Genomic DNA, 218,946 nt, shown 5'->3' on the forward strand with positions numbered 1-218,946 from the left:
ATGGGGGTAGAGTATGGGTCTCTTCTTAAAGCATAGAAATTTAACAGCTGGAAGGAGGGAGCTTCAGAGTCCCCAGCACACAATCTCTAGGAGCGGGACAGACAAGAACGGGACTGGTATGCTTCAGGGATTATGAAACCAGGTGGGGCTTCACTTCAAGATGCTTTTAGGGAGGAAATTTATTCAAGGACTTCTGATCCATCCCCCAAATAAAAAGTTACCATTTTATTAGTGCTTTCAAGGCACTTTGCATATCTCATTGATTCCTCGGCAACCCTGTGACATGGGTGTCCCTCCAGTATAGGTTTGAGGAAGTTGAGCCTCCAAACAGGTGCGCAAAGTCACACAGCTAGGAAACAGCCGATACTCAAACCCAGATCTATCTGCTCGGGGACCGCCCTAAAATCTCGCTTGGGTTTTCCTCGTTTTCCAGCACACGCGCATGCGACAGGGGTGGGTGAGGCGTGGTCGGCGTGGGGCCTGCCGCTTCCTCCGCGCGATCCCCTGTTACCCATCGCTTGCCTTTCCACGCAGCTTCGGAAAGTCAAGATCAGCGCGGCAGACCTGGGGCCGCAGTAAACCCGCTTACGGGCCAATCCGCCTTGTAGGTCTCGAGCACCCAGCCCAATAAGCGTCCTCCCCCGGGCGCCTCCGAACAAAGGGAATGCTGATTGGCTGCTCTTGCCGTCCGCCGCGTTACCCTAGAAACCAGGCTACGGAGACGCGGTGGTTTGGGCCTCCAGGTCTTCGGCTGCCAGGCATCAGGTCTCCACCAGCCTTGCTCGCTTTCGGCATCATGTCCATGCGGACGCTACCACTGCTCTTCTTGAACTTGGGCGGGGAGATGCTTTACATCCTGGACCAGCGGCTGCGGGCCCAGAACATCCCGGGAGACAAGGCCCGCAGAGGTGAGAGATGCCCGGCCTGCACAGCCAGCCCCACGCCCCACGGCCCGCCCCGCTGCATACTGACCAGCACCCCTGCACACTGCACTCTTATAGCCAGGGACCTTTCTCACAACGACCACAGCCTCGTCCAAAACCCCCGCAAGAGTCAGATTCCCCAGAAGATCTTTTCACAGCAGAGGGAAATATCCAACACCTCGTCGGATATTATTACAGTACCTCATACTCCCTCCTCCAATTTCCTCATCCCCTCAAATTGTCGAGGTGACTTCCCAATCTCTCTTGACAATTGGTTTCTCCCAAGTGTAGGGGGCTAGCTGCCCACCACCTGGCAACATTTTTGCTAGTCCAAGCACCCTCTTTCCCCCATGGAACAGGCTTTGATCGTCCATTTCTCTGTGTACTATCCTTTTTCATAAACTGGAAGCCAGCCTTACTGATTTCAGAAGCTATTTCCAGAAAGGTGAGGTCCTGAGATAACGTAGATCAGCGGTTCTCAACCTGTGGGTCGCGACCCCGGCGGGGGTCGAACGACCAAAACACAGAGGTCGCCTAAAGCCATCGGAAAATACGATGTAGATAAAGGAGAAAACATAAAAAAGTTATAGTTCTTGCCTGACCTGTGGTGGCACAGTGGATAAAGCGTCGACCTGGAAATGCTGAGGTCGCCGGTTCGAAACCCTGGGCTCGCCTGGTCAAGGCACATATGGGAGTTGATGCTTCCAGCTCCTCCCCCCTTCTCTCTCTCTCTCTCTCTGTCTCTCCCTCTCCTCTCTAAAATGAGTAAATAAAAAATTAAAATTAAAAAGTTATAGTTCGCCTGACCTGTGGTGGCACAGTGGATAAAGTGTCGACCTGGAAATGCTGAGGTCGCCGGTTCGAAACCCTGGGCTTGCCTGGTCAAGGCACATATGGGACTTGATGCTTCCAGCTCCTCCCCCCTTCTCTCTCTATCTCCACTCTCTCTCCCTCTCTCTCTCCTTTATAAAATGAATAAATAAAATTTTTTTAAAAAGTTATAGTTCTTTCCCTTCACAATTGTTGGAATAGAATACAATTGTGGAAATAATTATATGAGAGTTTCTAAAATGCAAAATCTGTCTCCCTTGTACACCCCTCTTAATCACCAGAGAAATGACCGCCCAGAACTCTCTGCCATCCTTTCTCTCTCCCTCGTTTCCTCCCTTCTCAACCAGCAACTGCTTCCACCAACTTTCCTGAGGTTAAATATTATATTTCAATGTAAAAGAACAAAGATTGATGTACAGGAAACTGATATGGCCACTGATTAAAACATTTAGTCTCTCCAGGCTCTGTATGCTCAATTGATGTTAAGTATACATATTCAGATATTCACTACTCTGTCTGTGTGATTGAGTCCGAGTCCATTCATAAAGAGATAAAAGGAACTCCCTATAGAATGCCCCCTCCATTTATTCTGTTCACTGCTGCCAGCGAGCATTCTAAAATGCAAATCTGTCATACTCCCTGCCACTTAAAACCCTTTGTCAGCTTTCCACTGCTGTCTGGGTGGAGGCCAAATCCTTGGAATGACATTTCAGGGCCTTTCCTAATCTGATTTCTGTCCACCTGTGCCATCCTGCCTGCCTCCTACTTTGTACAGTATCTTACTACCAAACTACTTGTAGTTCTCCATTTAAAGCATATTCATTCCTGCTTCCATGCTAGTAATTTCAACTCTACCCCAAACATCCCTTTTCCATGCTAACTCCCCTTTCATTGCATTATTCAACTTGAGATTCCTTTCCTTCAGGAAGCCTCCTCACGTAGGGAAAGGGCCTGCACATACTCCCATAGCACCCATGTGCGCCTTCAACCTTATCGCTGACCGTGTTATCCTATAATGATCTGTGTATGTGTCTCCCCCACATGATTTTCTTATTCATCTCTGTTCTCTAGCACCTAGCATAACACCTAGACCAGAACAAGTTGGTGCACAGTTAATGAACTGATGATCTAAATTCACTGTTTTATATGATGTTGCCATTTCTTCCCTCAAGAGGGTTCTGGTTTTCCTTGGTGCCTATGTTGTGTGATTTCACTTGGGCTAATGGTATTAGTGAGCTGACAGGTAGTTATTGGATGGGTAGTCTGCATCTTGGAAGGCACTGTAAATTAGCAATTAAGAGCATGCTCTCTGGAGTCATACAGATATGGGTCCCAATTCCAGCTTTGCCATTTAACTAGTTGTGGGACCTTAGAGTATAACCTCTATAAGCCTGTTTCTTTTTCCATAATATGGAAATAATAATACATAGCATATAGCAAAGTTGTAAGGATTGAACGAGATATGTATGTAGTTAACAGGTTTAACACAATAAGTACCAGATGTCTTTCAAGAGGAGGTCTGGGCAGGACCCTGGGAAAACTAGGGGACTGGCTTCCTTTGTCTTCAGGATCTGTAGTCCTTCGGGGTCTGCTAGATACAGCTTAAGGGAGTTTCAGCCACCTTTGGTAATTTACATACACACACTCATTCCTTCCACAGTTGGGATGAGTGTCAAGCAACATGTGAGATGCTGGGTGGAGCATGATCTAGCCCTTCTGCGCACTGGCTGAAGGTAGGGCTTTTGATCAGTCTGGTTCAGTAACTGATTCTAAAACTGGAGAATGTATCTTCTCAATGAAAAAAAAACAGCAACAGCCCTGGCCGGTTGGCTCAGCGGTAGAGCGTCGGCCTGGCATGCGGGGGATCCGGGTTCGATTCCCGGCCAGGGCACATAGGAGAAGCGCCCATTTGCTTCTCCACCCCACCCCCCTCCTTCCTCTCTGTCTCTCTCTTCCCCTTCCGCAGCCAAGGCTCCATTGGAGCAAAGATGGCCCGGGCGCTGGGGATGGCTCCTTGGCCTCTGCCCCAGGCGCTTGAATGGCTCTGGTCGCGGCAGAGCGACGCCCCGGAGGGGCAAAGCATCGCCCCCTGGTGGGCAGAGCATCGCCCCTGGTGGGCGTGCCGGGTGGATCCCGGTCGGGTGCATGCGGGAATCTGTCTGTCTCTCCCCGTTTCCAGCTTCAGAAAAATACAAAAAAAAAAAGGCAACAAACATTTATTAAGCCCTTACCATGAACCCAGGACTTCCCTGAATACCTTAAATCCCCACTACAATCCTATCATGTAAGTAATACTACTGTCCCCATTTTATAGATGGGGACACTAAGGTTAATTTGCCCAGGGGTTACATAGCTGGTGAGAGGAGAGTGAAAAATTTGAACTGAGGTCATTGGGCTCTAGAGCTCATCCTTTTAAGCAATATGTCCTTAACTCCTTCACTATACTTTCATACCTGGGGTTACTGTACCAGAATCTTTGTGGGGGTTGGAAGGTCAGGAGAAGGAGAGATTTTAAAAATATATCCAGTAAACCCACTGATTGTTTTAAATAACAGAAAGTACTGCAGTTGGCTGAAGGGGACTTGTAGAAGACAGAGTGCAAAAGCAGGGTTGAGAGTGAGAGATTCAAAGTTGAGAAACACTGCCTGACCAGGCGGTGGCGCAGTGGATAGAGCAGGGGTCCCCAAACTACGGCCCGCAGGCCACATGCAGCCCCCTGAAGCCATTTATCCGGCCCCGCCACACACCCGGAAGGGGCACCTCTTTCATTGGTGGTCAGTGAGAGGAGCATAGTTCCCATTGAAATACTGGTCAGTTTGTTGATTTAAATTTACTTGTTCTCTATTTTAAATATTGTATTTGTTCCCATTTTGTTTTTTTACTTTAAAATAAGATATGTGTAGTGTGCATAGGGATTTGTTCATAGTTTTTTTATAGTCCGGCCCTCCAACGGTCTGAGGGACAGTGAACTGGCCCCCTGTGTAAAAAGTTTTGGGGACCCCTGGGATAGAGCGTCAGACCGGGATGCGGAGGACCCAGTTTTGAGACCCTGAGGTTGCCAGCTTGAGCGCGGGCTCATCTGGTTCGAGCAAAAGCTCACCAGCTTGGACCCAAGGTCGCTGGCTCGAGCAAGGGGTTACTCGGTCTGCTGAAGGCCCATGGTCAAGGCACATATGAGAACAATCAATGAACAACTAAGGTGCTGCAACAAAAAACTGATGATTGATGCTTCTCATCTGTCTCCGTTCCTATCTATCCCTCTCTCTGACTCTCTCTCTGTCTCTGTGTAAAAAAAAAAAGGTGAGAAAAACTAATCTATGCCACCATTGGAGTGTAGGTGCAGGAAGCAGGAGCCACCGAGACCAATAAAACTCCAGACACACAGTAAACTAGTCTTTGTTGAAGCTTTGAATGGAAACCATATTTCTTCTAGATGTTTTCATTATCTTACACAACTAATTGGTCTCCTGGAGGCCATCCTGCTCCCACAAGGCCGGTACAGATAGTGCAGTTTTTCCCCACATGCTGCCTCTGGTTTAACATTCAACAGAAAGGAAGTGCTCTCTCTGTGGAGCAACTTTTGAGCATTGCATATTGAATGTTGTCCGATGGTTTAAGCAATAGGGAGAATAATAAAACCTGTCTTTGCCTCACTCCTGTCCTCTTAAAAATACTCATAAAGGCCCTGGCCGGTTGGCTCAGCGGTAGAACATCGGCCTGGCATGCGGGGGACCCGGGTTCGATTCCCGGCCAGGGCACATAGGAGAAGCGCCCATTTGCTTCTCCACCCCACCCCTCCTTCCTCTCTGTCTCTCTCTTCCCCTCCCGCAGCCAAGGCTCCATTGGAGCAAAGATGGCCCAAGCGCTGGGGATGGCTCCTTGGCCTCTGCCCCAGGCGCTAGAGTGGCTCGGGTCGCGGCAGAGCGACGCCCCGGAGGGGCAGAGCATCGCCCCCTGGTGGGCAGAGCATAGCCCCTGGTGGGCGTGCCAGGTGGATCCCGGTCGGGCGCATGCGGGAGTCTGTCTGACTGTCTCTACCCGTTTCCAGCTTCAGAAAAATACAAAAAAAATATATATATACTCATAAATAAGAGCCTATTACATTTGGTTTGCATTCCTCATTTTACAGAACGGGAAACTGAGGCATAGAGCCAGTCAGTGATTTTTCCAATACATGAAGGTCACAGTGTATAGTACTGAGCAACCAAATGGTGGTGAGGTTCTGTTTTTATTTTTCTAGTTCCAATTCAACAGGCAGCTCTGGATAGCCTCGGGCATGCCTCCCACTCGAAATATAACTAAAGTGGAATTGTCACAAACAAGTCATCTGGAGAAATAATAGAAAAACAGGACATCATTTACCTTCCCCTGGATCCTCAAGGGGAGGGGCCCAGGAGCACACAGCCCTGCAGAGACCCCTGCTGGAGCTGAGCTTCACTGCCTGAAGGAACGCCTCCTACCCTGGGCTTGCATTTCCCAGCTCCATTTTGTCAGCAGCCGATAGTCACTGTCCCTTAGAGTAGGTGAGCCCCTTGCAGCACCACTGTTCACAAACGTGCCTTCTGGAGGGTGGCAACTCCACCTTTCTGAATTCCCACGAGCCTATCAAGCAAGACCGCCTGTAAAATAAATGCCACAAGGTACAAGATGTGGACATTATGCTACAGAAGCCAGTACCTGCTTTAGAAAGACCTGACTCTTGGTGCTGTTTCCCCAATGTTTTCTTTCCAAATGCCTGTACTCTTGTGGGAGAAAGATGATGAATTTTCCCAGAGGAGTCTGACCTTGCAATGGGAGGGAGACCTTTGCTGCCATTTAGGGCTCAGCACTGGCTATACTTCCCCTGATCTCTTCGGAGATATTAGAATTGTGCATTGAAGACACATGTGTTTTGATTATAACTGCAGAAATCACCCTTGAACCAATCTAGTGGCAAATGTTTCCAAGGGGTCTAGACCATTCATTACAAAATGTTTTTTCAATATGATGTATGTAGAACTTCGTTTATCTGGGATTGGTTTTTCTAGATTGAAATTTTTCCAAAAAATAAGGAGGGAAAAAGCTCATCTTTCATCCTTTATGGATGGTGTCCAGTGTCCTTCAGTAGAGAAAGCAGAACTAGAAGAGAAGCCAGCTAAGTGCTTGATGTTTCATACTTCATCCCCATAACAACCCTGAAGTAGGTTCAGTTATGATCCCCATTTTACAGATGAAGAAACTAAAGTTAAACAAGTTACTTAAAGTTATATGGCTAGTAAATGGTAGAGCCAGGTCTCAACCCATAAAGAACCTTAATTACTGCAGATTTCTCTAGCCAAGTACATTGTGTCTTCCTTTTGTGTGTGTGTGTGTGTGTGTGACAGAGACAGAGAGGACAGACAGATCGGATAGACAGACAGGAAGGGAGAGAGATGAGAAGCATCAATTCTTCGTCTCATCACCCTCTTTGTTCATTGATTGCTTTCTCATATGTGCCTTGACTGGAGGGCTACAGCAGAGCAAGTGACCCCTTGCTCAAGCCAGCAACCTTGGGTTCCAGCCAGCAACCTTGGGCTTCAAGCCAGAGACCTTAGGTTTCAAGCCAGTGACCCTGTGCTCAGGCTGGTGAGCCCACGCTCAAGCCAGTGACCTCAGGGTTTCCAACCTGGGTCCTCTGCATCCCAGGCCAACACTCTATCCACTGAGCCATTGCCTGGTCTGGCACATTGTTTCTTTTCTTTTTTTCTTTTTTTAGATTTTATTTATTCATTTTAGAGAGAGGAGACAGACAGATAGAGAGAAGAGAAGGAACAGGAACCATCAACTCCCATATGTGACTTGACCAGACAAGCCTGGGGTTTCGAACCGGTGACCTCAGCTTTCCAGGTCGACACTTAACCCACCGTGTCACCACAGGTCAGGCCACATTGTTTCTTATATGGTTTTCTCTTGACATGCCCCTGACTGCTTTTGTCTTCATGAGTTTTCTTTATAGTGGCCCTGCCGTTACTCCCCTCTTTTTACCTGAAGTCATACATCCAGATATAAATAGTAAGTAAAAAACAAATAGACATTTTTTTCTTCTTCTTTTTTAAGTTAGAGGAAGGGAGATAGACTCCCACATGCGCCCCAACCAGGATCCACCTGGCAACTCCCATCTGGAACCGATGCTCGAATCAACCAAACTGTTCTCAGTGCCTGAGACCAACACTTAAACCAGTCGACCCATTGGCTGCAAGTGGGGAAGAGAGAGAGATAAGGGGTAGGAGAAGAGGAAGAAGAAGGAGGAGAGAGGCAGATGGTCGCTTCTCACATGTGCCCTGACCGGGGATCAAACCCAGTACATCTGCACACTGGGCCGACACACTCTCCACTGAACCAACCAGCCAGGGTCTCATTTATTATTATTTTTTCTTAATTCACATTTCAAGTTTTCTAATTTGAGCAGTTCTGTCTGTACTCTTGAAAGGGAAATCTGATATTAATAAAAAAAATTAGGTTATATAAAAAGAAACTCCCTTGTCTTCCTGTGCTTAGAATTATTCTTCCTCATAGAAGTTAGCGTTTTTTAAAAGCCTTATTTTGAATAATATATATTCTTGTAGCAGTAGAGAAAATGTCTTCTTGGGCCTTTCAAGACAAACCCCAGGGTAGTTACTCACCCTGAGTTTCCTTTCCTCCTAAGCCACTCTCTAAGATAGAACCTCCCTAGGGCTTTTGGCAACTTGTTTATCCATCATCCTTTTAAAAATTTCACGTGGAAGGCAGAGTGTTCACATTAGACATTAATGCAAACATGAAATATAGAGTTTCATAGACCAGATCATTGGAATTGGTTTTTTTTTTTAAACCTCCTTGCAAATGATGTTCTTGCTTCATGAACTGGTGTTTTCTTTTTATATGCTTCATATAGATGAATGGACAGAGGTGGACAGAAAACGAGGTATGCTATCTCTGGGCTGCATGTATTCAGTCTGCATCCGCAGGTTCACACTTAGTCCTTTATCAACGGGGCTTCAAGTGGGACCGCTCGAAATATTTTAAAGTAAAATAATAGGCATGGGTTTTTCTCCAGCCAAGACATTGGTGATATATTTGAATCTTTTATATAAATACAGCATGTAAGATGAAAACCAAGCAAACTTAGGCACAAGGGCCATGTTGCACCTGAGGTACTTTTTTCTCTCTTCGTCAGTTCTAAGCTCTGTGGGGACAACTGGGTCAGTAGCTATACTTCTGGGTAGGTTGTCCTATGTCATAGTCCTTAAAGCAATTCTGTGATAGTATCATGTAACCTAGGAATTATGGTTCAACATGAGTGACCTTCCTTGAACCATTCTCCTTAGCACGCAGAGATACCTTTGAGCAGCTGAGAAAATGGAAGCATGTGACTGCATGGCTGCCAGGACTGTGGGCAGAAGGCATGATACCATGCATGCAGAATGGCCCTATCATGCCACGTCTTCAGCTTCCCCTTCCCCTACACCTAGCAGCAAACCTGAAAAACCTGCCATTTCCTCAGAGTAAAACCTTAGCCTTTCTCATCTCTACATGTCACGAGTACCTTTCGTCATTTGACATTTGGGTGCAGTTTATGCATGTCATCAGCCACCGTCCTCAGTATGTTAAATGCTCTCACTACACCATGTATGCTGAGGAGATAACATATATAATATTTAAGAGTACAGTCAGTCTAATCAAACAGCCCACTCTAATTCCAGTTCCACCACTAGCTGTGTGACCTTGGACTTGAACCTCTCTAAGACTCGGTTTTCCTCCGTGATAGAATCAGGATAATTAATCAGAGTTGTCTTGCAGGGTTAAATGAGATAATGCATGGAACATTCTAAGCCCAGTGCCTGGAACATCAGAAGGATTTGAAACGTGGTACCCATCCAGAAGTAGCAGCTTCTCTCTTTTACCCTTGGTTCCAAATTGCATGTTCCCGTTAACAATTAAATTTACAACAAGTACTTTCATCAAGAGAATTATTCCATCAGGCCAGGCTTAACAAAAAACCCAATTGAGCTTGATACACTTTTATTATACAACATTTCACAACCATCTTTGGCCACTTCTCCTGAGCGATTTTTGGCCCACTGCTTGACGTGTGGCAGAATTTCAAGTGAACAGTGTGGATTTTGAAGCCTTTTTGTATACATACTTGAATCATTGGACTTTATTTTAACTTAAGCATTCAAAAATAATGTACAGACGCTAACTTTATAATCTGAACTCAGGATGCACCTGTGAAAAATCACTTCATTCCCGGGCTTTAGTCTCTTCCTGAAAAAAACTGTCTCCTAGTGCATTCCGGAGTCTCATGAAATTCTGCAAAGCTCCTGTGAGGGCTAAAAACTAACACTGAGATAGGCTGACAGGTGTGGTTAAACCTATTTGCCAGGTTTAACTTAATTATGACCTGGACTGCTGCTTCTCCAGGGTAAAGACAACTTTTCCTTCCTATCTGTGCCCTGGAGTTTATCTCAGTGTCTGGTACATAGTAGGCCCACCTCAACCAAGCATAAGGTAAAACATGTTGTGAGATGCAGCATGTTCATATGTGTCCTTGTATTCATTCCAAAGAATTATATGAGAGATGGGACCTTGGATACTGGGTCCCAACCACAGAACTGCCACTTGCCCCTTGGGACATTTGTGGGCACTGCTCTGCCCACAGGGATATGGCCTGCTGTGCTCTCTTTCCAATCAGTGAGCTTTCTGGATGTTCTTGTGCAAAGTGCCATGGTGATATATAGCTATTCACGTCCCAGAGGGAAAGGCTTTGTTTTGCTTTTCACTTTACCAGAGTGGCTAACAATCTCCTTTTTAACAATCTTTCTTTTAAAACTGATTTATTTCTTTGGTCTAAGCTATTTTCCTAGATCCTGCTAAGGGTTTTAAGACCCGAGAGAAATGACTCGGTACCTAGGTGAATGGCAACCATTTGTAAGCATTTACATAATTAGAGCAGATGTGATTTTTTTTTTCTTAAATGAGAAGCAGGGAGACAGAGAAGGACTCCCACATGCACCCCGACCAGGATCCACCTGCCAGGGGGCCATGTTCTGCCTACCTGGGGCCGTTGCTCCATTGCTCAGCGACCGAGCTATTTCAGTGCCTGAGGGGAGGCCAGGGAGCCATCCTCAGCACCTGGGGGCAACTTGCTCCAACCAAGCTATGGCTGCAGAAGGAGAACAGAGAGATAGAAGGGGGGGAAGCAGATGGTCATTTCTCCTGTGTGCCCTGACCGGGAATCAAACCCGGGACAACCACACGCTGGGCCAACGCTCTACCACTGAGCCAACTGGCCAGGGCCATGATTTTTTTTAACTTGAATTCTTCCTCTTTGACGCTCTCCCCCCACCCCGCTGGCCTACATAAATATGTGGAAAATTCAAGTTCTGCCTTTCGAGGCCTCGTGTGGCTTTTCAGTTGTGCCTGTTTCCTTGCCAATTCTGCGTTTCACACAGGCTGCAGTAAGAAAAATGTGAGAAACCCGGCTTCCTGCAGGTCCTTGCTTGTTTAGGTCAAAGGCAAAAGGCCATGTATGAAGCAAGCCCAGAAGTTGTCTCCAAGCGGTCCACATGGTGTGTGTGTGTGTGGGGGGGGGTATGTTAGTGTACATTTAAGGCAAGCTGCGATGGGCTGAAATTGTCAGATGTGAGGGATACCTTGTGTTGGTAATGGATTTGGTTCTTCCTGACTATTAGGAAGGAGTCTAGAATAAAATCCAAAGGTCAAGTGTGAGTTCAACACTTCTGTAAGGAGTGTCAGTTCTTTTGTGCCAAGTGGTGGGAGTCCCCTTCCCCCTCTCCGCTCTCTCTGTAGTCTTTCCATTTAAGATTTAAATTCATATAGAATTGTATACCTGAAACCTATATAATTTTATTAACCAATGTTACCCTAAGAAAATAAAAAATAAGAGTTTTTTAAATTGCCCTGGCTGGGTGACTCAGTGGATAGTGTCGTCTGGGCACACCAAGGTCATAGGTTCAATCCAATAAGAGAAGCATAAGTACACAATGCTAAGTGGAACTGCAAGTTGATGCTTCTCTCTCTCTCTCTCCCTCCTTCTCTCTCCCTCTCCCTTCTCTTTCCTTCCCTCTTTCTCTCTCTCCCTTCTTCTCTCTTTCTCCCTTCTTCTCTCTCTTTCCTAAAAAAATTTTTAAATAATAAATCAATTTTAAAATATTTAAATACAGCCAGCCCTGAGCTACCCCTGCCCCGCCCCCCAAAAAATGGTTTGAGATGCTCTAAAATGCTGACCTGAGCCCTCAGAGTACTTCTATAAATTCCTTAAAGGTAGAGAGAGTGCCTGAAGCCATGGCCTCAGTGCTCTACCCTGCTTCACTTTCTAAGATATATGGCCACAGTCAATACCCGGTATGTCCTTTATGTGGCAAAGGAAGCATTCGTATCTTTCAGTAATAATCGCTCATGTTTAATAATTGATTTTGTGTAATTATTTTAAGTAACCAGCTTTCTTTCAAGTGTGTGTGTATATATATATATATATATATATATATATATATATTCATTCTTAGCATCCATATTCTCTCACCTTTAGGTAGGGATGTATATGGTTTAATTAAGAATAATCTGTGTTCAGCCATACTTGTTTCTATTTCTTATACCAGAGGGGTTTTCTAGACCTCAACTAATGATATTTGAGCAGCAAAAGAATACCAAAATGAATGAGTAAATGAAGAAATAAAATTACAGACACTTTGGCTTATACATACCTTAGGACCTTCTATTCTCACTAGATGAAAGTTTTCCATTTGAACAGTATGAGACATAGCCCTACAGTGTAATATCAATATTAAAAATCAAATGTAAAAATTAAGGCATTCTAAAATGGTACTAATCTGAAGTACATGTCTTGTAGAAACATTAGAAATATTTTCATCTCTAACCAGTGGGTAGACTTGTCTATTTTCATAAAATGTTTTGCCAAAAAAACCTCAATTACTATTATTGGTCCCATATTTATAAAATTTAACTTTAAGTAAAAATGTTATAGATTTTCAAAACAAACAAGAAAAGAGTGATGCTATTTTCATGTTAAGAAAGAAACCTAATCTAAAATGTTGATAGGAAGATTTTTTAAAGAAAGAAGGAACATTTCCCCTATTGTCAAGTGAGATAATGTATGTAAGAATGGTTTGTAACCTCTGAAGCACAACACATGTGTACACTGTCACATTGTGTTTGCTCTAAGATGGTCTCATAAAGCACGCTGGCCCCTGCCTTCTGTTGAAACATCGGTGTGCTTTCTCCCCAGAGGGCGGATCTCACCAAGCACATCAGCATCCTCACTCCCGTAGGCCGAGGTCCTCCATCCCATTTGTACACAGAGAGTGTTTCCTGAATAAAGCTTCCTCCAGTAATTCCTTGCTCAGCTGTATTCCCTCTTGTCTCTACAGTTCTTCATGACATCATCTTAACTATGTTCAATAAAACCTTTATAGAGGAATTGTTCAAACCCCAAGAGCTCTACTCCAAGAAGGCGCTAAGGACTATCTGTGACCGCCTGGCTCATGCCTCCATTATGAGACTGAATGAGGCCAGCATGGATAAGGTGAGCAGACAGTTGCCTCTATCCCTTTGATTGCATTTCTTGTATCTTTTGTGGATGATCGTAGACTGTAATCCAATGAGATGATGTATGCAATGGTGCCTTGCCCCAAAAATGGTTTTGTAAATATTAGTTGTTGAGTTTCAGAGTTGAAAAGGACCTCAGAAATTATCCTGACGAATCTCACCATTGTTTATGTCATTCTACTGGCCCAAAGAGAGTGCTGGGGTTTTTTTGTTTTTTGTTGTGTTTTGTTTCTTTTGAGAGAGAGAGGGAGAGGAAGGGAAAGAGAAAGAGGGAGAGAAACATGGATTTATTGTTCCACTTATTTATGCATTTACTAGTTGATTGTTGTACGTGCCCTGACTGGGGATCGAACCTGCAAGCTTGGCATATTAGGACAATGCTCTAACCAACTGAGCTACCCAGCCAGGGCCAAGAGTGCAGGTCTTCATGCCAATATTTATGATAAAACCCTAAAAACTTTAATTCTGCTTTATTCTTGACAAATCTCATCTCTGACTACCAGACATTTGGGGGGGGGGGTTGTGGGGTTTTTTATTTGTTTGTTTTTGTATTTTTCTGAAGTTGGAAACAGGGAGGCAGTCAGACTCCCTCATGCGCCCAACCGGGATCCACCCGGCATGCCCACCAGGGGGCGATGCTCTGCCCATCTGGGGCATCTCCAGGTTCCCATATTACAACCAGAGCCATTCTAGCGCCTGAGGCAGAGGCCATGGAGCCATCCTCAGCACCCGGGCCAACTTTGCTCCAATGGAGCCTCGGCGGCTGCAGGAGGGGAAGAGAGAGACAGAGAGGAAGGAGAGGGGGAGGGGTGGAGAAGCAGATGGGCGCTTCTCCTGTGTGCCCTGGCCAGGAATCGAACCCGGGACTCCTGTACGCCAGGCTGACGCTCTACCACTGAGCCAACTGGCCAGGGCCTAGACATTTTTTTAAAGCATATTCAAAGCTGTTCAATCTTTACTTATAATATGAACATATCTATCTCTTTGGGAAATAAATTATTAGGGCACTATGATTTTTAAAATAATAATTCCAAATAAATAGTTGCAAAGAATAGATGAATCTCCTGTTTAGAAAAATTTCAAATAATTTATATAGATATTCTGCATTCAAAAAAGGAGAGCAATACTCCCTTTTGTGTAGGCTGTACTTAGTAACTCCTTATTTGTAGGCTGTACTTAGTAACTTCCTTCCAAAGGGGACAGTATGGAAAGGAGGGAAAAATCAGTTGGAAAAACTGACAAACACTCCCTCAACCAGGTGATCAAGGTCAACACCACCAGTGGTGAGTCATTTGGTAGTGTGTACTGATACAGTGTGACGAGGTTAGCACCTTACCTGTGTGATCTTCCTCCCCCAACCCCACAATCCTAGTCTAATCATGAGAAAAACATCTAATATCATTCAGAGGTGATGTTATAAAATATCTCACCAGTCCTCAAAACTGTCAAGGGCACCAAAAACAAGGGAAGTCAGAGAAACTGTCACAGCTAACAGCAGCCTGAGGAGACCCGACAACTAAATGTAATATGGGAACCTGGAGCAGAAGTAGGACATTAGGGGAAAACTAATGAAATCTGAACAAAATATGGACTTCAGTTAATTTTCTTAAAATAATAATTTTTTTTCAAGTTCCTCTATTGTGTGGATTTTTAAATCATGACAGTGAGGCCCTGGCCGGTTGGCTCAGTGGTAGAGCGTTGGCCTGGCGTGCAGGAGTCCCGGGTTCGATTTCCGGCCAGGGCACACAGGAGAAGCACCCATCTGCTTCTCCACCCCTCCCCCTCTCCTTCCTCTCTGTCTCTCTCTTCCCCTCCTGCAGCCGAGGCTCCATTGGAGCAAAGTTGGTCTGGGCGCTGAGGATGGCTCCGTGGCCTCTGCCTCAGGCGCTAGAATAGCTCTGGTTGCAACAGAGCAATGCCCCGGATGGGCAGAGCATCACCCCCTGGTGGGCATGCCAGGTGGATCCCGGTCAGGCGCACACGGGAGTCTGTCTGACTGCCTCCCTGTTTCCAACTTAAGAAAAAATACAGAAAAAGAAAGGGGGAAAAAAAGAAAAAAGAAAATCATGACAGTGGGCCCAACCCGTGGTGGCACAGTGGATAAAATTTCAACCTGGAATGCTGAGGTCGCTGGTTCGAAACCCCAGGCTTGCTTGGTCAAGGCACATATGGGAGTTGATGCTTCCTGCTCCTCCCCCTTCTTTCTCTCTCTTTCTTTCCTCTTCTCTCTCTAAAAATTAATAAATAAAATCTAAAAGAGAAAAAAATATAAAATAAAATCATGACAGTGGATGCCATGCATGCAAAATCAATCCTCATTTATTGCTGGTACCTGGAAACCTCAGAGAGACAGACTGCCTGTAATTGTGTCCTCTTACCTGCTGCCACTTACCTTTGGAAAGTTACTTTATTGCCGAGTCTCCATTTTCTCATCTGTAAAATGGGGATAACAAGAGCTACTTCATCAGCCCTGAGAGGATTAAGTGAGAAACATACACAATAACACATAGGCCTGGCACATAGTAAATGTTCAATAAAATGTTAATTACCTGTTTGGCTCTCTGTGCTGTGCTCCCTCTGCCTTTAAGAAGGTTTAGATTTCCATAGAGAAAGGACATAGAACTTATAGTCAAAAGACCTGGATTCAGGTCTTAACTTTACCAGTTACTGGCTGTGAGACTCCATTTACTGCACAGCTCTAAACTTTCATTTCTTCATCTTATTCTTGTTTTTATCCTTATTCCTAGCATGGTGTCCTATATACAAAAGCAACTTAATGTTTGTTAATGATGGCAGAGAGTCTCAAATGTATATCTTTAACATCATACACGCTTGTGCGCGCGCACACACACACTAGGCGGTTCCTGTTATATGCCACTTTCTAAGTGAAATGTTTAGCTGCATGTTGGAGAAATGGGATCATGTAGAAAGTTCTAGCAAATGCCCTGTGATCTGCTCATCCTGAGTTCAGATCTCACCCTGCCACTTTCACTATGTGAAATTAGGTATTTTGTTTTTATTTATTTATTTATTTTGTATTTTTCTGAAGTTGGAGGCAGTCAGACAGACTCCCACATGCGCCCAACCGGGATCCACCCGGCATGCCCACCAGGGGGCAATGCTCTGCCCATCTGGGGCGTTGCTCTATTGCAACCAGAGCCATTCTAGCGCCTGAGGCAGAGGCCATAGAGCCATCCTCAGTACCCGGGCCAACTTTGCTCCAATGGAGCCTCAGCTGCGGGAGGGGAAGAGAGAGACAGAGAGGAAGGAGAGGGGGAGGGATGGAGAAGCAGATGGGCGCTTCTCCTGTGTGCCCTGGCCGGGAATCAAACCCTGGACTCCTGCACACCAGGCCGATGCTCTACCACTGAGCCAACCAGCCAGGGCCGGTATTTTGTTTTTTTGTTTTTTGTTTGGTTTTTTTTTCCGGTATTTTGTTTTTAAACTTGGGATAATATCTAGCTTGTAGAGTTCTTGTGAATGTTAAATGGGATCAATGAGGCAATGTATTCAATGTGCTTGGCACAGCGCTCCGATGGTAGTAGTTAATATTTTCAGTCCTGCCTCAGATGAGTCTGTAACCTCTCTCTCAAACTGGATCTTCTGTCCTCTCTCCACCAGACTTCCCTGCTTCCACTAGTAGCATCATCCTTCTCCCAGGCTTTAAGTTGGGAATGCTGTAGTCATTTTGGACAGCCCTCATCTTTATACCCCAAATGTATGTAGTCGGTAGCCACCATGTACTGACAGCTTTTCCATGTTCTTTCCTCTGCCTTTTCCATTCCCACCATTTCATTCCAGGCCTTGAGTTTGGGTTGTTCCAACAAAATTTCTTTCATTTGTTCAGCTGTTATTATTGCAAACCTATCAAGGGCCAGACCTTAGCTAATCTCCCCAAATCCAGTCTCCCCCTGCTCTCACATCTCATCATTGCCAGACTGGCCACTCTTGTTTAGTCTCCACTTTTATCATGTCAGCTCAGAAAATTTCAGTGTCCCCCTAACTGCTACCACATGTAGTCAGAATTATTTTGCCTGTCTTTTTAAAACTTTTACTATTCTAACTTTGCCATACTTTTTAACTAGATTTCCCACCATCTAGTAAATGGTGGGAACTGTCCTGTCCAGGCTTCTCATTCTCCCAGGAGAATAGTAACTCATAGCTGCCTCCAGGCCCTCATGCATGCTGCTCCCCTCTACTGCAATGTCTTTCCTACCCCTCAGCCAGTTTGAAACCTTCTTCTTTCTTAGAGCCTATCATGACCATTTTGGTCCTCACCTGTTTCTCACCTCTGGTTGTTTATGGATGGTCATACCATACATGGCGCTTGTTGGTATCAAGTATGTATTTTCATCATTTAAAATTGTTCTTACACAGCCCTGGCCAGGTAGCTCAGTTGTTGAGAGCATCCTCCTGATATGCCAAGATTGCCGGTTCAATTCCCGGTCAGGGCGCATACAAGAATCAACCAGTAAATGCATTAATTAGTGGAGCAACAAATCAAAGTTCCTCTCTTTCTCTCTCACTCTCCCTTCTTCTTTCTCTCTCTAAAAAAAAAATTAATAAAGCATGACCAGGTGGTGGCACAGTGGATAGAGTGTCAGACTGGGACACAGAGGACCCAGGTTTGAAACCCCAAGTTTGCCACCTTGAGCACGGGGTTGCTAGCTTGAGTATGGGAACATAGACATGACCCCATGGTCACTGGCTTGAAGCCCAAGGTCGCTGGCTTGAGCAAGACGTCACTTGCTCTGCTGCAGCCCCCCAGTCAAGGCACATATGAGAAAGCAATCAATGAACAACAACTAAGGAGCTGCAACAAAGAGCCACACGAAGAATTGATGCTTCTCATCTCTCCCTTCCTGTCTGTCTGTCTCTATCTGTCGCTCTCTGTCTCTGTCACAAAAAAAAAAAAAAGTCAATAAAAAAAAACCTGTTAATTGTTCTTACACAGTCATAAGAATTTATACTCGCCACTCTCACACTGCCGTCTCCCGTCCTCCTTTCAGCAGCTCTGCAAGAATGGGACGTTTGGGACTTTTTTTTTTTTTTTGGTCTTAAAAAAAAACCTTTGTTCTTTAATGTCTTTTCCACAGCTAGTTTTGTAATAATTTCTTTTTGCAATTTTTAAAGTAAGATATAATTCACTTAACATAAAATTCCCCATTTTACAGTGTACAGTTCAATGATTTTTAGTATACCTATAATGTTTTATGACCATCACCGCTATTTCATTAGAGAACATTTCCATCAGTCAATGGTGATGTTCTCTGTTTCATTTCTGATCTTAGTAATTTTAGTTTTTCCTCATTTTCTTGGTCAGCCCAAGTACATAATTATCACTTGTCTAGCTAAAGGTTTGTTGCTCTTTTCAAAGAACCAGAATTTGGCCCTGGCCGGTTGGCTCAGCAGTAGAGTGTCGGCCTAGCGTGCGGAGGACCCGGGTTCGATTCCCGGCCAGGGCACACAGAAGCACCCATTTGCTTCTCCACCCCTCTGCCGCGCCTTCCTCTCTGTCTCTCTCTTCCCCTCCCGCAGCCAAGGCTCCATTGGAGCAAAGATGGCCCGGGCGCTGGGGATGGCTCTGTGGCCTCTGCCTCAGGCGCTAGAGTGGCTCTGGTCGCAACATGGCGATGCCCAGGATGGGCAGAGCATCGCCCCCTGGTGGGCAGAGTGTCGCTCCTGGTGGGCGTGCCGGGTGGAACCCGGTCGGACGCATGCGGGAGTCTGTCTGACTGTCTCTCCCTGTTTCCAGCTTCAGAAAAATGCAAAAAAAAAAAAGAACCAGAATTTGGTTTCATTTGTTTTTATTGATTTTTCAACTGTCCATTTCATTGATTTCTACTCCAAGCTTTATTTTCCTTCCTTTTCCTGGGTTTGTATTTAGTTTGACCTTCGTTTTCTAGTTTCTTAAGGTGAAAGGTTATAGACTGGAGAACTGGAGGACCCTGCTGCTGTGAATTTCCCTCTGAGCCCTGCTTTAGCAACATTCGAGACTAATTTTTGGGTGTGAAAACTCAGGCTTGGAGAGGTGGGGAGGCTTGGCCAGGGCCGTTCCGCTAGTCGGTAGCAATGGAGGACCTGATGTTGGGTTTTTGCTCTCCAACTTCAGCACCTGGTCCAGGGCCCCACGGCTGCCAGCGTTTTTCAACATGTTCCATCAGCAGTAAGCTGACAAGAAATCCTGGTTTTCCCAGGAATGTCCGGGTCTAACCCTGTTGTCCTGGCCTAATTATTCATATTATCCTGCTGTTAAGAGGGGTAGCTGATATGGTCACCCGAGCTGTGTGACAAATACCAGTACTGGTTTTCAGTAAATGCTTGCCTGCTTCCTTCCTTGTTTGGAGGTTCTGACATCTGCTTTTATGATCCCATTTATTTTGTTCATGGATGGGTTGGCAGCTCTATGACCTGATGACTATGGCTTTGAAATATCAAGTATTGCTGTGTCCCCGTCCCAAGGATGTGCTGCTGGTCACCTTCAATCATTTAGATGCCATCAAGGGATTCATTCAAGACAACCCAGACCTCCTGCATCTAGTGGACGAGACTTTCCGGCAGCTGATTAAAGTAAGATACCAGCCTGACCTGTGGTGGCGCAGTGGATAAAACGTTGACCTAGAAATGCTGAAGTCGCCGGTTCAAAACCCTGGGCTTGCCTGGTCAAGGCACATATGGGAGTTGATGCTTCCAGCTCCTCCCCCCCTTCTCTCTCTCTGTCTCTCTCTCTCTCTCTCTCTCTCTCTGTCTCTCCCTTTCCTCTCTAAAATGAATAAATAAAAAATAATAATAATATAAAGTAAGATACCATCAGTTAATGACCTCTCTGCCCAGTACTTGCTCTCATTCATTCCTCTGTTAAGAATGAGAAGATTCTATGACAGAGAAACCCTAAAAATCTCCAAGTATCCATTTTAGGAATATAAGAGGCAATTATCATCTCATGAGCTCTTACTATTACTATAGCCTTCAAAATTGGGAAAGCAACGATACAGAGCCTAGCCATTTTCTCCTACCTTTCTGGAAAAGGGTTGGTGGTGGATGTTCTGCCAAGTCTTGGAGAACAGCTTTGCCGGGTCTGTGGAGATGGGAGAGGTGGTGTTTCCCTGCTCAGATGTCCCAGTGGGGTTTGAGAGGAGCAGTGCGGGCTCTCCTGCTGCCCTCCTTCCCCAGCAGCTGAGTGTCTCCTTGCTATGGCTCCCATCCCGAGCACCCACCTACCCTACCCATCTGCACTTTCCTCTCACTTCTGAAAGGGAACCATTTCCTGTTGCTTTGCCCCTGCAGATATACAGCAGTGTCTCTGCGGGGGAGTTCCAGCTGATCCGGCAGACGCTCCTCACCTTCTTCCAGGACCTGCACACCCGGGTGAGTGCGTGGGCAGCCCAGGGGCACCCTGCCACTACTGTCCTAGGGACACAGGGTGCCAAGCAGTCAGGCAGGCAAGGGCTGAGATTGCCCAGGCAGTGATGTCCTCAGTGTTTGGTTCCATAGTGATAAACTTTGTGATAACAAAGCTCAACAGTTTTTAAATGACCCAAGGAAGACAATGGCACTGCCACTCCTTCCCAGTTATCCTGTGTCCCTTCCCTTCTCCAGAGGCAGTGTGCTCCAGAGGCACCATCCTGATCTCAGCGGCAAAGCCTTTTCCCAGACCTTTAGTACTGTTGACCTCCCCAGTGTCTGATGCTGTCAGGTGGCTGCCCTGCCACTCCATGAAGCGCTCGCCTTTCCCAGACTGTCATGGCCCCATACATCCTGGTCGTCCCTAACCTCGTCCACCTCTGTACCTGCTCTTTAGGAATTGCTCTCCTCCTCACTTTCCGGCTCTTTCACCTGGTACTCCTGAGTCTCAGCTCTACCCTGCCCTTGCCTCAGCCCTGCGGTCTAGACCAGCTTCTCCACCTGAAACTCTCCACAAGGGGCCGCCAGTGCCTACAATTTGATGTCTGTGCCTAAACCGATCTCCACAGTTCAGGTCCTGCCTCAACTTCCTCATTTTTTTTGAAGGCACCATCGTTCCTTCACACACTTGGCTCAGAGCCAGAGCGTCGCTTCCGAGTCCCCTTCTCTGCTCATCATCTAACTGTGCTAAGGCCCCTAGAGTCTGCCTTTCCAGTGTCCACATCCTCTTTCCGTTCTGGCCACCATGAGCCTAACTCAGGCCCTCAGACCTCTTATTAGCTGTTGCCTCCCAATTGACCCTGCCTCCTCCTGTCGTGTCTGCTCCAGACAATTCTACACCTTAACTTTTAAAAACATATTTCTGAGCTTCTGAAGTTAGGGCCTGTCTCTCTTGGACAGAACTTTGTTCCTTCCCATAATTTAACACACATACGGGAAAGATGGATGATAATGGCAAAGTGAGCCCAAGCTCTGGACCCCAACAGTCATGTTTTTCGGTCAGCACAGCTCCATGACCTTGGGCAATAAATGTATAGGATAGAGCAATGCTTTTCAACCGCTGGTCCACAGACAGGCCCACTGGAAATTTCGTGTCCATCCAAATGTTATATGAAGATTATAGATGCAATGATCTCAAGTGGAATTCGCCTGTGGTCAGGGTGAGCTCTGCCTTAGTGGTCCCCGAAATAATTCTCTTATTTTCATCAGTCCCCAAGTGTAAAAAGGTTGAAAACCACTGGTATAGAGTGCTTCTGGAAGGATAGACAAGAAACTGATCACGCCTGACCAGGTGGTGGGGCAGTGGATGGAGCATTGGACTGGGATGCGGAGGACCCAGGTTCGAGATCCCAAGATCACCAGCTTGAGTGCAGGCTCATCTGGTTTGAGCAAAGCTCACCAGCTTGGACCCAAGGTCGCTGGCTCGAGCAAGGGGATACTCGGTCTGCTGAAGGCCCATGGTCAAGGCACATATGAGAAAGCAATCAATGAACAACTAAGGTGTTGCAATGAAAAATTGATGATCGATGCTTCTCATCTCTCTCCATTCCTGTCTGTCTATCCCTATCTATCCCTCTCTCTGACTCTCGCTCTGTCTCTGTAAAAAAGAAAAGGAAGAAAGGGAAGGAGGGAGGGAGGGAAGGAGGGAGGGAGGGAAAGGAAGGAAGGGAGGGAGGGAAAGGAAGGAAGGAAGGGAGGGAGGGAAAGGAAGGAAGGAAGGGAGGGAGGGAGGGAAAGGGAGGGAGGGAGGGAGGGAAAGGAAAGGAAAGAAAAGGAAAGAAAAGGAAAGAAAGAAAGGGAGAAAGGAAAGAAGGGGAGGGAAGAAAGAGGGAGGGAGGGAGGGAAGAACTGATCACAGTGGTTGCCCCCTGGGAGTGAAACTACCCGGAGGACAGGGGTATAAGAGACACTTGGGTTCCATTGGATACCCTTCTGTTAGATCAGAGCTGTGGTTTCTTCATTTAGTTAGTTGATTTTGCTATCAAATCTAAAACCTATCAAGACTGTGTTGAAAACAGAGAAAATCTGTATAGGCAATAACAAATTGCAGCCAAGCAGAAATACCATTAAAGACCAGACTTGAAAAACCAGCCAAATGTTACAGATCAATGGCTGAATACTGCCAGGATATGGGAATCCTGTTTCTCCTGATGAACGTTCTGATGTTTCATCGCTTGCCCATTTAGCAATTAATGCTTAATGTATTTTATGGTTTAATATATTTCGATGACTTTGTTATAGACTTATTATTAGGAATATCTTTTCATTATAATTAATTTTGTTTTATCAGACTTGAGAAATCAATAATGGCTGCTTATGTCACTACAATTCATACCATAATGTCCAAATGTGTACAGTCTTGATAGCATGATATTGAGTTTTCAATATTTTAAAGCAATGCAAACTTTAATCTTATTTGTACTTTCATATTTTTTATTTTAGTCAATGGCTATTAGAGATCTTACTTTACATTGAGGTTATTATTGCTCCAGGCATACAAAATATAATTATTTATGAGGATTAAAAGTAAAATTGATCTCAGAGTTGGAATCTTATCTTCCCTGGTTCGTGGAGGGAAAATAATAATCAAGGGCTAGACATATTCTGTTTCTTCTTTTCTTTTGAATTTCATTTTTTAAATGTTACACATGCATGTGTCCAATTAGACTGTAATTCTAAGAGTATTAGATATAATTTATTGAGCACTTAATATGGTAAGTGCTTCTGTGATAAATGCTTCTTGTTCATTATCCAATTTAGTTGTCACATTAGCCTACTGAATAGGGACTATTCTACCACCAGTTTACCAAAAAAGAAAATCAATGCACAGAAAGGTTATGTAACTTACCAAAAACCCAGAGCCGAGGAGTGGCCCAGCTGAGAGGTACCCCACACAGCCTACCACCAGAATGCTAAACTGGCAGCTTACAAATTCTCATCGCCTTATATTTTCACTAATATCCTCAATGATATTACAAATATAATCTTGTAGAATCTTAGAGTTTGAAGGAACTTTCTAGTTAATCTCTTTTGACAAATGAGGAAGCTAAGATCGAATAAAACTGATTAACTGCTACAATATTTATGGGACTTAATATGACCAAGACCTCAATATCGAGTGCACAAACGCAGCAGTAGAAACCAGCATAGGTATTGTTCTCAGTCACATAAAAGAACCTCAAACAATTGCCAGCTGGATTTGCCTACTCCAGCCCCTTCTCACCATCCCAGCACAGGGCTAAGACTGCGTGCTCCACAGTGGGAAACGCAAGGGTCGGTTTGAACCCTCAGCTCTGCCCCTCTGAGCTGGCTGGCCTTGAGGACATGTCTTAACCTCTGAGCTGCCAGTTCCTCATCTGTGAAATGGAGATAATGATTTCTTACAGATGAAGCCTAGAAGCTATATGGAAAGTTAGCAGGGAACCAAGGAATGGGTGTAGAATTTGGAGTCCTTGGTTTTGGATCCTGGCCTCATCTCTTTTCTCTTTGGGCAAGTCACTTGACTCTGTGACCCTCAGCTTTCTCATCTTTAAAATGGGGGTAATACACCTCACCTAGAATATTTGCTGTGAGAGACTCAAAAGAAGTTCTATTTGTAAAAACACTATAACTCTGCAAGTGAGTTTTTCTCTTACTGTTACAAACTCACTAGGTAGCTTTCCCAATTCATTGCACCCTTCCCATCCTCACAGTGCTTGTGTCTATGAAAATATACCAAGAAAAAATGACGATAAGTGTATTTTTTTTCCAGGTGTCCATATTTCTAAAGGACAAAGTTCAAAATTCTAATGGTCGCTTTGTGTTGCCAGTGTCTGGGCCTGTTCCCTGGGGGACTGAAGTTCCCGGACTCATCAGGTGAATTCTCAGCAGTAATTGTCAGACCTTCGTTTGGGGTTCTGGGAAACCAGTATGCAGGCCACAACTCAGAACGCAGCACGGTGGGCCCTTCCTTTCTTCAGTAAGGCACAGCAGTTAGGCAGTCAGGCGCTAGTCACGGCTCTGCCCTTAGCAGACACTCGATGCAAGCCACCCAGTTCTCCAGGATTCATTTCCTCCTCTATTAAATGGGCTCATTTGTTTTCTCCAACCTGAGGATGAATAGATAATAATGCTCTCAAGTGCTTACATAGCACCTGGCATAGAAGATGTACTCAGTAAATATTATTGTATCATTATTATTACCATACCGGCATCTTTCTCTTGAAAGAGTACATGAATTCCTTTTTGTCCCATGGTACAAAGAATAAAGACGCCTCCAGAACTACTCAAGCTGGAAGAACATTCTATCATGTCATTCTTTGTGTTGTAGAATGTTCAACCAGAAAGGCGAAGAGATGAAGAGGGTAGACTTCCAGCATGGTGGGACGTATGTTACCGCACCAAAGGAAGGTTCTTTTGAACTGCATGGAGACCGAGTGCTGAAACTGGGAACTAACATGTAAGCATGTTCTCCCTTCGTGAATGAATTCAAGTCCAACGGAGGTCAAGTCATTCATTTATTTTTTTATATTTTTTTTAAAGTTGATTTTAGAGAAAGAAAAAGGTGGGGAACAGGAAGCATTAACTCATAGTAGTTGCTTCTCTATGTGCCTTAATCAGGCAAGCCTGAGGTTTCAAAACTGGCAACCTCAGCATTCCAGGTCAACCCTCTTTTTTTAAAGTTAGTGGAGGGGAGATAATGAGACAGACTCCCACAAGAGCCCCTACTGGGATCCACCCAGCAACCCCCTGTCTGGGGCCAGTGCTCAAATCAACCGAGCTACCCTCAGTACCTGATGCTGTCACTTGGAGCCATCCTCAATGCCTGGAGCCAACACTCAAACCAGTTGAGCGAGCCACTGGCTGCAGAGGGGAAGAGAGAGAGAAGGGGGAGAGGGCGGGGAAAAGAAGCAGATGATCATTTCTCATGTGTGCCCTGACTGGGGACATCCGCACGCCAGACTCTATCCAATGAGCCAACAGGCCAGGACCACCAGGTCCACCCTTTATTCACTGAGCCTCCACAGGTCAAGTGGAAGGTCGCTTCATTTAAAAAACCAGGCCTGACTTGTGGTGGCGCAGTGGATAAAGCGTCGACCTGGAAATGCTGAGGTCGCTGGTTCAAAACCCTGGGCTTGCTTGGTCAAGGCACATATGGGAGTTGATGCTTCCTGCTCCTCCCCCTCCTCTCTCTCCCCCCTTCTCTAAAATGAATAAATAAAATCTTTAAAAATAATAAAATAAAATAAAAAACCAGCTTTGCTCTGGTTGGAGAGCTTAGTTTGCTGGAGCATCATCCCGATATGCTAAGGTTGTGGGTTCGATCCCCAGTCAGGTCACATATAAGAATCAACCAATGAATGCATAAATAAGTGGAACAGCAAATGATGTTTCTCTTTCTCTCTCTCTCCCCCTTCCCCTCTCTCTCTGAATCAATCAATCAGTTTTATTTTAAAAATTAAAACCATCTTGACTTCTGCTGTGAAAATCCTGCTGACAATTGGAGTGATTTTCCCTTAGATACAATGCATGCAGCACCCTGCCATTTTCAAAGAACACCTAAGATTTCCAAACACAAGGTAACTCAACAGGTTTAAAAGATAAAAAAATTTAAGTGGCCACAGAAATTCAGAAAGGCATGGTGCTTCTACACAGCTTCCCAGGTACTTTTCTGGGGAATAAGTGAAGTTTGAGCAGTTGACAAGCACTTAGTTGTAGTCTGTACTCCCAGCACCTTTCCCAATGCTTTTAAACATCTCTAAATAAGAGCTGTGAGCTCTGCTTAGGGGTCAGAAGGAAGTCTGTGTAAAGAGCGGGACAATGGTTTCACAGTTTTTGCTTGAAAAACAGGTACAGTGTGAACCAACCTGTGGAAACTCATACATCTGGCGCATCAAAGAACTTTGCTTCAGAGAAGCAGGTGAGCTTCCACCTCCCTTACTTATCTTCTGAGCTTATCTCTAGATACAAAACTCTGGATGGGGAAAAGGGCGGGAGCTCTAGATTTCAAAGCTAGCCAACATTTCCCTCATTGTTTGCAATCTTCTCGATTCAGTCTTATAAGTATCCAGGTTTTTAATTGTAGTTTCCCATGGAGACCTTCAGTGATTTGATTCATTAAGTAATTGTAGGCTTGGCTCAAATCACCATAATTAAGTGGGAACCGCACACCAGGACATGTGAAATTAGCATTATGCCAATGCCATTAGGTCCGTGGTTGCTGCCTCCAGCACCTGTGTGTAACCTGGTCATTACAACATCCCTTTTCAGTACTTCCCTATATAATGATAGCTAAGTTCAAAATGGGGTTTGAGGTTCTCTGAATTCCATCTTTACCAATTTTCACTGAACTAGCTACCGGGTCACTATAGGACAAATCGTGGAGTATTCAGTTACTCAGCAAACATTCGTTGAACTACATAATTCTATGGACTGAGTACCCAGGGACACAAAGCTGTCTTTAACCTGGTCTCATCCTGAATGGGCTTATAGTAGTCTGGGAAAGACAGTGATAGAAGCCAATAACTTTAACATGGTGGAAGCAGAACTCACTGGGTATTCTGCACAAAGACACATGTCTGTCCCGTGAGACAGGGACAGAGGGCCGATCAGGAAGGCTTTCTGGAGGAGCTGACATTGACATGGAGTTCTAGAGTGGGTAAGATACTAAACAGCCGAGAAGGAGAAATGGGCGTGCAGATCGAGACAACAGTTTGAGCAGAGACACCAAGGAGCAGGGGGAAGCAGGGAGCCAGCATCTTGCCCACATGACTAGATCACTGCCTAATGGAGGCAGTAGGCCAGAGATTCAACTATACAGGGACTCTGGGACCTGATTAGGAAGAGGCTTAAACAATTTGGACTTTGTCCCTTAGGCAGGAGGCAGAAGGATTTATTTCGAGCAAGAAGTGAGATGAGAACTGTATTTTAGAATTCTAGCGGCAGAGTGATGGAAGAGGCAGAGCAGGGGAAGGCTGGTAAGAGAGCCCTGTTAGAAGGGGCAGGGTTGAAGTGGGCAAGGCAGAGAGGAGGGAATGGATTCAGGGTGTGTTCACCATGGTCACCACCTGAGGGCAGTGTGGTAGCGCCTATGGAAGGAGTGGGCTGGGCCCTGAAGCCTTCAGTTTGAGGGAACCAAACTGACTGAGGAGGAAGCAGTGTTCACCTCCTTCAAGAAGGAAGGTAGTTTGAGGACAGTGGGGATCCCTGGGGCCTTCCACTCATCTTCAAAGTGTGAAAATCTCTGGTTTGCTGCCTCTGCTTCTGAAGCATATTGTTTCTCTTTTAGATAAGCCTGTTTTCTGTGCTTTATTTGGACCCAGTTCTTCCCAGAAATAATTTAAACAGTTATTGTTTTGCTTTATTTTATAATACCACACTGGGTCTCTGGGTCTCAGCAGGAAATACGATCGCCTTCATGGAGCTAAAAATCATGAAATTTTTTCTGCAGCAAAGCACTGCTCCAAACCCTCTTGCTAAAGAAGAGCTGAATTTCTTGGCCAAGCTGATGGGAGGAATGGAGATTAAGAAATCCAGTGGTCCTGAGCCAGGATTCCGGCTGAATCTCTTTACCACCGATGAAGAAGAAGAGTATGTTTTAAGTCTGTTTCTTTAAAAAAACGTATATAAAAACCCTAAGTGTGCTAAATCAAAAAAGTGACCATTATAAACCAGTGACATATAAACATGGATGTAAAGATCGCAAATGACACACCAGCGACCAGTAACCTAGTTGAAGAAAAATCCACCAGAATTAAATAGCCTGAACTTTCTGAATTTCATTCAAAAAATATGTAGTCCTGTTGTTTTACTTACACAGCACAGCTGACCCAGAAGTATTAGAAGTCAAGATAATCAAATTAAGAAAAGTCTGTTAAAAAACCAGGGGGGCCTGGCCTGTGGTGGCCCAGGGCATAAAGCATCAACCTGGAACTCTGAGGTCGCTGGTTCAAAACCCCAGGCTTGCCTGGTCAAAGCACTTATGGGAGTTAATGCTTCCTGCTCCTCCCCTGCTTCTCTCTCTCCCCGTGTCTCTCTCTCTCTCTCTCTCTCTCTCTCACTCACTCTCTCTCCCTCCCTCCTTCCCTCCCTCCCCTTTCTAAAATGAATAAATTTTTTTAAAAAAGAAACCAGGGGGAGGTCAAAGGACAATATCTTTGCAATTAGACAGCCTTCCCTCAAACCAACAGCGGCAGTAATTCACTAGAATTTATACATTTATTATCTCATGTGTGGCAAGTACTATGTGGTAAGTGCTGGGGACACAAAGATGGAGTGTATGACCTAGAGCCTGTCCTCTGGAGCACCCCGCATAGTAGGAGAACAAACATGTACATGAGTTATATCAGTGCCATCAAAATGCACTAATGCAGGCCCTGGCCAGTTGCCTCAATGGATAGAGCGTCAGCCCGGCGTATGGACGTCCCAGGTTCGGTCCCCAGTCAGGGCACACATGAGAAGCGACCATCTGCTTTTCTTCCCCCTCCATCTCCCCCTTCTCATTCTCTTCCCTCTCATAACCAGTGGCTTGATTGGTTTGAGTGTTGGCCCCAGACAGAGATTGCCAGTCTGGGTGCATGTAGGAGTCTATCTCTCTGTCTCTCCTCCTCCCACTTTTAAAAATGCACTAATGTGGGACGGAGTGATTACTTGCACCAGCCGGTTGAAAGAGCTGGCATCTGAGCTGGGTCTTGGAGTTTGCCAATCAGAGGAAGGAGAAAACCTTCTTGACAGAGTTCAGTATGTGCAAAGGCACAGAGACATAAAAGAACATGACTTTCTGGAGTGTGGGAGGCATTGGTTGGCAATATGGGGCACAAAGCTGAAGGGAAATGGCAGAAAATGAGGCAGAGAAAAATAGGTTGCCAAATTATCAAGTGCCAGGTTGCCACTCTGGCAGAGAGAAAACTGACCTTTGACTCATTTCTCTTCCATCTCATGCAGACAAGCAGCGCTAACCAGGCCAGAAGAGTTAGCCCATGAAATTGTCAATATACAAGCTATTCAGGTGCGTGCAGGAAATTCCTCAAGTCAGATCTTTCCCTTCCTCATCTTATGATAACTTTGGACTTCAAAGGCCTTACCTTCTCCTCTCTAATCAGTATGTATATAGTCCCTGTTCTGTCAAACAGGTGAGGAACTGACATGCATCACAGTGCTGGGATGAAAATCAAATACCAACTGCATCTCTCATTTCTCTAACAGGACCAGCAAAGGAACCAAGAGCTGGCTCGGATCATGGGGGAGTTTGAGGTCACGGACCAGCCAAAGTGGAGCACTAGCAAGGTGGACGATTTGCTGGCCATGATGGATGAGTTATAGCTGTGCTGACCAGGCACGCCCCTCCCACCGCAGGAGAGGCTGCCTGATGAGGACTTCGGGGGATGCCCCAGGGAGCAAAAGGATGCTGCTAGTTTTCTACTGAGTGAAGCCATTCCCTCTTGTTCCTGTTTATGTTGGAATGAACTGCCCAAGTCTGTCTCAGGGAGCACACTCTCTGGAACGTACACACAGACACACATATTTTCAGCAAAATATATTTGAGCTTTTAAATTGGACCTTTCCCATTCTCCTTCTGGTTTTATAACAACCATTCCAAAGCATCCTGGACCATAAGTTCAAGGCTTGGAGTTGGTAAGGGACACCCATTGCCGCTTTCAATGATGGCTTTCCTGGAGGGACCTACAGCTCACAGATGCCCACGAATCATCACAAAACTTCAGAGCTTTCTGGGATGGATTCTACCCTGTGAGTTTGAAATAAATGGAAAAAGCAGTTGCCTCAAACAGTGGGGGCCCAATTTAGACAGCCTTCCACCTGGCACATAGGAGCTCTAACCTCAGGGGCAGGGGAAGCGAGGCAAAGCAGTGTGGCAGAAACACTCGGCCGGGTCCCACGCAGAGCTGGCGGGCGTCTGGAGCTCTTTGCACAGCTCTCTATCCAGGTGTGGTGTGGGCTTCTCCCACTGGGAGATGTGCACCGAGGAAGGAGCCGGCTTTTCCACATGATATATACTCCTCATCCTCAAAGCCTTTCTCGGCCACTTAGTGCTCTTGCCTTCTAAAGACACCCAGCATGGTGCGCCAGGACATCTGTCTCTGCTTCATCGTCAGAGGCCAAGCAGAGCCTTAAGTTGGACACAGGGGAGGCATGCATGTGAGTCATTTTCCCTTCCATGTACCAGACGAGCTACTTCCCTGGGCACGATGCCAAATCTAACTGGGATCTGTGTAAAATATCAGAGCGGGCTGCCTTTCTTGCTTCAGGAAGGCACGTCAGCCTGGGACTGAGTAACTGGCGGGCTCCTGGCCAACCAACATCCAGAGGTCAAGGTCCATTCAGCCCTATGGAAGGAGTATCTAGAATGCAGAGGGTAGGAGAGAAACTGAGCTGAGTTGGCCATTGCCTGAGATTGGACTGACCACAGGGAACACTCAGGCCCCTCACACCCTGGCGAGAGTGGAGGCAGACGGTTCTGGAATGTGAGGGCCAGGAAAACTGTCCTTTCACTTGCCAAGACCTAGCATTTGGTTATAGAAAGGTAAATCACCAAATAAATTTAATTTGCTTCCTGCCTGTGAAAGTTACACTTCTTTGCCTACAAAGATGCCCCAAAAGGTTCGTTGGGGAGGAGAGACATATCTTGCTGTGAAATGCCTGTTACACGCTTGCAAAGTGCCTTCTGTTTTAGTCTCTTTTAAGCAATCTGGCCATCACTTGGGGTGGCCTGCCTGGCGGCAGATGAAGGAGAAGGTTCTGTTCTGTTCTGAGTTTGGCTCCTACCATACTGCCACAGACCTGAATTTCACTGTCTGCCCTGAGCATGTCCTGGGACCTTGGAGGTCGGCCACAAGCTGAGAAGCAGCCGCCTCCTCCCTCCTTCTATTCCAGAGCGATGCTGAGGGTTTCAAATGTATCTGTACTCTCTGTAAATAAACAAGATACAGATCTCTGGTAAGGCAGCCTGTGATGAGGCAATCTTTTGAGTTTCATGTCTCTAGACTTGCACAAATATTGAGAAAAACAAGTTCATTTGCATGGTGGTTCAGGGCATCCAGCAAAAGCACGGGAGTTGGGAGGAGGCAAAAAAAAAGGAAGCTAGGGATTACACCAGCAATTATGTGGCCTAGGTGCTAACAACACATCAGTGTTCGTTGAAAACCAGGCCGTGGGGCCCTGGCCGGTTGGCTCAGCGGTAGAGCATCGGCCTGGCATACGGGGGACCCGGGTTCAATTCCCGGCCAGGGCACATAGGAGAAGCGCCCATTTGCTTCTCCACCCCTCCGCCGCGCCTTCCTCTCTGTCTCTCTCTTCCCCTCCCGCAGCCAAGGCTCCATTGGAGCAAAGATGGCCCGGGTGCTGGGGATGGCTCCTTGGCCTCTGCCCCAGGCGCTGGAGTGGCTCTGGTCGTGCAGAGCAACGCCCCGGAGGGGCAGAGCATCGCCCCCTGGTGGGCAGAGCCTCGCCCCCTGGTGGGCGTGCCGGGTGGATCCCTGTCAGGCGCATGCGGGAGTCTGTCTGACTGTCTCTCCCCGTTTCCAGCTTCAGAAAAATACAAAAAAAAAACAAAAACAAAAACAAACAAAAGAAAACCAGGCCGTGGGGTACGGGGCTGTCACACACCGTGCCCGGTGTGCTTCAAGGGCAGGCATGCTGTGGTCAGTCAGGACACTTGGTTCTGGTCCTGTCCCTACGGCAAATTCACTGTGTGTCTTAGGCAGTTACCCTCACTGGACCTCAGCTCCCTCATCTGTAAGAATGAGAAAGGACAGGTTCCCAGGCTCAGGCTGGCTTACCCTCATAGGTTGCTGAGTTTAGTTTCCTGGGCCTGCCCCAGGTGGGGCCTGAGAATGGAAATGTTCACCCATGCTGGCCCCAGCTCCCTTTCTCCTTCTGCTCTTCTGTGACTAATCTCTTCTCAACTAAGTTTCAAACTCTCCCATTCTTGTGCTTATCAGGGTTGGACTGCCCTCTCGATATGCAAGGCAAAGCTCTAGAAAAGCCTTCTGAATGCAAGTTCTTTAATGACTCCCAGAAGAGAGATGTAATAAAAATTGAGAGAGAAGAGCGAAGAAAGGGGGCAGCGAGAGTGTGTGCTCAGTTCTAAGAGGCAAGTTCCCATGTAGTCCACATAGGGATGGAAGCATTTTAAAGTAAACTCACTTTTTGCCTTAGATATATAGATCTTGGTAGGCAAGAAACAGACTTCAGCATGGTGACTAGATCCCCGTGCAAACAGGGCCAGGTTCCCTCATCCACTTCCTTTGGTGTATCTACCACTCTGGCGTACATCCAGTGGAGACCAACTCAAGCCACAGGAAACCGCAGAAAGAGAAATGCACATTTTAGAAAACATATATATCTTATCACATTAGCGAATTGTAAAGACCCAAATTAAAATCTGAAAACTAATCAAGAAATGTTTACCTGAAACTTGTGTATTCTTATTAATCAATGTCACCCTGTTAAATTTAATTTTCTAAATAAAATTTTTAAAAATTAAAGTGATTAATTAGTTAATTAATTTTTTAAAAAGAAAACTAATACAACCTTCACCTATCCCTTTCTCCCTTCTAATAATGCCCTGGATAACTCTCCTTTTAAGCTGCTGAAGTCATGGGCAGCTGATCATAGACAGAATTCACAGGGACTGGGCCAGGAAACCCCTTCACAGTTGAATCTTCCCTGCACATTTTCATGATCTGGTGAGAAGTAAATTCTCAGATCTTAACTCACCCCTTTCCAAATGAGAATGTCAAGATGCATTCCAAACCCAATGAAAATTGTTGTGGATTATTTGATTGCTTTATCACCACACACACATACTCTCTCTCTCTCTCTCTCTCTCTCTACATTCTTTTTGTTTCTGCCTCTGCTGACAAAAGTAACATTACCTTCTCTACATTTCATGTAGTTCCCAAACCTACATGAAACCCTGATTGCATTAGCCCTGTGAGCTAACGCACACCACTAACAGCCCCAGAAGAGCTGGAGGCAGAACCCAGGACTCTTAAATCCTAGATGGATTTTTTTGTCTCAGATGACTCTGCCCTCCCTTCTTTTTATAAAACTCCCTAACTTACTTTTTAAATGTTGGGGCCAACGTTTTTTCAGGTTTTCCAGGGGGAGCCATGCTGTCAGCCAAGAACATTTGACTCAGGTGTTCTGGATATCCAAAAGGCCTCTTGGGTTCATTTGTAATTGAGAAGATAATACCTGTTGTGTGTGCTCGCCCTGTCTCTCTGCTTCAGCCTATCTTTTAGCTATACTCTTCCCTGCCCCCAGTCGCACCCAGCCTTCTTTCCGTATCTCGGATATCTGTCCGAATGGCTGCTGAGGCTCTCCTCTCCAAAAGGCCCTTGCCCACACCTTCAATCTCTGCCTTTCCAGGAGCTCCCTCTCCCCCTCTTAATTCATCTGGCTGTTTAGTATTTCTCTGCATCCACCCACTAGCACTGCGGGCTTCCTTGCTGTCTCACCCTTCCCATCCTGCATCGCTGTGTCCTATCCCTGCACAGATCCCAATTCACGGGTCTCCAGGCCCTAACTCTGCTACAGCCAACTGCCTTTTCTCCTCTCATTCTCTTTTTGGCTTTTTCAAGACCCTTGGCCCTGCCAAACATCCTTGTCTTCCTTGGTTTTTGTTTTGTTTTGTTTTTCTTGTTTTAATTTGGAGGGGTTTTTTTGGGGGGGGTGGTGTTAGAGGAAGAGAAACATCAATTTGTTGTTCCACTTATTTATGCATTCATTGGTTGATTCTTGTATGTATCCCAACCAGGGATCAAACCTGCAACCTTGGTGTAACGGGACAATGCTCTAACCACCTGAACTACCCAGCCAGGGCCACCCTGTCTTCCTAAAACTCTCACCCTTTGGGCCTGGTGGCTCTAAATCATACTATTTTCTTTTGTTTGTTTTTTTGTTTTGTTTTGTTTTTCTTTTTATATTTGTTGTTCATTATTTTTCACTCTTAGAAAAATCTCATTTTTGCCTGGACTCAGAGGTAGAAGCTCTCAGAGAGGACAGCCTACATCTCTTGGCAAATCTGAGCCTGGCGTTTTTCTTTGGCCTCCTTCATTCTCTCAGCCTCAAGTGTGGCATATTCTGCGGCCTCTTCCTTATTTTTCTTAGTCCGCTGTTGCTTCAGAGCAATACGCCGACATGTGTGTTGCAGGCCACGTGGAGGAACAGGACGCTGGATCTCGGGTGCTTTGGTCCTAGGTTCCTTACCTTCTTTGTTTAGGGGCTTTCTCACAACATGTTGGCGAACGTCATCTTCTTTGGAGAGATTGAAAAGTCTGCGAATTCTGCTAGCTCTTTTGGGACCCAGGCGACGAGGCACAGTAGTGTCAGTAAGACCAGGAATATCTTTCTCCCCTTTTTTCACAATGACCAAGTTGAGAACACTGAGATTGGCATCCACAGTGCAACCCTGGACAGATTTGCACTTCCTCTCTCCAGTCCTCCTGGGCCTGTAGCAGGAATGCCCCTTACTCAGCAGCAGGCGGACGTGGCCATGGGTCAGGACACCCTGCTTTCTGGGGAAACCTTGTTTGTCATTCCCACCACTGATCCGCACCACGTAACCCTTCCAATCTTCACCCAGAGCATCAGCAGCAACTTCTGTGGCCATACACTTCTCATACGAGGTTCGAAGTTTGCGTTCATCGACCACTTTGATGACTTTCTGGCAGCCAGTGGCTGGGAAAGAGATGTCCAGCTTCATCATGAAGCACTAGCCGCCTTGGAGGAGCCACGAAGAAGAGGCCCGACTTGTATCACCCATTCTATTTTCTGACTGCATTTCCCCGCCCTTCCTCAGTGGCTTCTGATTGAGGGTTGCCCTGTATGATACAGATGTTGATGCAGCTGTTTTGAAAATTCTGCCCACAAGGCCAGATGACCTTTATTTCACCCCTGACTTTTTCCCTTTCCCCACCCTGATCCCACCTCTCGCTCTCACTCCATTTCTCACCCTCACACAATCCCTTACTCTGACCCGACTGCTGATCAAATGTTTTATGTGCTCCTTGGTGCTTAGCTTGCATTTTTCCACAAATTGTTTTGCGTTGCTTCCCCCCTCCCCCATCCCGCCCGCAGAAACCATTACTTTCAACCATTACTATAGACTCACAAATCTCTGATCCCCCCTCACCTGGGCTGCAGGCTCACATTTCCCGAGACGTCCCACATCTCCTCACACACCAGTGTCATTTATTTAGTACATTTACTTCATTTTCAAAAGGCATGAAAAAACTTAAATAGGATACAAAACAGGACAGTTTACCATGGAAAAGAACCGAAAGTGATGGATACCAAAAACTTCGCAATAATGGAGTCAATCGCGCAGCAAAGGACTGAGTTGCTAGTCACTGGAGCTGATCAGGCAGTGGTGTCTGCGGGTACTGTAGGGCAGTGGTCTCCGACCCCCGGGCCGTGGACTGGTACTGGTCCGTGGGCCATTTGGTACCAGTCTGCAGAGAAAGAATAAGTAACTTACATTATTTCTGTTTTATTTATATTTAAGTCTGAATGATGTTTGTTGTTTTTTTTTAAATGACCAGATTCCCTCTGTTACATCCGTCTAAGACTCTTGACGCTTGTCTTGGTCATGTGATACATTTATCTGTCCCACCCTAAAGGCCGATCTGTGAAAATATTTTCTGACATTAAACCAGTCCGTGGCCCAAAAAAGGTTGGGGACCACTGCCGTAGGGGATTTGGAGGCAGGTGACCTGGGAATCTCCCTAACTCCTTGGATTCTGACAGTTGAAAACGGAAGTCCAACTGAGTTCATCTAAAGGGAACAGAGAAATTCAAGTCTCCTGAAGTGAAGTTAATTCAGGTGGGCCTTATACTGGTCTGGGTTGTCAGTTACAAAAAAAAAAATTGAAACCAATTCTGGCTACTGAAGTAAAGAAGGAAATTACTGGAAGGGGACCAGGCAACCCACAGAGTTGTCGGGAAGACTGGAGAACCATGAGAAAATGGCCAGGAACCAGGAAAGGGTAGGCAGCCCAGGAAAGGACTCCAGACCTAGCAGCATCCCCGGGATGAAGCACTGAATGACACAAACATGAGGACAGAGCCTAAACAGCCCTTGCTGATTTGTGTCGCGTGCTCCAGATTTAAAGTCTGATAATGCCTGAGTTTAGGTCATATGGCACAGTTCCCAAGAATCAGAGACAGTATCTACCCTTTAAATCATCTGTAGTGGGAAGCCAGTCCTCACCTGCCACCAAAATTCATAGAACGTGGGGAAAGGCGTTCCGTGGCTGAGTTGCCAAAAAATGAGCTCTCCTGTACAGGCATGACCCCTGACCCACCCCCAACCCTCTTATTCCTATCAATGGGCCACCATCTCCTTGGATACCCACGTAAAAATGGAAAGCATTGATTCCTCCTCCAACCACCCACACTCCAAATTTAATCAGTCTCTGAGGATTCTGATTAGCTCTTTTCAGGGTCTTTAACATTCATCCCTTTTTTCCACTCCCACTGCCGTCGTCATTCAGATCCCTATCTTCTCTCCACATTCGTAAAACCAGTGTTCCTCACGCAACTGCGGTTTGTGGTGTGAAGCACGTGGACCTCCTATTCTCTCTGTCTCAGTACCCAGGACACTGGTAGGGGAGATAAGACTTATGTAAATAACTATCAAAAATCTGCATGCAACAAGCAAACATATGGCAAATACACAGGGGTCAGAGGAGAGCCATCACTCCCAATTGGAGAAATCAGCAGAGACTTCAGAAAGGTTTAGCAACTGACCAGGTGGGCCTTGAAGGAGAGATTGGAGTTAACATCCAAGGACAAATGGGAGAGGACTCAAGGCAGATGGAAGAGGCAGGATCACAAAGGCAGAGACAAGAGTGTCTGATTTATCTGGCGGCTGCAGAGTGGCTGAGTCTGACTAGAGAGTAAGGCAATGGGTCTCAAATGTTAGTGTGCATTGTTAGATGTGCAGATTCCCTGGGCTCCACTTCTGATTCTGTAGGTCTGGGGTTGGGTATAACAAGCTTTCCAGATAACGATGAGGCAACTAGTTCCCTTCCCACAAGTTAAGAAGCACTAGGTTGAAGGGTTTGGGTAGAGAACCTGAAGGGGACCCAGCTTCCAGGTAGTCTGGACTCAAGTCATGGAGAGCCTGAAATGTCAGTAGTAGAACCTTTATTCTACTGGTTCATGGAAAATTTTATTAGCAGGTAAATGATAAGATCATACTTACGTACTTTGAATCTGTTGGCAAAGGATCATGAGACACAAAGACCAGTAAAATTTTTTGTTTGTTTTTTGAGAGAGAGAAAGACCGAGACAGGAAGTGAAGAGAGGGAGAGGGAGGAGAGAGAAAGGAAGCATCAACTTGTGGTTGTTCACTTTAGTTGTTCACGGATTGCTTCTCATTATCACCTTGACCATAAGCCTCAAGCCATGTCAGTGACCCCTTGCTCAAGCCAGTGACCTTGGACTCAAGCCAGCGACCTTGGGATCATATCGATGATCCTGAGCTCAAGCCAGTGACCCCACGCTCAAACCAACAAGCCCTCGCTCAAGCCAGTAACCTCAGGGTTTCAAACCCGGAAATTCAGCATTCCAGGTTGATACTCTATCCACTGCACCACCACCAGTCAGGCTTATAATGATCAAATGAGAAAAAAAAAGTATCGCTTAGGATGGTAACAGTCAGAACAAAAAGGCAAGTAAATGGTCTGAGACACTTCAAAGAACCTGCAGGGCTCAGTATCTACATCAGGTGTGGGGGAATCAAGAAGTGATAGAAGACCTGACCAGGCGGTGGCGCAGTGGATAGAGCGTCAGACTGGGACGCTGAGGACCCAGGTTCGAGACCCTGAGCGCGGGCTCATCTGGTTTGAGCAAAAGCTCACCAGCTTGGGCCCAAGGTCGCTGGCTCCAGCAAGGGGTTCCTTGGTCTGCTGAAGGCCCGTGGTCAAGGCACATATGAGAAAGCAATCAATGAACAACTAAGGTGTCGCAACGAAAAACTGATGATTGATGCTTCTCATTTCTCTCCGTTCCTGTCTGTCTGTCCTTATCTATCCCTCTGACTCTCTCTCTGTCTCTGTAAAAAAAAATAATAATAATAGAAGTTGTTGAGTTTATTGAAGGGAAGGTAGTTCAAAAATGGTGGCAGCAACCATAAAAAAAAATTCAGAGCAGCAACTCTGAAGGATTTGGGAAGGAACTGGTGAATTTGCCCTGTAGACATGCTGAGTTTCAAGTACTGGGAAGAAATATGGTAATAATAAGTAACAGACAGAAGGAAAATGGAACTCTGTGGAGCAGTCTGGGCTGGAGACCTAGACAAGGGACTCAGCATGTAGCAGTAAATGGCATGGAGATAGATGTGACCAAGTAGACAGCTGGGCTGGGAATACAGCTCCAGAGAAAGCACATATGTTTATGGAGGAGAATGAAGTGGGTTGAGAGGGTGAGGGTGCAGGAGAGGCAGAAATGGAGAAGAACCCATCAGAGAAATGTGTGAAACCAAATGATACAATGCCCCAGGGGGAAAAAAAGGAGGAGGATGGCAGTAGGGTTGGAAAATGAGAAGTTAGTGAAATCTTAGGAGTAGAAGCCAGATTACATTTGAGTTGAGTAAGTATCAATACATGAAAGTCCTCAGAACAGAGCTGTAGTTTTCAAACTTTTCAGTCTTAGAACCCTTTTATATCTTAAAAATTATTGGAAACCCTAAAAACCTTAATTCAGTTTAAAACAAGAATCTCCTTGACATATATTAAAGGTAATTATATTTTCCAAAACAAAAAATTGAGTGAAAAGAGTGACATTGTTTTATATATTTTGCAAAATCTCTTTAATGTCTGTCATAGAAGACAACTAGATTCTCATACCTGCTTCTGCATTAACTTTTAAGATTTTTTTTTCAAACACCTGACCAGGTGGTGGCGCAATGGATAGCATGTCAGCCTGGGACCCAGAGGACCCAAGTTCAAAACCCCGAAGTCACTGGCTTGAGTGTGGGCTCACCAGCTTGAATGCGGGGTCGCTGGCTTGAGTGTGGGATCTTAGACACGACCCCGTGGTCTCTGGCTTAAGTCCAAAGTTGCTGGCTTCAAGCCCAAGGTTGCTGGCTTGAGCAAGGAGTCACTGGCTTGGCAGGAGCCACCCTCTCTCCGCAGTCAAGGTACATATGAGAAAACAATCATTGAACAACTAAGGTGCCGCAGTGAAGAATTGATGCTCTCATCTCTCTCCCTTCCTGTCTGTCTGTCTCTATTTGTCCCTCTCTCTGTCTCTCTGTTTCTCTCGCTTAAATAAATAAATAAATAAATAAATAAATAAATAAATAAATAAAATTTAAAGTTGAGAAAAAAATATTTAATAATATACAGAACTAAAATGAATCCTTGCAGACTTTTTAAATTTACAACTACTTTACCCTTTTGTTTTTTTATTAATATATTTCCTAATATATATATTATAAATGATAATGCTTTCAATATATATATAGCACAGAGGTAAAAACTAAAAGAGGAAAAAGATTAAATGACTTATATAGGTTATGCCATTACAAACTGGGAACAAAATCTAAACAGCTCCTCATTAAATATGTTATAGACACACTAATAAATATCAGTGAAATGACAAAATACTGAACTTGGTCTTATTTTCCACAAGAATTAAGGTAGAAGGGGAAGCACTATGTCAAAAGTACTTAAAATAAAATTTCTTAATTCTTTTTCTAGAGATTCTTTAAATTCTACTTTTCATTTTTTTGCACTAATCTACCCAGGACACATTATCCTTTACTATATGTATCCTTAAAGTTTCCAGTTAAGAAACCTGTCACCAATGAGATGAGAAGCCCCTGGAAAAACAGCCAACCTGCTGAGGACGATAACAGGGAAAACAGAAGCAGGGTGCATCCTTTATGATACAGGTTAGCCACTATACTGATTCTGGAACCATCTTCCTCCACACTTCTTGCCATGAGAGATAATTAAACATCTTTGTCTTTTTTTTTTTTTTTTTTCATTTTAGAGAGGAGAGAGAGAGACAGAGAGAGAGAGAGAGAGGAGAGAGAGGAGAGAGAGACAGGGGGGAGGAGCTGGAAGCATCAACTCCCATATGTGCCTTGACCAGGCAAGCCCAGGGTTTCGAACCGGTGACCTCAGCATTTCCAGGTCGACGCTTTATCCACTGCGCCACCACAGGTCAGGCGTCTTTTTTTTTTTTCTTAAACCAAAAAGAAAAGAGAGAAGAAAATAAAAGAAACTGGTCATAAACTTTTATATAAGAGTCATCGGCCCTGGCCGGTTGGCTCAGCGGTAGAGCGTCGGCCTAGCGTGCGGAGGACCCGGGTTCGATTCCCGGCCAGGGCACACAGGAGAAGCGCCCATTTGCTTCTCCACCCCTCCGCCGCGCTTTCCTCTCTGTCTCTCTCTTCCCCTCCCGCAGCCAAGGCTCCATTGGAGCAAAGATGGCCCGGGCGCTGGAGATGGCTCTGTGGCCTCTACCTCAGGCGCTAGAGTGGCTCTGGTCGCAACATGGCGACGCCCAGGATGGGCAGAGCATCGCCCCCTGGTGGGCAGAGCGTCGCCCCTGGTGGGCGTGCCGGGTGGATCCCGGTCGAGCGCATGCAGGAGTCTGTCTGACTGTCTCTCCCCGTTTCCAGCTTCAGAAAAATGCAAAAAAAAAAAAAAAGAGTCATCAATGCCTGGCCTGTGGTGGCACAGTGGATAGAGTGTCAACCTGGAATGCTGAGGCTGCACATATGAGAAACATACAAGTTGATGTTTCCCACTCCTCCCCTGCCCACACTCTCCGATTCTATCTCTCTCCTCTCTAAAAATCAATCAATCAACCTAAGGCCCTGGCCGGTTTGCTCAGTGGTAGAGCATTGGCCTAGCGTGTGGATGTCCTGGGTTCAATTCCCAGTCAGGGCACAGAAGAGAAACGCCCATCTGCTTCTCCACCCCTCCCCCTTCTTGCTCTCTCTTCTCCTCCCACAGCCATGGCTTGATTGGTTTAAGCACATTGGCCCCAGGTGCTGAGGATGGCTCCATAAAGCCTCCACTTCAGGCACTAAAAATAGCTCGGTTGTGAGCATGGCCCCAGATGGGCAGAGCGTTGGCCCTCAGACAGGGGTTACCAGGTGGATCCTGGCTGGAGTACATGAGGGAACCTGTCTCTCTATCTTCTTTCCTCTCACTTGGAAAAGAAGAAAGAAAAAAAGTAAAATAAATCTTAAAAAAAAGATTCATCAAAAAATTATTTTCTTGGAACAAAAATGATTAAACACTTGGGTTTTCTAAAGAGACTTGTATAAATATGGAGCTGCAAAGATACATAAAGTTGAATTATCTGGAATCATTTTGCTGCCTATAGTCTTCAGCAAGATCACAAAGTGCTCAAAAATTCTTTGGCCTTTTAAACCAGACTATCATGTTTATCTTTAAAGTCTTCATTAGGCCTGACCTGTGGTGGCACAGTGGATAAAGTATTGACCTGGAATGCTGAGATCACTGGTTCAAAACCCTGGGCTTGCCTGGTCAAGGCACATATGAGAGTGGATGCTTCTTGCTCCTCCCTCTGTTTTCTCTCTCTCTCTCAATCTCTCTCTCTCTCTCTCTCTCTCTTCCCCCTCTATAAAATGAATTAAAATAAAGTCTTGCCTGACCAGGTGGTGTCATAGTAGATAGAGCATCAGACTGGGACATGGAAGACCCAGGTTCGAAACCCCGAGGTCGCTGGCTTGAGCATGGGATCATAGACATGATGCCATTGTCGCTGGCTTGAGCCAAGGTCACTAATTTGAGCAAGGAGTCACTCACTCTGCTGCGCCCCCCCCCATCAAAGCACATATGAGAAAGCAATCATTGAACAACTAAGGAGACTAAAGGAGCTGCAACAAAGAATTGATGCTTCTCATCTCTCTCCTTTCTGTCTGTCTCTCCCTATCTGTTCCTCTCTCTCTCTCTCTCTGTCAATAAATAAATAAAGTCTTCATTAACAACAGGTGTTAAGATAGGCACTTCTTGTAGATCAAAGTTGGTTTTTCAGTGTTCTATGTAGTAGCCAGCTTCCATGCTTATAGTGAAGCTTCTCTAAATATTCAAGAGGAATAAATACCCTGTTCTTCATTTCTTCCCCATAAACCAAGCATTTCTCTACAGTGGCTCAAAGATAAACGATTCCTTCCAACTCAAGGCTCTGGCAAAACTGGTTATTCATCCAGTCATGCCAGACTTAATAAACTGCCTACTCTGTTTCATTCATGCAGTCAGTCAGATTCATACAAATTAGATAGAAAAATATACCTGTCATTCACTATACAGAGATCCTTCAAAACATAATAGGTGCCTGACCGGGCGGTGGCACAGGGGATAGAGCATCAGACTGGGATGCAGAAAACCCAGGTTCGAGACCCCGAGATCGCCAGCTTGAGCGAGGGCTCATCTGGTTTGAGCAAAAATCTCACCAGCTTGAGCCCAAGCTTGCTGGCTCAAGCAAGGGATTACTCGGTCTACTGAAGGCCCGTGGTCAAGGCACGTATGAGAAAGCAATCAATGAACAATTAAGGTGTTGCAATGTGCAACGAAAAACTAATGATTGATGCTTCTCATCTCTCCGTTCCTGTCTGTCTATCCCTCTCTCTGACTCTCTCTCTATATAAAAAAATAAAAAAATAATAATAATAAAATTTAAAAAACCATAACAGGTTTCTCCATATCTTTGAGTTTGTCATTTAGAGAGGCAAGTGAGCTCATATTCAACTGAGGCTGACATATGACTGGAGGTAAAAGATCATCATTCAGGTTTCTCATACATCATCTGAAAAACATTCCCATCACTTCTGCGATGTTGTCAGTTCCTGAAATGTAACTCAAATGCTTTGAACATTCCCAATCCTGGCCAACTTGTTTAAGGGTATTCACAAATGTTGGCTTCCCTGCAGCAATGTTCCCTTCTAGGGAAATTTTCCTGTGGCAGCTTCCATTAGAGCTGGTCACAGGAGATGCGAAGCTCCTATTGAGTGGGGTGGCCATTCTTCATCTCCTGGCGGCCCAGAGCACATCCAGCAGGGAGAGACGGGAAGTGACCACAGGTGCATGCGCTGCCACACAGAAAGTGGTCTGACTTGCAGGCTGGACTCCAGGAGTGTTTTACGTTCCTCCCGCTGGTCTCTGGGTTTGATTTTGACCCATGGAAGCAGCTGCTGACAGGGGTGCACCTATGGCTGGGGTGCAGCTGTGGCGGGGCGCCCACCCAGCCATAGTTCCTCCAGCCTCTTGGCTTTCGCCTGCCCAAGCTATGTGCGCTCCTGGCACGTGGGGTCATGGCTGCTTCAGTATTTAATGTTGTTCTGGTTGAAGTACATGAAGAAAATAATTTCACATAGATATAAGGTTGGAAAAGGTGCCTCTCTTGAGAAGCTTGACTGTGAAAGGTAGAACAAGAGTAGTTTGCATAGAGAAGAAAGTTTTTATTTTTATGATAAGAAGAGATTAACTGTGATCACAGGTAAAAAGAAGGCTCCTGAGGGAGATGGAAATGAATGAGTGAAAGAATCAAGCCTAACTCTTATTGAGTTTCTCCTATATGCCAGGTGCTGTCATACGTTAACGAAGGTCACTCAAACCTTACAATTCTCTGAGATCATTATCTTTTTTTTTTTTCTAACGAGGAACTTGGGCTGAGAGAAGATAAGCAGTTTTTCCAACGCTACACAGAGTGACCTTTAAAAAAATGTAGATCAGGCCCTGGCCGGTTGGCTCAGTGGTAGAGCGTCGGCCTGGCATGCAGAAGACCCGGGTTCGATTCCCGGCCAGGGCACACAGGAGAAGCGCCCATCTGCTTCTCCACCCCTTCCCCTCTCCTTCCTCTCTGTCTCTCTCTTCCCCTCCCACAGCCGAGGCTCCATTGGAGCAAAGATGGCCAGGCGCTGGGGATGGCTCCTTGGCCTCTGCCCCAGGCGTTGGAGTGGCTCCGGGTCGCAACAGAGCGACGCCCCAGAGGGGCAAAGCATCGCCCCCTGGTGGGCAGAGTGTCGCCCCTGGTGGGCGTGCCAGGTGGATCCCGGTCGGGCGCATGCGGGAGTCTGTCTGACTGTCTCTCCCCGTTTCCAGCTTCAGAAAAATACAAAAAAAAAAAAAAAAAAAAAAAATGTAGATCAAATCATGCCACTCCCCTTTGACAGCCTATCATTGCACTTCTGGTAAGAAATGAGAAAACTTGCCTGACCAGTGGTGGCGCAGTGGATAAAGTGTCAACCTGGAAACACTGAGGTTGCCGGTTCAAAACCCTGGGCTTGCCTGGTCAAGGCACATATAGGAGTTATGCTTCCTGCTCCTCCTTTCTGTCTGTCTGTCTGTCTGTCTGTCTCTCCCCCCTCTCTAAAATTAATAAATAAATAAAAATACATATAAAAAAAGAAATGAGAAAACTGAAGCACAGAGAAAATAATTAACTTGTCTAAAGTCATACAGTTTGCAAAGAGGAGATTTGAACCTAGGCACAGCCTCCAGAACCTACATGCCTAACCAAGAAGTCCAAACTCCTTACCCTGGCTTACAAAGTCCTACATGCTCTGGCTCTTGCCTTCCTCTGTGATCTCCTATCATACCACTCATCCTAGTCTTACTGGCCCTTCCATTTTTCATATGGGCCAGCTCATTTCCACCTTGTCCTTCTCATAAACTGGTTCTTCTCATTGCAATGCTCTTCTCCTAGTTTTCACAAGGTTGGCTTTATGTCATTCATCTCAGCTTAGATGTCACCTTATTAGGACATCCCTGACCATTAATAAAAGTCCACCTAGTCTCTATCAGATTACCCTATTTTAATGCTCTGAAGAACTTTTATCATAATTTTCTTGTTTTCTTATAGACACGCAACCTAATAGATTTTAAGGTCATCAAATCAAGGAGCTTGTCTCCTTGGTCACCGCTTTGTCCAGAGCCTTGAAAGGGTCCTGCCACGTGGTGAAGACTCAATGAATATTTGTTGAAAGAATGAATGACTCTAGTGAAGGAGAAAATCCAATGACGTAAGCCGGAGATTGCAGGAGCTTGAGTCGCGGCGCTCGCAAGGCATTCTGGGGATTGTAGTTCGGGATCGGTCCGCGATGGCGCGGGCCTGCGCACTGAGCACTGTCTAGGCTCCGGGAAGATTGAGCGGTTCCGTTGTTACTATGGCTTCTGAGTCCCGCTGCCGGAGGAAAGCCAGCCAGTTAGGTGCCCGCTAGCTTCCGCGGCGACGAGGACAGGGAAGCGGAAAGAATCCCGCGCGGTGCGTTCGGAGAACCCGGGGGCGGAACGCGAGGGTGGGGGTGGGATAGCTCCGGAACTCCGGAACGCGGCCGGGAGCGGCGGAAGCGTCTCCTTTCGGCTTTGCTGAGTATAGTTGCTCTCCCCGGCCCACTCCCGCGGCTCTGTGAGTAAAGGCTCTTCACCATCCCCACTTTATCGATGCGCTAACTGTCTTGAAGAAGCTAAGTGGCTTGCTCGAGGCCTTCCTCCCAGAAAGTGGCAGAGCCCTTCTTAGAGCCCAGGCCTGCCTCTTCGTAGTCGCTGTGCACCCTTCGTACTAGGGAAGCCTGGTGGGATTGCCAGGCCCGTCCTGCCCGGCTCCCAGCCTCCCGCATCAGTGGCGCGGGCTGACTTGCCACACTTAATGCCACCCTGCTCGACCCTGTCGGGATTCTAAGTGAGGGGTTATAAAGTTCCACTCAGAGTCTTAAAAGTAGGGATAGATAAGACAAAGTTACGTTAATAAAGTATCAGGGCATGCTGAAAGCAAAGGAAAGCCCATTCAGTGTGCTGGGATTCTGTTAGCCTCAGTTAGCCTGTGGTTTAATAGATGTGGAAACATGTTCAGAGACGTTAAGTAACTGCCCTAGGTTTACAGAGTTTGTTGGTGGAGCTGAGATTCCAACCTAGGTTTCTCTACCTTCAAAACCTATGTGTTTTTTTGTTTGTTGTTGTTTTCTTTACAGAGACAGAGCGAGAGTCAGAGAGAGGGATAGACAGGGACAGACAGGAACAGAGAGAGATGAGAAGCATCAATCATTAGTTTTTCGTTGTGGTACTTCAGTTCATTGGTTGCTTTCTCACATGTGCCTTGACTGTGGGCCTTCAGCAGACCGAGTAACCCCTTGCTCGAGCCAGCGACCTTGGGTCCGAGCTGGTGAGCTTTGCTCAAACCAGATGAGCCTGCGCTCAAGCTGGCGACCTCGGGGTCTCGAACCTGGGTCCTCCACATCCCAGTCCTATGCTCAATCCACTGCGCCACGGCCTGGTCAGGTACCTATGTGTTTAATAGGCTACCTTTTTTTTTTTTTTTTTTTTAATTTATTTATTTATTACAGAGACAGAGAGTGAGTCAGAAAGAGGGATAGACAGGGACGAAGAGAGATGAGAAGCATCAATCATTAGTTTTTCATTGCGCGTTGCAACACCTTAGTTGTTCATTGACTGCCCTCTCATATGTGCCTTGACCGTGGGCTTTCAGCAGACCGAGTAACCCTTTGCTGGAGCCAGCGACCTTGGGTTCAAGCTGGTGGGCTTTTGCTCAAACCAGATGAGTCCGCACTCAAGCTGGCGACCTCGGGGTCTCGAACCTGGGTCCTTCCGCATCCCAGTCCGACGCTCTATCCACTCCGCCACCGCCTAGTCAGGCTAGGCTACCTTTTTTTTTAATTAATGACCTAAACTTCTACTTACATGGCGGCTGCATTGTGTAGAGCAGTTGTTCTCAGTGAGCCCCAGACCAGCAACATCAACATCAACTGAGAACCTGATAGAAATGCACATTCTTAGGCCCCCACATCAGACCCACTGAGTTAGAAACTGGGCATGGAGCCCAGCACTGTGTTTTAGCAAGTCCTCCAGGTGACTCTAATGCACACTAATGTTTAAGAATTATTGGTGATTCACTGAGGGGTCATGTTAAAATGCAGATTCTTTCAGAGGTTCTTGGAAGGGACCAGAGATTCTGCATTTCTAACATATGCCTGGGTAATGCGGAAACTGCTGGTCCATGGACCATACTTTGAATAGCAAGGGTATAAACTACACCTTAAATCAGGAGTTCTCAAACTTAGATGCACATCAGAATTACTTGGGGAGCTTGTAAAAAATAGGATGTCTGGACCTCACCCCTGACCAAATGAATCAACCCCTGGCTACCCCTGGGGTGTGGCAGCCAGGTACACACCCCCTGGGTGATTCTAACATACAGTGAGTGTTCAGAACCCCTGGTGTGGAGTTTGGAGTAGCACAGCCATATATTTGAATCCCAGCCCTCCATTTATTAACTGTTTGACCTTGGGATGTGATTTAACCTCTCCTGGCCATGTATTTTCCTCGTGTATAAAATGAATGTGAGCAATCCTTGGCTTACAAGGTGGTGAGAGGATTCTATGAGATGTGTACATGAAGCACCTGGCTCATAAGGGTGCTCCAGACCTAAAAATGAGGAAGGTAGGCAAACTAGGGGAAGTCTGTGCTGGGAATTTTGTGTTATAACCTGGTGGAGATGAGTTGGCAACTCTAGCTCCTAGCCTGCTATAGCTGCCATCTGTGTGTCCCTCCCACAAGCAGCCAGCCTCGTGGGAAAATGGCGGTGAGCCACTCAAGGAAGGAACGGACCATCTCCGAGAACAGCCTGATCATCCTGCTGCAGGGCCTCCAGGGCCAGGTAACCACTGTGGACCTCCGGGATGAGAGCGTGGCCCACGGACGCATAGACAACGTCGATGCTTTCATGAACATCCGCCTGGCCAAAGTCACTTACACAGACCGTTGGGGGCATCAGACTGAGCTGGATGACCTCTTTATAACAGGCCGTAATGTCCGTTATGTCCACATCCCAGATGATGTGAACATCACTGAGACCATTGAAAAGCAGCTGCAGGTTATCCATCGTGTGCGCAACTTTCGTAGCCTGGGCCAAGGCCGGCGGGAATTTCCCACCAAAAAGTATAAATGAGCCTGTCCCTTCAGCAAGCCCTCGTCACCACTCAGGTTCCTCCAGAGTTCTACTGAACCAACTGCCTGCCATCCATCCCTAACCAGAACCTGGAAAGGGAGCAGGAGGGCCAGCTCAGAAACTGGTATCTGACAGACAACATGTATCACAGCTGCCTTTCACAGGGTTCTACCTCCCAGACTCACCCTGGGACCCAGAATCCTATTTATCTGTGGCCTCGGGGTAGGTGACAATCCCCCTTTTGATCATTTGCATCTGAATCTCTGGTTTACTGATTCAAGGAATCTGTCCAATAGTTTTAAACCTCTCCCAGTGAGAATTATTTACACTTGGCCTTAGCCACCCCTAAATGTCTCCCTTTCTCTAGCAGTTGTATTTGTTTTCTTATAAAACTAAACTTTGACACAAATAAGTATGTGCCTCATGCTTTCCCTGTTGGTCCTGTGTGCCAGGGTGTTGAGTCTCAAACGTGGCTGCACATTGGAATTGCCTGTCCCACCCTCACCTGTTCGGATTTCATTGATATGGAGTATGGCCTGAGCCTTGGGGTTTTGTAAATTTTGTGTGTGTGTGTGTGACAGAGACAGAGAGTCAGAGAGAGGGACAGACAGGAAGAGAGAGAGATGAGAAGCATCAGTTCTTCACTGCGGCACCTTAGTTCATTGATTGCTTTCTCATACATGCCCTAACCAAGGGGCTACAGCAGAGTGAGTGACCCCTTGCTCAACCCAGTGACCTTGGGCTTCAAGCCAGCGACCGTGGGGCTCAAGCCAGTGACCATGGGGTCATACCTATGATCCCATACTCAAGCAAGTGACCTCATGCTCAAATTCATGGGATGAGCCTGCGCTCAAGCCAGCAACCTTGGGGTTTCGAACCTGGGTCCTCCATGTCCTAGTCCGACAGTCTGTCCACTGTGCCACCACCTGGTCAGGCTAGTTTTTGTAAATTTCTTATATGGTACTAATGTGCAGTAAGTTTAAACAAATAATATGCAGCAAAGTTTAAATAGAATCCTTCAGTCTGCTTAGGTAGAAAGCGGCTTTTCTGTTCTGATTCCCTGTTGAGAGGACTGTTAGTCCCATTACTGTTTCCTGAGGTGAAGAGAGGCTGGAGTAATCCTAAGCCTCTCATCCAACAGCAAGAAGTCAAGTTCCCATTCTGAGAGCCATTGGTTCTTAAGGAAGAAGGGGTTCTGGAAGTTAGAACCCAAGTCTTTGTAGTCACTGCCTCACAGGCAAACGCCATCTCAGTTAAAGCAGCTCTGTCCTGTGGAACTGGAGAATTTGTCTTCAGACATCCACAGAGCAGCTGTTATGTGCCAGGCCTTCTGAGCACACTTTAAGAAGAGGGGTGTATAATCTAGTGGGAGAGGTGGTCAAGAACCACAAAAACAGCTTGACCAGGCTGTGGTGCAATGGATAAAGCATCAGCCTGGAATTCTGAGGACCCAGGTTTGAAACCCCGAGATTGCCTGCTTGAGCGTAGAATCATCTGGCTTCAACCCAGAGGTCGCCACTTGAAGCCCAAGGTCACTGGCTTGAACAAGGGATCAGTGGCTTGGCTGGAGCCCCCCAGTCAAGGCACATATGAGAAAGCAGTCAATGAGCAACTAAGGTGTCGCAACTATGAGTTGATGCTTTTCGTCTCTCTCCTTGTCTGTCTGTGTGTCTCTCTTGCTAAAATAAATAAATAAATAATAATTTAAAAAAGAACCACAAAAAAACGAAATTCAGCCTGAGAACTGCTTCAGCAGAGTTTTGAATAAGGCAGGGCCCTTCACCTTAAGATGCTGTCATTCCGGCCCTGGCTGGTTGGCTCAGCGGTGGAGCGTCGGCCTGGCGTGCAGGGGACCCGGGTTCGATTCCCGGCCAGGGCACATAGGAGAAGCACTCATTTGCTTCTCCACCCCCCCTTCCTCTCTGTCTCTCTCTTCCCCTCCCACAGCCGAGGCTCCATTGGAGCAAAGATGGCCCGGGCGCTGGGGATGGCTCCTTGGCCACTGCCCCAGGCGCTGGAGTGGCTCTGGTCACGCAGAGCGACACCCCGGAGGGGCAGAGCTTCGCCCCATGGTGGGCGTGCCGGGTGGATCCTGGTCGGGCGCATGCGGGAGCCTGTCTGACTGTCTCCCTATTTCCAGCTTCAGAAGAAAAAAAAAAAAAAAGGCTGTCATTCCATTTTTTATTTTTATGTTTTTATTTTAGAGGAAGGGAGAGAGAAACATCACTTTGTTGTTCCACTTACGTGTTCATTGATTGATTCTTGTATGTGCTATGACTGGGGACCAACTCACAACCTTGGTGTATTGGGATGACGCTCTAACCAACTGAGCTACCCAGCCAGAGCCAAGATGCTGTTATTTCTTGAGGGAGATTTGAGAGGAGTGTTCATTTGGGCACTAGCAGCCCAAGGTCATTGCATTGATACCCCTTTGTCAAAGTGTTGTCCTTGGACTACCTTATCAGCACCAGCTGTGACGTATTCCAGAGGAACCACTTCCCTGGTTCTTCTTTCCCCCAAATTGAACCCAGGACTCTGCGTTCATTTAAATTTAAACTGAGCCTGACCAGGTGGTGGTGCAGTGGGTAGAGCGTTGAACTGGGATGTGGAGGACCCAGGTTTGAGACCCCGAGGTCACCAGCTTGAGCGCAGGCTCATCTGGTTTGAGCAAAAGCTCACCAGCTTGGACCCAAGGTCGCTGGCTCAAGCAAGGGGTTACTCGGTCTGCTGAAGGCCCGTGGTCAAGGCACATATGAGAAAGCAATCAATGAACAACTAAGGTGTCGCAACGAAAAACTGATGATTGATGCTTCTCATCTCTCTGTTCCTGTGTGTCTGTCCCTGTCTATCCCTCTCTCTGACTCTCTCTCCGTCCCTGGGGGGGGGGGGGTTAAATTTAAACTGAGAAGGAGCCTGCCATTTTTTTTTCTCATGGCAGAGACAGAATCAGAGAGAGGTACAGATAGGGACAGACAGACAGGAAGGGAGAGAGATGAGAAACATCAATTCTTCGTTGTGGTTCCTTAGTTGTTCATTCATTGATTTCTCATATGTGCTTTGATCGGGAGGTTACAGCCGACCGACTGACCCCTTGCTCAAGCCAGCAACCTTGGGCTCAAGCTGGTGAGCCTTGCTCAAACCAGATGAACTCGCGCTCAAGCTGGCGACCTCGGGTTCTCGAACCTGGGTCCTCCACATCCCAGTCCAATTCTCTATCCACTGCGCCACTGCCTGGTCAAGCGGAGCCTGCCATTTAAAGAACAAGGAACTCGCCATGATGCTTCTGATACTGTGTTTCATGATGGCCAAAGGGTTGTAGAAACTGCTTAGACTCAGCCCTTTGTCTTCAGGAGAGAACAGTGGATTCCATTGTGGAGAAAACCACTTCTTTTGAGTTCCTAAGCCCCTCAGACAGCTAGAGTTAAAGGGAGCATCACCACAGGGTGCCTGCGGATAAGAGAAAGGGCAGGCACAAAAGGGAGGTCCCCACCATGGAAATATTCACATATAGCCAGTGGAGAGAGAGCCACCCCTTCTGGAATGAAGAACTGGTGGGAGCCCCCACAGCAGCCTCTTTTGCAAAAATTTCTTCAAGAGGGCTTATGCTATGCCTGACCAGGCGGTGGCGCAGTGGATAGAGCATCGGACTGGGATGCAGAAGGACCCAGGTTCGAGACCCCGAGGTCGCCAGCTTGAGTGCGGGCTCATCTGGTTTGAGCAAGGCTCACCAGCTTGGACCCAAGATCGCTGGCTCCAGCAAGGGGTTGCTCGATCTGCTGAAGGCCTGCGGTCAAGGCACATGTGAGAAAGCAATCAATGAACAACTAAGGTGTTGCAATACGCAATGAAAACTAATGATTGATACTTCTCATTTCTCTCTGTTTCTGTGTCTGTCCCTGTCTCCCCCTCTCTCTGACTCGCTCTCTGTCTCTGTAAAAAATAAAAATAAAAAATTATATATATAAAAAAAGAGGGCTGCCTGACCAGGCGGTGGCGCAGTGGATAGAGCGTTGGACTAGGATGCAGAGGACCCAGGTTCGAGACCCTGAGGTCGCCAGCTTGAGCGTGGGCTCATCTGGTTTGAGCAAAAGCTCACCAGCTTGAACCCAAGGTCGCTGGCTCCAGCAAGGTGTTACTCGGTCTGCTGAAGGCCCGCAGTCAAGGCACGTATGAGAAAGCAATCAATGAACAACTAAGGTGTTGCAATGTGCAATGAAAAACTAATGATTGATGCTTCTCATCTCTCTCCGCTCCTGTCTGTCTGTCCCTGTCTATCCCTCTCTCTGATTCACTCTCTGTCTCTGTAAAAAATAAAAATAAAAATAAAATTAAAAAAAAAAAAAGAGGGCTTATGCTATGAGTTTGGCCTAGGGATGGAGGAGAGGTCTAGCTCAGGCTTCTAAGTGGTGTGCCGGGGCTTCTACATTCTCAGCAGAGCAAGAGAGAGAGCCCCCAGGCCAGGGAGGGAGGAAGGGCCAGTGCAGATTGCTCAGAAGAAAGGCTCAGGACAATTCATAACCATCATGAGCCAGACCCCGGCAGAGCCACTATCGTGCCAGGCAAGGCACAGGGAGGGTGGGTGGGAAGGAGAGGACCAGGCCCCGCTGAAACGCTCATGCTGAATCCCTGGATAGAGCAGAGCTAAGTCTTCAAGCCCCAATGTTATAGGTCTTAGCATCTGGCCCTGGATTGCTGGGAAAAGCTGTCAGGAACCCAAGGAGGGACCGAGGGAACTTGGTATCCACCAGGCAATTGTAAGCCAGGAATGCCCTCGCTGCCACCAATCAGTTATCCCACAAGTAATTCTAGTCACAGTGCTAGCTACATACATCATCATCAAGGAACAGCAAGGTGGACAAAGGTTCTGCCCTCAGGGAACTGCCCTCATGGGGGAGACTAACAATAAACAAAAAATCTATAAAAATATTTATAAATGTCATGAAGGAAATAAACGGCATTTAGAGAGAGTAGAGAGGTGGCTTTATTTTGGAAAGCGTGGTCTGAAGAAGTGAAGTTTAAACTGAGAAGGAGCCTGCCATTTAGAAAGCCAAAGGAAGCAGAGGAAACTGCCAGTGCAAAGGTCCTGAGGTAGGAAAGCTTGAGAGAGGGCAATCACAAGAGTACTATTGTGACTATTGAGACAGGAGAAACGGGAGAGGCAAGGCAAATAATGCACAGACCTGTGGGTAAGGAATGTAGCTGGTTCCAATTTCTGGTGTATAAGAACTATAACTAGGCCCTGGCCGGTTGGCTCAGCGGTAGAGCGTCAACCTGGCATGCGGGAGACCCAAGGTTGTTGGCTCGAGCAAGGGGTTACTCGGTCTGCTGAAGGCCCATGGTCAAGGCACATATGAGAAAGCAATTAATGAACAACTAAGGTGTCACAATGAAAAACTGATGATTGATGCTTCTCATCTCTCTCAGTTCCTGTCTCTCCCTATCTGTCCCTCTCTCTGACTCTCTGTCCTTGTTAAAAAAAAAAAAAATATATATATATATAATATATATCTATATCTATATATAACAAATTTTCTCTAACTGGACTGAATTTATATTTTGCTTCACTCAGCCAGAATGGCAGAAACTTTTTTTTTTTTTTTTTTTGGTGACAGAGAGGAACAGACAGATAGTAAGGGAGAGAAATGAGAAACATCAATTCTTCATTGCAGCACCTTAGTTGTTCATTGATTACTTACTCACATGTGCCTTGACCTGGTGCTACAGCAGACTGAGTGACCCCTTGCTTGAGCCAGCGACCTTGGGCTCAAGCTGGTGAGCTTTGTTCAAACCAGATGAGCCCATGCTCAAGCTGGCAACCTCGGGGTCTCGAACCTGGGTCATCCACATCCCAGTCCGATGCTCTATCCACTGCGCCACCGCCTGGTCAGGTCAGAATGGCAGAAACTTAATTGCACTCACTTCAAGCCTTCCTCACCCTCTCCCCGACTTCCCTTGGAATTAGTTGAATTCTAGGGCAGTGGTCCCCAACCATTTTTGGGCCACGGACCGGTTTAATATCAGAAAATATTTTCGTGGCCCTGGCCAGTTGGCTCAGCAGTAGAGCGTCGGCCTGGCGTGCAGGAGTCCCGGGTTCGATTCCCGGCCAGGGCACACAGGAGAAGCGCCCATCTGCTTCTCCACCCCTCCCCCTCTCCTTCCTCTCTGTATCTCTCTTCCCCTCCCCCAGCAAGGCTCCATTGGAGCAAAGATGGCCTGGGCGCTGGGGATGGTTCTGTGGCCTCTGCCTCAGGCGCTAGAATGGCTCTGGATGCATCAGAGCGACGCCCCAGAGGGGCAAAGCATCGTCCCCTGGTGGGCATGCCGGGTAGATCCCGGTCGGGCGCATGCGGGAGTCTGACTGTCTCCCTGTTTCCAGCTTCGGAGAAATGAAAAAAAAAAAAAATTTCATGGACTGGCCTTTAGGGTGGGATGGATAAATGTATCATGTGACCGAGACAAGCGTCAAGAGTGAGTCTTAGACTAATGTAACAGAGGGAATCTGGTCTTTTTTTTTTATTTTATTCATTTTAGAGAGGAGAGGGAGAGACAGAGAGAGAGAGAGAAAGAGAGAGGAGAGACAGAGAGAGAGAAGGGGGGGAGGAGCTGGAAGCATCAACTCCCATATGTGCCTTGACCAGGCAAGCCCAGGGTTTTGAACCGGCAACCTCAGCATTTCCAGGTTGACGCTTTATCCACTGCGCCACCACAGGTCAGGCGGGAATCTGGTCATTTTTTAAAAATAAAACATCGTTCAGACTTAAATATAAATAAAACGGAAATAATGTAAGTTATTTATTCTTTCTCTGCAGACCGGTACCAAATGGCCCACGGACCAGTACCAGTCCGCAGCCCAGGGGTTGGGGACCACTGTTCTAGGGCACTTCCTTTCAAGATGCCAAAGCATGGGAAGGGTAGTCTGATCTGGTGGTCTTCCACTCATACTAGCGTCCACTGATGTCCCTGTTTTTTCTGGCCTTTTGTTTTCGGTCCACATGTTGCACAGACCCATGTGGGTTTTGTTCTAGTGTTTTGTTAATTGCCCGCTCCGGCTGCTGTTGAGTTGCTCCTCTCTGACCAAAAGGCCTCCTGACCTCCCCTTCCAGTGTAACCCACCCCCCTCTCAATGTTCAGATTTTTATTCTACTTTTCCCAAGCAAGTCAATCCCAAATTCTTAGGGTCATGGGTAAGTTAGGCCCTGTTTGCCCAAATGCAGCATATAGCTGTCTCTTCAGGTTTTGTTACATCTTGGTGCTCCACCAGGAAAGGAGTCCAGCTTCTCCTGCTTTCCAGTCCCTGAGCCCTGCTGGTCCCCAGCAGCTACAGGGCTGCGGAGACTCCTCTCTTCTCAGGGACCACTGCCCCCAAGCCAGTATCCCAAATCCCCCTGTTACAGTTCTCTAAATTTGTATCTGCTTAGAAATTCTTTCCATTCCTCCCTGAAGGCTAAGCCTTTAGAATTCAGAAGCTAAAAATGAACTCTGCATTCTGTCATATCATTTGTTTCCTGACGTCAAGAGTGCAGATTAACCTATCTGCATAATGGAAAGGCCCAGGGACACCAAGGAAGAGATAAAAAAAACAACAAAACATATTTCAAATGTCATCACGTCATCTGAGTTTGGGTTTTGTGCCATGCATATGTGGCCTTTGTTCAAGCCCATATGTACATCAATGGTGGGGGGTCCTCATTGATAACTGAGCCCTTAGGAATTTGAGTGCTCAGGGAATATGGCATGTCCCCTCCCTCCCCTCCTGTTCCTGCAGAGAACAATACAGGGTCTCTCTCTTATTTGCGGTAGGGGACTACTACCAGGGGACTGGGGAGAGCTGGGCAGGTAAGCAGCTTGAAGTTCACATCTCCCTGATACATCTCCGGCACTCAGCTGGATGGGACTTGAAGGGACTTGAAGGAGAACATCCAGTTCAGTGAGTTCCAGCCTGGCATCCCTGGCTGAAGGATCCCTGAGGGCAGTAGGGGTCCCTTGAATTCTTATCAGTGTTCCAGAATAACCCAGAGAAACAGCACAGGGTATGTGAAAGGTAAAGAAGCTAGCTCGGTCTCTGCATTGGGCTGGAATTATACCAACAGTATGGTGGTCCTCTGGCTTGCTCCTCCTGATCCCAGCTATGCTATGAGGTTTTAACCAATAAAAGGGGAGAAATGACTTGATGTAGGTTGTACAGGAGACAAAATCTTACCAAATGTGAGACTCACATGGAGGGAAAATACTAGAAGGTAAGAAGGTTGGGAATCACTGATCCTGTCTAACTCTTGTCATTTTACAGCTGAGGAAACATGCCCAGTTCCCTCAGAGGGAAAGGGAAGGGACTTTCGTCAGGCCCCATGATTAAGTTAACAGCAGAATGCCAAAATGGTCATCATAAGTAGCTACCGCTTGTTGAGTCTCCCTGTGTGCCAGGCCATGTGCCAGGGCCATACATGCTCCAGGAGGGCAAAGCTGTAGTCTGTTTGGTCCCACTGGATCTCCAGGATCTAACTCAGTGCTCTGCACCTAGCAGGCCCTCCATAAATCTTTGTGAAATGAAAGAATCACCTCATTTCATCATTCCGACAACCCTGGAGGTATATATTAATAGCCCCATCTTACAGATAAGCAAACAGACCCAAAGAGGTTAAATGATTTGCTCAAGGTCGAAGAGCCAGTGAACAGCACTGTGGGGATCTGAAATCAAGTCTGTATGACTCAAACTCCATGACACTACACTATACTATTCTGCTTCCCTGCACTCCTGACATCACACTGATGACAGTAAGATAAGTAGTGCCCTGCTCATCTCAGTTGGAGTACCCAGCCACCAAGTATGGGCCTGGCACTCAAAACTTGCCATATGTAGGCCTTGGGCTTGGCCACAAAAAGAAGCCAGAAGCCAGCCAGTAAGAAGGATCTGCTGGGTTTCAGAAGCCTGAGTAAGCTCATCAGGGTTGAAGGTCTCCTCCTCTCCTTCTGTGATAGGCAGATCTGCCTATACCTCATCTAGCAAGCATCTCATGCTGTTGTGACAAGTGTCACTTTGCTTTGACAGCACTGTCTGCCAGTATGCCCAGAGTTGGAGAGCCAGCAGGAGAGTATATCACTGTGTGTGTGTGTGTGTGTGTGTTCACACACACACACACACACACACACCCCAGTTTCATGTTGGTGTCCTGATGACAGACAGTTTTTCATTTCCTCTGGCTGGCACCTTTAGTTTCTATTCATTACCTCTTCTCCTCCCCTCTTTCTCTTCCTCCTCCTCTCCTTTGTTAAAATCCTATATTTTGAATCAGCTCAGAGTCTCCTGGGGTAGGGAAGGTGGTGTCAGCTCCTAGTGATTCATCTAGCTGATAATTAGAGCTCTGGAAAACCCAAAACTCATTCCTGTCAGAGTCAGGGCTTCCGGAATCCCTAGGCTTTTCCCTTTTTCAGAGAGGAGAGCTTTGGGGACAAGGGTTTGGCTTCTTTGTGCCTGACTTTCTGCCATTCACTGTATCAGAGCTCTGTGACTGATTTGAGTATGAGCACTCTTACTCACCAGGTCCTGTGAGAAGTTGTTTCCGCACTCACTGGACCCTCACAGGGATCCCACAAAGTGTTATCCCTATTTTGATAGATGAGGAAGGTTAAAGAATTTACACTCATCACTCAGCTTATAGAGAATGCAGTTTAAGGATTCAAATCTAATCTTTTCAGAATCTGTCAGAGTTGTTTCAGATCACAGCCCTGCCATTATAAGCTGTGTCTTTGGACAGATTACTTCCCATCTCAGAGATCTAGATTCTTTATCTGTAAGACCCCTAACCTGATGTCTCTGAAGTGCTTAACACAGGGTGTGACACAACAGTGGGAGCTATTCTGATTACTATTGTTATTCAGCCCCATCAGTTCATTGGACACCAGGCATTCAAATAGAGGGACACTGGAGGAGGCAGCCAGTCTCATACACCAACCCTCATGCCCTGGCGCTGCCTGCGTGGAGATGACAAATGCACATACACGTAAGTGCCTGGCCACACGCCCTAGTAAAACCCAGCAGTGCACACAGGCTTGGACATGTGTGTCCACACATGGATGCAGAGTGACCCAGGGGACAGCTGGCAAGACAGTCGGGAGTCACACAGTCATATGCAGCAAGCACTGCAGCTCACACCTCAGAGACAAAGGAGTGAGTGACGGCCATGGTCGCTGGTGCTGCTGCCACTGAGCCTTTTAGCTGCTTCTGCATGCCAGGAGAGGGAAGCCAGTCTCTCAAAGGGCCCCTGTGAGTCACCAGCCTGATGCAATCAATCCCTTTAAAGGGCTCATCTGCTGGTGCAAGAAGCTGATTCATGGAGGGCGTGGTTGCTGGAGGAGGAGGAGAAAGGGACCGAAACTGCAACAGGAGGGGCTGAGGTTAGGTGGCTGGAATCGTTAATAGAGCTCTTCACTGTAAACCTCCCTAGTCAAGACTTCAGAGATCTTCAGATTGAAACGGGGTTTCAACAAAAGCGAGGGGCCCAGAGGGAAATGAATTGTTAGGGCTATGACAGGAATTCCTGTCATTTATTGATTCTAACTGCAGCACTCTCCGCACAGAACTCCAGATATCGAGAAATGGAGATCTAGGAAAAGCCATTTTCTGATAAATATGCTACAACTGGCCGATCTTCCAAAAGTTCAAATCCTGCAGGGCGAGACTGTAGGACACACGAGGTGTGGAGTCAGGGCGGGGGCGGTACCTCAGGCCCAGCCTCTCCGCCGACTTAGATAAACGGTAAGTACCGCCCCTTTAGAGTTTAGTGTCCAATCGTTTTACAGGTCTCGGATCGGACTCCACCTTGAACCAATCCGTAACTGGAATCTGGCCTCTTGTCTGAAGGCTTCCGCCCATTGTCAAGATGGTGCCCAATCCCAATGCCGCGACGCCATAGATACGGGTGAGGGGCGGGGCCCGGAGAGAAGGGCGGGGCTGCGGCTGGGGCCAGGAGGTGGGAGCGGTGCGTCACTTCCGTTGTCAGGTGGCGGCGCCGCAGCTATGGAGGGAGGCGGCGGCGGCGGTGGCAGCTCGGGTGCCTGCGCTGGGAGGCGGCGGTGAGCGGCTCCCACGCCCCCGCCCCGGCCCGGGCCTCCCGGGACGGAGCTCCGAGCAGTCCGGCTCTGGGCTACGGACTATGGGCGAGCAGCACTGAGCACCGGGGGAAGGTGAGGGCGGGGGGTCCGGGAACGAGGAGCCGGGCGGGGGGTGCGGGTTGTTTGGGCGGGCCTTAGCAGCCGTGGCAATGGGACCGTGGTGACAGCCGAGGCCGTCCGGCTGTGATAGAAATTGCAACCGTGAATGCCCCCTCTTCTGCTGGGGTCTGCGAGTTCCCGTCGGCGGGGGTGGGAGCTGCTGCTTGCCGGGGGCGAGGGGCCGCGGGGAGCCTCAGTCTCGCGGAAGCCCTGGGAGAGGAGCACTGTCAGCCTTGCCCGGAGTCACTCCGCAAGTAAGTGAAGGCACCGGCGTTTGAAACTGCCAGGTGTTCCCCAAGAGACCCCGCTGCCTCTCCATGCTTCCCTCTCGATCCGAGAGTGACTTGAAAGTTAGAACGAGTCCCAAGGGAGGGCCAGCTAAGGCTTCCTCCAGGAGTCCTCACCCATTGGCACGGGCATCATCTCTGCTGGGGAATTTTCGCCTCCCGGGCGGCGTTCAGGTGCTGGTCAGAGCTACCTGCTTGCCAGGGCTACGTTTTGGTCGGCCTTTTCCAAGGAGAGAGCCTGCTGCTGCGGTCAGTTTCACCTGTCTTGCCAGGTCAGGCCCGCCCATTCCCACGCCACTTGGCCTCACCTTCCAGCCAGTAGGTTGGGGCGTTCGGATTCCCGATGCAGGGTTCTCGGCCTCCCCCCCCCCCCACTCCCTTGGTTTGATACCCGTTTGTTGGCGGAAGGAAGAGACGACAGCTGCCTTCTGTGGCAGGATAGACTTTGCTCAGTTTTAAGTCACAGGAAGAAACTGGTAGGCATGCTTGGTTTTGAGAGCAGTGGGGAGGACGGTAGTCACTGGGCTGGGCACCTTTCCCTCTTGGTTTAACTTTCATGAGATAAGGAAGAGTAGAATATATAATACTAAGACCAAAATAATTCTTGTTTGTAAACAGTGCTTGTGAGCTGCTCCAACACTCTAATGTCCCTACTGTTCCAGTTGTTTTGGGGTTAGATTTAGAAAGTTTGGAGATAACCCTCATTCATTCTCATTCATTCATACATTCATTCATTACCCACATGACAACAACAGTATCCTTGCTGAGAAAGACAAGTACCCTGTATTATAGTGGTTAAGAGTGGACTTCAAAGCCAGATTTCCTGACTTCAAATTCTGCCTCCACAGCTTTCTACCTGTGTGACCTTGGGCACATTGTTTAACCTCTCTGTGTCTCAGTGTTCTCATCTCTGAAACAGGGGTATTAATATAGAGTTGTTATGAAGATTTTAAAAGTTAATACACGTAGAACATAGAACCATGTCTATCACATAATAAGAGTTCAGTAAATGTTAACTATCAATATTATTCTTATTTCAAGAAGCTTAAGCCTGACCAGGTGGTGACACAGTGGATAGAGCATTGGACTGGGACGCAGAGGACCCAGTTTCGAAACCCCTGAGGTCGCCAGCTTGAGCGCGGGCTCATCTGGTTTGAACAAGGGTCACCAGCTTGAGCCCAAGGTCGCTGGCTTGAGCAGGGGGTCACTCGGTCCGCTGTAGCCCCCCGGTCAAGGCACATATGAGAAAGCACTCAATGAACAACTAAGGTGCCACAATGAAGAATTGATGTTTCTCCTCTCTCTCCCCCAAAAAAGAAGCTTATGGTCTAGTAAAGGGAGACTGAGTTGTAAATAAATAGTTGAAATGTGGTTTTAAAAAAAGCTAGTAGCAGCAGGAACAGAGGGCTGCGGGAGCCTGGTCAGCCGGGTGGAGGAAGCTGCCTGCTTAGCCTGGGGGGGAGGCGGTCCTGGGAAGGTTTGAGTGATGGTGTGGGAGCTGTGAGAGGATGCTAAGGTTTAGCCAGGTGAGAATGAAGAAGCAAGGTGTTCTACTTAGAGACAGGTAAACTCAGTTTATTCTAGAAACCTCAGATTGTTCCATATGACGGTATAAATGTTGAAATGGTGCATGGTGAGGCAGTATAGATTGACAACAGAACACAACGTTAACAATTTGGGACTTTGTGCCAAGGGTTATGGGGAGCCAGTGAAAAGGTTTTGATCAGAGGTTGTTTTGATCTAGATTTAGAGCCATCTCCCTTGAGTCCCAGCAGAGGAGGAAGGAAAGGGAGAGACTAAAGGATTGAAGACTTCTTCAGAGGCCTTTGCAGGCCTCTAAGAGAGACTGGCATCGGGGTGGTGGATCTTTGCTGAGAAAGCGCTGTATGCAACCAGTGGCAGGTGACAGGCTCCCTGCATTGCCCTGGGCTTCTCGTGCCTGTGCCTGGCAGAGAAGGCACATGTGTCCCTCTCTTCCTAGGATTGCAGGTTGCTTGAGCCGCTAGAGAGGTGAGGCTGCCTCTCAGAAGGCCAGTTGTAGGGGGTCCTGCATTTGCTCCCTTGTGCCTTAATTTGATCTTTGGGGAGGGCAGCCCCTTATGGTGGTTAAGAACCTACTTGGCTCTGCACTTAGATCTGATTCTAATCCCAGCCCTGCCGGTCGCGAGAGGTTACTTATTCCATCTATGCTTTGCTTTCTCATCTGTGAAATGAGGACAGTCAGAGCCCATCCCTGGTAGAACAGTTGTGAGGATTAAGTAAAATGTGGCAGGTTGAGTATTTAACACACACCAAGTATTAGCTGTTGTTAAAGACTGCAGGATAAAACTTTCCAGAATTAGTTGATGTAATTAGTGGCGACCAGAACTGTGTTCCATTGAGCTATCAGGAGTGTTGTAAGAGATCACAAAATTAAAGGATTTTATTGTATTCTTTCTGAAAAGGAAATCTGTGGAGAGTTTACCTGATTTGTATAGGAGCCATTTGGATAATTCTACTTGGCTCTTTAAAAGAACCCACACATTTATATATGTGTGTGTGTGTGTGTGTATAAGTTTGGCTCAAATAAAATATTTTTAAAAAATTTTAATAGAAATTAGAATGCTGAGGGAAAAATATATTTTGTACAAAAAAAAAGTATTTAGAGTTTCTTCCATTTGTGTCCCTGTTAGTGACTCTAGTTGGTGTCTGAATTAGTATCAGCAAGAAACATCTCACACATTGGTGTGTGTAGTGACTCAAAATCCAGAACCTGACTTCCACACACATGAGCTCTCATGTGTTGCTGCGGATGTACTGGGTATGAGGCCGGGGGTCCTGGGGGGCAGAAAAACAGAGGTAGGCAGCAGGGGCAGGGCAGGCTCCTAACCAACAAACACTTGCATCGAGTTTGGCAAGTCTCTCAGAGGTCTACAACATGTAGCAGGAACCCAAATGAAGGACTGATTCCCCTGGAAGATGAGAAGATTGAGAACTTTGGAGAGTCCTTAGAGCAGGGGTCCCCAAACGTTTTACAGGGCCAGTTTACTGTCCCTCAGACCGTTGGAGGGCCGGACTATAAAAAAAACAACTATGAACAAATCCCTATGCACACTGCACGTATCTTATTTTAAAGTAAAAAAACAAAACGGGAACAAATACAATATTTAAAATAAAGAACAAGTAAATTTAAATCAACAAACTGACCAGTATTTCAGTGGGAACTATTCTCCTCTCACTGACCACCAATGAAAGAGGTACCCCTTCCGGAAGTGCGGCGGGGGCCTGAGGGGGCTGCATGCGGTCCGCGGGCCGTAGTTTGGGGACCCCTGCCTTAGAGCTTAAACCGGATCTCGAGGGGTAAATAGAGTTTTCTGAGCTCTCATGAAGCACTCCAGACAGGGGAGCAGCATGGCACAGGCCTGGCTGTGCGCTTCTGTGTGTGCACGTTAGGAACCACAGAGTTCTAGCGCAGGGTGTGAAGGCGCCTGGCTTCAGGGCATGCTGGAGAAGTGGGACCAGTGCTAAGATGCTTGAGCTAATTCTGTTGGTGATGAGATGCTTAAGTGGAGGAAACATTAGACCTACATCTTCCCAAGAGCCCTCTGGCTGTGGGTGGAGGATGGAGTAGGGAGAGAGCAAGTCTGTAGTCCCTGTAGGAGGCTGTTGCAATAATCAAAGCACAGGCTAGTGGGGGCCTGGGTCAGGGCAGAGGCAGTTGAGTTGGAGAGGAAGGGCAGAGAATAGGGCTGTATGAGGAGAAGTCAGCTGGATTCTGGGAGTGTTTGGAAGTGATGGTTAGGGAGGAGCAGTGGTGGCAGGTGACCCTGAGGTTCCTGGTTTGGGTGACAGAGTGAATGATAGTGCAGAGATAGGATGGCTGGGAGAAGACAATGACTAGTGAAATCCACCAGCTCCATTCAGTGAGCCCTGCGCACACTCACGGGACAAGACTAGTTGTGAAGTCTGGGGCACCCTGTCTGGCTTTGGGTCAGGCTTCCCTCTGGTTTTACCTGAGTCAGTGCCTGAAAGAAAGGCAGCTTCCCTCCCTTCTCCTTTCCTCTGTCCAGAGTCGCCGAGGGAGGTGAACTACTTCAATATTTCATAAACTGAAGTGGCTGAGTCTAAAAAACTCCCATAATTTCTGCAGCTTTCAAATGGCCCAAAAGAACAGCCCTTCCATCTGACACTACCACACTGATTCAGCAAGCGACAGACTTCCTTGGGTCTTACACAGCAAGCCCCCTCGGAAGAGATGGCTTTCCCAGATCCCTGGACATCTTATCTAGAAGGAGACCCTGAGATTGCATTTACCCCAGAGGCTGGGTCAGCAGACTCAGTCCCTCTTCTCAGGAAGGAGAGTCAGCCTAGGACTCCCTCAGAACGGTAGGGGAAGTGCCCTTGTCCACCCAAGCTCCAGGGACGTGCAGAGCTAGAGCTGAATGGGATTAGGTGTGGAGAGGGATATGCTAGAAGGCAAGGCTTCAAACAGGCCCTTTGGAATGGTGGAGATCTCCGCAGGATTCTTCCTTACACTTGTGGTGTGGGGAAGAAAGTGGCCTGAATTAAGAGCATTTCCTTCGCCTCCACCTGCTCAGGTGAGATGTTGGCTTTGAAGGTCTCCTGGCACACAGCAGCCCTGCACATTCTCTTGGATCTGTAATCAAAATCCCCCAAAGAGGAAAGGGTGCTGCTGTTTGCTTTGATTTACTTACTATCTTAGAGATAATTCCACTTTGGTATGTGCAGGTCTGGATCATTTGGGGCTACACTGTGTCATCATCTTGTAATTTATTCAACAAGTTCTCTACTGATGTACTTAGGTTATTCTCTGTCTTTTGTTCTCCAAACAAAGCAGAAATGACTATCTGTATACATGTGTTCTTGCCCATCTTAGTTATCTGCAGGATAAATTCTAGAAGAGAAGTTGCTGCTTTGAAGCGTACTTATTATTTAAATAATTTCTAGATCTCCTATTAATAAAGTGAAGCAGGCCCTGGCCGGTTGGCTCAGCGGTAGAGCGTCGGCCTAGCGTGCGGAGGACCCGGGTTCGATTCCCGGCCAGGGCACATAGGAGAAGCGCCCATTTGCTTCTCCACCCCTCCGCCGCGCCTTCCTCTCTGTCTCTCTCTTCCCCTCTCGCAGCCAAGGCTCCATTGGAGCAAAAGATGGCCCGGGCGCTGGGGATGGCTCTGTGGCCTCTGCCCCAGGCGCTAGAGTGGCTCTGGTTGCAATATGGCGACACCCAGGAGGGTCGCAACATGGCGACGCCCAGGATGGGCAGAGCATCGCCCCCTGGTGGGCAGAGCGTCGCCCCCTGGTGGGCGTGCCGGGTGGATCCCGGTCGGGCGCATGCGGGAGTCTGTCTGACTGTCTCTCCCTGTTTCCAGCTTCAGAAAAATGAAAAAAAAAATAAAATAAAAAAAATAATAATAAAGTGAAGCAGCTTGCTTTTCCCCTAGCAAGCAAATGTGATTTTTTTGAGTTGGGGTCCCCCTATCTGATGGGCTGCAGCCCAGTGGTTGTCTTCCTCTTTTGGCTAATGGCAGTCTGTCTTGGGTGTGAGTTTAGACTCCCTATACAGCAGTATATACAGGCCTTATGATTCAAAGAAATTCTAGTTGTCGGAAAGCATAGAGATAGCAAAACTGAGCGGGGCTCTTGTCATTCAGAATGAAGCTGTTCTCTCTAATATGTTTATACACTGCCATCTACTTGGCAAAAGAGATAAAGGATCTTCAGCCTTTAGGGAGTCTGTGACCCAAGGGACCAGATGGAAGAGAAAGTGGCTTGGGCGTTGCTATGGGAATTGTCAAGAGCATGACTGCCCTGTCATTTGTCTTTGCGTTTAGGGCAGAGCTGGTTCGAGGTGTGATAAGGGAACCGCAGGTGCTTCTCAGAGAGGCTAGGTTCATTCCCTTGGGAGACCTTGGGATTGGCGTAGCCCAAAATTCTGTGGGCTTTTGGAACCCCACTGCTGACATCTGCCAATGCTGGGAGTAAGAGTCCTGCTGCTTTTTGCAGTAGATGAGGAGCTCCTGGTGTTACTGTGTTTGGGGCAGGTTCCACAGGATGTGTCCTATTCTGACTCCTTTCCCAAGGTGTTCTCTCCTCAAGGATGGAAGGAAAACAGCCAAAAAGCAAGGATCTGCACCATCCTGCAGGTTCTTAGCTAAATAGTCTGTAATACATATTGAATTCTTCTCACATTTAAGGAAGAAAGGGTTATTTCTCTTGCAGAGAAGAAACCCCGGGCTCAGAGGGGGTAAGTGACCTGTCTACGGTTACATATAGCCAGCAAGGGCAGAGCCAGATTTCCAGCCCACACCTATGCGATTCTGGAGCCCAGGCCACCCCATTTTCTCCATCCTGGCCAGACTTTGGTCCCTGGGAGCCCAGCCCACATGGAATCTTGGATTCATAGGACCATGAGCTAGAAGGGACCTTGACAAAGCTGAAGTGAAATACCCCTTCTTTGACAGAAGAATAGAAACTGCCACTGCTTGGAGACAAGCCCCTCCCCTGCCTGCCTTGTGGTAGTGGGTTAGGAGACTTTCAACCACCCGTTAAGGACCTAGGCTCAGATTGGACCAGGCTTCAGAACCTAGTTCTGCCACTTGCTATCTGAGGTACTATGAACAAGTCACTTTCTATCTCCAACACGAGTTTCCTCCTCTGTAAAATAGACATGATGCTTCTTGCTGCTAAGGTAGTAGTGAAGATTATACATGAGATATTGTCTGTAGCAGTGGTTTTCAACCTCCAGTGCCAGTCCACAAAAGAGCTAACCACCCTGAGTCTATCTTTTGCGGACCACCACTGGTCTGTGGACCAGCAGTTAAAAACCACTGATCGCCTGACTGGGCGGTGGTGCAGTGGATAGAGCATCAAACTGGGATGTGGAAGACCCAGGTTCGAGACCCCAGAGGTTGCCAGCTTGAGTGAGGGCTCATCTGGTTTGAGCAAAAGCTCATCAGCTTGAGCCCAAGGTTGCTGGCTCCAGCAAGGGGTTACTCGGTCTACTGAAGGCCCGTGGTCAAGGCACATATGAGAAAGCAATCAATGAACAACTAAGGTGTTGCAATGCACAACGAAAAACTAATGATTGATGTTTCTCATCTCTCCGTTCCTGTCTGTCTGTCCCTGTCTATCCCTCTCTCTGACTCTCTCTGTCTCTGTAAAAAAACAAAACAAAACAAAACAAAAACCACTGATCTATAGCAGGTCGGCCTAGTGCCTGGCTGCAGTCAGGACCTAGGGGCTATCTCTAGTGAGAGGCCCAGGTGAGCTCTTTGCTAGCATGTCTGTGAGTATCCCAGAAATGGCATCAAGAACCAGCTTCCAGCCTGACCAGGCGGTGGCGCAGTAGATAGAGCGTCGGACTGGGATGTGGAGGACCCAGGTTCGAGACCTTGAGGTTGTCAGCTTGAGCACAGGCTCATCTGGTTTGAGCAAAAGCTCACCAGCTTGGGCCCAAGGTCTCTGGCTCGAGCAAGGGGTCACTTGGTCTGCTGAAGGCCCACAGTCAAGGCACATATGAGAAAGCAATCAATGAACAACTAAGGTGTTGCAACCAAAAACTGATAATTGATGCTTCTCATCTCTCTCCATTCCTGTCTATCTGTCCCTATCTATCCTTCTCTCTGACTCTCTCTCTGTTAAAGGAAAAAAAAAAAAAAAAGAACCAGCTTCCAGGTCTAGGTGGTCCTCCTAGCACTTATGGATACCATTGGCAAGCAGGAAGTTCCTATGTTTGCAGGTTACTTGGGAGAGCTTAAGTGTACCAGGCGTGGTGATTGTGTCCCTTTCGCCCCCCACTCTCCAGTATAGCCTGCTGCCAGCACACAGGCCCATGCACACAGGGCACTGACACTACACACATGTTCTCATGCCACTTTCCCTCAGTGTGCCTTTTCTGAGTCCAGCCTCCAGTTCCATTACTGCTCTTTACCTTTTTTGTTAGGTTCAGAAAATGTTTAGATTTTTAAAAATTATTATGGTAAAATAGCTAAACAATATGAAAGAGTATAAAGCTAAACTCTCCTCTCCTTGGGCCCCTAGTTCTACTGCTTGGAGGTGGCCATTGTTAAGTTTCTTCTAGAGCCTTGAACCTGGTGGTGGCGCAGTGAAGAGTGTTGGCCTGGAACACAGGACCCAGGTTGGAAACCCCGAGGTTGCCAGCTTGAATGTGGGCTCACCAGCTTGAGCATGGGGTTGCTGGCTTGAGCGTGGGATCACATACATGACCCCATGGTTGCTGGCTTGAAGCCCAAGGTCACTGGCTTGAGCCCAAAGTCACTTACTTGAGCAAGTGATCACTGGCTCGGCTGTAGCCCCATCCCCCCCATCAAGACACACATGAAAAAGTAATCAATGAACAACTAAGGTGTTGCAATGAAGAATTGATGCTTCTCATCTCTCTCCCTTCCTGTCTGTCCCTCTCTCTGTCTCTCTCTAGCTATAAAAAAAGAAGTTCCTTCTAGAAATTTCCTATGCATAGTCAAAGGTGTGTATAATTGTTTTTTCTTATCCAAATAGGATCATATTATACAAATAGTACTGCATTTTGCCTTTTTTAATGTAAGGTATCCTAGACAGCTTTATCAGCAGGTATGGCTTTAGTCTTAAAGGCTATGTAGTATTCCATCATTTGGATGTCTGGATGGAACATGATGTAGTGAACCAGTCTGCGATTGGTGGGCATTGAGATTGTTTCCTATCTGAGGGCTGTGTATGTGTTTTGTGGTTTGTCTTTTGTGATTTTTTTAATTTTTGCTATGACACATGGGGACCCTCACTTAATGTTTATTTTATTGATCTTAGAGAGAGGGGGGGAGAGAGAGAGAAGCGTTGATCTATTTCTGGATATGCCCTGATTGGGATTGAAGCAGCAACCTCTGCACTTCGGGACGGTGTTCCATCCAACCAAGCTCTCTGGGCAGGGCTTAAGCAGTTAATCTTTGTGAATTTGTGTGAGTATATTTGTAGGATAAATCCCTAGAACTGGAAGTGTTGGGCCCAAAGTGTGTGCATTTTCTTTTACTTTGTTGGCTGTCATTTCATGCATGTCTTCTCACCTATTGGGCCTGTGCACGGGTCCTCAAATGGACAAGGGACCCCAGGCCCGGCCCTCAGGAGCTCACCCTCTTGAGAGTGACAAGCAGACATGCAATGAGCATACACTTTCCAGTGCATGGACAGTGTCGTCCACGGTGGCTGTAGGGCCCACCCTCTGAACAGCCCACTGAGGAACAGATGACCAGGCCTGTCATCTGCCTCTGTAATCTTAACCCCCTGGCACAGCGGTTCTCAACCTGTGGGTCGCGACCCACAGGTTGAGAACCACTGCCCTAGCAGCTACAGCCAGCAGCATTCAGTAAAACAGCAGAAAGTGAACTGTGTTGTTCATTGTCAGAGTTGTGAAACTTAATTGAATTTTTTTTTTTTTTTTTTCATTTTTCTGAAGCTGGAAACAGGGAAAGACAGCCAGACAGACTCCCGCATGCGCCCGACCGGGATCCACCCGGCACGCCCACCAGGGGGCGATGCTCTGCCCACCAGGGGGCAATGCTCTGCCCATCCTGGGCGTCGCCATGTTGCGACCAGAGCCACTCCAGCACCTGGGGCAGAGGCCACAGAGCCATCCCCAGCGCCCGGGCCATCTTTGCTCCAACGGAGCCTCGGCTGCGGGAGGGGAAGAGAGAGACAGAGAGGGAAAGCGCGGCGGAGGGGTGGAGAAGCAAATGGGCGCTTCTCCTGTGTGCCCTGGCCGGAATCGAACCCGGGTCCTCCGCACGCTAGGCCGACGCTCTACCGCTGAGCCAACCGGCCAGGGCTTGAATTGAATTTTTGATAGAGGCAGTTAAGGAAAGGCAGTTTGCTGGCCCCAGTCCAAATTGCCTTTCTCACAGGATGATTGTAGTGATTTTTGCTGTTAAAAACATTAGAATAAAGAGAGAATCGCGTGCACCTGGGCCTGGCTGGGCTTTCCCATCTGCAGCTCTGGAAATCTGGGGTAGAAGGAAACTTAGCATTTGTCTAGTACCTCCCCTCGCCCTGCTCTGACTCCCAGCAGTCCTCAGGGAACCCCGTGAAGAGCACTGCTGTCCCTCTCCTCTAGTGGGAGACTGAGGAGCAGAGAAACACGTGTCCAGGTCAAACATGGACACAGGTGCCCTGAGACTCAGCCAGCCCTCTTCAGTCGCTTGCTGTATTCTCCTTGCCTGATTTGGACCATTGTGAGTGGCAAGAACCTGAAGGACCCTGTGGCAGGCCTTGTTCCAGGGCTGAGTCACTGCACACAAAGCAATAACGGATGACTTGAACTGAGGGACTCCCTGTCATGTGTCCGTGCAAGGGTCCCCCTAGTTGTAGGAAGGCTGTCAGTGACCCAGTCTGCCATCACGGCACACAGTAGAAGGCCCCCTGCAGAGCCAGGAGGCCACCAGGAATGTCTCCCAAGCCAGTGTGGTTTGCTGCTTCTCTGGATGGGAGATACTAGGGCAGCACGGCTCCAGAAAGAGCTGTTAAGTCTGTCCCTTCCTCCTCCGACACCCACACACAGTGACGGGTTATTTGTTGTCACATCAGCTGCTTCCGGAGGCCCTTGGGAGGAGTGAGCTGGTGGCAGGGCTGGTGAGGCTGCCCTGGATTCTGCTCTGGTCGCTTTTAGAGTGGTTGCTGGTGAAGTCCTATGAGCCATCTGCAGGAACTGGTTTCTTATGCCTTTTCTCTTCCCCAGAGGGGTCTCTAGGGCCACCTCTGTGTGCACAGCCCTGGAGCCTTTATTCCCAGAATCACTCTGAGGCACATCCTCCTGGTTGGGGGCCTGTAGCCAAGAGTCTCTCCCCCCACAACCTTCATGGAGGCCAAAGAGAGCACAGTGGGGACTTCCTCTGGGCAGTCGGGTAAAAAGGGGCATCAGTGATTACATAATCTCCTTGTGTGTGTAATTCTTGCCTCCTAGAGGAGGCTGGAGCTGGACCTCGAGCTGCAGACACTGGACTTCCTATAAACACCGGGGTCTTCAGGCCCCTGCAGGTCCCCAGGAGTGCTGAACTCAGCACGCTGTAGTCCTGTGAAGAAAGGCAGTGACAGGGGACTGAGGGGGAGCAGCTGGGCTCAGGGCCCTCTTTCTGACTGCCCCTCCCACTTCCCACTGGGCTGAGTCACTTCCTCTCTGGCTGCTTGCAGGTACTCTCCCACATGCCCAAGAGCAGGGCTTGGGGGGGGGGGGTCACCCTGTGCAACAAGAGGGAGCTCTGGTTAGAAACAGCAGTTCCCTCAGTACCCCCAAGGCAGTGAGGCACGGCATTTAAAGAATGATGTGATGTTATATATTCTTGACAAATTGGAGCTATACATATTCTGCATTTTAAAAAGGAACAAAGTCATCATGCTGTTTTGGAACAGTGAAGATGACAGCACAGGCATGAATCTTTGTCATCAGGGAGTCCCAGCTACAGCCGATGGATTACTAATCCACCTTCCCATCCCCCCAGCAGCCATCCTGAGCACAGAAGCAACTGGCTTCCTGGGGAGATTGCTTGTAGACTTCAGGCTGCCAGGGCGAAGGGTCATGCCTGCTTCAGGACGGCTCGGACTCAAAGGAAAGCCCTCCACCAGAGCCCCTTCCAGCCAGCTGTGCTAGGCCAGGATCTCTCGGCTTTGGCTTGTTAGCGATAAAAGGGGGAAATCTTCCCTTCATAAAGTGATTATTAAAGAAAACCTAGGAAACACTAAGAACAGTGTCTGGCAAGCTGTAGGTGCCCTACAAATGATAGTTAAAAAGGTACTCGTCCAAAGAGACTTGTCATCAGGACAGTTACCTCAGCATGGAGCTCACCTTTCATCCCGCAGTAGACCTCATGACACCTCCAGCCACACATCCTGCCTGATCGTTCAGTCATCCCACTTTTACAGACGAGGAAACTGAGGCAAGCCCACTGAATGTAGTTGACTCTCACAGAGGGTTGGTGACTACTTCAGGGTCACAAAGCAAGTGAGTAAGGAAAGCTAAAATTTTTTAAGGTTTTATTTATTGATTTTTAGACAGGAGAGAGAGAGGAGGGGAGGAGTGGGGAACATCAAATCATACTAATTGCTTCTTGTGTGTGCCTTGACTGGGTAATCCCAGGGATTCAAACCGGCAACCTCAGCATTCCAGGTCAATGCATTTATCCACTGCACCACCACAGGTCAGGTGGGAAGCTGAAATTTGAAACTGGGCCAGCCTAACCCCAAAATCCGTCTTGCACTCCCAACTGGCATGTGAGTAACTGGTCCCTCTTCTGAAACACTTGGTTCTATGAATTCCTCTGGGTTCCCTGGGTTGACTTTGTAGATGGAGAGTAGGCCTGGAGGGAAGGGAGGAACACCTTCTCCAGGGACAAGCAAGGCCCCTCTCTCTCCCTGCTCAGCTGCAGCTTTCTGGCTTGGCACCTCCTGATTCCAGGAGAATGCTTGCTGCTAAGGAGTCCAGAGGGTACTCTCCTATCTGTGGCTGACATTCTTAGAACCACAGCCATGATCAGGTGGAGAAGGGCAGCTGAGGAAGTGGTGTGGTCAAGTAGAAATACGTGGGATTCGGAGTTGGAAAATCTGTGTTCTCAGGTGAAATCATTCAAGAACTAGCCAGGAGGCTTTACGCAGTTCTGTTAGTGTTTCTGAGCCTCAGTTTCTTTTTCTAGAAAATGTTGTGTTCTTGGGGGTATGGGGTGATCAGTTACAATAGTGTATTTGAAAGTGCTTTGTAAGCTATAAAGCCTTATACAGAAGTTAGTTAATGTGGGCCTCACACTGGGTTCTGAGACCAGAATTCACCATCCAGGGAGGGGTCCACAAGTTTTCAAGGGAACTGGTGTCCCCCGTGTGTGGAGGGGTCTTGTCTATAAAGCATAGAGCCACAAACCATCTTAGCGGGATCATGGGTTCAGATTTCACCCCCCTCACGACAGCCTCGGCATTCCATTCCAGGTATAGTCAGCTACACACGTAGCTGGGCCAGAAGGTCTCATTCTGGAGGAAGCAAAAGTGATAGGCATTTTTTTCTGACCAGCAGAAGAACCTTCACACTACAACCCTGGAATGGCCAGGAGGACCTGTCACTGATAGACTGTTAGAGGGTACAGACTAGTTGGTCAGTCCCAACCTCCCACATCTTGCTGCAAGAAAGCAGATCTTTTAGATGAATTCAGCCAACAGGGGGCCGGGCTGTCCCTTTGCCTGTAGGAGGTGGGCCCACGCATTAGGCATGCTGTGAATGGGTTTCATTCCTCAGTGAAGGCTGCTCCCAGCAGAGCACTAAGAGCACAACCTCTGGCAGTCAGCCAGCCTAGAGCGCTTTGCCTCAGGCATCTAGATATTTCTGACATGAGACTTTCCTGGACAAACTTCCCAGCACCCTGGCAGCCCAGTTACCTACCGCTTTGACCCCCGACCCCCTCTGGGTCTCTGATACTGGGTTCTGTCTCCTGCCATGAGCTAGTCAACTGTCCGTATTTTCTTCTGGGCCCCATTCCAACCGCTGGCCTCTAGTTGGGTCATATGGAGCTCTGTCCCCTGCCCCAGCATGGGCATTAGTGCCTTCTGGGTGCACAACAAACCTACACTCTCCATTTTCTCAGAGCAGTTTGCCAGCAGTGGGCGTGGTGCAGGGAAGCAGAGGTGGATTGGGGTTGCTCCCAAAGGAGTGCCCACAAGCTGGGCTTAGGGCGAGTTAGACAGGTAAACCAATGCTTACAGCACAGCAGGAGGGGACAGAGTATGCTCACGTTCTCTGGGAGCTGAAGGAAAAGACTTGCTGCAGAAAGTGACAAGCAAGGACTGAGGGAGGACAAGCCAGCCAGAGAGGAGGGCAGGGCAAGGGTGTTCATGGCACACTTAGGGAATTATGAGTCATTGGTGTGGCTGGATTTAGGAGGCGTATAAGGGCAGTGACAGTGGAGAGGTAGCCTGGGTCTAGCCACTCACTGAAGAGTTTGTTTCCTCCTGAAGACCATGGGAGCATTGGAGGACCTGCAAAGCAGAGACAGATACTGCAGCCCCAGGTCCCCAAGAAGAAAAGTGTAGCCTTCTGGAATCTGTCCAGCCCCAAATACACAGGTAGCTGAGGTGGAGTCTTCTAATGGAGTCATTCCTGTATCCTTCCTGCTCAGCCTGAGGGAGAGCAGTGCCCCCATCCCCGTGAACCTGATGCCAAGAGTAACCCTTTGAAAATGCACTGCAGAAAGACGCCATCAGGTGGCAGATCTGGCGATTGCACAAAGCCCCCCCCCCCCATTCCTTTAGCACAGTGTTTGGGGTGGGAAAGGAAGGGGGACAGTCAAGACTGAATTCCTGTTCATGCCAGGCTGGCTCTGCCCAACAAGTATGCGATTGCAGGTTTTGCGACTGTGAGCTGTGTGCCCACTAGAAATCCCTTTGGAACTTGTGGATCTGAACAGGATATTCCTCCAGGGTTTTAGGAGCTTTCTCAGCAGGTTGCACTTTCTCCTCTGTCTCCAGGCTCTTGAGAATCAATTACATCCTGACCCTTCAACCCCAAATGGTAGTATCTATCACCTAAAAATAAAGGCACTCTATGTCCTGTGTTATTTCTCAAGGCAGTTTTCAAGTTCAGAGAATTTTACATTGACACAATACTGTTATCTCATATGCTGTTCATATTCAGTTCAGATTTTGCCAATAGCCCAGTCATATTCTTTTATAAACCCCCCCAGGATAACCCATCACATTTACTTATATATCTTTAGTCTCCTTTATCCTAGACTATTTCTTCAGTCTTTTTTTAAAAACTATCTGACATTGATGTTTTTGAAGCATTCAGGCCTGTTTTGTTGAATGTCCCTCAATTTGGGTTTGACTGAAGATCAGATCGAGTTTATGCATTTTGGGTAAAAAAAAATACATAAGTGGTGTAAACTTCTAAGTGCATCATATCTGGGGTAACATGTTTTCAGTTCTGCTATTGGTGATATTAACTTTGACCATTTGGTTAAGGTTGCAGTTTGCTTTTTTTTATTAATTAAGGTATGTATATACACTGAGTGAATGTCACAGGTCATTCAGTTGTTTTGACAAATACATACACCCAGTTGTGTCCTTAGATAGTAGAAGTTTTATAACCCAGTATATGTGCTCTGTCCCCTTCTCCCAATTACCCTCCAGCAGATCTTGGACTAGAGACACTAGATCTTAATTCCTTATCAACTGGGTCATAATGAGGGACCCAATTGGGGTGGCCTCATCCTGCTGGGTGGTCCCTTACTGTGCCCCAAGTTGGTAATTGCTAGCTGGTGCTCCAGCCTCTGTTTTCCCCATAGACCAATGAACAAAACAAGACAATGAGATAGATGCTGTGGGCCTCTGCCCTCCACTGCAGAATGTGCACCTGGCACTGCCCACAGCCCTCTACTCCTCCACAGCTCTTCCCCGCAATGAGGTGAGCATGCCACTCAGGCTGGCCATCAAACCCCCTGGACTGTAGTCTCAAGCTGGCAGACAGCAGGTTCAAGGTCTCTTACTCCTTTAATCTATTTACCTTCCTACTGCTCACCACCTCCCTAACTCAGTACCTAACTGTCCCCTTCTTTCTGGGCAGGAGAACTTCAATGCTACTGTGTTTAAGCTAACAGTAGCACAGTTCTTCAAATGCTTACAATGTGCCAGTTAGGTACTCTGCTGAGCCTGTTGTATGGACTGTCTCACTCTATCCTTAGACCAACCTTGAAAGGTAGATTGTGTACCATTTTGCAGATACAAAATAAGTAATTTGTCTAAGATCTCATCACTACTAAGTAATGGTCCTGGGCTTTGAACCCAGGTTTGCTCACTCCAAATCCTTACTGACTCAGAGGTTCCCATCCAGGGTGGGTTATGTAGGTCAAGATGGTGATCCCTTCAGCCTGAGGCATAAGATGGGGACACACATAGGACGGGGGACCTCCAGTCCTTTCACCCCCAAGTGCTGTACAAATGTTTCTCTTTGTTATGACAGGAAAAATACAAGGACACATTGCTCTAACCACTTTGTTCTGCTGCCTTAGTATCCTGTGGACAGAGACTCTGCCCTCCTCCTGGTATCAGCTGTGGGTGTGCACACATAGCCCCTTATCACATGGCAAGTAGGATTGAGACCAGGGATGGGTGGGAGCTCTGTGCGCTGCCAGGTGCCAGGTTGGCTGAACAGAGGTGCAGGGCCCTACTTTCAGCAGGCATTGTCAGAGATAAAATCCAGACAATAGAGCCCGCACAGCTCGGGAACTTTTTTTGTGTGTATTTTTCTGAAGTGAGAAGCAAGGAGGCAGAGAGATAGGCTCCTGCATATGCCAGACCAGGATCCTCCCAGCATGCCCACCAGGGGGCGATGCTCTGCCCATCCGGGGCATTGCTCACTTGCAACCAGAGCCGTTCTGGCACCTGAGGCAGAGGCCATGGAACCATCCTCAGCACCCAGAGCCACCTTTGCTCCAGTGGAGCCTTGGCTACGGGAGGGGAAGAGAGAGACAGAGAGAAAGGAGAGGGGGAGGGGTGGAGAAGCAGATGGGCGCTTCTCCTACATGCCCTGGCCGGGAATTGAACCCAGGACTTATACACGTCAGGCCGACGCTCTACCACTGCCAGGGCCAGGAACTTTGTATTTGTTTGTTTTGTTTTATTGTGACAGAGCCAGGAAACATGGGGGCAGGGATAAGGGCTGCTGACAGGGACAGCTTGAACACTGATGGCTTCAGCTCAGCCTGACCCTGCAGTGTGGACACAGTCCTTTGGCTTCTAGCAGGAGCACAAAGAGAAGCTCCTGACAGATTATGGCCACCAGCTGCATATGCACACAGTAAGTGCTGCATGGGTTGAGGTCTGCGTTCGCTCCTTGTAGGGACTGCCTTTGCACTCTGCCTCTGCCAGTCTGGTTTGCAGGGTCACCCATTTCTCCAGGAACTCAGAGAAAGCAGGGCGAGGTTGAATGCAGAAGTGTCTGCATATGTGAGCAGGTCCCACAGCTGCCCCTCATATTTGTGGGGAGTGTGCCGCAAACCAGCACAGCTAGTAATTCCAGGTCCTGCATGAGACAATGCAGAATTAAGAAAATAGACTTAAAGCGAAAAAAGGGTGGGATCAGGAGGCCTCTGCAATGCCTTTAGCTTGCCAGAGTGAAACAGCCCCTGGTTTGCTTTATTATATAGCCATATGCAAATAAGGAAGTCTCTGATACAAAGTCACAACTTTGAGGCAAAAACAGGAATTCTCTTAAGGCATCAACAGGAATCCATTTAAGGTGTAAACAGGAACCCCACCACCACCCATAACTGAAATCAACCAACATCTGAACAAACAGGGTGAGAGGAAGGGCATGTAAATTGCTTCTAGCAACTTAAGCAAGTGAAGTGGGGGGTTCGGATGAGTGCAAATACTCAGCTTTATAGCTAATATGGAGGTGGTGGGGGAGCTTAGCCTTTTGCTAAACCTTGAACTTACAAAGGCTTTGCCACTTGCAGTCTCCCACAGGAGTGGCGGTTTGCTCTGGCTTTGTGTACATGTAGGTGTCCACTGTCTGGGGCCATGCATCTGCGCATCTGTGCGAAGGCCTGTGCGCTGCTTCTGCTGGAGTGAGAGACCCCTTCTAGCCTTGGCCAGCCTTTGACTGCTTTGTGGTTGAGTGGAGGTAAGGAAAGATTGAGCTTGTGAGGCCTTAGTGCCATTTCTCTTTGCAGGCAACCTCCTTCTGAGGTGAGTGGTATGTCCGCCATTTTGAACTGTCTCCTGCCATAGGGTGTCTTGCCCAACTCAGCCCACCCAACTCTCCTGTACCCTGTCACACTGCACCTTGGGACTTGGCTTGATGGTCCTTAGAACCTTATGTGGTGCTAATGGCCTGGCCTTCATTGCCTTCTGGGAGAGCTGGCTCACATGGCCCAGCAGCTTTGGGGTGACATGACCTTTACCCCAAATTGAGAGGGTAGGGCAGGCCTCCCTTCCTCCAAGCATGCCATGGTGGTTGTCACGGAGCTGAGGCCCCCCCTCATGCTCAGGCCCACGATTGTACCCTAGGCCGGGCCCCGCACACAGAGCCCCCGCTTTACAGATTGAAGAGCACAGCCTGCAGGAGGCAGGCTTTCCCTGCAGTAAGCTGCTTTCACTGCCTCCCTCCCAGCCTCTACCCTTCACCCCATTGTTGCCTCACTGAGCTTCCTCTGGAGTCCAGGTTCTTCGGGAACCAGCCATGATGTCGAAGGGTAGCACACAGAATAGTTGACAAATTTAAAGTTCTAGAGACTTCTAAGCCAGGATTGCTAAATTCCTGGGGAGCTGAGAAGAGGGCCCAGGAAACACCAGCAAATGGCTGTCCCTTAGCCAGGCTGGGCCAGGGCCCCTTATCCCAGCCTGAGAACCAGTGTCCATGAAGCAGCCTGGCCCCAAGTCCTTGTGAGACCATAGTAGCCAGAGGTCCCACGTCACAGATCTCACTATGAAGCCAGGATCACTCCAAGTGGCTTCCCCCATCGGAGCATTTGTAGACCATTTGCAGGTGTGCCTCTGAGATGATTTAAAGTGGGGCACACCCTCCCTGTGCATTGATTGGGTGGAGGGAATAGGCTTGCCTGTCCCCAGGGGCCTTTGCTCCCCTCATTAGTGAGCCTGCAGCAGCTTCCACTTTTCATGCTGCCTCCTTTGCTTCCGGCAGCCCCGCGTGTCAGGAAGGGATGCTTAGGAGAGGAAGCAGCCTGCCACCACTCCCCTGCCAGCAGCATCTTTTCCCTCTCCCTGCCCGTCTGCTGCCATCCTTCTGTCTGCCTACATTTTGGAGCAGTTCCCGTGCCATTTGCTTGAGTTGAATCTTGAGTGGGGTGGGTGGGGTCAGGCTGAGCCCACTCATTGTCTGTGCTGCAGCTGCTCCCGGCAAACTGTTGTCTAGACCATGCCTGTGCGTAGGCGCCTAGGCAGCAGCTACACAGATAGGATGAGTCCTCCGTGGTGCTCTCCAGGGAACCAGGAAAAGAGGGAGTCTTAGTGATCCAGGGAAGGAGGAGGGCAGAGGCAGCTGCAGCACAGGGCTGCTGACCTGGTGAGAACCCTCACGGACTGGAGGGAAGGCAGCCAGCCATTCATGGTGTATTTGCTGGGCCAGGTACTCGCTGTGCAGCGTTGTTTTTTCTCCTTTGGAATTTTTAGTCTAGCGGTGGGGGAAAAACAGCAAGCATATAAATATACAAATAAATATATATTCACAAAATATGGAAAGTGCTACAAATGAAAATTATAGGACCCACTGGTAGTAGGAATAGCAAGGAAGGCTTCTCTGGGGAAGTGATTTTTTTTTTTTTTTCATTTTTCTGAAGCTGGAAACAGGGAGAGACAGTCAGACAGACTCCCGCATGCGCCCGCCCGGGATCCACCCGGCACGCCCACCATGGGGCGATGCTCTGCCCACCAGGGGGTGATGCTCTGCCCATCCTGGGCGTCGCCATGTTGTGACCAGAGCCACTCTAGCGTCTGAGGCAGAGGCCACAGAGCCATCCCCAGCGCCCGGGCCATCTTTGCTCCAATGGAGCCTTGGCTGCGGGAGGGGAAGAGAGAGACAGAGAGGAAAGCGCGGCGGAGGGGTGGAGAAGCAAATGGGCGCTTCTCCTGTGTGCCCTGGCCGGGAATCGAACCCGGGTCCTCCGCACGCTAGGCCGACGCTCTACCGCTGAGCCAACCGGCCAGGGCGGGAAGTGATATTTAAATTGAGATGATGCCTAGAAGTTAGCAAAGCGAGGAGCAGTGTTCTGGACACCTTTTTTAAGTCTAGAAGCGGTTTTATTTTCCCCTGCTTTTGTGTAAATGACTTGGAATCTGCTTCCAGCATGAGCTTCTTTGGCAGAAGTCACGGCTGAGCCTAACTGTGGCTTCCGCTCCATCTGGGGACTGTCAGGGCCTACTGAGTCCCATGGTCCCGGTTTCTCTTGGCATGAAATCATGGGTCTGCACCTTCGTGGCACAGCTCTGAAAACAAATTGGAATTTGATGGGAAGCAAGCGTGGTGGATCAGACTAGCAGTACGTCAGGCCACCTCTCCTACTCCAGGTCACTGCATGGAGTAGTCTGGGGTTTGAAATAAGGGCCAGAGTGGCAGCATGGGAAGGTTTAAATTAATCTAAGTAGCAGGTCCACACCTGTTCTTAGGGTGGAGACAGCCTTCAGGAATAACAGAAAACACAAACTAAAGAAAAAGAGCTATTTAATTATATAAACATTTAATCATTTCTTAGCTTTTTAAAATTTATTTTAGAGAAAAACATTGATTTGTTGTTCTAGTTATTTATGCATTCATGCTTGATTCTTGTATATGCTCTGACTGGGGATAGAACCCAAAACCTTGGTGTATGTGATGATGCTCTAACCAACTGAGCTACTGAGTCAGGGCTTTTAATTTTAAAAAGTTTTAAAAGATTTAAGGAAAACTACATCCTATGTTGGTCATGTCCTTAATTTATAAAGAGTTTCTAAAAACTGATAAGACCAATACACAGCAATAAAAAATAGAAAAATATGAACTGTAAATTCATTAAAAAATAATACATACAATCACTAATCATGTGAAACAAGTTCAACCTCTTGAATAATTAAGGAAGTATTAATTTAAGCAATGATGTACTTTTTATTGCCCATCAAACTGGCCGTCTTTAGAAAGAAGGACATAGTCATGGTCCCGCTGCAGGCCTGGGACCCACTCCATATTACCTCCTCAGGGAAGTTTCTTGGCCACACTGCTGATGTGATGTAAATTGTCACAGCCTCCCTGAGAATAGCATGGCAGTGTATGGGAAACACCTTTAAAAATGTGCTCCTTGTTTGACCCTGCAATTCCACTTCTTAGTTTATCTTGAGGGAGAGGGACAAGTATGCCAAGATGTTGGCGCATGACTGTTAATAAAAGTATTTAAAAATGGAAAGGCTCTAGATGTCCTTGAGTCAGGTTGTAGTCAGATAAATCATGATCTATTCTTACCAAGGAGACAGCTATTTCAAGTGATGCTACAGAAGAATATGGTCAGGCAGGAATGTCAGTAATGGTGTTTTGTGTTATTTTGCTTACAGGTTTATTGAGATATAGTTTATATACCATAAAATTCACCTTCATGATGTATCAATATTTTAAGTGGGAGAAAATGAAGCTTACAAAATGGTATCACAGAGCAGTCCAACTTTTTGTAATAATGGAAACCACAAATATACATGCAAACACAGAAAGTCTACTTGAATGTGAACAGTGGTCACATCTAGGTGGTGAGATCACAAGCACCTTACTTTCTTATTTTTGCCTATTATATTTTCTTTCTTTTTTTTTTTTTTTTTGTATTTTTCTGAAGCTAGAAACGGGGAGAGACAGTCAGATAGACTCCCGCATGCGCCCGACCGGGATCCACTCGGCACGCCCACCAGGGGGAGACGCTCTGCCCACCAGGGGGCGATGCTCTGCCCCTCCGGGGCATCGCTCTGTCATGACCAGAGCCACTCGAGCACCTGGGGCAGAGGCCAAGGAGCCATCCCCAGCGCCCAGGCCATCTTTGCTCCAATGGAGCCTCGCTGCGGGAGGGGAAGAGAGAGACAGAGAGGAAGGAGAGGGGGAAGGGTGGAGAAGCAGATGGGCGCTTCTGTGTGCCCTGGCCGGGAATCGAACCCGGGACTTCTGCACGCCAGGCCGACGCTCTACCACTGAGTCAACCGGCCAGGGCCTTGCCTATTATAATTTCTAACATTCCTGAAGGGATGCCAGTTACTTTTGTATAAAGAAAAAAATTATAGAAGTTTAGGGGTGAGTGTTCAGCTCCTGACGTTTTGCTCCTGATGTGGCCATCATGGCCCCTAGATACAACCCTTGCCCCTTCTCTGGGTCACCTCTCTCCACTCCCTGCTTCACACTGTACACTCCAGTGACACGACTGCTTAGAGTTGGCTGCTTATATGCCGTTTTTTACCTTTGTACGTTTGCTCACCCAAGCCCCTCTGCCTGGAGTGATCGGACCCCTGCCTGGCCCACTCCATGCCACCTCCTCAGGGGAGTTTCCCCTGAGTCCCCTCACCCACCCTGGGCCAGGTCTCTCCTTAGGTGTCCCTGTGATCCTCTGCCCTCTCTGTGGAACCCATCTGTGTACTAGCTGTTTCCTCGCCCCACCTCCAGGACACTGCGACCCTTTTTTCATAAATCCATGTCTATAGGCTGTTGTCTCCTGGAAGCGGGCTCCTGTGTCAGCCTTTCGTTTTAGCCCTGGATGGGTAGGGCTTATGCAGCAAATCCAAGTGGTCACAATCTCCATTGGTGGTTTTTAACTGGCTCCTAAATGCATAGGAGATTTTTTTTTTTTTCGTAAAAGTAATTAAAGAAAATTTGAAAATAGAAAGGAAAGAGAAGGCAAACCTTCCATTGACAACTTTGGAGTGTTCTGTCTGAGAGGACATAAGAGTCAAGGAGAGTCGGAGAGGAGATCGGCAGGGCAGAACCCTCACCCTTCATAGGCATAAGAATCCCCCAGTCTCACGGCCATCGTGCTCTCTCCCGGGGCCCAAACCCAGAGACCAGAGCGCTGGGCGTGGAGTGGAACCCAGGAGTCAGCACCTCAGGCCACTTGGCTGTAGGTATTTGACAGAAGGAAAGTCCACACTTTGGGAATAGTTCATTCCAGGCCAAGTCTCCTCTCTGTGGTGGTCTCTTGGGGACCCCACAGGATGCAGTTTGTATCTGCACAAAGCCCAGTGTTCTCTCTGTGTTTGACCAACCCCTTTGAGGGTTGCAAGCTGGCTGCCCACCTCTATAGGCAGTACATGCTACCTTGAAGTACAAGCACCTTGAGCTCCCAAGTAAAGGAGCCCTGGTTCTTTGTCACAGGAACCTTCAGTGCTCCTCTGCGAGGGGGAGGAGGTGGCAGCGGCAGCTGTGTGATGCATCCCCAAGTAACAGACTTGGAGGCTGGGTTAGTGTAAGGAAACTCGCTGACTTGCTCAGTGCGAGGGGCTCTTTTCTATTTTGTCCAGAGCTGAGAATGAAGCGGAGAGCATCAGACAGAGGAGCTGGAGAAACGTCGGCCCGGGCCAAGGCTCTAGGGAGTGGGATTTCCGGAAATAATGCAAAGAGAGCTGGACCGTTCATCCTGGGTAAGTAAGCCTCTCCGTGCCGGGTGAGTGGGGTGCTGGGAGCAGGCACAGGGCGCACTGGCATGCACTGTCTGACCTATGGACGGACGTGCAGTGCCACACCCACACTGTGGGGTCCTGACCAGCCCTCAGTCTGGCCCAGCTTCAGCACCTTAGCTAGAGTCTGTTTATGCCTGTGGGAGATCTGGAGCTGTAGGTTGCCCTATACAAGAGTTGTCACTGTTTTTTTTTTATTATTATATTTGTTTTTTGTTTTATAAGAGAGAGAGAAAGGGAGAGAGATAGGAATGGGGAGAAGTGAGAAGTGTCAACTCACAGTTGCGTCACTTTAGTTGTTCATTGATTGCTCCTCTTAACGTGCTTTGACCTGAGGGCTCAAGACAAACCAGTGACCCCTTGCTCAAGCCAGCAACCTTGGGCTTCAAGCCAGTGACCTTGGAATTATGTCAGTGATCCTGCACTCAAGCAGGTAACCTGGTGCTCAAGCCAAATGAGCCCACACTCAAGTGGCAACCTTAGATTTCGAACCTGAGACCTGTATCCCAGGCCAACACTCTTTCTACTGCGCCACCACTAGTCAGGCAAGAGAATTGTCACTTTGTTGTAGCTGCACCACTTTAGATCAGTGTCAGCTGGGAGCTAGACTATCTCTTCCCACAGGATGTCTCCCACAGGAAGCACACAAGCTGCATTAGATCCCAAGGGCCGTCATCCAAGGAACTTTTTGGACCATTCTTGGAGGACACAATTAATTTCACAAAGCATTTGGTATAGCCCCCGAAACTTCTTGTAAAGTTAGCACAGAAATCGTGTAGAATGGGTATGACCAGTGGTCTGGAGGATCAGCAGATCCTTCCTGTGTGGTGTTAAGAGACTCAGCAAGTCCAGGTTGCTCATGCTGAGGGTTGCAGGTAGGGTTGGCTCTGAGGACCCTGCCTGCCTTAGCAGCCAGAGGCCATGAGTTCTGCTGGAAGAACAGCATCTGGACTTATGGGCACAGGATAGTTCCAGCTCCACTCACTCAGCAAGTAATTAATGGTGCCCACTCTGTGCCCGAGCTGTGCTGTTTGCCAGGGATGCATGCACAGCGAGACCAACAAGTTCCTGCCCTCACAGAACTTAGCATTCTGGTTGCAAAAAGAAAACTGAGCAACGCACAAGATCATCACTGGGGGCAGTAAGTGCCTTTAAGGAGGTAAACAGGATGACGTGAGAGTAAGAAGGGGAGAGGCAAGGAAGGTTTTGTGTGAGGAGCAGACACCAGAGGATAAGAAGGAGCCAGCCATGTGAGGAGCAGGGGGAAAGCATTCTACACAGAAGGAGTAGCAAATGCAAAAGCCCCAGGCAGGGAAGGACCTAATGTCTTAGGAATTAAGAAGCCAGTGTAGCAGTATGGTGAGAGGGGTGGGAAACATAACCAGTTAGAAAGATCGTGAGGAACCAAATACTGCCAGACCTTGAAGGTCAATAAAGGAGTTTTGATTGCATATTCAGAGCAGTTGAGCACTGTTAAGGGTTTTTAGCAGTGCAGTGATACAGTGACATCTGATTTATGATCTGAAAGCTCGGGCAGGGCGCTGTCACAGAACAATAAGCAGTATACGTCTCCAGAAATACAGAAGTTCCCCAAAGCTGTTACTTGGCCTGGGGCCACGTGGCTATCTCAGACGGCCAGGAACCTGGTAGAGGCGTAGTTTCCTGGATTCCCACCCTAGAGTTGCTGATTCAGAGGGCAGGTGCAGCTGGGATCACTGTATTTAACACGTGCTCTGCAGACATTCCAGCCTGCACCCACTGTCAAGAACCCCTCTTTTTGAAAGATGTGCCTGTGAAACCAGGTGTACCAAGCCGATGCACACGTACCCTTCATTTTTGGAGGGCAGACAGTGAGAACTCTCCACTAGGAGAGACTCTGGGGTGAGTTCAGTGGATGTCAACTGTGGTGCCCACTTGAAGAGAAGAACTAGACAAAGGCCACATGGTGACATGGTGCCACCATAGACAGGGCTACTGAGCAGTAAGCCTCTCTGTGCCATAGGTCCCCGCCTGGGCAACTCACCAGTGCCAAGCATTGTGCAGTGTTTGGCAAGGAAAGATGGCACCGATGACTTCTATCAGCTGAAGGTAAATGAGGCACCGGGGTTTGGGGTGCTGGGGGTTTGGGGGCCATCCTGCCAGCCTGGCTCCCTTTTTTCCACCTTGGCACCTACACCACTTGTGAACAAGAGTGACACCATTTCTTCCCGAGAAGCAATCAAGTTCACAGCTTCTCTCCGAACAACTCTTGATTTAATGAGTTTTATCTGTGCATAAATTACATTGCTGTCACATTAAGAAAAACTGTTTCACTTCGTAGGTGCATGTGTGAGTGTGTGTGCAAGTGTTGCGTGGTACAACGTGACGCCCTGCTTTTCCTGTCCTGGTCATTCTGCTTTGTAAAGTAAGGTTTTTGGGTTGTTGTTTTTTTGTCTGTGTGCCTTCCTAAAGATCCTTACCCTTGAGGAGAGGGGGGACCAAGGAATAGAGAGCCAGGAGGAAAGGCAAGGCAAGATGCTGTTACACACCGAGTACTCTCTGCTTTCCCTGCTCCACATGCAGGATGGTGTGGTCCACCACCACGGGCTTTTCCAGGTGAGTGGCTGCCCGTCCCCTCCTCCCTGACCCTCACCCCAGGCTGGCACTTGCTGGAGCCGCATCTGGACTTTGAGCAGCTCATGCTGTGACCTGTCATGCTGGGTATGTCAAGACTTCCTGGGTGGTGGGCTGGAGGTCAGGCTGGGCCCAGCCCTGCAGTTCTGTTGTGATGATCACAGCCTGGCAGGAAGGCACACAGTTCCTATCTTACAGCCTTTTTTTGAAAAGCTGCTTTTCTGAGAAAAGAGGAAAGCAAAGTGAGAAAGAACAGGCACTTGGAGCCACCTCAGTTGTTTTGGGGCCAGCAGTCCCTCTGCCTGGCCAGGCATTCCAGTTTGTTCAACAAGTGTCCCCAAGCCCTCGTGCTCAGATGTTCCAGGTGCCTTACGATAGGTACTAATTAGCTACTTGTACCCTGAAAAGAGCCCTCCTTGGGGCAGGACTGAGATCGTGTCTCCAGAAGTGGAGAAGCAGGCTCAGATGCCCAGGAGGCCTCCTGCTCGGGATACACCAGAGCCCCTGCAGCACCCTCAGCCAGGTGCTCTGTCCAGGGCCCCTCTTGCTTGGATGGACCTGGTACACACCAGGCAGCATGGTGGCAGGGAGTGCACGCAGGGTTTGCAGCCAGCAGTCCTGGGCTCAGGTTGTGTAACCTCAGGCAAGTCACTCGGTCCCCAAGCCTCCGATTCCTCATCTGTAGAGCGGGGAGACTCATAGCGATGCCCGCTTTGGTAGGTGGGTGGGAAGATGAATGAGAGTGTACAGAGCACTGAGCTGCCCCTTTTCACTCTCATCATGGTTATTTCAGGCAATAAAAACTCCTTCTCAGCTTGATTTCCTGAAATAAAATAAATGAAAATGCCTCCCACCCCCTACATACACCCCACCAAGGTCTTCATTCTGAGGTGTGCGATTACAGGCAACTTAAACATGAAGTCAGACCAAGGATGATGATTTCTTAGTACTCCATTTCTGCTAGCTTCTGTAGCGTGGCCTTGGCTTATGTCATTTTGGATAAGAGAGCCTGGGTGATTGATATTTCTAGTCTTCTATGTGCCAGAGGCTGGGGAGGACACTGAGGGCCTCCTCAAGCTGCTAGGACAAAAGTCTCCATGTTGTACCTATTTTTTGTCTTACTTGAAATAACTTTTCAGCAAGGAAATGGGTCCAGAAGGTGGCAACCGCAATGTTGGGAGCAGTGCCCACCTACCGAGCCCTGCTGGGGCAGGACTAGCTCCCAGCCTGGGCTATCTTATTCTCAGTAACCTGTGAGGTAGGGGTTACCAGCTCCCGTCGGCAGGTGAGGAGCCAGAGACTGTCCCGGGGCCCACATCTTGGACACAGTGGAGCTGGGGCCTGAACCCAGCCATTGGGCCAGAGTCATGCTTTTAACTGCTATCATGTGGCTACCCAGGAGTCCCACTTTCATGGGAAAGCAGTTTTCTTAGACACACAAGTCACTTCACATCCGCTGCCTTGGATATTGGAAGGAAGTGTACAGTGGTCATCGCTGGGATCCCTGGAGTGCCATGGAGGGGAGGGTGTCCAGGGCCCTGGGTTTACAGTACACTGGGCTCGGGGGGCCCTTTGGCTTTTAGTGCCCAGCCCTGATCCAAACACTTTGTATTAGGATCAAAGCGTGAAGCCTGTAGCTAAGCTGCTGGAACCTTATCCCCTGCTGAGCCTGGCACTGGTACACGGGAAGCCGGACATCGCTGAGTGGCCCTGTGGTCCACGCTGCCCAGGCCTCAGGCCTCCCTAGCCCACACGCATGCAGGCTTCAGCCAGGTTCCCTCGTTACTTTGTGCGTCCAGCACCAGGGGAGTGTGTCAAAGCCTTGGCCCCAGCTCCATCTGCCCCTTGCCTCCCAGGACCGTACCTGTGAAATCGTTGAGGACACAGAGTCCAGCCGAATGGTTAAAAAGATGAAGAAGCGCATCTGCCTCGTCCTGGACTGCCTCTGTGCACACGACTTCAGCGACAAGACCGCTGACCTGATCAACCTGCAGCACTACGTCATCAAGGAGAAGAGGCTCAGCGAGCGGGAGACCGTGGTCATCTTCTATGACGTGGTGCGCGTGGTGGAAGCCCTGCACCAGGTGCGGCTCCGCTCCTCTGCAACCCCTTCTCCTGCGCGAGAGCATCCTGGGCCCCCACGACAGAGAGGCCTCTGGGCCCCATGAGCCACAGAAAGCCACCCTTCTTGCTGCTGCTCTGTCCCACCCTTACCCAGGTATCCTTTACTGCAGGAAAGTGGCCAGGTGACATGGACACCCAGTGAGGCACAGTGCTGCAGGCCTCAGCCCACAGTCCTGGGGACAGGGTGCCCGGCCGGCCGGCCGAGCAGAACCCAGAGCAGGGCTTCCCTGTCAGTCAAGACCTGGGACCTTGGCACTCCAGGACAGTGCTTTATCCACTGAGCCATCGACCAGGGCTTTTGTTTTATATATTTATTTTATATATATTTCTTTTATACATTTTAGAGAGGCGGGGTGGGGGAAGGAGAGAGAGAGAAAGAAGGGTAGGGGGAGGAACAGGAAGCATCAACTTCTGTATGTGCCTTGACCAAGATCGAACCAGCAACCTCTGTGCTTCAGAATGATGCTCTTACCCACTGAGCTATCCATGCAGGGATGTTTTATTTTTTAATAAGCTGTTTGATAGATCCTGATCAGGCAGTGGCACAGTGGATAGTGTCGGACTGGGATGCAGAGGACCCAGGTTCGAGACCCCAAGGTCACCAGCTTGAGCATGGGCTCATCTGGTTTGAGCAAGGCTCACCAGCTTGGACCCAAGGTCTCTGGCTCGAGCAAGGGGTTACTGGGTCTGCTGAAGGCCCCACAGTCAAGGCACATATGAGAAAGCAATCAATGAACAACTAAGGTGCCACAATGCTCAACAAAAAACTAATGATTGATGCTTCTCATCTCTCCATTCCTGTCTGTCTGTCTCTGTCTATCTCTCACTCTGACTCTCTCTGTCTCTAAAAAAAAAAAAAAAAAAGATGTTGGATGGAAGTGGAGAAAGGACTGGATTTCCTCATGGGTTCCTGCCCCAGGTGATAAGAGCTGGGAAACCACCCTGGGTGGGGCACAGGTTGCCTGGCTCACATACCACCCCATTTGTACACGTGGCTGATGAAGGCTTAGAATGATCCTGGTCTGTCTGTGGCTACAACTCAAGGCAGGACCCTGAAAAGACATGTCACAGAGCTTTTTTCTGCCTTCCCATCCGTCTTACAAGCTGGGCCCAACCCCAGTCCTCATCTTCATGGTGCAAACCATGTGTGTGTTCTCTTCCAGAAAAACATTGTGCACAGAGACCTGAAGCTCGGCAACATGGTGCTCAATAAGAGGTGAGACCCACTTTTCTTCTCTCGTGAGGTAACCTTGGGGTTGGAGCAGGCTATGTGCTGCAGCTCCCAGGTCCCCTGTGCCCTGCAGTAGTCCCACAGGGATTCAGACTCAGCCCACTTCTCCCAGGAATCCCTTTGGTGGGGATGGGTACCTGCTTCTGTCTTTTACCACATGGATTATAATGCTTGCTAGGGAGAAGAGTTACTTTATTTTTTTGAGAGACAGGAAGGGAGAGAGATGAGAAGAATCAACTTATAGTTGCAGCACCTTAGTTCGTTCATTGCTTCTCATATGTACCTTGACCAGAGAGCTTCAGCTGAGCCAGTGACCCCTTGCTCAAGCCAGTGACCTTAGGCTTCAAGCTAGAGACTGTAGATTTATGTCGATGATCTCACACTCAAGCCAGTGACCCTGTGCTCAAGCTGGATTAGCCTATGCTCAAGCCAGTGATCTCAGAGTTTTGAACCCAGAACCTCAGTGTCCCAGGTCAACGCTCTATCCACTGAGCTACTACCTGTCAGGCTAGGAAGGAGACAGACAGAGCTCTGAGAAGAATTTCAGAGATCCTTCCTGGTCCGTCCATTTTTCATGCTCAGTGGGTGCTCAGTAAATGACTTAAAAATGGACAGATGGGTGAAGGAATGACAGATGAGCCAAACAGGTCAGGTTCCCAGGAAGCAGATTCAGATGTGTGTGCAGGAGGTTTACTGGGGGAGCCTCAGAGGGTAGGAGAGAAACTGAACTGTGGTGCAGATCAAGGCAAGGGGCACATGGCCCAGTACCCCCACTGCGGCCAGTCACTGGATGTGGGTGGTGCCCAGGGTGGGGCATAGCCCTAGGCAGTTTCCTGTGGCTAAGGGGACTTCCCAGGGAAGGGCACAGCTACAAGTGGTCAGACGCCTGTACTCCCAGCAGCGGGGAGACAATGGCTCGACCTGGGAAAGCAGTAGAGGGACACCAACCATGCAGGGGCCCAGCACCAAGGGGAGGAGAGCTCACTCGGTACACCACGGTCTGAGAAACCCAGGGTTCGCCCCTCACTCCCTCTCGGAGCCTCTCACCTCCAGTTGCTGATGTGGGTCAGAGGGCTTGCAAATGGCACGCAGTACAAATCTCACAGCAGAAATGTGGTGGTGGTTTCTTCCACAATGTGGTCACTCACCTGGGAGAGGCCACTGTCCTATGAATTGGCCACAGCCACAGCAGTCACAAGAAAAAGAAGCTTCAGAGAGATGGATCTCAGGGGAGGGGATGGCGGCACCAGACCCTGTGGTGCCAGCCCGAGATGCTGCGGTCGGACGCCGCTGCACCTCAGCCATTCACCTGTCTCCCAGAGCTCACCGTGCGGTGGGGCACCAGCCCGAAAGCACATACCGCCGTGTTGAGGGCGAGTGCGTAGATGGCTGGGGCCAGTTGCATGGGGGAGTGATTCAGCCATCCAGGTCAATTTGTGAAGGACCAGCAAAGAATGGCCAGCCTGACCCTGTCGTGCTCCACAGGGAGGAGGGAAGGAAGGGGAAGTACTTGAACCTGTGACTGGACTGGCCGAGTGCGGGAGGGGACCCCGGAGGAGCAGGGCCTGGGGTCAGACCTGGCTCACAGCCTAGTGCTGCCTTTTTGTTTGTTTATATATATTTTAAGATTTTATTTATTGATTTTATAGAAAGAAGAGAGAGGGGGGCAGGGTAGTGAGAAGTATCAACTCATAGCTGCTTCACTTTAGTTGTTCATTGATTGTTTGTCATATGTGTGTTAACCACGCAAGCCCAGCCTTTCAAACCCGCAACCTCAGCATTCCAGGTTGACGCTTTATCCACTGCGCCACCACAGGCCAGATTAGCGCTGCCTTTTAATTACCCTTGAGACCTGAGAGCTTGTTTGTTGGATTATTTATCCGTTGATTAGTTCATCTATGTGTGTCACTGAGCTTGTCTCCTCATCTGTGAGAGGGGGTATGTTCACCTCTCTGCTGAGATGGGCCAGCGCAGGCAGGGCCCCTTGTTTCTCCCTGGAGGTGAGGCCCACTGTGTGTTGAGTGGCTGATGAAGACACCTGTTGTGGGGTCCCAGCGCCCAGCCCCATGCAGCGCCTGACCCCAGCTCTGAATTATATGGGGGCAGGTGTCAATACCAGCCCTTCAGCCCTGAGAGCAGATTGTCAGCATGGCAAACTCAGCCTGGGCCCTCTTTGGGACTTTGGGTTGGTCCTATCCTGCTCTGGACTTCAGGCTCACTGTTCACAAAGAAAGGGCACGTTTTTTTGAGAACTTAAGCCCACGTGGCTGCAGAGCCCACATTCCCTGCAGCCTTCCACAGGACTGTTCATTGGTTCTCATGAGCACCCCGAGGTTTGTTATGGGAATGGGAAGTCAGGGCTCCTGTGCTGTGACCACCCCAGTGCCCCAGGCCTCTTTGTCTCTATGATGGGTTTGCTTCTGCTTCTCATCTCTCTAGGCCCCCTCAGTTCTGGGAAGGTAGGTAGAAGGTCACACTCTTTTTTTTTTTTTTTTTTTTTTTTGTATTTTTCTGAAGCTGGAAACGGGGAGAGACAGTCAGACAGACTCCCGCATGCGCCCGACCGGGATCCACCCGGCACGCCCACCAGGGGGTTCGCTCTGCCGTGACCAGAGCCACTCTAGCGCCTGGGGCAGAGGCCAAGGAGCCATCCCCAGCACCCGGGCCATCTTTGCTCCAATGGAGCCTTGGCTGCAGGAGGGGAAGAGAGAGACAGAGAGGAAGGAGGGGGTGGGGGTGGAGAAGCAAATGGGCGCTTCTCCTATGTGCCCTGGCCGGGAATCGAACCCGGGTCCCCTGCACACCAGGCCGACGCTCTACCGCTGAGCCAACCGGCCAGGGCCAGCACTAATGAAGGTCACACTCTTGAGTCACAGTGTAACTGCAGCAGCGTGTGTGTGAGTTTTCTCTGAGGATTGCAGAGCACCAGCCCCTCATTTAGACCGTGCGTTTTGGCTGCCCTCCTTTAATCTGATAATCCCCTTTCTATGTTGGAGCAGACAGATTCTGGCCACATCGCACTTAACTTGTGGCCCTTCTCGAAGGGGCAGGGTGGTATGGTGTAGACCTACCCTGAGTGTCCAGGGCCTGCTCTGTGTGTGTCCAAGGCCTGCCCCTCTCCTCTCGAGACCTTGCTTGCATCTTTTCAAAGTCAGCCTGGAGGAGCTGCAGCCCCTTCCTGCTGCTCAGGCCAGGCCCTGACTGCAGCTGGCCAGGCAGGCGGGCAGGCTGGAGGCCTGCGTCTAGACCCACAGTGGAACAGAGCGCTCCCGGGGAGGAACTGGGCGAGGTGTTTGCAGGCAGCTGCAGTGACAGGTTCAATCTGCTTTGGATGCAAGGCAGGGTTGAAATCTGAAATCCCCTCTTGGGGTTATGTGAGGTTTGCTGTGGGTTCCTCTTCCTCCTTTCTTTTTGGGTAGGCAAGTTGCACACCAAGTTCCTAGAAAAGGAGAAAAACACTGTGGTAGCCCAAAGGGCCATAGCTCAAGAGTGACTCACTCAGAGCGGATCCTGCTGACACAGAGCTCCCTCCCTGCATCCCTCACTTCCCTCACCCCCCTTGCCAGGACGAGCCTGGGGGTCTGGACTCCCAGGGATCTGTGCGCCACCCGACCAACTTGGGTGGTAGTGGCCAGGCAGGGGAGCATTGCCAAGCTTCAGAAGGCTTGGAGCTGACCATGTGGTTTCCTGTGGGAGAGACTCCGGGGTCCTTGGCGGGCAGAGCCGTGCAAGCCAAGTGGACCCTGCTGCCTAACCGTGCATAGTCTCTGCACGTTTTCTCCAGCCCCACCCCCACTCCTGCAAAGTGGATGGCTAAGCCACACTGGCACATGTGCTCTAGGGTGTGTGGTCCCAATGGGGCGCCTTTCTCCCACTGCCTAAGACTTGGTGTCTTTCCCAGGGTCTCACGTTGGTAGCCTCTGCCCACTGTCTGAGGATGACATGCTAATCTGAGCTAGCAGTTAGTAATCAGTGACTACTCGCCAGACCCTGGGCTTTTGCTGGGATTAAATTCTTTTTTTCTTTCTTTTTTTTTTTTACAGGGACAGAGAGAATCAGAGGGAGGGATAGATAGGAACAGACAGACAGGAATGGAGAGAGATGAGAAGCATCAATCAGTTTTTCGTTGCAACACCTAAGTTATTCATTGATTGCTTTCTCGTATGTGCCTTGACCGTGGGCCTTCAGCAGACTAAGTAACCCCTTGCTCGAGCCAGCGACCTTAGGTCCAAGCTGGTGAGCTTTGCTCAACCAGATGAGCCCGCACTCAAGCTGGCAACCGCAGGGTCTCAAACCTGGGTCCTCCGCATCCCAGTCCGATGCTCTATCCACTGCTCTACCGCCTAGTAGGCTGTGGGATTAAATTCCTACCTTGTTAAATCCTAACACAGTCCTGGGAGTTAGTTGCTAATATTTCCCCTGTTTTACAGATGAGGAAATTGAGGTTTAGCAAGATATTAAATAACATGCCCAGGACTACACAGCCAGGAAATAGCAAAGCCAGGATTGGAACCTGGGAATCCGACTCCCAAGCCCACCAGACTCTCCCAAGTGGTCCTCCTCCCAGTGTCGTGAGCCTCCCAGCGGCAGGATGCATTGCCAGCTGCCATGGCCATTCCTGAGCAGGGGGAGGAAACACAGTGCTTCTGCTCTGTGGGGACCTTGTGCTTGAGAGACTGAGCAGTCCCACGTTCAAGACAATGACATGGGTGGTTCAGAGCTGGAGCAGTCCAGCTCTCGTCATGCCGTAATCCTTGGCTAAGACCCTTTGCCTGCACACTGGGGGCTACCAGTCAGATTTCTTTGGCATTGACTGGGTGGGCCTATATGGAGAGGAGTCCACAGTTCCATTTGGAAGGCAGAGGACAGACTGGCCTTTGTTTTGCACCAAGCCCCGTGCCAGCAGAATTCCCCGAGATCGCTGAAGGGCTCTGGGAGCCTCTTGGATGCCGCTCCTGGGGAATTCCACCCTCATCCCCACACAACCCCCACCTCTGAGTTTCTCCACCCTTGAGAGTGGCCAAGGCCCATCTTGTGGCTCCCCTTCCTGCCGTCCTCCCTGGCCCTTCTGCCAGCCAGCTGACACACGAGCCAGGCAGTGGCCCCTGCTCGTCTGTAGGTACAGAAGCACCCTTCCTCACTGGCCATTCCTTGGGGGGCAAAGGAGCCGTTCCTGCGCCGCTCTGAGAGGGGCCTGCTCGCCCAGCCCACCTCAGATGGGATGTGAGGTGTCCTCTCTGGGCCACTTCCCTTTGCTCACATGTGAGCCTCCTAGAAAGATCAGAGCCCAAAACTGCTCTCAGCCACAACTCTCAGATGGGGGGAATCCACGGTGTCTAGGTCAGGGCAGAATCTAAAGTACAAGATAAGGATTGAGTCAGCTTCGGAAAAGAAGGGGAAGTCAGGGGCTGGGTGCTTCCCGGGGCACCGTGGGCACCTGGGTGGTGTCAGTCCAGAGGGCAGGCCCAGGGGTCAGAGACCTGAGTTTGAATCCTGCTCTACTGCTCACTAGTGTGTGACCCTGGACAAGTCCCTGCACTGCTCTGTGCCTGAGTTGCATCATCTGTGAACTCCCTCCTAGGCTGTTGTGAGGAGTGAATGAAAACAGTCCACACCAGGCCCTAGGGCCAGGGCCTGCCCTTGGTGTGTGCTCAGTACGCATCAATCTTTAGGACTCAGTGATGCTGATTGATAACGACATGTATAATTACTGGACGAATCAGCAAAGGGGGACAAAGTGGCATCCAAGGGTGGGCTGTGAAGATCTGTACCTTCTCCTCATGTAAATGGGAGCGTTGAACTGAATCCCCAGTCACCCACGATCTAGACATTGTGTGAGGTTGTTTGGGAAGTCTCTGCAAGTTGTCCCAAGCCCAAGACTCAGCTACGATAGCAGGTTCAAGAGAGCTCCCCTGAAACACTCACTCACTGGGTCAGAGTGAGCACGATACCTGCCCGGGCCCCTCAGCAGGTGGCAACCAAGAGTGACTGACTGGCCAGTGTCAGGACCAGGCACTCCCCACGTAGCCATGGGGAAGGCAGCAAGGGCCTGGGGAGCAGAAAGGATGCGTGACAAGAGATGAGGGCAGCAGGGGTTTCCATGGGGACCAACATCAAGCTGTGTTCACTCTGCCTCCCACTTCCAGGACACATCGGATAACCATCACCAACTTCTGCCTCGGGAAGCATCTCGTGAGCGAGGGGGACCTGCTGAAGGACCAGCGTGGGAGCCCTGCCTACATCAGCCCAGACGTGCTCAGTGGTACGTGCGGGTGCCGGGCAGCGGGCCGCAGGCCGTCACACAGCCGGGCGCCACAGCAGTTCATGCAGCAAAGCCTGTCTGTGGGCCTCACTGGTGGCTCAAACCGTCCTGCCACCCCCCCCCCGGTCTTATGGAGGGTGAAGACCATAACCATCACAGCAGTGCGTGTTTCGTTACTCTCTGAGATGAGTGCCAGGCAGGGGAGCTTTCTGGGTGAAATAAGGGGCACCTGAAGGACTTCTCTGAGGAAGTGACATTTGAGCTGAGATGGTCAGGACAGGATCAATGGGAATCACTGGAGGGTGTGATCATTGGAGGGTGTGACTAGGTGGAGGCAGCACAGCACATTTAAGGAGAACCAACCAAAGGTCCTTGTGGCCGCTGCTCAGAAAGTGAGCCTGGTTCAAGGCCAGAGAGGGGGGCAGGGGCCAGACCACAAAAGGCCTGAGGGAGGCCTTATTGAGAAACAGTGCCCTTGATTTCAAGTGCAAGAGGAAGCCATTGAATAATAGGTCTTCACTGAGTGCCACAGTGAGATTTGCATTTCGAAGACATCACTCCCTTTGTTCATTCATTCATTCATTCTGCTGGTATTTATCTGCCAAGGACCTACTATATGCAAGGCCCTGTTCTAGACACTTTGGATACAACGGTAACAGGCAGACAAAAACCCTTGCCTCTGTGACTGGTAAGCTGACTTTCCAGTGGGGCTGAGACAGAAGAATAAGTAAGGCAATCATGTGGTTATTAACTACCAGTCATATTTCTAAGTACCAGGTACTGTACTGAGCATGACATGCAGTATCTGTTTAAGATCACACAGCTGCCTTGTGAGGTACATATTCCAAGTTCCTTCCTTAGAGGTGAGAAAACGAGGCTCAGAGAGATAAATCTCTTGTCCAAACTCATAGCTAATAGTGAACCTGGGGGCTGCCTGACCTTCGGTGGGCCTGGTGAGCCCTTGGGAACCAGTGTCCCCCACCCCAAAGACACCTTCAGCCACCCAGGAGGCTTTGGGACCCAGAGGAGGGGTCGTAGTTGTCCAGGCACTGCCTGGTGCTCAGCAGGGTCTGAGAGCCCGGTGGTGTTCAGGGACCCTGCTGCCAAAGAGCCTGCTGCCGCGCCACAGGGGCACTGTCCCGGGGCTGGGCGGGCAGGGGGTTTTCGGAGGGGTGGCATTGTTCTCACCTCTGACATTTGGAGCAGGTCAGGCAGTGGCCAGCACATGGGAGGAGCTCTGCTACTGAGGGCGAGACGGCTGGATTGCCCTGGAAGTGGGAAGAGCAGGGCCTTGACAGTCAGCACCCTGACCCTGGACAGATTACATCCCTGGGCCTTCATTCACTCTGGAAAAACAGAAAATAACTAATTGATAGAGTTGTGGTAGAGATTTAATGAGATAAAAGTGGTTTCTTTGGAGTTCACTTAACTGGATAGTCGTTCACTTAGCAAATGGAAGTCCCTGCTAGGCACCAGGGTCAGCAGTGAGCAAAGCAGAGCGGCACCTGCGTAGGAGAACTTACCTTCCTGTGGGGGAGACGGAATAAACCGACAGAGAACGGGATCCTCACGGGTTATGCTAAATGCTATGAGGGAGTAACGAGGGGTGTGGCTGACTTGGCCAGAGCCAGTTATCTGTTTGTTCCACAGGCACGTTGACCACCTGCTCTGGGAGCACTCTGCTGGGAGCGGGGGCCAGAGGCAGGCCTGGGGCCCAGAGCTCTCAGCCTGGCAGCACAAGGCTGGTGCTTTGGGAAGAGGCAGGAGGCGCACCTGAGGGGGGGTCACTGTGGAGCTGGGTTTGGCATGAGCAGGAGCAGCCTGAAGAGCAGGGAAGGGCCGGCATGATAAAAGCTCCAGGGCTGAGCCCGTGAGAGGGAGGCTTCCTCTGCGAAGAGGGGGGGGCACTGTGACCAGAAGTGAAGGGGGCAGGCCGAGAGGATTCCAGGCAGCCAGCTGGTAAACTGAGGGAGTCCCGGGGCCATTCCCTTCACGGGCCTTGTGCTAAGTGTGTGTGTACCTGTGTGCCCACAGGCCGGCCGTACCGGGGCAAGCCGAGCGACATGTGGGCCCTGGGTGTGGTGCTCTTCACCATGCTGTACGGCCAGTTCCCTTTCTACGACAGCATCCCCCAGGAGCTCTTCCGCAAGATCAAAGCCGCAGAGTACACCATCCCTGAGTGAGTCCTGCCTACCTGGGGTGGGGAAGGAGGCCTGGAGGGGCAGGCTCAAGGGCAGAGACGACACAGGGAGGCTTGGAGTCCTGGGTCCGAGACCCAGCACCAGGAGCCCCCACCTGAGCCCTTGCCCTCTCCTGCATCAGGGACGGGCGGGTTTCTGAGAGCACCGTGTGTCTCATCCGGAAACTGCTGGTCCTCGACCCCCAGCAGCGCCTGGCCGCCGCCGACGTCCTGGAGGCCCTCAGCGCCATCATCGCATCATGGTAAATGGGCTGGCTTCTGCCCATCCTGCGCAGGAAAGAAGCCTTAGGCTGGGCCTGTGTCTCTGCCAGGCAGTCAGGTTTCTAGGGGCAAGGTATGGAGGTGCTGGCAGCACTCGGCCTGGCGCCTCCTGCCAGCCAGTCGCTGCCAGTGACGACAGGGCATTGCCTCACTGGGGGCTGCCGGTCTGATGTGACCACCTCCCCTGCAGGCAGTCCCTGTCATCTCTGAGCGGGCCTTTGCAAGTGGTTCCTGACATCGATGACCAAATGGGCAATGCAGACAGCTCCCAGGAGGTGAGTTGGGAAGGGCAGACAGGTGGTTACACAAGTCCTGAAGGACGGGCCTCCTCAGGGGCTGGGTGGGGCAGGGCCCAGGTGCAGCTCCCAGCAGGCGGCAGGGCCTTCTCAGCTTTTCTTTTTTTAACAGAGACAGAGAGTCAGAGAGGACAGAGAGTCAGAGAGAGGGACAGATAGGGACAGACAGACAGGAACAGAGAGAGATGAGAAGCATCAATCATCGGTTTTTCATTGCAACACCTTAGTTGTTCATTGATTGCTTTCTCATATGTGCCGTGACCGCGGGCCTTCAGCAGACCGAGTAACCCCTTGCTCGAGCCAGCGACCTTGGGTCCAAGCTGGTGAGCTTTTGCTCAAACCAGATGAGTCCATGCTCAAGCTGGCAACCTCGGGGTCTTGAACCTGGGTCCTTGGCATCCCAGTTCGACGCTCTACCCACTGCACCACCGCCCGGTCAGGAGCCTTCTCAGCTTTGTCTCTAGCTCTTAGAGTGAAAAGGAAGACCTAAGTTCTCCCCCTGCCCACCTGGCACCTGCCTGTGTCTGGCTCAGTTGGCAGTTCTGTGGCCTGAGATGGGACAGCGGGGCGACTGTGGTGGAGGGCCCACACGATGGCCCTCCTGGCCCCCTCTTCCTGCCCAAATGCTTTGCCATGTGTGGGCCCTTTAAACAGTCACATTTCTCTGCCCCTCTGACTCACAAGGTTCTCTTCCTGCTTTTCATTTTCCAGTGATTCATTTTCCCCTCATTTTCCCTCTTCCCTGTTCGCTGCACTGGAGAAAGTGCCGGGCCGGGGTGAGAGCAGAGATCTGGGCCCAGGCAGCAGCTACTGGGTGGTCTTAGGGTGCCCCCTGGAGGGCAGAGCTTGGCCAGGCTCCTGGGAGGGACGCTGTCTCTTCCCTCTCTGGCCACCCTGCAGTCCCACAGCAAGCAGTGGGCAGGTGGGGACAGAAGGCACCAGCCTGGGACCACACAAAGTCCTGGTCCTCAGCACCCCCCCCCAGGACTATTCAACAGCTAAAAACGACCATCGCTAGCACACAAGGAGTGCACACACCAGCACCTCTCATTCAGTCCTGTGTGACCTCTGTTTCTTATCAGTGTTTCACAAGAGGAAGCAGGTTCAGAGAGGTGAAATAAGTCTCTCAGTCATACAGCTTGGAAATAGTAGAGCTGAGCCTTGAACCCCAGTCTGATTTTGTAGCCCTGCTGTTCCCCTCTGCTGAGTCACACAGGGACCCTACCACTTCAGTTTGTTACTGTCTGTCTGGGCCCCTCCAGGGAGCTCAGTAGGGGGTGGGGGTGGGCAAGATAAAGAAACATGGCTGCCCATGTGCTGAGCACCCCAGCCCCAGGCCTCTTCTCCAACACTTGCCCAGCCCTGGCCCCTCAGGGCTCTCGATAAGCTCTGTGAGGAAAGACTGCTGCCCACTTCCCAGGCAAAGAAGCTAAAGCTGCAGAGGTCATGTCACTTCTCCCAAAGTCATGAGTTAGGAAGGTGGGGACCCAGCCCAGATTCCAGGTCTGCTTCAACTGGAGCGACACCCAGGGTGACCAGCAAGGCGAGACCCAGGTTGGCGGGCTTCAGGGACCCACGCTCTGTCCCGTGGCTAGATGGGCTCCAGGGGTGTGGTGCCTGGGCAGGGAGCCTCTGGAGCCAGGCGGGCTGACCCTCACGCCCCTGCTCTTCTCTCTCCACCTTGGCCCCTCTGTCTCTGCCTCTGTCTCTTCCCCCGCACGTCGCAGGCAAAGGTGACGGAGGAGTGCTCCCAGTATGAGTTTGAGAACTACATGCGGCAGCAGCTGCTGCTGGCCGAAGAGAAGAGCTCCACACACGAGGCCCGCAGCTGGGTGCCCAAGCGGCACTTCGGCAGCGCGCCCCTGGTGCGCCGGCTGGGCCACGACGCGCAGCCCATGAACCCCCTGGACGCAGCCATCCTGGCGCAGCGCTGCCTGCGGAACTAGCAGCCTTGGGCAGGCATCCCAGCACCACCTGCCGCCTCTCCCTGGCCCCCCCGCCAGGGCCCCACTGTGGCTATGGGCTGGGCCCTGGAGTGCTGAGCTCGCTCCCAAGCTGCCACGGGGACCGGCAGGGACAGCCCGGGTCACACACGGGGTCAGCAGAGGTACCACAAAGCTACCTTTTGGAATGATTGCTTGATTGTGTTGGTTTTTAATCTGAGAAGCCTAGATAACTAATCTGCTTTTAATCATGACGTTTTAATCTACCTCTGTCTCTTTAACCATGCTGTCTCTGGACTGAGTGAGAGGGAGGAGGAGGGAGCCCACCCAGCCGTCTGCCCCAGGCAGCTGCTCCCCACAGTCCAAATAAGCTGAAGGTGCAGCTCGCTGCTGGTTCTCAAAGCGAATGCCCACTCCCCACCACAACCCTAGGCCCTCCCACGGTCAGTTTCCCTCCCTCCCCTTCTGACCCCAGACCCCTCAGTCCAAGCTTTGGAAAACCTTCACCTCATCTTAAGTGGAATTCAAATATATTTATTTTTATACTAAAACCAACTTCTCTCCCATCACCAGGTGACTCGGCCCATGGCCACTCCCTGCTCCCAGCCTGGCTAGACAGCAGGGAGTCCACAGCCCACAGATGGGCCCCCCCTCACCCCCTGGCTCAGAAGCCCCTTCTTGCCAGCCCCTCTCCACCTCCAGCCCACCAGTCCCTCCTATCTCTGGTGATTGGGAGGCCTTTCTCGACTTGGTTCTCTTTCTGCCAGCTCAGTAGCGTCTCTGAGGTGCTGTGCACTCGCATTAACCCTGGTTTCCTTGTCTACCCCTCACCGCAGTACCGAGGTGACGTTGACATAGATGTGAAGGAGGCCTGGCGGTCGGGCTGAGCAGGGTGCGCTGGGCTGGCCGTGGACAGGTGGGCCCTGCTATGTGCCCTCTCGCTCCCCATACCTACTCTGTGTTCAGAGAACGGTGGGGACATCTCCCCTCCTACCCTTGCCTCATAAAAGACTGGTGTCTCTCCCAACAGGCCCTGGCCAAGGTCCATCATGGGGCCACAGGGCTCATGGAAGAATTTTAGGGACTAGGGGACTCTGGCTTGAGAACAGCCCTGCTGCCCTTTTGAGCCGAGATTTTGAAGTGGATGCCTGTCTTGCCAGAAATGCTGTTCTCACCAGAACGCCCTCCCCTCCCACACTCCCTCACTGGCCTTGGCCCTGCCCAGTGCCAAGCGAAGATCTTCCCCCGGTCTCCCCACCAGACCCCCTTAGAAAGGCCAACTGTTCAGCTCCCGGCAGCCCTGGGCCCTAGGCCTTTCCTGCCTGTCCTTGCTCCCCAGTGGGAAGGTGACCAAGGTCTGTGTGACCTTGTTCCCCAGTATGAGTTGCCCCCTCCCCAAAAGCTGATTCACTGTGAGTGACTTGGGCAAGTTCCCAAACCTCCTTGTGCCTCAGTTTCCCCATCTGGAAAAAATGGGGCCACCTCTTGCCAGCAGTAGCAGGGCCACCCACGCCCCTTCCTCTCCATACCCCCTTCCCAGCACTTGGGCGCCTCATGCCTCTGCCTCAGTGGGTCTGAGGGAGCCCACCTGAGCCCAGCACTTACTAAGCTGTCTCTGTCAGCTGTCTGGCTGCTGAGAGCCAGAGTCTCATGCTATGGGGTTGGAGGATGCCGTTTTCTATATTTATTTCAAAAACAATCTCCCAAGGGAGTAGAAATGCAGTCCGCCTAGGGCTCCCAGCCCATGACTGTCCTGTGAGGGGTTCAGATGTACCCCCTACCCAGCAGCCTGCCCAGACCTTCCAGGCCTGCTTGCCATGTGTGATCGTTCTCCTTTTCAAAGCAATAGCCTCCAGGTCTGCAAAGCCGGATCAGACAGAGGTCCCTTCCAAGGTCAACCTGTGTGTCTGATTACATTGCTAGCAAAGCAAATGGGAGGAGGTTGGGTTTGCCCTCACTGACTGTCACACGCTGAGAGAAGTCCAATTGTAAAGAAACAAAATAGAAAAAGTCACAAAAAAATTTGTATAAAGACATATTTTTGTACTACATGGGGACTCTTCCTGCATGTCAGCAATAAAACTTCCTGATCTGGAGCCACTGTGGCCTGTGCCGTCTGCAGTTCTTGCCCTCTCACCTGCGTGTCGGGTCTCCCTCCCATCCCAGCCAGGCAGGGCTGGTTCTGTAGCTCTTGGCCAGGGGTCCCCAAACTATGGCCCGTGGGCCGCATGCGGCCTCCTGAGGCCATTTATCCAGCCCCCACCACACTTCCGGAAGGGGCACCTCTTTCATTGGTGATCAGTGAGAAGAGCATAGTTCCCATTGAAATACTGGTCAGTTTGTTGATTTAAATGTACTTGTTCTTTATTTTAAATATTGCATTTGTTCCCGTTTTGTTTTTTTACTTTAAAATAAGATATGTGCAGTGTGCATAGGGATTTGTTCATAGTTTTTTTATAGTCTGGCCCTCCAACGGTCTGAGGGACAGTGAACTGGCCCCCTGTGTAAAAAGTTTGGGGAAGCCCTGGCCGGTTGGCTCAGCAGTAGAGCGTCACCCTGGCGTGCGGGGGACCCGGGTTCGATTCCCGGCCAGGGCACATAGGAGAAGCACCCATTTGCTTCTCCACCTCGCCCCCTCCTTCCTCTCTGTCTCTCTCTTCCCCTCCCGCAGCCAAGGCTCCATTGGAGCGAGGATGGCCCGGGCGCTGGGGATGGCTCCTTGGCCTCTGCCTCAGACGCTAGAGTGGCTCTGGTCGCGGCAGAGCGACACCCCGGAGGGGCAGAGCATCGCCCCCCGGGGGGCAGAGCCTCGCCCATGGTGGGCGTGCCAGGTGGATCCCAGTCGTGCGCATGCGGGAGTCTGTCTGACTGTCTCTCCCCGTTTCCAGCTTCAGGAAAAAAAAGAAAAAGAAAAAAAAAAAAAAGTTTGGGGACTCCTGCGCTTAGCTATACCACCAGGTGCACTGGATAGGTGCCCCCCAGCCTGGGCAGCCAGCTGGCCACACTCCATCAGTCTTGAATGGGGGAAGGGACCAGAACTAGCCAGTATTCTCCCAGACTGGCTGGTCTAGCCTGCCCCTAGGTGCCCAAAGGGAAACTCCCTGCTTGGCTAGGCTCCGCCCAGGATCTGTGCAGGAAGGAGGTGTCCCAGAGTGGCTGCTGCTTGCACAGTGTTGCTCCTCTCCCCCAGCCAAACCCCCACCAAGGTGGGGAGAACTTAGCCAGACAGACCATGCATGAGCTCACATGCCCACGCAGGGCAGCTGGGGTAATAAGGGCCAGGCCAGACCCTTTCCTGAATCACCCGCTCCTTCCCTGCCCTCCATAGGAAGCCAAAGGGCTTCCTTCCTTTCATCTTTCCTTCCTTCCTTTGCTTAAATTTAGACTCAGATTGCTCTGTGGAGCAGTGAAGCTAGAGGTAGGCTGGCCCCGCCCCAGGCACAGCACAGGGCCCACGCTGTTGACCTTTGTGTTCAGGAACCCCCCAAAGGCCCAGGTCACAGAGGAGCAGAGATTCGGGCAGGAGGAGCCCCTTCCCAGTCAAGTGCCCACACAGCCAGAGGAAGTAGCACCTCTCCAAGATGTGAGAAGGCCCCGGTTTTCTGCAAATACTTCAGAGCAGACTCCAGGCCCCTCGCCTCTACCTTCACCACACAGCCCCACACCTACCCCTGCATCCAAGCGGCTGCCCACCTTCTTGGCCACTCCCAAATCAATAGAAATTTTGCCCAGTGTATCTAGTCTATACCTTATCTGTTGAGCTGTCCACTCCCTGCCCAGCACTGCCACTCGCGGGCTCTCCCAGCTGCCACCTGGGCCTTGTCTCCGTTTCAGCCTCCCTTCTGTCCCTCCACCTGATCAGCCTCTGCTCTGTGCACTGTATCTCCTCAGCACCAACATGTGTCAGGTTACGTGTGGCAACCCCCAAGACAGCAAGCCACACGCGCGCAAGCACTCTGCGCTGCTCACTCCTGTACCCTCAGCATCCGGAACTGGCCTGGCACGCAGCTCGCATATCAGAACTGTTGGTAAGTTTTTATTGTGAGCCCTGAAGCAAAGGAAGGGGAAAGGACCAGAAGGGTAGGTGTGATCCAACAGCCTCCTATGCTCCTGAGAAGTCACCTAAGAACTGAGGTTTCCATCAGTGGTACTCACCGCCTGGTCTCCACTGTCTTCAGGGGGAACAGTTTCAAAGAGAAGCCAGCCAGCCTGCAGGGCTACCTGGAGTGGGAAGTGGGGAACAGGTGTCTCTCTTCATAGCTGAGCTGTTCAGGCTCCCAAGCCAAGTCTGCTGTGATCTCGTCTCTCCCTCTCTCTCTCACCGCACGTCCTGCCAGCCACTTCTCACAGCTCCCTGCCATCACTCCGGCTGAGGTCTGAGCCCCAGTCTCTCACTTCCAGGCCTTATTCCCTGTGACAGCCATTCAGCAGCCAGCCGCAGTGGGATTTCTTCCCTCTTCTGCTTAATCCTCGAATGGCTTCTGTCCCATGCAAGACAACATCCGGAGGCCTGTCTGAGACACAGAAAGCTCTCTACCACAAGGCTCTAACCTGGCCTCTAACGTCTCAGCCCCTCACCCCTCACCCGCTGTCCCTGCCACATGGGCCTCCTTGTTGATTCTGACCAAGCCCAGCAGTGCTTCCACCACAAGGCCTTTTCATTGACTATTCTTTCTGGAAGGCCCTTCCCCCAGATATTTACATAGCTCCCTCCCTCTGCTCAAAAGATCACCTCCTCAGAGGCCTTCCTGACCACTACACCTGGTCTTCTCTAATTCCTATCCTGCTTTATTCTTCATTTTGCTTACCACAGCCTAACCTTGTATCATCTATTTGACTATTGATTACACCTGTCTCCCCTACATGATTGTTGAGCTCCATGAGGACAGAGATCTTTTCTGTATGTCTGGGGGTGGGGGAGGGGGCTTAGGGGCTGGTCATCACAATGACTTGGGACACTGGTGGCATTTAGACAGTGGGAGCCAGGGACTCTAGACAAGCCCACAGGGAAGGAAGATTCTACATCCTGCACATGAGTGGGAACTTGTTTATAATTACCAGAGCCAAGAATCTAACTCCACTTTATGCGTAAACACAAAGGACTTGTGTATATATAATGTACACTGAATTTCCAGGGAACGTAACTACTGTGTAGAGTAGAGAAAATTTGCACTTTGTTTTGTTCAGAACTTTACCAAGAGTTCGTCACCATTACAGACACTAACACCACCACATCCCAGTGCCAGTCTGCACTCAAGCTGTCACTTTCCCTGCACTGACCACTTCACAAATACATATCACTACCTTTTATTTCTTTTATATTAGAAGGCGTATGTGTATATGTATGTATTTCAAGCCCAGATGTGGAGGGGAGTATATTAGCCACAAATTTCATTCAGGAGCATAGAAGGAGCAATACAAAGAATTGTGAAAAGGCAACATAGGATCTGACAGGGGGAGAGCCACGACCTTTGAAGCCTGGAAGGCTCTGAAGTGTCGAATTCGGGCCCCACCCCTTACATCCATGTGCCCGCACATATGTTACTTAGCCTCATTTTCCTCATCTGGAAAATGGGAATTATCCTACAACCTACTTGGTCACTGGGAGGATTTGAGGGGTTGAGGCAGCACAGCAGTTAGCAGAGTGCCAGGAACCCAGAGGGTACTCAATGGCCATTACTATTACTCGTTCTGCCACCTCTCTCATTGCTCTCTTCCCAACAGCTGCCCCAGGTGCCAGGGAGGCATTCAGAGGACTGGGCTGGTCTTACACGTCCTTGAATGAGTCCCCTTCTTCCTTCCATTCAAGACCTAGGCAGCCTCCTCCCCCAGCGGGGTGAGGCCCCAGTGTGAGGAACAGCACAGCCAGGGAGAGAGCAGCTGGGGCCAGCCCCCAGAGAGGGAGGAAAACCAGCAGGCAGATAAAGGGGATGTGAGCCAGCCAGGCAGGTGACAACTATGCAGAGACCCCCTGTCAGCACACCCAGGACACCAGGAAAGTGGGTGGCTGGGAAGACCTACAGACAGGCCGGCAGGCAGGGAGAGGCAGGCGGAAAAGCAGTAGATAGGCAGGTGGCCAGGAGGGTATGTGGATTGTGCAGATGGCTACATCGGTCAGAGGCTTTGGGCATCTCTCCCCAACACCCTCCAGGAGCAGCCCACAGCCTCTTCCAACCCTCCAGGGCAAGGTGACCACTTCTCCCACCTGGCCTGGCTTGGCCACATGCATTGCCCTACTGTGTGTCCCTCTTTGAAGGGACCAGAGACCATCTCAACCCCTACTCTGCTCCAGCATGGCCACCTGCTTCACCAGGGCTGAGTCACACTTGACCCATTCCAAACACCTATGTCACACACCAACCCAGACACATCTTTGTCTGCAGGCAGCAATACCCAGAGACCTGCATAGCACAGGGCTGCACGGAAACGGCAAAACATAAACATATCCAAAATCTTACAGCCCCTCCCACCCCGCAGAGAGGCAGGCACACACAGACAGGCACGCGTATGTACACGCACTGACACCCAGGGCTGGTCACAGAAGCATAGCCGAAACACACACTAACCTTCATATGGACAGTAGGCATTCAGCACTGACACAACCATGGAAACCCATAGCTATCCCAGTCCTGGCCAGATTCTGGACTCACCTTCACCTCTCAGCCCAATTTAGCATGGCTGGTGGTGTCCTGGTCCTGGCCAGGTCTTCCTCCCCCATCACCCATCTCTGCTGGCTGAGTCAGAGCATCCAGACCCCTCCATGTCAGAGCATCCAGAGCTCAGGTTTCAGACCTTCTTTTCTCTACCTGCCCCCCGGGTGATCTCATCTAGTCCCGGGGTGTTCAATCAATCTTGGGTGTTGACTACCCCCAAATACATTTCCAGCCCAGACTCCTCCGGGCTCTGCCTACCTCTCTGAGACCTCCACCCAAGTATCTACTGCACATCTCAAATCTATCTAAAATGATTGCCCAAAACCTGCTCCTCACCTAAGCTGTCCTCAGGTAATACTAAGCAGCTGTCCTATATTCAGTCTTTTCCTCGCATCCACATCCCGTGCAGCAAGCCCTGTTGATACTCCCTTCAGGACACTGCCTGAGCCTGACCCTGTCTCACCTTCTCCACGGCCCACCCCAGTCTGAGCCCTCTGCCACTGCTGGCCCGGATGGCTGCGAGCCTGCTCACAGCTCTTTCATTCTCACCTTGCATGGCCCCTCCCACACGAGCTCCTACAGCAGGGGTCGGGAACCTTTTTGGCTGAGAGAGCCATGAACGCCACATATTTTAAAATGTAATTCTATGAGAGCCATAAAACGAGCTGTGTACATTATGCATTATTCAATAAAAATTTGTTGTCCCGGAGGACAGCTGTGATTGGCTCCAGCCACCTGCAACCATGAACATGAATGGATTGTAATACATGAGAATGTTTTATATTTTTAACGTTATTATTTTTATTAAAGATTTGTCTGCGAGCCAGATGCAGCCATCAAAAAGAGCCACATCTGGCTCGTAAGTCATATGTTCCCGACCCCTGCCCTACAGGGATCTCTCCAAAGTGCGGCCCAAACCACAATACTCTCCTGATTAAAACTCCAGGGGCACTCCATGACACACAACATCTAAGCTCCTCCATAGGGCCCACAGCTTCTTCCTCATCACCCCATCACCTCCCTAGTGCCCCTTGGCCCTGCCCAAAGACTCACTGCTTCTGTCCTTCCTGCCCCACATCCTGGCATAGCTGCCCCCTCCAAGGTCTAGCATTCACCCCCTCCCAAGAGCATCCCAGGTGTTCTCCATTACATTTCCCCATTTCTTCATCCTCTGAGCACTCCGCAGCGCCCAAGGTTCTCTTCTCCGTGTATTGTCTGTCTGTCCACCTTAGTAACAGCTCCCCAAGGGGAAATTGTGTGTTCTGTTCACTGCTGAACACACATTATTAGGAAGTGCTAGGCAGAGTGCTGGCTTAGTATTTTATTTGTTGAGTAATGGCTATATGGATTTATACACGGACATGCTCACCCCCACAAAAATGTTCAAGCAGATACAACACAAAAATAAACATACAAATATACAGATATGGGCAGAAATAGTGTCACATGCTCACTAAACAGGCCCCAGCCACAGGACACCCAGGAGCCCCTTTCCCACTCTCAAGGGAGCCAGTCCTAGTTCTTTCCCCATCTAGATCTGCCCTCTGCTTGAACCCAGTCTCAAGACTTGGAGTGGGGGTCTCCAGCCTGGACAGAGAGGGGGGTCACTGGCCCACAGGCCCCAGGCAGCGCCTTCAGCTATGTCTGCAATTTCCTCTCCCCCCTTCCTTCCCTCCTCCTCCCTGAGGCTCCCGCCAAGAAGGCCTCCCCCTCACCCCAGCCCCAGCACAGGAAGGAGGGCCCACAAGGGGGGTGCTGGGAGCCTGGGCAGGAAGAAGACCCGGGCCCACACACTGATCACACCATACGTTGCATGTTGCATGCACAAGCCTTGAGCCCATGTGGAACTGCATGTGCACAGGCAGGTTTAGCCAGAAGGGAAAGGCATTTTTGCCATGCACTCTGGTGCAAAACACAGGGGACCTCAGAGGCCCCAGGCCGGGTTCTGCAAGGTTGGTCTGGGCCTGGCTTGAAGCCTGAGTCCAGCATTCATTAACCCTGCTGACCAGGGCTCCGCCAGCTGGACACACTCACCGCTGGGGGCCCTGGGAGGAGGGGATGACAGTCCCTTCCCACGGATTGTGTGCTGAGGGGTCTAGAGGAGCGCTGACATCTGGGCTGGGGGAAAGCAGGCAGTCCTCCCTGGGCGAGGGAGCTTCCTGGGAGGTAGAGCAAGGTATAGAGACAGGGTTCAGAACCCAGCCAGGCTTTAGGATGAGAGAGCAGTGGGTTCAAATTCTGACTGGTAAAATTTTTCAATCTCTTCATTTATCTGCCAAGTGGGTATAAGGACATGGCATTATAAGATTATTAAAAAGAAGTAAAAATATTGTAAAGAGTTTAGTCCATTGCGTGGCTCTTAGGTGAAACTCCATCCTCATCATTATTATTATTGTTGTTATTCGTAGCCTGGGGGCGGGTCCCTGGAACCCGCCTCCCCTGCGGTTTCCTGCGGGGGGGGGGGGGGGGGGAGAAGGCGCCCCGCAGGCCTCGCTCCCCCCTTCTCTCCCCTTCCTCTGCCGGCCCTTTCCCTCCCCGCCTCCCCCGCCCCGCCCCGCCCCGTCCCTCCTCTTTCCTCGGAGGAAACTTTCCGCCGGCTGGTCCATCGGCCCGTGTCCGGCCCGCGCTGCTGTGGCCTGGGAGCCAAGCGGAGCGGGCGGGGCAGCCGGGACCGGACGGGGCGGGCGCGGCCGGACCCCGTGTGTGTGCGGCCGCTGGAGGTGCCGGGGCCGGTCCGCGGAGAAACGAGCGCTGACGGTGAGTAACCCCGGGCCTGCAGGCTGGTGGGTCCCCGCGAAATGGGAGAGGGAAGCAGCCTCCCCTTCCTGGAGTTCTCCCAGGGAGAGCGGAAGGCACTCGCGCTCCCCCAACATCTCGCTTGGGGGACAGTGAAACCGGACCTCTTTTGGGGACCTCACGTGGGGGTGGAGCCTCCTGCGGCCCACTCCCTGACCCCCAGGTTAGAGGGGCGTCAATGTGCAGGGGGGAGGATCCCCAAACAGGGCCCAACTCGACAACCGAGTCAGGACGCCGCTCTTCTCAGTGTGGAACCTGGGGCTGCCCTTCCAGGGAGAGGAGCGGCCCCAGGAGAAAGCGGGTCGGGGTCAGCTGGAGGCCGGAGATTAGGATCTGATCATGCTGACCTCGCAGGTTGACAGGGGAGTTACCCCCCCTGATCAGCATGGATGCCCCCCGAAGAGACATGGAGTTGCTCAGCAACAGCCTGGCGGCTTACGCACACATCCGCGGTGAGGGCGGCCCACCCCTCCCTGCCCCTTTGAGGCCCCACAAGCCCCTTCCCTCCCCATCCCTGCCATTATTAATCACCACAGCCCCGCAGCTAGTCTCCCACAACCAATTGCCGTCATCCCTCACTGCCCCCATTACCCAATGGTGGCTACCTAATGGCTTTCAAATGGGATACTGTCCTTGCCCCCCCCCCCCCCCGCCGCCCCAACTTAAAGCCTGGAGATGGAGTGACTCCCATCCGCCAGGGCCCCTCCATGATTTCTGCCCTCTGACCTCCAGCTAACCCCGAGAGCTTTGGCCTCTACTTCGTGCTGGGCGTCTGCTTTGGCTTGCTGCTAACCCTGTGCCTGCTAGTCATCAGCATCTCCTGCGCGCCCCGCCCGCGGCCCCGGGTCCCCGCGCGGCACCGGGACCCCGGTAGCCCCCTGGAGGCGGAGGACGATGACGAGGACGAGGAGGACACGGTGACGCGGCTGGGCCCCGACGACACACTGCCTGGCGCGGAGCTGTCCGCGGAGCCCGACGGGCCCCTGAGCGTTAACGTCTTCACGTCAGCAGAGGAGCTGGAGCGGGCGCAACGCCTGGAGGAAAGGGAACGAATCCTGCGGGAGATCTGGCGCACCGGGCAGCCGGACCTGCTGGGCACCGGCACACTGGGGCCCAGCCCCGCGCCCACTGGCACCCTGGGTCGCATGCACTATTACTGACCGGGCCTCGTTCCCACTGCAAGGCGCTCTGGGTACTGGACATGAACTTGCCTTAATAGTTGCCACTGGACATTCTGACTGTCCCTGCCAGCGGTCCTGTTGGCTAGGCCCGCACAGCTCTCACGGTGCTATTAAGCGTGGAATCCCACCCTCTGGGAGGCGCCCTTCTCCAGTCCTGCCCAAAGGCCCTGGGGGGAGGGCAGAACACAGGGTCCCCACCCCGTTCCAGGGAACGGTTAAGAGGTGAAGTGACCAATGAAAGCTGCATTCTTAGTGACTCAGTCTTCCTCTGTTACCCCTGCTTCCAATGTTCCCAAGGCTCCTGTCATGTACAGGACCCTAGGGCCGATCCCCATTAGACTCCCTTACCAGGCTGACCATCTCCATCCATCAATCACTCACTCCATCGTTAACACACCTACTGTGTTAACTTCACAGATAGCAAAAAACCCCACAACTCCACTGTTTCACCAGTCTTTCACAGAACGAGCATCACTCAAATTCCTTGCTCATAAATGCATTCCTTACCGGCACGTGCCTGGACACATGTCGCCTGTCCCTACAAATGCCCCAGGGTTGATGCATCACTGCAATCTCACACACCAGGCCTCGGGAGCCTGACCTTGACGCTAAGGTGCTATTAGCTCCAGTGTAACCACGTGTGCCTGAGCTGGGCTGTGTATGAGCTGAGGTGCGTCTCTGTGAGTCCTTCTGAGTGGACAGTAGGGCCGATTGGAAGGGGTCGGGGTTTTGAAGGCAAGGCCACTGCTCCTATAGCTCACAGCTGGATTCCGGGATCCGGCTGCAGGCAGGGCCTGACCGGCCTGGCCCTGGGCCCCTCCTGCCTGGCGTCCGAAGGAGACGCCCCCTTCCAACCCCCGCCATCCGGTGGGTAAAAATAGCAGCGCGCAGGCCTTGGGAACAGTAATGAGAGCCACATGTTGGCCAGATGTGCCAGAGAGACCGCCAGGAATGCGGAGCGCCAGCCTGGCCCCGCCCCTGCCACGAAGGCCCCGCCCCCACAGACCAGGCAGTAACGGAGTGCGTACACAGCAAAGTTTACTTTCTTCAGTTTTCCAAAGGTGTGTGTAAGGACGTGGGTGGCCAGGGTAGATACCCCTCCAGGATCCACTGCAGTCCCTCCTTGGTGTGTGCAATCCCCCTTCAGTGCGTCTGCGTCTGCGCGTGGTTGGATCCCGGGGTCCAGGATTCCTGGAGCCTCCCATTCATCTGAATCTAGTGGGGAGAAGGTATCAGGGGACAGCCAACCACCAGCCCCCTCCCGGCCAGGGATTTGCACCACACTCACCTCCAGCAACTGGCGCTTCTCCCTCTCGCTCTTCAGCTCTTCCCAGATGTCTGTCAGCTTTCTTCTGTGGACAAGAGAGCAAGGGAAAGGGGTGGGCTAGGGCTGGCTTCCAGCAGCCCCCTGCCCTTCTCCTTCCCATCTCCTCGACTTCCACCCCCCCACCCCCCCCCCACTTACTCCAGCTGCACTCCCATCAGCTCCAGGGCCCTCCTTAAAGACTCCACCTCGTCCTGTAGCCTCATTATGTCATCTCTGTTGTTTTTGCTGTCCGTGGGATTTTGCGGGACCAGTGAATTGAGGCTGGGACTCTCCTGAGGGTCTGGAGTTGGCTCGATACGATGTAGATTTTTTTGAGCAGGGACTACCTTTTCAGGAGATGCCTCCTCTTTGGGGGTAGTCTCATCCTTCGCAGGTGCTCCCTCCAAGAGGGTGGTGGCCTCTTCCCCGGGGTCAGCCTTCTCAAGGGCAGGCACAGACCCTGGCTTAGCCTCAGATTGGAGGGTGGAGCTGTCCCCCTTATCTAGGGGGCGTTCCTGGGGCATGTGGACCTCCTCTTGGGACTGAGCCTCACTGACCAAGAAAAACGTGCCCTTGGGCTGCACTGCCTCGGGGGAGGATGGGTGGAGCTGACTGCTGTCCCCAGCAGAAGTCTCTTCAGAAAATATCTGATCAGGGGTTAAGGCCTTTTCTAGGGTGGAGGTCTCATTCCCAGGAGGAGCAGTCTTTGGGCCAGGGTCTTCACCTTCAGGGGTGACACCTAGAGCAGACACCTCATCCAAAGAAAAGACCCCATCTGGGCTGGGGGCCTTGTCCTCTCGAGTCAGGGTCTCCTCTGGGGTAGGGGTCTTATCTGGAGTCAGAGTTTCCTCTGGGTTGGGGGCCTTATCCAGAGACAGGGTCTTCTGTGGGGTGGGGGGCTTGCCCAGAGTAGGGGTTTTATTCACAGGGGAGGCCTTTGCTCGACTTCTTCGCTCTTCCTCCTGTGGTGATGGGGGCAAGGTCTCAGGTGAGGGCTCCCCTTGGCCTGGGATCCTTCACCCTCACATGCCATATCCCCAGGAAGCAGTCTCTCCCCGGTCTCCTACTCTGCCATATGTGGCCTCTCACCTGACTGGTTGCATATCGTTGCCTGGAAGCCTGGGTTCTGGATCGCTTTTTAACAGAGTGGCCCGGACCTCCATTGAGGAGGCTGCCAGTGGAGCCTGTGAGAGCAGGACGTGAGAAGCCCAGGCCCAGTAGGATACTGAGTCTCTCTCCATCTCTGTCCCCCCATCCTCATCCCACTGAGGGAGGCAGCCAGACTTACCCGAGTCTCGGGAGGGGCGCTTCTGACTGTCTCCACCAGGTGTCCAAGATGGCCTGCAACAGATCACCATTAGACGCAGGGAGTGTGGGGCAGGGAGTAGCATTTCCTTTGTACCCTCATCCTTCCCCCAAGCCCACTCTCCTTACTTGGCTTTGCTGGGCCCAGTGTGGACTGTCATCAGCTTCTTGACTGTAGGGAGGGCTGTTTTGGGCATCATCTTTTTTGGTTCCTTAGTAGGAGCTAGGAGGGCAGAGGGGAGTGCAGCATTTGTTATCCCTTATCCAGCCGAGAGTTGCTAGCCCTGCCCTGTGCTGTCACAGGGTTTAGGGTCAGGAGATCAATCATATTGGACTCTGCCTCTTGGGAACTCTGGGGAAACTGGCCACCCTCAGGTCACAATGCACTGTGGGAGCACCCCAAAGTATGGTCAGGGAAGGCTTTGTGGGGAGATGGCTCTAAATACTGCCAGTTTTTTAATCCAGGTCTTTCTTTGCTTAGTGCCATGACTGGTTCAGACTTCATCTCTGTCCTGGATTATGGCAACATCTTCAGTTCACCCTCCCTGAAACTTCTTTGTCTCTCCCTCTCATTTCCTCCCTAAGCAATCTCAGCCAGTCTCACAGGTTTAATTATCACCAATAAGCCAACAACGCCAACATTTCCATTTCTAGCTCCTTCCTCTTCCCTGGACCCCAGACTCCTATCTAACTGACCTCCCATTCTTTGTACTTGGAGAGCTAACTGGCATCACACATTCAACATATCCAAAACATATCTCTTTTGCCCCGAATCTGCCCCTTTCTCAGTGTTCCCCATCTCATGCATTCACCCCTTGCTTATACGAAATAAGGAGTGATTCTTGACCTCTTTTATATGCTTATGCTGCATACATCCAACCCATCAGTAAATCCTGTCCGCTGTATCTTTAAAACATGCCCTAAATCCACCTCGTCACCACCTCCGCGACTAAGCACTCTAGATCCAGTCACCACCACCACCTAGACTACTGCCACAGCCTCCGACCGGGCTTTGGCCTCACTCACCCTGCCTGTGGTGTGTTCCTCCCCCAGCAGCCCGAGTGAGCTCGTGTTCTGTTGGTGAAGCAGACATAAACAAAAGAAATAAAACATGTAGCGTGTTCGTGAGTCATAAAGTATTACTAAGTAAGAATAAAATATAATTTTAATTGAGGTGGTCAGAAAAGGCCACACTGAGATGACATCAGAGGCAGTCAGTCACACAGGGATATCCATATCCGTGGGCACAAACAGCCACTCTGGTTTATGCACATATGCTGCAATGTACTCTTCCACGTACTATCACATAGATACACACCCCGACTGCCAGATGCCACGTCGTAGTGGGCAAGAGCATAGATCCTATAACCAGACACCAGGTTTTTGTTTTTTTTTTTCATTTTTCTGAAGCTGGAAACGGGGAGAGACAGACAGACTCCCGCATGCGCCCGACCGGGATCCACCCGGCACGCCCACCATGGGGCGATGCTCTGCCCATCCTGGGCGTCGCCATATTGCGACCAGAGCCACTCTAGCGCCTGAGGCAGAGGCCACAGAGCCATCCCCAGCGCCCGGGCCATCTTTGCTCCAATGGAGCCTTGGCTGTGGGAGGGGAAGAGAGAGACAGAGAGGAAAGCGCGGCGGAGGGGTGGAGAAGCAAATGGGCGCTTCTCCTGTGTGCCCTGGCCGGGAATCGAACCCGAGTCTTCCGCACGCTAGGCCGACGCTCTACCGCTAAGCCAACCGGCCAGGGCCAGACACCAGGTTTTGATCTTGTTCTATGACATGACAGTTGTGCGGGCAGATATCTTAACCTCTCTGTGGCCCAATGTCCTTGTCCATGAAACATGGATAAAACAGTACACATCGTGTAGGGTTGTTGTGAAGTTTGAGGGATTTCATCCATATGAGGTAGTTAGAAGAGTGTTTGGCATATAGTCAAAGTTCGTTAAAATGTTTCTTGTTTTTTTTAATTGAATTTATTGGGAGTGACATTGGTTAATAAAATTATATAGGTTTTAGGTGTATTATGTGTTCAACACTCTAAGTTAAGTCACCTTACATTAAAATGTTAAAACTTTGCCTGTCCAGGTGGTGGCTCAGTGGATAAAGCGTCAGACTGGGACACGGAGGACCTAGGTTCGAAACCCCAAGGTTACCGGCTTGCGTGTGGGCTCATCTGGGTTGAGCAAGGCTCACCAACTTTGAACCCAAGGTCACTGGCTTGAGCAAGGGGTCACTTGGTCTGCTGTAGCCACCCGGTCAAGGCACATATGAGAAAGCAATCAATGAATAACTAAGGTGCTACAACAAAGAATTGATGCTTCTCATCTCTCTTTCTCCCTGCCTGTCTATCTATCCCTACCTGTCCTTCTCTCCTACCATAGCTACTGAGCCTGGGCCCAGAACCAGAAGTAGAAGTCCTCTCCGGAAGAAGTCTTCCCCTACTAAGGTATGCAAGACTCCCACAGGTTGTGATCAAGTCATGAGCTCACACACAAAAATCGTAAAACACACAAGGACACACAGCAGATACTGGAATTGTCAAGTAGAGAACACAACACAGTTCTGTATAAAATATTTGAAGAGCCTGACCAGACAGTGATGCAGTGGACAGAACATCAGACTGGGACATGGAGGACCCAGGTTTGAAGCCCCAAGGTCACTGGCTTAAGTGCAGGCTCATCAACTTGAGTGTAGGGTCGTTGGCTTGAGCGTGGGATCAGAGATGCAATCCCATCGTCGCTGGCTTGAGACCAAAGGTCGCTGACTTGAAGCCCAAGATCACTGATTTGAGTCCAAGGTTGCTGGCTTGAGCAAGGGGTCACTCACTCAGCTGTAGCCCCAGGTCAAGGCACATATGAGAAAGCAATCAATGAACAACTAAGGTGCCGCAATGAAAAATTGATGCTTTTCATCTCTCTTCCTTCCTCTTTCTGTCCCTATCTGTCCCTCTTCTGTCTCTATCATAAAAAAATTTTTTGAAGAAATAAAGGATGAGCCTGCAACAAAGGGACCATCAGGAATAAACAGGCAGATGTAAAAAAAAAAAAAAAAAGAAAGAAAAAGCTAAACTACTAGAGATGAAAATAGCACTCTTGACATAAAACACAACATACAGGTTAAACAGTAGATTAAACATAGCCAAAAGCTAGAGAGAGAATTAGTAAACTAGAAGTATTGTGAGACAAGGTGTTAAAATTTTTGAAAGCCGGCCCTGGCCCGTTGGCTCAGTGGTAGAGCGTCGGCCTAGAGTGCGGGGGACCCGGGTTCGGCCAGGGCACATAGGAGATGCACCCATTTGCTTCTCCACACCTCCCCTCCTTCCTCTCTGTCTCTCTCTTCCCTTCTCGCAGCCAAGGCTCCATTGGAGCAAAGATGGCTTGGGTGCTGGGGATGGCTCCTTGGCCTCTGCCCCAGGCGCTAGAGTGGCTCTGGTCGTGCCAAAGCAACGCCCCGGAGGGGCAGAGCATTGCCCCCTGTTGGGCAGAGCGTGGCCCCTGGTGGGCGTGCCAGGTGGATCCCGGTCGGGCGCATGCGGGAGTCTGTCTGACTGTCTCTCCTCGTTTCCAGCTTCAGAAAAATAAATAAATAAATAAATTGAAAGCCATGTATTTTTGTTTTGTTTCAAAGTTTTATTTTTTTCTTTACAGAGACAGAGAGAGAGAGAGTCAGAGAGAGGGATAGACAGGGACAGACAGACAGGAACGGAGAGATGAGAAGCATCAATCATTAGTTTTTTGTTGCGCGTTCCAACACCTTAGTTGTTCATTGATTGCTTTCTCATATGTGCCTTGACTGCGGGCCTTCAGCAGACCGAGTAACCCCTTGCTTGAGCCACCGACCTTGGGCTCAAGCTGGTGAGTTTTTTTGCTCAAACCAGCTGAGCCCATGCTCAAGCTGGCGACCTCAGGGTCTCGAACCTGGGTCTTCCACCTCCCAGTCCGACGCTCTATCCACTGTGCTACCGCCTGGTCAGGCTCAAAGTTTTATTTATTGATTTTAGAGAAAGGGAGAAAGAGAAACAGAAACATTGATTGGTTTCTGTGTGTGCTTTGACAGGGATCAAACCAGCAACCTCTGCACATCAGGACAATGCTCTAACCAATTGAGCTATCAGGCCAGGCAGGAATTGAAAGCAATGTTTAAAGGAATGGATAATGGCCTGACCAGGTGGTGGCGCAGTGGATAGAGCATCGGACTGGGATGAGGAAGGACCCAGGTTCGAGACCCCAAGGTCGCCAGCTTGAGTGCAGGCTGATCTGGCTTGAGCAAAAAGCTCACCAGCTTGGACCCAAGGTCGCTGGCTCCAGCAAGGGGTTACTCAGTCTGCTGAAGGCCAGTGGTCAAGGCATATATGAGAAAGCAATCAATGAACAACTAAGAAGTCGCAATGCGCAACGCAACGAAAAACTAATGATTGGTGCTTCTCATCTCTCTTCGTTCCTGTCTGTCTGTCCCTGTCTAACTCTGCCTCTGTAAAAAATAAATAAATAATAAAGGAATGGATAATGGAAAGACAGCTTGACTATAGCTGACTGAGATGGTGGACTAATTTGTGCTCCACAGGGCAACTAGAAAGCTGGACAAAACTGACAAAGTAACCATTTCAGTGCTCTGGAAATTGACCAAAGGCATAAAATAATCTGAGAAGCATTTATGTTTGGTGGGGTTCTTGCTTCCCTCACCCCAGCCATCTCCTCCCACATTCTGCACCTCACATTGACTTTCTGAGTCTGGGGCAGGTTGAGGATCAGCAGGTTCACTGTCATGTTTGAACTCAATCAGTTTGGGGTACAACCTTGGACTTGCATTGGTTTTATAAATATGATACCAAAAGCACAAGACACCAAAAAAATAATAAATAATAAATTAATGAGTCTTCATCAAAATTTAAAACTTTTTGTCTGAACAGGCAGTGGTACAGTGAAGAGAGCGTTGGTTTGGGACACTGAGGACCCAGGTTCAAAACTTCATGGTCACTGGCTTGAGCACAGCTCACCAGCTTGAGCATGGGATCATAGACATGACCCCCATGGTCACTGGCTTGAGCCCAAAGGTTGCTGGCTTGAAGCCCAAGGTCGCTGGCTTAAGCAAGGGGTCATCAGCTCTGCTGGAGCCTTGTAGTCAAGGCACATATGAGAAAGCAATTCATGAACAACTAAGGTGTGGCCTGTGATGACACAGTGGATAAAGTGTCGACCTGGAACGCTGGGGTTGCCGGTTCGGAGCCCTAGGCTTACCTGGTCTGGGTGCATGTGGGTGTTGATGCTTCCTGCTCCTTCCCCACTTCCCCCTCTCCCCTCTCTAAAATGAATAAATAAAATCTAAAAAAACCCAAACAAACAAAAAAAACCCAAAAAAACTAAGGTGTCACAACTATAAGTTGATGCTTATCTCTCTCCCTTCCTGTCTGTCTGTCCCTCTCTCTGTCTCTCATGCACGCACGCTAAAAATTCTTTTTTAACTTTTGTGCATCAAAGGACACTATTAAAGTAAAAAGTTGAAATAAGTCAGTTAAACAAAGGCAAATATCATGATTTCATTTATGTGTAGAATCTAAAAAACCAAAAATATAAACAAAAAGAAAGGTAAAAAGACAACACAAAGAATGGAAAAAAAATATTTGCAAATCATGTATCTGATAAGAGACTTTTACCTAGAACATATAAAGAATGCCAACAACTCAACAGTAAAAAGATAATCCAATTCAGAAATGGACAAAGGACTCAAATAGATATTTCCCTAACAGATATACAAATAGCTAGTAAATATATAAAACATGCTCAACATCATTAGCCATCAGAGAAATGCAAAGCAAAATCACAATGAGACTCCATTTCATTCCCAGTAGGATGATTATGATCAGAAAGAGAACAAGGGTTGGTGTAAATGTGGAGAAACCAGAATCCTCATTCACCGCCAGTAGAAATATAAAATGGTGCAATCACTTTGGAAAGCAGCCTGGCAGTTCTTCCCAGAGATAAACACAGAATTATCATATCACCCAGCAATTCCTTTCCTAGGTATATACCCAAGAGAAATGGAAACACAGCCGAATAAAAACTTGTACACAAAAGTTCATAGCCAAAAGTAGAAAAATCTCAAATGTCTGTCAGCTAATGAATGGATAAAATTGGGTGCACTCTTTTATACAAAGGAATATTGCAATAAAAAGGAATAAAATAGGCCTGGCCTGTTGGCTCAGTGGTAGAGCATTGGCCCAACATATGGATGTCCCAGGTTCGATTCCCCATCAGGGCACACAGGAAAAGTACGCATCTGCTTGTCCACCCCTCCCCTTCTTGCTTCTCTCTCCCTCCCTCTTGCCCTCATGCAGCCATGGCTCAACTGGAGTGAGTTGACCCCGGGCACTGAGGATGGCTCCATGGCCTCCACCTCAGGCGCTAATAAGAGCTTGGCTGCTGAGCAATAAAGTAACGCCCCAAATGGGCAAAGCATTGCCACCTAGAGGGCTTGCCATGTGGGTCACGGTTGGGGCACATGCCAGAGTCTGTCTCTCTGCCTCACCTCCTCTCACTGAATAAGAAAATAAAAAAGAATAAAATATAAAATATAATACAAAATGAATATACTTTAAAAATATTATGTGAGCCTGACCTGTGGTGGCGCAGTGGATAAAACGTCGACCTGGAAATGCTGAGGTTGCCGGTTCAAAACCCTGGGCTTGCCTGGTCAAGGCACATATGGGAGTTGATGCTTGCAGCTCCTCCCCCCTTCTCTCTCTTTCTGTCTCTGTCTCTCCCTCTCTCTGTCCTCTCTAAAAATGAATAAATAGGCCCTGGCCAGTTGGCTCAGCGATAGAGCGTCGGCCTAGCGTGCGGAGGACCCGGGTTCGATTCCTGGCCAGGGCACATAGGAGAAGCGCCCATTTGCTTCTCCACCCCTCCGCCGCGCTTTCCTCTCTGTCTCTCTCTTCCCCTCCTGCAGCCAAGGCTCCATTGGAGCAAAAATGGCCCGGGCGCTGGGGTTGGCTCTGTGGCCTCTGCCCCAGACGCTAGAGTGGCTCTGGTCGCAACATGGCGACGCCCAGGATGGGCAGAGCATCGCCCCCTGGTGGGCAGAGCATCGCCCCCTGGTGGGCGTGCCGAGTGGATCCCGGTCGGGCGCATGCGGGAGTCTGTCTGACTGTCTCTCCCTGTTTCCAGCTTCAGAAAAATGCAAAAAAAAAAAAAAAAAAAAAAAGAATAAATAAAAATAAAAAAAATTAAAAAAAAAAATTATGTGAGGTGAAAGAAACCCATTACAAAAGACCATATATTGCCCTGACCAGATAGATAGCTTGGTTGGCTCGAGCATCATGCTGAAGCACAGAGATTGTTAGTTCAATCCCCGGTCAGAGCACATACAATAACAGATCTATGTTCCTGTCGTCTCTGTCTGTCTCTCTCTCCTTTCCTCTCTTTCTAAAATCAATAAAATAAACATTAAAAAAAGATCATATATTGTATGATATCATGTATATTAAATGTAAATAAATGTCTATCGAGATAAAGTAGATTAGTGGTTGTCTAGGGCTGGTCTGGGAGAGAATGAGGAGACTGGTGGACTGATGGCTAAAGAGGGTAGGGTTTCCTTTGGGGGCGATGAAAATGTCCTACAATTGTGGTGATGTTGGACAAGTCTATGAACATACTAAACATCATGAACTGTATATTTTAAGTGAGTGAATTGTGTGGTGTGTGGATTTTAACTCAAGAAACTTTTTTTAAATGGGTAGCAGGGAAGATTTGGTCCACAAACCATAATTTACTAACTCCTGGTCTAAACAGCCCAATTAAAAGGTAGAACTCTCTCCTGTTGCTTCTTCTACCCTACGTCCTTACATGTTTGTTTTTTTTTGTGACAGAGAAAGAGAGAGACAAAAAGAAGGACAGAGGGACAGGCAGAAAGGGAGAGAGATAAGAAGCATCAATTCTTCATTGAGGCTCCTTAGTTGTTCATTGACTGCTTTCTCATATGTGCCTTGACTGGGGGGCTACAGCAGAGCGAGTGATCCCTTGCTCAAGCCAGCGACCTTTGGGCTCAAGTTAGTGACCAGGGGGTCATGTCTATGATCCCACGCTCAAGCCGGTGATTCCACGATTAAGTGGGTGAGCTTGTGCTCAAGCTGGATGAACCCATGCTCAAGCCAGTGACCTTGAGGTTTTGAACCTGGGTCCTCTGCATCCCAGTCCAACGCTCTATCCCCCTCGCCACCACCTGGTCAGGCCAAGATGGTAAATCTTATATTTAACCACAATAAAAAAGATACAATGAAAAAAAATTTTTTTTTACAAAGACATAGAGTCAGAGAGAGGGATAGATAGGGACAGACAGACAGGATTAGAGAGAGATGAGAAGCATCAATCATCAGTTTTTCATTGTGACACCTTAGTTCAGGGGTCGGGAACCTATGGCTCACGAGCCAGATGTGGCTCTTTTGATGGCTGCATCTGGCTCGCAGACAAATCTTTAATAAAAAAAATAAATAATGCTAAAAATATAAAACATTCTCATGTATGACAATCCATTCATTTCCTACCGCTCATGTTCATGGTTGTGGGTGGCTGGAGCCAATCACAGTTGTCCTCAAGGACAACACCAAATTTTTACTGGATAATGTGTAATGTACATGGGTCATTGTATGGCTCTCACAGAATTACATTTTAAAATATGTGGCGTTCATGGCTCTCTCAGCCAAAAAGTTTCCCGACCCCTGCCTTAGTTGTTCATTGATTGCTTTCTCATATGTGCCTTGACCATGGGCCTTTAGCAGACCGAGTAACCCCTTGCTCAAGCCAGCGACCTTGGGTCCAAGCTGGTGAGCCTTACTCAAACCAGATGAGCCCGCGCTCAAGCTGGCAACCTTGGGGTCTCAAACCTGGGTCCTCCGCATCCCAGTCTGACACTCTATCCACTGTGCCACCACCTGTGTGGTCAGGCGGAAAAAAATTTTTTTTAAGTACTTGAAGAGATTGAACAATAACAAAAAAGATACGGGAAAAACAGTCTTAGAAATGAAAGACTTGCCTGACCTGTGGTGGCACAGTGGATAAAGCATCGATCTAGAATGCTGAGTTTACTGTGATTCAAATCCCCGGCCTTGCCTGGTCAAGGCACATACTAGAAGCAACTAGAAGCTGATGCTTCCCAATCCTCCCCCTTCTCTCTCTTTTTTCTCTCTCCTCTTTAAAAAAATCAATGAAGAAAATCTTTAAAAAAAATAGAATGATTGTAACTACAGATACAGATGAGACTTAAAAGAATGTAAGATAATATTATGAACAACTTCACACAAATAATTAGAAAACATCAATTAGATAGGTAATTAAGAAAAATAAGCCTGTCTAGGCAGTGGCACAGTGGATAGAGTGTAAACCTGGGATGCTGAGGACCCAGGTTTGAAACTCTGAAGTCGCCTGCTTGAGTGTGGGAGCATAGACATGACCCCATGGTCGCTGGCTTGAGCAAGGGGTCACTGGCTCAGCTGGAGGCCCCAGGTCAAGGCACATATGAGGAAGCAATCAATGAACAACTAAGGTGCTGCAACTATGAGTTGATGTTTCTCATCACTCTCCCTTCCTGTCCCTGTCTCTTTAAAACAACAACAAAAAAGAAAAGTCACTAAAACTGATTCAAGAATTGCAGTCAAACTTTTGGCCAGCCATTGTTAACTAGGGACCAGGAGACAGAATGCAGTCATGCAAGTCTTTCTTTTTTTTTATTTTTTTTTCTGAAGTTGGAAACAGGGAGGCAGTCAGACAGACTCCCGCATGCACCTGACCGGGATCCACCTGGCATGCCCACCGAGGGATGATGCTCTGCCCATCTGGGGCATTGCTCTGTTGCAACCAGGGCCATTCTAGAGTCTGAGGCAGAGGCCATGGAGCCATCCTCAGCGCCCGGGCCAACTTTGCTCCAATGGAGCCTTGGCTGCAGGAGGGGAAGAGAGAGACAGAGAGAAAGGAGAGGGGGAGGGGTGGAGAAGCAGATGGGCGCTTCTCTTGTGTGCCCTGGCTGGGAATCAAACCTGGGACTCCTGCACACCAGGCCGATGCTCTACCACTGAACCAACCAGCCAGGGCCCCGTGCAAGTCTTGTAAGTGCAAGATTTCTTCTCCCCTGAGTTCCAGGGTAAAACCATTGGAAGAGCAGTTGAAAAGGAGTCTCTGCAGATATAATCAAGTTAGGATGACACAGTGGATTAGGGTGGACCCTAAACCAATTACTGGTGTCATTACAAGAGAGAAATTTGGACTCACACAGGGCAGGAGACCATGTGAAGACAGAGGCAGAGAATGCAGTGATGCATCTACAAGCCAATGAGTGCTAGCAACTACCAGAAAATAAGAAGAAGGAAAAATTCTTCCCCTAGAGCAGCAGTTCTCAACCTGTGGGTCGGGACCCACAGGTTGAGAACTGCTGCCCTAGAGCCTTAGAGAGACCACGGTCATGCCAACATCTTGATTCAAGTTTCTAGCCTCCATAAATGTGAGATTATAGTTCTGTTGGAAGGGAGAAGGGAGGGAGGGAGGCAGGCCCTGGCCAGCCGGTTGGCTCAGTGGTAGAGTGTCAGCCCAGCATGTATATGTTCTGGGTTCAATAGCTGGCCAGAGCACACAGGAGAAGCACCCATCTGCTTCTCCACCCTTCCCCTTCTCCTTTCTCTCTATCTCTCTCTTCCCCTCCCACAGCCAAGGCTCTATTGGAGCAAAGTTGGCCCAGGCACTGAGGATGGCTCCATGGCCTCGGCCTCAGGTGCTAGAATGGCTCTGATTGCAATGGAGCAACACCCCTGATGGACAGAGCATCGCCCCCTAGTGGGCATGCTGGGTGGATCCTGGTCAGGCACATGCAGGAGTCTGTCTCTCTGCCTCCTGGCTTCTCAATTCAGAAAAATACAAAAAAGAAAAAAAGAACAGAACTCAGCTAGCCTTGTTTATAACTATTTAAGAGATTTTTTTTTTTTTGAGAGGAACAGAGAGGTTAAAACAAGAAGGGACAGAGATGAGAAGCATCAACTCATGGTTGCAGCATCTTAATTATTCATTGATTGCTTTTTCATATGTGCCTTTACTGAGGGACTCCAGCTGAGCCAGCAACCCCTTGCTCAAGCCAGCAACCTTGGGCTATAAGCCAGCGGCCTTTGGGCTCAAGCCAGTGACCCCACACTCAAGGTGGTGAGCCCGCGCTTAAGCCGGATGAGCTGAGGCTCTATCCACTGCGTCACCGGCTGGTCAGGCTAACAAAGTTAATTTTTTTCCAATGACGGAAAAAAAAACAGGGCCAGATGAATTTACAGGCAAATGTTAGCAGCATATATAACATCTACCAGAAAAATTGTGGTCCTGGCCATGTAGCTCAGTTGCTTTGTCATTCCAATGCCCTAAGGTTGAAAGTTCAATCCAAGCTCAGAGCACATCCAAGAAATCAACCAATAAATGCATAAATAAGTGCAACAACAAATCAGTGTTTCTCTCTCCCTTCCTCTCTCTCAAAAATCAATCAAGAAATAAAGAATTTTTAAAAATACACATTCCAGCCCTGGCCGGTTGGCTCAGTGGTAGAGCGTCGGCCTGGCGTGCAGAAGTCCTGGGTTCGATTCCTGGCCAGGGCACACAGGAGAAGCGCCCGTCTGCTTCTCCACCCCTCCCCCTCTCCTTCCTCTCTGTCTCTCTCTTCCCCTCCCGCAGTCGAGGCTCCATTGGAGCAAAGATGGCCCGGGCGCTGGGGATGGCTCCTTGGCCTCTGCCCCAGGCGCTAGAGTGGCTCTGGTCACAACAGAGCAACGCCCCGGAGGAGCAGAGCGTCGCCCCCTGGTGGGCGTGCCGGGTGGATCCTGGTCAGGCGCATGCGGGAGTCTGTCTGACTGTCTCTCCCCGTTTCCAGCTTCAGAAAAATACAAAAAAATATATATATATATATACACATTCCTTAACTCATTCATGGGACCAGTATAACACTGATGATCAGATGAGAACAGTAAAAATAAATGTAAAAATTCTGAAGATAAACTAGGGCCTGACTAGGTGGTAGAGCAGTGGATAGAGCATTGGCCTGGGACGCAGAGGACCCAGGTTTGAAACCCCAGTTACTGGCTTGAGCATGGGATCATACACACAACCCCCTGGTTGCTGGCTTGAGCAAGGGATCACTGGCTCAGCTGGAGCCCCCCAGTCAAGGCACATAGGATAAAGTAATCAATGAACAACTAAATTGTCACAACAAAGAATTGATTCTTAGCTCTCTCCCTTCCTGCCTGTCTGTCCCTGTTGTTTCTCTTTTGCTCGCTCACTTGATAAAAAAAAAAGTAGCCTGACCTGTGGTGGCGCAGTGGATAAGGCGTCGACCTGGAAATGCTGAGGTCGCCGGTTTGAAACCCTGGGCTTGCCTGGTCAAGGCACATACGGGAGTTGATGCTTCCAGCTCCTCCCCCCTGTCTCTGTCTCTCTCTCCCTTTCTCTCTCCTCTCTAAAATGAATAAATAAAATAAAAAATAAAAAAAAAAAAAAGTAAAATAAAACTAGGAAAATATTTCAATAGCAGCATTCCACTTAAAATCAGAAACATGGTAAAGATGTTCAGCACCACTACTCCTACTCAATATTGCTCTGAGATCCTAGCTTCTAAAGTAAAATAAATAAATTAAATAAGGGATAGAAAAGACAGAGCAAAATTATCATTACTCACAGAAGACATTATTGTCTTCATAGAAAACTTATTATTAAAAATCTATCACCTGACCTGTGGTGGCACAGTGGATAAAGCGCCGACCTGGAAATGCTGAGGTGAAACCCTGGGCTTGCCTGGTCAAGGCACATATGGGAGTTGATGTTTCCTGCTCCTCCCCCCCCTTCTCTTTCTCTTCTCTCTCTCCTTTCTAAAATGAATAAATAAATAAAAATTTAAAAAAAAATCTATCGCCTGACCAGGCGGCGGTGCAGTGGATAGAGCGTCGGACTGGAGGATCCAGATTTGAGACTACCGAGGTCGTCAGCTTGAGCACGGGCTCATCTGGTTTGAGCAAAGCTCACCAGCTTGGACCCAAAGTCTCTGGCTCGAGCAAGGAGTTACTCGGTCTGCTGAAGGCCCGCGGTCAAGGCAAATATGAGAAAGCAATCAATGAACAACTACGGTGTTGCAAGGAAAAACTGATGATTGATGTTTCTCATCTCTCTCCGTTCCTGTCGGGCCCTATCTATCTCTCTCTGACTCTCTCTCTGTCTCTGTAAAAAAAAAAGAAAAAATCTATTGATAGCCCTGGCCAGGTAGCTCAGTTGGTTGCAGCATCGTCCTGATACACCAAGGTAGAGGGTTCAACTCCTGGTCAGGGCACACACAAGAATCAACCGATGAATGTATAAATAAGTGGAACAAGTTGACATTTCTTTCTCTTTCTCTGAAATCAATAAAAAAATCTATTTTTTTAAATCTTTTTTTATTTTTTGACAGAGAGAGTGTCAGAAAGAGGAATAGACAGAAAGGAAGAGAGATGAGAAGCATCAATTCTTCGTTGCAGCCTGACCTGTGGTGGCGCAGTAGATAAAGCGTCGACCTGGAAATGCTGAGGTCGCCGGTTCGAAACCCTGGGCTTGCCTGGTCAAGGCACATATGGGAGTTGATGCTTCCAGCTCCTCCCCCCTTCTCTCTCTCTGTCTCTTCTCTCTCTCTCTCTGTCTCTCCCTCTCCTCTCTAAAATGAATTAAAAAAAAAAAAGAAGCATCAATTCTTCGTTGCAGCACCTTAGTTGTTCATTGAGTGCTTTCTCATATGTGCCTTGACCGGGAGGCTACAGCAAACCGAGTAACCCCTTGCTCAAGCCAGCAACCTTGGGCTCAAGCTGCTGAGCCTTGCTCAAATCAGATGAGCCTGTGCTCAAGCTGGCGACCTTGGGGTTTTGAACCTGGGTCCTCCACGTCCCAGTCCGACACTCTATTCACTGTGCCACCACTTGGTCAGGTAATAATAAAAAAATCTATTAATAAATTAGTTGGAAGTAAACAGTTACCACCATGGCTGATATAAAATCAGTATACAAAAATCAGTGCAGCCCTGGCTAAGTAGCTCAGTTGGTTAGAGCATTGCCCTGATACACCAAGGTTGTGGGTTCCATCCCCAGTCAGGGCACATGGAAGAATTAACCAGTGAATCCCATGGAACATGTTTCTTTCTTTTTCTCTAAAAATCAATCATTAAATTAAAAAATTCATTTTAAAAAATCTATGCATTTCTATGTTTTTATAATAAACAGAAGGATATCTAATTTACTTATTTATGTATTTATTTACTTATTAGTGAAAAGAGGGGAGGCAGAGACAGACTCCTGCATGTGCCCAGACTGGGATCCACCCAGCGGCCCCCTAGAGAGCAATGCTCTGCCCATCTGGGGCCCTTGCTCTTCTTTTCCAACCAGAGCCATTTTTTAGCATCTGAAGCAGAGGATATAGACCATCCTCAGCGCCCAGGGCCAACTCGCTCTAATTGAGCCACAGCTGCAGGAGAAGAGGAGAGAAAGAGAGAGAGAAGCAAGAGGGGAAGCAGTGGAGAAGCAGATGGTCACTTCTCCTGTGTGACCTGACCGGGAATTTAACCTGGGACTTCTACACACCCGGCTGATGCTCTGCCACTGAGCCAAACGGCCAGGGCGTATACTTAATTTTCTTAAAGACACAATAAAAACTCTGAGGGAATCTAAGAATAAGTCTTATAAAGGCCCTGGCCGGTTCGCTCAGTGGTAGAGCGTCGGCCTGGCATGCGGGAGTCCTGGGTTTGATTCCTGGCCAGGGCACACAGGAGAAGTGCCCATCTGCTTCTCCACCCCTCCCCCTCTCCTTCTTCTTTGTCTCTCTCCTCCCCTCCCGTAGCCAAGGCTCCATTGGAGCAAAGTTGGCCTGGGCACTGAGGATGGCTCTGTGGCCTCTGCCTCAGGTGCTAGAATGGCTCTGATTGTGGCAGAGCGATGCCCCAGATGGGCAGAGCATCGCCCCCTGGTGGGCATACCGGGTGGATCCCGGTCAGGCACTTGCGGGAGTCTGTCTGACTGCCCTCCCGTTTCCAACTTCAGAAAAATGCAAAAAAAAAAAAAGTTGTGTAAGCCTGACCAGGTGGTGGCGCAATGGATAGAGTGTTGGACTGGGATGCGGAGGACTCAGGTTCAAGACCCAAAGGTCGCCAGCTTGAGTGTGGGCTCATCTGGTTTGAGCAAGGCTCACCAGCTTGAGCCCAAGGTTGCTGGCTTGAGCAAGGGGGTCATTCGGTCTGCTAAAGGCCTGTGGTCAAGGCACATACGAGAAAACAATCAATGAACAACTAAAGCACCACAACAAAGAATTGATGTTTCTCATCTCTCTCCCTTCCTGTCTGTCTGTCCCTATCTGTCCCTCTCTCTGACTCTCTCTGTCTCTACCACAAAAAAAGAAAAAGAAAAAAAAGTTGTGTAAAACTCACATGCAGAAAATAATAATGTTGGAACAAGTGATTGTCCATGTGGAAAAAGCTGTAATTGGCTCATCCTTTAAATTCAATGCTACATAGATAAGAGCACTTAAAATGAAAAGCAACACTTTAAATATTTTAAAGAAAGTATAACTTGAAGCAAGTTATACTTGAAGCAAGAAGGATTTTTTAATTTTTTATTATTATATTTTAATGTTATTTATTTATTGATCTTAGAGAAAGAGGAAGGGAGAGAGAGAGAAAAAATCGATCTGTTGTTCCACCTATCCATGCATTCATTGGTTGACTCTCACACATACCAACTCTCTAACCAACTGAGCTACCTGGCCAGAGCAGGATTTTTTTAAACAAAAAAAACCTTTCCAACCATTAAATTGATATGTTTTATTAAAATTAAGAACTCCTTCTCATTAAAAAATTCATAAAACAGAAGACAAGCTACAAACCAAGAGAAAATATGTAACATATATAACCCATAAAGGACTGATATTCAGAACAAAGAACTTCAACAATTACGAATTAGGGAAATGCAAAATTAAGTTCACAATGAGATGGTATTTTGTGCCTATTAGATTCACAAAACAAAATCTAATAATACCAAGTGTTGAAGGGGATTTGGATCAATAAAATCTCTTATACACAGATGAAGTGGTAAAGTCTACAATCATTTTGGAAACCAATTTCACTTTATCTCATAAAAGTTGAACATTCACATACCCTATAATTTAGCAGTGCTACTCCTAGAATTATATCCTAAAGCAATTATACTTAGCATACCAGAAGATAGGCACATAAATATTCATAGCAGCACTATTTGTAATAATAAAAACAATGGAAATATCTAACATCAGGAGGAGAGCTGATACATAAACCGTGGTAATCCCCTACAAGGGAAAATAAATGACATCTACATACAACATAGATGAATCTTAGAAACTTAATGTTGAATGTAAACATGAAGTCCCAGAGTTTATAAACATATAATACAATTAAAAATTTTTTTAAATTTACTAATTTTAGAGAGACAGAAATATTAATCTATTCCTGTGTATGCCGTGACCAGGGAGATACCATTTTTATAAAGCTCAAAAACAAGCAAAAATAAAGTGATACGTTGTTTAGGCACATACATATTTAAGTAAACTTAAAACTCATGAGAATTAGCGCCCTGGCTGGGTAGCCCATTGGTTAGAGTGGCAATCTGCTATGCCAAGGTTGTGGGTTCAATTCCCAGTCAGGGCATATATAAAAATCAACCAATAAATTCATAAATAAATTGAACAACTGATGCTTCTCTCTCTTCCTCCCTTTCTCTCTAAAATCAATGAATAAATGAAAAGTCTGAAAAACTCATGAGGACTATAAACACAAAATTCAGGATCGTGTTTGTCTTCGGCGTAGGGGAAGTAGCACAATGGGAAAGGAGAACACGAACTAATGGCCATGTTTCAGTTCTTGGGTTTGAGTGATAGACCATGGGTTTTCATAAAGTTTTAAAACACATTTTCTTTTGGCATGTATTTGATGAACTATTACCTCAAAAGATAAATAAACACCCAATATGCCAAGGCTGCAGGTCTGATCACCTGGTCAGGACACCCACAAGAATTAACCAATAAATGTACAGCATAAATAAGTGGAACAACAAATTGGTGTTTCTCTCTCTCTCTCTCTCTCTCCCTTCTTTCTCTAAAAATCAAGACATAAAATTTTAAAATAAAGGCCTGACCTGTGGTGGCGCAGTGGATAAAGCGTCGACCTGGAAATGCTGAGGTCGCTGGTTCAAAACCCTGGGCTTGCCTGGTCAAGGCACATATGGGAGTTGATGCTTCCAGCTCCTCCCCCCCTTCTCTCTCTCTGTCTCTCTCTCTGTCTTCTCTCTCTCTCTGTCTCTCCCTCTCCTCTCTAAAATGAATAAATAAAAATAAATAAATAAAAAATTAAAAATAATTTTTAAATAAAATAAAAAGAAACACATCCCTACACATATTATACAGAGCTATTCATATACACACTTATAGAACACATGATTATAAACAATCTCACAAACCCAGACATACCAATCCATATATTTTCTTGAAACAAATCTAAACACAATGATAGCCCCATTCTCAAGACACACAGAGAAACATGAACATATTAACACACACAAACCTGACCCATATACATTCCTAGAAGAGCCTTAACCCATCAGGACGTACTCCTAAGCGGGGTGTTTATAGGCAACTGGACTGATGGATCTCCCAGGCAACCCAACCCCCAAACCCAGGCTTCCAGGGCACCCACCTGATTCTCGTGATACCACTTTTCGTGGAGCCAACTTCTTGATCTATGCAGAAAAGAAGTAACAAAATCTGAAGAGAAGTCCCACATTTCTACGTCTACTCTCATTTAGGAGTGACCCTCCAGCTGTGTCCACTGAGCACAGTGACCCCTAACTTTGTCCAGAGTAGCCTTGTCCCCTCCCCCCACACACACCTGAGTGTCTGACTCTGTACTCACTGGGGGTGGTGGAAGCACAAAGTTGTCTGGGAAAACTCCTCTTCTGCCTTGAGACTCTCCTTCCCACCAGCCTTTATCCTCTGTGGTCTGGGAGAGAAAGATGCTGTGAGGAGGTGAAGCAGGGCCCCAAGTTCCTTCCTCCCAGGTCCCACCCCTTCTCAGAATCCCCCACTGCACCCTCCTCTGCCTGTGCCTCTCCTACCTTCCTTAGTACTTTCACCTCGTCCCCCCTCCGCAGTGCCAATTCATCTGGGGCCTCCGGATGGTAGTCAAACAGGACCCTGTAAGTCTCGGGGTGGAAGACTGAGGGGAGGTCAGTCTGCTGAAGCCAGCTCCCCTCCCCAAATTAGTCTGTGGCTCCCTCCTCCATCAGCCTAACTGGGTCTCCAGTCCCCAAAGGCTTTGGGGAGGACGCTCCAAGAGACCCTTTGGCTGTGTGCTCACCTGTCCGCAGGTAGTCTGGAGGGCTGTCATAGGTCAGGGTGCTCAGCTAGTGAGGGCAGAGAGAGGGAGGAACAAGCTGAGCCTCTAACCCCCTCCTCCCCAACACACCACCTCCGTGCCTACTCCACCCAATTTACCTTGGCAGGCCGCTGAGAATCAAGGCTGATTGAAGGCATGTCTGGGTTATCAATGCCTGTGGGGTATAGGGAGGTTAGAGGGGAGCCAATTCACAGGTTAGATCATAGAAGGGGTCGAAGGGGTCAAAGGGGTTAAAGGGGTCACAGGTCCAGGACTCTGGGAGGGTCACTGGAGACTGCAGAGTCTGGTCACAGGGTCTCACGGGATCCAGGTCTCACTTGGGGGTCCACTGTCCAGCAACTCCACAAAGTTGGATGGGAAGGCTCCCAGCTGCCCATTCTTCCTTCCAAGCCACCAGCCGTCCTCAATCTGGGGAGGGGGTAGGACGCAGGGGCATTTGATTCTGCCCCAAGGGTCTCTCTAGGATCGTCCATACATTCTTGGTTCTACCCAGTTCTGCCCGATGGCCCCCTCCATCCTTGCTCCCTCCCTTTCCCACCTCTGTGCCTCTTACCATTTCCATCGCCCATACCCTCACTTCACCCATCTCCCCTCACGGGTGTGTGTGTGTGTGTGTGTGTGTGTGTGTGCTCCACATCTCCAAATCTTCTCATCACTTCATCCCCTCACCTCCTTTATCACTTCCACAATCTCCCCAGCTTGCAACTTCAGTTCGTCTGCCTGCTCTGGGCTGTAGTTGAAGTTCACTTTGCACCATCTTTGGGTGCCCCGAGACTTAGCGGAGCAACCTGGATGGGACGTGAACGAACCATTTAAGCCGGGTGCCCCAAGACGCTGAGCTAAGGGAGGTGTGGCACGCCAGCGCCCGCCTTAAATACCTCCAGGCCCCGCCCGGGGCGGAGCATTGTGCTCTAGAACCAATCACAGAGCGCAGAGCGGCCTAGCGGCTCCGCCCACAGAGGCGCCCATTCTGGCAAGTTCAGGAAGACCTGACTGCGCCGACTCCACGCGCCCGCCCACCCGCCCGGCTCTTACTTTGGCCACGCCCACAGCGTGGTCTCGGCGCTTCTCCAGTGCCGCGAAAAGACTCCGGGATCTCCTGGAAATGACGGTTCGGAAAGAGGGGCTTTCAGCTCCCGAGGATGTAGGCTGAGGCCTCCCCTTGCGGCCAACCCGACCCCCCGGCCCGGGCTCACCTGCACCAGGCGCTCGGGGAAGAGGCCACAATGGCCCCCCAGCTCTCCGCGTAGCCAGCCCCGTGTGGGGCCCTTGCACACCTGTCGCACCACGTCCCCCGGCGCCAGAGTCAGCTCGCCCTCCTTCTGTGCGCGGTATCCAGCCAGTACCAGCACCTCTGCGGGCGGAAGCGCAGCTCAGAAGGGCCTAGTCAGGGCAGTCTGGCCAAGGCGCAAGTCCCGGGCTCCGTGTTGAGAACAGCGGAAGAGCGGGGTGGTGGTGTAGGGTTTTGTTGCCATTTCCACAGGATTGTGTAGAGGAGCTACCCCACACCCTCTGCACATACCCATAGCTTCCGGGGATCCCTCCAGAACCGGGCTGGGAGGACAGTTCGATCCCGCCGAGAGCCGAACACTGCTGGGATGAGCTGCGAGAGTGTGAGGCAAAGGGGCGGAGACATGACAGGATAGGATAGGTCCCGCTCCAGGTACAGAGAGTGGGTGTGGGAGAGGGGGCGGCCCGGCTCGGCAGGTTCAACCCCCAACCCAGAGGTGAGGACTCCAGGGTCTTTGGCCAGCGCTAAGGTCACAGGTCCCACACCTGCTCTTGCTAGCCTAGTCACCTGGTCTAGCTGCCTCCCTACTTCCCAGTCTTGGCCCTGAGGCTCCCACCCACCTTTTCAGAGCCTTCCTGACCCTACCCTCCATGCTGGTAAGCTTTTAGCTGCAGGGGAAGAGGTGCGGAGAGGTACATACCAGGGCGGGCCCTCCCTGCAGGCAGGAACCGCTCCAAGGCGGGAGCTGGGTGGAAGGGAGTGGTTCTAGTGAGCAAAAGTTACTGCTGGTATATTCTGCTTTCCCTGGGAGGCGTCTATCCCTCTCTGGCAGCCATCTAGGGAAGACGCTTCTAGTTTCAGAAAACACCTCCGGATTCTCCTTGGAGGGAAGGCGGGAAGAAAGGAACTTGAGCTTTCAAGGCTTCTGCTGGCTACAGCCAGTCCAGAGCTGGCAAGAGCTGACGGTTAGGGCCCACCTAATGCCCATTCCACAGGGGCTGTTTTCAAGACTCAGAAAGTTGAGCCTGTTATCCACACCCCTTGGCCCCTGCCTTGGAAGCCAAAGTCCTTGCTCATGACACACCAGTGAAAAAACCTGGTTCTCCTGTGTCCATAGTACAGAATAAAGTAAACCATTGGGATGGGAATGAATAAAGTCATGAGCCTGCAGAGGGATGGCTGAGGCTCCTCCCAGAACGAGCGTAGGGCACTGGTGAGGATGGGCTGGGCAAGTGCCTGGGCCCAGCCCCCAGACATTTAATCTTTCCTGTTCCCTGAAGCTGCTCCGGTAAATATCCACGCCCCCGCCCCCTACACCGCGCACACAAACACACTTTCTCAAGGTGATAATGACCAAAGCCCATTTACATCTGCCACTTCATTTATTTTTATTTGCAGGAGGAGTTGAAACAAATCTTGAAGGGTATTTTCATTTTTCCCCCCTAAACATGAATCATTCAAGTAAAACCAACTTAACTATAGAAATGTAGCAAAGTAAGGGGAAAGTAGCACAACAACCCAAAAGAGGCAAAGGTTGGGGGGAAGAGGTGGACGCAGTCCGCATATACCATATGCATAAGTGCCATATGATTCACCTGCTCAGGACCGCCTCCCCAGAAGGCAAGCACAAGGACCTATATATTTCAAGAGGATGTCCCCCCCCCCCACATCTGAGAATGTTTCAACTTAAAGCTTAAGGTTAAAAATGACGAAGGAAAAAAATAATAAAAGAAAACCCCACAAATCACCCAGCCATAACCACCTTCCTTAATCGATCATAGGAGTTTCTTTTCATTTTATAAAAAGATTAATAAAAAATATTGAAAAAATTATTTTCTCATCTTATATTTGTAAAGATAATAGAATTCAGAAGTTTCTTAGAAAACAGACCAGAAACCGCCGTCCAGTTCCACCGCTGTTGCTGACAGGATCAGCAGGACTAGAAGGCTGGGAGACTGGAGCTGCTGGTGGAGAATGGGAAGCCCAGCCCAGAAAAAATCAGAAAATAGTGGGGGAGGGGGTACATGGGGTGCCATTAGGAGCAATACCATGTGATACATGGGTGCTCAGAAAAGGGGAACACAAGGTGGTCAGAAAGGCCTTGAACTCCTCCTCGACATACAAAACCAATTTTTACAAAGATCCAAGCAGTTTGGTCCCAAACTGAGGTGAACACTTCAATGTTTATTCACATGCTTTGTTTTCTCTTTTAGGAATCAAAGGTGCCCAAATTAAATCTTTCTGCTAAAGTTACTACATATACCAAAAAGAAAAAAAAAAAAAGGAACTTAAAAACCAGGAAACGGGAGAATTGAAAATCATCAAATTAGTCCTCTTAGCTCCAAATGAAATGAAATTAAGAACTAAGAACAAAACTGGTTTCTAATAGGAAAAACAAACCAAAATCCAAGTATCTCTCTCCCCTCCCTACCCCAGTCCCCACCTCACACACCAACAACAAATGAGAAACACAGCTAAAGCCAATGTGCTGTATTCTGCTCAAGAGCTGGGCCTGAGCCCAGACTCCAAGGCCGGCTGCCTCTGTCCAGCGGGACACTGCGCCAGGGATGCTTTCGGCTATAGTAGGATTCTGCATGGCTGGTGGGGGTGGGGTGAGACATTCAGAATCTTCCTGGGGCTCTTCTGTTCATCTTCACCAGCCATCTTCCCAGCGCCTCTCCCCCCTGGGCAGGGGCTCCTGTCAGAGTGGCCCCTACTCAGTGCTGGGCTGTAAATTGTCCTTTTCTTCTCGGTTCTCTGTTCCACTCTCGTCATCTTCAATCTCTCCTTCTTCCCCACTGAACTTGTCATGTGCCCACTTGGGGCTGGTGCTGGATTTCCGGAACATGAACCTGCCCCGACCCCGGGGAAAGGCTCCTCGGCCCCGGCCCCGGCCTCCCCACTTCTCACTGCCTTCACCTTCACGGTCATCATGCTGAAAGGAAAGAAAACTGTCATCAATGCCAGAGTGAACAAGGAGCCAGAGCCCTGTTCTCTGTACCCACCCAAACGAACCTATGTCCCGACCCACCTTCCGCTCCTTTTCTGTCCTCCTTCCTGTTCCCCACTCCAAAGACGCTATTGATTCAGAGCCAAGAGAATATTCAGTTGGGAGCCTTAAGGAATGCTACAGCAGTAGCTTGGGCATTATGATGATGATGATGATAAAATCTTCACTGAGCACTGACAAGACCTATACAAGGATTACCTTATTTAATCCTCACACCTACCCTATCATTATCACCCTCCACTATGCAAATAAGAAAACAGGCTTAGGAACTTCTAAGCAATTCCACATTATTTAGTATATCTCCTCTCAAAGGATGATTTGAGAAAGCCAATCACATCAGAACATGAAACTGTCTGATCTGGGTTGTCAGGTAGCTCAACAGCAGAAGCAACAAAATACATTGCTAAGGCTTGCTTTTCCAGTCCCACCCCACCCCCCGCCAAGAACAAGGACAGCAAGACCAAGAGTAAGTGACTTGCTGATGGTCAGACCAGTTAGTGGCAAAAGCAGGACCAGAAGCCAGCCTCCCATCTTGTATCTTCCATTTTGAGTTTTATGCAAAGAGGCAATAGCAGAGTAGGAAAAACAAGTATCTCCAACCATACCTGCTCTGATGGTCTCATTAGAGAGAAGGAGGGAGCCAATGAAAGAATGAAGAAAGGATTTTGAAAACTAGAAGTGGTTGCTACATCACCAGTCCCACGGTTTCAAGGAGTCCAAACCACCCACCTACATAAAGTAGAATCGGGCAGGAGGGGAGGGGGGTCAGGCCAAAGGGCTAGCTGCTTCGTACCAGGGTTGCTTGTTTACCTGGCTAAAATGCATCAGGTCGGTGATCCTCCTTTAGGTGCAAAGAGTGACAGGAAAAAAGGCCGTGTATGGCCTTTAATTCACCCCCTGTAACTGCCCCAGTCCAGCACCTATCCTGGGCCCAGCCAACATTTCCCTAAATATGACTCAAGGATCCTTGAGGAGTCTCAGAGCAGCTCCCCACAGCCCTAGAAAAGTGACAGTAGCTGTGCAGTCATCTACACAACAACCTGTTTCTTAGTTGTGCAAATGCCAACTCAAAACCACGCCATCCCTCCTAGGTGACAAAGACTCAGCTCTAAGTTTGTTTTTGTTTTAATGTTTATTGTATTGATTTTAGAATGGAAGGGAGAGGGAGAGACAGAAACATCCATCTGCTCCTGTATGTGCCCTGACCAGGGATCAAACCGACAACCTCTGTGCTTCAGGACAATGGTCTAACCAACTGAGCTATCCAGCCAGGGTTCCAATTTTATCTTGGTCACAACACTCAAGAGTCACATCTGCTTGGATCTAAGCCTACTACTGACATAGCAAGGCCAAGAGAGTTTACTCACTAGCCAGGTAATTCAGCTTAGAAGAGCCCCAACCAGACAGAAAGAGAGGGCCAGGAGGTGCCTGCCACCTGGAAATGACCAACAGCTTAGGAGAGAAGCCCCAGTAACATTTTAGCATTTCATTTTAGAGACAGAGACCCTGAGCTGTCTTTCCTGTCAATCTTGCACTGATGAGTGGAACTTTGGTTTAAGGAGAGAATTTTAGCTCTGCCCCTGAGTAGAGGCTAAAGGGAGGCTAATGTTGGGGGCAGGTGAGCAGTAAAACAAGTTCACACACACACACACAGTTCACAAACTAAAAAGGGAAAAGCAACCCTTCTTTATCCTAGAATCAATAAATGATAAACCGTCTCAAGGCCAGGCCGGCCTCTTAGAACACTCACCTTGCCAGCACTACTTGCCAGTCCTGCCAGTACACATCCCCTCACTGCAGAATGCCGGCACACTTATTTAATCAGTTTTGAACAGACCAACTAAAGCCTCGGTGCAGGCTCCTATGTGTGCCAAAGGTCCCCTGGCCCTTCTGGTTTTCCCCAGACACATACCAGGTAATACTTCTTGCTCTTGGGTGTGTACTCGGGGTCCCACTCCTCTTCCCGGCTTCTCTTCTGGAAATCGTTGTTGCTGTTGTTGTTGTTGTTACCAGAGTAGCTGCCTCTGCCCCAGCCTCTCCCTCTGGCTCGAAATTGCTGTAGCGATGAACAGGAAAAAGGAACAAAGGACCGTGTCAGGAATGGAGAAAACTCCCTGTGTTGTGTTCAACACTTTTTCTGGCACAGAACAGACTGTTGTCCTCAAGCCAATTTGCTGGTCAACTGGTTTCTAGTTATTCCCTTTTTGTTCATCTCAGGTCTACAGCCTAGACAGAGGATGACAGGACACAAGGGCCTCCCAGACACAGCTGGAGCCAAGGTATGTTGGGAGATCTAAGAGGCTTGTAGCTCAACAATTATCATGAGTTAAATAACTACAAGTGGAAAGCCGGAGTAATGAGAAACCAAAGATACTGAGGTCTGTAGATTGGATTACATATAACAAGGGCAACCAACTATAATTTTTTTTGAGAGATAGGAAAGGAGAAATGAAAAGCATCAACTTTTAGTTGAGTAACTGCTTTAGTTGTTAAATTAATTGCTTTCTCATTTGTGACTTGACTGGGTGGGGGGCTCTCTAGCTGAGCCAGTGACCTTTGGGCTCAAGCCAGAGACTCTGAGCTCAAGCTGGATGAGCCTACACTCAAGCCGGTGACCTTGGGGGTTTCAAACCTGGGTCCTCAGTGTCCCAGGCTGACGTTCTATCCACTGCGTTACCATCTGGTCAGGCAAACTGGCATTATTTTATCTATTTTACAAATTGGTATTACAATAAATACTAATTAGAATTGGTGGGAGCAGGGGCTTAAAAGAAAAGAGGGTGAGGACAGGTTCTTACAAAGGTCCCTCGAGCTCTGCCTCCTCTTTCATTTGGACCCACGAAGTCTTTGGTCCCCAGTCTTGATTTGTCAAAACCAGTGGTGCTCTCCTCTCTCTCCTCTGTCTCTTCAGTGTACTCCTCTGCTTTGTAGGAGTGTGACGACTGGGAGGAGGATGATGATGATCTGGACCGGTCTCGTGCTCTCCGGTGTTTCCTATAAAAATAGAAGAGCCAGCAAAATCAATAGACAGCTTGGCTAGGGCCTCCTGGATAAGAAACCCAGGACAATCAGGAATGCATCTGTGATGAAGACACTAAAGATGAACTGAAGAACCTAAAAAAAAACCCCACTCACCCAGGGTACCTGGGGAGGACGCAATATTGTCATGTCCAGTGACATGTCTATGTCTGAGCCTGTGATGAATAAGGAAGAATAAAACACATCCCATGGCCTCTGGTAGGTCAGTGTAATGCACATGCATGAACCAGAAAGGCGGAAGGAAACGAACACTGCACTGAGTCTAGTGTGCACGGCACTGGAACAGGAGCTTTACATATCACCATCTGTCTGTGCTTCACCATGCTTTATTTCTCGCAGGGAGAACACTACCCCTCTCTTAGGTTGCTCTAAAGGTAAAGTAAAACAATTTGCTAACACTTGACATTGACATAGCAGGCACATCACAAATGGCAACTTTGATTATTCAGTATCAAACTGTATTTCCCCATGTATAAGACACACCCCCTTTCCAAAAAATTTGGGATCTAAAAAACTGAGTGCATCCTACACAGTAGTTATAGATTTTTTTACTTGCATTTCCTGTTTTTGTGCTTGTTGAGGAGTTATATGAATTTTATGATGAATAAAACTTGAGTTCAATAACTTTAACACATTCCCCCCCCCATTTCAGGCCCCAAATTTAAGGTGAGTCTTATACATGGGGAGATACAATATTTCCCATTTTGTAGGTGTGATTCAGGTGACAGAGTTGAGCAGAACCTAGATTCAAACCTAGCTCTAATTATACCACTACTCCACATACTACCTCCCACTAAGCTCAAACAGGTTGTGTTATTAAGCATCAGATCTGGTTACACTCTTCCCAGAGTCATGTCTCTACCTTCCCTTCATCTGGGGGAAATTACAGACTACATCAAATTAGACAACTACGATGAGTCACTGTCTGTATACCAGGGGTCAGTGCCAGCCCTGCCTCTAGGGAAGGCTGCTACTGGCTGCCGTCAAGGTAGCAGAAATGCCAGGCTCCCAGGGGTAGAAAGGGACTCGTAGGGAGCTCTGGCCAATGGCTCAGTCGATAGAGCATTGTCTCAGGGCACTAAGGTCGCACGTTTGATCCACCATCAGGGTGTGCACAACTAAGTGAAACAAGTTGATGCTTCTCTTTTTCTTTCAAATCAATGGAAACTATTTTTGGGGGGGGGGTATTTTTCTGAAGCTAGAAACGGGGAGAGACAGCCAGACAGACTCCCGCATGTGCCCAACCGGGATCCACCTGGCACGCCCACCAGGGGGCGATGCTCTGCCCCTCCGGGGCGTCGCTCTGCCATGACCAGAGCCACTCTAGCACCTGGGGCAGAGGCCAAGGAGCCATCTCCAGCGCCCGGGCCATCTTTGCTCCAATGGAGCCTCGGCTGCGGGAGGGGAAGAGAGAGACAGAGAGGAAGGAGAGGGGGAGGGGTGGAGAAGCAGATGGGCGCTTCTCCTGTGTGCCCTGGCCGGGAATCGAACCCGGGACTTCTGCACGCCAGGCCGACGCTCTACCACTGAGCCAACCGGCCAGGGCCAATGGAAACTATTTTTTAAAAGAACAGGACTTATAGGGAGAAGCCAGCCAAGTATCAATGACCTATCACTGTCCTCCCATCCTCCTCCTCCATTATGAGAAGCTCAAGAATCCTACTATCATTTACTCATAATAAGGAAAATCTAAGTTATTGTCATAGGATTCTTATAACTCAGATGTGGTGCTCTCCTAGAAAATTGGTGCTATTTCAAAAGCCTACAGATTCGAATCTTAGCACGGCCTCTTCCTGTGTTCTAGGGAAAGGAATCAGAATTAGTAATCCAAACCCAACCCTGAAACGCTTGAGGGCTCTGCTCCCTTCCCACCAGTGCAGCGCAGAGGACTCCTGTACCAGCACTCTCACTTCCTGCTGAGTGTTACCAGGCCCTTTATCTACAGGTAGCCTCAGAGCTGCTAGGGCTCCTAATGCCTAACATGTTGTAAAGAGACACAGGAGAACAGATCTGAGCTTTGTTATCAGCTGGCACTTCTGTGATCTAAGAAGAGTCCTGAGCTTAACTTCTTTATTGTTCAAGTGGGCAAAATGGGTATCATACCAACAACCCAACTCATCTCAAAGGATTTGATAATAATGAAATGGATACAAAAATGCTTGCCAGCTGAAGTTCAGAATAGCAGAAGTGGCACTAGCCTTGTGGAAAGGTGTGGGGCTTCAACTCTGTTACATTTAATGAGACACAATTAAATAGAAACAGAACTTTGGCTTGAATGCTGCCCTATGAAGTTCAACAATGCTACCTGTTTAAAAATTAACCTCTTCTTGGAACTGTCTGCTAAATTAGGTCGGTTGGTTAGAGCATCAACCAGAAGTGCAGAGGTTGCTGGTTCAATCCCCAATCAGGGCACATACAGGAACAGATATCCATGCTCTTGTCTCTCTCCACCCCCCCCCCCCAATCTCTCACTAAAATCAACTAAAAGGAAAAAAAGGCATTTAAGATCAACAATCTTGTCCTATCTAGTTACACTGTTTCTTTGACCAATGTTATTATACAACGACTTTGAGCCATTTCTAAAACATAACTGTGCCATGAAGATTTGTGAAGAGAAAGATCATGTCTAAAACAACTACAAAACAAATTCCCAAATGCTTCTCCACACTGTTCCCACAGCCAAATTAACTGCCCATCTCCCAGGAGGCCTTCTTCAGACAAGGTTCATGCCTAATTTGATGCAAAACTTGTTTTCAAACCAGTGGCTTCACTCGAAGTTACGTGGTATAAAAGCAGCAGCAGCAGCAGCTGCACAAGGCACTGTCAACCCTAACCTCAGTTCTCTGCCCTGGGAGATCTGGTGTATCACCTAAAGGGGAGAGATGAGAGAGCACACAGGAGTCTGAACAAGGTGACAGGAGCTACGTACTTCTGCTTCTTTGATCCTTTATGGGTTTTCTCAGTTTTCTCAGCTGATCTTTCCCTCGAGTGGCTTGAGTCCCGGGAATCCACTGATTCTCTTGATTTACCTCGTTTAAGATCTCTCTCCTTATGTTTTTTACGACGTTCAATATCAAGGCGGAGATCCACAGGATCATCTTTGTATTTTCCCTCAGCCTGCCAAGAGAAATCAAAATGAAGGTTTTTGGGATTCAGGGCTGCCAACTCAACCACCCCATAACTGGTTATTACTCCAATGGCGTGGTACAGAGGAAGCACTGCGAATGTGAGGCTCCTCGCCCAAGCTTGGGAGGGACACAGAGATGTCCCACGAAGTTACCTCATGAGAGGATCCGTCACAGATCCCAAACAAGTTCTCTAAATAATAATGATAGTCTTCTAAAAATGCTGCATATATTGCTATCGCTTTGTTTCCTCTGTGGCCTGTAATGATCTGACTAGCCAACAACTTGAGAAGGCCCAACTAGCTCTAGAAGGGGGCTGGTTAGGCTGGCTCCAGCTTACTCACCAACAAGATGGAAACGATCGTGTTATCCTTTTCCTACCTACATGTGGCAGCCACCCCAGGCTTACTCTCTACTTGGAATCATCCCTGAGTCCTGAGTCCAATGACAGACAGTGGGAGACTTAAGCAGCCTTTCTAAATAGCTGGTTACATTGAGCATGTCTCTAGAGAAATATCAATAATGCAGGAAGTACCATAATGGAGAATTCATAAAGTGGAATTACCAGGTCAGAGTTTGTTAAAAAAAAAAAAAAAAGAAGTAAAAGAAAAAATCTTTTTGCTAACTTTCTAGGAAGTGTAACCATTAGGCATGTGAGCTGCAGACACGGTACGAGCCCGGCGGCAGCAGCAACGGCTTTCCACCCCAAACCTGCACGGCAGGGTTTCACCAGCTCTTGGGAAACTCAGGGAGAGCAGAGCTGCAAGGTGATTTCGGGGACGTTATACACTAGGACTTCCTCATGGAAGTAAAACCTCCCCTAAAAGAGCAAGGAGGGAGCAGTTCACTCTGTATTAACATTCCACTTACACAAACTAAGCTTTTTGTTGAAATAAAGTTTAACTTTAACAGGAGTAGTAGGTGGTAAGTTTATTTTATCACCATTGTTTTTGAGAGAGAAAGTGAGGCCTCTGCACACCCTCCAAAGACTAAAAATACAAAAACAAAAACCCAAGAGAAATGCAGGCGCTGCTCCCTTGGGAGGTACAGACAACATCTCTAATGAGTTCGCTTTTTGAGGCAGAGATGAGATGTCTTCTGATGTTTCAAAACCAGACTTTCATGTGTGTCAATCTGGTGGATACTTGGAGAAAAAGAAAAGGGGATGGGAGAGAAAAGGCTGTGCAAGGAGTACCTCTCATTACATCAACCAACAAGACAGATCTGTTTGGAAAACTTGAAGATCAATTGTTTTAGAAAAGGTTTTAGCAGCATCGGAAGAACCAACTCTAATTTTAAATTTCAACTGTCTATGTGAATGAAAGCCAATACATTTTTTTTTAAGCCCCAAAACTAGTATTTCACAGTATAAGAATACATACAAACTTTAACCTCCTGATAACACTGTTTACGTGCACATCATTGCAAATGTAGCTGGGTTATCAATGTTTAGCTTTAAACTAACAGTAACCAACAGATGACAGATATGGTACAATGTTAGAAAAAACTGGACTAGCTGTTTAAGACAGTCTGCTAAGTTAAGATATGAATATTTCACTCTCCTCTGACATGCATGTCTTTTTGAAATCATGGTTGGAAATAGTGCATGTATATAGTTGATTTGATAATACTTACAAGCAGAAAAATATCACAAAAAGTTTCTTCTCTCATCATGGGCACTTGTTCCAAAACTCCTCTCTTTTTTTTTCTCAAGCTCACCTCAATAGACTTTGGGGTCATTTACCATATTCTAACCACTTCACAAAGGTTGTTGATACATTTAATAAAAATTAACCCTTTGTAGTTCATTTTTAGAATTATGCCCATCCTTAAAAGAAAAACACAAACTTAAGTAGAGAGTAATTTAAACAAACACATTTCTGTCAAGTTCATGCCCAACGCACTCATTTTGTTGAAATTACTGATCAAAGCAACAGTTCACCTTGTAGCCAGGTTCCCGGGGACTTTTCATTTCATCATGAGCCAAACCATGCTTTCTGAATGTACTGGGAGAAATGTCTATCCTCCTAAGATTGAAAACACAATTTTTCTTTTTTACTATTCCATAGTATGAATATAGTACATGTAACATTTTAGTTCATAAGTTGGGTAATGGAATCATAGGCATTCCTTTTTTGCATTGCTTATATTCTTTGCACACTTATACTCTCCTATAGGTGTGCATGAGAACACACACAAAACCCCAACTTCTCAAACTCAAAACAGGAGAAATTTCTTATTGCTTCCCAGTAATGTTACATCCAGGAAGTCAGCCTCACTTATAGACAAGTGTATGATTTCAAGCTCACATCAAGACCATCTATATGCCTGGTTAACATTAAAGAGCAGTTTTTACCTTTGAAATTAGAATGTAATGGCCAGTTATTCACATATGAGATTAGGTCTAAGTGAGGAACAACTGCCTGGCATGACTCTAAATCTAAGACTACTATACAAACATGGTTCTACCTACTGCAACAGATTCAGGAGTTGACTATTTAGGAATTAAAGACAAGGTCCCCCACAACCATATGTGATATTCTCCCAACCTGCTGGGATTCTAAACTCTTTGACATAATCCTATAAGCTCTTGTACCCCCTACCCACTACAAATACGTCCTCCCAAAATACTGATACATGAAATACACAGGTTGTTTAAAGAGACTTAATATTTACTCTACCTATAGAAAACTCATAGTAATCTCAGGTTAAAATTTACTGGCTCCCAGGAATACAAAAGTTTGTTTATAACAAAAAGGCTGTTTTTAGCCTGACTTGTGGTGGTGCAGTTGATAGAGCACCAACTTGGAATGCTGAAGTTGCTGGTTCGAAACCCTGGGCTTGCCTGGTCAAGGTACATACAACAAGCAACCAAGGAACTACAGTGAAACAACTACTTCTTGTCCCCAGCCTTACCCTTCTCTGTAAAATCAAAAATAAAATAAAATTTAAAAAAAGAGAGAGAATGCTGTTTTCCTCAGACCCAAAATAAGAAAACTTACAATCAAAGCATGCCTTTTCTACTCACAACTACAAACACTCACTTCTATCCTAGAATCTGAAGAATGCTGCCATAAATTCTGCGGCTAATGTGGCAAAGACAAGTTTAATCACTAATGATCAGTCTCTTATGACCACCTCCAGTGTCAGATTGAGGTCCTCACCTGTGTATCTCTGGGCTTTTCTTGTTCTTAGCTGCCTCCTGCTCACTTCCTCTCTTTAGGTATTTAGTAAAGCGTTCATGCAATGTCATTCCTGAGGACCCAAAGTGATGCTCTGTGGGGATTCAAAGAAAACACATATTGTGCCATTAAAGGCAGATAGATACAATATTCTACTTTCATATAAACCTGTAGCCACAGAGATGTGACAACAGTAGTCAAATCCATGTAACAAATATACTGAAACAAGGAAGGAAAAAAGGTTGATCACACAATCCAGTGTTGGGCGTTGGGATACCTCTATAGCTGCCTTATCTTAGGACATGGGTACAAAGAGAAAAACCTGGAGCTCACTGTCATTGGAATCACACCACCAACTCCTGCCTTAGTTTAAATTTCAGATGGAATCTGTACCTGGCCCCACCCAGCTTCTGCATCACCTTCTCTCCTCCACCACCGTCAACCCACCCGCCTCCGTGTATCCTCACGGCAGGGAAGAAATCCACAGCATAAGGTTGACAAGAGACCTCGAGAGGCTTCCACCCGCTGGACAGGAAAAGCCACTTTTCATAGCTCCTTTCCCAAGCATTTTAAACTTTCATGTGAAAGATTTCACCTATCTCATGATCACAGGTTACTACTAGCAATTGAAAATGTTCAGCTGTTATTAAAAATGGAAACTCTTCCCTGGAAGGGATTTCCTCCAAGTAGTCCCAGGCTTCAAAGGCCCTTTCAATAAGATAAAGGGCCCCAAAAGGCTCCTGATTCACCCAATCATCCTTCTACTTTTAACAGAGGAAGCTAAGTGGCAGCAAGGAGCCTGAGCAGGCTGGGGTCTGGACTTACCCTTAACGTGGTGAACAATGGTCACTATATGCTGGGCAAACAGTTCTGAGGGGCTCCGCTGAGACTGAGCTGACTGTATGTGCTGGAAAATGGAACGAAATTCCTGTTCCTTTTTGTTGCTATGAACTAGATCCCGACAAAGCTTGCGTTCCTGAGCCAATAAGCCACTGGGTCTGGCGGGACAAGAAAAGGGAGGCTCAATATAACAAGTACACCAGAAAATCAGAACATTTTTTAAACCCTAAAAATGCAACGCATTTTTCAAAGTTTTAAAATTTTAAATGTATCCATAAAGTTCCTTTTTTCATTCCCTATCAAAGTTCAAAGTAACCTCAATGCACCACAACAATGGAAAAAGGCATCCAAAATCTATCACATCCCTTTTTTTCATGAGGAATCTTTAATAGAAACAAATAGGATGACGTGTTAAGCCTCAATGTTAAGCCTCTGTTTTGGGGGTCACTGCTGCTTTTAACACACACAACAAACGGGAACGTATTTTAAAAGATCCGTTCTGTCAAGTGGCACAGCAATGCAGGAGTGTGATGTGATGGAACGTGGCTCAGGCAGACTTCCAATAGGCTGTCCAGGTTTTACCCCAAGTGAAAACAGCCAGGCCACCACCACTCTTCCCTGAAGCTCTCTCACACACAGCACCAACTCTAAAAACTGCTACACTTCATGGTGAAGGCCTGCCATAGTCTCTGGTACCTACTAAGAATGAAGAAATGGATCCTGGATGGCTCTGCAGGGAAAAGGCATCTTAAGCATGAAAATTCAGGAAGAAGGCTAGGGGGTGGGGGTGGGGAAGCTGGATCGAGGGCAAGAAAACAGCAAAGGGGACGCAACACCAAAACCCATCAGTCACTAAAGAAACAATCCTTCACTAGCCCTGCAATACTGACCCCAACACTCCCTCGCTCAGTGAACACACACCCTCCACTAAAAACAGGTGTGCCCGAAGGGATCAGCACTGAAACTTAGCCACGGAAATACAGGAGGGGCCTGTCCTGGTTCCACAATGTCCTCAGGAAGAAGAGTTAGGAGATACTGTTTAAGCCACTGAAGTCTTGATCAAGGACTACACCTCACCTTGCAAGGTCCTCATCAAAAGAATCCATCCGGACATTGACCTGGGCCTCTCGAGTAATGGAAAAGGAAGACTTCCCTGTGGAAAAGTCTCCTTTGGCTCCTAGCTTCTCCCGGCTCTCGGAGGTCTTTCTCGGGGGAGGTGACGAGCTCTTCTCCTGGACTGCTTTGTAAGCAGTCACTCGGAAATTCTTTTCAGGCACAAACCCCCTGTGCCCACTTTCAGTTCTCTTGAGCCCTCCCCGATCCTCTTTTTTGGACCTCTCTGAGAAAGACTCGTCCTCCAGCTCCTCTGTTTTCCTCTGCTTTTCTTTCCCTGAAGGTGCATACACCAGGCCCTCCCATTTGCCAGACTTCTCCTCATCCTGGTTTTTGTTTGCACCTGCTATGACTTTCGACATAAATTTGGGTTCATCATCAAACTCAGATTCCTTCCTTCCTTTAACTTTGTCCTTATCTTGATCATCCATTTCCTCCTTGTGAAAGTCAGCCATCTTCTTCTCAAAGTCATCTCGGAGCTTATACCTTTTGGGAGACTGGCTACCCCGAAAAGGCTTCTCAGAATCAGTTTTGGGAGCAAACATATCAGATTTTATTTTTGAATCATTCAAGCCTGTGTCAGAGAAACTCCCTTTATCTTTCATTTTCTCTTTATCAGTATTTGTTTGTTTCTGTTCCTTATCTTTTCCATTCTCTGTCTTCTGTTCATCTAGATACCTGGTTATGAAAACACAAGGGGGAGACACAAAAGGTTTCCTAAGCAACTTGATGTAAAACAGCACCATATGGTCTTGGGGTTTTGAGTCTGAACAAATGTGTCTGGTGGATTCCAGTGTTACCATAGGACTTTCTACTTGTTACATTCTAGTAACTGAAGAGAAAAATATATGCTCCATGGAGTTGTGTCTTACAAAAGCAACCAAAAAGGGAATAACAAAGGTAATTTTTAGAATACTAAAAAGCAAAAACCTACTTACCTGTAAGTGGTCTAGAAAAAAAAAAAAAATTAAGGTCTTATCCGACCTTCATTCAGTCACTTACAATCTGCTTTCAGCAAAGTTAACACAGAACGTTCAACCTTGGACTGCTTTGCTTTTATACAACTCACATTTGGAAATACAAGTCTCAAAAGAGACTTCAAATTTGCTTCAAGTCACCTAGAAGATCTAAACATGAAATATACTGCAAACACAAATAAAAACAAAATACATGTTAATTGAGGGAAGGGGCAAAAATCACCCTACTTTCTTTCTTTAAAAAAACATAGAGCTCATGCCCAAGTTCTCTAACAATACTCACAGTTCTAGCAAGCAACAAGACATACATTTTAAACTAGACTTATTCAAGGCTGGAAAGTACAGATTCTGAACATCTCATTTGTACCATTAGTGGAGAAATATGGCAAAAAGGAATCAAAGGACAGCAGGACATCAAAGAATATGCGCCTAAGAGAAAAGGTATAAAAGGGAAATCCCCACTTGCCTGGTAAGTCCCTCTTGACGACTTGGTCCCAATGCAACGTCCCTGTTATGTCTCTGCTGTCCGAATCCATTCAACCACAGATTCATGTTCTAACTCACCATGTCCCCCAAGGTATAAAGAAAGAAGAACTGTCTCGTCCTCTCCTAATACGCGGCCCAGTTGACGTCTACTGGGACATAGACCCACCTTATGATTTTAAAACAAGGCCTTCCTGGACTAAGCCTTGGACTTTCCCATTCTGCCCAGTCTCCTCAACTGGAGGGTGTGAGGGTGCAGCTCTTCACCATGATGGGCTGATGTAGATCAATCACAGTAGATGGTGGGTCTTAGCGGGTCTAACAGCTCCAATGGCCATTCATTTTGGCAAAGACCATATTTTTTTGATAGCTGACCCACAAATCTCTACTGTTCTCTGGCTTACATTGGTAGAATCCAAGGTAAATTTTAAATGTGAAAACATCATTGCAGAGTAGTCTAAAGAAAACTTTATGCTGCAATACAAATTCAGGAAGGTAGGAAAACTAGAGTTAAGTTTAAGATTTCCTTGGGTGATGCTTTTAAAGTTTGCTAATGAAAAGCTTAAGAAAGGGGGATTACCTTTTTACCATTAATCACAGCTCTAACTTAGGTTACAATACAACTAAACTACCAGCTGGTAAGCTAAACACGCAGCAGGCAGGGAAACAAGACACTTGCCTCTTTGTATAGACTGCCCCTCCTGAAGCAGTAGCCTCCTCCTTCTGGGACGAGCCATACGTGGAGCCAGTGGATGGTGGGCTCTTACCCACAGGGCTCTTCTTGGATGGACTCATCGACCCAGAGCCATGATCAAACTGACCAGCCTGGTACCCAGAACCACTCTGCAGAGCTGAGCCCATCTGGGATGCGCTGGAAAGTGGAGGGCTAGGTTTTGGCACAGGGCTAGGACGAGGAGACCGCCGTCTCACTACCACAGACTGGAGGGGGCTTTTCAGAGCAGGGCTGCGCTCCCGAGGACTGAGCTCGGAGACTGCTGATCCCCGTGATGCAGAACCAGCACTGTATGTGGTGGCATCTGCCCATGGCTTTGAGCTCTCAGATGATTTTGTATCTTGAGAGGTGCTTCCAGAGAACGTCTGCTCCTTGGACTCATCTCCTTGGTTATCCCCGGCAGACTGAGAAGGCCGGCTATCCTTGGAAGAGGACTTTTTATCCTTTGCAGACTTGCGTTTAGAAGATTCAACTCTGCTGTGATTGGAAGAAGAACGAGAGGATGAGGAGCGCCTTGACCTGTCAGAGGAAGATTTATCGGAGTTTCTAGAATGGCTCCTGGACCGTGGTGAAGGGGATCTTCTCTTTGGGGACCGGGATCGGGAACGGCCCCGACGAGGACTGTATGCTTGCCGATAATTCTGCCAATTTGAGCGATAGTTTCCATATCCTCCTCGGTTATACTGGCCCCATGGGTAAAAGCCTCTGTTGCGCCCACGGAAATAATAGGGTCTTCTATAGCCTCTGTTGTGACCTCGGAAATCCCGATTCTGATATACTCTTGGGTGATTCCTCTCTCTGTTATGAGCTGGAGAATACGATCTGGAACGAGACCTAGAACTGAAAGGGGGGTGGGGGAGAAATGTTTGAATTTTTGACACAAACATTTTACTTGTGAAAAATCTGCCAACAAAAAGGTAACATTCTGAAATTCCTGCTTCTAGGGTGCATACTTAAATATTTAATACTAATGCTTATGGACCATATTAAGTACAAAAATACAGGTAGGAATCACTTTAACAAATGAGACACTGAAACTGCTTCATTAATATTACAGCACATTTTAAATGGAAATATATTTCTACAATGAAAGAGTATCAAAATGTTCTTAATGAAGTAAGCTCAACAAAGGTGCTGCTTAGAGTTCCACAGCACCGGGGATTTTACGGGTCTCTAGATCACTGGAAATGAGGAAGAACTATAAGCTGTGGTACCAGACAGGTTAACTGTTAGATCCTTTGGCCCTGTACTGTTACAACACTATTCCCTATCCTATTCACCTCCCTCTGTGCGGGCCTAATTTCTTCCATTCCACTAAGACCTGGAGTTGTAAATACATAGTAACAGGTCTACTTATTTTTTTAATTTAATTTTTTAAATTAATTTTTAGAGAGAGGAGAGGAGAGACAGAAAGAGGAGGGAGAAGCAGGAGCATCAACTCATAGAAATTGCTTCCTATATGTGCCTTAACCAGCCAAGCCCACGGTTTTGAATCGGAAACCTCAGCGTTCCAGGTTAATGCTTTTTATCCACTGTGCACCACAGGTCAGGCAACAGGTCTAATTCAAAGAACACTTAAATAGGGACTTAGAGAATGTATATGTTCAAAGTTTAAAAGGGTTTTTTTTTACTGAAATCATATCAGTAAAGCATACAAACATTTTTTAGTGGAGACTTGGAAACAGTCTCAGTATTTACATCAGTTTCCATGGCTGAACTACAAAATACTAGCCAGGTGCCACAAGAGGGCACTATCTGACTATAAGTCACCCAAGTACACAGGAGATTAGCAAAGAGAAACCCCCACACACATCGTTCAAGTCAACCTAAGGCCTAAATGTTGTGTTCTTCATGGTTTAAAAATTTAGAACTCATAACTTGTAATGTTGCATTTCCAGAACCACGGATATTCAACAGTAACCTAACTTTGTACAAATTATATGTCCATAAATGCCAGGCTTGTCAATGACAGGGAGTGAGCTCTTTTTCCATCAAAAAGTCAAAAACTGTACTTGGTATAAAAATCCACTGGGGTTCTTGGATACCACCTGTCTTGTCAACTATGATACAGATTATTAACAATAACCACTACTCCTAAGTAGTTAGCTAGAAATATGCAAAATTACTAGAAAATGCTTTCTAAAAATATTTTCTTTACAGATATAAAATAAAAACTCTTCAGTTACTCAGCAGGCATTCTCCCAGCAGACCTGATTTGAAACAGTCATTGTTTGTTAGCAAATGTGACAGGCTTTAACAACGAAACAAAATAGTATTTTTAAAAGAAACTTACATTTAATTTAATCTGTTTTCTACTAGTTACTTCCTGCTGTGCTCAGCATCAAACTGTTAGTTTGTGAATATTGCCATTTAAGTACAATTAAAAATAAACTTACCTTCCACAACACTTCATTTGAAAACAGTACAATATAAGAAAAGGAGAAGGAAGAAGTAGATGCAGGCTATGACACTGAACATGACTCAATTAAATGGCTATCCTTGAGAGAGGTGATGTATCACCAGCACTAAGGAGGGGTTAATTCCTGTTCCCAGCCTCAGGGGCTACCGCGGCTTCTGTCACCAACTACTAGTGAGGGCTCTGGGGCACACTGCATCCAAAACCCGCAGTCACTGCACAGATGCAGGAACATGAGTCTCTCTGCAGATTGCAAATGAAGTTATTTACAAAAAGTCACTTAAAAGGATACAGTCTGTGAAATACAAGGAAACAATCAATTTTCTCCAAATTTGTGCAACTCAGCAGTTAACTTAAAGGCATGTTTTCTCAAACCCTCTGGATAGTACACTTTCCTTGTAGGAGAAGGAAAACAAAAAGAAAAATCGTGAAACAGATAAGCCAGAAATAACTGAATATCCATTGGCAAATTTATCTGTTTCTAAAAATCTGAGAAGTCAGACTAGAATCAAATATAAAAACATGTTTTCTAGTGGAGAAATTCCTCCCAAACAATCATCTAGGTATATAAGATAGCAAATACAGTGGCTCTAGACCTACCCCAACACATACTGCCTGCCTGAGGTACATACTTTCCCCAAGTCAGTGACCACGCCAAACAACGTGTGGAATAAGGAGCAGAGACCTGTACCGATCTGCCTACAGTTCCTGTTGTCACAAGTACTTCAGAGTGGTTAACATCTGATTTGTGTCCGTTCCATTTTGTCCCTCGTCCCTCAGTTTTGGTTGTATAGCCTCTTGTTTTTGAACCAATTACTTAGTTTTTTAAAGTTTTAAAATGTCACTTTTCAAATGAATAATAAAAAAGTTAAAGATAAAATGTTACCTTTCAGAACCAAAAAAACTAAAACTGAGGTTTAACAGGCCCAAATCAAAAATTGTGGATGCAAGGCAGGAGTTACTAAGAGTCTTTGCTCAGTCCCAAGGCCTTGATAGTAACTTCCCAAGGTAGATATAAATTTATATATTGCATTCTTTTTTTTCTTTTGGAGGGGTTAAAAGGTGGGATAGAATTTTACTTACATAGACATTGACACGACTGGGTAACAGGTAAGACTTTAGTGCTTGAACAAAGTTTGCGATGAAAGAGAAAAAAAGGTAAAAGAGTGGCTATCTTCAATGTATTATCTTTTTAAAAATTATTATTTCTCTTGTCTGAGGGAGAAACTCAAAATTTATAACTTCCTGTTCCACATTATGTTGGAGTGTGGAGTCATCAATATTAGGCACACCTACTTTTTGCTCAACCTCTGGTCTGAAATTAATTGTCAGGCAGGCCTCTCATAGATTCCATTTAAGAAATTAACTTGTTCCTGTTAGGAGGCAGAAAAAACATATCCTACTGTTCAACAGATTCATTTAGAAGTACTATGGAACCATCAAAAATGAAGTTTTTAATAACTTTTCCTGAGGTTTATTTTAAATTTCATAATTCATTTAAGAAAAGGATTCTAGAGACTCATGAGAAGAGGAGTTTCAAATGGCAAACTTGATAAATTACCTCCCTGCCTAGTGCAATTCTGATAAAAAATAAATTGTGCAAGATTCCCCCTTTTAGTATTTACGTATTTCCCTAGTGCATATATAGAAACTTGTATCTACTGAAAGGTCCTTATCTACTCACAAAAGAAAAAATTAAAACAATTTAAAGAATGAAAAACCCAACTCACAACACATTAAGAAGAAAAGATGCTGGAGGTTTGGAATCCTATTCCAAGACATAACTGAAATAGAGAAACCACATCTAAAGGTGTGAAAATGGGTTAAATTTAAAAATATTTGCAATAAATTTAAAAGAATTATTTGTACATTTAGAAAGATAAAGTGATACCTAAAACAGTGATTTTTAGATTAGTTTAGCTGGCACATCAGGTGTATACAAATGACTCCTGGTAGGTTTTAAGGTTTATTTTAGTGGGTTAAGACTTCTTTTCCTTGCATTGTTGATCATACTGTTAAATCCTCTTAGCTAGCCTTTCTTTCTTGATGAAAATGAACTTTAGTTCAAGACTTTAAAAATGCTTCACTGCTTGACCAGGCGGTGGCGCAGTGGATAGAGCGTCGGACTGGGATGCAAAGGACCCAGGTTTGAGACCCCAGGATAGCCAGCTTGAGCATGGGCTCATCTGGCTTGAGCAAAAAAGCTCACTAGCATGGACCCAAGGTCACTGGCTCGAGCGAGGGGTTACTCAGTCTGCTGAAGGCCCGCGGTCATGGCACATATGAGAAAGCAATCAATGAACAACTACGATGTCGCAATGAAAAACTGATGATTGATGCTTCTCATCTGTGTTCCTGTCTGTTTGTCCCTATCTATCCCTCTATCTGACTCTCCCTCTGTCCCTGTAAAAAAATAAAATAAAATAAATAAAATAAAAAAATGCTTCCCTGAAAAATAATCAGGCCCTGGCTGGGTGGTTCAGTGGACAAAGTGTCATCCTGGCACACCAAGGTTGCAAGTTCAATCCCCAGTCAGGGGACATACAAGCAGCAACCAGTGAGTGCACAACTAAATGGAACTACTAAGTGGAACAAGCTGATGCTTCTCTCTCTCTCTCCCTTCCACTATCAATGGAAAAAACTAAAAAGAAAAAATTGGTTGTAGAGATTTGAAGTAAGCAGCTCAAAAATAAAATGCACTTTCTTCCAAAGTAGACGAGAAATAGTATGTGCTGGCAGAGGAGAAAAGGAATTAGACAAACAGTATGGGGCAAGCAAAGCTGATTTGGATTTGTAGTATTTGAAGAAACCTAGAATATTTTACAGCCCAACTTCCACCTCAAACCAATCCTCCCCCCCACAACTCCATCTAACACTCACAGAAAGTCTAAAAAAAATCTTCAAAACACCCATGGCCTGATGCAATGATTATCTCAATGTACAATCACACCCACATACCTCAGTCTGCGCTTCCTTGAACGAGAGACAGATCGACTTCGGGATCGAGACTTTGAAAATGAACGAGAACGAGATCTTGATGCAGATCTTGAGCGAGAAGAACGAGACCCAGACTTGGATTTGTTTGTTTTTGACATCTCTGAAGAAAGGGTCAGTCACTTTTCAATTACACCTAAAGAAAATAGATTCAAATGAGTGAGTCCCTCTGTACACTTGAACTTCTCTGGACATTTAGAAACCATTTTTTAAAAATGCAGATTAGGCCTGACCTGTGGTGGCACAGTGGATAAAGCATCAACCTGAAACACTGAGATCACTGGTTCAAAACCCTGGGCCAGTAAAAAACAAACAAACAAACAAAAAAAAACACCAAAAAACCCTGGGCCTGCCCAGTCAAAGCACATATGGGAGTTGATGCTTCCTGCTCCTCCCTTCTCTCTCTCTCTCTCTCTCTCTCTCTCTCTCTCTTCTCTAAAATGAATAAATAAATATTTTTTTAAAAAAATGCTGATTAGGCCCTAGCTGGCTGGCTGAGTGGCAGAGCATCCGCCCAGAGTATGGAAGTCCCAGGTTCGATTCCTGGTCAAAGCATACAGGAAGCAATCATCTGCTTCTTTACCCCCTTACCCTCCTCCTTCTTTCTCTTTCTCTCTCTCCCTCTCCTGCAGCCAGGGCTTGATTGGTTCTAGCCACCGGCACTGGATGCTGAGGCCTCTGCTACTGCCTCAGGCACTAAAAATAGCTCAGTTGTAACTAAGCATAGACCCAGATGGGCAGATTATCAGACCAAGACAGGGGTTGTCAGGTCCCAGTCAGGAGTCTCTATTTCCCCTCCTCTCATGTGGAAAAGAAGAAAAAAATATATATATACAGATTAAATAACTGATTTTAAAAAACCACTTGGTTTGACCAGTGGTGGCGCAGTGGACAGAGCAACAACCTGAGATGCTGAGGTCCCATGTTTGAAACCCCAAGTTCGCTGGCTTGAGCAAAGGTCATTGACTCAGCCTGAGCTCCCCGGTCAAGGCACGTATGAGAAGCAATCAATGAACAACTAAAGTGATGCAGCTACAAATTGATGCTTCTCATCTCTCCCCCTTCCTGCCTGTCTGCCTTTCTCTCTCTCGCTAAAAAAATAAAATAAAACAGAATAAAAAATAAAAGTATAAAAGCCTTCTCTAATATTTTAATATCACAACAATATGTATATACTACATCCTATAAAATACAGGATATTGCCCTGGCCAGATAGCTCAGGTGGTTGGAGCTTCGTCCTAAAACACAGAGGTTGCTGGTTTGATTCCCAGTCAGGACACACACAGGTACAGATCGACATTCCTGTCTCCTCTCTCTCCCTTCCTCTCTCTCTCTGAAAATCAATAAAAGAATAATTTTTTAAAATACAGGATATTAATCCATAAACAAAGGACTAAAGTAATTTATAAAGTAAAGAACCATCACTTCATTCTAATCATTAGCATCAACCTTCTTTTAGGGTCATTTTCTCCCACACAAAAAACACATTTTTTTTTTCCTTTTTTCCCCTCCTCTGCTGGAATGAACAGAAAGCCTCAGAGTTGCCCAGACAAGTGACCAATGGCTTTGGATGCAAGGTCCACTGTCAAGCCAATTCACTTATTCTCCTTTACACCACAACTAAAACTTTGGGCATCTTCTAAGGAGCAAAAACTTGGAAGTGCTAAAGCACGTATCTACCAAAGACCAGAAAAAAGAGTAAGGGATCTGTTAAAGATCACCAAGCTTTCTTGGAATATATGTACCCTGATTTATTGATGTCACCCCATTAAAATTAATAAAAATTTGTGTATATAAAAAATAAATCACCAAGCTAGTAAATAGTCAAACCAGGCCAAACCTCCATGTCTTATTCCATCACACCTTGCTGTCTCAGTGCTTAGCAAATGATTCTTTTAACTGATGTTGTTCTAGCTTGTGAGGAGAAAAATAATAATCAACAAATATTTCATCCTCCCATACCTCATAGACTTTCTTGTTAATCAGATCTCAGCTCAAAAGCTATCTGCTCAAAGGTTTGCTCTGACCACCCAATCAAAAGTAGCTGCCCAGTCATTCTCCAGGGTCTAATCCAGTACCTTTCTTTTTCTTTAGAGAATTCAATTCAGTACTTCAAAACTATCTTGTTTATTACTGTTTTGTTTTTCCATCTTTATCCAACTAGTAGGTAAACTTTACACCAGCAGTAATCTTATTTACTTAATGCCCAAAACAGTGTTAAAGTAAGAGACCAGCCTTGATATTTCTTGAGCAGACAAAACCAGTACAGTCATACAAATATGGCTTAATTTAGCTTATTTTTGCAAGACTACCTTGACCTGTGTCACTTCTTGTTTATGCTTCTGGAAATCACAAATAAAACTTGAACCGTTTCCCAAGGTTGCTATGAAGTAACCACTGAAAATTCTAATATAACCAATCACTATGAAAAATGGTCACTGCTTTCTCACTCTATAAGCTGGGCCGCAGTCCATGTTTTGGTTTGAGTGCTCCCAGTTTGTAAACTATGTTTTTTATGTGTGCACAATAAACTTTTACTAATAATTGCTTCAGTAATTCATTGGTTTTTACTTGTTATGAACTTTTGTTACCAACAACTGCTTTAAAAATGTTTATGAACTTATTTTATCCTCAAAGAGGACAGTATCATGTTCCATTTTACAGATTTAAACCCAGCCAACCTGCTCCAAGCCAATGTTCTCAACCATTATTATTCTGCCTCCCTAGAGAAGTGTCTGGCACACAGAAGTCACTCACAGAATTAAAAAATACACATCTTCTCCACTCTTACCAAGTTTCAGATCTGGTAAAGAAGGCAAGAGATAGACAAACTAAAAGGTGATATTTGTTTCTACTTATATATTCAAACTTTAGATTTGAATCTCAAGAACTTCTGAAAAGGGAAAAAGTCCAGGAAGCTCATAGGGAAAATAACCGTATTTTTCAAAGACATAATTTAGAAAGGTCTGACAAACTGCTAGGGAGCCAGAGACAAACGGTGATGAGTAAGGGGTTGCTTAATGAGGACACCAAAGACCATCCACCCACCGCACTTCCAGAAGAGGCATCTCTTTCACTGGTGGTGAGAGGAGCACAGGAGTACTGTATGTGGCAGTGCCGCAAAGCGCAGCGTCACTCACGTGTAGTACTACTTCCAGTGACGCGGGACGTACACATCACGGCTCCAAAAGTGTGTCATATCACTTGTTACAGCTAGCAGTGACAAATATGGAACCGGACACTGACCATCTCATTAGCCAAAAGCAGGCCCATAGTTCCCATTGAAATACTGGTCAGTTTGTTGATTTAAATTTACTTGTTCTTTATTTTAAATATTGTATTTGTTCCCATTTTGGTTTTTTACTTTAAAATATGTGCAGTGTGCATAGGGATTTGTTCATAGTTTTTTTATAGTCCGGCCCTCCGACGGTCTGAGGGACAGTGAACTGGCCCCGTGTAAAAAGTTTGGGGACTCCTGGTCTAGATCCTACCAAAAGGATCAAACTGTTGTGTGCTCTATCAAGGTCAAAGATACTTCAATTTGGAGCCGATTTCTGGCAGCGGTGTCATTGTACAAAGCCAGGGTAGAGGAATAAGTTACTTGGGGATAGAAGGTGGAGTTACAAATGAACAATTTATAGAAACTAAATATTAAAAATATATTTTGTTTTGATGGTTGAGGCCTTCAGCATACTTTGGGATTATTGGGTCCATTCTTGATAAATGGCTTTTTTCTGTCACAAGTTTAGAGATATCTTTGCCTAGCAACATCTGTCACATCTTCGATTTCAGCTTGGGCCAGAAATAAAAATCCTTTTAGATCACTTACAACAGGTGAACAATATCAATATTCAGAAGAAAAAGAAAGGGCAACAGTTAGTGAAAAGGAAACACTCATTTCAATCCCCAGAAATTGGAAATTAGCTAATTTTCATTAAGAGGAAATGTCATCTAAATACATACAGAGCCAAACTTAACACATCTACGGATATTAAACTTACTAAAATTGACAAGTATACCCAAAAGTGGCACATTGGATCAGGTGTGACCTGGAATGCAGGGGTTGCTGGTCTGAAACCCCAGGCTTGCCCAGTTAAGGCACATACAAGAAGCAACTACAATGAGCTGATGCTTCCCACTTCCCACCCTGCTGCCTTTCTCTCTCTCTTCTCTCTCAAAAATCAATACACTGCTCACACAAATTAGGGGACCGGAGAACATGCAGATATGACAGTACTTTCAGCCTTTTGTACAGTGCATTTTCACCAGTGAAATAAGAGTTGGTTTTATAACTTATTTGCATAATTGAACAACTTTCTTTGACTTGTTTGCTTTTCTGATGTCAGTTAATAAAAAATCAGCCTGACCAGGCAGTGGCGTAGTGGATAGAGCGTCGGACTGGGATGCGGAAGGATCCAGGTTCGAGACCCCAAGGTCGCCAGCTTGAGCGCGGGCTCATCTGGTTTGAGCAAAAAGCTCACGGCTTGGACCCAAGGTCGCTGGCTCCAGCAAGGGGGGTCACTCGGTCTGCTGAAGGCCCACGGTCAAGGCACATATGAAAAAGCAATCAAGGAACTAAGAAGTCGCAACGTGCAACGAGAAACTAATGATTGATGCTTCTCATCTCTCTCCGTTCCTGTCTGTCTGTCCCTGTCTATCTCTGCCTCTGTAAAAAAAATAATAATAAATAAAAAAATAAAAATGCTTTTATTGCTTCATATTCATTTTGAAATATCCTCTAATTTTTGTGAGCAGTATATTTAGACACTATTAACACATTCTGAGATTTCTCTTTCTGGTGGCCACACCACTTGTTGATTCACAGTGTGCTCTGAGTCACTAAACCCTTCTTCAGCTGCAAGATGTCCTCCTTCTCCATCTTATATTTATGCAACTGTTGTTTTACTCCCCCCAACCTTTTATTTAAAATCCAAGTGTAGAATTTCAAACAGCCTTCTGAAATCATTTCAGATACCATTTTGTCACTTGGGCAAGGGTTCATTTTAAACTATTCTGCAAAGCCACTTGAGAGAACAGTTTCCAGACCCATCACCCTTTTCAAACCCAAAGCCTTCTCCACTCAAATCACTTGTCTAATTACCAAGCAAATCAATGGTCCTTGTAAGAACACAGCTCTTGGAAGAACAGATGCATTTTACTTAAAACAAAACAAAACAAAGGTCTTTTGACATATAATTATGTGGCTTTCATATCATTAAAAACACAGATCTTATTTTTCAACTCCAAGAAAAAGAAAAATATTGGCAAAGAAGGCCAAAGCAAGCATCTCTAAATCAAAAACCCTCGAAGATAAGAAAGAATTAAATTACTCCTCTCTCCTTCTCACTCCAGATTAAGTTTCTTCTTAGTGTACCTAGTGCTATGCCAGCATTGTGCTTGGCACATGGTAGCTATCTGCTGAATTCACCAGAACAAACATTTTGGGAGTATTTACTACAGTTTTGCCCCATGTTTGGAACCCTCTGGGTAGCCTATTGAAAGATTGTATTTGGCAGGAGATGGGTTCCTAAAACTAAGCAGTGCCAAATAAAGCCTCCCAACAGGCCACCCTGGGGTTCCAACCTTGGCAGTCTACTATAAATGGCCAGGCAACACAGAAACCACACAAGTATCCCTCCACCCATAAATACCAGGCTCATGTTCAAGAAGGTTATCTCAGAAAATACTTAACTGTTTATTTTTATAGAAAGATTTACTTTTAGTCAAGCAAATAAAAATGTAAATATATTATAAACTGAAACAAAATACATAAACATAAAACAAGACTGATAGCTACCCTAATATGTGAAATCAATTCAAAACCAAGTCCTTTAAAACTCTCTCAATCCAAGGAAGGCTATGGAAATGGGAGTTATACCAGGAAACTAATGCCTATGAAAAATATCTATACCCTAATATGTGAAATCAATTCAAAACCAAGTCCTTTAAAACTCTCTCAATCCAAGGAAGGCTATGGAAATGGGAGTTATACCAGGAAACTAATGCCTATGAAAAATATCTATACCGGCCCTGGCCGGTTGGCTCAGTGGTAGAGCGTCGGCCTGGCGTGCAGGGGTCCCGGGTTCGATTCCCGGCCAGGGCACACAGGAGAAGCGCCCATCTGCTTCTCCACCCCTCCCCCTCTCCTTCCTCTCTGTCTCTCTTCCCCTCCTGCAGCGAGGCTCCATTGGAGCAAAGATGGCCCGGGCACTGGGGATGGCTCCTTGGCCTCTGCCCGGGGCGCTAGAGTGGCTCTAGTCTCAACGCTCCGGAGGGGCAGAGCATCGCCCCCTGGTGGGCGTGCCCCTGGTGGGCGTGCCGGGTGGATCCCAGTAGGGCGCATGTGGGAGTCTGTCTGACTGTCTCTCCCTGTTTCCAGCTTCGGAAAAATACAAAAACATAATAATAATTTAAAAAAAAAATCTATACCTGTTTGTTTTTTTAAAATGAATTTATTGGGGGATGACACTGGTTAACAAAAGTGAATAAGATCCAGGTGACAATTCTATAATACATCATCTGTATATTGTATTGTGTTCACCGCCCCAAGTCAAGTCTCCACCACCATTCATCCTCCCTTTCCTCTCTTCTACCTCCCTACACCTAAGTGTTTTGTTTTGTTTTTTGTTTTTGTTTTTTTTACAGAGACAGAGAGTGAGTCAGAGAGAGGGATAGACAGGGACAGACAGACAGGAACAGAGAGAGATGAGAAGCATCAATCATTAGTTTTTCGTTGCACATTGCAACACCTTAGTTGTTCATTGATTGCTCTCTCATATGTGCCTTGACCACGGGCCTTCAGCAAACCGAGTAACCCCTTGCTGAAGCCAGCGACCTTGGGTCCAAGCTGGTGGGCTTTTGTTCTAACGAGATGAGCCCGCACTCAAGCTGGCAACCTTGGGGTTTCGAACTTGGGTCCTCTGCATCCCAGTGCGACGCTCTATCCACTGCGCCACCGCCTAGTCAGGCCACCTAAGTGTTTTGAATGGCTTCACTGCTGTAATTGAATGTCTGCACAGGGCTTTGCTGGGCAAATCACTCTTTTTATTTCCTTCCTTCTTCCCATTAATATCAAACATTATCTAATAGAATATATTCAAGTTTTTCAAGAGATCTCATGTACTTATATTCAATTCTCATGAGGTTAACTCTCATTCCAATGTTCACATCCCAACCAATTTAAAACCAAAATAAGTTCGAGGCATGCCGATAAACACCAGCATCTTTCTAGCAGCACTTGCTTCCCTGCAGCAGTGAAGCATAAAATATCTTTCTCTTATTTTCTTAGATTAGACTACATTACACCATGAAACTTTCACTACTAAATCTTACTCCAAGGAACCATGACCCAAAAGTCATGTGTTAATTTAAGGAAGCAGAAGTGTTACAAAGGACAACATTTAATGTTTAATTTGCATTGCAGGACCTAAATAAGCTCTAAGTCTAAAGCACCTCAGGACAGAATCAATAAATATCACTCTTTAAAAGAAATCTAATGGTCAAGACAATGAGTAAGAACAGTCACTTATGGAAATCTTCCTAAGAAATAACCCTCCAAAAAGAAATGCAAATATCTCAGCATAAGACAAATCCTTTTGTTTAAGTCTCTAACTTAAGATGTAAATACCTAAGGTATACTGAAACACTGACATGTGTATCATTTATGACGTAAGTTTATAAAGACACAAGTTTTAGTAATAAATACTGAAAGTGGGAAACTGAAGTCTAGAGAGAAGGAAAGCTATGGTTTTAATGACTCATAGTGATTAAAGAAAAGTAGGCCCTCGCTGGTTGGCTCAGTGGTAGAGCATCGGCCCAGCGTGTGGATGCCCCAGGTTCAATTCCTGGTCAGGGCACACAGGAGAAGTGACCATTTAATTCTCAATGGTCCCCACCTTTCCCCTCCTGAAGCCAGAGCTCCACTGGTTCAAGAGCACAGGCACCAGGTGCTGAGGATGGCTCCATGGAGCCTTGGCCTTGGGCACTAGAAATAGCTCAATCGTGAGCATGGCCCAGATGGGCAGAGTATCGACTCCAGACAGGGGTTGCCCAGTGGATCCTGGTCAGGGCGCATGTGGGAGTCTATCTCCCTCCTCTCACTTGGAAAAGGAAAAAAAAAGACAGAAAAGTAGAAATATGGAGTTCAAACCTAAAAGTTAATAGTGTCAAACAAAAGATTTTTGCCTTGCTTCTGGTTAGACAGGCTGGCGGTGTGGGTATAACACTTGTTATCTAGCAATGGAAAGTTGTTATCTAGCAAAATAATGTTGACAAAGGAGAAAAGGATTTTAAATTGAGACTTTCCTGAAAAGGCCAGGATACATCATTTCCTCAAGTAGGATAAGCCTTCTCTACAAATTAATTTAGCTATCCTGACCTGATGGCCTGACTTATGAACACCTAGCTCCTCTAGCTCTGTATCTTGAATACATTCAAACACCCTTCTAACTTAGAATTTGGTCTCTGGATGGACATGCCCACCAGAAAAAACTGCCCCAGGCAAATACTGGCTTTACTGGTAGATCTGTAACCACAGGAAATTCATTCCCTGGAACTTGATCAGTAACACCTGCTAACATTTACTAATATGTGCCAGACAAGGAGCTATGAACCTTCACCATTATCTCATTTATACACACAAACCTCATTAAGTACTATGTTCGGTACCTGTTTTACATAAGAGGATATGAGGGCTTACAGAGTTGGCAACTTGCCTCCCCAAAGTTCTACAGCTACTTAAGTTCAGAATTCAAACAGACATCAATGCCAGAGTCACCATTACCTTATAGGCAATCCCAAAGGTATACCCCATCCATCAGTCTCTTGTGAATTTGATCAGTTAAAAATAAAAGTTAATCTGAGAAGCGTAATTGTCTTGAAACAGGAGAGCTTAGATGCTTAACTAAAAGAGCCAAGAGCCCTCTTCCCCCACCCATACCTCTAACTCATAATGTATGCAAAAAATGAAAATAAGCTCTGCCTGAAATCTGTCTCAGAACTTCCAATGCAAAAACAATTGCCCTGCCAAAGACAGCAATGTTTCTGCTAAGGACGATTTCAGAGCCTCAACTAGGAAAGCCACAGTCCGCCGCAGAGAACAGAGCTTTTCTGTAACAAGAAACATGAACATAACAACTGAGGATAAAAAAAATGGAAAGAGTATTTTTTTTTTTTTTTTTGCTTTCCTGTGACCGGCCAAAAGTGCACCATGACTTTACGGACACACTGTACTTAACTGTTTATATTTACAGAAAGATTTACTTTTAGTCAAGCAAATAAAAATGTAAATATACTATATAATGCCCCCAGAGGGGCAGCTCAACACCAGCCTCTTTCTGGGGGGGCGGGGCGGGGGGTGGTTCCCTGCTCCACAGCTTGTCTGTTACACCAGGTTATTCAGGGCTGCAGTGCTCTCAAGTCACCAGAACAGGGCAACACACATACACACACGCACACACACGCAGAGTGTGAAAATTTAAAAATAGGAAGACGAATATCTATGTACACCCCACCTCACAGTCATAGGCAACCACTAATCTATGTCCTGTCTTTACATAACAGCCTATACTGGATGCTTCATATAAATGGAATCATAAAATGTGAGGTTTTGTAACTGGGTTCTTTCAATTAGCATGTTTCAGAAGTCATCCATGTTGTAGCATGTTCTCAGTAGTACATTCTGTTTTACGTAAAAAACTTATTTGCTTATTTATAGAGAGAAAGGGAGAGGGGACGAGAGCAGGCAGGAGGGAGAAAAGGGGAGAGAAACACTGATTTACTGTTCCATTTATACAACTCACTGGCTGATTCTTGAATGTGCCCCAATCAGGGATAAAACTCACAACATTGGCGTTATTGGGAGGACACTCTAACCAAGTAAACTACCCAGCCAGGACCAGTAAATTCCTATTTCATACCAGTGATATCACATTTATCCATTCCCTAGCTGGTGCACATTGGGGTTGTTTCCACTTTTTAACTATTATACATAATGCTGTTATAAACATCCATGTACATGTTTTGGGGTGGAGATTTTTTATCTTTCTTGGGTACATATTAGAAGTGGTACTGCTCAGTCATACGGTAACTTTATGCTTAACTTTGTGAGGAAACTGCCAGACTATATTTCAAAGCAGCCATACAATTTTACATTCCCATCAGAAGTGTATGAGGGCTCCCACTTCTCTACATCTTCAATATTCATTGTCTTTTTTATTATAGCCTTCTTAATGAGTGTAAAGCAGTATCTTACTGAGGTTTTATCTCCCTTATGACTAGTGATACTGAACATCTTTTTATAAGTGTATTGGCCATTTGTGTGCCTTCCTTTGGTGGAATGTCTATTCAGATTCTTTGTCCATTTTTAAATTGAATTACTAGATTATCTGTCCTCTTGCTGAATTCTTTATAAAGTCTCTCATTTTTGTAGGTCGTCTTTCCATTTTCTTAACGCTGACCTTTGAAGCATAAGGGTTTTAAATTTTTATTTTGCTGATAAAGTCCAATTAATTTTTTTTTCTTTGTTGCTTGTGGTTTTGATGTCACATCTGAGAAGGGTTTGCACAAGGTCACAAAAATGTACTAAGTTTTCTTCTAAGAGTTTTATACTTTTAGCTCTTACATTTAAATCCATGATCCATTTTGCCTGACCAGGCAGTGGCGCAGTGGATAGAGCATCGGACTGGGATGCCGAGGACCCACCAGGTTTGAGACCCCAAGGTCGCCAGCTTGAGCGTGGGCTCATCTGGTTTGAGCAAAAAAAGCTCACCAGCTTGGACCCAAGGTCGCTGGCTCAAGCAAGGGGTTACTCAGTCTGCTGAAGGCCCGTGGTCAAGGCACATATGAGAAAGCAATCAATGAGGAACTACGGTGTCGCAACACACAACGAAAAACTAATGATTGATGTTTCTCATCTCTCCGTTCCTGTCTGTCTGTCCCTGTCTATCCCTCTGTCTCTGTAAAAAAAAAAAAAAAAAAGTGTCAGCCTGGGATGCAAAGGACACAGGTTCGAAACCCCGAGGTCGCTGGCTTGGGCCCCAAGGTTGCTGGCTTGAGCAAGGGGTCACTCACTCTGCTGTAGCGCCCCCCCCCCGTCCTCCCTCCCTGTCTGTCCCTCTCTGTTGCTCTCTCGCCAAAAAAAAAAACCCTCTATGATCCATTTTGTGTTATGGTGTAAGGTAAGGATCCAACTTGTTTTATATGTGCATATACATATATCCCAATATCATTTGCTGAAAAGGACTATTCTTTCCCTATTGCAATATCTTGGCATCTTTGTCAAATATCAAATGACCATACATGTGAGAGTTTTGTGGGTTTTTTTTTTTTAATTTTTTTTTATTAATTCATTTTTAGAGAGAGAGTGAGACAGGAAGGGGAAGAGCAGAAAGCATACACTCCCATATGTGCCTTGACCAGGCAAGCCCAGGGTTTTGAACCAGCGACCTCAGCATTTCCAGGTCGACGCTTTATCCACTGAGCCACCACAAGTCAGGCCAATACCACAGTCTTGATCACTATAGTTTTGTAGTACATTTTGAATCAGAAAGAGTGGGTTCTCCAACTTCTTTTCTCAAGACAGTTTAAGCTATCCTAGTTCCCTTAGAAAATTCTTGGTGAAACTGACACAAATGACTGAGTTAAAGAAGAGATAGATGTAAGAATTAACTCGGAAATTCACTATTTGTAAAGGACTGTAGGCCAAGCAATGGGCTGCTTTGTGCTCTGCATGCTGCTGGGTACTCAGGGGTAGGGAAGCAGAGCTCAGGTGAAGTATTAAACATGTTCACTATTTTAGGCTTTTCTCAGGGAATTATCTTCTTCTGGGTAAGAGGAAGGGAAAGAGAATTAAAAGCAGCTGTGGTTATCTCTAGGGTAAAAAGTTTATTCTGGCCTGGCCAGGCAGTAGCGCAGTGGACAGAGCATTGGCCTAGGACGCCGAGGACCCAGATTCAAAACATTGATGGCTTCCATGTGTTCACTAGCTTGGGTGTGGGGTCACCAGCTTGAGCCCAAAGGTCACTGGCTCAGCTGGAGCGCCCCCAGTCAAGGCACGTATGAGAAAACAATCAACGAACAACTAAGTTGCTGCAACTATGAGTTGATGCTTCTCATCTCTCTCCATTCCTGTCTGTCCCTGTCTGTCCTTCTCTCTAAAAAAAAAAGCAAAAGTTTATTCTGGGGCTTAGTACCAAAATTCTCAAACTTTATTGAATTATATCAAATTTGGTATATTGTTTTAAAAATGTGTAATAATATGCCTGACCAGGCAATGGCACAGTGGATAGAGCGTTGAACTGGGACACAGAGGATCCAGCTTCGAAACCCCAAGGTCACCTGCTTGAGCACAGGCTAATCCGGCTTGAACGTGGGATCACAGACATGACCCCATGGTCACTGGCTTGAGCCCATAGGTCAATGGCTTGAGCAAGGGGTCACTCGCTCTGCTGTAGCCACCTTCCAACAAGGTACACATGAGAAAGCAATCAACAGTGAAGGTGCCTCAACTACAAGCTGACGCTTCTCATCTCTCCCCCTTCCTGTCTGTCTCTGCCTCTTTCTCTCTCACACACAAAAAAAGTGTAATTTGTAGTTATGTATAATATACATGTACAGATGTACATAAAGACATATCTAAATAAGCACAAAAAGCAGTATAAACAGTGGTCACCTCTGCAGAGCAAGAAGAAAGGTATGGAAAGGCAGGGGCAAGAAGAAGGGAAAAACACAAAAGGAGGCAGAAAGGATGAAGCACTTGCTTCTTACTTTATATATTAATTGTTTTAGCTATTGATTCCACAGGTGATTTCCCACATTACTCTAAAATAAATTTTTAAATGCTGGTGCCTGGCCAGATGGCTAAGTTGGTTAAGGCATCATCCTGATAGTCAAGGTTCAATCCCCAGTCAGGGCACATAAAAGAATCAACCAATGAATGCATAAGCGGAACAACAGATCAGTTTTTCTCTCTTGCCAATCAATAAATAAAAATTTAAAAAATAAAGCTGGTGCCAGACCAAGTGGTGGGGCCCAGTGAATAGAGCATCGGCCTGGGATGCAGCGGGCCCAGATTCAAAACCCTGAGGTTGCTGGCTTGAAGCCCAAGGTCATTGGCTTGAGCCCAAGATCGCTGGCTTGAGCAAGGGGTCACTGGCTAGTCTGGGCTCCTCAGTCAATTGACATATGAGAAAGCAATCAATAAATTAAGGTGCCACAATAAAGAACTGATGCTCCTCCTCTCTCCCTTCTGTCTCTCTTGCCAAATAAATAAATAAAGCTGGTGACATTCAGAGTTAATGGTGTTGATTCTTTTACCTTTAATGTAGAATCAAAACAACTATCTAAAATAGGCCCTGGCCGGTTGCCTCAGTGGTAGAACGTTGCCCTGGCATGCGGAAGTCCCGGGTTCGATTCCCGGCCAGGACACACAGGAGAAGCGCCCATCTGCTTCTCCACCCCTCCCCCTCTCCTTCCTCTCTGTCTCTCTCTTCCCTAAATTAACATAAACAAATGGCACTTTAGTATTAGGAAACCTTACTATAATGGAGTTTGTTTGTTTTTTTAACTAAAGAAGGTTAAGAAAGGACCCTGGCCAGTTGGTTCAGTGGCAAAGCGTCAGCCCAGCATGTGGATGTCCCAAGTTTGATTCCCAGTCAGAGCACACAGGAGAAGCACCCATCTGCGTCTCTGCCCCTTCTCTCTTGTCTCTGACTCTCCCTCTTCTTCTTTCTCTCTCTCTCTCTCTCTCTCTCTCTCTCTCCTTCTCCTGCAGCCATGGCTCGATTTGAGCAAGTTGGCCTCATAAAGTCTTCTTGACTTCCCTCCTTTCAAGACAAAGCACTCGTCACCAACAACAGTTGTTGTTCTAGCATCCTGTTCAGCTATTGTACAGGGCTTTCTTCTCTCCCATCCCTCTGCCACCCCAAAATACTAAGACCCTGGAGGTGGGGAGAACTTACTTTTTCATTGCCATTGGTGAGTAATGAAAGCTGAAAAACGATCGGCATCAAGCAAGTGATCAAGCACCCTACATGAGGGAAATTTAATAAAACCAAACTAAAACTCCTAATAAACCCAAAAACTCTTATTTGGGGCAAGTTTTTACCTTTCTGTACCTATTCTTTTCATCAATAAGAGGAGGATTTGGAATAGCTGTCACTCACAAAAACTTAAAAGTTTGCAGAAACTGAGCAGGAAATTTCCTCAACCTATTTCTTGGTACCTACTTAAATGGTAAGGGTTAATTAAAAAAAAAAAAATCATCCCTGCCTGGCCTGCAGTGGCACAGTGGACAGATCATTGACCCGGAACACTGAGGTCGCTGGTTCAAAACCCTGGCCCTGCCCAGTCAAGACACGTATGAGAAACCATCAATGAATAACTAAAGTAAAGCAACTATGAGTTGATACTTACCACCCCCTGTAAAACCAATTAAAAAAAACTTTAAAAGAAAAAAATCATCCCTCCACAATCATCTCATCAACTCTGAAATTTACAGTAGAAGAAATCAGTTACAATTCATATCATATTCTATTCCTTCATAAAAACTAGCCAATCTGCTTGAAAGTAGATAGAAATACTAACTGATCAGGGGCTTAGCCACTTACCTTGACTATACTTAAATTTCAACCACGCTTATGGGGGCACCTCCACCCACACCAAATTCAGGCAGTGCCAACCTCACTTAGGAAAGAGGAATTCCCAGCATGAGCCAGGGCTGTGTTACAGAATCCTGTCAAGGTGAGGACAGTGCTGCCAGCTCCTTTCCATCTTATAAGAGCCAGCAAGAGGTCACATTTCCTTCCTGATCTTCACAAAGCAGTTTCTTGTCCCAGTGACATGGCAAACTCCACTCCTTCCATGTTTCACTTTTTAAAGAAAAGGACCATCGTATTTCTCAATAACTTGTAAAGGTAGAAAAAGTTCAATGAGAGATATATTTTCCATTTGGCACAGAATATGACATGTAAAGGGGCATTATTTCAAGCCTTGCCTGACCTGTGGCGGCGCAGTGGATAAGGCGTTGACCTGGAATGCTGAGATCTCTAGTACAAAACCCTGTGCTTGTTGAGTCAAGACACATATGAAAAGCAACTACTATGAGTTGATGTTTCTCACTACTCCTCCCCACCGCCTTTCTCTCTCTTTCCTCTCTCTAAAAATCAATAAATATTTTTTAAAAAATTATTTCAAGTCTTATTTCCAGAATCAGGTTCATAAAACTTCATTCTTTATTTTTTTCTTCTTTTTGAAATGAGAGGATGAGAAATAAGAGAGACAGACTCCTACATGTGCCCCAACCAGGATATACCCAGCAACCTCCATCTGGAGCCAATGCTCTATCCAATAGGGCCATGCTCCCAATTGAGCTATTTTTAGCGCTTGAGGTGGGAGCTCCATGAAGCCATCCTCAGTGCCCTAGCTGATGCACTGGAATTAATGAAGCCATAGCTGTGGAAGAAGAAAAACAAGGAGAGAGAGAGAGAGAGAAAGAAAAAGAAAAAGAGAGAAAGAGAGAAGGGGATGGGGAAGGGTGGAGAAGCAGATGGTGGCTTCTCCTGAGTGCTCTGACTGAGAACTGAACCCGGGGCTTCCACACGCCAGGCCAACGCTCTACCACTGAGCCAACCAGCCAGGGCCTGTTCTTAATTTTTTTAACACCAGAGAAGATATCAAATTTAAGATCATGATTGCAGCCTGACTGGGCGGTGGCGCAGTGGAGAGAGCATCGGACTGGGATGCAGAGGACCCAGGTTCGAGGCCCCGAGGTCGCCAGCTTGAGCGAGGGCTTATCTGGTTTGAGCAAAAGCTCACCAGCTTGAGCCCGAGGTTGCTGGCTCGAGCAAGGGGTTACTCGGTCTGCTGAAGGACCGCGGTCAAGGCACATATGAGAAGGCAATCAATGAACAATTAAGGTGTTGCAATGCGCAACGAAAAACTAATGATTGATGCTTCTCATCTCTTCGTTCCTGTCTGTCCCTGTCTATCCCTCTAACTCTCTGTCTCTGTTAAAAAAAAAAAAAAGATCATGATTGCAAACCTTTGTTTAAAAATCCCTTTATTCATTCTTTAATCAAACTTGTTTTTCCTCCAGTCAGAAATGAAAACATATGGAAGTCTTAAAACAGCTGGGATATTACTCACAGAAAGCAATCAATGCTTGAAAAATATAACAAGTAATGAAGTCTCAAGCCACCAACTTGAAAACTCATAAAATGCATGCAAAAATTTTTATACAACAATTTCTTTTACTATTAATTATGCCTCCTAGAGGTACTCTGAAAGAGTAACAAGTATGTAGGCGGTAAACTCAACTTTATTGGCTGGCACTCTGTGTTATAAGTGTGTGGTTTATCTAATAACATCACTAAAATAGGTGACTTGGAGTAAGAGAGAAAGTCTGGGGACTTCAAAAAATAATCTCTGTAGATTTCAGTTTATTCTTTTGTGAAATGTGGATAATACTGAACATACAACTTAATTTTGAAGATTTCAGGATGGGTAGTAGGTTGAGCTTTACAGATAGGATATTGCACTAAGAGTTGCTTACTGGAAATGTAAATATGCAATCACTTGAAAATTCATTAAAACAAGTTTCACAATCTCTGGACTTTACAGTTACTTTGATAAGACTGATGTGGGTATATTCTCCAAAAATACCATGATCCAGTAAGTACCAAGAGCCTTCTTCTGATCTTTCTACCAGAATTTATTTTTTTAATTAATTATTTTTTATAGAGACAGAGTTGTGAGTCAGAGAGGGATAGACAGGGACAGACAGACAGGAATGGAGAGAGATGAGAAACATCAATCATTAGTTTTTCATTGCACGTTGCAACACCTTAGTTGTTCATTGATTGCTTTCTCATATGTGCCTTGACCGTGGGCCTCCAGCAAACCAAGTAACCCCTTGCTGGAGCCAGTGACCTTGGGTTCAAGCTGGTGGACTCTTGCTCAAATCAGATGAGCCCATGCTCAAGCTGGCGACCTTGGGGTCTCGAACCTGGGTCCTCTGCATCCCAGTGCGACACTCTATCCACTGCGCCACCGCCTGGTCAGGCTCTATCAGAATTTATTGAACACTGACTCATGCCATGTGATATGCAACAAATGAGAAAAGTTCCCTGCACTATTTTAACTTTTGGTAGAATATTACCTTTTATTATATCTTCATGCTCATAATGTGACTCTGAAAGTTTACTTTGCTTGCACCACCAGAGTAAAATCAGAAAGGAAGTCACTAGTAGTAAGTAAGAACTTTCCCAAGTCACATACTTCGAAGTTTTCTCATGGTGTTAAAAATAGGGTAACACTTTAATGATAATGTATTAATATGGGTTCATTACATACAATATGAATGTAAGATGTTAATAATAGGGGAAACCGAACATAGGGAATATAGGAACCATTATGGATAAAACTGTGTCGCCCCCCCCCCAAATTTATATGGTGAAGTCCTAACCCCAAGTACCTCAGAGTGTGATGTCATTTCAAGATAGGATCTTCACACAAAGGATTGGGTGCTTTATAAAAAGGGGAAGTCTAGCCTGACCAGGCGGTGGCGCAGTGGATAGAGCGTCGGACTGGAATGCAGAGGACCCAGGTTCGAGACCTCGAAGTCGCCAGCTTGAGCGCAGGCTCATCTGTTTTGAGCAAAGCTCACCAGCTTGGACCCAAGGTCGCTGGCTTGAGCAAGGGGTTCCTCAGTCTGCTGAAGGCCCATGGTCGAGGCACGTATGAGAAATTAATCAATGAACGACTAAGGTGTCGCAACGAAAAACTGATGATTGATGCTTCTCATCTCTCTCTGTTCCTGTCTGTCTGCCCCGATCTATCCCTCTCTCTGACCCTGTTTAAAAAAAAAAAAAGGAGGGGAGGTCTGGACATAAGAGATATATGGAGGGAAGATGATGTAAGCAGGGGGTAGTAAACCTTTTTATACCTACCGCCCACTTTCATATCTCTGTTAGTAGTAAAATTTTCTAACTGCCCACAGTAATGGTAATTTATAAAATAGGGAAGTAACTTTACTTTATAAAATTTATAAAGCAGAGTTACAGCAAGTTAAAGCATATAATAATAATTACTTACCAAGTACTTTATGTCGGGTTTTCGCTAAGTTTGGCAGAATAAATCTTTATAAAACAACTTACTATAGTTAAATCTATCTTTTTATACTTTGGTTGCTCCGCTACCGCCCACCATGAAAGCTGGAACACCCACTCATGGGTGGTAGGGACCAGGTTGACTACCACTGATGTAAAGAGACAGAGAAAAGATGACTATAAGCCAAAAAGAGAGACCTGGAACCCACAGGACTCAGAAGGAACCAATCTTGCCAATGCCTTGATTTTTTCATTTCTAGCCTCCAGATCTGGGAAAATAAATTGCTGTTGCGTAAACCACCCAGTTTGTGGTACTTTGTTACCACAGCCCCAACAAACTAATATAGGAATTCTATACCACCCTTGCAATTTTCTATAAATCTGACATTATGCTCAAAGTTTTTTTTTAAAAGGAAAGGGGTGGCCCTGGCTGGGTGGCTCAGCTGATTATATGTCCTCCTAGAGCACCAACGTTAAAAATTCCATCCCTGGTCAGGGCATGTACAAGAAGCAATCAACGAGTACACAACTATATGGAACAACTAAGTCAGGGGTCGGGAACCTATGGCTCATGAGCCAGATGTGGCTCTTTTGATGGCTGCATCTAGCTCGCAGACAATTCTTTAAAAAAATGTTAAAAATATAAAACATTATATATATATATATATATATTATATATATATATATATATAATATATATATAAAAACATTCTCATGTATTACAATCTATTCATTTCCTACCGCTCTTGTTCATGGTTGCGGGTGGCTGGAGCCAATCACAGCTGTCCTCAAGGACAACAACAAATTTTTATTGGATAATGTGTAACATACACAGGTCGTTGTATGGCTCTCACGAAATTACATTTTAAAATATGTGGCATTCAAAAAAAAATAAAAATAAAATATGTGGCCTTCAGCCTGACCAGGCAGTGGCACAGTGGATAGAGCATCGGACTGGGATGGGGAAGGACCCAGGTTCGAGACCCCGAGGTCTCCAGCTTGAGTACGGGCTCATCTGGCTTGAGTAAAAAGCTCTCCAGCTTGTGTTCACTGTCGCTGGCTCGAGCAAGAGGTTACTCAGTCTGCTGTAGCCCCCCAGTCAAGGCACATATGAGAGGGCAGTCAATGAACAACTAAGGTGTCGCAACGAGAAACTGATGATGATCGATGCTTCTCATCTCTCTCTGTTCCTGTCTGTGTGTCCCTATCTATCCCTCTCTCTGACTCTCTCTGTTCCTGTAAAAATAAATTAATTAAAATATGTGGCATTCATGGCTCTCTCAGCCAAAAAGGTTCCTGACTCCTGAACTAAGTGGAACAGTGAATTGATGCTTCTCTCCGTTCCCCTCTCTCAATCAATGGGAAGATTAAAAAAAAAAAAAAAAAGCACCAACCAGATAGCTTGGTTGGTTGGAGCATCAAACTGAATGCATAGGTTGCTGGTTCAATTACCAGTCATCAGGGCACATGCAGAAACAGATCAATGTCTCTGTCTCTCTCTCTAGAATTAATAAATTTAAAAGTGTGTGTGTGGGGGGGGGTAATGGTGTCCATATCACAGAATTATGAAGAGCAAGGTAGGCAAATAACTAGAAAATCTCTGCTTGAGGGAAAAGAAACCCATAATCCCAACACATAGTAAGCAATGAAACTAGGACTAGAATTCAGGTTTCATTCAGTGTTTTCCATACTGTGTTACTTTGACATGAGCACAGTGGGTGTGGGTGTGAGTGAGGGAATATACTGAAGCAAATACTAAACTTAAAATTCCCTGTCCCAAATGGACAGAACCCTTGTTGCTGCTCGACAAGGTTCTGCAAGTAGTTGTGTCTTAACCACCAAAATAGAACTAGGTTCAAATCCTGGCTCTTCCATTCATTAGCTGAATAAGATACCCTCTCAGTCTTCCAAAAGGAACCTATACCTCACAAGACCAGCATGCGAATTAAATCAGTAAATGTATATAAACTTCTTGGCATACAGAAGGTGAGCTCCATAAAATATATTTAGCCATTACCCAGAGTAAAATTGCAACTTCTCTGAAAACAAACAGATTTACCACTGACTCCATTTTCTTGCTAGCAGTAATAAGTAATCATATCTTCCTACACAAAACAATAACGTTTTATACCTCTACTAGTTAAATTGGTGTGTGCTACACTGAAGAAGTGTACACAAGCAAGAGAAACCCATATCTAAGGTCATGACCTTTAGAGAACAAATCCCTTTGCTGCTGGATGTTTGTGGGGAAAATCAACAGCACCCTGAGGGGCCATTCATTTGGAAGACATTCACCATTATATCCCCATTGTAGGCAACTTGTATCTTCTGAGCATTTGCTCAATGGATCTCCAAATTCAGGATCATCTATGCAATTAAACATTCATCATTAGTGGCCCTGGCCAGAAGGCTCAGTGGATGGAGCGTCAGCCCAGCATGCAGATGCCCTAGGTTTGATCCCATCCCTGGTCTGGTCAGGGCACACATGAGAAGTGACCATTTGCTTCTCTTTCTCCTCTCCCCCTTCTCTCTCTCTCATAACTAGTGACTTAATTGGTTCTAGCGTTGGCCTCAGGCAGTGAGGATAACTTGGTTGATTCAAACATATCAGCCCCAGACAGGGGTTGCTCAGTGGACCTCTTGAGGTGCAAGTGGGAGTCTATCTCCCTTCCTCTCACTTAAAAGAAAAAAAAATTCATCATTAGGGAAACAGAATGGAGAGCACAGTACAGTATAATCAGCAGCTTAATTAAATAATCTCAATTCGCCCCAGAGGCCCCTCTCCTATATCCCTAGGGGAGGGTAACAGCAATTTTAGTTTGCCCTGGCCGGTTGGCTCAGCAGTAGAGCGTTGGCCTGGCGTGCGGGGGACCCGGGTTCAATTCCCGGCCAGGGCACAAAGGAGAAGCGCCCATTTGCTTCTCCACCCCCCCCTCCAAAAAAAAAAAAAAAAAAAAAAAGAACTTTTGCCTGACCTGTGGTGGCGCAGTGGATAAAGTGTCAACCTAGAAACACTGAGGTTGCCAGTTCGAAACCCTGGGCTAGCCTGGTCAAGGCGCATATGGGAGTTGATGCTTCCTGCTCCTCCCCCCTTCTCTCTCTCTCTCTCCTCTCTATAATGAATAAATAAAATCTAAAAAAAAAAAAATTTATTAAATTTTAGTTCTTGTTTTAAAAAGGTGTGTGTTGCCCTGGCCGGTTGGCTCAGTGGTAGAGCATCGGCCTGGCGTGCAGAAGTCCCGGGTTCGATTCCTGGCCAGGGCACACAAGAGAAGCGCCCATCTGCTTCTCCACCCCTCCCCCTCTCCTTCCTCTCTGTCTCTCTCTTCCCCTCCTGCAGCCAAGGCTCCATTGGAGCAAAGATGGCCCGGGTGCTGGGGATGGCTCCATGGCCTCTGCCTCAGGCGCTAGAGTAGCTCTGGTTGCAACAGAGCAACGCCCCGGATAGGCAGAGCATCGCCCCCTGGTGGGCATGCCGGGTGGATCCCCGTCGGGCGCATGTGGGAGTCTGTCTGACTGCCTCCCCGTTTCCAGCTTCAGAAGAATACAAAAAAAAAAAAAGGGTACGTGTTATCATTGGGGAACATTTTCTTCTCGTATTAAGAGGAACATAGCTTTTCTTTTAAAGATTTTATTTATCAATTTTACAGAGGGAAGCCGGGACAAGTAGTTGCTTCATTCTAGCTGTTCACTGGTTGCTTGTCTCTGTGCCTTGACCGGGCAAGCCCCGGGTTTCAAACAAGCAACCTCAGCATTTCAGACTGGCACTCTATCCACTGTGCCACCACAGGCCAGGCAAACTGTCAGCTTTTTTAACTTAATAAAGACACTAATGCCTATAGCTTCCTTCCAGCTCTCATTATAGTGAACCTTTTTAAAAACTAAATTAAACAGCCAATCATGACACTTAACTATTTTTTAAAATAAAACTATTATTAGCAATACCTTGTGCTGAACCGGTGGTACATATTGCAATCACCCACAGGGCTTTTAAAAAGTCCACCTATCTAGCTTCTTATTCAGGAAATTTAGAAAGGGATTCAGAGTCGGTGGTTAATGGCCATTCTTTACAGATTCCAAAGACCAGGATTTTGGTCTCCATCAAGTAATCATACCACCACTGATACAAAGACATCCATGTTTACATGGAATTCTACATAAAACTGTTTACAACCCTAAAAGGAGAAATAAGTTGTCTGACATGTTTTATAGACATTGGTCTTTTATAGGATCAAATCTTTTTTTCTTTTTTTTTGTATTTTTCTGAAGTTGGAAACGGGGAGGCAGACAGACTCCCACATGCGCCCAACTGGGATCCACCCGGCACGCCCACCAGGGGGCGATGCTCTGCCCATCTGGGGCATTGCTCTGTTGCAACCAGAGCCACTCTAGCACCTGAGGCAGAGGCCATGGAGCCATCCCCAGCACCCGGGCCAACTTTGCTCCAATGAAGCCTTGGCTGCGGGAGGGGAAGAGAGAGGCAGAGAGGAAGGAGAGGGGCAGGGGTGGAGAAGCACCTCTCCTGTGTGCCCTGGCAGGGAATCGAACATGGGACTCCTGCACGCCAGGCCGACACTCTACCACTGAGCCAACTGGGCCAGGGCCTAGGATCAAATCATCTTAAACAAGTCTATACACAGATGTTTAGAGAGGAAAATATAGTTGTGTATTTATTTTATTGTATGTTAATTTATCGCTGCTTTGCATTATGTTTGAAATGTGGAAAGGTATCATTCGATAACTAAATTATATTAACTTATCTATTCCTTCAGAAGTATGAATGAGCTCTTAGAGCAGCACTGTACAATACACATGTGGGTACTGAGCACTTGAAATTTGGCTGGTCTGGAGATGAGCTGTAAGTATAAAATAAACACTACAGAATTTCAAAAACTTAGTATAAAAATCAGAATGTGTTAAATAGTATATTAAATTACATAAAATAAATCATTAAAATTAATTTCATTAGCTTTTTAATTTTATACATGGCTGCTATAAACTTTACAGGTGATTCACTCTAGACTTCTCTTGAACATGCAGTCCTAACAGATAACAATGACTGTCTTTTCAAATGCTCAAGTTTTGGACCTTATTCAAAATTACTCAGTCACTTGTGAATTCATCATTTATTTTTGCAGTTTCTTGTCTCTATCCACTAAGACTATCCTGTTGAGGTAATTACCTAATGTCCTTCCATTTACATCTGTACCTCACCAAATAAGCTGGAGGAAAAAAGAGAGATGTCTAATATACAAATAACTTCATTAAGAAACCAAAAATGATTTTAAGATCTGCTATCACTGGCTCTTACCAGTCACCTGAGTTTACAAAGAAAATCAAAAAGAACCCAATCTATTGCTTCTATTTAAAATGAATTAATTGGCCCTGGCCAGTTGGCTCAGTGGTAGAGGGTCTGCCCAGCGGGTGGATGTCCAGGTTCAATTCCTGGTCAGGGCACACAGGAGAAGCAACCATCTGCTTCTCCATTCTGCCCTCTTCTCTCTACTCTCTCTTCCTCTCTCACAGTGATGGCTTGATTGATTCAAGCAAGTTGGCTCTGGGCACTGAGGCTCAGCCCTAGATGGGCAGAACATCACTTGTTAGTGGGCTTGCCAGGTGGATCCTAGTTGGGGCACATGCAGGAGTCTGTCTCTCTGCCTCCCCATCTCTCACTTAGTAAAAAATAAAAAAATAAAATGAACTGATTAAGGCACTATTCAAAGCTAGCTAAATCTGGAGACAAACTATCCCCAGGTAGATCCAAACACTCAGCTACAACTTATTTCAAATACATGTAAGTCAGTAAAGCTTCCCCTCTCTATGATTTCCTTCAGGAACATATAAACTACTCATAAAAATAGGTCTGAAAGGTGAAGGGATTAAGGAAAAAAAGAAAAGAAAATAGAGACAACAGTATGGTGATTACAAGAGGGAGAGGGGGATGGAGGGTTGGGGAGGTAGGGAGAGGTGTGAGAGGGTTAAGGGGAGATGAATGGTGATGGAGGAAGACTTGAGTTGGGATAGTGAACACACAGTGATTACAGAATTCAGGTTACACCCAAAACCTAAATAATTTTATTAATCAATGTCACCGCAATAAGTACAATTTAAAAATAAAATATAAATTAAAGAAAATAGACCTGGCCAGGTAACTCAGTTGATTGGAGTCCCAATACACCAAGGTTGTAGGTTCAATCCTCAGTCAGGACATATACAAGAGTCAACCAATGAATGCATGGATAGGTGAAATAACAGATTAATGATTCTTTCTCTAAAATCAATAAATAAATTTTTAAAAATAAAAAAATGCGGCCTGACCTGTGGTGGCGCAGTGGATAAAGCGTCGACCTGGAAATGCTGAGGTCGCCGGTTCGAAACCCTGGGCTTGCCTGGTCAAGGCACATATGGGAGTTGATGCTTCCAGCTCCACCCCCCCTCCCTCTCTCTCTCCTTTCTAAAATGAATAAATAAAATTAAAAAAATAAAATAAAAATAAAAAAATGCTTTAAAAAAAAGTAACTGCTGATTCTACAATTTAGAATGGAATCAGAGAGAAAAGCAAAGCTACTTATTTCAGTCCATTAAACTGACAAATGCTGCTTAATAAGAACCCAGAGCTTCCATTAAGGAATCTTATGAATAAACAACTCTTAACATATGACTGGTTTCAAAAGTCAGTGAAGCCTGACGAGGCGGTGGCGCAGTGGATAGAGCGTCAGACTAGAATGCCGAGGACCCAGGTTCAAGACCCCGAGGTCGCCAGCTTGAGCATGGGCTCATCTGGTTTGAGCAAAAGTTCACCAGCTTAGACCCAAGGTCGCTGGCTCGAGCAAGGAGTCACTCGGTCTACTTAAGGCCCGCGGTCAAGGCACATATGAGAAAGCAATCAATGAACTAAGGTGTCGCAATGCGCAACAAAAAACTAATGATTGATGCTTATCATCTCTCCGTTCCTGTCTGTCTGTCCCTGTCCCTCTCTCTCTGACTTTCTGTCTCTGTGTAAAAAAAAAAAAAAAGTCAGTGAAGTTATTACTAGTTCCTTTTGCCACCATGTATTCACCTTATTTGATCAATGATTCGTCTTGAATTGGATCCCAGACAGACACTTGGTCAAAGAAACACTGGTAGTGCCGCTGGCTTCTTCAATTTGTAAAGTCAGGATACAATTCTGGAATGAGAAAAAATAAAGCAGTGATAAAATAGCTACCCAATCCTTGCAGACTGCATGTTGAAATAAAGATGCTTGAAATCTATAAGCAAAAACTCTACTGTAGCCCTCAATTTCACTCCAAGTGAACACAGGCTTTCCTCTCTAAGTATACTGGCCTGAGAGTCTTATCCATTTGTCTCTCACACATGATTTAATTCATCCAACTACCTACAATAAGGATACAGTACGGAAAGCTAAAACCTTCCTCTTATAACCTGATACTTTCATTGGCAACATTTCAGGTGCTACAGTTTACATTATGCAAAACTAATTCACAAACTCCATAAATCAACCTGGAAAATTGCTTCAGAAGAATTAGATATTTGAAATAAACAAACCAAAAAACCCCTCTAATCCAGTTGTTTAAATATTCCCAGGCCTAAACAATACTAACATGGACATACATCAAAACTATGTAGGGTATTATCCAAAACAAGAAAACAAACTTCTAAGATCAACAAGCTTATGTATGTAGTTCATGTCCTCACTCTTAGCTTATTAAAGCTTTTTATTTTAAATTTATTGATTTTAGAGAGAGGAAGAAAGAGAGTGGGAGACAGGAACATCAATCTGTTTCTGCATGTGCCCTGACCAGGGATCCAACTGGCCACCTCTGCACATCAGTATGATGCCCCAACCAACCAAACTATCCAGCTAGGGCTACTAAAGCTTTAACGTTCACTTCACATTACTATAAAGTAAGAAGGCTTGATTCAAATAATATGAAGATGCAGGCTTGACATTAATCTTTTCTTTTTTTTCACTCACTCAACCTTCACTCAGTCAAGGATACCCACCTTAGCTTTTTCGGAAACTGTGGCTTACACAGAGCTGAACCCTTACCTATTTATTCAGGAAAGAAAGGAATGTATTTCCTTAAACTAAGATCTCTTGGTACATATGGAACCCTCAGCCCAGAACGCCTCTTCCTGTCTCACCAAACTCATCCCTATAAGGGTTTTTCCCCAGAGAGCTGTCCCTGGCTTGCCCAGGCTGGATTAGGTACTGCTTCTCTGTGTTACCCTAGACATGTATCTCCTTACACTCATCTCATTCCATCTGCTAATATGTCAATTTCCCTAACAATGGTATGTGGCTGCTGAGTAAACTAATTACCCAAGCTATAAACTCTTGACCTATACCAAAGGTAACCAGATAGTTAACATTACAAAGAGGCAACAAAACCTACTCTTTAAAACTAACAGGATATGGCTGTTTTAATCAGATGAAAGTAGATCCTTTACGAAATTAATGATAATGTTGGACTGTACAGTGTGTCTGTCAAGTCATGGTGCACTTTTGACCGGTCACAGGAAAGCAACAAAAGATAGAAATGTAAAATCTGCACCAAATAAAAGGAAAACTCGCCCAGTTTAGATACCTATTCAGTGCAGTTCGATGTGGGCTCATGCACAGATTTTTTAGGGCTCCTTAGGTAGCTATCCCGTATAGCCTCTACAGACTCATCACTGACTGATGGCCTACCAGAACGGGGTTTCTCCACCAAACTGCGGGTTTCCTTCAACTGCTTATCCCACCGAGTAATGTTATTCCTATGTGGTGGCGCTTCGTTATAAACGCGCCAATATTCACGTAGCACTTTAGTCACGGATTCAAATTTAGCGAGCCACAGAACACATTGAACTTTCCTCTGTACTGTCCACATCTCGACTGGCATGGCCGTGGGCTGCTCCGCTGTATAGTGTTACGTCATCATCTGCGCATGCGCACATGCTGCCACCTCATCCTACAGAAACTGGGAGGGTTTTCCTTTTATTTGGTGCAAATTTCACATTTCTATTGTCTTTTGTTGCTTTCCTGTGACCGGTCAAAAGTGCACCATGACTTTATGGACACACTGTATTTACTTAGGTAATAAAAGGTAAAAATATAGCACTTTCAAAAACTCACTCAAAATACTTTTGCATATATCCTTGCAAGTAATGCTTGGTATTCATCCTAAGTTACATTATGCAAAACTTCTTTCTATGTTTTAGCTGCAGAGGCACAGGGGCTCCTGTTGATTTGAGGGAAATCCTGATGACTGCTAGAGACCTAAGAACTGCTTCTCTACAACTCACTGATTTAAGAAAAGGAACTATTCCAATACAGCTATCCTTAAAATTCTAACCAGAAAGCAAACATATACAAATCTTCCATTTTACTTCTATGTTTCCTTCCTATTAATCTCTTCTTGGATGCTGACAAGAATTTTATCATCCCAACAAGTCTTCCATTTCCCACTGTCTCAAAGAGTGGAGAAGCAAATCTGAGGCTCTGGCCCTTAGTTATTCTGTAAAAGGAAGCAGATGCCTGAAGCCAAGTTATCTCTGTCACCACCCCAAGTTGTCCCTGTCACATCTGGACAGTCGGGTATACTTTTCAGCCTCCACCTGCTGTTAACAGGGGAGATGCATAAAGGGTATCTATGTGCTATTTTCCGATTTTCTGTAAATCTGAAACTGTTCCAAAATTAGGCATTTGTTTAAGAAGAAAAATGATTTTGAGTGGTGTTCCCTGGCTCTTGATTCAACAGATACTGACACTACTCAATTGTTCACTGAAGTCAATGCTGAGTCTGAGGTGCCTGAAGAGTTAGCCTCTATGAATAGTCTGTGTGGAACAACTACAGACAACAATTTTTCAAAGCTGAGGGAACACTAATTCAATACAACCTGAACTTAAATCTGCTAAAATGTGTCACAAATGATAGTGGTAAAAGCATGTGGAGAAGGACTTAGTTGGACAAATTTCCCAAGCTTGTGAAAATGTAAAATATTTAAAGCAATGGTTAGTCTCTGTACTATTTTTGTTAGCAGGTCCTCTGCAAAAACATTTTTAAGCAACAGAGTATTGAGTCAGTATTGTCAAATGTGACCTTCAATAACTCTCAAATCACTTATGTAGACTTAACCATCATCAGTTCTGTGAAATCCTGTCAGAAACAGAAGGCAAACCCTAAACCGCCCTACCAAAGAGCAATTCTATGGCTTAGCAGTGGCAACATTTTACTGATTTTTTTTTTTTTTAGCTCAGGGCTAAATCTGAAATTTTTCTAAACATCCTTAAACACTGTTACTGAATACTGGATGGCCTTGGAAATTAGCTTTTGCTGCAAATTTGACAGTTTGTAAATGAATTCAATAAAAAATTACAAGGCAAAACACTTCTTTGAGAAACATGCTGCAGCAAATTCATGTGAACATTGTTTAAACAACATTGTTTAAATCACAAGTAATGTCAAGTTACTTTATTCACTCTGTGCTATCAAATGTTCAAACAAGCAATGAGATCTCCATTCCCAAATTTGACACATAGTTTTAGTTCAAACTACAATTCCAAAATATTTCCAACCTCAAGGCAAGTACAAAGGAAATCTCCCTATTTTAAAATCCATTTAACTGCAATTGAGAAACTTCAATCTAATCTGTAATTGGAAATGACTAATCTGCAGCGCAGTAGCATGCTAAAAGGCAAATGTCAAGAAAAGAATCTAACAGAATTCTACAAATGCCTTCAAAGTGATGAATATACTCAATTAAAATCATACGCTCATGAATACTAGTTTTTGGCAGTACCTCCCTGTGAAAAAATATTTTCAAAGATGACATTTATAAACTATCACTACAGATTTCAGTATTCATAGATGAGGATTTGCCATCAATTTGTTTTTTTACTTTTATTTTTATTTTATTCATATTAGAAAGGAGAGAGGGAGAGAGAGAGAGAGAGAGAGAGAGAAGGGGGTAGGAGCAGGAAGCATCAACTCCCGTATGTGCCTTGACCAGGCAAGCCCAGGGTTTCGAACCAGCGACCTCAGCATTTCCAGGTCGACAATTTATCCACTGCGCCACCACAGGTCAGGCGCCATCAATTTGTTTTTAAGATTTTATTTATTGATTTTACAGAGAGGGGAGAGGGGGAGGAGGAGAGAGAAAGAGAAAGTGCGTAAGCGAGAGCAATAGAGAGAGAAAAGGGAAGGAGTGGGAAGCATCAACTCGTAGTAGTTGCTTCTCCTTCTCTTTTGTGCACTGACTGCGTAACCCTGGGATTTCCAACTGGCAACCTCAGCATTCCAGGTCGACTCTCTTATCTACCGCACCACCACAGGTCAGGCTTTGGCATCAATTTTGATAGGCAAAGTTAACTTTGAAGCCAAGTAAAACGTTATCCCCCAAAAGAACTCCATTCTTCTAACAGACCTGTATTACAAAAACTGTATTTAATTATTTTATTTTTAATTCTGCCAATAAAAAATGTTTTTTCTCTTGTTATGTACCTAAGTAATAGCCTCAGTTTTGCCTCTTGGCTCCCAGGGCCTAGTTTTGATCCCCAGCGCCACCAATTAGTTAATGAAATCTCACTGTTTTTCCTCATCTGTAAAACTGGTTTCTTCTACAGAGCTGCTATGAAAACTGCATAAATTAGTAAGTATGTAATATTTTTGAAACAGTGCTTAGGCCCTGACCTGTGGTGGCGCAGTGGATAAAGTGCTGACCTGTAACGCTGAGGTTGCTGGTTTAAAACCCTGGACTTGCCTGGTCAAGGCACCTACAGGAGATGATGCTTCCTGCTCCTCCCCCTCTTTTCTCTCTCTCTCTCTCTGCTCTCTAAAATGAATAAAGAAAATATTTTAGAAAAAGAAAAAGAAGGCCCTGGCCGGTTGGCTCATTGGTAGAGCGTTGGCTCGGCGTTTGGAAGTCCCGGGTTTGATTCCCAGCGAGGGCACAAAGGAGAAGTGCCCATATGCTTCTCCACCCTTCCCCCTCTCCTTTCTCTCTCTCTCTCTCTCTCTTCCCCTCCCACAGCCAAGGCTTCATTGAGCAAAGTTGGCCTGGGCCATGAAGAGGGAGGGCTCCATGGCCTCTCTCTGCCTCAGGCGCTAGAATGGCTCTGGTTGCAACAGAGCATCGCCCCCTGGTGGGCATGCCAGGTGGATCCCAGTAGGGCACATGAGGGAGTCTGTCTGACTGCCTCCCCGTTTCCAGCTTCAGAAAAATACAAAAAGAAAAAGAAAAGAAAAACAGTGCTTAGCACATAATAAGTACTTAATAAACATTATTGTATTATTAATCAGGCCAATGTTGCCCTGATCAGTTAGCTCAGTCCGTTAGCATGAACTGGAAACACCAAAGTTGACAGTTTATTCCATCCATAATCAAGCCAATGTTAAAAATGACAAAAGACAAAGACTTCAAACAGCTGGTATGAGTAGTCATATGGTCTTTAAACAATTACCTTCTTTCTCTTGAGAACTCAGAATCTGGCTTTATGGCAGATTCAGAACATAAAATGCTTATTACAGCTTCAAAACCTGTTCAAGAAGCAGCACACTCTGGTAACAAACCCAACCCTATACTTGATTCCAGGCTGAATGAGTCTGCCTCCTAAATGACACCATTATTCTGTGACCGGGTGCTCAATTTACATGAGAGGGATCAACATGCCATCTGTGCCTATGACACTTTCTACTTACACCAATGATATTTAAAGTCATGCTCTCATGCAACACAGAGATGCCTTGGGGCAAAATAACACCTCAACTGAGTTACCAGAGAATAAGACAGTAAAAATTTCAAACTGTGTAAGAAGAGTCTATAATAAAAAGAGGTCTCAGCTTGAGCCCAAGGTCTCTGGCTTGAGCAAGGGGTCACTGGCTCATCTGTAGCCCCCCAATCAAGGCACATATGAGAAAGCAATCAATGAATAACTAAGGTGCCACAACAAAGAATTGATGCTTCTCATCTCTCTATCTTCCTGCCTGTCTGTTCCTATCTGTCCCTCTGTCATCAAAAAAAATTAAATAACACAATTGTCAACCACTCGTTGCCTCTCCTTGAGAATGAATGTCCTTTTAGTAAGATATTTACTTGGCCTCTCAGGACTGGCTATTCCTTTCTTCTAAAAGTAGTAACATAAAGATCCAAAACAACATACATGACAAAATTCTAAACATTTTACAAATTCTTCACTATGTTAACATTCATTGAATGCACCCTATGAATGACATCTTTGCTAGGCAGAATGTTGAAGCAAGAAAGATTATAGGCTTTCGAGTCACATAAAAACAAATCACTTTGACTCCTTTTTTTAGATTTTTTTTTTTTTTACTTATTGATATTAGAGGGAGTGAGTGAGGAGGGGGGATAGAGAGAGAAAGAGGGGGGCGGGGAGAGAGAGAGAGAAACATCCATCTGTTGCTCCACCCATCCATGCACTCATTGGTTGATTCTTTTTTTTTTTTTTTTTTTTTTCCCATTTTTCTGAAGCTGGAAACAGGGAGAGACAGACAGACTCCCGCATGCGCCCGACCGGGATCCACCCGGCACGCCCACCAGGGGCGAGCTCTGCCCACCAGGGGGCAATGCTCTGCCCATCCTGGGCGTCGCCATGTTGCAACCAGAGCCACTCTAGCGCCTGGGGCAGAGGCCACAGAGCCATCCCCAGCGCCCGGGCCATCTTTGCTCCAATGGAGCCTTGGCTGCGGGAGGGGACGAGAGAGACAGAGAGGAAAGCGTGGCGGAGGGGTGGAGAAGCAAATGGGCGCTTCTCCTGTGTGCCCTGGCCGGGAATCGAACCCGGGTCCTCCGCACGCTAGGCCGACGCTCTACCGCTGAGCCAACTGGCCAGGGCTCATTGGTTGATTCTTGTCTGTGCCTTGACATAGGATAAAACCTGCAACCTTGGAGTATGGGGTGCTGCTCTAATCAACTGAATTACCTGGCCAGCGCCATTTTGACTCTTTTAAATCTGTTTTCCAATCTATAAAATAGGAGTAACACTACCTAATAAACTGTTGCAACAATTAAATGAGAAAAACATCTAAATTACAGTACAGTTCCTAGTAATATAGCAAGCACTCAAATAATAGTAATAACTGTTAATTTCCTTCACTGGGCACTGTAGAGAGCACAAAGATGAGTCAGAAAAATCTGTGCACTTTCAGGTGCTTATAATGCACCAGAGGAGTTTATGCTCAGTATTTTATTATTCTACTGAGAACTTGATTAATACAACTTCTAACCTACACTTACAACTTTTATGAGTCTACTTCTAAATCTCACTGAAATGATTAATTTTATAAAATATAATTGTGACTTGTGCTAAGCAAATAAAGAGAAAGTTCATTACCATTAGACCATGTATAGGGTGTAGAGCCTTGAGGCAGTATAACTGGCTTTAATCAAAGATCTGGAGACTCATGATTAAGGCACCATGATCTAGCCCTGGCCAGGTGGCTCAGTGTATAGAGCATCGTCCAGGTGTACCAAGGTCATGGGTTCAATCCCTGGTCAGGCACATATGAGAAGCAACCAATGAGTGCACAACTAAATGGAACTAAGTAGAAAAGTGCTTCTCTATCTCTCTCAAATCAATTTAAAATTTTTTTAATTTAAAAAAAGAGAGAGAGAGACCACAATCCAATGCAATCTGATCCAATGCAATCAGAGGTTTGGACAAGTATGACTAAAATGAGCGTCACAGAGCATTAAGACTTGGAAGCACTCCTACAGATCCTATCTCACACGATCCTAGTTTTACAGGAGAAAATCAATCCCAAAAAAGGAAGGTTCTGCCCAACCTGATGAGAACACCAAGGCCTAAAGGCCCTTGACTCTCAAAAGTCCTATATCTCTCACTTCACCATGCTACTTTTTTTTTTATCATGCTACCTTTTATTTGTTGAAGAACCATAAGCCACAAACTCCAACTAGTCAGCTCTAATTTCTCACCTTTTCTTTCCAGTTACTTACGGTCTAAGGAAAATTTATTTTAATGTGCCTTATGGAATCAGTGACAGAAACATTCCTAAATAATCTCATTTCTATTTGGTTAAAATGTACTCTACTGGAAGCTACAGGGAATGCTAAATAAGAATAAATCTAATTCACTGAAGGCCTATTTGAAAGAAAGTCAGGCAACAAAAAATTCTTTTTTTGTGTGTGTATTTTTCTGAAGCTGGAAACGGGGAGAGACAGACTCCCGCATGTGCCCCACCGGGGTCCACCTGGCACACCCACCAGGGGCGACGCTTTGCCCACCAGGGGGTGTTGCTCTGCCTCGACCAGAGCCACTCTAGCGCCTGGGGCAGAGGCCAAGGAGCCATCCCCAGCACCCAGGCCATCTTTGCTCCAATGGAGCCTTGGCTGCGGGAGGGGAAGAGAGAGACAGAGAGGAAGGAGGGGGGGATGGAGAAGCAAATGGGTGCTTCTCCTGTGTGCCCTGGCCGGGAATCGAACCCGGGTCCCCCGCACGCCAGGCCGACACTCTACCACTGAGCCAACCGGCCAGGGCCTACCATTCACTTTTCTAACTAAAATTAAAATTAAGAATTTTTACCGGCCAGGGCCTACCATTCACTTTTCTAACTAAAATTAAAATTAAGAATTTTTTTGGGCCCTGGCCGGTTGGCTCAGCGGTAGAGTGTCGGCCTGGCGTGCGGGGGACCCGGGTTCGATTCCCGGCCAGGGCACACAGGAGAAGCACCCATTTGCTTCTCCATCCCTCCCCCTCTCCTGGCACTAGAATGGCTCTGATTGCGGCAGAGTGACACCCCAGATGGGCAGAGCATCGCCCCCTGGTGGGCGTGCCGGGTGGATCCCAGCCGGGCGCATGCGGGAGTCTGTCTGTCTGCCTCCCCGTTTCCAACTTCAGAAAAATACAAAAAAAAAAACAAAAACAAAAAAAGTGAATGGTACACTGAGCAGGCAGTGGTACAGTGGATAGAGCATCAGACTGGGATGCCAAAGACCCAGGTTCGAGACCCCAAGGTAGCCAGCTTGAGTGCGGGCTCATCTGGTTTGAGCAAAGCTCACCAGCTTGGACCCAAGGTTGCTGGCTCGAGCAAGGGGTTACTCGGTCTGCTGAAGGCCTGCGGTCAAGTCACATGTGAAAAAAAAAGCAATAAACAACTAAGGTGTCACAATGTGCAACGAAAAACTAATGATTGATGCTTCTCATCTCTCTGTTCCTGTCTATCTCTCTCTCTGACTCTCTCTCTCTTAAAAAAAAGAAAAAAAGTGAATGGAACATTCAAAGTCTATCTTCTATAACAGGTTTGTTTTACTAAAAAAATTTTCATCCAAAATAGTAATTTGAATAACAGCCCATTTAACCCAGGTCATCAGACCAGGATAACCTACTTCTAGATGAATCACATTTGCTTTCATCTGTAAACAAGCAACAGGAAACAGACCAAATCTGAAATCAGAAAATCTGTCACAAATATGACCATTTCATGCTGGAGAATGCACTCAAGTCCTACATTCACCTTTAGAAATTTATTCTCCCTCCTCCCTCTCCCTCTTTTTAAATTACAAATCTGTAGTAGCTACATACTAGATTTTTTTAAGATTTTATTTATTGATTTTACAGAGAGGAGGGGGTAGTGAAGCAAGAAGAATCAACTCACAGTCGCTTCACTTTAGTTGCTCAATGATTGCTTGTCATGTGTGCCTAGACAGGGTAAGCCCAGGGCTTCGAACTAGTGACCTCAGCATTCTAGGTTGACACTTTAGCCATTGTGCCACCACGGGCCAAGCAACTGCAGACTAAATTTGACATGAAAGTCAAAACTACTTCTCAGAGTACTGTCAAATTAAACTTATTTTCAACCAAATTTATTATTAGAAATAATCTTATCAGCAATTTTGAAAATTTATCCAAATGTCCATGTTCTCTGGTTCTGCTAATTCTAGAAAATAAATTTTCAGTTGCTTTGCTAATGAAAATTTGCAGCACAAATGTTAACACAACAGCAAGTTACAAATAGGGAAACATAAGCCTCTTCTTACTACAAAATACCAAATCCCAAAACCACCCAGCCACTCCTAATCAGAGGGTTCCTCACAAAATGCATCTTATTTCCAGAGCATTTATAAGCACTTTAACAGATCACCAGAATCGGCCCTATATTCCTAAGTTTAACCAAGAAAATAGATTGCTATAAAACCTAGGCCTGACCTGTGGTGGCGTAGTGGATAAAGCGTCGATCTGGAAATGCTGAGGTCGCCGGTTCGAAACCCTGGGCTTGCCTGGTCAAGGCACATATGGGAGTTGATGCTTCCAGCTCCTCCCCCTTGTCTCTCTCTCCTCTCTCTCTCTCCCTCTCTCTTCTCTCTAAAAATGAATAAATAAACTAAAAAAATAAAAATTAAAAAAAAATTAAAAACCTAATATAGCCCGACCAGGGAGTGGTGCAGTGGATAGAGCGCTGAACTGGGATGCAGAGGACCCAGGTTTGAGATCCTGAGGTCACCAGCTTGAGCGCAGGCTCATCTGGTTTGAGCAAAGCTCACCAGCTTGGACCCAAGGTCGCTGACCCGAGCAAGGGATTACTCGGTCTGCTGAAGGCCCACAGTCAAGGCACATATGAGAAAGCAAACAATGAACAACTAAAGTGTCGCAACGAAAAACTGATGATTGATGCTTCTCATCTCTCTCCGTTCCTGTCTGTCCCTATCTGTCCCTCTCTCTGACTCTCTCTCTGTCTCTGTAAAAAAACAAACAAAAAAAAAACCCTAATATAATCACAAATCTCATTTACTAAAGAGAACTACTGTCATTTGTCAAAGTGATTTGTGTGTGTGTGTGTGTGTGTGAGAGAGAGAGAGAGAGAGAGAGAGAGAGAGAGACAAAGACAGAGAGAGGGATAGATAGGGGCAGACAGGAAGGAAGATGAGATGAGAAGCAACAATTCTTCCTTGCAGCTCCTTAGTCCCCTTAGTTGTTCATTGATTGCTTTCTCATATATGCCTTATGGGGGGGAGGGGCTACAGCAGAGCGAGTGACCCCTTGCTCAAGCCAGAGATCTTTGGGCTCAAGCCAGCAAACCAGCACACAGGCCTGATGAGCCCACGCTCAAGTCGGTAACCTCAGAGTTTCGAACCTGGGTCCTCTGCATCCCAGTCCGATGCTCTATCCACTGCGCCAACACCTGGTCAAGTCAAAGTGATTCTTTAAAATGGAGTTTTCCATCTAAGATTTAATTCAGCTGTTTGACTCATTCTATTCTCAATTTAGCCATCCTGCTATTTCCAGTAAATACGGTTTTACATTAATATTTTTCCAATTTCTCATAAAGACAAGCCTGGCAAAAAGGTATAAAAACCACTATACAAAGGTACATAGGTAGAAAAGCCACAGTACAAAGCCCCAAAACAAGTCAGGACTTTAGATTCAGACTATTAATGAACACTAAAATCAATCTTATGGCCCTTGCCGGATAGCTCAATTGGTTGGAGCAAAGTCCCCCATACACCAAGTTTGCAGGTTCTATCCCCAGTCATGGTGCATATAAGAGTCAATCAATGAATGCATAAAGAAATGGAAGAGCCCTGGCCGGTTGGCTCAGCGGTAGAGCGTCTGCCTAGCGTGCGGAGGACCCGGGTTCGATTCCCGGCCAGGGCACACAGGAGAAGCGCCCATTTGCTTCTCCACACCTCCGCCGCGTTTTCCTCTCTGTCTCTCTCGTCCCCTCCCGCAGCCAAGGCTCCATTGGAGCAAAGATGGCCCGGGCGCTGGGGATGGCTCTGTGGCCTCTGCCTCAGGCGCTAGAGTGGCTCTGGTCGCAACATGGCGACGCCCAGGATGGGCAGAGCATGCCCCCTGGTGGGCAGAGCGTCGCCCCCTGGTGGGCGTGCCGGGTGGATCCCGGTCGGGCGCATGCGGGAGTCTGTCTGACTGTCTCTCCCTGTTTCCAGCTTCAGAAAAAAAAAAAACAACAACAAGAAATGGAAGAACAACTGACCAGTGGTGACACAGTGGACAGAGCACTGACCTGTGACGCGGGTCACAGGTACAAAACCCCAAGGTTGCCGGCTTGAATGCAGGCTCACCAACTTGAGTGCAGTGTCGCTAGCTTGAACACAGGATCACAGATATAATCCCATGGTCAATGCCTTGAGCAAGGGGTCACTGGTTTGGCTGGAGCCCCCAGTCAAGACACGTATGAGAAAGCAATCAATGAACAACTAAGAAGTGACTCAACTACAAGTTGATGCTTCTCATCTTCTTTCCTTCCTGTCTCTCTTTAAAAAAGAAAAAAATGGAAAAACAAATCAATGTCTCTCTCTCAAATCATTAAAAAAATAATAAAACCAATCAAATGAAGTAAAACTAGACCCCATCTCACATCACAGACAAAAATAAACTCCAACTGGACTAACTACAAGCAAATTAACAAATATTAAATGTGAAAAGCTTTATTATTTTTTTATTATTTTGAGAGACAGAAACATCTATTTGTTGGTCCACTTATTTCTGGATTCATTACTTGATTCTTGTATGTATCCTGCCCAGAGATCAAACCCACAGCCTTTTGGGATGACACTCTAACCAACTGAGCTACTAGGCCAGGGCTCAAAAGTCTTCTAATTAGACATGCAGCAACTTCTCTTTGCTGGGCTTTCCATCTTCTGAAACAAGCCAGCTATGCAGTTATGGCATTCCAGATGCTCAAGAGCAAATCAGGCAGAACAAAAATGAGGACACAGCACAAATGCCAGCTAAAAGGCAGGGGCAGGGGTCAGATCAATAACATCATGCTTTCTAAAGGCCCTTGGATTTCTTCAGTTAGGAAAGAAAATAATTCAATGTTTTGAGTCGCCTGCCCTACTTCCTACTCCATCTCTCTCTTCTAAAGTTAACTTAAAAAATATATATATTTTACAAAATATTAGGGAAATACGGTATCAAGACAGAAAATATTTCAATGGTGATATACTATTAAGACCAAGGGTCCCCAAACTTTTTACACAGGGGGCCAGTTCACTGTACCTCAGATTGTTGGACGGCCGGACTATAAAAAAATATATATATGAACAAATCCCTATGCACACTGCACATATCTTATTTTAAAGTAAAAAAAACAAAATGGGAACAAATACAATATTTAAAATAAAGAACAAGTAAATTTAAGTCAATAAACTGACCAGTATTTCAATGGGAACTATGGGCCTGCTTTTGGCTAATGAGATGGTCAATGTGCTCCTCTCACTGACCACCAATGAAAGAGGTGCCCCTTCCGGAAGTGTGGCGGGGGGCCGGATAAATGGCCTCAGGGGGCCACATGCGCCCCACGGGCCATAGTTTGGGGACCCCTGATTAAGACAGTAGAATAAATGTAAGCAGGTACATTAGAGACCTGTATCATATACCTAAAACAGGGACAACAAACTCAAATACCTACAGACAAGTAATATAAAGGCTTAAAATGATAAGTATCAACTAACATTTTGCCCCATGTCAGGGATACATATCAAGCTATCTGTGCTCAGGTCTGCAACAAACCGGCATGAACACGTCCCAACAAAAGATGGTGGTTGCAAAGCCCAAAGACAGGTCCGCGCTGCCAGATCCTATTTTACAAAAGCAGCCTAAATCTAAACTTTTACATAAAATGTTTATTTATTTATTTATTTGGGAGGGAGGGAGAGAGAAAGGGGGAGGAGCAGGAAGTATCAACTCCCATATGTGCCTTGACCAGGCAAGCCCAGGGTTTTGAACCAGCAACCTCAGTGTTCTAGGTTGATGCTTTATCCATTGCGCCACCACAGGTCAGGTGAAATCTCTTTTAATGTTGATAACTACTTCAAATAGCACTGTATTAGCCAAACAAGAAAATTATCTTACTCTTCACAAACTAAAGCGCTCCATTTCTTCCACTAAACTTGGAACTGTGAACTAAACACAATGGAAGATAACATTACAAATTTTATGTGAAACTGACTTCATCAATATTCAAATTCCTCACTATGTTCATCAGCCCATACTTCCAGACAAAAAGAAACTAAAAAATTACTTCTATAGAATGGCATTTAAGCTTACTTAAAAAAAACAAAAAAAGAAAAACTTCCCCTGAAAGATGAAGAAAGTCAATCTTTTAAAAAAGATACCGCCTGACCTGTGGTGGCGCAGTGGATAAAGCATCGACCTGGAAATGCTGAGGTCGCCGGTTCGAAACCCTGGGCTTGCCTGGTCAAGGCACATATGGGAGTTGATGCTTCCAACTCCTCCCCCCCTTCTCTCTCTGTCTCTCTCTCGCCCTCTCTAAAAATGAATAAACAAATAAATAAAAAAATTTAAAAAAAAATTTTGAAAAAAAAAAAAAAAAGATACCCATGATTCATTTTCTCTTTCTTTTCCCTTTTTTTTTTTTTTTTTTGAGAGAGACTGAGACAGGAAGGGAGAAAGATGAGAAGTATCAACTTGTTGTTGAGGCACTTTAGTTGTTCACTGATTGCTTCTCATATGTGCTTTGATGGGGATAGGGAGGTGATGGGGGGGGGGGGCCCACAGCGGTGGTGGGAGGGTGTGTGGCTCAAGCTGGCTACCTCAGGATTTCGAACCTGGGACTTCAGCACCCAAGTCTACCCTCTATCCCAGGGGTCGGGAATCTATGGCTTGCGAGCCAGATGTGGCTCTTTTGATGGCTGCATCTGGCTCGCAGACAAATCTTAATAAAAATAACCATTAAAAATATAAAACATTCTCATGTATTACACTCCATTCATTTCCTACAGTTCATGTTCATGGTTGTGGGTGGCTGGAGCCAATCACAGCTGTACTCCGGGACAACACCAAATTTTTTTTTTTTTTTTTTAAACAGAGGCAGAGATAGAAAGGGACAGACAGACAGGAACCAAGAAAGAGAGAAGCATCAATCATCAGTTTCTCATTGCGCATTGCGACTTCTTAGTTGTTCATTGATTGCTTTCTCACATGTGCCTTGACCACAGGCCTTCAGCAGACTGAGTAACCCCTTGCTGGAGCCAGCGACCTTGGGTCCAAGCTGGTGAGCTCTTTGCTCAAGCCAGATGAGCCTGCGCTCAAGCTGGCGACCTTGAGGTCTCGAACCTGGGTCCTTCCGCATCCCAGTCCGACGCTCTATCCACTGTGCCACCACCTGGTCAGGTAACACCAAATTTTTATTGGATAACACATAACATACACGGGTCATTGTATGGCTCCCACGAAATTACATTTTAAAATATGTGGTGTTCATGGCTCTCTCGGCCAAAAAGGTTCCCGACCCCTGCTCTATCCACTGCACCACCACCAGTAAGGCATGATTCTTATCTACTCTCCTGGTAAACTGTGGGCAATTAGTTTTTTTTTTTCCAATTAGTTTTTTATGGATTATAAACCTACATTAAACACTCTAGAGCCCTGGCCGAATGGCTCAGTGGTAGAGCGTCAGCCTGGCGTGCAGGAGTCCCGGGTTCGATTCCCGGCCAGGGCACACAGGAGAAGCGCCCATCTGCTTCTCCACTCCTTCCCCTCTCCTTCCTCTCTGTCTCTCTCTTCCCCTCCCGCAGCCGAGGCTCCACTGGAGCAAAGTTGGCCCGGGTGCTGAGGATGGCTCTATGGCCTCTGCCTCAGGCGCTAGAATGGCTCTGTTGCAACAGAGCAACGCCCCAGATGGGCAGAGCATCGCCCCCTGGTGGGCGTGCCAGGTGGATCCTGGTCAGGCGCATGCGGAGTCTGACTGCCTCCCCATTTCCAACTTCAGAAAAATATATACCAAAAAAAAAAAAAAAAACCACTCTAGAGCAGTAGTTCTTAACACTGTAACACTAATGAATATGGTAACAACCCTTTCTTCGAAAACATGCACTCCCTCACAAAAATTTTAGAGTTCATGGGCACCCTGCAGCCCATGGACCTCAGATTAAGAACATCCTGTTCTAGCCTGACCAGGCGGTAGAGCAGTGGATAGAGCGTTGGACTGGGATGCTGAAGACCCAGGTTCGAGACCCCGAGCTCGCCAGCTTGAACATGGGCTCATCTGGTTTGAGCAAAGAGCTCACCAGCTTGGACCCAAGGTCGCTGGCTCGAGCAAGGGGTTTCTCAGTCTGCTGAAGGCCCATGGTCAAGGCACATATGAGATAGCAATCAATGAACAACTAAGGCGCCACAATGCGCAACGAAAAACGATTGATGCTTCTCATCTCTCTGTTCCTGTCTGTCCCTGTCTATCCCTCTCTCTGACTCTGTCTGCAAAAAAAAAAAAAAAAATCCTGTTCTAGCCCTGGCCAGTTGGCTCAGCATTAGAGTGTCGGCCGGGCCTGTGGTGGCCCCGGTTTGATTACCAGCCAGCGCACACAGGAGAAGCATCCATCTGCTTCTCCACCCTTCCCCCTCCCCTTTCCCCTTCTCTCTCTTCCCCTCCCACAGCCAAGGCAAGCCTCCATTGGAGCAAAGTTGGCTCTGCAAAGAGCATGGCTCCATGGCCTCCGCCTAAGGTACTAGAATGGCTCTGGTTGCAACAGAGCAACGCCCTTGATGGGCAGAGCATTGCCCCCTGGTGGGCATGCCAGGTGGATGGGGGGGGGCATAAGGGAGTGTCTGCCTCCTCACTTCTCACTTCAGGGAAAAAAAAAAAGAATATTCTGTTCTAGCTCTGGCCAGGTAGTGCAGATAGTTAAGAGTCATGGTGATATGCCAAAGTTTCAGGTTCAATCTTTGGTCAGGGCACATACTGGGTCAATCAGTGACTGCATGAATGGGAAGAACAACAAACCAATGTTTCTCTCTAAAATCACTAAAATTTTTTTTAATTTTAATGAAAAGAATATCCTGCTCTAGAGATTTTTTTATTATTTATTGAATTAACAGAGGAAGGGGAGGGGGAGGAAGGAGGGCAAAAGGTAGGGGAGAGGGTAGGAGGGAGGGAGAGAAACAATTTGTTGTTCCACTTATTTATGCATTCACTGGTTGATTCCTGTTTGTCCCCTGACCATAGATCAAAACCTGCAACCTTGATAATTGGGGATGATGTGCTAACCAACCGAGCAACCCCGCCAGGACCAGAAAACATTATAAATAACCAAGCAATCCCACCAGGATCAGAAAATATTAAACCTACGTAATTTCTAAACTCTCTGACCCTCTGTCTACTCCAAGAATACATCCTACTCCATCAATCTATTTCAGGCAACTACCATATCCAGCCTGGACTAGTACACGGCCTCTTAACTGAAATCCCGCACCATCCATTTCCCATACTTCTGCAGTGTTTTGGGTTTTTTTTTGTAGTTTTCCAAAGTGAGAAGGGGGGGCACGGCAGAAGGGCAGACTCCTCCATACGCCTGACTGGGATCCACCCGGCACGCCTACCAGGGGGCAATGCTCTGCCCCTCTGGGGAATTGCTCAGCAGCAACCAGAGCCATTCTAGTGCCTGAGGTGGAAGCCAAGGAGCCACCCTCGGCGCCCAGGCCAACTTTGCTCCAATGGAGCCTCAGCTGCAGGAGGGGGAGAGACAGAGAGGAAGGAGAGGGGAGGGGGTGGAGAAGCAGATGGGCGCTTCTCCTGTGTGCCCTGGCCAGGAATCGAACCCAGGACCTCCATACACCGGGCCAATGCTCTACCACTAAGCCAACGAGCCAGGGCCAAAAGTGGTTTTAAAATACAAATCAGCCTGACCTGTGGTGGTGCAGTGGATAAAGTGACGACCTGGAAATACTGAGGTCGCCGATTCAAAACCCTGGGCTTGCCTGGTCAAGGTACATATGGGAGTTGATGCCTCCAGCTCCTCCCCCCCTTCTCTCTCTCTCTCTCTCCGTCTCTCCTTCTCCTCTCTAAAATGAAAAAATTTTTTAAAAATTAAAAAAATACAAATCAGATGGCAACTCAAGGTTTCAATGGCTTCCCTAAACAACCTTACCTCTCCATCTTCATCTCTTTTCTTTTTTTAAGTGAGAGGGGAAATAAACTCCCACATGCACCCAGATTGGGATCCACCCGGCAACCCTGTCTGGGGCTGATGCTCGAATCAACAAAGCTGTCCTCAGTGCCAGGGGCCAACACTCAAATCAATTGAGCCACTGGTTGCAAGAGGGGAAGAGAGAAAAGGAGGAGAGGAAGAAAAGCAGATCATTGCTTCTCACATGTGCCCTTACCCGGGATCATGCCTGGGATGTCTGCAGCTGGGCCAACGCTCTATTCACTCAGCCAGCCGGCCAGGGTCTCCACCTTCATCTTTAACCACTCTTTTCACTATGTGTCAGGCACACCTGACCCCTTTGCAGTTCTGAAAGCTTAATTCTTATCATCTTCAAGTTTGGGCACTTGTTCCCTCCACCTGGAACGCTCTCCTCTTGATATCCTACAAAACTGTCTCTTTACTCCCAATAAAAAGAACTTCTATGACCACCCTTAGGTCTTTTCTTTTTTTAGTGTCTATTGGAGTCCCCTGCTTAATACATCCACATCACTTTTCTCAACTTGTAATTTAGTTGCTTACCTGTGTATCTTCTCCCACTGGACTGTAAATCCCAAAAGGCAAAACCTCCTCTGTGCTCCCAGAGCCTAGCACAGGGGCTCGTAGATGTTAGGTTCTCAGGCACTATTTGTTGAATCAACCAGTCAAATACTGAATTTATCTCAGATGTTTACAGAATGAGTATGTGAAGCAATCCATCAAAATCTGAGAATATGGCCCTGGCCAGTTGGCTCAGTGGTAGAGCGTCGGCCTGGCATGCAGGAATCCCGGGTTTAATTCCCGGCCAGGGCACACAGGAGAAGCGCCCATCTGCTTCTCCACCCCTCCCCCTCTCCTTCCTCTCTGTCTCTCTCTTTCCCTCCCACAGCCAAGGCACCATTGGAGCAAAGTTGCCCCAGGAGCTGAGAATGGTTCTATGGCCTCTGCCTCAGGTGCTAGAATGGCTCTGGGTTGCAACAGAGCAACACCCCAGATGGGCACAGCATCGCCCCCTGGTGGGCATGCCAGGTGGATCCCGGTCGGGTGCATGCGGTAGTCTGTCTGACTGCCTCCCCATTTCCAACTACAGAAAAATACAAAAAAAAAAAAACAGAAAAAAAGAAAAAAAAATCTGAGAATAGCATTAACCACGCTTCCTTCAATCAATCACACTTCCACAGCTATGCCCAAAGAGCAACAGGGTAGCATGTTAATTAAGATTCTTGCTTGACCAAGAGGTGGCACAGTGGATAGAGTGTTGGATTGGGACACAGAAGGACCCAGGTTCGAAACCCCAAGTTCACTGGCTTGAGCATGGGATCATAGACACAACCCCACTGTAACTGGCTTAAGCCCAAAGGTTGCTGGCTTGAGCAAGGGGTCACTCACTCAGTTGTAGCCCCCCCCCTCCCCGGTCAAGGCACATATGAGAAAGCAATTGATGAACTAAGGTGCTGCAACAAAGAATTGATGCTTCTCATCTCTCTCCCTTCCTGTCTCTCTGTCTCCCTCTCGCATGCACACTTTAAAAATAAAAAAGACCAGCCTGACCAGGCAGTGGTGCAGTTGGATGGAGCGTCGGACTGGGATGCAAGGTCTCAGGTTCGAGACCCCGAGGTCGCCAGCTTGAGCGCTGGCTCATCTGGTTTGAGCAAAAGCCCACGAGCTTGAACCCAAGGTCACTGGTTCCAGCAAGGGGTTACTCGGTCTGCTGAAGGCCCGCGGTCAAGGCACATATGAGAAAGCAATCAATGAACAACTAAGGTGTCACAACACACAATGAAGAACTGATGATTGATGCTTCTCATCTCTCTTCGTTCCTGTCTGTCTGTCCCTGTCTAACCCTCTCTCTCACTCACTCTCTGTAAAAATAAATAATAAAAAGAAAAATTTAAATAAAAGTGATTATAAAAATAATAAAAAAATAAATAAAAATAAAAAAGACCACCATTCCAAAAACTAAATCTTTGAAAATAAACCTATGTCTTTTATGCTTTCTCTCAGTCAGCCTCATCTCTCCCCATCTCAGTGCTAATCTCAGAAATACTTCAAGCTTCTTCCCTCCAATTTCCAGGCACAAAAAAGGACACTGCTTTAACCATCCATAACAACACTGGCTAAACCAAATTTAAAAAAATACCTGTACTTTCCTTGGTCAGATAGCTAAGTTAGTTACAGCATCTTCCCAATACATCAGGGTTGTGGGTTCAGTCCCTCATCAGGACACACAAAGGAATCAACCAATGAGTGCATAAATGGGTAGAGTGGCAAATCAATGTTTCTCTCCCAAGTCGATATATACATATAAGATTTAAAAAAAAAAAAAAAAGCCTGACCAGGCAGTGACGCAGTGGAGCAGTGGATAGAGCGTCGGCCACCGTCTCAGCATGCCCAGATCACTGGTTCGACCCTCATTAAGGGCATACACAAGAAACAACCAGAGTATGCAACTAAGTGGAACAATGAGTTGATGCTTCTCTTTCTCTCTCCCTCTCAAAAATTAATGAGAAATTAAAAAAAAAAACAAACCTGTACTTGAAGTTAAATATGCTAAAGAACTGCAGCTGCTATTACTGCCACCACCAAAACTGGACTGGACCTAGTCCTCAGACTAAAAACATCAGTCTCCAAAACTGAAAAGCTTTCCCTCTTGTAAAAGGTTTAAAAAAAGAAAAAGAAACTGCCCTGGCCGACTAGCTTGGTTAGTTAGTTACAATAGTTAGAGCATTGTCCCAGATGTACAGTGGTTGTAGGTTTGATCCCTGATCAGGGCACATACAAGAAGAGGTCAATGTTTCTCTCTCCCTCTCTCTAAAATTAATAAATAAATGTGTTTTTTTTTAATGGAACAGTATTGGACATAAAGATTTTCTGTTAACATTTCTTATAGAAACTCTAACTCACCCCCCTTCTACAAAATACAATCAAGCCTAAACAGCTGCAGAAAGTTTTTGATATTGCTAAAGTGGGTACATTAGTTCATAAAACACACTTTCCAGTGAAGAAGCAAGCTCAATTCGCTCCACAAGTTGTTCATGGCAGCAACTGTTTATGGATCTTTAATATAAATGTCTACATATAATACATACAAAACTGTCCAGGTACTATGTAGGACTGACAACAGAGTATTTTCACAAAAAAAAGAAAGGGTCAGTTGAAGGAGAATGAAAATGATGGTGCAACACATGCCTTTCCACTAGGGACCCACAATCTAGAAATCCTACAAATGATGGTGATAACAACAGTGTTTATACACGTCAGGTAATGAACTACGAGGTTTCCAATTTAATCTTAATCTTAATAATCCTATAAAGCAGTTACTGTTATAGCTGTTTTGCAGATAAGGTAACGGAGATACCTAAAAATTAAGCCCCCTGACGTAAAATCCAAAGCTAGCCGGGTAGCTCAGTTGGTTGGTTACATCGGCCGAAGTGCAAAGGTTACCTAATCGATGTTCCTGTCTCTCTCTCTCCCTCTCTCTCTCGCTAAAATCAATAAATAATCATTTAAAAAAAAAAAAAAAAAAGCTAGCAGTGCCAAATTTTGAATTCAGGCAAGCTGGATCCAGGATCCTTCTATTCTGCTGCCAGCAGAAGCTTCACTGGCTCTCTCTCCCGCCAGGCTCTACCACACTCTCAGAGGCTTTTCTTTCTATCCAATTAACAACCTCCCTGTAAACACTGTACTACCACTGATGGCTTCCAACTTCTGGGCGCCAGCGCTCCTCGCCAGCTCCGGCCGCCATGCTCCTCCCCTAAGATTTAGAAAAGCAAATAAAGCTGATAAAAAGTTGTTTAGAAAGGCAAGAAAATTGCCTCATATAAGCAGAACACACGCCGATTATCACTGGAATGCAAGTCGTTCTCACCTCCAGCCCAAGAAACTGAAACAAAAATGGGGGCACACATGTTCCCAAGGCAGATAAATTTGGACCATGCCTTCTCTGGCCACACGGCAAAAAGGACGCAAGAGTGCCAGCCACATGCGCCCTAGGGGAAGACAGAACCAGGCCAATGGAGACTATATGTGTTGGAGGAAGGCGGGGGGGTGGGGGGAGGCACTCAAGAGTTCCAGAGAAAGGAGAAATCTAAATAATGAGGTAACCGGGTTCATACAACTAACGAGGAAGAGGCAGGAGATAGGGGGCTGCTCCCCGGCAGCCTTCAACGAGGAGAGAGAAAGAAGGGTAGGAGCTGCTAGGGAGAAAAAGCAGCCCTGAGAGTCGGGAACTAGGCCGAAGCGAGGGGAAACCCAGTAGGGCGGGGAAGGGGAGGAGCCGGAGGGAGCAGGGCCCGCTCAGAGGAGGCCAGGGGGTAGGCTCGGCGTCAGGCGGCCTGGGGAACCTGACCCAGCCGCCGCGGTGAAAAGATAAAAGACGAAATTACTAGAGCCAGTCTAGCTGTCCGGTTCCCTAGAGGCCCTCACTCACCTCGGCCCACCGCAGCGATCGCAGCTGCAGCCTCGCAACGGCACAACCGGCCCGAACCTCGCCCCCGCCCGACAGCGCGCCCCGCGTCTCCGCTCTCCGACGGCAGCAGCGAAAACGTCGCCGCGCTCCCTCCTGGGAAATGTAGTCGCAGACCCGTCTTTCTTTGCCAACTTGACGGTGTAGTGAACTACGTTTCCCACAAGACAGGTCGAGTGTTGGGCCCGCCGTTTTGCGTCACGCGCCAGGTAGTCGGCAGTCACGTGTTGCTCCGTTGCATCCCCTCCCCCAGCCTGGTTGGCCAAGGGAAGAAGGAGGGAGGTGGACGGAAGGGGCGGAGGTGTTGCTGACGCCACTGCCCCCACCATTTTGGAACCAGCCGAGAGGAAGGACTCGGGTCCCACCCACTGGCGGCCTGCTTTGGCTGTGAAAAGTCTCTGAATTGATAATCCAGTCTCCTGGTTTTCAGTCTATACCGGGCCACGTCTCGCTTTGTGACCTTGAGCAAATCGTCTCCGGTTGTTGAGCCTATTTCCTCCCTTATGAAATGAAATTCGTAACTTCTACCCACCAGGCTTCTTGCAAGGCTTAGACAAACTTACGGCCATGAGAGCGTCTAGTACCCTGAAAGCGCAACTCAAAATGGAGTTTTGTTGTGATAGTGATCTCGGGGGATCCAGGAGCACGCATTGTCAAACCTCTCTCCAGCCTCATCTCCCGCCACCGCTCCTCCTCCCCAGCCCCGCCTTCAATAACAATGGGAGCATAGGAAGAGGTTTTCTGAAAGTGGGTCCTGTAAAGCTTCTTAAAATGGGCAACACTCATCTGTTGAACCAGTTTCCTTGGGAATGTAGCCTTGGAATCTACATTATAAACAGACCTCTCCCGAGGTTCTTACGCACAGGCAAGTTTGTGAACCACTGCACTTATCAGGGTTTTGCACGGGCCGATTTCCCAACCGTTAAAGACTGGGCTCAGATGTCACCTCTTCTGTGAAGCCTTCCAAGTGGACTAGCTCCTTCTTGTCTCTGTACTCCTATTGTACCTTTGCACTTTATTCCGTATCAGGGCCAGTGTTGGTCTTCCCCACCAGATGTCAACTCTGAGAACAGAGATCAGTTTTGATAGATTTCTGCATCCCCAAGGCAAAGTAAATATGGATAAATATTGAAAGAATCTACTGTTCTTTGAGGAGGGGGAGAGCTCACCAAGCTTAATTCAAGTCTCAGACCCTGCCACATCAAATAAAATACACTCTGCTGGGCCTGACCTGTGGTGGCGCAGTGGATAAAGCGTTGACCTGGAAATGCTGAGGTCGCAGGTTCAAAACCCTGGGCTTGCCTGGTTAAGGCACATATGGGAGTTGATGCTTCCAGTTCCTTCCCCCTTCTTTCTCTCCCTCTCTGTCTCTCTCTCTCCCTCTCTCTCTCCTCTCTTAAAAAAAAAAAAAAGGATAATAAAATAAAATACACTCTGCTGAAACTTGTTAGGTTCGGGACCAGGGCCCCTAACAAAAGCCTCAACTAGACTTGATTGAACTTTAGGTGATTCAGCACCAGGGCAGGTCCCGTAACTCTCCACCTGAGCAATCCTGATATCTTACCTCCTCTGGACCCTCGGACATCCTTCCAGTTAGTCTCTTCCCCTTCACTTCTCAGAACCAACCCCCCTTTCCCATTGTTTAACTATCACTGGTAACGGAAGTTTTCACGCTGGGACTGGAAGTGCCGCCAACCCCTGTCCCATGTAGGCTAAAGCTTCTCATTTTCTTGCTGCAGACGCCACTAGGGTCTCAGCCCATCTGATTGCAGATGCATACATAAATTTCTTATAAAACTCATCAGGCCTTGGTCTGACCAAGTGGTGATGCAGTGGATAGAGCGTCAGACTGGGATATGGAAGACCCAGGTTCAAGACCCCGAAGTCGCCAGCTTGAGCACGGGCTCATCTGGTTTGAGCGAGGCTCACCAGCTTGAGCCCAAGGTCGCTGGCTCAAGCAAGGGGTAACTCAGTCTGCAGTACCCCTGCCCCTGTCAAGGCACATATGAGAAAGCAATCAATGAACAACTAAGGAGCCCCAACGAAGAATTGATGTTTCTTATCTCTCTCCCTTCCTGTCTGTCTGTCCCTATCTGTCCTTCTCTCTGACTCTCTCTGTCTCTGCCACAAAACAAAACAAAAAAAAACCCCACTCATCAGGCCGTGTGTGGCCCTCCTTTGGCGACCTAAGAAATCTCAGATCTTTTCTTAACTCTCTCCCACCTCTGGCCCTTCCCTGGCCCAGAAACTTACCCTACAGTTCCAGCCTCTTCCTTCTCCTCTCTTCATTCAGCCTTTTTCCCTGAGTGACCTCTCTCCTTGACTAATGTGGCATACTCAGGTAGCTTTTATATGTCTTTTATGCATTTTACACTGTATCTACATCTTAGCATCAACTCAGTTCCAGATGTTTGAGAATCACCATACTCTTGAGTTCCCACTGTTATCTCAAACTAAACCTACCAAAAATAGAACTCTTCTTCCTCCAATATGGCATTACCTAGTTAATTGTGGAGTTCTTTACATGTTTGTATTCTCCACTAAGTTTTGAGCTCCCCTCAAGAAAAAGAACACCTATCACTCCATTCGCTTATTGAGCAACTAGTATGAGCAAAGCCCTGTATTAGAAGCCCAGGAGAGAAACAGTAAACAAAAAAAATGTGGCCTGATCAGTGGTGGCACAGTGGATAAAGTGTTGAGCTGGGATGCTGAAGTTCCTGGTTCATAACCTCAAGGTTGAGCGTGGGATCATTGACATGATCCCAAGGTTGCTGACTTGAGCCCAAAAATCACTGGCTTGAGCCCAAGGTCACTGGCTTGAACAAGGAGTCATGGCTTTGCTTGAACTCCTCCCTCTCACCATCAAGGCATATACAAGAAACAATCAGTGAACAACTAAAGTGAAGCAACTACAAGTTGATGCTTCTCACTCTCTCCCCCCCATTCTCTCTCACCCTTTTTGTCTATCCCTCTCAAAAAAAAATAATAGAAGACTAATATTTCATGACACGTGAAAAGTATACATAGAATTCAAAGTTCAGTGTCCATAAATGTGTTCATGTGACTGCTATAATGCAAAGTACCTGTGATACTCCTTCCCTGGCCTGATAGTTCAGTTGGTTAGAGCAGTGGTCCCCAACCCCCGGGCCGCGGACCAGTACCAGTCTGTGGGCCATTTGGTACCAGTCCACAGAGAAAGAATAACTTACATTATTTCTGTTTTATTTATATTTAAGTCTGAACGATGTTTTATTTTTAAAAAAATTATCAGATTCCCTCTGTTACATCCACCTAAGACTCACTCTTGATGCTTGTCTCTTAAGTTCGACAATTATATTTAAAAATACCAGTTTTTACGCTGGTCGCATAATTTTATTTTGTGCATTTATCCGTCCCACCCTAAAGGCCGGTTTGTGAAAATATTTTGACATTAAACCGGTCCGTGGCTCAAAAAAGGTTGGGGACCACTGGGTTAGAGCATCTTCTCAATACATGAAGGCTGTGGGTTTGATTCCTGGTCAGGGAACACAGAAACAGATCGATGTTTCTATCTGTCTGTCTCTTTCTGTCTCTCTCTTCCTCTCTCTCTAAAATCAATCAATAAATTAAAAAATAAAAAAGTGGCCATGGCTGGTTGGCTCAGTGGTAGAGCGTCGGCCTGGCGTGCAGAAGTCCCAGATTCGATTCCCGGCCAGGGCACACAGGAGAAGCGCCCATCTGCTTCTCCACCCCTCCCCCTCTCATTCCTCTCTGTCTCTCTCTTCCCCTCCCACAGCCAAGGCTCCATTGGAGCAAAGATGGCCCGGGAGCTGGAGATGGCTCCATGGCCTCTGCCTCAGGCTCTAGAGTGGCTCTGGTCACAACAGAGCGATGCCCCAGATGGGCAGAGCATCGCCCCCTGGTGGGCGTGCCGGGTGGATCCCAGTCGGGCGCATGCGGGAATCTGTCTGACTGCCTCCCTGTTTCCAGCTTCAGAAAAATACCAAAAAATAATAATAATAAATAAATAAATAAATAAAATAAAAAAATATCTGTGCCCCTGGTCAGTTTGCTTAGTGGATAGAGCGTCAGCCTGGCGTGTGGATGTCCCAGTTTCAATTCCCAGTCAGGGCACACAGGAGAAGCAACCATCTGTTTCTCTTCCCTTCCTCTCCTACCTCTCTTCCTCTTTTCCTTCCACAACCAGTGTCTCAACTGGTTCGAGCATTGGCCCAGATGCTGACGATTGCTGGGTTGGGCTGAACATAAAATAGGCACTAAAAATGTTTCTGTCTGTCAGGCACTAAAAATAGCTTGGTTGACAAGCATCAGCCCCAGATGGGGGTTGCCAGGTGGATCCCAGTCAAGGCACATGTAGGAATCTCTCTATCTCCCTTCTTCTCTTTTTTTTTATTTTTTTATTTTTATATTTTGTATTTTTCTGAAGTTGGAAACAGGGAGGCAGTCAGACAGACTCCCGCATGCACCTGACTGGGATCCACCTGGCACGCCCACCAGGGGGCCATGCTCTGCCCATCTAGGGCGTCGCTCTGGTGCAACCAGAGCCATTCTAGCGCCTGAGGCAGAGGCCACGGAGCCATCCTCAGCGCCTGGGAAGGAAGCTTTCGGGGCAGGAAGGAAGATGGGAAGGAGAATCAAAACAGACTAGGATCAGCATCGTATGTGACCTTCTAGACTTGAAGGGTCACCTGTGGAAAAGAGGAGCAGTTACCTTGGCTATTGCTCAGACCAACCAAAGTCACTTTGCCTCCATCCCTGCTTTGCAGGAGAACCAAACCAAACATTCTGGTCAAGTAACAGTCGGTCTGAACTCAGGAGAGAGTTGGGTAGGGGTTGATATGACTGGAGTGTGTATCATGTCCTATGTCCTCTGTGTTCTCCTGGCACAGAGACCGCCACAGAAGTTCTCAACATAAATAATATAAACTACTCAAGTCTTGATTAAATTCCTGCCTCATTTATGAGATAGGAAGGGATACAAACTATACAGATGAGATGTAACATAATCCCTGATCTCAGGGGTCTCCAGTAACCAACAGCCTCAGAGGCGCAGGGCAGGCTTCCCAGGGGGAAGCATCTGAGCTGGTTCTTGAAGAATGGAAGGGGTGTTGCAGGAAGAGGGCAAAGGGACAGAGATATGACAGGTCAACTCAAGGGAATGGTGTGCCCCCCTAAGGACATGTGTAAGGACTGTTCTGTGTGGCATCCCCACATCCATACACACATACACACACATCTCTGAGTAAACCAGAGGGCAGGGTTTCACTTAACTCTCTTCTATCCACTCACGTATGCCGATCAATTGAGACTGAGCCCTCAATGCCAGACACTTACAGAAGGAGAACAGGCCCACGGAATGGGTCCTGTGGGAAAGCAGGATGTAGCACCAACCAGCAGTCACTTCTCTTTCCCACAGTTGGCTCGGAGCAAGTTCCCCTAGCGCTTTGGGTGGTCCCCTTTAGGGTACAGTAAGTATAACATGACTGATTCCTCTCGGACTCTGATTTGATAGCATGGGTCCAGCAAAGCCAGTTATTCCTAGGGAAGTCAGAGATAGGCCTCAGGGGACCACCACAGGCCCTGTTCCAGATTGGGATCCAGGCCTTAGACCCTGCCTCCCCTGCCCCTTCTTGCATCAGAAGCAGGGCCTGGACCTTGATGATCTTACTCTCCCAAGCTGCTTTAGAACAGGGGACTTCTTCCCTGTTGACATATTTTATTTGCTCCTAAGACCTGCTTCTTTGAAATAGCAGCTTTTTCTCTCTTTCATTTAACTCAGGGTTCTCAACGGGGCACAATTTTATCCCCCAGAGGACACTGGGCATATCTGGAGACACTTTTGGTTGTCAGAACCTGAAAAGGAGGTGGAGGAAATGAGAGGGTGCTCCTGACATCTGGTGGGCAGAGGCCAAGGATGCTGCTAAAACATCCTACAATGCACAGGGTGGCTCCTGCAACAAATAATAATCCGGCCCAAAATAGCAGTAGTGCCAAGGTTCAAAAATTTTTTATCTGGGCCCTGGCTGGTTGGCTCAGCGGTAGAGCGTCGGCCTGGCGTGCAGAAGTCCCGGGTTCGATTCCCGGCCAGGGCACACAGGAGAGGCGCCCATCTGCTTCTCCACCCCTCCCCCTCTCCTTCCTCTCTGTCTCTCTCTTCCCTCCCAATAGAGCCAAGGCTCTATTGGAGCAAAAGATGGCCCGGGCACTGGGGATGGCTCCGTGGCCTCTGCCTCAGGCGCTAGAATGGCTCTGGATGCAACAGAGCAAAGCCCCAGATGGGCTGAGCATCCCCCCTGGTGGGCATGCCGGGTGGATCCCGGTCGGGCGCATGCGGGAGTCTGTCTGACTGCCACCCCGTTTCCAGCTCCGGAAAAATGAAAAAAAAAAAAAATTTTTTTTATCTGGGTTAGAGAGAAAAAGTTCAAAAACACTGAGCTTTAAAATATTCTTAGGCTCTGAATGAGTAGCTCAATTGGTTAGAGCATCCTCCTGATAAACCAAGGTGGTGGGTTTGATCCCAGGTCAGGGAACATACAAGAATCAACCAATGGGTACATGAATAAGTGGAACAACAAACCTATGTTTCTCTCTTCCTTCCTCTCTCTCTCTTTCTCTCTCTCTCAAATCAATAAATCAATCAATTATATATATATATATATATATTCTCTTTTTTGTGTGTGGGTGTACTTTTTCTGAAGCTGGAAACGGGGAGAGACAGTCAGACAGACTCCCGCATGTGCTCGACCGGGATCCACCCGGCACGCCCACCAGGGGCGACGCTCTGCCCACCAGGGGGCGATGTTCTGCCCCTCCGGGGCGTCGCTCTGCTGCGTCCAGAGCCACTCTAGCGCCTGAGGCAGAGGCCAAGGAGCCATCCCCAGCGCCCGGGCCATCTTTGCTCCAATGGAGCCTTGGCTGCGGGAGGGGAAGAGAGAGACAGAGAGGAAGGAGGGGTGGGGGTGGAGAAGCAAATGGGCGCTTCTCCTATGTGCCCTGGCCGGGAATTGAACCCGGGTCCCCCCGCACGCCAAGCCGACGCTCTACCGCTGAGCCAACCGGCCAGGGCCTATATATTCTCTTAATGTTTGGCCAGCAATAACTAACACAAGGTTGTTGTTTTGCAATTCATCAATAAATTCAGCCTGACCAGGCGGTGGTGCAGTGGATAGAGCGTCGGACTGGGATGCAGAAGGACCTAGGTTCGAGACCTTGGGGTTGCCAGCTTGAGTGTGGGTTCATCTGGCTTGAGAAAAAGCTCACTAGCATGGACCCAAGGTCACTGACTCAAGCGGGGGGTTACTCAGTCTGCTGAAGGCCCACGGTCATGGCACATATGAGAAAGCAATCAATAAACAATTAAGGTGTCATAACGAAAAACTGATGATTGATGCTTCTCATCTCTCTCCGTTCCTGTCTGTCTGTCCCTATCTATCCCTCTATCTGACTCTCTGTCCCTGTAAAAAAATAAATAAATAAATAAATAAAAATAATAAATTCATACTTGCTCTCCTTTCCCCATCCCCATCTCCTGTGTGGAGAGGTGATAAAGGTGGAGGGGGTGCTGCAGAGGTAGATTAGGGTCAGGTGGGGATGAGAGATGGAGTCCCATAGTGACCACACAAGCTGTGCAGTCACATCTGAGTTCACATTCCAGCCTTGACTACTTTAGCTGTGTGCCTTCCGGCAAATGACTTAATCTTTCTGAGACTGTTGTCTCATCTGTAAAAGAGGCCAACTTCAATTGATACTTTACAAAATCCACACTCAGCTATTAATATGACTTCATCCTGAAGCAGTGAGGGGGTCATCGTGTGTCGGCTCTGAGTGGTTCCCAGTCAGCCTGGAGGGGAGACTGTGCTTAATCCCCTCCAGGCAGGTCCGAAAGTCTTTCCAGACGTCTAGCTGGAATCTCTCCTTTTCCTTTGGATCAGTTCAGGGCCTCTACAGGTTGTTGCCACCACAGTGATCTGCCTAAGCTGCTGAGAAACATATTGAGGTTATAATTTGCATTTTGGTCTCCTTGCTGTGGGTATGTTTTCTCCTTTTTGCCCTGGATGAGGACAGAGGCTACTGAAGGCTTTGGGAGTGCCAGGCCAAAAGCAGGGGTTGCCAGGCATCAAAAGACACCCCCCCCCAGGGCTTTTGTTTACCAAGATCGGGCTCTAGGAGACTAGAGCTGGGTTATTCCAGAGCACAAGACTCCCCGGCTCTGGAGGGGCAGGAGCGGGTCCATTAAAGACGGCTTGAAGAGTTTTCCCAAGCCTGAGAAAATGAACCGGGTCTGGGTGTCTTTGCTGCTGCTGTTGTCTTTCCTTGAGTAATAGCTACTTTCATCACTCCCACACTGATCTCCCAGGACCTCTAACCAGCCTGCAGAGCTGCTGTTTGGGGGGGAGGGGATGAGTGCTAAGAATGGTGGTTTGAGAGTCACAGCAAAAGATTACTGTCCACAGCGGCTAAGCAGAGCAGATCCATGAGGATAGATCAAAGCTGATTGAGGACCAGAATCCTCCTCTGATGTTCTAGACTGGAGAAACCCTCAGAAATTATACACACTGCTTCAGAGAGGTGGGACATTATTAAAAATTAAATTACGTAAACTTAAAACTAAAGTATATATATTCAGAAGCAATAGCGTTCAAAGTGCATCACTTCCAAAAATGAATAAACACACAAAGTTTGCATCACTTCCTAATTATTTTATTATATTTTGCTGTTATCTGCGTTCTTGGGGTTAGTCACATCTGTATGGTGGAAATACTATATAATCATGTGCTGCTGCCCACCTCTTCCAGCAATACTGTCAGTGACATCATGTTGGCAGGTTGAAATTGGCCCTAGGAGTATTTACACCACAAAAATTGGCAAATGCTACAAATCAAGTCTCTCCATAGCAACCGCTCTCCCCCAAGCTGTTAGTAAACATCTGTACCACTGGGTAGAGGATTCCCAAAATATAACCGTGATTGAATTTAGGAGGGGTGTGTGTGTATGGAGCAAATAATGTGATTTAGAAAAATAAATAAATGTGACATGCCTTTCATGTGGGTAAGGTGGATCAAATCCGTACTTGCTACAAATACCTAGTCCAGAAATACTTGGGGTTCATCTATTCTTCCTCTGTCAGAGACAAAAGTGCATATCCACTCACAAAGCACTCCTTAGTATATCCCCAAAACACCATGAGAACAGGGACTTTGCTCGCTGCTGCTTCAGCAGCCCTCAGACCCCTTCTCAGTCTCAGCAACTCTCCCAGTTTCTCTGGCTTCTGAGTCGGAGCAGCTGAAGCCAGGCTGGGGGCAAGGGGATGCACAAAGGCTGATGGGAGGACCGAGAGTTGCGTCTTCTCAAGCACATGGATCTATCTGGGAGCGGCAAAGGTTGTCAGGGGCAATTCCTCCCCGGAGGACAGTTAGCAATGTCTAGAGACACTTTTGGTTGCCACAACTTGGGGGGAAGGGTGCTACAGGCATCTTGTGGGCAGAGGTCAGGGATGCTGCTAAACACACTACAATGCGCAAGACAGCCTCCCTCCCACCTCACATCAAAGAATTACCATGCCCCAAACATCAACAGTGCTGCTGAAGTTGAGAAACCTTGGGATAGGAGACACAATGGGGAGAAATTCAGACAGGGTGGGACCTCAAAAGAGATAAAGAAAAGGTCTGGCCTGAGAGGTGGTGGCGCATCAACCTGGGAGGCTGAGGGCCCAGTTTCAAAACCCTGAAGTCACCGGCTTGAGCGCAGGCTCACCAACTTGAGCACAGGGTCGCTGGCTTAAGCATAGGTTTATAGACATGATCCCATGGTCACTGGTTTGAGCAACGGGTCACTGGCTCAGCTTGAGCCCCTCAGTAAGGCATGTATGAGAAGCAATCAATGTGATGCAACTACAAATTGATGCTTCTCATCTCTCTCCCTTCCTGCCCCTGCCTCTCCCTCTCTCTCTCTCTCAAAAAAGAAAGAAAGAAAGAAAGAAAGAAAGAAAGAAAGAAAGAAAGAAGGAAGGAAGGAAGGAAGGAAGGAAGGAAGGAAGGAAGGAAGGAAGGAAGGAAAGAAAGAAAGAAAGAAAGAAAGAAAGAAAGAAAGAAAGAAAGAAAGAAAGAAAGAAAGAAAGAAAGAAAAAGGTCTGCTTGCCTGGTAGCTACTAATCTCCCCCGACTCATGACACCCATTTCTCTGTGTGGGTCATTCATTCTCTTATTCTGTGTCTTGCCCTGCTTCTACAGTCTGTCTCTGGTGTTGTCCCCATTTATCTGTTTATCTCTGGGTCTCTTTTCTCAGTCTCAGTCTTGCCATCTACTCTGGCTGGATCCTTGTGTTCTGAGACATGAGACAAGCCTTTGGCATTTGTCCTCCCTCAGCCCACACTAATCACTCCAGCTGCCTTGGCCTGGGAGCCGGGCCAGGAGGTTGGTGAAGGCAGAGGATACAAGGCGGGGGTGGGGGAACTAAAGGTCCCCATTCTCCCCACTACCCATCCTGCCTTTAGCCCTAGGGTCCTACTGCCTGCCTCCCAGAGGCCTGCAGCTCTAGCCTGCTCTCTTTCTTTTGTCTCCAGGGTCCAGGACCAAAGTCAGCCTGCCTAAGTAGCCTTGCCCTGCCTAGGAATCCCTTCTTCTCTGCCCCAGCTCCTTAAATTCGTCCTCCAGCCTAGTTGGTTACAGCAGCTGTTACCAAACAACTGGGCGCTGAGCAGATCCTCATCCCCAGTCTTGCCCTGGGCAGTAAGTGACACCAGGCTCATGACTGCTGTTGAGCCCAGAGCCCTCTGCCTAGTGACCAGTGGCCTATGCTGTGGCCCCAGTTTCCAGGACCAAGAGGCCAGCACTCAGAGCCAGGACATGGTCCTCTGTGCTTGGAACCCAATGCTCAGATGTGACCCAGGACCCAACCCTCGTGCCTCCTGCCAAAGCTGCCCACCCTGCCCCTCCTACTCACCTGGCAGACTCCCCAGGGGGCCTGGGCTGCTGTGTCCTGGGCCAGCAGCACCCACGGTGGGCACTGTGTGAGGCCAGCAACCTTTCAGAAAAGCCTGGGGGAAATTTTTTAAACAATCTTGAGTGACTTTTAAGGTAAAAATAATTCAAATGAGGATTTAAAATAAAAATTGGGGAAAGGGCCAGAAGTATGGGCAAAGGGAGGAGAAAAGCCAGGGCATAGAGTTACCAGATAAAATACAGGCTGCTCACTTACATTTGAATCTCAGGTCACCACAGAGATTTTTTATTTTTATTTTTAAATACTTTTTCTTTTTAGACCTGGCTGGATAGCTCAGTTGGTTGCAGCATTGGCCCGGTATGCAGACGTCCCGGGTTCAATCTCCGGTCAGGGCACACATGAGAAGCAACCATCTGCTTCTCTTCCCCTCCATCTCCCCCTCCTCTTACTCTTCTCCCCTGGTAGCCAGTGGCTCGATTGTTTCAAGTGTTGGCCCCAGGCATTGAGGATAGCTCAGTTGGTCCTAGCATTGGACCCAGACAGGGGTTGCCAGGTGGATCTTGGTCAGGGCACATGTGGGAATCTGTCTCTATCTCCTCTCCTCTAACTTAAAAAATTTTTTTTTCTTTTTCTTTCTTTTTTTTTTGAAACTGATTTCAGAGAGAAAGAAAGGGAAGGAGAGAGAGATCAATTTGTTGTTCCACTAAGTTATGCATTCATTATGGTTGATTCTTTTTATTTTTTAATTTGTATTTATTATTTTAGGGAGAGGGAGACAGACAGAAACATCAATCTGCTCCTGTATGTGCCTATGTGCCCTGACCAGGGATCAAATCCGCAACCTTTGCGTATGGGAACAATGTTCTAAGTCACTGAGCCACTTGGCCAGGGTGCCACAGCTGCGTAGCTGTTTTCCTGCCTCCAATCTTGCCCACTTGCCTCCAGCTGTGGTTTTACCTCCAACCATTTTACCTCCTGACTTAAAACCCTTCCATGGTTTTCCATTCCACGGGAGAAGCAACAACTTCCCAGCTGGCCAGGATACGAGACGCTCAGTGCCTGATTTCTGTCCGACTTCCAGGACACTGGGCAACTCCCAGCCTGTCTCCAGTGGCACCGCAGAAACACGACCTGCCTATTAGCCCGCTCACCTCCCACCTGTTCTGGCTTCCACGCTCTTGCTCATGTTTCTCTCTGTCAGACATTTAGTGCACACAGGCAGCATCTCCCGCGCATCAGGCACTGGGGGCTAGGAAGGACTCAGTGAACAAACCGAAACGTTCCTGCTCTTGTGACTCAGGTTCTGGCAGAGGAGCTTTCCATGGACAAATACAATAAAGCCTTTGTGGTGTAAGGGGAGGTGCAGAGTTTGGGGTCAAAAAGGGCCTCCGGGAAGAAGTAATATTTAAGGTTTGAACAGTCACCACCCATCCACGGGGTTAGGGGTGGGAGGAGGCAGGGGAGAGTGTCCAGGCCAGGGAAACAGTTCATACAAAGTCCTGGAGACTAGAGAAAAGTCACAAATCCGGGGGTGGTGGAAACAGAGAAGAAAGACAGAGTGTAGGAGCCACAGGGTGAGAAGCTCCAGGAAGCCATGCTATAGAGCATGCATTTTACCCTGAGGGCCATGAGAAGGTCTGAAGGGGGCTTAGCAGGAGAGGCATCCCTGCTGCCTAGGATGGAAAAGGTGACAGCAGCCTGGGCTGACTTGAGGGCACTGGGGACAGAGTCAAAGATATTTCAGAGGTGAGGCAGCATTAGGAGTGACTTCCCAGGGATCTATCTGGCTTGGGAGACTGGTGGATCGTGGTAATGTTCTTCGGGATGGAGTCTTTGAGTCCACTTTGGATTTGATGAATTGATGGTACTTGCAAGACACCCAAGCCAGGATGTCAAGCAGACAGGGATACAGGCTGTTGCCCTGGCCAGATAGCTTGGTTGGTGAAAGCACTGTCCCAAAGCGTAGAGGTGCAGGATGTCAACCTCAGGAAGGAGGTCTGGACTAGAGATTCTTATTTAGCCACCATCAGCATAAAGTTAAAAATAAAAATGTCATGTAACTTTTTTTTTTTTTTTTTTATTTCTTTTTTTTACAGGGACAGAGAGAGAGAGTCAGAGAGAGGGATAGATAGGATCAAACAGGCAGGAACGGAGAGAGATGAGAAGCATCAATCATCAGTTTCTCGTTGCGCGTTGCGACTTCTTAGTTGTTCATTGATTGCTTTCTCACATGTGCCTTGACCGTGGGCCTTCAGCAGACCGAGTAATCCCCTGCTGGAGCCAGCGGCCTTGGGTCCAAGCTGGTGAGCTCTTCACTCAAGCCAGATGAGCCCGCGCTCAAGCTGGTGACCTCGGGGTCTCGAACCTGGATCCTTCCGCATCCCAGTCCGACGCTCTAGCCACTGCGCCACCACCTGGTCAGGCTCATGTAACTTTTATTGAGCATTTACTAAATGTGAGACACTTCTAAATTCTTCACATACATTAGCTTATTGATTCCTCACAACAGCCCTATGAGGTGCCTTCACTTCAGAATCAGGATTCAAACCCCAGCTGTCCAAGTCTAGATTCTGTGCTCCTAAGCACATCATACAGTCTCTTAACTAGGCAGTACTTAAGCCCAAGAAATGGATGAGGTCAACTTTAGAATTGTGAGGAATACTAGCATCTAAAGCCAAGATCACAAATGGGTGGCTCAGGGCCTGAATCCTCCTCTGGAATAAATGTTCTCTGAAATGCTTAGTGTTTTAATTTTAAAACATTAAGTGTCATACAAAAATAAACTCAAAATGGGTCAAAGACCTAAACAGAAAAGCTTAAAACTATAAACTTCACAAGATAACATGAGATCGGGCACGTGCAGGCTGGTTTGGCCACAGACAATAAACTCTTATAAGAAAACACAGAGAGAAAGCTTCATGGCATTGGATTTGGCAGTGATTTCTTGGATATGACACCAAAACACGAGCAACAAAAGGAAAAATAGATAAATCGGATTTCATTAAAATTAAACATTTTTTTGCCTGGCCTATGGTGGCGTAGTGGATAAAGCTTCGACCTGGAACGCTGAGGTTGCTGGTTCGAAACCCTGGGCTTGCCTGGTCAAGGCACATATGGAAGTTGATGCTTCCTGCTCCTCCCCCCATCCTCTCTCTCTCTTCCTTCTTTCTCTAAAAAAATGAATAAATAAAAAAATCTAAAACTAATGTGCATTAGACTCTATCAGCAGAGTGAAAACATAACCCATGGAATGGGAGAAAATATTTCTAAATCATATATCTGATAAGTGATTTACATCCAGATTATGTAAGAGACTCCTAAAACTCAAAAACAAAAACACCCAATTAATAAATAGACAAAGGACTTGAATAGATATTTCTCCAAAGAAGATATACCAATGATCCATAAGCAAATGAAAAGATACTCAACATCACTAATCATTAGGGAAATGCAAACCAAAACTACAGTAAGATATCACCTCATGCCCAACCCATTAGGATCATTACTACAAAAAAAAAGTGTTCGGCACTGGCTCAGATATCTCAGTTGGTTAGAGCATCGTCTCAAAGTACAGAGGTTGCTGGTTCAATCCCAAGTCAGGGCACAAACAGAAACAGATCTCTCTCTCTCTCTCTCTCTCTCTTTCTCTCTCTCCCTCCCTTCCACTCTCTCTAACATCAATTAAAAAAGAAAGAAAGAAAGAAAGAAAGAAAGAAAGAAAGAAAGAAAGAAAGAAAGAAAGAAAGAAAGAAAGAAAGAAAGCTGCTATAGTCCTGGTTGGATAGCTTGGTTGGTTAGAGTATCGTCTCAAAGTAAAAAAGTTGCTGGTTCGATCACCAGCCAGGGTATATACAGGAACAGATCAATGTTTCAGTTTGGGAAGATAGAAAAGTTCTAGAGATGAATGATGGTGATGGATGCACAACATTGTAAATGTACTTAATGCCATAGATGTATACACTTAAAAATGGTTTAAATGGTAAATTTTATGTTATGTTTATTTTACCACAATAAAAAATGAATGAAAAGAAAAAGGATAACTAACTTTTTTTTTTTTTTTTACAGAGACAGAGAGAGAGTCACAGACAGACAGAAATGGAGAGATGAGAAGCATCAATCATTAGTTTTTTGTTGCGCATTGTAACACCTTAATTGTTCATTGATTGCCTTCTTATATGTGCCTTGACCGCAGGCCTTCAGCAGACTGAGTAACCCCTTGCTAGAGCCAAGGACCTTGGGCTCAAGCTGGTGAGCTTTTTTTGCTCAAACCAGATGAGCCCTCGCTCAAGCTGGCAACCTCGGGGTCTCGAACCTGGGTCCTCCACATCCCAGTACGATGCGCTATCTACTGCGCTACCACCCGGTCAGGCAGGATAACTAACTTTTAAAGATATTATTTAGCCTGACCACCCCGAGGTCGCCAGCTTGAGTGCGGGCTCATCTGGTTTGAGCAAAAAGCTCACCAGCTTGGACCCAAGGTCGCTGGCCCGAGCAAGGGGTTACTTGGTCTGCTGAAGGCCCGCGGTCAAGGCACATATGAGAAAGCAATCAATGAACAACTAAGGTATCACAACGAAAAACTGATGATTGATGCTTCTCATTTCTCTCTGTTCCTGTCTGTCTGTTCCTATCTATCCCTCTCTCTGTCCCAGTAAAAAAAATTAAATAAATAAATAAATAAATAAAGATATTATTTAAATTTTTAAAAACATTTTATGTTTGAAGCTTGCCCTTTGCAAACAAAAATATTACACCTTACAGTTCCTACTGTTTTTTAAATTTTAAACCCAAATTTGGTTATTGAGTTTTGATAATAAATGAGTAAGTTTTAAATTAGCACAAGTGGCCTGACCTGTGGTGGCACAGTGGATCAAGCTTCGACCTGGAACACTGAGGTCGCCGGTTCAAAACCCTGGGCTTGCCTGGTCAAGGCACATATGGGAGTTGATGCTTCCTGCTCCTCCCCCCTTCTCTCTCTCTCTCTCTCTGAGTCTGTGTGTGTCTCCTCTAAAATGAATAAATAAAAAATAAATAAAATAAAAATAAATTAGCACAAGTGATCACAAAGAATGATAGAATTGAAACAATTTAAGTACTGTTTCTTAACCTTCGCAGTCTTTGTGCCACTGTTGCTTATTCTGAAACCACTGTTTAAACTCAGGAATATGTAGTGTCACAGAGTTGGAGACAATAACTAGCCCAAAACAAGGAATAGTCTGGAGTGATTCCAGACTATTAAGAAATTACTTTCAGCCTGACCAGGTGGTGGCACAGTGGATAGAGCTTCAGACTGGGATGTGAAGGACCCAAGTTCGAAATCCTGAGGTCTCCGACTTGAGCGCGGGCTTACCAACTTGAGTGCGGGGTCGCTGGCTTGGGCATGGGATCATAGACATGACCCCATGGTTGATGGCTTGAACCCAAGGTT

The 218,946-nt window shown here is 47.1% G+C and overlaps 7 protein-coding genes and 1 pseudogene across 19 annotated transcripts; 4 read left to right on the forward strand and 4 right to left on the reverse strand.

The window, feature by feature from the left end:
- Positions 1-698: 698 nt before the first annotated feature.
- Positions 699-31,296, forward strand: OSCP1 (organic solute carrier partner 1). Of its 4 annotated transcripts, XM_066269632.1 has the most exons (11): positions 699-908; positions 8,647-8,676; positions 13,163-13,317; positions 19,743-19,910; positions 20,628-20,708; positions 24,496-24,599; positions 25,054-25,182; positions 26,574-26,643; positions 28,174-28,313; positions 29,667-29,730; positions 29,928-31,296. In XM_066269632.1, the coding sequence occupies exons 1-11, from the start codon at positions 797-799 to the stop codon at positions 30,042-30,044; spliced, it is 1,170 nt and encodes a 389-aa protein (XP_066125729.1). In that variant the 5' UTR covers positions 699-796; the 3' UTR covers positions 30,045-31,296. The 4 variants fall into 4 exon arrangements, with proteins under 4 accessions (XP_066125729.1, XP_066125732.1, XP_066125730.1 ...); XM_066269635.1 differs by lacking the exon at positions 29,667-29,730; XM_066269633.1 differs by lacking the exon at positions 8,647-8,676.
- Positions 31,297-34,749: 3,453 nt separating this feature from the next.
- On the reverse strand, positions 34,750-35,467 carry LOC136329135 (small ribosomal subunit protein eS6-like). The gene has a single exon (XM_066265074.1). It carries the CDS (start codon positions 35,449-35,451, stop codon positions 34,750-34,752), a length of 702 nt encoding a protein of 233 aa, XP_066121171.1. The 5' UTR covers positions 35,452-35,467.
- Positions 35,468-42,104: 6,637 nt separating this feature from the next.
- Positions 42,105-43,753, reverse strand: LOC136329136 (deoxycytidine kinase-like; annotated as a pseudogene).
- A 2,069-nt stretch (positions 43,754-45,822) lies between these two features.
- Positions 45,823-49,122, forward strand: LSM10 (LSM10, U7 small nuclear RNA associated). Of its 4 annotated transcripts, none has more exons than XM_066265077.1 (2): positions 45,823-45,995; positions 48,305-49,122. In XM_066265077.1, exon 2 carries the CDS (start codon positions 48,324-48,326, stop codon positions 48,693-48,695), a length of 372 nt encoding a protein of 123 aa, XP_066121174.1. In that variant the 5' UTR covers positions 45,823-45,995; positions 48,305-48,323; the 3' UTR covers positions 48,696-49,122. The 4 variants fall into 4 exon arrangements, with proteins under 4 accessions (XP_066121174.1, XP_066121172.1, XP_066121173.1 ...); XM_066265075.1 differs by having other exon boundaries at positions 48,308-49,122; XM_066265076.1 differs by lacking the exon at positions 45,823-45,995 and adding an exon at positions 46,018-46,139 and having other exon boundaries at positions 48,308-49,122.
- Positions 49,123-59,695: 10,573 nt separating this feature from the next.
- STK40 (serine/threonine kinase 40) lies at positions 59,696-102,369 on the forward strand. 3 transcript variants are annotated; one of them, XM_066269636.1, is made up of 11 exons: positions 59,696-59,876; positions 83,183-83,302; positions 85,341-85,426; positions 85,790-85,933; positions 87,808-88,035; positions 89,239-89,291; positions 95,453-95,568; positions 97,603-97,747; positions 97,891-98,010; positions 98,220-98,304; positions 100,053-102,369. In XM_066269636.1, exons 2-11 carry the CDS (start codon positions 83,191-83,193, stop codon positions 100,269-100,271), a joined length of 1,308 nt encoding a protein of 435 aa, XP_066125733.1. In that variant the 5' UTR covers positions 59,696-59,876; positions 83,183-83,190; the 3' UTR covers positions 100,272-102,369. The 3 variants fall into 3 exon arrangements, with proteins under 3 accessions (XP_066125733.1, XP_066125735.1, XP_066125734.1); XM_066269638.1 differs by lacking the exon at positions 59,696-59,876 and adding an exon at positions 60,076-60,157; XM_066269637.1 differs by lacking the exon at positions 59,696-59,876 and adding an exon at positions 77,710-77,831.
- A 7,139-nt stretch (positions 102,370-109,508) lies between these two features.
- Positions 109,509-111,406, forward strand: EVA1B (eva-1 homolog B). 3 transcript variants are annotated; one of them, XM_066265080.1, is made up of 3 exons: positions 109,509-109,678; positions 109,965-110,169; positions 110,450-111,406. In XM_066265080.1, the coding sequence occupies exons 2-3, from the start codon at positions 110,103-110,105 to the stop codon at positions 110,875-110,877; spliced, it is 495 nt and encodes a 164-aa protein (XP_066121177.1). In that variant the 5' UTR covers positions 109,509-109,678; positions 109,965-110,102; the 3' UTR covers positions 110,878-111,406. The 3 variants fall into 3 exon arrangements, with proteins under 3 accessions (XP_066121177.1, XP_066121178.1, XP_066121176.1); XM_066265081.1 differs by having other exon boundaries at positions 109,991-110,169; XM_066265079.1 differs by having other exon boundaries at positions 110,072-110,169; positions 110,450-111,403.
- A 198-nt stretch (positions 111,407-111,604) lies between these two features.
- On the reverse strand, positions 111,605-134,088 carry SH3D21 (SH3 domain containing 21). 3 transcript variants are annotated; one of them, XM_066269641.1, is made up of 18 exons: positions 133,885-134,088; positions 133,476-133,556; positions 133,150-133,307; positions 132,989-133,052; positions 132,623-132,741; positions 132,271-132,361; positions 132,052-132,107; positions 131,915-131,960; positions 131,673-131,773; positions 131,471-131,557; positions 131,255-131,297; positions 114,536-114,583; positions 113,639-113,732; positions 113,493-113,545; positions 113,294-113,388; positions 112,364-113,166; positions 112,187-112,250; positions 111,606-112,113 (listed from the first exon to the last, which is right to left on the reverse strand). In XM_066269641.1, the coding sequence occupies exons 2-18, from the start codon at positions 133,477-133,479 to the stop codon at positions 112,042-112,044; spliced, it is 1,998 nt and encodes a 665-aa protein (XP_066125738.1). In that variant the 5' UTR covers positions 133,480-133,556; positions 133,885-134,088; the 3' UTR covers positions 111,606-112,041. The 3 variants fall into 3 exon arrangements, with proteins under 3 accessions (XP_066125739.1, XP_066125738.1, XP_066125737.1); XM_066269640.1 differs by lacking the exon at positions 133,885-134,088 and having other exon boundaries at positions 133,476-133,737; XM_066269642.1 differs by lacking the exons at positions 114,536-114,583; positions 133,885-134,088 and having other exon boundaries at positions 111,605-112,113; positions 133,476-133,738.
- A 1,260-nt stretch (positions 134,089-135,348) lies between these two features.
- On the reverse strand, positions 135,349-202,698 carry THRAP3 (thyroid hormone receptor associated protein 3). The gene is made up of 12 exons (XM_066269643.1): positions 202,542-202,698; positions 180,261-180,368; positions 155,061-155,232; positions 149,633-150,526; positions 147,458-148,171; positions 146,366-146,538; positions 145,523-145,634; positions 144,301-144,385; positions 142,163-142,350; positions 138,993-139,188; positions 138,107-138,250; positions 135,349-136,119 (listed from the first exon to the last, which is right to left on the reverse strand). Exons 3-12 carry the CDS (start codon positions 155,195-155,197, stop codon positions 135,898-135,900), a joined length of 2,865 nt encoding a protein of 954 aa, XP_066125740.1. The 5' UTR covers positions 155,198-155,232; positions 180,261-180,368; positions 202,542-202,698; the 3' UTR covers positions 135,349-135,897.
- Between the last annotated feature and the right edge of the window lie 16,248 nt (positions 202,699-218,946).

The sequence above is a fragment of the Saccopteryx bilineata genome, chromosome 3 (genome assembly GCF_036850765.1).
Source record: "Saccopteryx bilineata isolate mSacBil1 chromosome 3, mSacBil1_pri_phased_curated, whole genome shotgun sequence".
NCBI lineage: Eukaryota > Metazoa > Chordata > Mammalia > Chiroptera > Emballonuridae > Saccopteryx > Saccopteryx bilineata.

Coding starts and splice junctions, on each gene's coding strand:
- OSCP1 (XM_066269632.1), top strand. CDS start 797: ATGTCCATGCGGACGCTACCACTGCTCTTCTTGAACTTGGGCGGGGAG. Junction 25,183..26,573: donor CTGAAACTGGGAACTAACAT/GTAAGCATGTTC, acceptor CTTGAAAAACAG/GTACAGTGTGAACCAACCTG. Junction 26,644..28,173: donor ACTTTGCTTCAGAGAAGCAG/GTGAGCTTCCAC, acceptor TTTTTTCTGCAG/CAAAGCACTGCTCCAAACCC.
- LOC136329135 (XM_066265074.1), bottom strand. CDS start 35,451: ATGATGAAGCTGGACATCTCTTTCCCAGCCACTGGCTGCCAGAAAGTC.
- LSM10 (XM_066265077.1), top strand. CDS start 48,324: ATGGCGGTGAGCCACTCAAGGAAGGAACGGACCATCTCCGAGAACAGC.
- STK40 (XM_066269636.1), top strand. CDS start 83,191: ATGAAGCGGAGAGCATCAGACAGAGGAGCTGGAGAAACGTCGGCCCGG. Junction 85,934..87,807: donor ACCACCACGGGCTTTTCCAG/GTGAGTGGCTGC, acceptor CTTGCCTCCCAG/GACCGTACCTGTGAAATCGT. Junction 97,748..97,890: donor GCAGAGTACACCATCCCTGA/GTGAGTCCTGCC, acceptor CTCCTGCATCAG/GGACGGGCGGGTTTCTGAGA.
- EVA1B (XM_066265080.1), top strand. CDS start 110,103: ATGGATGCCCCCCGAAGAGACATGGAGTTGCTCAGCAACAGCCTGGCG. Junction 110,170..110,449: donor GGCTTACGCACACATCCGCG/GTGAGGGCGGCC, acceptor TCTGACCTCCAG/CTAACCCCGAGAGCTTTGGC.
- SH3D21 (XM_066269641.1), bottom strand. Junction 132,108..132,270: donor GCTGGACAGTGGACCCCCAA/GTGAGACCTGGA, acceptor TATACCCCACAG/GCATTGATAACCCAGACATG. Junction 114,584..131,254: donor AGTGGTATCACGAGAATCAG/GTGGGTGCCCTG, acceptor CTTCACCAACAG/AACACGAGCTCACTCGGGCT.
- THRAP3 (XM_066269643.1), bottom strand. CDS start 155,197: ATGTCAAAAACAAACAAATCCAAGTCTGGGTCTCGTTCTTCTCGCTCA. Junction 150,527..155,060: donor TCAAGGAAGCGCAGACTGAG/GTATGTGGGTGT, acceptor CCCCCCTTTCAG/TTCTAGGTCTCGTTCCAGAT. Junction 138,251..138,992: donor GCAGAGCTCGAGGGACCTTT/GTAAGAACCTGT, acceptor TCATCGCTACAG/CAATTTCGAGCCAGAGGGAG.